The 287555-nt window shown below is 50.3% G+C and overlaps 3 protein-coding genes and 1 pseudogene across 6 annotated transcripts; 1 reads left to right on the top strand and 3 right to left on the bottom strand.

The window, feature by feature from the left end:
• Positions 1-6200: 6200 nt before the first annotated feature.
• On the bottom strand, positions 6201-17153 carry LOC131416814 (galectin-9B-like). The gene is made up of 10 exons (XM_058559478.1): positions 17118-17153; positions 14620-14711; positions 13491-13692; positions 12513-12623; positions 11238-11329; positions 10098-10162; positions 9220-9275; positions 8674-8762; positions 8375-8537; positions 6201-6566 (listed from the first exon to the last, which is right to left on the bottom strand). Exons 1-10 carry the CDS (start codon positions 17151-17153, stop codon positions 6420-6422), a joined length of 1053 nt encoding a protein of 350 aa, XP_058415461.1. The 3' UTR covers positions 6201-6419.
• A 7577-nt stretch (positions 17154-24730) lies between these two features.
• On the bottom strand, positions 24731-54971 carry LOC131417199 (galectin-9-like). 4 transcript variants are annotated; one of them, XM_058560303.1, is made up of 11 exons: positions 54087-54971; positions 51180-51362; positions 49117-49208; positions 47972-48173; positions 46995-47105; positions 45446-45541; positions 43161-43211; positions 42505-42546; positions 41958-42046; positions 41659-41821; positions 24731-25051 (listed from the first exon to the last, which is right to left on the bottom strand). In XM_058560303.1, exons 2-11 carry the CDS (start codon positions 51324-51326, stop codon positions 25025-25027), a joined length of 1020 nt encoding a protein of 339 aa, XP_058416286.1. In that variant the 5' UTR covers positions 51327-51362; positions 54087-54971; the 3' UTR covers positions 24731-25024. The 4 variants fall into 4 exon arrangements, with proteins under 4 accessions (XP_058416286.1, XP_058416285.1, XP_058416284.1 ...); XM_058560302.1 differs by lacking the exon at positions 24731-25051 and adding an exon at positions 36977-39519 and having other exon boundaries at positions 43161-43208; positions 54087-54966; XM_058560301.1 differs by lacking the exon at positions 24731-25051 and adding an exon at positions 36977-39519 and having other exon boundaries at positions 54087-54965.
• On the top strand, positions 27350-36844 carry LOC131416766 (nitric oxide synthase, inducible-like; annotated as a pseudogene).
• A 33806-nt stretch (positions 54972-88777) lies between the features above and the next one.
• Positions 88778-238059, bottom strand: KSR1 (kinase suppressor of ras 1). Its single transcript, XM_058560305.1, has 21 exons — positions 237697-238059; positions 156950-157090; positions 132501-132636; positions 128036-128495; positions 125911-125915; positions 123324-123387; positions 119600-119683; positions 117715-117776; positions 117508-117614; positions 114066-114234; positions 111814-111855; positions 108798-108852; positions 107908-107956; positions 106722-107101; positions 104358-104454; positions 100886-101019; positions 100001-100132; positions 98411-98546; positions 96873-97006; positions 93917-93997; positions 88778-91987 (listed from the first exon to the last, which is right to left on the bottom strand). The coding sequence occupies exons 1-21, from the start codon at positions 237925-237927 to the stop codon at positions 91909-91911; spliced, it is 2778 nt and encodes a 925-aa protein (XP_058416288.1). The 5' UTR covers positions 237928-238059; the 3' UTR covers positions 88778-91908.
• Positions 238060-287555: the final 49496 nt, after the last annotated feature.

Consider the following 287555-nt stretch of genomic DNA (forward strand, 5'->3'; position numbering starts at 1 on the left):
AAAGACAGGAGATTTTCACACACTGAGGTGTATGGGGTGAGTATTCGGGTTCAAAACTGATTCGGCCTGGACTAAAGAAGCCTGACTTATGGCCTATCTCACATACTACGTACAGCTCCTTTAACCATTAAAGTAAGAATGCACTGTCTTAAGAGAAGAATGCGTACTTCCCCTCCCACCCCTTTTTGGTAATGCCACCCACCTTAGTCCCTTTCTTGGCATCAGGGTCATGTTGACCTGCTAATTTGCAACTGAATACCTCTTGGAAACTATGATGAAAATGTATCCTGGATGTGTTTAATGTACGTTCTTTGTTCTAAAAAAGATATAAGACTGTATTGAAAATCATGTTTCTCCAGAAGGCTTTCTTCCATTCTGGAAAAGGCTTTCCTGGGTTATAATTCTCACTCTGGCTCAAGTGAAACTCACCTATCTCTCTTATCTAGAGAATGGTTATTGGTTATTTTGCGTCAACAACATGTAAGCTCATTCGTCTTATCATCACCAGGTAGGAACTTAGGAATCTTTCCCCCTTGAGCACGTGGTGGGTCTGACACCCCTCGGGAATAGAGGTGGTTGGGGAGGAGGTGCAGGGGCTAGGGTCTAATCTTACCTGGTGCCTCCTTTGTTGGGTGGATAGGGCAAGCCTTCCATGGCAGTGTGGAAAAAAGACCTGAGTCGTGGAGGAAGTGGCCTGGGATTTGCCATGTTTCTGGAACACCACAACCATCGCTGCCTACAGCTGGGCCCATTATGACGGTTGCTGGGAGGGGGCTGAGGAGCAGCTGCTACATGTGGAGAGAACTATAGGGCTTTAGTCGGTGAGAACCGCCGAGTGATATGGCTGCCCCCCAAAATAAAACCATCTTAGGCTGCATTCCTAGAGCTAGAATATCTAGAAACAAGGGAGGTGAAAGCCCCATATTGTTAGGTGTTGGCCAGATTCCTTGGGTACAGTGTCCAGTTCTGGGCACACACCAGGAGGCCAGGGACAAGCAAGAGAACATGACTGAGTGTCTCCTATGCGGCAGGGCCATGCAATATGGTGATTTATAGGAAATATACATTTAGTCATTTAGATGATCAAAATATATTTCTCATATATGTTTGGTCTTCATCCACAGTTCCTGGTTCACAGCTCCCAAAACCCTTGGAATTTCTCATTTATGTTACTGAAGATGACTTTCGGACCCACCCAAGGGAGGGGGCTGGTTGCCAGGAGAACCATCCATGTGATCAGAGGATTGGAACTTTCAGACCTACCCCCTGATTCCCGGGGTGAAGGGGTAGCAGGAGTGGGGGGCTCGAGGTGGAATCAATTCCCAACAGCCTAGTCAATCATGACTACCTAATGAAGCCTCCAGAAAAACCTCAAAGGTCAGCTGTCTTTTTCTAAGAGCTTCCAGGTTGGTGAATACACGGAGGTGCTGGGAGAGTGGCATGCCCAGAGAGGGCGTGGATGCTCCGCACCCCTTCACTCATTTCTTGCCCTACGCATCCCTTCCATCTGGATGCTCATCTGTATCCTTTGTCACATCCTTTAATAAACTGGTGAACCTAAGTAAGTGTTTCCCTGAGTCCTGTGAGCCGTTCTAGGAAACGAATCGAACCTGAGGAGGCGATCATGGGAAGCTCTGATTTATAGCCAGTCACTCAGAGGCACGGACAACAACCTGGACTTGCAACTGGCATCCTGAGGTGGAGGGGTTGTTGGAACCTCCAGTCCGTACCGATCAGTCAGAAGCACAGTGACAACTTGGACTTGCGACTGGTGTCTGTAGTGGGGGGTGGTCTTGTGGGACTGAGTCCTTTACCTGTGGAATCTGATTCTATCTCTGGGTAGGTAGTGTCAGGACTGAACTGAATTCTCAGACACTCTGCTGGCATCCAACAATGGCTTGTTGGTGTAGGGGAAGCCTACACACACACACACACACACACACACACACACACACACACACTGGAATCGGGTCCAGGAACCTTTTGCAGCTGTCCAAGTTGCTTTACCTGTGGTCTCTCATTTCCTGTCAGGCAGATGATGGGAGACAAGTATTACCCCCATTTACAGAAGGAGAAACAGGGGGTCACTGAGGTGAAGTAACCTGCTCAGGGTCATCCAACCAGCAAGGGAAGGAACTTGGATTTGAAGCCACGTCTGGCTGATTCCCAAAGTGTGTCTCTTGCTTCACACCTGGGCTCCACTATGAGATGATGCTCCACTCCGTGGAAACTACCGTTTCATTCCACATCACATTCTTCTCAAGGGTCCCTGGATACAAAAGAGAAAGGACTCATTGTTCTTTCCTGCTCAGCAGATCAGCCCCACCCCCATTCCCCGCCACCCCTCTGGAATGGGCCATGGATGAGAGTGTGTTGACAGGATCCAAAGCTGAGCCTGGCACACTGGGCTTCCCACTCCCCAGGTACAGAAAATAGTGATCAAAAATGAAACCAGAGGGGCCAGCCTGCTGGCGTAGTGGTTGGGTTCCCATGCTCTGCTTCGGCCACCTGAGGTTTGCGGGTTCGGATCCCAGGTGCAGAGCCATGCACGCTTGTCAAGCCATGCTGTGGTAGGTGTCCAACATATAAAGTGGAGGAAATGGGCACGGATGTTAGCCCAGGGCCAATCATTCTCAGCAAAGAAACAGAGGATTAGAAACAGATGTTAACTCAGGGCTAATCTTCCTCACCAAAGGAAAAGAAAAAAAAAAAAGAAACCAGAGGGGGCCTTCCAGGTGGTGTAATGGTTAAGTTTGAGGGCTCCGCTTCGGCGGCCCAGGGTTCGTGGGTTCAGAACCAGGCGCAGACCCACACACTGCTCATCAAGCCATGTCGTAGCAGCATCCCACATATAGAATAGAGGAAGATTGGCACAGACATTAGCTCAGGGCCAATCTTTCTCATCAAAAAAAAAAGAAAGAAAAGAAGTAAGTTCTCTTCTCTCCTCTTGAACCTGGGTGGGGCTTTTGGGATTGCCTCGAAAAATAGAATGTGGTAGAAATGTTGCATAACTTGTGAGACTGGGTTATAAACAGGATACAACTCCCACCTGGCTCCTGCTCTCTAGGATGCTTACCCTTGGGATCCAGCCACCATATTGTGAGGAAGCCCAAGCCATGTGGAAAGGCACCTGGAGGTGTTCAGGGCAATAGCTCCAACTAAATTCTCAGCCAACGGCCAGCGTGGATTAACTGGCAGACGTGTGAGTGAAGGAGGCCTCAGATGATTCCAGCCCCACCCTCTGAGCCATTCCAACCAACGCTGAGTGGAGCAGAGATGAGCTCTCCCCACCCAACCCTGCCCAAGTTCAGGTTTGGGAGCCAGATAAGTGTTGTCATTGTTTTAAGCTACTAAGTTTTAGTATAATTGTTATGAAGAAAGAGATAAATAGAACATGGACTAGCTGAATCAACCCCAGTGGAGTCAGCTCAGCAGCTCAGCAGCTGGTTGCTGGTTGCTCAGGCAGCTGCCTCAGGGGGTCTCTTCAATCTACACCCAAATAGAGCGAGGGGACTCCTGGATGTGGGGGAGCACACAGACCTAAGAGCCAGGCTGACCTGGTTTTTATCCTGGTTCTGCTGCTCATTACATGCGTGGCCCTGGGCACTTCTCTCATCCTTCGAGTCATCAATTATTCAACCTGGGGAGGGCTGCCAGGAGCTTGAGGAGAGATGACTGACATAAAATCTCTGGCCAGGAGCCAGGCAGAGAGCAATCTGGTGTTAGGAAACTGGTTTCTTTCCTGGAGAGAGTTCACAGTGAACCAAAGTGGAATTTTGTTTCCTGAAAGCACAGATCGGGGAAAGAAGGAAGAATGGGGAGCAGCCAAGAGGGAGGGCGTGGGCTGGGGTCAGGTGTTATGGCCAAACCAGTTTCATCTGCACCTGGCAAACACCACAGGCTGCCAGCCGGTCCGTCATCCCGCCCTCCGGCTGGTTTAGGGACTGAACCCAGAGGAGGGGTCGCTGAGAAGCTTGAACTTCAGGGCCCTTCACTGCATGAGCGATGGGTCTGCATGGTCACAGGTGTCTGTAACGTTTGCAAAAGTTAAGACGTAGTAAATGAACTGATTAACCCTACTGTCTCCTTCCCCTCCATCACTCTTCCTCTTGAGTCAGGTAGTGTTGCAGAGGCTGTAACCACAGGCCCATTTAGACCCAGTTCAAACAGACTCCATCTCTTATCAACAAAGTGATTAAGGACTGTCTTTCAGAAAAACTGCAAAGTCACGAAGCCCTAGCAGGCGTAAAAGAAGAAATCATGACCTGAAACGACCTCGAAACTAAAGACCCTCCTCCCCACGGAACCCAAGGGCCAGGACTCCACCGGAACTTGAAAGTCAGACTCTTATCAGAAGACAGGGGTCCCTCATTCAGGAAGGTCCCATGTTAAAATGCCTTCTAGACCTCATCATAAATGTTTAGAACCCCATCATAAATGTTTAGAACCCCATCATAAATGTTTGTAACCCTGTCATAAATGTCTAAAACCTTACCATAAATAGTTGAAGTCCACCAATCAAAGCCTGTCCCACTAGTGTTTCCATGTGCCAACCTGTTCTCCCTAACCTCTTAAATTTGGCCCCAAATCCTGAATCGGGGAGACAGATCTGAGGGCACACTCCCCTAGTCTCCTTGTAGATCGGTCTTGCAGAATAAAAGCTGATTTCTCTTCCCAACGGCTGATGCCGTAATTAATTGCCTTGTTTATGCGCATCGGGCAGAGAACCCCAATTTTGGGTGTTAACAATTGGCAACCCAGAAGGGACCAAGATCCTGTGATGGTCCACTTCTGTGACCGAAGGCTTCTCAAGGGCCGGAGGCATGTTTCCTTTTCAGGGGTGAACAAGGAGGGAGCTGAGGCAGAGGCGAAGTGGGGGTCTGGCAAAATCTGACCCCCAGCTTGGCTTTGGCTTCCCTGTCCTTACTCCCCGCCCACTTCTCCCCTCCCTGCTCCCACTCAAATGAGGGGGGGTAACGGGGGCATGCCAACCTCCACTGTACCAGCAATGCATCTGGGACCTGGTCAAGAATGCGGTCACCTAACCCGGTGCCCTTCATGCTCTGACCTAACATGCACACCACCCCGCTGCTATCTCATTACAATGTAGACCTTGGTTCAGGAGGTCTGCCCCAGGGCCCGAGCTTCTGCATATCTAACAGGCTTCCAGGTGCTGCTCGTGCTACTGGCCTGAGGACTACACGTTGAGCCGCACCCTGGTTCCCGAGGCCCTAGATTCTTGACGGAGTTCAGGATGTGTCGGCATCATATGGACCTAGAGCCGGGCCCCCTGCACCGCCCAGTGGCTGGCAGAACCCCACACACTGAGCCATTTTCCCCACCACACCCCAACCACTGAGGCCTAAGGCTAGGAGACCCATAGCAGAACCCCACAAACAGGACTCCATTCCAAGTCAGCTTCTCCAGACCCCACCTGCCACCTCCTGCTGGGACACAGGGTTCTGACGAGCTGGCCCTGCCATCTAACGCCCCCATGGGCTCCGGCCCAGCCCTTGGCCCATCTCGGGAACATGGGGCTGTTTCCTGGGTTCTCCTCTGTTCCCAAGCTTCCTGCGTCAGAGATTCCCACCCAAGAGGCCTGAGCCCGGCCTGCCTTCTCCCACACCCTGGTGGGGTTTGTGGTGGACCCACTGGGAGCAGGTGTGGATGTAGGGACACCCCCCAATCAAAACGAGCCCACACTCTCTTCTCCCGCCCCCCTCAGCCAGGATCCCCCCAATTCCAGAGACTCCAAAATGTCTCCAAACACGTTAAAAGAGCCACAATCATCCCGGACACGTGTGCCGACAAGCAGTTTTCTTTCTTTCTCTGAATGACACCGGGAAGGGGAGAGCCCCCTGCTGAGACAGGTCCCATCAGTTGGTGGAAACCAGCAGGGTGTCCTCAGGGCAGCTTTTCTGGAGCGAGGTTGCAGGTGCGGGAGAGGAAGAAGGTAGGAGAATGGGGAGGGACCGAGGACACCGCCTCCCCCGTGGAGGACACAGCTGGTGGCCTGGGACTGAGGTGGAGCTGAGTGGGGCGGGAATGTCGTTGAGGGGCAGATGGGGTGTAGGCTTGGGCTGGGTGCTTGGGACGGCCCAGGACCTCCCTTTCTGCCGAGGGGACTGACCACAGGGCTGTAGCCTGCACGGACCACCCCTCTCCTCGGTTGGTAGGACTTGGGCAGTTGAGGCCCCAGGTCCTGCCCCGACTGAGGAAGGCAGTCCCAGCCAGCTACCCTCGCCACTCCAGGCTGGCTGCAGCCTCAGCAGGGCCAGACAAGGACGGGGTCTCCCCAGCAGAGATCTTCAGCAGGCTGGGAAGCGCTGGGGCTGAGGCAGGGACAGGGAAGGTGGAGGTGATAAGCAGATCCGGACAGCAACATGCCCCAGCCCTCGTTCCCTGGGCAGGGATCCCGCCTATGTCTGCACGTGGCTCAGCTGGATGTCGCCCCCTACTTCCACGTTGTTGATAGCACGCAGGTTCTTCAGGCGGTGGTAGTATTCACACAGGTGCCTACCATCCACAGTCACCCTGAGGCAGTGGCTTTCACACGTGATACACACCTGGACAGAGAACACGTATTTGCACTCGGCTTGGAAAGTCCTCAACCCTAAATGCAGGCTTGTGTCTCCCTCCCTCCTTCCTGCCTTCCTCAAACAATAACCAAGCAGGCCCCACACCTGCCTTCTAGCCACTCTGAGGGATTCGTTCTTCACTAAAAGCCGTGTGCTCTCCTGCCTGTACTTTTGCATATTCTGTTCCCACTGCCCAGGATGCCCTTCCTCCTCTGCTCCCCACTCTGCACACCTTGCCCACAGGGATAACTGTGCTCACCCTACTGGATTCTCCCCCCTACCTCCAGGAAGGCGAGCCTTCCCTGCCTTCCCCACCTCCTCACGCCCTCCTAGTCGAGTCAGGTGCCCCTTCAGGCCATGGCCCCAACCCCATCCTCATTCTCCAGCTGGACCCTGAGCCTCCAGGGGCAGGAATGCTGGCTTCTGCCATCCACGTCCCTAGTACCCGGCACACAGGAGCGCTCCGCGCCTGCACTCCTGCAGGGCAGCCTCCTAACTTGTCTTTTTCACCCCAAACATTCTCCAGGAGGCTGTCAGAGCACGTCTGTGAAAATGTCATCACCCCATCGCAATAGCTGACCCTCGCACACTTACTGCACACCAGACACTGTCCTCAGCATGTCACAAACACGATTTCACTTCATTCTTACATCTCTATGAGATGATGTTATTATTTGCCCATTTGTAGATGAGGAAACTGAGGCACAGAGCAGTGGTCAGTTGCCTCAAGTCACACAGCTATCTATATATCACAGTATATGGCACTCTGGCTTGACACACACCAACACACTGTATTAAAATCCAAACTCCTTTCCATGGCCCTCAAGGCCCTATATCAGTCATTTTCCACCCTGGATGAAGCGTATCAGGGTGTATTTAAAAATATGGAGGCCCAGGCTCACCCCCTCGTTGGCCTGGGGCGGGCACAGGCATCGACTTTTCTTCCTTAATTTCCCCAGGGGGATTTGACTGCGTAGTCAAGGCTGAGAACATCTGATCTCTGTGAGCCGGGCCTCAGCTGTGCCACCCACCCCTCTCTGTCCCACTCTCTCCGAGGAAGCCCCTGGCGCCCAGTTCCAGGACAGGCCATGCCCATGGCTCTCTGCCTTTGCAAAAACAGCTGCTCCCTCCGCTGCCCGCCTGAATGCACCCCGCAGATCTCTGGGAGGCGGGCTCCTTCTACCATGGAGGTCTCAGCTGCCCGGTGGCCTCCTCGGAGAGCTGTCCCCGTCTAAGGCAGTGCGGCCCCTGCCCCCGGGCTCACTTTGTCCTCTTATTCTGTGTTGCCTTCTGCAGAGAACCTGCTGTCATCTGCAAGGACCTGTCCAAGCATCTGTGTCCTTGTTCCTCTCCCACCTGAACTGTCAACTCCCTGGGCGCTGGACCCCATCTGTCCGTTTCATGGCTGGCCCCCAGCTCCTGGGGCACTTCCTACACAAAGTGGGCCCTGATAGAACAGCTGAGAAATGATTGTTGATGAATGAGTGGGTGAGTGAGTGAGTGAGTGGATGAGGAATGACCCTCATTCTTGGGTTCCATCTGGCGCTGATCGGCTGTGTGACCTCAGGCGAGTAACCTGCATTGTGAGTCTGTTTCCTCACCTGTAAACAGCAGAGCCCCCACCTGCCATATGTGGGACAGAAACAGTAAAATCATAAGAATGGATTGAACACTTTCTCTTCTTCTGGGCCCAGGCCTCACCCAGAGTCATCAGCTCCCATCTCGTTCCAGGGGCCCCCAGCGCCCCCGCCCCCTGCTCCGTTGGCCCCATGGGAGCCCCTCTGAGCGCAGCTTACTGAGAAGCTCTGGCCCCGGGTGAAGGGCATTTTTCCTGACAGGCTTCGCTCCTCAGGCCCCCAAGAACCGTTGACCTGCGTGTTGCGGACCACGGCATTCTCTTTGAAACGGGTGTTCAGGTGGAAGGCGATGTCATTCCCAGAGTGCAGGTTGATGTAGAACCTGGGGGTGGGCAGCTCACGTGGACCTCCTCTGCCCACTGAGCTCTGGGTCCCTGGCCCTCCCCAGCCTGCCCAGAGCCAGGAGGATGGCCAGAATGACCTTGGGCCGTCTCTCCTCCCCGAGAGCCCTGGCTTACCTCTGAGCACTGGGCAGGACGGTGCCCGACACGGTGATGCTCTTGGAGGGGTACAGCCCACCCGGGATGCTGGTGAAGAATGGCAGCGTCTGTCGGGAGGAGAGGGCCAGGTCAGCCCCAGCAGACAGAGCAGGCGCCACTGCAGAGGGCACTTTGTGCCAATTTCCATGAATCTGGACTGTCAAACGAGTTTGACAACCGTGCCTGTGAGTCACACGTTTCCAAGAAAGAACTCCATGGTATCTTTACTTGGTTCAGTAAATGCCACATGAAAACTTCCCAGCGTCCCTCAAATGAATGGGCTTAAACTGTCATGAAAAGACCTTTGGCCTGACACGACAGGACACTGGGCTGAGAGGGGAGGCCGCATATATGCCCATGGTGAAGGGACAGTTTTAAAGGTGAAGCTCCTGTCAATAGTCTCCTCGTTTACTCGGGTGTTTGAGGAACTTCAGCCACTGGAAGATGCCTCACTGTTGTCACTGTCCCTCGCCTCCCACCCTGCCCACTGCAAACCACATCCCCGCCCCCCTGGAGCACACTCACATAGGCTGGGTTGGGATATGCTGGAGGTGGGACTAAGGGATTCTGTTGAAAAGGGACTAGGAAATTCAGTGTGGGAGTGACACACAAACGGGCCCCACACTTTCGAGATGGGATGCTCCGCTGTGACACAGAGGTCGTGAGGCTTCAGCCCTTGGATTCTCCATCACCTTCCTTCTCATGTCAGCCTTGGTGGGACTTCCTGCCATGTTCCCAGACCCCATCGGGGTCACCTGCCCTTCCACCCACAGCAGCCCCACCGACTCTAGGCCTCCCGTCTGCTCTGCACTGGCAGGAGGAGGAACAGCAATGATATAACAGGGCTTGTCCTTGGATGCAGGGCCTTCTCCCCCCATGCTGGACCACTGTACTCCCCTCCCAGTGACAGCAGGACCAGGTAAATCCAGTCTGCTCCAGACTGTGTTGGCCTAAGAGGAGTTTCACTCCATGTCTCCTGAGCAGAGGGCCCAGCCCCAGTGTCTCCATCCCCTTGCTACACTGCTTTCTCCCTGACTCTGGCACCAGAGAATTCACCCCCTTGGTGAAGGGGGACGTGGGCGGGGCCGGGGTTGGAGGAGGGGACATGCGCATTGGCTCCTCCAGAGGGAGAGGAGGACGAGTCAGAGGTAGACCCGCCCGCTTCCCTCAGCTCCCAAGGCTCAGGGCCGCATTTCACCTGGAAGGTGAAGACTAGCATCTACTGAGCGCCTATCGCGTGCCGGGCTCGGCCTTCAGTGCCTCACGAGGGAGGTGATCCCGGCTCCTGTTTCCCTAGGGAGGCAGCCAGGCTCAGAAGGGCTAAGCAATGTGCCCAAGCTCGCCCAGGTAGCAGGGGATAAATTCAACATGGTGCCCGGTCTGTCTGGTTGTGTCCCCCGCACCCTGTCCTGCCCAGGCCGGGGCCCAAGTCGGGCTGCCCTGCAGGGCTCCCTGGAGCTCCACAGTCCTGCAGTCAGCGGAGCAGGAGGTGGGTGCCCGAGCGGGACAGTGATGGGCCCCAGGACGGCTGGCTGGAGAGACACCCCTTCCCCCCCACCCATCACTCGAGGAGCCAAATGAGGAGCCCTTCCCGTCCTCTTACTTTCCTGGGCCCTGTCCCCCCAGCAGACTGATCTTCCTGCCCTGATTGGTTTCCTCTTCTACTGGCTGTGCAAACCACATTCCACATTCACTTCCTGGGTCCCTCTTGCTCACCTGGCACTGTGCAGAGTGCTGGGGACACACAACTGAACAAGCCACAGTCCCAGCCCCCAAGGCTCATGGGCAGAGGGAAGAGTGCGTGGAGTGATGGGGACAGACAGGTAAGCACAGTTAGACTGGGACATGGTGACTGGCACAGCACAGAGAAGTACAAAGTCCATGGGGACTCGGGGGTGGGGGTGCACCCAGTGATCCTCAGGCAGGGAAGATGCTCCTGAGGAGGGACATTTAAGCACAGCACTGAAGGGCTATTAGGGGTTGGATGGGATTTCAGCACCAGGACAGCATGTGTAAAAGCCTGGTGGCCCCGGAGAGCCTCGAGTGAGCAGTGGCGGCTGCGTGAGCTTCATGGGGGAGGGCTGAGGCCGGGAGATGCACTGGGGCAAGACTGGGGAGGATGCTGCACGTCCTGCTGGGGGGTTTGGCTTTCTTTAGAAGGACTTGGGGCCTTTAGGATTTTTAAGCAGGGAGAGGATGTGAGCAGATTGGCTTATAGGAAGGTCACTGCCGCAGCGGGTGGGTGTGAGGGGAGTGGGGAACTGGACCAGGGTCCTCGTGCTGAGGGGTCAGGTGGCCTGGACCAAGGCAGTGGCTTTGGGAGGCGGAGGTTTTGGTGCACTGGAGAGAGATGAAGGGAGGGTGGGAAGAACCGAGGACGACTGTGGGGTCCCCACTCTGGGTGCCTGGTGGAGGGAGATAGAGAACCGTGGGTGGGGCCTGTAGGCCCTGGCTGGCCTGCTGGCCGGAACCAGCCTCTCAGACCCCCTGTCCTTCCTGCTAACTGCTCGACTTCCCGGACTCCTCGTGTTTAACTCTCTTGCAGTTTGTGCCCCTTGGGCTTGTGTGGGAAATGGGCAGCCTGGGAGAAGTGCATCGTGGAGAAGGCGGGCTGGACAGGGGCTGCGCGGGTGTTCTGTTAAAAGAAAAGGCACCAGGGGGCGAAGAGAAGCATGAACGAAGCCAAGGAGGAGCGGAAAGGCAGGGCCCGGGGCAAGAGGGAGAGAGCCAGGCAGACAGGGGGCGGGAGGGTGTTCAGGACCTCGTGGAGGGGCGGCAGGGACAATTAGGCTCCAGTGGGTGACAGCAGGATGGTGCTGTCTCTGTCTCTGTCTCTGTCTCTCTCTCTCTCTCTCTCTCGGCACAGCTTTCTCTCTCTCTCCCCCTCTCACTCTCTCTCCCCCACCCCTGTAGGGGAGACAGTTGGATAGGGAGGAATATGAGAGATGAGGACCTAAGAGAGAGGAGCTCATATTTGCTGAGGGCCTTTGTGTGTTGTCCCCATCTCAGGAGCGCACGAAATACCGAAAGTGGTAACAACAGCTCCAGTCCAGCCTCCTGGGGCCTGTGGGAATGTGGGCCCAACATACCCCAATCCCTCCAGTTTTCACAAAACACTAGAAATCCAGATTTTCATGTGATGTTTCCTGACATTTTTTTAAATTGTTGTAAAAAACACATAAAATATACCATCTTAACCGTTTTTGAGTTTACAGTTCAGTGGCTCTAGTGCATTAACGCCATTGTGTATACACCACCACCTTCCAGCTCGAGAATTTTCTCATCTTATAAACCTTTCCTGACCTTTTAGATGTTGGCAACACCTTCAAACATTTTAAAACACAGAGATGGTCAAGTAGACCCTGGTGTGGGCCCAGGCGGGCCATTTTACAGCCTCTGACATATATCACCTCACACAGTAACCCATGGGGTAGCAGCGACTATGCCCCTTCCACAGATGAGGAAACTGAGGCTGGGAGAGAGGAAGCCGCTTGTCTAAGATCCCACAGCCAATGAGAAGGGCAGAACTGGGAATCTGAGCTGGATTCAGTTTGATTCTCAGGCCTGGGTTCTTTCTGGAACCACACGGCCTCCTAAGCAGGGGGGAAATAGAGAGTGACACAGACGAGTGGCCTAGGAGTCTGGGAGACGGGGGCAGGTGTTCTGGACAGAGACAGCGACACCAGAAGGATGGGACACAGGAGCTAGAGGTGAGTCCCCAGAGTCACCTGGGTTTGGGCTCACCCAACAGAGCCAGGGCACAGCTAGACTGGGCCCTGTCCCCACCCCTGGGACAGGTGCCAGGTGGACCATCTGACCTGGAAGCTGATGGAGGACAGCTGCACAATGCCGGTAACAGAGAGGGTGTCCACGCGGTGGAAGGGCACACGGTGTGAGTACTGCACAAAGAGGCTCCCGTTCACTGTCACCTGCCAAGACGAGCACACATTCCAGGAGAGGGGTCCCAGGCCAGGATGGGGGCACACCTGAGCCTCTGGGACCCGGGCTTCTAGAAATTAAGACCTGCATCTGGTTTTCACACCCATCCCTGTGGGTCGGGGCACCAGCCTTCAGAGCTGTGCCAGGTACAGGAACATGCGTGGGATCCAGAGGGCATCCGCACTCATCTCTGCTTGGCTCTAGTTGTTGGCTTTTTGTTCTCACGGTTGTTCATTTATGGCAGTAGGCTTGTCTGTCTGATCATGACTCACCTGGGGTGTTATTTAAATATGCCTCACAATGTTCATAGGGAACAGAGGAGAGACGACCTCGGGTGGAATGTTGAGGGAATGGGAACATCCGCCTTCACTCAGGGAAGCGCAGACACAGATATATGCACCCCGACCAGTCTTCCCAAGCCCAGAGACACGGCTCTGCTGGCAAAAGCAATTTGCAATGCCTTGCAAAACCAAGCCATCAATAGAAATTGGATAAAGGCTGCAACAATGTTGCTGAAAAAGAAATGATCTCAGGGACCTGGATGGAAAATGGCTACAGAAGAGGAACAGAATTAACTCCAACTTTAAAGACCCAGGAGGCCAAAAAACACCATGGTGACGTATCTTGTTCTTATTTCCTGAGTGAAAGAAGCAGCAGGTGCCCCTGTGGGTGCAGGTGAAGGTGTAAGGAGACTGCAGCCATCAGTAACACCCTTACCAGGAAATGGTCCTGTTATCTGTCTAATGGCGTTGCTCAGCTAGACCTCAATGCGGGTGATTATTTTAAGGCTATCCACCATGCCTGTGAGGGCTGAAGGGACTGGCAGCGGGAGGGAGGGGATGAGAGCTCCTGCTCACCTGGAAATGTGATCTCTGCACCAGGAAGCTGAGCTCAAAAGGACTTCCTTTCTGAAAGGGTAGGTGCTTCTTCCTCTCCTCCGGCCCCCAGCGTCCGTTCTGCTTCGTGTTGCAGACCAAATACCCGCCTCTTTCAAACCGAGGGTTGAAGTGGAAGGCAATGTCATTGTCGCTGGGGCCAATCTGAAAGTTCACAGCAAACCTAGGCGAGGAAAATCAGACAGTCACCTGTAGCCTGGCTCATGCCAATGGCAGGACCAGAGGGGCCTCGCCTTTGACTGGAGTCTGTCTGAGAACTTGCAAGGGACCTGCGATCCTCAGTCTGTTGCCATCCTTTCTGTTCACCTAATTAGCACTTAGTGTCTTTTTGTGCAGTTATTGCATTTTGCCTTTACAGTGTGATTTTCTAAAAACAAGTAGAAATTGGGTAAAGAAAAATGTTGACGCTAGCAACAGGAAGCATAGGTCCTGGAAAGTAATTACAAATTTGTGTCAAAGAGAGAAGTTGGGAAACATGCCTAGAAGAGCCTTCAGCACCCAGTGGACACTCATTGGAGGCCGGCCCACGTGTACTCAATTGGGAAAGAAGAGAACAAGTTTAAAGAATGGGAATATACCTACATAGACAGGGACTAAAAGGGGAGGCGTAACCAAAAAATAAATAAAATAAAAGGGGAGGCATATAATAAATACGAGCTCTCCGGGCATGAGAACTTTCCTCAAATTACATTTGATGGCAAGTTTTAGTATTTCCCCATTAGCCAGTTGAGGGTTCCGAGGTAGATGATGGCAGTTCCGGGAAATAGAGGAAGTGATATTTTTGCACCTCTGAGTTATCAGGTGAAAAGTTCAATCGTGTAAATAATCATCTGTCTCCAGCTTGCCTGCTTCTCTCCTTTGACTTTGAGCTCCTGTCATCCGCATGTCTACAGGGAGTCTGTGTTAATGGGACCCGCACACTATTGTTAGAGGGCAGTGGTCCCATTCAGCATGGGCAGGGGCCGGGTCCCACTCATCTGGCATCTCCAGGTGCAGGCAGCTCGGACGGTGTTGGGTGAACCAACCTGAGCGGACAGGTGCCATGGTTTGCAAAGGGGCGAGGCTGCAGAGAAACCACAGTTCCAGGTACCTGGTTCCACTGGAGGCTAAGACGGCTCCCTTGACAGTGATGCAATGTCCCTCCTGGAGACCCCCTTGGATGATCCCAGAGAAGGGGACGACCTGCAGAGAGAAGACAGATTCTCCTCTGAAGCCTCCAGAAGGAAACAGCCTTCCAGACACTTTGATTTTAGATTACTGACCTCCAGAACTGTGAGAGGACAATTCGTGTGGTTTAAGCCTGGCCAGCCAAGGCTGCTGTGGAGTTTGGACCTGTGTACGTGCATGGGTGTGCGCGTGTGTGTGTGAGTGTGTGTGAGTGTGGGATCTTAGCAGGAAATAACAGCACTCACTTTTGCTCCCTATGGAGCAGGAGGATGGGTTTTTGTGCCCCACAGGCCTGGGCTCACCTGCAGCTCCCGGTGTGAGCAGCTCTGCTGTCAGGCAAGTCACTTGAGCTGTCTGCACCCCAGGTCCCTCCGTGGAGCAGGGACACAAGAGCACCAGCCTGACAGAGTTCTCGAGAGGATTAGATGAGAGCCATGTGGAAAGCCCCGGGCTAGCCAGCCTTGACGGTGGCAGGTGTTTGCATCTGGAGGAATTAATCCCTGTGCCCAGTCAGAACTTGCTCTCTGCTTCTGGCTGTGCCTAGAGCCTGAGAACTTTATCCTTCCCTTCCTATCCAGAAGTCCAGACAGCAGAACCAGGCCCTACAGGCCAGAGGGTAGGTAGCCTCCTTCTGGAGGCCCCGTGTCACCTGAGGGCACCGAGCCCTGCTGGCAGAGGGAGCCCACGTGCAGGAGGCAGTGCGAGGCTTTTCGCCAGAGGGCGCTGCTGCCCCAGAGGTTCCGAGGCCCTTCTGGTGGCCGACCTTCCTGTCTGTGTTCCTCATTATCCTCACAACAACCCAGGCCGTGATTAGTGCCACCTCTACAGATGAGGAAACTGAGGCACAGAAAGATTTGGGAACTTTCCCAAAGCCACACAGCAGGTGAGTGACAGAGTGGGGTTTGAACCCCAGCACCCATGCTTGTAACCACCACACAGGCTTCTTCTCACCATGAAGCACAGAACACCCTCGCTCCTGGCTCACCAAGTGTTTCCCGGACCAAACAGCGGGTCCTGTGCTGCCTGTGGTCGCAGCTTCCGTCCTGGCCCTCTGAGGGGGCTGGGACTGAGCAGAACAGCAGGGCCCGTGACCTTCCCGCCGCACTTTGGAGGCAGCAGCCTGGTTCTTACTGCTGGAGGTCAGGGGGTCACCAGGGGCTCCGGGCGCCTGTGGGGACTGCACCCATCTTCTTTCTCGTCCCGACTCCAAGGCCCTGTTTGAACTCCGTGCTGCCCGTAGGAGAGTTGTCCCTCTGAGTGGAACAATCTGGCCTTGGAATCCATGGACTGGAAAGTAAAAACCAGTCCCCAGAGTAATAAAGTGGCAGGGCCTGGACGGAGCCCCGGGCTCCCCCACCTGACAGAGACGGTGCCCAGGGTGACATGTTCTGTCCCGGAGGCCCTTGCCGCCTGTCTGCCTTCCCCATTATCGCTCTCTCTGTGGGCGCCCCCCTCCTCTGGGGTAAATCAAGGCACCGTCCTTCTCGGCCTCTTACCATCAGGGACATTGCCCTGTGGCCCCAGCCTCTCTGTGCCAAGTTTTCCCTGTGTGACACGGGGATGATAAGCCTCACGGGGTGAAACGAGACCACTTGCAGACAGGGCCTCCACATGTGTGGCAAAACGGTGCAAAAGGCAGCCCTTTGTGCCCCACACTGAGGGACAGCCCCTGTCCTCCCTCACTCTCGAGATGGGCCCCCTGCAGACACCCTTGACCCGACCTGCCTTGTTAACTCACCCTCAGGGAGCAGACCCTCCTCGGGAGGGCTTCCCTGCTGCGCCCAGACTCCTAACAATACTAAACACCTCCAAAGCCCCCATAGGTGCCATCATGTTCAGGCACTCTAGAAATGCTGCTTCCCTCAATCCTTACGCCAACCTTGGGAGGTGGGCCCCAGGATTAGCCCCATTTTACAGACGTGGAAACTGAGGCCCACAGAGGTAAAAGGCACTTGCCTGAGGTCATCCAGCTAGGAAGTGGCTGATCCCAGGAAGGCCAACTCCAAAGTAAGTGCCCTTGACTGCCATGCTGGGTTGTCATCCTCCCCACAAGTCCTGTGTACGGCCCTTTCATGCAACCAGAACATCCCTCTTCCAGTTATTACGCCCGCCTGTCTTCTACCACCTTCCACCAGCCCCTAGCACAAGGCCCACAGAGGGAGCTCAGTCAACCTTGTCAAATGCCCGAGTCCTGGCGCTTATCAGCCCTCCAGTCCTGAGAGGCACAGGGGAGACCAGCCTGGGACAGACGTTGTGTCAGGACTGCCCCATCTGGCACTCCAGCCCTTCTTGTGGTCTCTTTAGGATGCTGCCACCCAAGAGCTGTTTCCTCAGAGACCCAGAACTGCTTCCTCCCAGGGGCCGAGGCAGCCAGCTCAGCCTGGGCCAGCAACGCCCTCATGCCCACAGCCCGGGACTCACTGGGTCCTGGTAGGGAGGCTGGGTGCTGCTGGCCATCTCTCCACCGCCTCTGTGGCCACTGCTGCTTTTCACACCAGCTGGGCAGTTCTCTGTACTGGGGAGGACTTCACAAACACATAGACACCAACACAATTTGGCAGTCATTCAATGGGGAGGAGCCAGGAGCAAGAGGACGTGGATCTAGAGAAAAAGACAAGGTGGGGTCCCGGGAAGGAGGGGGAAGGGTGGGAACCGGAGAGAGGGAAGTGGACACTCCCCGTCCCAGTGACCCTTCCCGCCTCTCCCCTCTCAGACCGAATCATATTTGGTTCACGTAGGTTCAAAGAGCCTGACCACACTGACATGACTGAGTTTCTAGACGATACCGCCCATTGTGTGTACCTGTCTCCTGAGCATGCTCGGTCAGTGTCCAGAACACAGGGGGGCTACATGACAGGGCCTGTGTGGCTGCACATGCCCGTGCCCAGGGTGGTGGTGGTGGTGGTGGGAAGGCCTGGTTATACCCATTTTACACACAGAGAAACCGAGGCTCAGAGAGTCTAAGGGACATGCCCAAGGTCACACAGCTCACTAGCGGCAGCCTGAGCTGTATGAGGACACGTACATTCTCAAAAAAGTATTTCTCCCCTTAAAATTCTATTCATCGTGTAAAAACATTATCACGTAGAAAGAAATGTTTTTCAAGAGAGTATGTCATAAAGGACATTGTTGTCCCGGAGTGCAGTGGTGCCCTGAAGCTCCCGAGCCCCTCTGTCTCCTTCTGCTCTTCTCCTCTCTCCCTTTCTCTGGGCTTCAGAAGGGAGACAGCAGAAGTCTTGGACATAGAGAACGTTCCAGGTGACATGGGGTGGGGAGGACATAATAAATAAACTGTCCTTTCCTGGCTTTAGCACCCAGTGAAGGGACGTGATGGACTGAAGGAGACGAGCAGGATAGGTGGGGTGGGGGGAGTGGGGAGGAGGGGAGCCGTGAAGTCCAGCAGGTCCCTGCAGTGTGCCCGGGAGAGGCCCAGCGGTCAGCCGAGCACGAGCCGTTCAGCGTCCTGCAGGCACCAGTGGGTAGAAGGCGCCCAGGGCCGCACGTCTGTCTGCACCCCCTTCCTTCTTGCACCTTGCTCGATGCAGCTGCATTTGCAAAGACTGACTTCTTTGAGACGCTCCCATAGACAGGCCCCGGGCCCCCTGCCCTCCCTCCATCCCCACTATATTCCCGGATCCACCAGAGTTTGACCAGATTGAAGGGGCCGACAGCACAGTTGGAGCAGAAAGGAGGGAAAGGAAGGGAAATTCTTTGCCATCCTCTCCGACACCAGGCACACCAGGGACACCGGGGACAACGTCATTGTGATTGGGATGTGGAACAACTGGAACCCCATTCATTGACAGGTTGGAGCATAAAATAACATAACTTTGGAAACTTTTGATGGATTCTAGTCAAGTCAAGTATCTACCTCTCCTATGTCCCGGCTATTCTACTCCTAGCTATTTGCCCAAGACAGGTCAAGACCCAACATATGTTCATACCAGCTTGACTCGCCACAGCCCCAAACTGGAAACAACACAAATGTTCCCCAACAGGAGAAAAGAGAAAGAAATTGTAGTATTGATACGATGGAATAGCTGTCAGCAGTCACAAGGAGCTGTGGATACAGGAAACAACATCAATGAACCTCACGGTAGAGCAGAAGAAGCCAGAGGGCAGCGAGCACGGCTGTGGTAACAGGTCAGAAGAGTGATTTCCCTTGGAGGGGCCCGAGGGGTCTTCTGGGGCTGGAAGTGTTCTGAGCCTGATCTGGATGGCGGGCACACAGCTGTTTACATACGTAAGACTCATCCAGCAAACTAGGATTCCTGCATTTTACTCTACAGATATATCTCAGTAAAGTCCTGTCAAGAAAACCAAACTACTCCCAGAGCCCAGAGAGACACAGGGACAGCCAGAGTGCCAGCAAACAAGCGCTATGTCGTTGCCATGTACCTTGGAGGTGAGTCAGATGAGTCCAGCCCAGAAAGAGAGCCCCAGGGCCCTCTGCTCCCACCCTGCAGGGAGGGGCGACAGTCACACCCAAAGAGCAGTGGGTTTTCTGACTAATTAAGACAGTAGGGAGGCATCTTCAAGACACAGTGCCAGGGCACCGCTGACCTCGGCAGCCTGGCATCACCGTGTAGTCACCACGATCCATTCCCAGTGCCTAGCTCTGGGCTAAAGGAGGCAGGAAGCAGCACTTGGGAAAGTTTCATCTCAGAGCTCTGTTGTTCCAAGTCCCAGACACTTGTCTAAGGCTCTCTGTTCACTGCACTATAGATCGAAGGATCTGTTCAAAATGTGAGTCTGCCACCACACACTCGTTAGGATGGCCACTGTCAAAAAAACAGAAAATGACAAGTTGATGAGGATGTGGAGAAGGAGCCCTTGGGCACTGTTGGTGGGCGTGTAAAATGGTGCGGCTGCTGTGGGAAAGGTAGTGAAAGTGCCTGATGATAAGCTTTTGATTGCTGAGGCATCTGTTTTGAAAGACATCCATCTTGAATGAACATATTGCCAGCTGTATGACACTGCTACTTGTGAAACAACCAGATAAGGAGCTAAGCTGTCCCCACCCATGAAGTTCTCTCTTTTGCAAAGCCCTGGGTGACCTAGATAAGTGACTGAGTGAGTGACCCCACTATTCCCTTCCTGTACCCCAATCCCACCCAGTGACGCCACCCTTGGAACTCCAGCGTCTATGGATTTTGGTATCTGTGGGGTCCTGGAACCAATCCCCCACAGATACTGAGGGATGACTGTTTGATACAACAAATAGACAGCAAATCACTAAACAGAAGGATGATTTAAACAGTCAACCCAATTTAATTGTCATTTATGCAACAGCACTCTCAACAAGAGTAGGATATACCTTCTTCTCAAGGACACATCAAAATCAAATCAAAATCCCAGCAGATTTTTTCTAGGGGGTGGGGGAATTAACAAGCTGATTCTAAAATTTATATGAAAAGGCAGAGGATATAGATGAGTCAAAACAATCTTAAAAAAGAGAAACAAAGATCATTTACACTATCTTGATTTCATGACTTACTCTAATGCAAGCCCAATCAGGATAGTAAGGTATTGTTATAAAGATGGACAATTAGGTCAGACAGAATAGAAGTCCTGAAGTAGACCCCAACTTATTTGGTCAATTGATTTTCAGCAAAGACACCAAAGCAATTCAATGTGGAAAGGAAATCCTTTTTAACAGTTGGTGCTAGACAAACTAGCTGTACATACGGAAAAATGTGAACCTTGAGCCATACCTCACACTATACTCAAAAAAGAATTCAGAAATGGATTATAGACATAAACATAAAATCTAAAACTGTAAAGCTTTTAGAAAAGAAATATAGGAGGTTGTCTACAACCTTAGGATAGGCAAAGGCTTCCTGGACAGCACCAAAAAACTCACAACCATAAAAGAAGAAAAATGATAAAATAGATTTCATCAAATTAAAAACTTCTGTTCATTAACCTCCTAAAATCGCCACAACTATAAAGACTGACAACACTGAATGTTAGCAAGGGTATGGAGCAACTGGAACTTTCACTAATTGCTGGTGAGAGTGTAAACCACACCACAATGGTAAGGCACATTGGAAACTGTTCTGGTAGTTTCTCATAAAGTTAAACATATCTTCCTTATAACCTAGAAATGCCACTCCTGGGTATTTACCTAAAGTAAATAAAATCACATGTCCACTCCTAGGTATTTACCTAAAGTAAATAAAATCACATGTCCACACAAAGACTTGTGCAAGAATTTCCTCACAGCTTTATACATAATAGCCCAAGTGTCCCTCAAAAAGCAAATGGATGAACACATCATAGGGCAGTCATACAATAGAATACCATACAGTCATAAAGGAAAACAAACTACTGATAAACACAACATAGATAAGTCTCAAAAATGTGGTGCTGAGAAAAAGAAGGCAGACACAAAATGCACACACCAAATGCTTCCGTTTATAGGAAGTTCCAGAACAGGCACAAGAAATCTGTGATGAAAGAAATCAGACAGTGGTTGCCGCTGGGAGGAGTGGGGGTGGCCTGGGAAGGGGCCAGAGGGACCTTTCTGGGGAGATAGAAATGTCCTCTATCTCGAGAAGAGAATGGGCCACTTGCCTATAAGTAGTTGTCAAACTCACTAAACTATACACGTAGGTCCTGTGCTTTTCTCTTGTATGGTAAGTACACTTCAATTTCTAAGAAATATCTTGAGATAGACCCAAGGAACTCAATTCTGTTTGTACTTCAAATTTAAAAAAAAGCAAACAACCGGCCCTGCTGTATGCCAGCAGGAGAGACAGTGAGGGTGGAGAGACGCCTTGTGTCTCCCAGGAGACCCCGTGCAAATGAGGTCCCTGAGTCGTCTTCCAGCCTGGAGGGGACCACCTCCAGGTAGGGCTGACTCTCCCACTGGCCTGGGGCCTGCAAGGGGGAGCGTCAACGTGGGGACAATGCCCTCCATCAGCAAAAGCTTTCCGCTGCCTTAGTGAAGGCGCTCCTCCAGCTCTCACCTCCTTCTCTTAGCCTCTGCTTGGCCAAGGCTCACATGGGCTCTGGCCCCAGGTTCTGTACAGGGCGAATCAAAAGGCAGCCAGGCGTCCTGGGAGTGATTCCCTGAGACCCAGTGATAAGGCCACCTGCTCCCCAGGCCTGACCTTTCTCCGCAGAGGCTGGTACCTGAGTCACTCCTTTCCACCCTCAGAATCGAAACTGAACACTTCTTTGGAAGGAATGAGGAGGGAAGGAGGCGGCTCGGCTTGGAAGAGGAAGGAGACGAGGACCCCTTTGTGAGGCAGAGAAGGGACCCTGGTAGGGCAGGTTGCACGCTTCCCCCTAGGTTGACCCCCAGACCCTCTCCACCCCTCCCTCCAGCTGAACTCTCATTCACAGAGCCTGGTGGGGCAAGTCTTGGCCTGAGGAGAAGGGACTTACACTATTTGGAGCTCAGGATCCCCTTCCTACTGCAATCAGTTGTTTTCCAGGAAAAAGTGGGGTGCAGGTGCCACCACTGCAACGACTCCCTTTTGAGCCCTGAAGCAAATACTCCGAGCACTGGGGGAAGAGAAGAGGCAGTCAGCATATGATGCTCAAACTTGGGTGAGTCCAGACTCTCTCCCAGGGGTTCGTAGTTTGAGGGTAGGGCTGGATATCTGCATTTTCAACAAGCACCCAGGCAGATCTGGGTTTGGTGGGGCAGCTTTAAGAAAAAAGTGTCTGTTTTCCAAAAGTAGATGACCATATACACAGGTTGCTGCAGCCTGAGCCTCGTTGACCTGCCCAAGTCCACCTCTGAGCCCAGGGGGTTCTGGTGGGAGAGGAAAGAGAAACTCTCTTGAAGAAGCACAGACGAGCACTTCATTCACAAGCATTTACTGAGCACCTGCTGGATGCCTGGCCCTGGGCTTGGCTCTGGGGACCACAGACCAAGAGGACATTGTCATTTCCCTCCAAAGGTGCAAAAATCATTAGAGTTGGTAGTGATGCCAATTATTAAATGCACGAACGTGCTATGAAGGAAGTGTATTCAGCTTCCAGTGGACACAGCAGCTGGGGAAGCCAGGCAGGTTACTTGAACTCTCTAAGCCTCAGTTTCCTCATCTGTAAAATGGAGGTAATCACAGGCCAAATTTCATAAGGTTGCTGTGAGGATGAAAAGAGCTAAGGCACTTAAGTCAATGCCTGGCAGAGAGAGCATTCCATCAATTATATCTGTGTTTTCACGTGTCTTACCTGTGGGTGATGAGGCCAGGATGGAGTTCAGAGAGGAGGTGGCTCTTGGGCTGAGTCTTGAAGATCCGTGGTGTCCCTTCCATGGATGGCAGGACAAGGAGTGGCAGAGTGTGTAGCTCCGTGGCATCGAGCACACTCCGAGTCACTGTTTGGCCACGCTTCCTCAGCGGGGAGCACGTGTGAGCAAAGCTTTAGTTCCAGACGTGCAAAGGATTAGTGTCTTATCACTTAATTAGCCAGACACACAGCCGCCCCTGCCTTTAGTCCTCGTGGGACCAGCCTGAGACCAGCCTTCCTTCCCAATTTCCTTTAAATAAGCTACGATGCATTTATTTTAGAAGCAAACTTTGTGCCATGACCATAAATGAAAACCACTACCACTTCCATAAGTAAAAGCTAATGGTGAGTGAACTGGGTGATGGCGGTCATATGAATTTTGGGGGGACACAAACATTCAGACCATAGCAGTTGACAGATACCCCAAACACTATAATATCCAGAAAAATAATATTTTTATTCATTAATTTCCTGGCACTAGAACACTTTCCTAGTTTTTTGCCTACATACTCTTTGCTTCTTCATGTGATGAAGATCTGACATATTTTCTATAGAGGAGTAGAAGATCACTCTGTGTTTCCAATGGCTTGCTTCTTCTCTGCTGCCCGCGTACTTTGGGTACCACACAACATGGGACACGTTCCTTCATGACGCACCTCTGGCCCTGCATCTTTGCATCAGGACCCAGGGAGGTGACACAATGAGCAGGAGGAGGGTTCCAGGAGCCAGTTCTAAGCTGGAACAGTTGGGAATAGCTGAATTATTCATGGAAGTGGCTGTCAACCACATAAACATGTCTCATTGAACCTGGAATAAATGTATGCCTAACTTAACTCCTCCTTAGCCAGATCCCCAAAATACATATGGCCTCTCCAACACTACCAGACTCAAGAGGAAGAGTGATGGAGGGGAAGGAGACAGTAGTGTGAATCAGTTCATTTAATATGTCTTAACTTTTGCAAATGTCACAGACCCCTATGACCATGCAAACCCATTGCCCAGGCAGTGAAGGGCCCTGAAGTTCAAGCTTCTCAGTGAACCCTCCTCTGGATTCAGTTCCTAAACCGGCTGGGAGGATGGGATGATGGACAGGCTAGCAGCCAGTAGTGTTTGCCAGGCGGCCATGAAACCTGGTTTGGCCCTAGCCCATGCCCTTCCTCTTGGCTGCTCCCCATTCTACCTTCTTTCCCCGCTCTGTGCTTTCAGGAAACAAAATTCCTCTTTGGTTCACGGTGAACACTCTCCAGGAAAGAAACCAGTTTACTAAAACCAGATGGCTCTCTGCCTGGCTCCTGGCCAGAGATTTTACATCTGTCATCCCTGGTCAAGCTCCTGGCAGTCCTCCCCAGGTTGAATAATTGGTGACTCTAAGGATCAGAGAAGTGCCCAGGGCCACGCATGTAATGAGCAGCAGAACCAGATAAAAACCAGCTCAGCCTGGCTCCTAGGTCTGTGTGTTCCCCCACCCCCAGCAGCCCCCACCCTCCATTTGGGTGTAGATTGAAGAGACCCCCTGAGGCAGCTGCCTGAGCAACCAGCAACCAGCTGCTGAGCTGCTGAGCTGAGCCCACCAGGGTAGATTCATCTAGTCCTTGTTCTGGTTACCTCTTGCTTCATAACAATTATACTAAAACTTAGTAGCTTAAAACAATGACAACATTTATCTGGCTCCCAAACCTGAACTTGGGCAGGGCTGGGTGGGGAGAGCTCATCTCTGCTCCACTCAGCATTGGTTGGAATGGCTCAGAGGGTGGGGCTGGAATCATCTGAGGCCTCCCTCACTCACATGTCTGCCAGTTAGTCCATGCTGGCCGTTGGCTGAGAATTTGGCTGGTGCTACTGGCCTGAACACCAACAACTGGACTGTCCACATGGCTTGGGCTTCCTCACAATATGGTGGCTGGATCCCAAGGGTGAGCATCCTAGAGAGCAGGAGCCAGGTGGAAGTTGTATCTCTTTTACAACCCAGTCTCACAAGTCATGCTGCATCATTTCTACCACACTCTATTTGTTGAGGCAATCCCAAATGCCCCACCCAGGTTCAAGAGGAGAGAAGAGACTTTACCTTTTGATGGGGAGCATCAAGAATCTGGAATAGCATGTGGGACCTGCAATATTTGGAAAATCCAGTGATGGCCACAGTCAATAAACAAGGGCAGGGCCCCTCCTGGGCACTGGGGTACAGTAAGGAATTGGGCACAGTCCCTGCCTTGAGTAGCTCATATTCCCACGGGTTAAGACATATGTACAGCTGGGAGCTAGATGGGCATAGAGGAGAGAGTGCTCAGAGATTGTTTCTAAGTTAATACCTATATGGTGTTGATTATGTGCTAGGCATCATTCTGAGTGCCTTACATTTAATCCTCCACCAGCTTTATCAAGTGGGTGCAATTAATTATGCCTCTTCTATCTGGGAAGAAAGGAAGGTACAGAGAGGTGAAGCAATTTCCCAAAGGTCACACAGCTAGAAAGTATCAGAGCTGGGACTCATCCTAGGCAGTACAGCAATGGAGCCTGTTCCACTAACCACTGCACCACCCTGCCTCACTTCTCCAATGGCTTCTCGTGGGATGTGCCTCCTTTCATGGGACCCAGCATGTCACAGGGAACATATGCCCATGTGGCTCTGTTCTTTGTGCCCCCAGGAGTAAGGAGGGCTCTGCCAGAACTGGTCTTTAGGTTTCTTTTTCTTTTTCTTTCTTTTTTTTTTTTTTTTTTTTTTGGTGAGGAAGATTGGCTCTGAGCTAACATCTTTTCCCAATCTTCCTCTTTTTGCTTTAGGAAGATTGTCCCTGAGCTAATGTCTGTGCCAATCTTCCTCTATTTTGTATTTGGGATGCCTCCACAGCACGGCTTAATGAGTGATGTGTGGGTCTGCACCTGGGATCTGAACCTGGGAACCCCAGGCTGTTGAAGGGGGGCCCACAAATTTAACCACTACACCACTGGGCCGGCCCTCTTCAGTTTCATTTTTGATCAATATTTTCTGTACCTGGGGAGTGGGAGGCCCAGAGCGTCAGGCTCAGCTTTGGGTCCTGTCAACACCCTCTCATCCATGGCCCATTCCAGAGGGGTGGCGGGGAATGCGGGTGGGGGCTGATCTGCTGAGCAGGAAAGAACAGTGAATCCATTCTCTTTTGTATCCAGGGACCCCTGAGAAGAATGTGATGTGGAATGAAACGGTATTTTCCACGAAGTGGAGCATCATCTCATAGTGGAGCCCAGGTGTGAAGCAAGAGACACACTTTGGGAATCAGCCAGATGTGGCTTCAAATCCAAGTTCCTTCCCTTGCTGGTTGGATGACCCCGAGCAGGTCATTTCACCTCAGTGACCCCTGTTTCTCCTTCTGTAAATGGGGGTAATACTTGTCTCCCACCATTTGCCTGACAGGAAATGAGAGATCACAGGTAAAGCACCTTGCACGGCTGCAAAAGTTCCTGGACCCGATTCCAACGTGTGTGTGTGTGTGTGTGTGTGCGCGCGCGCGCGTGCGCGCGCATGTGTCTGTGTGTGTAGGCTTCCCCACACCAAGAAGCAGTTCACGGATGCAAGCAGAGTGTCTGAGAATTCAACTCAATTCTGACACCGTCTACTCTTTTCTGCCCAACCTGGATAACTGGGTAAATCCACAAAATAAAGGCCCAGCTCCAAGGGGCATGAGGGACCCAGGGCAGGCAGCAACCACCCTTGCACCAGGGACAGTAACTTGATCATCAATGCTTTCTATCAAAAGATTATTGATCAAAAAAGGAAAAATGATAAAAATAATAAGAATATTAAGAAGTTTTCGCACACTGAGGCATATGGGGAAGCTGTTCTAGTTTAAATCTGATTCGGCCTAAAGCTTGTTTTTCCCAGAGCAGCCTGACTTATGGCCCAGCAAACATGCATTGTACACCTGCTCCCAACATTTCCCAAAGGAAAGAGTCCACTCTTTCAAGATAGGGATGAATGTCTGCCTCTCTCTGATGCTGATATGAGTACTTCTTTTAAGATTAGCTTTTTTTCCCAGAGAACCAAGGTCAAGTTGACCTGCTGTGTATGTGCTAAACTGCAGCAAAATATCTCCTTGTGACTTTGGGAAAAAAACTGCATTCCTGTCATGCTTGATGTATGTTCTTTGTTCTGACATGGTAACCAGGCTATAAACCACGCTTCCCCTCAGTGCTTTCTTCCCTGGGGAAGGGAGCACTTCCAGACTAGTCCTCACATTAGGCTCAATAAATATCACTCTATCTTATTATCTGTAAATTGGTAATTGATTATTTGGGTTGACATTTTCCTCCCTTTTTCTCCACAGACCAGCCTATAACACCTGCCAGTACCGCCCCCAGCCCCCAACAAATCCTGGGGAAGTTCCTCCCTCTTGTGTCCAAATCTGGACCCATCTGCTCCTGCAGAGGCCATGGACCTGCTTGAATGGAACAGCAGGTAAAGATCAGGTTTCAGGGCACAGAGGTAACTAGGAAACTTTAGATGTGAAACAACGGGTCAAAGACAGAGCCGTTGTCTGCCAAATGCACCCTCTGCCTACTGCTTTCTTTTTTTCTTTTCTTTTATTTATTTATTTTTTTTGTGAGGGAGATCAGCCCTGAGCTGATCATCATCATCCGATGATGATCCTCCTTTTTTTCCCTTGCTGAGGAAGATTAGCCCTGGGCTAACATCTGTGCCCATCTTCCTCTACTTTACATGGGACGCCACCACAGCATGGCATGACAAACAGTGCGTCAGTGCACGCCCGGGATCCGAACCCGTGAACCCCAGGCTGCCAAAGGGGAACACGTGCACTTAACCACTTGTGCCACCGGGCCGGTCCCATGCCTACTGCTTTCTCAGACAATCAGGAGCTTAGATTAGAGGTAGGACAAAGGAACTCTCACCAGGAACTCAAAGTGCTCTAGTTAATCTCTAACCGAACCCACCTTCACTCAGGCCCAGACTTTATTTGAATGAAGGAAAGAACAGAGCAAGCCAGTCTTTGAAAGGAGGGGAGAGAGGAGTCCGCTGGCATTAGCAGCGATGCATCAGTAGGGCCAGCTTGACTGTGGCGCTGTGGCCACCAGCGCCCTTGTGTCTGGTCTCCACTAACCACGGGCCAGTTTCCCAGCTTGGGACCTCGGCACCTGCTTCACTTCCTGTCCCTTGTCCCTTAACCCTTTCACCAAAAGGGGAGGGCAAGAGAAATTCAACCCATTTGGCTCTTTGTTCACAACTTTCAGGAAAGGTTCCGCAGGAAAGGACCTTTCCCCACCAGGAGAGGCAAGTGCTGTGGAGTCTCCACAGGTTTTGTTTATCTGTGCTGCCCTCGCCCATTCATTAGGAAAACTGGGCTTTGTTCTAGTAACTGGATTTGTGCTGGGGACAGGGAAAGGTTTGTCCCAACGCCCACGTATCTCCCAGCAGGATGCTCTCTTTAGGCAGAGTCTGTGGGCAAGCCCCCAGGGGCTCAGAGGGCTGCACAGGGAGGGGTGCGGCCCATCCTCTCCCCCCAGAGAAGCCACAGGCCTGGTCAGCCCCAGGGGACGCTGGTGACCTGTGCTCATGGAACCAGGCAGGAAGATAAAAGGAGGGCACGTTTCCTGGGGAAACTGGCCCACCCATCAGGGAGCTCTGGAGGAAATCCTGCTGGCGTCACCAGAGGCTTCTTTTTCCTTCTCCAGCCGCACCACCCTCCTGGTGTAACTCTCCATTGAGGGCAGCCGAGGGCTGAGCTACCTGCCAGGAGAGCACCTCCGGGTTTTCCCCAGCCAGCAGCCAGCTCTGGTCCAAGGCATCTTAGAGCGAGTGGTGGATGGCCCCGCACCCCACCAACCCGTGTGTCTGCAGACCCTCGACGAGAGCGGTGACCCCTCTGCATGGAGGCTCCGCTGAGGTGGCCCCGCATCCTCCTGCATACCCCCCAACCCGGCTGACAGGCTGGGCCCGGGCCGGTGCTGGGACAGCTAACCCTGTCCTTCCTGCTGAGTGGGCGGGCCACCCAAGCCCACACTAAAGCACCTTTGCAAACAGTCCTCCCCCGGCTGGCAGGCCAGCAAGAAAGGCCGCTTCTTTGGGACGATCTGCGCAGCACCAGAGCCTGGGGACTCTTTTTCCATTTATCCTGCTGTTCACTAACCACTTTTTTGTCGATAGACTGATTCATTTATTTTCCTTCAAAATTTTAACTGTCACATCTATACACCTGGCAGGTCCTGGGCAACAAAGAGGAGTGAGACTCAGTGTCTGCCCTCAGAAAGCTCACCACCTAGTACAGGAGGCAGACACGCAAGAATATTCATAAGTGTTATAATAATAAGAGGAGCAGCTAGCATTTGTTGGGTGATTACTACATGCCAGCATTTTACATGCATTGTGTCTTTAGTCCCTGCAATAGACGTGTGTGTGTCTCGCTTGGTGACAGAATAGAGAAATGTGGAAACAGTGTAGAAAGGGTGAGCTTTGAGGGTTCAAGTCCCTGAGTCATCACTTACTAGCTCTGTGACCTTGGACATAGGAGTCCACCTCTCAAGGCTTTCTTTCTCTGTCTCTATAATAGAGACAACAGAGCCTTGCTTGTAGGGTTGTTGTGAAGAACAAATGAGTAGACATACGTGCAGCCTTCACAATTCCTGGCACCAAATAAATGCAGGAGTAGAAGAATTTATATTTCCCACAGGCTAATGAGAATTTGTCCAGAGTCAGAGAAGGGGTCTAGCACACGCTGAGAGTCTCCTCGGATCCCAGAATTCATAACCTCCTTGGATTTCATGGTGTCTAATTTCACACTGCTTCGCCACCGAGGGTCTCATTTACCCCCGCTTCCCTGGACAGTGGGCAGGGACAGGCCACAGGTGACCAGGAGAGCGTGGTTCCTCCTGGCCATCCTCACCGGGGAGAAGATGCTGTCCCAGGGAGGGTCCGGAGCACCCCTTCCTGTGCTGAGGTGAGGCTGTGAGTCTACATGGTGAGCACAGCACGGGGGTGACAGGCCCCAGGAGAGATGAACTCATGAAATCAGCCATCACGGCCCCCAGCCCAAAGGAATAGCTCCCTGGCCTTGGCTCCCTCAGTGATAATGACACCTCCAAAGACTGTGTCTCCCTAAAGGGAGTGGCCAAAATAGGAAAGTGGAGTGAGAGAAGCAAAGTCTGGCATTGTCCCCCACTGTCCAGGAGAACGTGAGAGAGCCTGAAACTTGGGGACAAGGGGACAGGGATGTCCTCATGACTGTAGGGAGACAGATGTGGTTCATCAGGCCTTGGGTCTAGATGAAATAGCATAATACTAATACTTTTACCTACTATTTACTGAGCAAATGTGTACCAGACCCTGTACCATTACATATACATATTTCAATCAATGCTCACATAAGCCCAGAGACGTAGGTCTTGTTATCAATTCCTTTTCGCAGAGTTGGAACCCAGGGCTCAGAGGGTTCAGTCACCCAGCTAGTAAGTGCGGAGCCAGAGTTTGACACCATGTCCACTGACCCCAGGGTCCATGCTGGTACCACCCTGCACACTGCCTCTTGGGACTCCTTGAGACTTGCCACCTCACTTGGGTTGATTTGCTGCTCACCTGGCACCTCTTGGTTTGGCACACAGGGGTTTGCAGTCATGGGCTTTTCTCTAAATGAACACCTGGCCTCTGGGGTGTACATCAGTCTTTGGTGAATTTAGTCACTGTGAGTCTGAAGTTCACCTGCTAAAGTTCAGATCTGGGCCCAAGAGGGACCGGACTCTGGTGCATAGTTAGTTTTACAGGATCATGTCAACTTGGGTGCCCTTTGGAGGGCTGTTGATCAGCCTTCCCTGGCAGCCCTATCTCTGGGCACCACCTTCCCAAACATGAGTTAAGCACATGCACCCTTTGGCTCTTCCTGGAGCCAGAACTTCACTGTCCTCTCTCCCCTGCAGTGGGAAGGTGGAAAGTGTCTGCCCCAGAGGCCTCAGTGGGGCTTTATTTTCCATCCTGATTTCTTCCTCCTCTATCCAGGGAGCTACTGTGTCAAGGACAAGCGGCTGCCCCGCTGCTCACTCAGCCAGGCCCTCACCTACTTCCTGGACATCACCACCCCCCCAACCCAGATGCTGCTCTGAAAGCTGGCTCTGCTGGTACGAAAGAGGCCGAGAGGCAGAGGCTGGAGACCCTGTGCCAGGTAAAGGTTGGGGCTGGGTGATGAGGTGGGACTGGGTCCCAGAGTTGGGGAGCGCCAGAGCACAGAGTGGTCTTTCACCTCCAAGGGGGATCCACCCCAGCTTCCCAAAGTGAGACTTTTCAAATGCTGATCGGACATCAGCCATCCTCTTGCATCCCATCTCTAGGACACAGTTGCGTTCAGTGAACTGAATTTTTCTGAATGTCTGCAGGATACAAGCAAAGTGCTTCTTCAGAAATTGGCTGGAAAAGGAGAGCCACTATGTCTTGTCTGTTTTTGTATTCCCCAAACCTGGAACAAGCCTGAAACACAGGACGTGTTAGAGGATGGATGGTGCAGGTGAATGGATAAATGGTCATAGTGACAGATGGGTAGTTGGATTAATAAATTAATGAGAGAATGCATTAACTCACCTGCCATGTTCCAGGCCCAAGTCTTTGCAAAAGGCGTTCCATGTCATTATTACCATCATCATTATGCTAATTATCTAGATTCCAGTCACCTCCACTGCCATTATTCTGTGGCTGCACTGTACTAACTTGGCACATGTTTTCTCATTTAATTCCCACAGCATCCCCACGAGGTAGGGTATATCATCCTCATCTCACAATGGTTAAGTAATCGGGATAAGATCCACAGCTAGTAAAGGCATCCAGTCAAGATTTGAACCCAGGTCTGTATGATTTCAAAGCCCTGCCCCCAGCGAGATTACATTAAAGTTTTGACTCCTGCCCACAAGTTGCTGACAGTGAAGTCCTAAGCACACAAGGCAGATAAGTGCCACTCGCTGGCCTGAGTTCCTCCAGGACAGGAACTGTTTCCTCTCCAGCTTGGTCATCTCAGCACCCTGGACAGCGCCCAGTACTTCAAAGCGTCTGTTCAGGGAGGGAATGAATAAAGGAATGAATGAATACCACACTGTGACAGACTCTTCCTGCTGTGGGGCAGGCACCCTGAGTCGCTCACACTGCTCTTGGCTTTCAGCCCTCGGAGTACAGCAAGTGGAAGTTCACCAACAGCCCCACCTTCCTGGAGGTGCTGGAGGAGTTCCCGTCCCTGCGGGTGTCTGCTGGCTTCCTGCTCTCCCAGCTCCCTATTCTGAAACCCCAGTACTACTCCATCAGCTCCTCCCGGGACCACACACCCACGGAGGTCCACCTCACTGTGGCCGTGCTCACGTACCGCACCCGAGGTAAGGCTGGGGCTGGGGCTCTGGGGCGTCCAACTCTGCTATTTACAGCCAGCTGTTCAACATCTCTGAGCTTCATTCTCCTCATCAGTTAAACACCCACCTTCCAGAGTTGTTAACAGCAAGAGGAGGTGTGTGGGAGAGATGACTATGAAGCAAGCACTGAGCTGCCCCTTTGTAAGTGTATTATTGGTAACCATGTGAGATGGGTACTGTGTGCATTTTACAGGTGAGGAAACTGAGGCACAAAGAGGTTAAGCCAGTTGCTTAAAGTCACACTGTTAGCAAGTAATAACTGAGATTCAGACCCAAGGAGTCTGACCGCTGAGTCCAAGTTCTTAACCACCCCACTCCACTCTGCTATTGTACTACTGTTGGGACGATTTAGTGAGATCGGATGTGGAAAGCACCCAGTCCTTAGTGGGAGCCCAATGAGTCTTCATCTTCCTGAGAGTCCAGCTGAACACAGGGATGATTCCGCCTGGATTGTTCACTCACTCACTCAGCGATGATCTATTTCATCTGTCTCTGTGCTTGGCACCACAGTGGGTGTGGAAATACAGTACATGTAGCCCTTGACTTCGTGGAGCTTCCCATCCAGAAGGGGCAACAAAGAGAGAGCATGGAAATACATGATTGTTATTATGTGGGTGCTAAGAGGGAGAGCACAAGGGCTGTGAGAGCAGAGGATGGGGGATGGGCTCACATTGGCTAGAAGGTCCAAACTTTATCCAGTAGGGTTGACTCCTCTGCTGGATGAGCTGTGCCCCTGCCTTGCCCTCTGTAACTGAGTGTTGCCTGGGTTGGCAAAGCTGGAAGCTGGCCCACTCCTAACAGCCCTCGGCACACTGAGAACTTTCTAAAAACTGGGCAGAGACTCTATTTGCTCTGCCAGAGAACATCTGCCCAGGCCAAATCTTCATCCTCAAACCAGGAGAAGACAGGCAGGCACATCCTGTGAGAGCAAGATTCCATGCAGAGGAAAACCAAAGGGACTTCTCAAGTTGGTGGGAGGTCCCCTTTAATACTGGGCCATTGGAAAGAGAATGTAACCCAGAGAAAGGTGGGGTTTCCACAAGCCCAGGAGGGGCCACTGGGGGAGACAGAGAGACACCACAGAGGACTGGAATGCTCAGGAGTTTGTCCATCACCCAGATTTCCTACCAGCAAGGGCTATACTTGTGGAGACACTCTGGGGCAGTGACTGTGGCCACCCTGAGGGGCCAATTTATGCTACTGTCATCGGAGCTGAATGGTGGGCTGGACGGGTCCCTGGAGAAACTCTTAGAGGCAGCATTGGAGTAGGAGTCAGGGAAGCTGAGCTGTGACCTGACTCTACTGCTGCCTGAGTGACCTTGTACAAGTCACTTTTCCTCTCCGAGACTCGGTTTCTGCAGTGGAGACAGGAGAGACTTGCGCACTCTCTAAGTCCCTTCCAGCTTTCACCAGCTCTGGGTCTATAGAGGGTGGATCTCAGAAAATCAGCCCCTCAGTAAAGCTGGCAGAGCACCTGAGCTGGCTGTTGGAGGAGGCGCTGGGACGGCCCTGCACGGGCGCTAGGGGGCGATGTTGGTCAGGTCTGTACTGTCCTTGCAGATGGCCAGGGTCCCCTGCACCACGGCGTCTGCAGCACATGGCTCAGCAGCCTGAAGCCCCAAGACCCGGTGCCCTGCTTTGTGCGAAGGTAAGCACCATGCACACTCTGTCCATGGTGGGACCACTGGCCCAAGGGAGTTCTGGGTTGAACGGGAGGGATCTGGGTTTTAGGTGCCATTCTGGGCCCCTTTCCCATGAAGAAGGCATTGGGCTCACACTGGGCCTCTCCATTCTCTCCCCTGCTAGAGAGCGTGGCCAAGTCTCTAGCAGGGATAGAGATGCAGTGCTGGTGGGGCCAGAGAACAATGAGGCTCAGCCCTTTCTCACAAGGCCCTAGGGTGAGGTGACGGTGTGGGTGGACAGGGGAATGAAGCAACCTGCAGGACTGGGGAAATCTAATTTGAGCTCATGGTCCTCTCTACCTCCCAACACCACTACCCCCAACCACACTCCCAGCTCCCCAGCCCCTGTCCTGCCTGTGCATCAGGCCAGGGTGTCTGAGGACTGGGGCCTCTCTCCTCTCTCCCCTTCAGTGCCAGCGGCTTTCAGCTCCCCGAGGACCCCTCCCATCCTTGCATCCTCATCGGGCCTGGCACGGGCATCGCCCCCTTCCGCAGTTTCTGGCAGCAGCGGCTCCGTGACACCAAGCACAAAGGTACAGCTGGAGGGTTTGCGGGGCCTGGGGAGGGGGCACCCTTGGCCAGCACCTGCCTGGGAGCAGAACTGGAGCTGTGGGAGAGTTGTGCCACCGCCCAACAAACATTTCCTGGCCCCTCTCCCAAGTTTCCCTCAGCCTGTGTGGATGAGTGATCTGAACACCCTGGGCTCAGTTTCCTCATTTGTAAAGTGGGGACAATACTAGATCAGATGCTTGTGGGGATGAAATGAATTTTAAAGTTGGGCATCCAGCTCCTCAGGCCTTGAGCCGGGGCCGGCCCTCTGGTGGCCACCCTGGTAACTGCAGCCCACTGGGCCTTGCAGGGCTCCAAGGTGGCCGCATGACCCTGGTGTTCAGGTGCTGCCACCCAGATGAGGACCACCTCTCTCGGGAGGAGATGCTGGAGGTGGCCCAGAAGGGGGTGCTGCATCAAGTGCACACGGCCTATTCTCGCCTGCCTGGCCAGCCCAAGGTAAATGCAGCAGCTGCCCACGCAGTGAGGGGAGCATTCAAAGTAAAGGCTATAGGGGGTGCCCTGGCTCGCCACAAGCCCCTCGCCTCTCTGAGCCTTCGTCTCCTCAGCTCTAAAGGGGAAGAGGTTAGATATTATGTTCACTCTTCCAGGAGAAGAGACAGGCTCCGAGACAGTCAGGACTAAGTCAGGGTCACCCGGTGGGTCAATCAATCCCCAGTGCCCAGCCCCATGAAGGTCCTCCTCCCGGGATACATGGCTGCCTGGGGAGAGGTGGTCCAGGTTGGCTTCACGCTCAAGCACAGCAAGGCTGGAGGGAAGTGGCTGCTCAGACACAGCCAATGACGGGCTCTGCTGCCCCGGGGGGCACTTTGCCCCAGGAGCCTGGGGAGTCAGGACAGACTCTTGGCTCAGCCCTTGTGAACTTGCCCCATCAGAGCTCCTCCCCGACCCAGAGCTCCATGCCATTGCTGGGGTCACTGGGCATCTTGTGTGGAACAAGAGCAGAGAGTCCCCAATGGATCCTGACTCCTGTGTAACCGGGGAGCCCAGGGTTCTCTGCCCTGCTCTGAATGACGGTGGGGATCCCACAGACTGTCTGCACCGAGAGGCCCCCCTCTGTGGGGAGCAGGCAGCTGGGCCTCACTGGGCAGGGGAAGTGGCTGGAGTGATGCCTCTTTGAAGCATGGTGAATTGTGAGTAAGGCCAGGAGCCCCACTGGATGGTCAGCTTCTCGTGGCCAATGTCCATCTCTCCAGCCCCAGCCCAGGTCTGTACTTCCTCATCCCAAGCCTGGTCCCCTGTGAGGTCCTGGATGGGACGGTGCTCACCCTGCACCTCAGGGTGCAGCCCATCGTGCCCCCTGTCCGCCTCCCCAGGGCCAGCAGGCCTGACTACAAGCTTCGCCCCCAGCAGCAGGGCCCGGACCCACCGTCTCCTCTGGTTTCAGGTCTACGTTCAAGACATCCTGCGGCAGCAGCTGGCTGGTGAGGTGCTCCGCATGCTCCATGAGGAGCACGGCCACCTCTGTGTCTGCGGGGACGTGCGCATGGCCCGGAAGTGGCCCACACCCTGAAGCAGCTGGTGGCTGCCAAGCTGAGCCTGAGTGAGGAGCAGGTCGAGGACTATTTCTTCCAGTTTAAGGCAGAGCGCCTGGTGTGTGGGCTAGGGATGGAGGTCAAGGGAACGGGCCAGGGAGCCGGGACTCGAAAGTCTGGCTCAGAACAGTCCTGACCCAACGGAATCCTAGAGGCGGCTGGAGGTCAGAGCTGGATGGGCAGTGAGAGGCCTGAGTGTGCATCCCGGTCTGGTTGCTCAGCTCAACAGAGGCAAATGTCTTGTTTACGACAAGACTTGTCAGAGCCTCTAACATGACACTTCAAGCCTGGGAGCAAGTACGCAGCATCTCCCAAACATATTGATCTCAGAGCCCACATCACCTGGAGCATCTGATGGGACAAACACTAGGCAGGCTTTACTGTCTGTCATGGAGCCTGGGGAGATGTTTAGACGGTCCACACCATCAGAGCAGGCGCTGATGGCGGGTGGAAAGAGCCCAGGCGAGGTCAAGCATAATCTAAGCACGGCGGTGGGAAGGGAAATGGCTCCTGAGTGTATGTGTGGTAGGGAAGCGGGGAACCCCAGGGCCTCGTCAGGCTGCACCTGATGAATGAGAGGCGGCTGGACCTGCAGAGCTGACACATTGGTCTCTGTTTTCCCTTAAAGAGCCAGAAGCGCTACCACGAAGACATCTTTGGTGCTGTGGTTCCCTACAGGCTGAAAAAGGATGGGGCCGCAGGGCAGCCCAGCGATCCCAGAGCGCCATCAGCCCACAGGAACAGTTAAAGCTGCCGCCACAGGATTTAATGACGGAGCCAACTCTGGATTATGGCCTCGAGAGATGGAGGGAAATTATAGCCCCAAGCCTCACATCTTATTTCCCCATCTCTTCCCCCAACTGTTTACATAACCTGCTGCCAAGTAGCAGCCTGGACGGAGTGGAACCTCTTGTCTCCCTTGATTCCACTCTTCCCTGGGTAATGGAGAGTAGGGGCCTCCCTCGTTCCTTGGAGAAGAAATCTTCAATGCTGGTCGCAGCCAGTGGGTGAGGATGGAACTGGCTTCTGATTGCACCACTTGGATTGACCACCAGGAGGCGGTGTCGCACCACTCTCTATTTCCTGCCCCATGGACAGTTATTTATGTCTCTGTATTTAAATAAAACAAACCCCAGTCGGCTCCCAACGGGCGCTTGGGCCTTCCCCGTATAACTCCTTCATGGAGATATTTATAAGAAATGCATTTTATTTTAACCACATTGTCTATGCGGGTGTTTGGTAGAGAAAGCAGCCCTAAATAATATAGCACTGGGGACTCGTGGAGGCCACATCTGGACATAAATCTCCCACAATGGGACATTGCAGTGTGGCCACGCTGCTTCTCTGAGATGCCACCAGGTGGGGGCAGCATGCAGAGCTGCGTGCACATGTGACAGCGTGGGACGGGGGCGGGAACACAGGCTAACCTGTGGGGCTGAGCTGACCCTCCCGCAGGAGGCGTCTCACACGGGGCCATGGAGGTGCCGCGCCCCCACGAGGCCCGTTCTCCAGAGAGGGTCTGGGCCACAGCCCTGTCCTAGGAAGTCACTGTGTTTGCTCTGGGGCTGCCTGTGTCGTGAGGGTTTGGCCAATAACACTGGCACCTGGTGAGAAAGCAGGTGAGATGGGGCTGCGTGTCCAGGACTCGGCAGGGAGTGAGGACACACGTCTTCCCTGGGGAAGGCTCCTCAGGGGACAGAGCCATGTCCCTTCTCCCGTGAGAACAGGAAGGACTCAGCCAGGGGCGAAGTGGGGGTCTGGCAAAATCTGGCCCCCAGCTCGGCTTTGGCCTCTGTGTCATTGGCTCCCTGCCCACTTCCCCCTCCTCGCTCCTCCTCAGATGAGGGGAGGGACATGCCAACCTCCAGTGTCCCAGCAGTGCACCCGGGACGTGGTCAAGAACGCAGTCACATAGCCCGGGGCCCCTCACGCTGTACCGTCACACAAACCCCCTGGGGTCTGGTTACAGTGCAGACGCTAATTCAGGAGGGCTGCCCCGGGGCCCGGGCTTCTGCATTTCTAACAAGCTCCCAGGTGTCTGGTGCTGCTGCTCTGAGGACTGCGCCCTGAGCCCCACCCTGGTTCCCGAGGCCCTAGGTTCTTGATGGAGGGGGCAGGATGTGTGAGCATCCTGTGGGCCCAGAGCCTGGCCCCCTGCACTGGCCCTGCGCTGGCAGAACCCCACACACTGAACCACTTTCCCCACCACACCCCACCACTAAGGCCGGGGGCCGCCAGTGGAACCCCGCAAACAGGCCTCTCTTCCGGGTCAGCTTCTCCTGAGCCCACTGTCATCTCCTCCGCTGGGACACACGGATCTGAGGAGCTGGCCCTGCCATCTGGCCTCCTGGCCCTGCCTCGGCCCCCACGGGTTCAGGCCCATCCCTTGGCCCGTCTCGGGAGCATGGGGCTGTTTCCCGGGTTCCCCTCTGTTCCCAAGCTTCCTGCGTCACAGATTCCTGCCCAAGAGGCCTGAGCCTGGTCTGCCTTCTCCCGCACCCTTGTGGAGTTTTGGGGGACCCACTGGGAGCAGGTGTGGATGTCAGGACCCCCCCATCAAAATGGGACCTCTTAGCCAGGACCTCCCCAATTCCAGAGACTCCAAGATGTCTCCAAAAACATTAAAAGAGCCACAATCATCCTGCACACGGGAGCCGACAAGCATTTTTCTCTCTTTCCCTGAAGGACACCGGGAAGGGGAGAGCCCCTGCTGGGAAGGTCCTGACAGTTGGTGGAAACCAGCGGGGTGTCCTCAGGGCAGCTTTCCTGGAGGGGGGAAGGGAGGGTGCAGGTGCGGGAGAGGCGGAAGGTGGGAGAACGGGGAGAGGCCAAGGACACCACCTCCCCCGTGGAGGGCACAGCTGGTGGCCTGGGACTGAGGTGGAGCTGAGTGGGGTGGGAATGTCCTTGAGGGGCAGATGGGGTGTAGGCTTGGGCTGGGTGCTTGGGAAGGCCCAGGACCTCCCTTTCTGCCGAGGGGACTGACCACAGGGCTTCAGCCTGCACGGACCACCCCTCTCCTCAGATGGTAGGACTTGGGCAGCTGGAGCCCCAGGTCCCGCCCGACCAAGGAAGGCAGTCCCAGCCAGCTGCCCTCGCCACTCCAGGCTGGCTGCAGCCTCAGCAGGGCCAGACAAGGACGTGGTCTCCCCAGCAGAGATCCTCGGCAGGCTGGGAAGGGCTGGGAAGGGCTGGGGCAGGGACAGGGAAGGTGGAGGTGATGAGCAGTCCAGACAGCAACATGCCCCAGCCCCGTCCCCAGGGCAGGGATCCCGCCTACGTCCGCACATGGGTCAGGTGGATGTCACCCGCCACCTCCAGGTTGTTGATGGCGGGCAGGTCCCTCAGGCGGTGGTGGTATTCACACAGGTGCCCACCATTCACAGCCACCCTTAGGCAGTGGCCTTCACACTGGATCCACACCTGGACGGAGAGGCCACGTCATTTGCACTCCACTTGGAAAGTCCTCAACCCTAAATGCAGGCTCGTGTCTCCCTCCCTCCTTCCTGCCTTCCTCAAACCCACACCTGCCCTCTAGCCACTCTGAAGGACTCATTCTTCACTCAACACTCCGAGTGCTCTCCTGCCTGTACTTTTGCATATTCTGTTCCCAACGCCCAGAATACCCTTCCTCCTCTGCTCCCCACTCTGCACACCTCGCCCACAGGGATAACTCTAACCACCCTACAGGATTCTCCCCCCTCCCTCCAGGAAGGCGAGCCTTCCCTCCCTTCCCCATCTCCTGACGCCCTCCTAGTCGAGTCAGGTGCCCCCTCAGGCCATGGCCCCCACCCCCATCCTCATTCTCCAGCTGGACCCTGAGCCTCCAGGGGCAGGAATGCTGGCTTCTGCCATCCACGTCCCTAGCACCCGGCACACAGGAGCGCTCCGCGCCTGCACTCCTGCAGCAGCAGCCTCCTAACTTGTCTTTTCCACCCCAAACATTCTCCAGGAGGCCGTCAGAGCACATCTGTGAAAATGTCATCATCCCCATCACGCTAGCTGACCCTCGCACACTTACTGCACACCAGACCCTGTCCTCAGCATGTCACAAACACGATTTCATTTCATTCTCACATCTCTATGAGATGATGTTATTGTTAGCCCATTTTTGTATGAGGTAACTGAGGCATAGCGCAGTTAAGTCCCTTGCTCAAAGTCACACAGCTATCTATAAATCAAGGTATATGGCCCTCTGGTTTGAAACACACACCCACACACTGTATTAAAATCCAGGGCTGGCCCCGTGGCTTAGTGGTTAAGTGCGCGCACTCTGCTACTGGCGGCCCGGGTTCGGATCCCAGGCGCGCGCTGACGCACCGCTTCTCCAGCCATGCTGAGGCCACGTCCCGCATGCAGCAACTATAAGGATGTGCAACTATGACATACAATTGTCTACTGGGGCTTTGGGGGAAAAAAAAAAAAGAGGACGATTGGCAATAGATGTTAGCTCAGAGCCGGACTTCCTCAGCAAAAAGAGGAGGATTAGCATGGATGTTAGCTCAGGGCTGATCTTCCTCACAAAATAAATAAATAAATAAATAAATAAAACTTTTTAAAATAAATAAATAAAATCCAAACTCCTTTCCATGGCCCTCAAGACCCTACATCAGTCATTTTCAACCCTGGGTGAAGAGTATCAGGGTGTATTTAAAAATACGGAGGCCCAGGCTCACCCCATCATTGGCCAGCAGAGGGGCCAGGTACTGATTTTTCTTCAAGCTCCCCAGGTGATTAGACTGCGTAATCATGGCTGAAAACACCTGCTCTCTGTGAAGCTGAGCCTCCAGCGGCACCACCCACCCCTCTCTGTCCCCACTGTCTCCGGGAAAGCCCCTGGCCTCCAGCCACGCCCATGACTCTCTGCCTTTGCAATAACAGCTGCTCCCTCCGCTGCCCGCCTGAATGCACCCCGCAGACATTTTCGAGGCCTGCTCCTTCTACCACTGAGGTCTCAACAGCACAGTGGCCTCCTCAGAGGGCTGTCCCCATCTAAGGCAGCTCAGCCCCTGCCCCCGGGCTCATTCTGTCCCCTTATTCTGTGTTGCCTTCTGCAGAGAACCTGCTGTCATCTGCAAGGACCTGTCCAACATCTGTGTCCTTGAACTCTCCCACCTGAACCGTCAACTCTGAGGGGGCAGGACCTCATCTGTCTGCTTTGTGGCTGTCCCCCCGCTCCTGGGGCACTTCCTGCACAAAGTGGGCCCTGACAGAACAGCTGAGAAATGATTGCTGACTGAGTGAATGAGTGAGTGAGTGAGTGAGTGAGTGAATGAGGAATGACCCTCATTCTTGGGTTCCATCTGGCACTGATCGGCTGTGTGACCTCAGGCGAGTAACCTGCATTGTGAGTCTGTTTCCTCACCTATAAACAGCAGATCCCCTACCTGCCATATGTGGGAGGGAAATAGTAACATAATAACAACAATGGGTTGAACACTTTCTCTTCTTCTGGCCCCAGCACTCACCTAGAGGCTCAGAGCCCATCTCGTTCCAGGGGCCCCCAGCGCCCCCGCCCCCTGCTCCGTTGGCCCCGTGAGAGCCCCTCTGAGCGCAGCTTACCGAGAAGCTCTGGCCCCGGGTGAAGGGCATTTTTCCTGACAGGCTTCGCTCCTCAGACCCCCAAGAGCCGTTGACCTGCGTGTTGCGGACCACGGCATTCTCATCGAAACGGGGGTTCAGGTGGAAGGCGATGTCACTCCCAGAGCGCAGGTTGATGTGGAACCTGGGAGTGGGCAGCTCACATGGACTTCCTCTGCCCACTGAGCTCTGTGTCCCTAGCCCTCCCCAGCCTGCCCAGAGCCAGCGGGATGGCCAGAATGACCTTGGGCCGTCTCTCCTCCCGGAGAGCCCTGGCTTACCTCTGAGCACTGGGCAGGACGGTGCCAAACACAATGATGCTCTTGGAGGGGTACAGCCCACCAGGGATGCCGGTGAAGAAAGGCAGCGGCTGTGGGGAGGAGAGGGCCAGGTCAGCCCCAGCAGACAGAGCAGGCACCACTGCAGGGGGACCTTCGTGCCAATTTCTATAAATCTGGACTGTCAACTGAGTTTGACAACCGTGCCTGTGAGTAATATATTTTCAAGAAAGAACTCCATGATATCTTTACTTGGTTCAGTAAACGTCACATGAAAACTTCCCAGCGTCCCTCAAATGAATGGGCTTAAACTGTCATGAAAAGACCTGTGGCCTGACACGACAGGACAGTGGGCTGAAAGGGGAGGCCGCATATATGCTCATGGGGAAGGGACAGTTTTAAAGGTGAAGCTCCTGTCAATAGTCTCCTCGTTTACTCGGGTGTTTGAGGAACTTCAGCCACTGGAGGATGCCTCACTGTTGTCACTGCCCCTCGCCTCCCGCCCTGCCCACCGCAAACCACACCCCTGCCCTCCCTGGAGCACACTCACGTAGGCTGGGTTGGGATATGCCGGAGGTGGGACTGCAGGATTCTGTGGAAAAGAGACCAGGAAATTCAGTGTGGGAGTGACACACACATGGGCCCCACACATTCCAGAGGGGATGCTCCGCTGTGACACTGAGGTCGTGAGGCTTCAGCCCTTGGATTCTCCATCACCTTCCTTCTCTCGTCAGCCAGGGTCAGACTTCTTGCCATGTTCCCAGACCCCATCACAGCCTCCTTCCCCTCAACCTCTGCACAGGCAGCCCCACCCACTCCAGGCCTCCCGTCTGCTCAGCACTGGCAGGAGGAGGAGCAGCAGCTCACTCCTGTGAGCAGCAGTGACACCCTTGGGCTCTTCCTCAGGATCCAGGGCCTCCTCCCCAGATGCTGGACCACGGCACTCCCCTCCTAGTGACAGAAGGACCCGTTTTCCTGCTGGTCCCTAGGGGACCTGCCTCTGGGGCCGCTGGCTGAGTCCAGCCTTCTCCAGGTTCTCTGCTGTCCCAAGGAGAGTTTCATTCCACGTCTCCTGAGCAGAGTGCCCACCCCAGTGTCTCCATCCCCTTGCTAAACTGTTTTCTCCTCCACTCTCAGACCAGAAATCAGTCCTTGGTGAAGGGTCTCGCGGTGGCACTGTGACCTGACCAGAGCTTCCAGACTTACCGGGCACATATGTTGAGGGGCGCTCAACACGGTGTGGTTGACTCTTTCCTTCTGGAGGAAAGAAACCTGCATTGTAACCAGCCCTCACGAACGTGAAGACCACCAACTGCCAGCAGAGGGCAGCACATAACACAGTCCTTTGAAGTGAGTTAATCGAGCGGCTAACAGCCCTTGGCCCCGAGCAGCCCCCCAAAATTGGAGGATAGGCGTGCTTCTCTCAAGGGGACGAGGCAGGGGCAAAGGTTTCCTCTGAGAAGAAACATGGCTGCACTCTGGGCTCTGGCCCATCTTCTCAGGGAGCGTCTTCAGCACAGCCTCACTTGGCAGGAGGCATTGAATGTGGGGCCTCGCTCTTCTGGGGCCGCCCACAGACGGCGGAGGACTGAGCCCACAAGTGCGATTCAGGGAGTTTCCCAACTCACCAGGGCCACCCCCCACCCCCACAGCACCACAGCCAGGCCGAGGGTCAGGGGTCTCACCACCCTCCATATGGGAGAGGCCCGATGCCTGGCCCTGCCTCCTCCCTTCAACCCACAGGAAGATGCAAAATGAAGAGGTTCCCAAGAGAGCAAGGGACTTAAAATGGGAGCTGAGCTGGCGGCCTGATCCTTGGAGACGGAAGGGATGAGAAAGTCAAAATGGCAGTGGACGTCGGTGCCACACGAGGGTGAGACCACGGCAGAAACTGTGGTCAGAAATGCCTCCCCTGACTCCCCCTCGCCTCCGGTCCTGTCCCCTCTAACCTTCCTGAGCCCGAGGCGCCCAGATGTCCCCGTCCTCCCAGGTGCTCCCTGGTTAGGAGGGGGCGGGGCCGGGATGGAGGAGGGGACATGCGCATTGGCTCCTCCAGAGGGAGAGGAGGACGAGTCAGAGGTGGACCCGCCCGCTTCCCTTAGCTCCCACGGCTCAGGGCCGCGTTTCACCCTGAAGGTGAAGACTAGCATCTACTGAGCGCTTATCGCGTGCCGGGCTCGGCCTTCAGTGCTTCACGAGGGAGGCGATCCCGGCTCCTGTTTCCCTAGGGAGGCAGCCAGGCTCCGAAGGGCTAAGCAACGTGCCCAAGCTCGCCCAGGTAGCAGGGGACAAATGTAACATGGTGCCCAGTCTGTCTGGTTGTGTCCCCCGCACCCTGTCCTGCCCAGGCCTGGGCCCAAGTCGGGCTGCCCTGCAGGGCTCCCTGGAGCTCCACAGTCCTGCAGTCAGCGGAGCAGGAGGCCGGTGCCCGAGCAGGACAGTGATGGGCCCCAGGAAGGCTGGGTGGAGAGACATCCCTTCCCACCCACCCACTGCTCTGGAGCCAAAGAGGGGGCCAGGTCCTGCTCCCCTTCCTGTTCTGGACTCTGTCCTCACCAACAGACTGATCTTCCTACCCTGATTGGTTTCTTCTTCTACTGGCTGTGCAAACCACACTCGGCATTTACTTACCCGGTCCCTCCTGCTCACCCGGCACTGTGCAGAGTGCTGGGGACACACAACTGAACAAGCCACAGTCCTAGCCTGCAAGGCTCATGGGCATGGGGAAGGAGTGGGTGGAGTGATGGGGACAGACAGGTAAGGAGAGTTACATGGGGACGTCATGACTGGCACGGCACAGACATGTACAAAGTCCATGGGGACATAGGGTGGGGGTGCATCCAGTTATCTGCCAGGCAGGGAAGATGCTCCCAAGGAGGGACATTTAAGCAGAGCATTGAAGGGCCATTAGGGGTTGGCTGCAGGTGAGGTGGCAAAGGGTGCCTTCAGCACCAAGACAGCATGTGCAAAAGCCTGGTGGCCCCAGAGAGCCTCGAGTGAGCAGTGGAGGCTGGGTGAGCTTCATGGGGGACGGCTGAGGCCAGAAGATGGGCTTGGGCAATGCTGGGGAGGATGCCACACGTCCTGCTGGGGGATTGGCTTTCTTTAGAAGGACTTGGGGCCTTTAGGATTTTTAAGCAGGGAGAGGATGTGAGCAGATTGGCTTATAGGAAGGTCACTGCCGCAGTGGGTGGGTGAGAGGGGAGTGGGGAACTGGACCAGGGTCCTCGTGCTGAGGGGTCATGTGGCCTGGACCAAGGCAGTGGCTTCGGAAGGGGGAGGTGGTGGTGCTCTGGAGAGAGATGAAGAGAGGGAGGGAAGAACCAAGGACGACTGTGGGGTCCCCACTCTGGGGGCCTGGTGGAGGGAGACAGGGAACTGTTGGTGGGGCCTGTAGGCCCCGGCTGGCCTGCTGGCTGGAACCAGCCTCTCGGACCCTCTGTCCTTCCTGCTAACAGCTCCGCTTCCTGGACTCTCCATGTTTAACTCACTTGTGGTTTGCGCCCCTTGGGCTTGTGCGGGAAGCGGGCAGCCTGGGAGAAGTGCATCGTGGAGAAGGCGGGCTGGACAGGGGCTGCGCGAGTGTTCTGTTAAAACAAAAGGCACCAGGGGGCGAAGAGAAGCATTAATGAAGCCAAGGAGGAGCGGAAAGGCAGGGCCTGGGGCAAGAGGGAGAGAGCCAGGCAGACAGGGGGCGGGAGGGTGTTCAGGACCTCGTGGAGGGGCAGCAGGGACAATTAGGCTCCAGTGGGTGACAGCAGGATGGTGCTGTCTCTCTCTCTCGGCACAGCTTTTTCTGTCTCTCTCCCTCCCTCTCTCTCTCTCCCTCCCTCCCTCCCTCTCTCTCTCTCTCCCCCACCCCTGTAGGGGAGACAGTTGGATAGGGAGGAATATGAGAGATGAGGACCTAAGAGAGAGGAGCTCATATTTGCTGAGGGCCTCTGTGTGTTGTCCCCATCTCAGGAGCACACGAAATACAGAAAGTGGTAACAACAGCTCCAGTCAGCCTCCTGTGCCCTGAGGGAATGTGGGCCCAGCATACTCCAATCTTCCCAGTCTTCACAAAACACCAGAAATCCAGATTTCCATGTGTAGTTTCCTGACATTCTTTTTAATTCTGGTTAAAATACACATAAAATGTACCATCTTAACCTTTTTTTTTTTTTTTTGGTGAGGAAGATTAGCCCTGAGCTAACATCTGTTGCCAATCCTCATCTTTTTGCTGAGGAAGATTGGCCCTGGACTAACATCCATGCCCATCTTCCTCTACTATATACGTGGGAGCCCTGCCACAGCATGGCTTGATAAGTAGTGTGTAGGTCCGCACCTGGGATCCGAACCTGTGAACCCTGGGCCAACGAAGCAGAGCACACGAACTTGACCACTATGCCACTGGGCTGGCCCCATCATAACAGTTTTTGAGTTTATAGTTCAGTGGCTCTAGTACATTCACATCGTTGTGTAAACATCACCACCATCCAGCTCGAGAACTTTCTCATCTTATAAACTTTGCCTGACGTTTTAGATGTTGGCAACATGCTCAAAAATTTTAAAACACAGAGATGGTCAAGTAGACCCTGGTGTGTGCACATGCGGGCCATTTTATAACCTCTGACATACATCACCTCGTGAGATCACACAGTAACCCTTGGGGCAGCAGCGACTATGCCCCTTCCACAGATGAGCAAACTGAGGCTGGGAGAGAGGAAGCCGCTTGTCTAAGATCCCACAGCCAATGAGAAGGGCAGAACTGGGAATCTGAGCTGGATTCAGTTTGATTCCCAGGCCTGGGTTCTTTCTGGAACCACACGGCCTCCTAACCAGGGGGGAAATAGAGAGTGACACAGACGAGTGGCCTAGGAGTCTGGGAGACGGGGGCAAGTGTTCCAGAAGAGACGGCAACACCAGAAGGATGGGACACAGGAGCTGGAGGTGAGTCCCCAGAGTCACCTGGGTTTGGGCTCACCCAACAGAGCCAGGGCACAGCTAGACTGGGCCCTGCCCCCGCCCCTGGGACAGGTGCCAGGTGGACCATCTGACCTGGAAGCTGATGGAGGACAGCTGCACAATGCCGGTGACAGAGAGGGTGTCCACGCGGTGGAAGGGCACACGGTGTGAGTACTGCACAAAGAGGCTCCCGTTCACTGTCACCTGCCAAGACGAGCACACATTCCAGGAGAGGGGTCCCAGGCCAGGGCTGGGGCGCACCTGAGCCTCTGGGACCCGGGCTTCTAGAAATTAAGACTTGCATCTGGTTTTCACACCCATCCCTGTGGGTCGGGGCACCAGCCTTCAGAGCTGTGCCAGGTACAGGAACATGCGTGGGATCCAGAGGGTATCCGCACTCAGTCTCTGCCACGCTCTAGTTGTTGGCTTTTTGTTCTCACGGTTGTTCATTTATGGCAGTAGGTTTGTCTGTCTGATCATGGCTCACCTGGGGTGTTATTTAAATATGCCTCACAATGTTCATAGGGAACAGAGGAGAGACGACCTCGGGTGGAATGTGGAGGGAATGGGAACATCCGCCTTCACTCAGGGAAGCGCAGACACAGATATACTCACCCAGACCTGTTTTCCAAAGCCCAGAGACACCGCTCTGCTCACAGAAGCAATTTGCAACACCTTGCAAAACTAAGTTATTAATAGAACCTGGATAAAGGCTTCAACAATGTTGCCAATAAAGAAGTGATCTCAGAGAACTGAATGGATCAATGGCTACAGCTCAGGAACGGAATTAACTTGGACTTAAAGACCCAGGAAGCCAAAATACACCATGGAGACTTATCTAGTTCTTATTCCCTGAGTGAAAGAAGCAGCAGGTGCCCCTGTGGGTGCAGGTGAAGGTGTAAGGAGACTGCAGCCATCAGTAACACCCTGACAAGGAAGTGGTCCTATTATCTGTCTAGTGGTGTTGCTCAGCAAGATGTCAATGCGTGTGATTATTTTAAGGCTATTCAGCACCTGTTAGGGCTGAGGCGACAGGCAGTGGGAGGGAGGGGATGAGAGCTCCTGCTCACCTGGAAATGGGAGCTCTGCACCAGGACGCTGAGCTCAAAGGGACTACCCCTCTGTAAGGGCAGTGGCGTCTTCCTCTCCTCTGGCCCCCAGCGTCCGTTCTGCTTCGTGTTGCAGACCAAATACCCGCCTCTTTCAAACCGAGGGTTGAAGTGGAAGGCAATGTCATTGTCACTGGGGCCAGTCTGAAAGTTCACAGCAAACCTAGGCGAGGGAAATCAGATAGTCACCTGTAGCCTGGCTCATGCCAATGGCAGGACCGAGAGGGCCTCGCCTTTGACTGGCATCTGTCAGGGAAGTTACACACAACCCGCGATCCTCAGTCTGTTGCCATCCTGTCTGTTCCCCTAATTAGCACTTAGTGTGTTTTTGTGCAATTATTGCATTTTGTCTTTACAGTGTAATTTTCTAAAAATAAGTAGAAATTGGGTAAAGAAAAATGTTGATGCTAGCGACAAGAAGTATAGATCTTGGAAACTAATTACAAATTAGTGTCAAAGGTGAAAGTTGGGAAACGTGCCTAGAAGAGCCTTCAGCACCCAGTGGACACTCATTGGAGGCTGGCGCACGTCTGCTCAATTGGGAAAGAAGAGAACAAGTTTAAAGAACATGTGAAATTGACAGGACTATACCTACATAGACAAGGCCTAAAAGGGAGGCGTAATCAAGAAATAAATAAAATTAAAAGGGAGGCATAGAATAAATACTAGCTCTCCAGGTGTGAGAACTTTCATCAAATTACATTTGATGGCAAGTTGAAACATCTCAACATTATCCGAATGAGGGTTCCAAAGTAGGTGAGGGCAGTTCCAGGAAGTAAAGGAATTGATATTTTTGCACCTCTGAATCATCAGGTGCAAAGTTCAACCCTGTAAATAATCATCTGTCTCCGGGCTTGCCTGCTTCTCTCCTAGACTGCGAGCTCCCGTCATCCCTATGTCTACCAGGGGTCTGTGTTAATGGGGCCCACACCCTATTGGCAGAGGGCAGTGGTGCCATTCAGCATTGGCAGGGGCCGGGCCCTGCCATCTCATCTGGCATCTCCAGGTGCAGGCAGCTCCGAGGGTGTAGGGTGAACCAACCTGAGCGGACAGGTGCCAATCTTTGCTAAGGGGCGAGGCTGCAGAGAAACCACAGTTCCAAGTACCTGGTTCCACTGGAGGCTAAAACGGCCCCATTGACAGTGATCTGAAGTCCCTCCTGGAGACTCCCTTGGATGATCCCAGAGAAGGGGACGACCTGCAGAGAGAAGACAGATTCTGAAGCCTCCAGAAGGAAAGGCTTGCTGACACTTTCATTTTTGATTTCTGACTTCCAGAACTGAGAGAACAAATTTGAGTTGTTTTAAGCCTGGCCAGCCAAAGCTGCCGTGGAGTTTGGACCTGTGTGCGCGTGTGTGTATGTGTGTGTGAGTGAGGGATCTTAGCAGGAAACAGCAGCACTGGCTTTTGCTCCCTGTGGAGCAGGAGGATGGGTTTTTGCACTGGTTTTATGGCCCCACAGGCCTGGGCTCGCTTCTAGTTCCCTGTGTGAGCAGCTCGGCTGTTGGGCAAATCACTCTGCACCCCAGGTCCCTCCGTGGAGCAGCGACACAACAGCACCAGCCTGGCAGAGTTCGCGAGAGGACTAGATAAGAGGCCACATGGAAAGCCCCGGGCTCACCGGCCCTGACAGTGGCGGCTGTTTGCATCTGGAAGAATTAGTCTCTGTGCTGGGTCAGAATTGCTCTCTGCTTCTGGCCGGGCCTGGAGCCTGAAAACTTTTTCCTTCCCTTCCTATCCAGAAGTCCAGACAGCACAGCCAGGCCCTACAGGCCACAGGGTGGGCAGCCTCCTTCTGGAGGCCCCGTGTCACCAGAGTGTAACCAGCCCTGCTGGCAGAGGGAGCTCACCTGCAGGAGGCAGTGCGAGGCTTTTCGCCAGAGGGCGCTGCTGCCCCAGAGGTTCCGAGTCCCTTCTGGTGGCCGACCTTCCTGTCTGTGTTATCTCGTTATCCTCACAACAACCCAGGTCATGATTAGTGCCACCTCTACAGATGAGGAAACTGAGGCACAGAAAGGTTTGGGAACTTGCCCAAAGCCACACAGCAGGTGAGTGTCAGAGTGGGGTTTGAACCCCAGCACCCACGCTTGTAACCACCACACAGGCTTCTTCTCACGATGAAGCACAGAACACCCTCGCTCCTGGCTCACCAAGTGCTTCCCGGACCAAACAGCGGGTCCTGTGCTGCCTGTGGTCGCAGCTTCCGTCCTGGCCCTCTGAGGGGGCTGGGACTGAGCAGAACAGCTGGGCCCATGACCTCCCGCCGCACTTTGGAGGCAGCAGCCTGGTTCCTACCGCTGGAGGTCAGGGGGTCACCAGGGGCTCCGGGCGCCTGTGGGGACTGCACCCATCCTCTTTCTCGTCCCGACTCCAAGGCCCTGTTTTAACTCTCTGCTGCCCGTAGGAGGGTTGTCCCTCTGAGTGGAACAATCTGGCCTTGGAATCCATGGACTGGAAAGTAAAAACCAGTCCCCAGAATACTAAAGTGGCAGGGCCTGGACGGAGCCCCGGGCTCCCCCACCTGACGGAGACAGTGCCCAGGGTGACACGTTCTGTCCCGGAGGCCCTTGCCGCCTGCCTGCCTTCCCCATTATCGCTCTCTCTGTGGGCGCCCCCCTCCTCTGGGGTAAATCAAGGCACCGTCCTTCTCGGCCTCTTACCATCGGGGACATAGGCCTGTGACCTCAGCCTCTCTGAGCCGAGTTTTCCCCTGTGTGACGGGGGGATGATGAGCCTCATGGGGGTGAAACGAGACCAGCTGCAGACAGGGCCTCCACACATGTGGCAAAATGGTGCCAAAGGCAGCCCTTTGTGTCCCCCACTGAGGGACAGCCCCTGTCGTCCCTCACTCCTGAGATGGGCCCCCTGCAGACACCCTGTCCCGCCCTGCCTTGTTAACTTGCCCTCAGGGAGCAGACCCTCCTCGGGAGGCCTGCCCTGCTGCACCCAGATTCCTAACAATACTAAACTCTTCCAAAGCCCCCATAGGTGCCAGGCATGTTCCGCCACTCTAGAAATTCTGCTGTCCCATCGTGCACTCCTGCCCTTCTTGTGTTCTCTTTAGGATGCCCCCTCCCCTACCCACTGTCACCCAAGAGCTGTTTCCTCAGAGACCCAGAGCTGCTTCCGCCAGGCCAGACCGCCCCATGCCAACAGCCCCGGGACTCACCGGGTTCAGGTAGGGAGGCTGGGGACAGATGAAGGCCATCTCTCCACCACCTCTGTGGCCACTGCTGCTTTTCACACCAGCCCGGCAGCAGTCTGCACTGGAGAGGACTTCACAAGGAAACCGAAACCTATGCAAGTTGGCCGTCATTCAACAGGGAGGAGCCAGGAGCAGGAGGAAGTGGATCTGGAGAAAGAGAGAGGATGGAGTCCTGGGGAAGGAGGGATGAGGGTGAGAACCAGAGAGAGGGAAGTGGACACTCCCCACCCCAGTGACCCTCCCCTCCTCTCTCCTCCTGTGCTCCACCCCTGAGACCAAATCAAATTTGGTTCCTAGAGGTTCAAAGAGCCTGACCACACTGACATGACAGTGAGTTTCTAGACGATACCGCCCATTGTATGTAACTGTCTCCTGAGCATGCTCTGTCCGTGTCCAGAAAACAGTGGGGCTACATGACAGGGCCTGTGTGGCTGCACATGCCTGTGCCCAGGGTGGTGGTGGTGGTGGGAAGGCCTCGTTATACCCATTTTACACACAGAGAAACTGAGGCTTGGAGAGTCTAAGGGACATGCTCAAGGTCACACAGCTCACTAGTGGCAGCCTGAGCTGTATGAGGACACCTACGTTCTCTAAAAGGTATTTCTCCCCTTTAAAATTCTATTCATCGTGTAAAAACATCATCACATGGAAAGAAATGTTTTTCAAGAGAGTATGTCATAAAGGACATTGCTGTCCCGGAGTGCAGTGGTGTCCTGAAGCTCCCGAGCCCCTCTGTCTCCTTCTGCTCTTCTCCTCTCTCCCTTTCTCTGGGCTTCAGAAGGGAGACAGCAGAAGTCTTGGACATAGAGAACGTTCCAGGTGACATGGGGTGGGGAGGACATAATAAATAAACTGTCCTTTCCTGGCTTTAGCACCCAGTTAAGGGACGTGATGGACTGAAGGAGACGAGCAGGATAGGCGGGGTGGGGGGAGTGGGGAGGAGGGGAGCCGTGAAGTCCAGCAGGTCCCTGCAGTGTGCCCGGGAGAGGCCCAGCGGTCAGCCGAGCACGAGCCGTTCAGCGTCCTGCAGGCACCAGTGGGTAGAAGGCGCCCAGGGCCGCACGTCTGTCTGCACCCCCTTCCTTCTTGCACCTTGCTCGATGCAGCTGCATTTGCAAAGACTGACTTCTTTGAGACGCTCCCATAGACAGGCCCCATGTCCCCCTGCCCTCCCTCCATCCCCACTATATTCCCGGATCCACCAGAGTTTGACCAGATTGAAGGGGCCGACAGCACAGTTGGAGCAGAAAGGAGGGAAAGGAAGGGAGATTCTTGGCCATCCTCGCCGACACCAGGGACACCAGGGACATCGGGGACAACGTCATCGTGATTGGGATGTGGAACAACTGGAACCCCATTCATTGCCAGGTTGGAGTGTAAAATAACATAACTTTGGAAACTTTTGATGGGTTCTAGTCAAGTCAAGTCTCCTGTCTCCTGGCTATTCTACCCCTAGCTATTTGCCCGAGAGAGGTAAAGACCCAACATATGTTCATACCAGCTTGACTCGCCACAGCCCCAAACTGGAAACAACACAAATGTTCCCCAACTGGAGAAAGGCAAAACAAACTGTAGTATTGATACGATGGAATAGCTGTCAGCAATCACAAGGAGCTGTGGATACAGGAAACAACATCAATGAACCTCACGGTAGAGCAGAAGAAGCCAGAGGGCAGCGAGCACAGCTGTGGTAACAGGTCAGAATAGCAATTTCCCTTGGAGGAGCCCGAGGAGTCTTCTGGGGCTGGAAGTGTTCTGAGCCTGATCTGGATGGCGGGCACGCAGCTGTTTACATAGATCAGACTCATCCAGCAAACTAGGATCCCTGCATTTTACTCTACGGATATAATATCTCAGTAAAGTCCTGTTTAGAAAATGAAAAGACTCCCAGAGCCCAGGGGGACACAGGGACGGCCAGAGTGCCAGCAACAAGCGCTATGTCGTTGCCATGTGCCTTGGAGGTGAGTCACATGAGTCCAGCCCAGAAAGAGAGCCCCAGGGCCCTCTGCTCCCGCCCTTCAGGGAGGGGCAACAGTCACGCCCAAAGGGCAGTGGGTTTTCTGACTAATTAAGACAGTATGGGGGCATCTTCAAGACACAGCCCCAGGGCACCGCTGACCTCGGCAGGCTGGCATCACTGTTTGGTCACCATGATCCATTCCCAAGGCCTAGCTCTGGGCTAAAGGAGGCGGGAGGCAGCCCTTGGGAAAGTTCCATCTCAGAGCTCTGTTATTTCAAGTCCCAGACACTTGTCTGAGGCTCTCTGTTCTCTGCACTATGGAGCAACGGATCTGTTCAAAATGTAAGTCCACCTCACCCCCATTAGGATGGCCACCATCAAAACCCAGAAGATGGCAAGTTGATGAGGATGTGGAGAAGGAGCCCTTGGGCACTGTTGGTGGGCGTGTAAAATGGTGCGGCTGCTGTGGGAAAGGTAGTGAAAGTGCCTGACACTAAGCTTTTGATTGCTGAGGCATCTGTTTCAAGACATTCATCTCGAGTGAACGTATCACCAGCTTATGACACAGCTACTTGTGAAACAACCAGAGGAGGAACTAGGCTGTCCCTCCCCATGAAGTTCTGTCTTCAGAAAGCACTGGGTGATCTAGATAAGTGACTGAGCGAGTGACCCCACTCTTCCCTTCCTGCACCCTAATTCCCACCCAGTGACCCCACCCTTAGGACTCCAACATCTGTGGATTTTGGTATCTGCGCAGGTCCTGGAACCAATCCCCCACAGATACTGAGGGATGACAGTAACTGATAGAACAACCTGACAGCAAATTACTAAAGAGATGGAGGTTTTAAACACTATCAACCCAACTTAATTGTCATTTACAGAACAGTACTCTCAACAACAGTAGGACATACCTTCTTCTCAAGTACACATCAAAATCAAATCAAAATCTCAGCAGACCTTTTTCTGGGGGTTCGGGGGGAATTAACAAGCTGATTCTAATATTCATATGAAAAGCCAGAAGATCTAGATGCGTCAAAACAATCTTAAAAAGGAACACAAAGATTATTTACATTATCTTAATTCCATGACTTACTCTAACGCTAGCCTAATCAGGAGAGTAAAGTATTGTTGTAAAGACAGACAATTAGGTCAGACAGAGTAGAAAGTCCTGAAATAGACCCACACTTGTTTGATCAATTGATTTTCAACAAAGGCACCAGAGCAATTCCATGTGGAAAGGAAATCCTTTTTAACAATTGGTGCTAGAGAAACTAGCTGTATATACAGAAAAATGTGAATCTTGATCTATACCTCACACCATACACAAAAAGTAATCTAGAAATGGATCATAGATGTAATTGTAAAACCTAAAACTGTAAAGCTTTTAGAAAGAAATATAGGAGGTTGTCTATAACCTCAGCATAGGTAAAGGCTTCCTGGACAGCGCTGAAAAACTCACAACCATAAAAGAAAAAAAAAGATAAAATAGATTTCATCAAAATTAAAAACTTCTGTTCATCCACCTGCTAAAATCACCACAATTATGAAGACAGACAACACTGAATGTTAGCAAGAGTATGGAGCAACTGGAACTTTCACTAACTGCTGGTGAGAGTGGTAAACCACACCACAATGGTAAGGCACATTGGAAGTTGTTCTGGTAGTTTCTCATAAAGTTAAACACACCTTCCTTACAGCCTAGAAATTCTACTCCTAGATATTTACCCAAAGTACATTAAAGCTGGCTATTAAAGGGCCCATGCACAAACTCACCCGTTTCAGAAAGCAACCTAAAATCACCAGAAAGAAAAGTGCTCAGTGCTTTGGTGAAAAGAGACTCACCTAATAGGCCCTGTGTGCCTCTCGGTGAGAGGTGAAACCTCTCCAGGGACTGGGACATTGGCAGTGGCCATTGTTGTGGCCTGGTGTGGGCGTGCTGACGCAGACGCCATTGGAGTTCTCCCTGAGGCCTTCTAGCCCAGGTCTGCCCCACCCGCTAGACCACCGATTTAATCCAGCTCTGCCAGGGCAGGCAGCCCATCCTAGATACTGGCCCCACTCAACAACAAGCCCTCAGGCAACTTGTGGGCCTGCATAGATTAGTGACTGGATTCTCTGCAGCCTGGCAACTGAGCTGACTTCAGTGGGGCAGGGCGTGCACAAGGAGTGGGTGGAGAGTGTGAGGCAGCAGTGGAGTGTGTGGGGCTCCCGCCGTGGAGAGACTGGGTCCGCTTCGGGTGGTCAGGGCGCGCACACGGAGCAGGACTGTGTTGACTGTGTGTGTGGACCTGTGGGCGGCAGGGCTTGTCAGCTGCAGAAGACTTGTGCTTCTGAAAGACCCACATGGGGGTTTGCCCCACCTTCCAAAGCCTAAAACAATTGGGTGCTCTCGTGCCTGAGGCCAGCCCCACCCAGCTGCAATCCTCAGGAGCTGACAAGAGACATAAAGGCTGGAGGCTTACAGCAATTGTAAGGCCCTGAGCCTAACAACCTGCCATGCTGGGAGCCTACTCACTTAAAAGAAATACTGCAACACAAATGTGGTATTAGAACTTGCAGCCAACTGTGCTGGGGCTCCCCACACCTGATAAAGAGACTGAAGGACCCACAACAACTACAAGCACCTGAACATTACAACAGCTGGCCGGGAGCATAACTCGGCCTCCCTGGGTGCCTACTGGGAGAGCAAACAGGCCACAACAGAAGGACACACGTAGCCCACATAGGGGTCACCCCTGGAACATTGAGAACTGAGGGAAGCACACGGCAGGCCTCCTAAGCCATCACTTACATAAGGTCACCTATCCAAGAGCAGGAGACGTAGCTGACCTACCTAATACATAGTCACAAGCACAGGGAAAGAGGCAAAATGAGGAGGCAAAGGAATACATTCCAAGTCAGGGAACAGGACAAAACCCCAGAAAAGGAACTAAGTGAAACAGAAATGAGCAGCCTACCTGACAGAGAGTTCAAACTAAGAGTGTTAAGGATGCTCACTGATGTGGGGAGAAGAATAGATGAACTCAGTGAGAATGTCAACAAAGAAATGGAAGATATAAAAAAGAACCAATCAGAAATGAAGAATACAATACTGGAAATGAAAAATTCACTAGAGGGACTCAAAAGCAGAGCAGAGGATACAGAAGAATGGATCTGTGAGCTGGACGAAAGACTAGAAGAAATTACCCAAGCTGAACAGGTAAAAGAGAAAAGAATTAAAAAGAGTGAGGACAGTCTAAGGGACCTCTGGGACAACATCAAGCGCACTAACATCCGTGTTATAGGTGTCCCGGAAGGAGAAGAGCGAGACAAAGGGGCAGAGAATCTATTTCAAGAAATAATAGATGAAAACTTCCCTAACCTAAGGAAGGAAACAGACATCCAGGTACAGGAAGCACAGAGAGCCCCAAACAAGATAAACCCAAAGAGGCCCACACCACGACACATCATAATCAAAATGTCCAGAATTAAAGATAAAGAGAGAATCCTAAAAGCCACAAGAGAAAGTCAAGTTACATACAAAGGAAACCCCATAAGACTATCAGCTGACTTCTCAGCAGAAACCTTACAGGCTAGAAGAGAATGGCATGATATATTTAAAGTGCTAAAAGGAAAAAACTTATAGCCAAGAATACTCTACCCAGCAAGGTTATCATTCAAAAGGGAAGGAGAGATCAAAAATTTCCCAGACAAGCAAAAATTAAAGGAGTTTGTCACCAAGAAACCAGTGCTACAAGAAATGTTAAAGGGACTGATTTAAGGGGAAAAGAGAAGACCACAGATAGGAAAAATTATCTATTTCCATGATAAGAGGGTAATGGATACAAATACACAAAAAAGAAGTTAGATATAATATCAAAAACATAAAAGGAGGGAGGAGGGGAGTTAAAGAGCAGAGCTTTCAGACAGAGGTCAAACTAAAGAGACCATCAATTCTGTATAGAAGAAGGAAAGAACAGAGAAGGACGACTAAAACACTGAGAAAAAAAATTAAAAAATGGCAGTAAGTACATACTTATCAATAGCTACTTTAAACGTCAATGGACTAAATGCTCCAATTAAAAGGCATAGCGTGGCTGATTGGATTAAAAAAACAAGACCCATATATATGCTGCATACAAGGGACACACTTCTGACCTAAAGACGCTCACAAACTGAAAGTGAAGGGATGGGAAAAGATACTCCATGCAAATGACAATGAAAAGAAATCTGGGGTAGCAGTACTCATATCAGACAAAATAGACTTTAAAACAAAAACTGTAAAAAGAGACAAAGAAGGGCATTACATAATGATCAAGGGAACAATCCAACAAGAGGATATAACACTTGTAAATATCTATGCACCCAATGTAGGTGCACCTAAATATATAAAGCAATTATTAACAAACATAAAAACAGAAATAGACAATAACACAATAATAGTAGGGGACTTTAACACTCCACTTACACCAACTGATAGATCATCCAAACAGACGATCAATAAGGAAACATTGGCCTTAAATGATACACTAGAACAGATGGACCTAGTAGATATATACAGAGCATTCCATCCAAAAACCGAAGAATACATGTTCTTTCCAAATGCACATGGAACATTCTCCAGGATTGATCACATATTAGGCCACAAAACAAGTCTCCATAAATTTAAGAAGATTGAAATAATACCAAGCATCTTTTCTGACCACAACGGTATGAAACTAGAAATCAACTATAGGAAGAAAATCAGAAAAGCCACAAATATGTGGAGATTAAACAAAATGCTACTGAACAACGACTGGGTTAACAAAGAAATCAAAGAAGAAATCAAAAAATACCTGGAGACAAATGAAAATGAAAATACGACATGCCAGAATTTATGGGATACAGCAAAAGTGGTTCTAAGAGGGAAGTTTATAGCAATAAAGGCCTATCTCAACAAACAAGAAAAATCTCAGATAAAGAATCTAACAATGCGCCTAAAGGAACTGGAAAAAGAAGAACAAACCAAGCCCAAAATCAGAAGAAGAAGGGAAATAATAAAAATCAGAGCAGAAATAAATGAAATAGAGACCAAAAAAACAATAGAAAAAATTAATAAAACCAAGAGCTGGTTCTTTGAAAAGATAAACAAAATTGACAAACCTTTAGCTAGACTCACCAAGAAAAAAAAGAGAGAAGACACAAATAAGTAAAATCAGAAATGAAAGAGGAGAAATTACAACAGACACCTCAGAAATACAAAAGATTATAAGAGAATACTATGAAAAGCTATATGCCAACCAATTCGACAATCTGGAAGAAATGGATAAATTCTTAGAATCATACAACCTTCCAAAACTGGATCAAGAAGAAGTAGAGAATTTGAATAGACCAATCACCAGTAAGGAGATTGAAACAGTAATCAAAAACCTCCCCAAAAGTAAAAGTCCAGGACCAGACGGCTTCCCTGGTGAATTCTACCAAACATTCAAAGAAGACTTAATACCTATCCTTCTCCTCAAAAAATTGAGGAGGGGGGGAAGCTCCCTAACTCATTCTATGAAGCCGACATTACCCTGATACCAAAACCAGACAAGGACAACACACACAAAAAAAGAAAACTACAGGCCAATATCACTGATGAACATCGATGCAAAAATCCTCAACAAAATACTAGCAAATCGCATACAACAATACATTAAAAAGATTATACACCATGATCAAGTGGGATTTATTCCAGGTATGCAGGGATGGTTTAACATTTGCAAATCAATCAACGTGATACACCACATTAATAAAATGAAGAATAAAAATCACATGATCATCTCAATAGATGCAGAGAAAGCATTTGACAAGATACAGCATCCATTTATGATAAAAACTCTGAATAAAATGGGTATAGAAGGAAAGTACCTCAACATAATAAAGAGCATATATGAGAAACCCACAGCTAATATCATCCTCAATGGTGAAAAACTGAAAACTGTCCCTCTAAGAACAGGAACCAGACAAGGATGCCCACTGTCACCACCCCTATTTAACATAGTACTGGAAGTCCTAGCCAGAGCAATCAGGCAAGAGAAAGAAATAAAAAGGATCCAAATTGGAAAGGGAGAAGTGAAACTGTCACTATTTGCAGATGACATGATTTTATATATAGAAAATCCTAAAGAATCCACCAGAAAACTGTTAGAAGTAATAAACGAATATGGTAAATTTGCAGGATACAAAATCAACATACAAAAATCAGTTGCATTTCTGTACACTAACAACGAAGTAGCAGAAAGAGAAATTAAGAATACCATCCCATTTACAATTGCAACAAAAAGAATAAAATACCTAGGAATAAACTTAACCAAAGAGGTGAAAGAGCTGTACATGGAAAACTATAAAACATTGCTGAAAGAAATTGAAGAAGATACAAAGAAATGGAAAGATATTCCGTGCTCTTAGATTGGAAGAATTAACATAGTTAAGATGTCCATACTTCCTAAAGCCATCTATAGGTTCAATGCAATCCCTATCAAATTTCCAACAACACTTTTCACAGAAATAGAACAAAGAATCCTAAAATTTATTTGGAAAAACAAAAGACCCCGAATAAGTAAAGGAATCCTGAGAAAAAAGAACAAAGCTGGAGGTATCACACTCCCTGATTTCAAAATATACTACAAAGCTATAGTAACCAAAACAGCATGGTACTGGCACAAAAACAGACACACAGATCAATGGAATGGAATCGAAAGCTCAGAAATAAACCCACACATCTATGGACAGCTAATCTTTGACAAAGGAGCCAAGAACACACAATGGAGAAAAGAAAGTCTCAACAAATGGTGTTGGGAAAACTGGAGAGCCACATGCAAAAAAATGAAAGTAGACCCTTACCTTACACCATACACAAAAATTAACTCCAAATGGACTAAAGACTTGAATGTAAGACCTGAAACTATGAAACTTCTAGAAGAAAACATAGGCAGTACGCTCTTTGACATCGGTCTTAGCAACATATTTTCAAGCACCATGTCTGACCGGGCAAGAGAAACAATAGAAAAAATAAACAAATGGGACTACATCAAACTAAAAGCTTCTGCACAGCAAAGGAAACCATCAACAAAACGAAAAGACAGCCTAACAATTGGGAGAAGATATTTGCAAACCATACATCTGATAAGGGCTTAATCTCCAAAATATACAAAGAACTGATGCATCTCAACAACAGAAAAACTAACAACCCAATTAAAAAATGGGCAAAAGATGGGGCCGGCCCGGTGGCGCAAGCGGTTAAGTGCGCGCGCTCCGCTGAGGCGGCCCGGGGTTCGCTGGTTCGGATCCCGGGCGCGCACCGACGCACTGCTTGGTAAGCCATGCTGTGGCGGCGTCCCATATAAAGTGGAGGAAGATGGGCACAGATGTTAGCCCAGGGCCGTCTTCCTCAGCAAAAAAAGAGGAGGATTGGCGGATGTTAGCTCAGGGCTGATCTCCTCACAAAAAAAAAAAAAAAAAAAAAAATGGGCAAAAGACCTGAACAGACATTTCTCCAAAGAAGATATACAGATGGCCAAGAGACACATGAAAAGATGTTCAAAATCACTAACTATCAGGGAAATGCAAATCAAAACTACAATGAGTTATCACCTCACGCCCGTCAGAATGGCTATAATTAACAAGACAGGAAATAACATGTGTTGGAGAGGATGTGGAGAGAAGGGAACTCTCATACACTGCTGGTGGGAGTGCAAACTGGTGCAGCCACTATGGAAAACAGTATGGAGATTCCTCAAAAAATTAAGGATAGAACTACCATATGATCCAGCTATTCCACTGCTGGGTATTTATCCAAAGAACTTGAAAACACCAATGCGTAAAGATACATGCACCCCTGTGTTCATTGCAGCGTTATTCACAATAGCCAAGACTTAGAAGCAACCTAAGTGCCCATCAAGGGACGAATGGATAAAGAAGATGTGGTATATATACACAATGGAATACTACTCAGACATAAGAAACAATGAAATCCAGCCATTTGTGACAACATGGATGGACATTGAGGGTGTTATGCAGAGTGAATAGGTCAGAGGGAGAAGGTCAAATACCATATGATTTCCTTCATTAAGTAATAGATAACAACAACAATAAACAAACACACAGAGAAAGAGATTGGATTGGTGGTCACCAGAGGGGAAGGGGGGAGGGAGGAGGGCAAAAGGGATAATTCGGCACAGGTGTGTGGTGATGGGTTGTAATTAGTATTTGGGTGGTGAACATGATGTAATCTATGCAGAAATAGAAGTATAATGATGTACACCTGAAATTTATACAGTGTTATAAACCAATGTTACTGCAATAAACAAAAAATTAAAAAAAAAAAAGAAATATCGTTTTTTCAAAAATAGATGACCACACACACACTTTGCTAGAGCCCTCCCAGAGTCCACACAAGTGAGGGGCCTGCAGCCCAAGTCTTGTCGTCCTGCCCACGAGTCCACCTCTGAGCCCAGAGGATTCTGGTGGGAGAGGACAGCGAAACTCTTTTGAAGAAGCACAGATGAGCACTTCATTTACAAGCTTTTATTGAGCACCTGCTGCATGCTCAGGCCTGTGCTTGGCTCTGGGGACCACAGACCAAGAGGACATTGTCATTTCCCTCCAAAGGTGCAAAAATCATTAGAGTTGGTAGTGATGCCAATTATTAAATGCACCAACGTGCTATGAAGGAAGTGTATTCAGCTTCCAGTGGGCACAGCAGCTGGGGAAGCCAGGCAGGTTACTTGAACTCTCTAAGCCTCAGTTTCCTCATCTGTAAAATGGAGGTAATCACAGGCCATATTTCATAAGGTTGCTGTGAGGATGAAAGGAGCTAAGGCACTTAAGTCAATGCCTGGCAGAGAGAGCACTCCATCAATTATATCTGTGTTTTCACGTGCCTTACCTGTGGGTGGTGAGGCCAGGATGGAGTTCAGAGAGGAGGTGGCCCTTGGGCTGAGTCTTGAAGATCCATGGTGTCCCTTCCATGGATGGCAGGACAAGGAGTGGCAGGGCGTGTAGCTCCGTGGCATCGAGCACACTCCGAGTCACTGTTTGGCCACACTTCCTCAGCAGGGACACATGTGAGCAAAGCTTTAGTTCCAGACGTGCAAAGGATTAGTGTCCTATCACTTAATTAGCCAGACACACAGCCGCCCCTGCCTTTAGTCCTCGTGGGACCAGCCTGAGACCAGCCTTCCTTCCCAATTTCCTTTAAACGAATTTCAATGCATTTATTTTAAAAGGAAACTTTATGCCATGACCATAAATGAAAACCATTAACACTTCCATAAATAAAAACTAGTGGATGACAACATGGATGGACCTTGAGGGCATTATGCAAAGTGAAATAAGTCAGAGGCAGAAGGTCAAATACCGTATGATTTCCTCCATTAAGTAGTAGATAATAACAACAACAAACACATAGAGACAGAGATTGGATTGGTGGTTACCAGAGGGGAAGGGGGGGAGGGAAGAGGGCGAAAGGGCTAATTAGGCACATGTGTGTGGTGATGGGTTGTAATTAGTATTTGGGTGGTGAACATGATGTAATCTATGCAGAAATAGAAGTATAATGATGTGCACCTGAAATGTATACAATGTTATAGACCAATGTTACTGCAATAAACAAAAAATTTAAAAAAAAAACTAATGGTGGGCAAAATGGGTGAAGGCGGTTGTGAATTTTGGAGGGACACAAACATTCAGACCATAGCAGTTGACAGACACCCCAAACATCAGAGAATCCCGAATAATCATGTTTTTATTAATCATTTCTTGGCGGTATAATAGTTATCTATTGTTTTGGCCACACACTCTTTGCGTCTTCCTGTGATGAAGGTTTGACATATTTCCTGTAGAGAAAGTGGGAAGACCACTCTGTCTCTCCAATGTCCTGCTGCTTCTCCGCTGCCTGTGGACTTGGGTACCATGCAACGTTGCACGCATTCCTTTGTGATGCATCTCTGGCCCTGCGTCTTTGTATCTGGACCCAGCTGACTTGGCACATGGGCAGGAGGAGTGTTCCATAAACCAGTCCTACGCTGTGCTGATGCAAAAAAATCAATAAGCAATCTATAGATATGAAAAGATAGAGCAATATTTAATGAGCCTAATGTAAGAACTAGCCCAGGAGTTCTCCCCTCCCTGAGGGAGGAAAGCACTGTGGCACCCATGCTGTGGTTACAGCATGGGTATATACTGTTTCAGAACAAAGAACATACATCAAGATAACGGGAATACAATTTTTTCCCCCAAAGTCACAAGGAGATATTTTGTCTCAGTTTAGCACATACACAGCAGGTCAACTTGACCTTAGTTCCACGCCGATCTTCCTCCACTTTATGTGGGACGCCGCCACAGCATGGCCTGACAAGTGGTGCATCGGTGCACCCTGGATCTAAACCTGGGCCACCAGCAGTGGAGCACGTGCACTTAACTACTTTGCCACGGAGCCGGCTGGAAAAAGAGGTTTTAAGCTGAATCAGACTTCCCAGACTGAACCAGAATGGCTTCCCCATATACCTCAATATGTGAAAACTTCTTATTATTCTTATTCTTTTCTTTTCTTTTCTTTTCTTTTCTTTTTTGTGAGGAAGATCAGCCCTGAGCTAACATCCATGCTAATCCTCCTCTTTTTTTGCTGAGGAAGACCGGCTCTGAGCTAACATCTATTGCCAATCCTCCTCCTTTTTTTTCCCCCAAAGCCCCAGTAGATAGTTGTATGTCATGGTTGCACATCCTTCTAGTTGCTGTATGTGGGACGCGGCCTCAGCATGGCCAGAGAAGCGGTGCGTCGGTGTGCACCCCGGATTCGAACTGGGGCCGCCAGTAGTGGAGCGCGCGCACTTAACCGCTAAGCCCCTAGTCTTATTATTTTCATCAGCTGGGACAGCTGGGAATAACTGAATTATTCATGGAAGTGGCTGTGAACCACATAAACACATCTCGCTAAAGCTAGAATAAATGTATGCCCAACTCAACTCCTCCTTAGCCAGATCCCAAAAAAGAAAAAGACCTCTGCAACACTATCAGACTCAAGAGGAAGAGTGATGGATGGGAAGGAGACAGTAGTGTCAATCAATTCATTTAATATGTCTTAACTTTTGCAAATGTTACAGACACCTGTGACCATGCAGAGCCATCGCCCGTGCAGTGAAGGCCCCTGAAATTCAAGATTCTCTGTGAACTCCTCCTCCTACACCAGCCAGGAAGATGGGATGATGGGCGGGCTGGCAGCCAGTGGTGTTTCCCAGGTGCAGATGAAACCTTGTTTGGCCATAACACCTGATCCCAGCCCACACCCTCCCTCTTGGCTGCTCCCCCTTCTTCCTTCCCTACTCCGTGCTTTTTTTTGTGTGTGTGTGAGGAAGATCGGCCCTGAGCTAACATCTGCCAATCCTCCTCTTTTTGCTGAGGAAGACTGGCCGTGGGCTAACATCCATGCCCATCTTCCTTCACTTTATATGTGACACCGCCACAGCATGGCTTGCCAAGCGGTCTGTTTGTGCGAGCCTGGGAACAGAACCGGCGAACCCCGGGCCGCCGCAGCGGAGCACGCACACTTAACTGCTTGTGCCACCGGGCCGGCCCCACTCCGTGCTTTCTGAAAACAAAATTTCCCTTTGGTTCACCGTGAACACTCTCCAGGAAGAAACCAGTTTACTAACAGCAGATTGCTCTCTGCCTGGCTCCTGGCCAGAGATTTTACATCTGTCATCTCTGGTCAAGCTCCTGGCAGCCCTTCCCAAGTTGAATAATTGGTGACTCTAAGGATCAGAGAAGTGCTCAGGGCCACGCATGTAATGAGCAGCCGAACCAGATAAAAACCAGCTCAGCCTGGCTCCTAGGTCTGTGTGTTCCCCCACCCCCAGCAGCCCCCACCCTCTATTTGGGTGTAAATTGAAGAGACCCCCTGAGGCAGCTCCCTGAGCAACCAGCAACCAGCTGCTGAGCTGCTGAGCTAAGCCCACCAGGGTTGACTCGTCTAGTCCGTGTTCTGGTTACCTATCACTTCATAAAAATTATACGAAAACTTAGTAGCTTAAAAGAATGACAACGTTTATCTGGCTCCCAAACCTGAACTTGTGCAGGGCAGGTGGAGAGAGCTCATCTCTGCTCCACTCAGCATCAGTTGGAGTGGCTCAGAGGGTGGGGCTGGAATCATCTGAGGGTTCCTTCACTCACAGGTCTGCCAGTTAGTAGATGCTGCCCGTTGGCTGAGAATTTAGCGGGAGCTATTGGCCTGAACACCTACGAGTGGCCTTTCCACATGGCTTGAGCTTCCTCACAATATGGTGGCTGGATTCCAAGGGTGAGCATCCCAAGAGAGCAGGAGCCGCGTGAAAGTTGTATCCCTTTTATAACCCAGTCTCAGAAGTCATGCAGCACCCTTTCTCCCACATTCTATTTTTCAAGTCAATCCCAAAAGCCCCACTCAGGTTCAAGAGGAGAGAAGAGACCTTATTCTTTTTTTTTTTTTTTTGGTGAGGAAGATTGGCCCTGAGATAATATCTTTTGCTGATCTTCCTCTTTTTGCTTGAGGAAGATTGTCACTGAGCTAACATCTGTGCCAATCTTCTTCTATTTTTTGCATGTGGGACCCCTGCACAGCACGGCTTGATGAGCGGTGTGTAGGTGTGCACCTGGGATCTGAACCTGCGAACCCTGGGCCACTAAAGCAGAGCACGCAAACTTAACCACTACACCACTGGGCCGGCCCCGAGACCTTACCTCTTGATGGGAAGCATCAAGATTCTGGAAGATCATGTGGGACCAGAAATATTTGGAAAATCCACAGTCAATAAACAAGGGCTGGGCTGCTCCTGGGCACTGGGATACAGTAAGGACTTGGGCACAGTCCCCACCTTGAGTAGCTCATATTCCAAAGGGTTAAGACATACATACAGCTGGGAGCTAGATGGGCATAGAGAAGGGAGTGCTCAGAGATTGTTGCTAAGTTAATACCTATATAGTGTTGATTATGTGCTAGGCATCCTTCTGAGTGCCTTACATTTAATCCTCCACCAGCGTTATGAAGTAGATGCAATTAATTATGCCTAGTCTACCTGGGAAGAAGTGAAGTCACAGAGAGGTGAAGTAACTTGCCCAAGGTCACACAGCTAGACAGTATCAGAGCTGGGACTAATCCCAGGCAGTGCAGCAATGGAGCCTGCACTACCCTGCCTCACTTCTCAGATGCCTTCTCATGGATGGGCCTCCTTTCATGGGACCCAACATGTCACAGGGAACAAGACCCCCTGTGGCTCTGTGCTTTGTGCCCTCAGGGGCAAAGAGGGCTCTGCCAAAACCGGTCTCCTATTCTAACCGGTTTAAGCTTTCATCAATATTTTCTGTACCTGGAGAGTGGGAAGCCCAACGTGTCAGGCTCAGTTTTGGGTCCTGTCAACACCCTCTCATCCATGGCCCATTCCAGAGGCTTGGCAGGGAATGGGGGGTGGGGGCTGATCTGCTAAGCGGGAAGGAACATTGAGTCCATTCTCTTTTGTATCCAGAAGTCTCCTGAGAAGAATGTAACGTGGAATGAAATGGTATTTTCCACGGAGTGGAACATCATGTCATAGGGGAGCCCAGGTGTGAAGCAAGAGACACACTTTGAGAATCAGCCAGATGTGGCTTCAAATCTAAGCTCCTTCCCTTGCCGATTGGATGACCCTGAGCAGATTACTTCACCTCAGTGACCCTCAGTTCCTCCTTCTGTAAATGGGGGTAATACTTGTCTTGCATCATTTCGCTGATATGAAATGAGAGATCACAGGTAAAGCACCTTGCGTGGCTGCAAAAGGTTCCTGGACCCGATTCCAGTGTGTGTGTTTGTGTGTGTGTGTGTGTGTGTGTGTGTGTGTGTGTGTGTGTGTAGGCTTCCAACAAACAGTCCTCAGGTGCCAGCAGGGTGTCTGAGAATTCAACTCAATTCTGACACTATCTACCCAGACATAGTATCAGATTCCACAGGTAAAGGACTTGGTCCCACAAGACCGCTCCCACTTCAGATGCCAGTCGCAAGTCCAAGTTGTCACTGTGCTTCTGACCGATCGGTATGGACTGGAGCTTCCAACAATCCCTCCACCTCAGGATGCCAGTCGCATGTCCAGCCTCTGACTGACTGGCTATAAATCATAGATTCCCGCAACTTCCTCCTCAGGTTCGATTAGTTTGCTATAACGGCTCATAGAACTCAGGGAAATGCTTACTTAGGTTCACCAGTTTCTTAAAGGATATAATAAAGGATACAGATGAACATCCAGATGGAAGAGATGTGTAGGGAAAGGTATGAGGGAAGGCGTGTGGAGCTTCCGTGCCCTCTCTGGGCGTGCCACTCTCCCAACACCTCTGTGTATTCACCAACCCAGAAGGTCTTGGAAAAACACAGACTAGCTGACCTTTTGGGTCTATTTGGAGGTTTCATTATGTAGTCATGATTGACTAAGTCATTGGCTGTTGACAACTGAATCAACTTCAAGCTCCCCTCCCCTCCTAAGTAATCAGGGGGTGGGACGGAAAGTTCCAATACTCTGACCATGTGGCTGGTTCTCCTGGCAACCAGCCCCCACCCTTGGGTGGGGCCTAAAAGTCACCTTCAGTAACAAACAAGAAATTCCAAGGGTTTTGGGAGCTGTGAGCCAGGAACTGCGGATGAAGACCACACATATATGAGAAATATATTGTGCTCATCTGAAAGACCAAATATACTTTTCTTATAAATCACAATATTGCAGTGGCCCTGCCACATAGTAGGCACTCAGGGACATTCTCTTGCTTTGCCCTGGCTTCCTGGTGTGGGCCCAGAACTGGACACTGTACCCAAGGAATCTGACCAACATCTAACAGTATGGGGTTTTCACCTCCCTTGTTTCCAGATATTCTACCTCTAGGAATGCAGCCTAAGATGATTTTATTCTTTTGGGCAGCCATATCACTTAATGAGTCTCACTAACTAAAATCCTACAGTTCTTTCCATATGTAGCAGCTGCTCCTCAGCCCCCTCCCAGCAGCCATCATAATGGGCCCAGCTGCAGACAGCGATTGTTGTGGTGTTCCAGAAACATGGCAAATCCCAGGCCTTTCTTCTACACTGCCATGGGAGGCTTGCCCAATTCACCCAACAAAGGAAGGACTAGGTAAGATTCAGAACCTAGCCCCTGTGGGGGTCAGAAAGGCCACCCCAAAATGTGCCTCTTTGGCTTATTTTTAAGAACAAAAGACTCTGAAGGAAACCTTGATCTTCCCCCTAACTGCCTAAAAGAATTTAAAATGGAAGGGCCTCTTCCAGGAAGGAGCTAATACCATAAGATAACTGTACAATAATGTCAAATGTGTCTCTCATGTCACATTATCTATACTTGGCCCATTTGCATTTCCATCTCCATGTAAATTGCCTTCCTCCCCCTTGAAGTCCCAAACCACTACCCTGAAGGAGAGGAACACTATCATCTACCCACTCTAGGTCCTTTCTGCCTGGGCTATAAATTAAATTGAAGTAAGATCAAATAGCAGAAGAAAATCAAACAAACCTTTATAACATGTATACATGGGAGAAACCCAGGGAAAGTGAGTAACTCGACAAAACGGTGGAGGTTCTCCTCTTAAATACACTCTTCAGCTAAAGACAAAGGAGCATGTTGAGGGTGGGGGGAGTCAGTTATGGGAGATTACTAGAAAAGCACAGGAAACAAGAGTAAAGTAATTATGCAGCCTCACCTTCCACATTGATAAGTTTCTAGAGATGAGGTCATCCCCCCTTCTTCCCAGTACAGAGAGGGAGATACCTTTACAAATGGAGATTTCCCTTACAAATGTAAATGTTTGGTAAACAGAACTTTGATAAGAATGGGCTTAGCAAGAACCCTCCCAGTCTATAGATACCCAGAGTTATATATGGTGATGGCCTGTCCTAGGGACAGGCCTCTTATCTTAAATTCTTTTAGGCAGTTAGTGAGGGAGGAGGTCAAAGTGTCTTTCAGAAAATAATCAAGGTAAAGAGACCTATTTTGAGGTGGCCAATTCTGATCTCCCACAACCCCCAACATCTTCCTTTGTCTTTAGCTGAAAATGGTATTTAAGTCGGCAGCTTTGGCCATTCTGGCAAGTTACTCAGATTTCCTGGGTTTGTCCCATGTATACATGTTATAAAGGTTTGTTTGATTTTCTCTTGTTATTCTGTCTCATGTCAATTTAATACTTAGACCAGCCAGAAGGACCTAGAGGGTTGATGAATTGTCTTCAATCCTCTACGCCCCCTGTACCTCCTCCCCGACCACTTCTACTCCCAAGGAGTGTCAGACTCATCATGTGCTGAAGGGTGAAATGTAGTAGACACTCGTTTCCTACCTGGTGATGATGAGACACATGAGCTTCCATACTGTTGATGCAAAATAACCAATAACCATTCTCCAGATAAGAGAGATAGCTGAGTTTTACTTGAGCCAGAATGAGGATTACAACCTTTTCCAGAAAGGAAGAAATTGTTTCAGAGAAGCCTGGTTTTCAGTACAGTCCTATCTTTTTAGACAAAGAACATACAATAAATAAACCCAGGATACATTTTCACCAAAGTTTCAAAGAGATATTCAGTTGCAAATTAGCAGGTCAACATGACCCTGATGTGGGGAAAGGGACTAATATGGACATTACCAATAGGTGGTAGGAGGGGAAGTATGAGTTCTTCTCTTCAGAGAATGCATTCTTTACTTTAATGGTTAAGCAGATGTACAATGTACGTTTGATGGGCTATAAATCAGGCTTCATTAGTCCAAACTGAATTGGTTTTGCATCTGAATAGTTATGCCATATACCTCAATACATGAAAATCTCTTGTCAATGCACATGCTTCTCCGATGCTGCTCTGCCTCCCAGCCTAGAACCTTCTGAAATGACTGGCTTTTTTTTTTTTTTTTCAATTTAAAGGTGGGATGGGGGTGGGAGGTGGAAACCTTCATCCACATTGGAAACCAGAGAGTGTCATGGGCCACCCACACGATACAAACATTGAAGATGATCTGCTGCTGGAGTCCCCTTGGGCTGGAGAGAAGGAATCACCAGGGTGTATGCATAGCTCCCCTTCCAGGGAAGAGCCTGGTGTTCCGCAAGGTGAGCGTGCAGATCCTGGCTGGATGTGGGCAGCCATTGGGCTTTGAACATTCACAGTGGGCTTCACATGCTGCATTTTTCTACTCTTTGCAACACCTATGCCAGGTGGCAAGATCCCACTTTCTTTATCGATGAGGAGAGCGAGGTTCCAGGAGGTATGAGAACTCATGCCAGGTCATACAGCCAATAAGCGAGAGGGCTGAGATTTGAGTCCTGATCAGTGTCCCCTGATGTCCATGCTACCTTTTCAAATAGTGCTCAAACCTCTGAGTTTTATCGGGTGTAGCTGCCTAAATTAAGGGATGCACTGCTAGCTGAGTGATTTGAACAAACAACTTGACTTTTAACATCTCTGTTTCTTGTCTCATTTATAAGACTGGGATGATAATAGTACCTACAAGGCAGAGTGGTAGAAGGATTAATGAGTTAAATGAGTTAATCACATACACTGCTTAGAACAGGGCCTGGACATAGCATGTGCTCAATAATATTTACTTTGAGCTACTGGACCTCATGGAAAATAGGGGCAGCTGTCCACTGGTGCTGTGGATTCTCCACCAGAGGCAGGAAAGAAACCGCAAGACTCCACGTGTTGTCACTGGGCCACTCTTGCCAAGACCCTCCCATTCCAAGCAGCTTTGAGGAGAAACAGAGGGGCCTGGCTTTCCCTTGCCAGAATTAATCTAAAACAGGGGAACTTGTCCCCTCTGAGAGCTTAAATTCGAATGGCTAGCACATGAAAGGTCTTTACAAATACTCTTCTTGTGATAGCTCCTTACAATAATGGCCCCAAAGAGTCATGCTTCCCTGTGTCCAACCCTTTGCCATGTGACTTTGCCCTTCCTCCCATCAAGACATGGAGTCTATTTTCCCAACCCTGAATTTTGGCTGGCCTATAACTTGCTGTGGCCAACAGAATGCAGCAGAAGTCACATTGTGCAATTTCTGGGGTGAGGCCTTAAGAGACTTTGCAGCCAAATGGGTAAAATGACCACTTCTATGTCATGTTCATTTTACTACAATAAAAAAAGGCGGGGAGGAGGGCTACTAAATTCCAGCTGGGGAATGCTGTCCACCACAAGTTCTGAGTCTGACGCCTGCCCTCTCTGTGTTAAAAGGGAGTCCAGCTCTGCTGGGGAGGTGGTGCCAGCACCCACCTGAGACTTTCTTCTGGAGGTCCTCAGAAGGATTGAAAGATACTTGGAAGGAGAATGACTTTCTCACTGTGTGACTCTAGGTCATTTAATTTTGTGTCTCAGTTCTGCCCAAAGACATCGTAGGAACCACCAGTAGTAGGGGCACTCACTGGGGAGCTCTCAGCTGGGAGGAAAGTGAACATGTTCCAGGACACACAGGATGACTCAGGGTCAGGCCCTCACTGGGTAGGCCTGTTAAGAAGGCAGGAACCACAGGAGGGCTGGGACTGTCCAGTACCCAATGTGAAGCAATATTGAGCAGAGTGGACAGATGCCAGAGCTCTGCTGTGTAAGTCAGTTTCCCCTCCATCCCTACCCCTGACTCCTGCACTATCAGAGGAGACCACCCCTTACACTAAAGCCCACTGACACCCTGTCAGGCCCCCATCACTGACTCTGGGCCTTGGGGAGGGGCACAATGGTTTGTAGTAGGTTGGAGCACATCACCAGAGGACATAGCACGTAGGAGCAGAAAGTTAGGAGAGTGAGCATGTGGTATCTTTCCTGATGTCTGGTGTAGGCACTCTAAATATAATTGTTGGGAGCAAGTAAACTAAATACATATGAAAAAGATAAAAGTTTTTTAGTGAACTTTTTAATAATAATTATGTGTTATGGTATATGTACTTCAAAGAGCTTCAAAATCTTTGATAACTGAAAACCTTAGAGCTTTGCTAAATTAAGTTAAATGATTAAAATTTATTTAGTATCTAGGTCATTTCCACATAAGGTGAAATATTAGAATTAATTACTAAACATAGATTTATCTACCTTTGGCTTCTTATTTCAGAGAAATGAGTTACACAGTGATGAGGGAACTCATTTCACTGGACAAATGCTTGTTCTTCTTTTTCAGAGAAAAAGCTGTTGGGTTTATTAATAAATATGTTTTGTGCCACACTGAGAAATTTTCTATGAGAAAGCACATGTTTCTAGACAGTTTATATACAAGGAAAATAAGATGTTGTTTTCAGTGAAGAGGTATAGGAATGGAAATATTTTTGTTTGTTTTGTTAGGAAAGATAAACTTGTCCTAAAGTACTAGGAAGGAAAGAAGGTATGGGACAAATTCTGAATGCAAAAAGAAAGTAATAGAAGGTTTGTGGAAGAAAAACCCTGAAGAAAGAGTTTTGTGCATGGTAGAGTTGGCTAAGATTGAAATGAATTTCATTAGGTGCATAAGTTTAAATATCAAAAGTAAGCTGGTACAAAAATTAGCATTTGGTTTTCTTTCTCTTAAAATGATAATTTTCTAGGACTTTTAGTCTGCTGCAGATAAAGAGACTATGAAAATTTTTTTCCTCACCCTTGATTTCATCTTCAGAGACATTCATAGCAAGAACTCTGACATTCACTCCAGAATGTAGGTTTCTTTTTTGTTGTTGTTGCTGCTGAGGAATACTGGCCCTGGGCTAACATCTGTGCAAATCTTCCACTACTTTATATGGGACGCCGCCACAGCATGGCTTGATAAGCGGTGCATAAGTCCACGCCTGGGATCCGAACCTGTGAACCTCAGGCCCCCCAAGTGGAGCACATGAACTTAACCACTACACCACTGGGCCGGCCCCCTCAGAATTCAGGTTTCTGGTGAACTTCAGATCCTAAAACTGAACTAGATAGAAAATTACAGACCTCTAACAGAGAAACTGATGGCTTCATAAAACTGCTAACAAAAGAACAAGTGAGGGGATTTTTAGAACTGACTAGATACTGTAGGAATTGGGTGCCTAACTTTTCACTCACTGCTCAGCCTTCCTATATATTACTTAAGTCTAGCCTGTCTGATTTCATTGAATGGGCACCAGAAGGAGGAAAGGCTGTAAACACCTTAAAGTCCACCTTGGCTCAGGTACCAACTTTAGGACACCCTAATTTCAACTTGCCATTTTTTCTGTTTATACATGATGATAAAGGAAATGCTCTAGGTGTATTAACTCAAGAACATGGTGATCAACATTAACCTATAGGATATTACAGTCAAAACTTAGACTCAGTAGCAAAAGGACTTCTGCCTTGTATGAGGGCTATTTCAGCAACAGCTCTCTTGCATAAGGCCACTGAAGAAATGGTGATGGGGTCCCTTTTAACTATCTATGTCCCACACTCAGTTGAATCTCTTGTAAATTCTCATCACATTCAGCATTACTCTGTAAGCCAATTAGCCTCTTATTGAAGTTCTGTTGCTTTCTGTACCTAATATTACCTTAGCCCAATGTAATAATCTTAACCCTGCAACTTTGCTTCCAGCACCACAGGAAAAAGATGACTATGACTGCATTTTAATAACAGAGTACCTTCTTGCTCCTAGGAATGACCTACGAGAAACTCCTATTGATAATGCTGATCTAGTTTGGTTTACAGATGTATCTTACTTGAAGGATGAGCAAGGACATTACCAGGCTGGATATGAAATAAAGTCCTCGGTGGACATAATTGAGAGTTCTTATTTACCAAAGATAAAGTCAGCACAGCAAGCTGAATTAACTTCTAAAGACCAGGTGGTAATATTTACACTGACAGCCACTATGCTTTTAGGGTAGCACACAGCTTTGGAATGCTATAGAAACATTAGGGGGTTTTAACCTCTTCAGGGCAGCCTATAAAAAATGGAAAACAGATTGCAAAATTATTAAATGCTATACTACTAACAAAACAATTGGCAATTATTAAAATACTGGGGCATTCCAAATCTGACACTTTGGAAGCTAAAGGAAATCAACTTGCTGATGCAGCTGCTAAGAAGGCAGCTTTAAAAACAACCTGTTCAGCCTTGAGAATGCCCGCTGCTCTCTGTTAACCCTGCTAACTGTCAAAGATTTCCTTCTGCAGGCTCAAGAAATTGCCACAGAAGAAGAGAAACAGAGATGGCCACAAAAAGGGGAAATTGTTGACCCCACCCCACAAACATAGTTTGGGTCCAGTAAAAAAGCCATAGTGCTTATTGGAGCACAATTGCCACTGCTCCAGCATATACGTGAATTAACCCACTGGGCACCTGAAAGATGATTTTGTGGGGAAAACAATACATTTGGAAACTTCCTCCCACAGTGGTTCATAAAGTCTATGCTCATTGTACTCTATGTCTTAAATGTAGTACTGGGAAACTGCTTCAAGGGTCACAAAGTCACTTTCTCCTTCCTAAGGAACCCTTTACAGTTTGGCAGTTGGACATTGTTCAAATGTCACCATCTCAAGGATATAAATGTATCTTAATAATGATTTGTATGTTTTCACATTGGGTTGAGGCTTTCCTTACAGAGGAGCAATGGCTTTAAGAGTAGGTAAATTGTTACTAGAAAGAATAATTCCTGTTTGAGGAATTCCCATCGAGTTACACAGTGACCAGGGAACTCATTTAACTGCACAAATACTGAAATCTATTTGTGACATTTGGCCAATAATGCAGCACTTTCACTGTGCTCATCATCCCCACACCTCAGGATTGAAGGAAAGAACTAAAGGCACTATCAAAACTCAATTGGCAAAACTTTCAGAAGGATTTAATCTCTCATGACCAAAAGCTCTTCCATTGGTGCTCCTCAATCTTAGATCTACACCCTTTGGTAAACATCAGCTGTCTCTTTTGAAATAACAGGACAGCCTATGCAATTAGATGAAGGAATGTATGAACCAACTTAGCTCAAAGGAGATATCTTGCATTATTGTCAGGGTCTTATTAAGACACTAAAAAGAAATTAAAAATCAGTATCAGATTCTTTTCGGAGTGAGCTCCCAGGAGACAAAGACCTTACAGATCATGGTCTACAATACAGAGATGCTGTTTATTGGAAGGACAGCAACAAACCAAATTAAAGACTCTGAAGCCTTGTTGGAAAGGACCATACCAGGTGCTCTTAACCAATCCATGCCCTGTGATATTAAAAGGCATAAATTCATGGATTCACATATCTCATTTTAAAAAGGCCCCTCCTCCTGAGTGAATTTCAACTCCTGTTACTGACACTCGGCTTTGACTGACTAACACAAGTACCACCAAACCAGGAAGGGAAGAAGCCAACATCTGTTGTAGACAGCTGTCTCAAGATCCCGGACCAGGCCTGTATTTCCAACCTTATATCTCCTCATTTAAACCCTTGTAATGCTTAAGCTGTATACCCATTTACAAAATCTTTTAATTAACTACCAGAATGTCATTTAAGGTTTTTCTGATGCTATGGCTGTTTATTCAATCCACATCTGAATGGCAGGGACTTCTTACAATGGGCTCATCCCTTTGCTTCACATAATAATCAGTCCAGTTGCCAGAAATGCGGCCAACTTCCCCTTTCTACTACATCTAGGTTACCTTGGTGGGTTTCTCTCTTCCAAAGTACAGATTGGAAACTTCTAAAACAATTTATTATGATAGAGAGGTCTAGTCCCAATGTTCATAGTTCATCTGATGTTACTAATTATGATCCTGAAACCTGGCCAATAGCCAATACTATTAATGGTACAGTACATTGGTACAGTACAGTACATGGTTATTGCTTTTCTGTTGCTCAAACTATTCAACTATCCCAACAACTTGCCACTAAACAAAAGAAATTGGATTCTGCAACAGAACTATGGCAGGTTTCACACAAATCTGGGATGGATTTGTTTGGCTCCCTCCTAGTTATGGGTCTTTAAGTACATCAGTACCTTTATGCTGGGAACAGAAAAACCATTCCAAACAAGACTTACCTAACTGTACCTGAAACATGGGTGGGATACCCCTGAAGTCAGGTCAAAATACTATCGTTCTTAAAGGAAGTGATTGGTTTGGAACAGACATCCCAAAAGCTAAGCATTTACTGGGTGGCACCCAATGGAACTCAGTGGTTATGTGGAACAAGTCTTTGGCCTTGGCTGCTGCCTAGATATCTAAAATGCACCTTGGGCTTCTCTTGGATCCAAGAAAGGATCCATCCTAAGTTAACAACTGCTGCCAATCTTCCTCTCCTTAAGGTCAGATGGACTCGTTCATGGTTCCATCGGTATGACCACCTAGCGGCTATATATGTTCTCTTCATAGGATTAGAAGATGTCATGTCACATATAGAAGCCCGGATTAAATTAACTCAACAGGCCCTTAACCATAGCCAAACAGGGATAGCTTTATTGAATCCTGAGGTGTCCTTAATGAGAAAGGCTGTCCTTCAAAATAGAATGGCCTTAGAGATTCTAACTGCATCCCAAAGTGGTACACATGCTCTAATTCAAACCGAATGTTGTGTTTTTATACCTGATGAATATTCCAATGTATCGTCTCTGTTAACACATGAAAAAGCAAGTGAGTGCCCTGAGCAGTCCCTCACCAAGTCTCGATTTGTTTATTTGGCTCCCTTTTGGTATTGGTTCCCTTCTGTGATCCAGATTACAATTCTTATATTTGTTACTTCTTGGAATTCCTGTATTAATCATAATATTCAAGCTAATTACAGTTTACTCAATGTTGTAAGACTAATATACAAGCTAGAGTAATGATCGCTCAACAACTGGAAATGATCGATCATTCTTATAATTCTGAATGAGCTTCTTTTTCTCATAAGGATTATGCTTAAGACTTATTCTTCTGAACTGAACACTTTATTATCATTACTACTATATCTGCTCCATAGTTATTAACTGTTATAAGTGATGCTTACAAAATCTTGTTGAAGCGCATGTACAACATTTGTGCGATAATCCAAAATTATTGACTTACGGAATGCTTCCTCCATCAGCGTTTACCTCTATGGTAAATAAAACTCACCAAGCTCTATTTCCCCCGCAACGTGGATAACTGGGTAAATCAATAAAACAAAATGCCAGCTCTGAGGGACATGTTGGACCCAGGGCAGGCAGCAACCACCCTGCCACCAAGGGACAACAACTTGATCATCAATACCTTCTATCAAAAGACCATTGGTCTTTTGGGGAAAAATGATGTAAATAATAAGAATAATAAGAAGTTTTCACAAATTGAGATATATGGGGAAGCCATTCTGGTTTGAATCTGATTTGGCCTAAAACCTGTTTTTCCCAGAGCAACCTGATTTATGGCCCACCAGACACGCATAGTACATCTGCTTCCAACATTTTCTCAAAGCAAAGAGTGCAGTCTTTCAAGATAGGGATGAATGTCTCCCTTTCTCTGACATCGATACCAGTACTTCTTTGAAGATAAGCTTGTCTTCCCAGAGAACCAAGGTCAAGTTGACCTGCTGGGTATGTGCTAAACTGAGGCAAAACACCTCTTTGTGACTTTGGGGAAAAAATTGTATTCCCGTCGTTCTTCATGTATGTTCTTTGTTCTGAAACAATATATAACCATGCTGTAAACCACACTTCCCCTCAGTGCTTTCTTCCCTGGGGAAGAGAACGCTTCTGGGCTAGTCCTCACATTAGGCAATAAATATCACTCTATCTTTCTTATCTATAGATTGGTCATTGATTATTTGCATCGACACTTCTTCACAGACCTGCCTACAGCACCTGCCAGCACCGCCCCCAGCCCCCAACATATCCCAGGGTAGTTCCTCCCTCCTGTGTCAAAATCAGGAACCATCTACTCCTGCAGAGGCCATGGACCTGCTTGAGTGCAATAGCATGTAAAGATCCAATTTCAGGGCACAGAGGTAACTAGGGAACTTTAGATGAGAAACAACGGGTCAAAGACAGAGCCATTGTCTGCCAAATGCTCCCTCTGCCTACTGCTTTCTGAGACAATCAGGAAGCTTAGATTAGAGGTAGGACAAAGGGACTCCCACCAGGACCTCAAACTGCCCTACTTAATCTTTAACTGAACCCACCTTCACTCAGGCCCTGGGGAAAGAGATTTCCATTGCTTCTGTTTAGCACTTCTTCAAAAGATAAAAATAGTCTATCAAGAAAGAAAAAAAAATCCAGCAGCCAGATGTCATATTAAAATTCATTAGGGAAAACATGGCAAAGGTTACAGTCATAAAAAAACTCCTTTCTCCAAGTCTTCACAACTGGGGACCAGCTCCACAGGCTGGCACAGAAACAGAAAACAGACTAGACAAAATGGTGAGGGATCTTCCTTTGTCAAAATTGACTTTAGTGGCGCCATTTCAAAATAGGGTTGGAGCTGCCTTTCCAGAGAAACAGCCTCGCTGTCATGAACCTTGGACTGGGCCAAACGTCTGGACTGAGGAAAAATTGCACTTGACGAGAGATTCTCACATATTGAGGTATATGGGGTAACTAGGTCAGTGGAACCTAGTGGGGGAATTCTTAAGAAAGAGAAACCTAGTGGGAATTTCCTAGGCCAGGGGAGCCTAGGGGGAAATTTTGGAGCGAATGGGGCAGGCTAATCTTTTTAATTTGGCTTACAATTGGAAAGAACTGTGTTTATAAAGTCTGAACAAGCTGCTTGATAGAGAAATGAGAGTCTGAACTTGTTCAGCTCCAAAGAGAAGGGACATTAGCTCCTCCCAGCTGAAAGGTGTTCTCAGGTGACTGAGAACCTAGTGGGAGTGTCTGAGGTTAATCCTCGAGACGTGCAGTGGTCCCATAGGGAACTCCACTATCATTCACATTAATTAATTAAAGGCTCGTTCAGGGAAAAAGCGCCTATGAGGGTTGGTCACCCACACGCTCCAAACCCCCACGGCGGTCTTAGACTGCCGGCAGGAGAAACCGAGGCACATAAGAGAGTGTTTACAACCTTTCTTTAGGGCATAACACTCACAAGCAGCACACTTCTGACCCCCTACACTGTCCTTAGATGTTGTTCAGACTTTATAGCAAAACAAAACTAAAAGAAAAGCGGGAAATAGAGCTTCTAAAAGCCCGACCAATTCCCAAATGGCCAGCCTCCCCTCTGAACTCTGGAGACTTGCACAAGTGCTTAACAAAAGGGGCATAAAACGGAAAGAAAGAAAAAAAAATGGGAAAAGACGTTTTTGCAGATGCAAACTGCTAACATTTTTCAAACAGAGGCTATAAAATCTTTGTTGCATCTGTCTGTTGTTTATGTGTGTCTATATGTAGGTTATATGTGTGTGATATTTTACCTCCGAGTGGTAAGGCTAAAATTAAGAGCTCTGTTTAACTGACTTAAAGTAAACATTTACAAAAATTATTTCTAAATGCAACTAACCCAAATGTCTTTCAAGTTAACATGATATGAAATAATCTTTGGTAAATGAAAGCTTGTGTAAGTTTGCTGGTTTGATTAAAATAGGCATGTCCTTAGTTATCAGCATTGGATATGATGCAGACCTGTAGCCTTTGTTCTACATTTATTGGTCAAATAAGCTGATGCTATATTTATTACAAAACTGGTGAACAAAAATAATAACTTAAAGTGATGGCTAATTTTGTCTAATGTCTCATGAAGTCTTGTAGGCAATCTAAAGAATTATTGGGAACAAGTAACTAAATAGATGTGAAAAAGATAAGTGTTGAGTGAACTTTTTAACAATAATTATGTGTTGTGGTGTATGTACTTGAAATAGCTTCCAAAATCTCTTTGGTAATATGAAACTTTGAAGTTTTGCTACGTTAATTTATTTTTTTTCAAGTAAATCTTTTTTTTTTTAATTTTTTGTTTATTGCAGTAACATTGGTTTATAACATTGTATAAATTTCAGGTGTACGTCATTATACTTCTATTTCTGCATAGATTACATCATGTTCACCACCCAAATACTAATTACAATCCATCACCACACACATGTGCTGAATTATCCCTTTAGCCCTCCTCCCTCCCCCCTTACTAGGTTAATTTAAATGATAAAAATTCATTAAACATCTAGATCATCTCTAAATAAGATAAAATATTAGACATTAATTATTAAATATAAGTTTATCTACTCTTGACTTCTTTTTTTTTTTTTTCCCCCAAAGCCCCAGTAGATAGTTGTATGTCATAGTTGCACATCCTTCTAGTTGCTTAGTTGCTGTATGTGGGACGCGGCCTCAGCATGGCTGGAGAAGCGGTGCGTCGGTGCGAGCCCGGGATCCGAACCCGGGCCGCCAGCATCGGAGCACACGCACTTAACTGCTAAGCCACAGGGCCGGACCCTTGACTTCTTATTAAAGAAAAACTAAAAGGTGTTTAGGTCTATTAGTAAACAAGTCTTGTATTTTATTAGAAGATTGTACTATGAAGTAATATGTTTTTAGAAATTATAAAATGTATTTGTAAATTTTCCAAGCCACAAAATGCTAATGTAAAAGACAGCTTATAATTGCTTACTTAGTTTTTACTTCAAAATTAATGTTTCTAAGGGTTAAAATTGTAATATGTGATTAAGGTTACCAGAAATTAATAAGGAAAATATGTTTGCATTCAGGCAAAGTAAGATATGTTTTTAGTAAAGAAGGTATAAAGAATGGAAATGTTTTTGTTTGTTTTGTTAAGAAAGATAAATTTGTCCCAAAGCAGTTGGAGGGAAAAAAAAAAGAAAGAAAGGCATGGGACAAATTCTGAATGTAAAAAAAAGGTTATAGAAGGTTTGTGAAAGTGAAATTCTGGGAAAAAAAAGAGTTTTGTACGTGGTCAAATTGGCTAAGATTGAAATGAATCTAATTAAGTAAATAAGTTCTAATGTCAAAAGTAAGCTGGTGCAAAATTAGAATTTGGTTTTTTTCTCTCTGAAATGGATAATTTTCTTGAACTTGATAAAGAGGTTATAAAAGGTTTTTCTTTACCTTCCAGTAAGTCTACCTAAAAGATAAAAAAATTATATTAAGATAATTTCCTATGTTCAAAAAGACTGAGGTCTCTCTATTAAGGTTTTGTTTTTGTTTTTGTTTTTTTGACTGTTTTAATGCTCTGTTTGCCCTTGACTGTTTCTGTTGTCACTTTGTTTGAATGGATAACTAAGCATTGTTTCACTGTGACAAGATCAGCAACCCCTTGATCTTGTCTGACTAAATGTTTTTAAACCTTTTGATATTTTTGACAAGCTCCCCAAAATTCATATCCTAAATAAAGTCTTTCTTTTGACTTTTTCCTTTGAGAATTTTCAAAGGGCCCTGGGACTTCTCAAAGAAATTTATTCTCTCTTGCTATAAAAAGGGAGATACTCAACTAATTAGGCTTGTTTGGTATGCTAAATTGCATGGGAAGCATTGTCAAGTAAATGATAAACCTTCTTAGGTTATATTGCATAGGTAAACATTATTCACTATTTTAACCCTGCTACCTTGTTTCCAACATCACAAGAGGAAAGACCACAACTGCATTCTATTTAATTTGGTTTACAGATGGGTCTTACTTAAATGATAAGCAAGACATTATCAAGCTGGATATGCCATCCAGTCTGGAGAATGCCTGCTACTTTGTATTAACTCTGCTAACCCAGTAAAAGATTTCCTTCTATAGGCTCAAGAAATATCCACAGAAGAAGAGAAACAGACATGGCAATCAAAAGGGGGAATTTTTGAGACCCCTCAGAGATGTGGTTTGGACCCAATAAGAAACCCATAGTACCTATTGGAGCACAGTTGCCACTGCTCCAGGATATACACCAAATAACCCATTGGGTACCTGAAAAGATGATTTTATGGGGAAAACAATACTTTTGGAAACTTTCTCCTACAGTGGCCCATAAAGCCTACACTCGTTGTGTTACATACCCAAAATATAATCTAGGGAAACTATTTCTTGAGTCACAAGGCTACTTTCCCTTTCCTAAGGGACTCTTTGAGGTATGGCAATTGGACTTTGTCCAAATGTCATCATCGTAAGGATATAAATATATCTTATAATGATCTGTGTGTTTTCATATTGGGTTGAGGCCTTTCCTTGCAGAACAGCAATGGCTTTAGACAAATTATTATTGGAGAGAATAATTTCTGTTTGGGGAATTCCTACTGAGTTATATAGTGACTGGGGAACTCATTTCACCAGACAAATAATTAAATCTATTTGTAATATTTGGCCAATAATGCAGCATTTCCACTTCGCTTACCATCCCCAATACTCAGGATTGATGTAAAGAACTAATGACACAATCAAAACTCAATTGGCAAAGCTTTCAGTGGCATTTAATCTCTCACGGCCAAAAGATCTTCCGCTAGTGCTCCTTAATCTTAGATATACACCCTTTGGTAAACATCAGCTGTCTCCTTCCGAGATAATAACTGGACAATTAGACAAAGAAATGTATGAACCAACTTTGCTTAAAGGAAATATCTTAATTATAGTCAAGGTCTTATTGAGGCACTTAAAAAAATAAAAATTATGAGAGATTGATAGCCGATTCTTTTCACAGAGAGCTCCCAGACCTTAAGGATCATGGACTATAGGCTGGAGAATTTCTTCATCAGAAGAGGCATCAAATAAAAGACTCTTTGCAGCCCTGTTGAAAAGGACCATACCAGGTACTTTTAACCAATTCATGCGCTGCAGAATCAAAAGGCATAGACTCATGGATTCACATTTCTTCTTTTAAAAAGAGGCTTTTCCACCTGAGTGGGTTTCAGTTCCTATTTCTGACACCTGACTTCAACTGACCAATGCAAATATCTCCAAACCAGGATGAGAAGAAGACGGCATCTGCTGTAGACAGCTGTCCCAAGACTCCGGACCAGGCCTGTATTCCCAACCTTAAATCTCCTCATTTAAACCTTTGTTATGCTTAAACTGTATGCCTATTTTATAATTGTTCCATTTAAGGTTTTCAGAATACTATCATACTTAAAAAAAAGTGATTGATTTGGAACAGACTGGTCTTGAAGGCCAGGCATTTGTCAGGTGGCTCCTAATGGAACTCAGTGGTTATGTGGAACAAACTGGCCTTGGCTACTGCCTGGATGGCTAAAACACCGCACCCTGAGCTTCCCGTGGATGCAGGGAAGGATTCACTGGCTAACATCTGTTGCCAATCTTTCTCTCTTTAAGGCCAGATGGGCTCATTCAGTGTTCCACTGGTATGACCACCAAGCAGCTAGCTATATTTGTTCCTTCTTTGGGGCTAGAGGATGTCATATCCCATACAGAAGCCCTTAATAATTGCCAAGCTGGAATTAGTCTTTTCAAATACTAAAATGTCTTTAATGAGGAAGGCTATCCTTCAAAATAGAGTGGCCTTAGATATTCTTACAGCATCACAAGGTGGTACATATATATCATTCAAACGGAATGATGTGTTTTTATACCTGATGAGTCTTCCAATGTGTCATCTCTGAACGCCCTGAACAATCCTCTACCTGATCTTGATTTGTTTAGCTGGCTCCCTTCTGGTATTGGCTTCCATTTGAGACCCAATTGCAATTCCTATTTCTATTACTCCTTGGAAATTCTTGTATTGGTCATAATATTCAAATTAATTACTGTTTTCTTTACTCAGTGTTATAAGACTGGCATGCAGAATAGAGTAATGATTGCTCAGCAATGTGAGATGGTCGATTGATCTTACAACCCTGGGCGAATCTCCTTTTCTTATTAAGGCTATGCCTAAAAATTTATTTTTCAGCTAATCATTTCGAGTAATGTATTCCCTGTTCTATAATTGTTATAAACAATGTAACTATAGGAAGTCATGTAAAAGCACATGTGCAATGTTTGCACAATTATCTAAAAATAATTGACAAATTACATAACCTATGAAACACTTCCCCTGTTAATATATACCTCTATGCTTGTCCACTATATCTGACTATTTCCCCCCAACATGGAGAACTGGGCAAATCAATGAAATAAAAGCCTAGCACTAAGGAATGATGGACCCAGAGCAGGCAGCAACCACCCTGGCACCGAGTGACAATATTTTGATCAGCAATGCTTTCTATTGAAAGATTATTGATCAAAAGGGGAAAATGACAAGAGATTCTCATATATTTAGGTACATGGGGTAACTATTCGGGTTCAAAACTGATTTGGCTTAAACTAAAATGCCTGACTTATGGCCTACCAAACATACATTGTACAGCTTCTTAACCGTTAAAGTAAAGAGTAAGTAAAGAGTGAAGGCTGAGTGTCCTGAGAGCAGAGGAGGGGCCCTGTTACAGATGGGGACGTGCAGGACAACATGGAGGCCGACAGAAGCCCAGGGAAGCAACGTTGGCAAAGCAGGTTTCACTCCAGACCATGGCACCTGAGCGCAGATACCAGCCAGCTCCTCCGCACAAACCCGAGACAGTACTAAACCAGTAAACAGCCATTAAAGATTAGGTAGCTAGTAACTAAAGTTCTTTTTCTTTTTTCAACTACTGATTACAGGTTTTAGTTGTTCACTTGCCCATTGTTAACTGTGCTGCTTAGGCAATATGTTCTCTGACTTCCGCTAGGTTCCTAGAGATAACATCTCCCTGGCGCCTTGATCACCATGGTAATGGGTGTTTGAACTATTTTTCAGGAATTAGGACCCCCTTGTCCAGTTCAGGCCAGTTGAGACCCCACTAACCCATCAACTGGGCTCACACAGATGCCTGATAAGTGACCTTTTGACGTCAAGAGGCTAAAAACTCCACCCTTAGATAATGTTAACGCCACTATTTGTGAACATGCATTCTATGAAGAGGTATGAACTCTGACTAGGCTTGCGCAGATCGTCAATTACCTCACCTCTCCTCATCTCCAATCATCTCCACATTTCAGACCACCTTGCTCTCTACCCCATAAATAGCCCTGAGTCCCCATTTTTGAGGAAGCAGATTGGAGACTCATTCTCCCGCTTCCTGGCTTGGCTGCCTTGTGACTAAATCTTCTCTTTGCTGCAATCTCATCCTCTTGGTGATTGGCTTTCTGGGCGATGGGCAAAAACGAACCTGAGTTGGTAACAGTACTTCTGACTTTTGGAGATCATCTGTGAGCACAGGCCAATCAACCTCTTTAAACTTCAGTGTCCTCAGCTGGAAATGGAGAGAATTCCTGTGGCATGGGGCTCTTGAAAGGACAGGATGGGATAGTGCAGGTCGAGTAAATTTGAGAAGCCCTATGCAAATGCTGGTCCCCGTGGTTCCCTCTTGCACGTTTCCTAGAGATCTTGGGCGGGTCTGAAGTACGGAAGAGAGAGCACGCTGGGAGGAGGGAGCTTTACTAGGTAGGTGGATTAGAGGATCACCCCTCACTCCAGCTATCCCCTGTGCCTCAGGGCTTCTGCTCACCTGGTGGGCTCCTGACCCTCGCCCCTCCCTCCTTCTCTCCTGGGATGACCCCTTGGAGCCCAGGCAAGGTCTAGGCCTCTTGAGAATGACCGTGGAATGGTTAAAAGTCATGAAGCCACTGTGTACAGAGTGCTCAGGCTCCAGAAATCTTATGAAGAAATCTGGTGGTGAGGGAGAGAGGAAAGAAGGGAGGAAGGGAGGGGCTCTTCACCTTGCTTAGAGGAGGAGGAGACTGAACAGAGCACAGCTGAAGAGAGGGAGCAGCAGGAGGGCAGAGTCTGATCAGGTAGGGCAGCCAGGATGGAAACACCAACTGCTCGCCCTTGGTCTTGCTGGGCCTGGATATATGCATGGAGGATATGGGGGGGTGGGGGGAGGTGGAGACCTGCTAGGGGCAGCGGGTAGGCCAGTTAAGGGGTGTAGCGGTTAAGTAGATGATCTCAATGAAAAGCGGTTCTCAGGTCTGGGGCAGTGTCCATCCATAGGGGACCAGTTACATAAACTATAGACTATGTATACCGTGTGCTATTGTGCAGCTATTAGAAAGACTAAATTAGATCTACATGTGATATATTGATAAATAAGTTTCAGGAAAAAATACGATATACATGACGTCATATCTAATATGTCATATATATCGTATATGTGATGTAGTTGTTTAATGAAACAACCACAAACCCAAAGCCACGTTTATATGCAGCAGAGAGAGAAGGGGAATTAAAATTTCCAAGTTTAACACTGCTTATCTCAGGACAGGAATTAGAAGAAGGTACATGTGTGTGGGAGGGTGGGGAAGTGAAGGTTATTAACATTTTTCCTGTCATTTCAGTAATGTTTGACATTTCAATGGACCTGAATGATTATTCTAATATAAAAACATCTAGTAAAGGGGCCGGCCCCATGGCTTAGTGGTTAAGTGCACACGCTCCGCTACTGGTGGCCCGGGGTTCGGATCCCGGGCGCGCACCGACGCACTGCTTCTCCGGCCATGCTGAGGCCGCGTCCCACATACAGCAACTAGAAGGATGTGCAACTATGACATACAGCTATCTACTGGGTCCTTGGGGTGGGGAGGGGAAGGAGGAGGATTGGCGATAGATGTTAGCTCAGAGCTGGTCTTCCTCAGCAAAAGGAGGAGGATTAGTATGGATGTTAGCTCAGGGCTGATCTTCCTCACAAAAAAAAAAAAAAATCTAGTAAAGTAGAAAATTTTGAGGATTCCAGGTATTGGAGTCAGATAAGTCTGGGTTTGAATCCTGCCTCTGCTACTTGTGACCTTGGGCAAGTGATACGACCTCTCTGGGCCTGTCTCTTCAATTATAAAGTGGGTTAATAATAGCACCTATCTCCTGGAGTTATTATGAAGATTACATCTGATATCTGTCTTATGATCAGCACAATGTCCAGAATTGTCTCAATACTTGCTTGCTATTTTTATTACCAAACAATATAATTTTAGTGTTGGCCAACTACAATAGACCCAAAAACGTAAGAGTGGCTCAAATCCAGTAGTTTTCTTTTTGCTCAGGCGTCAGTCCCAGGCAGGTATGGCAGGTTGGCAGGGCAGCCTCCTCCACAGTCATTCTGACACCCAGACTGACGAGCGGCTGCCATCCTCAACAGGTGGCTTCCCAAGCCGCCCTGGGAGGGTCTCCACCCTGGCCACCCAAAGGGGAAAGAGGACAGACATGCTTGTGGGAGGCTTTTAGGGGCTGGACACCCACTTTCCATTGGGTAAGACTCAGTCCCATGCTCTCACCTGACTGCAAGGGAGGCTGGGAAACAGGTCTACCTGTTTCCAAGAACACAAGCGAGAAAACACATGGGCTTTGGCAGGAGTTGGCAGTCTCTGCCAGCTGCCAGTTACTGCTATCAATCTCACGCACTCCCACAGCTTCAGATATGCTGCTAATTGTCAAGTCCACCAGCCCAGCCCGGTCTCCCGGGCTCCATTCCCTGCATCCCTCTGCCCACATAGATGTCACCTGGATGCTCCCTAAGCATGACCCCTCCCCTGCTCCTTGTCCATAGGCACACCTTCTCAGTGAATGACTCCATCACCCACAAAGGCAGACGTCTGGGGAACTATCCTGGATGCTCACCTCTCCCTCACAGCCACTCAAAGCTCTGCTCATCATCCTTTCTGCTTCTACTTTTGCCCTGACCCAATCCATCCTATATCTAAAACATAAATCTGATTATGGTCCTCCCAGGGCTGCCTTGTTAAAGCCTAAACTCCTTGGCTTGGCACCTACAGGATCCTCTCCAGATTCATTTCACTTCCTAGGTTCCATTTTACAACAGCTGAAATCCACATGGTTTCTCAAGCACACCATGTGTTCCCAGACCTCTGAGCTTTTGCATATGCTGTTCCTGCAGGGTAGAATGCCCTCCTCTTACTCATATGCACCATATTACTCACCCTTCAAGTCACTTCCAAGGCCACCTCCTCCTTGAAGCCTGCCAGGCAGACTGAGGGATCCCTTCTTTGGACTACTCACTGGCTCACGGCTGAAGGCAAGTGACACTACCTTTTCTTCTGTGTCCTAACACTTAGCATCATCTTTTGAACACAGCAGGTGCTCAACAAATGTCCGATGGGTAAGTTCCCTGACTTCTGATGAGGGAGGTCCTGGAGTCAAAGCCATAACCGGAGTTCTGGACTAGCGACTCACCAGCTACGTGATCTTGGGTGAATACCTGAACCTCTCCGTGCCTCAGTTTCCTCAACTGAAGCATCACAACAATTCCTACCTCATGGGGTTGTTGTGGATTAGATTAGGGTGAGATATAGAAAGCACCTCCCTGGCTCAGAGTAGGGACCCACAAATGTTGGTTCCCCTTCTCCTCTATCTGTTCTGCTTACCCCAACCTTCAAAGTACCTCTCTCTATATAACTGGCAAGGAGAGGCTCCTAGAAAAAAGATTTAGATAAACGACCATCCCACCTCCCCCTAAGGCTTCCAGAAGGCAAAGGCTCCTCCAGGTCTCGGTCTGCTCACAGGCTCTGTTACCGGTGGGGGGTGGATGACCCTCCTCTGTGCATCATGGGCCTTTGATGCTGTTCCTTCTCCATTCCTCTATTTAAAAATACCTGCCTTAGAGGTCCACGAGTAACTTCTTTCTTTGGAAAGAGCTCCTTAACCCACAGAAAGGGTCCAAACATCCCCGATCCCTCCATTCCTGTCCTCCCATGTCATCCATCCAAGCGGCCCCCCAAATTCATCTGGATCTGACCCAAGCAGACACGAGCCCCGGGACACCTTGGTACAACTTTACTCGCAAACTCCAGCCACCCAGGCTTGGCTCGGCACAAAGGGTGTGTTCTTGCCAGGGGCAAAAAAACCCGGATATAGCACATTCGTTAATACTAACCATTTTAATTTAAATTAATAGCATTTCTGGAAGACAAATGCAGTTGATAGAAAATATAAAAACTTTTACTGTACAAATTTTACATCACATTCAAAAACAGCAAGTGTGTGCCTCGTGGCCGCAGAAGACGCTGGGTTTGCACACACTGATGAAATCCTAACATTGCAGCATCGCACGAGCTCCCTAATTGGCTTCACATTTATGTCTCTGCCCGCCCCCCAAATCAATACAGACCACCACCACAGGCATACAGGGCTCGCCCTCCCCCTCTGATCACAAGAAATGCCACGGGAGGGCAAAGGGATTCCAGGGCCCAGCACCCATCTTTGATTTGGTGACATGGAGAGGTCAACTTTGCAAAACGTTGCTCACGACTAACCAGGACGTTGCTAGGACTTGAGACCTTGAGTTGGATGGAGACCCAGGAGGCTGTGGCTCGGGTGGCCCCAGGCAGCAGGGACATAGACTTTGAGCTTTGGAGGTGAGGCTGGGAACTAGAGGGCCCTGAAGGGCCAAGGCTTGGGCTCCACTCTCAGGCCCCAGTGGGTAGTCCCCAGAGCTCTCACCAAGGAGGCCCTCCCAGCTTCTCCATCCCCTTCACAGTTGGCGTGAGGGCTGAATTCACAGTATCTGCCGTCCCTCATGTGTTTCTAGAGCAGACGGGGAGAGCACACGGCAGGCAAGCATGTTCTAACCTCAATTCACAGTCACTTAGAGAGAGGGAGAAGGGGACCAGGTGGGGGGCTTCCCTCGGGTGTTTCTCTTAAATGACAGGCAGTGCAGAGGCTCAGGGCGAGAGTCGGGAGGGTGTCCCCCAGTCCTTCAGCTCCATCCTTGGGGTTCCTGGCAGACATCAGGTCTCTCCCATTAGAACGTCAGTTCCTTAAGGGTGGGGACTGCGACTGCTCCTGTCCCCAGGACACCATAGGTGTTTGATGAAAGCTTCTGGAATTGACCAGTGGGTGACACTCATGAGAAAAAACAAAACCCAGGTGACTTTCCGTGGGCTGTGAGTTGGGGCCAGGGAGGAGTTGAGCCTGACTTGCTTGGCTGTCGTCCAACCCCTGGGTTCGCCCGCATGTCCATAGGTTCAGAGGGGAAAGGTGAGGGGCCCCGAGATGCACAAGGTGCGACCTCTGGGAAGGCGCGGGCATGTGGGAAGGAGCCTGACTTAGCCAGAGGTGACGGTCACACACCATGTGGCTTTGGGTCTGGGAGATCCGTAGAGGGCTTGGGGGGAGGCCAAGGGGATGATGGGGCAAAACGGTCCCAGAGAGGAGAAAAAATCCGGCTAGTTTACAGCCCCTGCTGTCCCCCTACGCCCTGAATGCAAAGGGTTAAGGTGCTGACAGGCAGCAGGAGGCCTGGGTCCCTTGCACTGCAAGCTCTCTCCAAGTAGGAGTCTGCCAAGGGGCCCCTGGCCCGGAGACCAGAAGGCAGTCTCACAGCTTCCAGGCAGAGCGGCCCGTTTTATATGATGTTTTGGCCAGACTCCAGGGAAGGCTCTGAAGATTGGGGACTTTGCTAGGTGGGTCGAACTGAAAGGGGTGGGAAGGCCACATGCCTCCCCATCTTAGCTCAGAGCGTGGACACAGGTTCTGGGTCTGAATCCAACCATATCTCCACTTGCATCACCCTTTGTCATTTCTGGTTTTGCAGCCTAACATGACATAACGTCCACTGAAGGGCTTCTTTGCCATTTGGAACTTTTTAGGTGACAGCTTCTAATGAAGATAGATAGGCAGGATGCAACACTCTCACATCACGGGCTTTCCTGGTCTGGCCCCTCCTGGTACAAATGTACACAAGTAGGAGGCCTGACTCGAGGCTTGGGGAGGCTCTGAAGATCGGGGGGCTTACTAGCTGGGTCTAAATGAAAGGGGTGCGGGGCCCCTGCCTCCCATCTCAGCTAACAGCTCTGAACATGGACAGTAGTGGAGTCAGGAGTGGGCTAAGGGGTTTCAACAGGACGGAGGAGTGGAAGAGGTGGGCAGTTCCAGAACGTTGGCATGACTGATGATGGGTTTCTCCAGTGCCAGGTCATCCTGTGGCCGGGAGGGTGGGCTCAGGGACCAGCTGTGCCTGCTGCTTCTCCCTCCCCCCACCTCCCTTGTTCTCACCAACCAAGCATTCATAGTATACGCAGCTGCTGGGATAGGCCCTTAGCTCTGGGGTCAAATGTCAGTCAGGGACTGGGATGTGTTTAAAAAGCCAAGGCCCTGAGTCCCATCTCCTTGGTGTCTTCCTGGGGGCTTCACAAAAGAAACATCTCTACAGGTAGCGGAAACCCTGGCTAGGAACCACTGGGTCAGTCCGGACGCTATTTTGGATTTCATCCGTCTCTACTTTTGTAGCAGGTATGGGCTGGATTACAGGGGTCAGAGGTGAACTCAAGCACGAACTCCTGACCCTCATAATCCAGCTCTGTTCCCAGCCAGGGTTTCCTCTGCAAGAGGAGGAAAGGACAGTGTCCTTTGACAGGACAAGGGGAGAACTCTACAGAGGGAAATTCCCCACTAATGGGGTTTAGGGCCAGACGCTGGGTCAAACCTTGTAGCACCCCCATCCTCCCCGAGAGCAGCCAGTCATGATGCTTTTCTTCCTTCAGGCCCAGTGTGGGCTCCTCACTGCCTACAGGGTCCTCCAGAAGGGACGGCCACTTCTGCCATCCCGGCCGACGGCGCCAGTGCGCCTCAGCGCAGACTGTTTTTATTATTACCTATTGTAAAACATCGAGTTCACGCCACAGAAACATACATGTAAACATTTGCTGCCTGTCAGGACAGGGCTGGTTGTTGGTGATGTCACTTTAAGAAACAGCAGGTACAGCTCCACCTCCGGGACCCATTCAGTCTGGAAGAGTCTGAATCGAGGACTCCTGCTCCCGGTTTGCAGCACTTAGGAGGGGGTGGCTGACGTTTCGAAGAGTGTTGGCTTTTTTTTTTTCTTTTTTGTCGTAGTGGTTTTTGGATGTTTTAGAAACACATTTAAGAAAGAACGAAATCGGCAGATCTGGCTACATCTTTGGATTACTGGACTCCAGGACGCCCAAGCCAAACCTTTCAAACCGGGGTACAACTTTGCTGCTGTTAATGCTGCAAAGAGGAACAAAAACAAGGGTTATAGCCCTGCTGGTCTTGATCAGAATTAGGGTAACGTTAGCTAAGGAGTAGGCCAGGTCCAGCAGCTCAGCAGAGGACCCGGCCCCACCAAGAAGTGAGAATGATTGCACAGCTGACAGCCTGGGCAGAGCTGCTGCTGGTCATACTTAGACAGGAGGGGCCTAAAGCTTAGTGTGGCCAAGGCTTAGCTGCCCCCCCACCGCAGGGCAGTGGCTTGCTCATCTCAGAATCCCCAGCACCCCAGAATGCCCAGTAACTACTGTGGGCTCATCTAACCTGCTTTCTCATTTACAGCCCAGTTAAGGTCTTGCTCCAAGTGGAATTGGGAGAGAAGAGAAACCTGCCCCCAGTACCAAGAGTGACATCACAGGCTCCTTTTAGAAATGGTCCCCAAATGTTGGGGTCCATCAGAGCATTCTGGAAGCAGGCTGAAATGCAGATTCCCAGAGCCTGCCTCCAGAGACCCAGACTCAATTCTTGGGGGCCCCAGGAATCTGCATTTGGTAAGCAGTGTGGTGACTTTGCATGTGGCCTGTCAGCTACACTCTTGATGAACTCTGACTTGGGGTCTGGTACTTTCTGTCTGCACTGGGCAGCTCTAAAGGGAGTAATCTGCGGGGGGAGGGGGCTGACACTTTGTTTTCATCAGTGAAGTCGTCTGGAGACAGGCCGCCCTCTGCTTTAGGACAACTTTCCTGAGCGTGCCGCTGAGGACACAGCCCTTCCAAGCTGGTGTCTTTCATGGCAACAGGACTTTTGGTGTCCACCCCCCCAACCCTCCAGAGGGAACTGGCCCTGGGCAGCTCTGAAATCATTCCACTCCTTGTGGGACAAGATCCCCGCGAGTTAACAGCCAAGCAGCCCTCCCCCATACTGTGGACACAGCCAGCAGGAGGCCGGTGTGCTCAGGGGGGATATACCTCACTGAGGTGTTAGTAGGGAGACAGGACTACCCAAACAGAAATGATACCACCCCACAGGAGGAGAGCTAGAGAGAATGAAGTCACGCCCAGGGAGGCGGTTCTGGGGGAGGTCCATTAGAGGGATCCTCCCTGGAGAGCAGTTACAGGCACACGCAGGCCGTGGAGAGGGGAGGGGCCATTTTAAAAACAAAGCAAAAGAAGTCTCAGGAGAGAAGACTGGAGCGGCAGAGATGGCGTCCCCTGGGTTAGTGCCCGCATCTCAGTTTGCATCTGAGCAGAAGTCACGGTGCCATTTGTTGATTAGGAGGAAGAAAGCCCCAGGGGCATGCAAGGCAGCCAGGCCTACAACCTACAGGGGGGAAGAGAAGAGGGGAGAGCAGTCAGAACCTGAGACCAAAGGGGAGCGGCAGAGGCCTGGCCAGGGCAGAGAGCAGGACACCCTCTTTCCCTGCAGAGAGGGAAAGGGACACCCCACCCCGCTCCATCCCAGGCTTGGCAGCAGAGCAAGCTTGGAAGGGAGCCTGGCACAGGGAACCCTTCCCTAGCTCCCCCGGGACACAGGCACAGAATGTTTCTACAGAGCCCACTGTCGCTCAGCCCCTGACTATCAAAACCGACTTCTTGAAGTTCACTATTTCTGCTTACTGCATTCCCTTCTTTAAGCTCTGGCCAGAGGACACCCTGGGGACTCAGACCAATGATCTGAGTTCTCTCCCTGCCAGGGAGAAGCCATCATCGGCCACGGTGTGTGGACAGAGGCCCTGCCACATGCTGTGGATCTTCTCTCAGCCCAGTGAGAGAAACCCAAGTCTGCGAGGCCTTTGCTGGTGGCCATTTCAGCTGTAAGAACGTCACTTTGGTTAATGGGAATAAAACACACAAAGATGGGGAAACTGGATGCAGAGACAGACAGGAAGCAGGGTGGGCAAAGGGATAACCGTAAACAGGCCGAGAATGAGGGAAGTAACAGAAGACACACTATTCCTCCAGAACCGGACAGGAGTTCTTAAAGTCAAGGTGACCGTAACGTCCTTTCCCGTAGTAGCGGCTCCGCCAGCGCCTGGGGGTGGCCCACAACCATTTCGCCAGGTGTGGGCAGAGCGCAGTCCAGCAGGTGATGACGTTGGGGACAGGAGGAAGAGCCGCAGGAATCAGGATGGCGGGGAGAAGAGAGGATGACAGGACAGGCCAGCGCAGCAGCCACCCCCCGAAAATAAAAAAGCAACAAGACGGATGGAAAAGAAAAGAGAAAACGAGAATTAGAGGCTGAACGTGTAGAAGTAAAAATCACGAACAGGAAGCTTTGACAGAGACTCATTCAGGTAGGCTGGCATTCTTTGCTGGAAGGGGCTAAAACTGATCGCTTTGGGCAGGAAACAACCTCCATTTGTGACTCAGTTTCCCACCTGTGAAATGAGAAGGTGGGGCTGTCTGGTCCTTATGGAATCTGGAAACATCTCTTGAATGCCAGCACCCACTTAGAGCAGCCTTCTCTTTTGTGGATGAGAAAATCAGGGCCAAGATGTTGAATGAGTTGCCCAAGGTCTGACAAGCCAGACCCTTGAACCTCTCGCAAGTCCAGGAGACCCCAGGCTCCTGGTCAAAGCCCAGCTCCACTGAGTCCTCGTCTGCAGGCCGTTCCTCAAGCTCCCTGGGTGGGCAGAGAGGCCCCGTCCTCACTCCCACAGAGGCTGTGCTTTTTCACCGTGCTCAGCATGTTGTGATCATTCCTCGTTCATTCCTCTATTCAACCGTCAACTCCCCGCTGGCCAGGCCCGGCCCTGGCCTCCTGTCTCCCCAGGTTCTCAGCACTGGCTGGTGAAACCCACACCTCTGATGGTAGCATTGTACCACCCCCCATTTGTACTGGACTCTGACTCATCTTAAGAGCAAAATACTGAATCTAATATTGCACTATAAGTTACAGTATTCCCAACCCCAAACTGCCCTTCCTCCAGACTGTCCCCGCAGCTGGCTTCTATCGGCAAAGTTTTCCCTATTTCTTCTCCAAGTTCCCCTACTTGCATCCTCTGCCCAGGCGACCCATGCCGGGCCTCTCCTTCACCGGCAGCTTGAAGGCTGGTTGGGTTTGTTTTCAAGACGGGGGCTGGCAAATATGTGTAAGCCAAATCCAGCCACAGAAAGGTCTTGATCATTTTAAAGGGTTGTTAAAAAAAAAAAATAAAACAAAAAACGAAGAACACGTGACAGAGCGCATATGATGCATAAGCCTAAAATATTTACTATCTGGCCCTTTCTAGAACAGGAGGAGTGCTGCAGCCACCACACACCTGAGCAGCAGGTGTGAGACCTGGGTGCAGCTTCTCCAGGGGCTCAGTGGTGCGACTGCAGGGGCCCCACATACCTGCACCCCACACCCCACACACCCACACACGGTGACTGGGTGCCTCAGGGGCTACCTTGGGTGTTAGGGTGGGTAGACAGGCCCTTGCCTCCCACTCCCATCAAGAGCAGCTCCACTTTATCTGTTTATGCATTGGGGCTCTGTGTGAGATCTCACTTTCAGAAAGTGCCCTTCCCCTTAAAAAAGTTTAAAACCATTCATCTCGTCCAGGGGTCCTGCCACATATGGGCCACCACCTGTTTCTGTACAAGCCAGAAACTAAGAATGGTTTTCACCTTTCTAAACGGCTGGGGGGAACAAAAACAAAAGAAGAATATTTTGTGACATGTGAGAATTACATGAAATGCAAGTTTCAGCATCCATAAAGTTACTGGTGCACAGCCAGCCCCTGGTTCTCGCGTTGTCTGTGGCCTCTCCCGCACCAGACAGAGCCGAGTCGTTGCGACAGAGACTGTACGGGGTGGTGTCATCGCTTGGCCCTGCTGCTGGGCACACTGCAGATCCCAGTGACAGGAGCTGTAACTCGATTTCCCTTCTGGCCCATGAAGCCTAAAATATTTCCCATGTGGCCCTTGACAAGTCTGCCCACTTTTTTTTTTTTTTTGTGAGGAAGATCAGCCCTGAGCTAACATCCATGCCAATCCTCCTCTTTTTGCTGAGGAAGACTGGCCCTGGGCTAACATCTATGCTTATCTTCCTCCATTTTATATGGGATGCCGCCACAGCATGGCCTGACAAGCGGTGCATCGGTGCGCACCCAGGATCCAGGCTTGGGCCGCCAGCAGCGGAGTGCATGCACTTAACCACTACGCCATGGGGCCAGCCCCTGCCCACTTCTGATCATACCCAACCTCTCCTTTTTAAAGCTGTGGAAACTGAGGCCCAGAACAAGGAAGGACTCCCCAGATTCTCACAAAGGGTTCATGGCAGGGCAGAGGTCTGTTTTCGAGGGTTCTGGCAGAGGGGGCCACACAGACAAATAAAAAAGGGAATGAGACAGAACGCAGAAGAGATGACAGTGGTCTCCACGGGCCAGGTCTCCACCCCTGCACCACAAGGGTGCAAAGGATCGTGTGATTCCCCAGAAGAGGGGAGAGGCTTCTAGCATCAAAGCACTACATAAACCCAGGCCACATGGTCCCCAAAACAGGTGGCTGATCTGGGGGCTAGACAGCTCTGTCTTGAGTCTGTGTCACTCTAAGCAGTAGCCGCCCTGCTGATTTTGGTGATGCTCTGTGCCCACGCTGCTCTGACTTCCAGCTGGCTCTGTCCGGCCCTTTCCTAGGCAGAATCTTCTTGTCCGGGCCTAGCCTGGGCCCAGCGTCAGCACTGGTCTGCTAACAGTGATATGGAGGTTTTCACAGAGGAGAACTGGAGACACTAGCCTGTCAAAAGGAATCTCCAAAATAAATGAGGTGAACGAAACCCTAGCATCTCTTGGGTGAGGGGACTAGTCACCTCTGACTAGTCTGCTTTGGTATGCCCCAGATCAAGGTCCTGGGCAGACAGAGCACACGGTGCCCTCTAGGATGCTTGGCTGGCAGGTTTGCCTCACTGAGGGGGTACTTACTCAGCAGATTTCCAGAAGTGTCCGGGGTGGGAGAGCCGTCGGTTCAACTTGGGCAGTCTCTCCAGCATGTCCATCAGCTGGGTGAAGCTGGGCCTCTCCTGCAGGTCGAGAGCCCAGCAGGCAGACAGGATCTCCTGCAAATGCAGCAGGTGATAGCGGGTGTGAGAGCTGGCTGGGAGGGAGGAGGGCACGGCTGGAGCGCTCTGCACAGGGTCCCTTCAACGCTCTTAAGCACCCCCAGCTGGTGGTCCCGTGAACATCCTGCCGACGTTGAGATGACTGGCCATTGCTGAAGGAGGGCTGAGAAATAACTGACTTGCAGAAGAGTTCTCATGCTTCCAGCTCAAAATGAAGCACATGAGCCTGCCTCCCCTCCTTCCTTCTTAGACCCCCATGGACTAACAGTAACAAAGCTGAATAAACAGGTAATAGGAAAGAGATCAGAAATGGGTTGTCGATTTTTAGAATGGAAAGCGGAAGGCAGCGTGTTGATAGGTGACATGCAGATGCTCAGAATGTGTGCAGGGTGAGGCTGCAACGGAGGTAGAGGACTCAGCGTCACAAGAATGGAGGCTGGAGTGACAAGGACCAAATACAGGGCAGCAGTGAGAGTCAGGGGAAAGCCTGCCCCCAGAGGAAAGCCCTTCTCATCTGGCCTTTTGCTGCCTGCTCCCAGGATCCACGCATGTACACAGCATACCCCTTCAGCGCTTCGATTCAGGAGAACTATGGTGACAAAATAGGCCTGCACAAACGATCAGGCAGAAAGTGCTCACGTGATAGGGCAGATGGTGACCCTGCCAACACTGTTCATGACTTCAACATGAAATTCACAGCTTAGTTAGCTCTTGACCTGGACAGGTGCCAGGTGATCCCTCCAGATGCTTCCATCCTTATGCTGCCCAGATACCACCTGGAGCTCCTTATTAACACCCAGGCTGGCCCCTACCTGCTCCAGTCCTCTCTGATGCCCAAACACATGGTGATCACTGACCACACTGAAGACATGGACCCCGGGTCCTTTATGCATCACTGTGCCTGGGCAAGGAAACTTACAAGTGCAATACAGGGAAACCATGACAGGTATTCAGTAACGTGAGGCCAGCAGCTGGATTACGATTTGGCATTTTGAAAAATTTGCCGTGGAAACTTTGATTTGTTCTTGAACAGTCGAGAAAAACATTAAGGAGAAAGACCTGATACTACAATAATCCCACTGTTCGTACCTTGTGTAGTGACTATTTTTTATCATCTTCTTTCATGTTAGTAACTTACAGGGCTTTACTATTTACTATCTTTTCATCTCTTAATTCAACTAAAACCATTATCTTTATTTCCTACCAGTTTTTTTTTTTTTTTTTAAGATAATGGTTTTTTAAAGAAAATGGTTGACAGTGGGGGCGATAAAGGACACAGGCCTTTTAGCCAACAGCAAACAGGTCTGCCCGACACACGACTGCCTCTGGGGCAGCCATGTCACGTGCCTGGGCCCCACCCTCTAGTCCTATTCCCCTTTCCGAGAGCAAGTGGCTACTTACAGTGACTTCCTTCCCCAGGCTGACGGAGGCCAGGACACGCTTCATTCCCTCTCCGCTTCCAATCTGCCAGATCAAGGCCTCTGCAGCTTGGTTCTTAAAGGGCCAGTCTCTTGCTTGCAGCTCATACCAAACAGTCCTATGGAGACCACCCACGCGGCATGAGATCCTGGACGGCTGCGCCCCAGCTCACGCCCGGGGGCTTCTGCTGCCGCAATGCCAGGGGCCCAGCCAGAGGATCCAGGATCCTTCTCCAGCCTTCCTCACCCACCAGGCTTCAGGGACTGCCGTGACAGCGTCCTGGAGGCTCCTCCCGGGCACTATAGGATCCATGGCCCTGCGCTCCCACCGTGGGGGAAAGTCTGAGGCGGCGCAGGCTCTGAACAGAGATCCTGGTACAACTGTTTAACCTCAGCGGGGCTGATACCTCCCTCCAAGGTTGTCTGAGTAGTAACAGAAATGCCGCGCCCAGCGCCTGGCACACACAGGTGCTAAGGGGATGGCAGTTAAAGGTCAGGGAGGAGGAGACCACCCCAGACGGAGAGATGCCCTGAGGGGTGACAGCGAGCGGCCCTCACTCAGCCTCTCCACGTCCCCTGGCCTTTCTCGACTCCCCCAGATGGCACCTTCTCCATGAGACCCGCACTGTCTAACGTTGGGCTGCCCATGGGCCACGTGGGGCTACTGAGCAACTGAAACGTGGGCAGTGGAACTGAGATGTGCTATAGGCGTAAAATATACACCAGATTTCAGAAACTTTGTAGGGTAAATTATCTCCCTGATTTTCTTATTTGGATAACATGTTGAAATGATAATATTTTGGATATATTGAATTAAATAAAACACATTATTAAAACTGATTTCAGGGGGCCGGCCCGGTGGTGCAAGTGGTTAAGTGCGCGCACTCTGCTGCGGCGGCCTGGGGTTCGCCGCTTCGGATCCCGGGCGCGCACCGACGCACCACTTGTCAAACCATGCTGTGGTGGCGTCCCATATAAAGTGGAGGAAGATGGGCATGGATGTTAGCCCAGGGCCAGTCTTCCTCAGCCAAAAAAAAAAAGAGGAGGATTGGCAGATGTTAGCTCAGGGCCCACCTTCCTCACACACACACACACACACACACACACACACACACACACACACAAAACCTGATTTCACTTCTTTCTTTTTTTTTTAATGTAGCTAAAAGAAAACGTTATATATCTGGCTCATATTATATCTCTATTTTCCTATTGGTCAGCACCCCAGCTCTTCGGGGGGCACTAGAGGCTGGCTGACAGGACTCCCCACTCTCCCAGGACAGTTCTTGGTTATCTCTGGTGAGCATCCTCACAGGACAATGGATGAGACTGACGCCCAGGGTAAGCATCTTATACAATTACCTAATTCAGTCCTCACGAAACAACTCCATCAGGAAGGTACCATTATTCTTCCATTTAGGTGGGGAAACAGGAGATCCAGGGTGTGGTCACTCACACAACAAGCTGCAGAGCCAGGACTCAAAGCACGCCTCCCCTGCCCCTGCTGGCCAGCAGGACCCTCTCTTTTGGCCACACTTGGCCTCAGGAGGAGGGATGCCAGGGGCCTCCTCACCCAAATGCATAGACGTCAGCAGCTTTGGAGAACGGCAGCTGATCCTCGTCCTTCCCGGGCGTCATCTCACGAACGATCTCAGGGGCCAGGTAGCACAGCCAGTCGTGTGAGAGCTTCAGCTGGTTCTCTCGCCTGGAGGCCAAGAAGCCAGGGCAAGGACACGAGGCCTTCAGCCAACAGCAAAGAGACCCGCCTGGCACACACCTGCCCCAGGGCTGGCACGCCACCCACGCACGGCCCAGGAAGCAGCATGCTGACCCTGCACTTGCAAAGGCACCAGCACTTTGAGGAATGTTACAAGAGAGTGATGACCAGGTTTTTCTAGGAAAGCAGGCCAAGAACGGGCATCGGCAGGGAGCCGCACCTGAAGGTGCGTGATTCTCCACCCTGGGAGAGTGGAGTACCTCTCCATGCAGGAAATCAGATCTGCCTGCAGACCTCACCACCTGGCCTGGGGCTGGCTCTGCAGCCTGGCTGCCACTTTCCCTCCTGGGGGTACCCCGATGCTTGGGGAAGAGCCTCTCTCCCCACCGCCACCCCTTCAAGATTTGGGGAAATAATACCTGAAGCTCTTCCTCATGACAGGGATGTGAACCCTGGTCCCCTGCCTAGGTCGGTGAGCATACAGGGAAAATGCGAGTGAGGGGGCCTAGCCTCCGTGGGGGTCAGTCAGCCTGAGAACCAAGTGCTATGAGGGACCTAAACGTCACCCAAGCCTGATTCTGGACCAGAACCACAAGGGCAGGACAAAGCAAACCTGGCCTCTCCTACAGGGAAGGCTGCCCCTCAGCAACAGACAGCAAGAGTGCCCAGACCTCAGGGGGATCTCGGGCCCACCCAGCACCGCCCAGTTCCTCTCTGTCCAGAAGCCCACGGCCAACTCACCGTCCCTCTCGGACCACGCCCGAGATCCCGAACAGCCCAAAGTCTGTGATGACCACTTTGCCATTGTCGTAGAAGACGTTCTTGGATTTAAGATCTTTGTGCACGATGCCCTTGGCATGTAGATATCCCATGCCCTGGAAGACAGCGAGCCTCACATCAGCGGGGAGGGAAGTGAGTGATGATGACTTAGCTTCTGCCCTGGGCCAGGCACTGAGCTGGATCCCTTACCCAGATCCCCTCATTTAATCTTCACAGTGCTATGCAGCATAAGTGTCTCCATTTTACAGGTGAGGAAACCAAGCCTCAGAGAGGGCAGTCACCCGCCCCAGGCCACACAGCAGTTAAGTAGCATTGCTGAGATCTGGTTCCAGCCAAGTCCATGCTCTTTCCATGCCACCACGCTGTCCAACACCCACCTTATACTTGGATAAAGGTGTGAGGTGTGGAGAAGGTGATGGGTGGGGAGCTGGGGGGTGGGGGAGGGTAATGATACTGTGGGGGATCAGAATTTGCCATCCCAAAACATGTCCCTTTAGCTTGATTATTTTTAAGAACGAAAGACTCAGAAACTCTGACCTTTCCCCTAACTGCCTAAAAGAATTTAAGAAAGAAGGCCTGTCCCAGGAAGGAGCTATCACCACAGATGACTCTGGGTGTGGTAGACTGGAAGGAACCTTGCTAGGCCCATTTTTATCAAAGTTCTCTCTCTTGAGTCACACTGTTTATAGGTGGCCCAGCAAACATTTATCAAACATTTGCTTTTCCACCTCCATGTCAATTGCCTTCCTCCGCTTTAAAGTCCCAAATCACTACCCACAATGTCCTCCTTTGTCTTTAACTAAAGATGGTATTTAAGGTGGTGGCTTCAGCCATTTTGGCCGGTTACTCAGATTTCCTGGGTTTCTCCCACGTATCCACGTTATTAAGCTTTGTTTGACTTTCTCCTGTTATTCTGTCTCATGTCTTCCTCCCTGCAATACCATCCATGTTAAGTCATTAATGACCTGAGTGATCTGGGGTCTCTATCAGGCTTTGCACAGCTGGCCTCTACCCTCAGGCTGGGCAAGGGCTCAGGTGGGGAACAGAGAGGAATTCCCACAAAGGGAGTCCCTGAGTTCAGGTGGTCCCAATACCTGTGCTCGAAGGAGTCCTGGACTGAGACTGAAATCTGGGGTCCGAGTTCCATCTCAGCTCGGATTCTAATTCACTGTGTGGCCTTAGACACTTGACTTCTGAGCCTCAGTTTCCTCGTCTGTCAACGGAAAGGGCAGGGGTGGGTGATTTCTAACCAACGCTCTATTTGGACTGAACACTGACTGGCCAGGTGTGTGGGACACGGGTGACCTGACACAGGCATGACCTCATCCAAGGTCAAAGCTGTCTTCTAACGCCAAACCCAGGACTCCCGTGTGCCCTGATGCCCTTGGGAACAGGGGCAAGATCCACGACTGAAATGGCCGTCCCTGCCGACTCAGAAAGAGGCACGTGTAAATCCACCCCCCAGTCTCCCACTGGGGTGATTCAGAGTGCTTCATACATCCTGAGAAGTCTCGAGTGAGGGAGAGAAAGGTAAACAACCGGCCATGTTTAGGAAATAGAAAGAACGAGCATGAGGCAGAACCAGACAGAACTCAGCAGAGGCCAGAGCTCGATCCAAGTGGGTTTGGACAGCGTCAGAGAAGAATCTTCACAAAGCAGATGCTGTCCTGCGAGAGATGGGAGGGTGCGGGGTCCACTGTGGCCCTTTCCCTCAGGCCTGTGGAGAGTTGGCATCCTGCCATGGAAGCAGGGAGTTCAGAAACAGTGACTTGCTCCTTCCCAAAACTCCATCCTGAACGTAAGACGATCCTTCTTAAAACATCTGCCCATTTCCCAACCCAAACCAAGGCTCAAGCCTTCCTCAGGGGCCAAAGAGAGCCAAAGACCCCACCTTGGATTGAACACAGACCAGCTATGTGACTGAAGACAAGTCGCTGTACCTCTCTAAGCCTTGTTTATAAAATACATGTCACAGCCTCAAAAGGCCAACATAAAGAGAGACAAGATATAAAGCATCAAGGGCCTGGAACACAGACTCTCCTCCCTTCCCATACCTGCATGGGGATCCCAGAGTGGCCACAAAATTGCAAACCCTCTAACCAAAGGTCAGGCCCCTTTATCATATTTTGAGCCCCAAAACATCAGAGACACATACAAAAGGAAGTGGCTCAGAAGTTCTCAGCAGAAGGGGAAGGACATGGTTTTTCAGCAGGATTAAAACCAAAAAAGCCAGCAGAGGCGGCTTCCGGCTCTGCAGCTCCAAAACCTCTGAGTATCTTTTCTCTTCTGCTCTGGAATCTTCCAGATGGCTCATTCATTCCAACTCAGCCAGTCAGCAACCAGACAGACTCCCCCAGTGCTCTCACGACAAGGAGAGAAAACAGCCTGGGGGAGGCGGCAGAGTGGGGGGAGGACAGAGGAGGAGCAGGGTCTGGCAAGTCTGGGGACAACGGGAAATGGCTGTGACACTGCAGCTCCCTCCACCTTCTCTGAAATGAGACAGACTGCAAACGAAGGCACCAGGGTGATATTTTGGTTTGGGGGGCTTCAAAAGTTTAATTCATTAGTTTAGCCCCATGGAAATGTCAATGTGGAAATCTCGGTTTGTCCATAAAAGTCATCGTGATTTTTATCTTTTCTCTTCTAAAGACACTCAAATAAACCGGACAGAAGGAGGGAGGGAGAAAAAAGAAGCGAAGCCAGGAGAAAAGGAAGGAAAGACAGGAAAGAGGCAAAAACTTGGTGGGAGCTGGTAAGAGAAAGCTTTTCAACAAAAACAGGAACCCCTACCCAGCAGTTTTCCAGTTTTTATTTGGGCTTGTTGCTCAATAAAGCAACAAATAAGCTTTTCTTTCATTTTTATTTATGTAAAAAAAGATGAAAGAAAGAAAAAAGGCTGCCCAAGTTGAACCTGAGGGTCTGTCCTCATGAAACTTTGATTTAGAAACTTGAAGGCAGAAAGTGGGGGTGCTGTCACGCCCCCTGGAAGTAGCACCCACCCCCCTCACCAATTCTAACAGACTCTCACCAAGTGCTGGCCCTGTGCCCAAGGCCTCTCCACGGATTATCCCATTTTCACTTGCACCAATCCAGTGAGGGAGGGTACATTGTATCCTCACTTTACAGGGAAGGAAGCCAAGGCTCAGAGAGGCGAAATGATCTGCCCAAAGTCACACAGCTGACCAAGATTCAAACTCAGGCCGTCGGTCTTTAAAGCCTGCTGCATCCTCCCCAGCCAATTCAATTCCATCAACGCTGAGCAGTGTCCAGCTCCCGGCTCCATGACGAGACCCAAACAGAGGGAAGGAGACGGGGTCCCTCCCTTGAGGTGCCCCAGCTAAAGGGAGCGACAGAGCAGCCACCACCACCCTGAGACAGGCAGACAGAACGGGGGACAGGCAGGACCTCTGGGACCAGCCGGATACCCCTTTACCTTGATGATCTCCTGAGCGATCTGCCTTGTCTTGTTGATGTCCAGAGACGTCTTGGGGTCCCTCACAAACGAGTGCAACGTCCGCCCCTTGCAGAAGCTGTCAAGAGTGGTGGGGTCAGGCAGAGGTCTGGGCCAGTGAGGCCCGATCCCAGCCCTCCTGGACCCTGGGAGGAGCTGTGTCCCTGGCCTCTGGAGGGCTCTCCCCGTCCCCTGGACTATGGGCATCAGAATCCTCGTTCTTAACCAAGTCTGATGCCCATTCCTTTGGGGCCTGTGCTGAAGGTGCAAAAACACGCACGTGCACCCCGTTCCCTGAGGCCCAGGGCCTGCCCTCCCTAGAACAGGAAACTCAGTTTACCAAGGCTTCTGGCAATCAGAGCAGCCCACCCTCCAGGGGTTCAAGGCAGGAACACAGCGCCTCAAACTCCCAACAGGGAAGAATCTGGCCTTTTAGGGCTATAACCAGGCAACACTGGGGCTCCAGAGCTCACTGTAATGATTTTCATGATGGTTTTTATTATTTTCTGATCACAGGGATTTTACTGTAATTAAGGGCTGTGCAAGGAGGGGGAAGGTGTGGGGGTGGCTGTCAGGGATGTCAAAGCTATTATTGGACGAGGGGCTCACGTTTTGGGATCTCCGCCTGCACTGACTCCTAAAACCCAGGGTGAGGAAGGACCCAGAGAGAATGTGTGGTTCGCTCCCTGCTCCAGGCAGAAGCTGACTTAAACCATCCAAGAAAAGGGGCTAGTTTTTTAGGGAAAGTCTCCAAGGAGATAATATTCTGAGAGCCTAGAGACTCTGAGAACCGGGCGAGGGGTCTGGAATATCGGCTGATGGTTCCTTACCTATGTTCCAGTCCCCCTGCCATATTCTAAAACATGTTACGTTTTTTGTTAATGAATGTTTTGCTATTCTATTCTATGTCTTCCCTTTAAGCAGACTCTAATCTCTTAGAGAACTGGGTGGATGAGAGAGAGAGGGAAGGATGGGTGGACAGACAGCGACTAGGGGCTGGGAGGCTGGGGGTCCTGGAGCTGGCACAACCACAGTAAGGTGCCCTAAAGCATCAAGTTGTCCTGCTTTGGGCTGGAATTTTGTCCCTTTGGTGTGGTGACCTGGTGATCTCACATTGCTCAGAAGTTCTGGTGGGTGGTCACTAATCTGATAAATAAGCAAAATGGAAATTAATTTTTACTTAGTAAATACAGTTTGAGGAGAATGTTTTTTCAAAGCACAGGGTGGAGCTATAGAGAATGTCATCAGAATATTAATGAGGGTTCTCATGGCTGATGGGACGAAAGTGATTTTTAGTTTCTTCCTGACACTTCCACGTATCTTCCAAAATTTCACTAGCCTCATATTGCTTTTCCTGATTTTAAAAGTAAACACCCAACAACTTTTTCAATGCCATGGGCAAAAATCTGCCCGTTTCACAGCCCCTGGTGCTCTGGGCGAATGACACTCTCATACACTGACGGTGGGAGAGGAAACTGATGAACACGTCCTGGAGTAGAAACAGTCAATGGACATGAAATCGTGACGTACGCACACTCTGACCCAGCCCAGCACATATACTCACAGAAGTTCACCAAGATATGGAGATGAGGATGTTCATTATGACAAAGCCTCCAGCAAAAGAGGACCGGTTAAATAAATCAAGGGATGGCCAGAGAGAGGGCCCAGAGCCCAGCTGTGTGACTGTCTTCCCAAATCCACTCCACTCTCAGTGACATCATGTCGGTAGCTTGAAATCAACGGTGGTGAGAGTACTTACACCACAGGACTTGACAGATGCCATAAACCAGGGCTTCCGTCCCCATCCCCCGAGAGCTGGTTGTTAAACATTTACCAGCACACCACTAGGTTCAACTAGGTGATGGGAACACTGGGCAGGTATCACCAAGAATACAGTAGACCTCAGCTCTGCATTCAGGTGACGAAAGCAAGGTGTGAACCAGTATGATTTTTGCTGTGTATTTTTACAAAGGAATAGATAAATAGTTATAAATGATGAGTACAGGGAAACTTTATCTTAGCAGAAGGCAAGATAAGGCACTGGTTACAGTATCTGCCTTTGGGGAGGAGCACCCAGCTGGGGTGGGAGGAGACTGGTTTTCACTTTGTACTTTTCTGGAACGTTTGAATTTCCTCTCTCCTTAGAAAGGTATCATTTTATTTATTTATATTTTAACGTCAATGGGGTTGTGTGCATGGGGAAATTATACTCATTTTTGGTTTTCTTCTTTGTACCTGTCTACGTTAAAACGCCCATGCCCTCCAGGGAGTCCACACAAGTAAGAGGCCCCCCAGAGAAGACGGGGGCAAGGTGGCCACCCCAGTGAGGGCCGGGGGCTGGGTCACCTGGTAATGATGGCCAGGTGGGGGGGGTTCATGCAGGCCCCCATGAAGAGCACCACGTTCTCATGCCGCGTCTGCCGGTAGTTCATCACCTCCTTCTTGAACAGCTTCAGGTGGTCCTGGTTGTGGCCGTCCATCTCCAGCAGGCGGATGGCCACCTCGCCGTGCCAGCGGCCGCGGTGCACCCGGCCCCAGCGGCCCTGCCCTATGGGCTCACCCAGCTCCACCTGCTCGAAGGGGATGTCCCACTCCTGCAGGTACACGCTGGTCTGGCTGGCCTTGCGTGAGATGGGGCCCCGCCAGGGCCGGCGAGAACTTGGCAAGTCGTCCAACTCGTCCTCGTCATCTTCTGCCTCGGACTTGCCGGCCTCCGGCTCCTCGGCCTGGAAGGAGAAGAGGAAGGAATGGAGTGGGCAGCAGATCTGGGCTCAGCTGACTTCCCTTCCCTGGAGCCCCAGCCAGGTAAGCGAGGCGAGAGGCATGGGGTCAAGAGGCCCGGGTTCTAGTCAGGCTCTGCACTGGCTTGCTGTGGACAGTGGGTGGGTCACTTGGCACCACGGGGCCTCAGTGTCCTCATCAAAATATGGTACTTGGCCCAGCTGGGCCCTGAGGCCCTTCTTCCCACTAGCGCTCTGCTCCGAGATCTCTATCAGCGATATCCGATCACTAGGGAAGAGCGTTAACATCCCCTAGGATGAAGAACTTCACCACATCATCCTTTCTGCATATCCGTTTGTTTAAACAGAGTTTCTGACTCTCCTCCGGGTAGGAATAAATCAGTCGGCTAATGTTCTCTAAGCCACACTGCATCGCAGGGAGCCAGGCTCAGCTGACACTTTGGGTCAAGGGTCAAGAGAGTGGTTCTTGGCCCTGGCTAAAATCAGATTCATGTGGGGAGCTTTGACAACATACAGATACCTGGCCCACCCCAGCATGACTGAAGTAGAGTCTCCAGAGCTGGGGCTGGGAGTGGGAACCATGCGAGTTAAGAGCTTACTTTAGCCTCAAGACCAGAAAAGCAAAAGGAAACTTGCTTCGTGCGTTCCTCATTGTTCTTCCCCGTGTCGGCTGCAGCAGGCCCTGGGGGCAAGGGCCTGGCACCCACACACTCCCCAGACCCCTGTGCATGCTGAGACGGGGAGAGGAGAGAGAAGGCACGGTGCACAGCTTGAGTGTCACCCTCACTCACCTCCACTTCATGATCCCCCAAGACATCTGCTTTTGGCTGGTCGTCGAGCCTAGGAGTAAAACAGGGTTTGTCACGGAGACCCTGAAGGTGGGCCACTGGCTCTCAGCTGGGCAGGGGACTCCCCGTGTGAGGTCTGGGACAGGGCCACCAGGCCTGGATTCTTACTTTGACCCACTTGGCTGGGGGAAAGGCAGTCTGGATGCTGTGGAAACAGTCAGGAGGCTGAGGACAAGGCCCCATTTCCCTTCTTCGGCCTCGGCCTTCCCCAGACTAACCTGAGGGTGATGGGGGATGAGGGGTGGGCAGTAAGCACTAAGGCTCTTTCAAATCTGACACCCAGTACGAGGGTTCTGAGCATATGCACAGGACTTGAAATTCTACTTGATAACTGGTTCTGTCACTTCCTAGCTGTGTGACTTTATGTAATTTCTTAACTTCTCTGGGCTGGCTTCCTCATCTGCAGGTTGGGATGACATCTACCTCAATACCTTCTTCATCAGGCTGAGAACCGTACAAGGGAACGTGAGTCAGGTGCTCAGCACGGCCTGACATGGAAAACGGGCCCCATAAACAGGAGCTATTTTTAGAAGGTTTCTCTAACTCGAGTGCCCTTTGCCCTTCCCTCCCGGGTCACGAGACCGCTCCAGGTTTTACAGCCCCAATCAATGGTGACTGCCCCAAAGGGAGGCAAATAAAACCCTTCTGGCTGAGTTCACTGGTCCAGATGGTGAATGAGCCCAAGGAGTCTCCCCCTGGGCTGGCCCAGCTACATGGCAACGTCCGGAGTGGGAGGGGAGAGATTTCAAGGCGGGGTGGGAGCTGCTCGGGGATGTGGGTCAGCTTCAACAAGTCTCCACGGAGGAGCAAGGGGACAGAGCACAGGGACCTACCGGGTGCTGTCCGCTGCCTCGGGGAACGGGGCCGCCTGCGGAAACGCTGAAATGTCTGGAGGAAACAAAAGCGCATACATAGCATGAGACCACCGGCCCACTCCCCGCAAAGGACGCAGTGCTTGCAAACCCTGGACACACGGCAGTGGGGCCTCCCTAGAGGCCCGCACGGGCTGCACGCGTGTTCCCCAGGCCACTTCCACTCGGGCTGACTTCTACTTTTCCTGAAACCCAACATGGACGCAGCCTCCCCAGCTCATGGTTTTGCCCACACAGCTCTGCCCCAGGAAGGGACTCCAGGTGGGCGGGGAGGTTGAGGCTTCTTGGTTAACATCACTCCCCTGTGCCCAAGCAGCCCTGAACAAGCAAGTTGTAAAAGCAAACCGGGCTACTGTTTACTGGACACGTGGGCTAGGCCCCCCTTCTGCTGGGAGGCAGGGGCTGGTTGCAACAACCCGGGAACTGGTGAGACTCCTTCACTCAGACCAGCAGAGGCAGGAGGCAGGCCTCGCAGGTGGCTCGTTAGGGACACCTGGTGCCTGGCACAGCTGCTGGGAATTTCTGGTGCGAGCCATCAGCTTCTGGGTTTAGGTCTCAGGGGAGAGGAAGAAACGCACAGTCTACACATCAGGGGCCCCAAGACTGCGCAGTGAGGGGCTTTCCCAGTTTTAGCACTGAAAGTCCCACATTCGGGGACCACTAGACAGATGGTCACCCCAGTGTGGAACCAACGTGTTACTGGCCAAACCCTCCATGGCTGCTTCTGCCGCTGCCTCTGCTCTCTCCAGTCCCCTCTAATCGCACTCAGGGAGGCCGCGGCCCCAGGGCCGGGTGGGCCCTCCTTTTCTCAGCAAAAGGAGACTGGAGGTGGCAGTGGCTCCAGCTAATCAGCGGCCTCTCCCTGCCTTCTAGGACAAACAGCCTCCCCATCAGCCATCAAACCTCCCTCCACCTCCCTCCAGGGCTTCCTCCAAGGCCACCCTGAAGGTCCTCTGAACCAGGGTTCTCAAAATCTCTGTGACCCCACAGAGTTGGCGAATCTGAGAGAGGCCGTGGGCCTTCCTATTAGGGAAATGCACACATGCATGCAACCTCCTGTGCACAATTTCTGGGGGATCCCAGACCCTGGAAGCTTCTGCCAAGGCCTCCTCCAGACACCCCAACGTTGAGTCCACAGACTTCCAGGGGCGGCCTGATGTTTCTACCCCTCCAAGGCTGCTCAAATGTTTCCATAGAAGAAACACACACACGTAGGGGGTGAGGAGGTGGGGGTTCAGGGAGAAACAGAACCCCAAGGGGGAGGGCAAAATGTCTCTAAGTCTCATACTTTTCCTTAACCATCAAGAGTATGATTAGGCCGGCCCGGTGGCGCAAGCAGTTAAGTGCGTGCGCTCCGCTGTGGCGGCCCGGGGTTTGCAGGTTCGGAACCCTGGGCGCGCACCAACGCACCGCTTGTTAAGCCATGCTATGGTGGGGTCCCCTATAAAGTAGAGGAAGATGGTCACGGATGTTAGCTCAGGGCCAATCTTCCTCAAGAAAAAAGGGGAGGATTGGCATCAGATGTTAGCTCAGGGCTAGTCCTCCTCACAAAAAAAAAAAAGTGTGTTTTGCAATCCGCTCCAAAATGTGTCCATGTTTGTTTTAATAGAAATATATTCCCCTCCCCTCCCCTTTGACATATCTTCAGAGTAAGATAGACCCTTCTGGAAGAAGAGCCACGTTTTCCCAATGCTCTTGGGTGCTCCCCTGTACGCCATCCTAGAGCCAGTAACAGGAAGGCTCCTGGAGTGGGGACCGCAGCAAAAATGGGTGTGAAGCCACAAAGGCAGCTCAGGGAGCCCAGCCAGCCTGCACACGCCTGCAAAACCACATGGGTGGTCCTGTAAGGACTAACGCATGCTCCACGTCACTCCCCTCATGGAGCTGGGCTGTGGGATAGAAAAGCCTGGAATAATCAAAATACCATGACTTCAAGACAGGCCTGTTTAACCCAGGAAAAAAACAACTAGCTACCGTCTTTGTCTAAAACACACAGAACCTTCACATGGCTCAATTAAGAATTAAAGTTGCTGGGGCCGGCCGGGTGGCGTAGTGGTTAAGCTCGCACGCTCCACTTTGGCGGCCTGGAGTTTGCAGGTTTGGATCCCGGGCGCAGACCTATGCACTGTTTACCAAGCCATGCTGTGGTGGCGTCCCACATATAAGGTAGAGGAAGATGGGCATGGATGTCAGCCCAGGGCCAATCTTCCTCAGCAAAAAGAGGAGGATTAGCAACAGATGTTAGCTCAGGGCTAATCTTCCACACCAAAAAAAAAAAAAAAAAAAAGAAAGTTGTAGCTTGTCACCTTCAGCTAGAGAAATAAGTACCTATCGTATAAACTCCTTAGAGGCAGGATATGGTCAAAAGCAAAGGTTGGCACGTAGCAGGTGTGCAAAACAAGTTTTGCGGAAGGGAAGGAACGAGATCATCTTACTGAGTTGAAAAGTTTTTGCTTTAAACTTGCTGCACTCGGGCATGTCCAACAATGGCCAGCAGATGGCGCTGTGCAGCAAGGCTCTGGAGCGAAGCCCACTGAGTGAGCGAAGCCGGCAGACCTTCCCAAACTCGCTTCCCCTTCTGTAAGATAGCGTAGCAGTTTCCTTGTCATTATGTAGGGGAAGATTTTGTGACAGATGCTCGTAAGGCATCAGCAAAAAGTCCTTTCCCCCCATGCTGCAAACTGAGTTTCTGCCACTTCCTGGCTGTGTGACCCTGGACAAGTTGCCTGCGGCCTCTGTGCAAGAGGCCAGAGAGGGTGGATGCCGAGGTCCCTCCCAGCAAGGCACTGCCCCTGTGGAGGGCCGGCCTCAAGGCTACTCCTGCCCCCCTGCCCAGCCTCGACAGTCAGTCACCTCTCAAAACAGGTGGGTGTGAGGCTCAAGCGCCTTCAAGGTGCCCAGGGAGAGGGCACCCAGGTGGGCTGGACAGAGGGGGTCACAGCAAGGGGCAGTTAGTGGGACCATGCAAACGACTCACCTGGAAAGATAAACTGCTGTCTATGATGAATGAAGTAGGCAGCTTTAAACAGAAGAGGAGGTGAGTCACACACACAGAACAGCAAACGCAGCGAGGGAGGAGGCGACACAGGCATGGGCTTGGGAGAGAGGGGCTGGTTATCGGGCTGTGGCAGCACCCCCCACCTGCCCTGCCCCGGGTGGGCCTGGCCAGGACAGGGTGATTCACGCAGGAAGGAGAAAAGAGCTGGGGAAAAACAGGTGCCAGCAGGAGGCCCCAGGAGTAGAGGGGCTCGCACTGGAGGACTGGGGTTTGGAGACGAGTCCCCGCAGCCACCCTGCTGCAGAGCCCGGGTGGAAGCTATTCACCTCCCAGGCCCACTTGTCCTCTGTGAAATGTGCATGAGCCCAGGAGAGTGAAATACAACGGGGAGAAAAACTGTGATGAATGGTCTCCCCCTGGACCCCACATTCACACCCGGAGGAGCTGAGGCTTCAGTGACTGGGTCTCACCACTAGGGGGGAAAAATCCTCTCTTAAGGATGATTGAAGGGGACATGCTGACTTGTCTGGGGACTCGGACACAGCATGCTTCTCACCCCAGTCCTGCCACTTATGAGGCTCTGGGACCCTGGGAAGTTGGTGAACCTCTCTGTTGTCATATTGTAAAAGGAAGTATAAAATTTCCCAAGGTTTATCCTCCAGAATAAACTGAAATGCTCCGGCACAGTACAGAGCAGGTGAACAGCAGAAGTTCCTTCCCCAGATTAACCGCTGGACCAGCCCAGCCCCAGGCGCTGCCATGATCAGAGAGGTAACAGACCCTGAAGAGAGTGGGGGCTCTGTGCAGGGGACAGGGAGGGCCCAGCCCGAGGACATCAGGGAAAGCTGAGATGCTCTGGCTGACATCAAACAAAGGACTTTTTCTGTGGCTGTTGTTTTTCAAACAGGCCCTTCCTTTCAGAAAAACCCAAACTAGGAGGTTTAGCAAAAGGCCCGGTTTCAGAGCATAATAATGACACAGCAGTACGGGAGAGGATGTTAATCAAGTGGGCCATCGCCCAACTGCAGGGAAGGGAGGGGTGCACTCGGGCGATGCATCAGCGTCAGGAGATATCCAGCCACGTGCGTGTTAAGGCAAAGGGACAGGGAAAAGAGAAAAAAGATTCCTACAAAATCTCGGTCTCTCACGGTCCCCAAAAGAAGGCCCTGGAACCCTGGTGAGATGGGCCCAGAGAGGCTGCCCAGCCTCTTGCTGGCTGTGTGTGGCCCTAGCCGGGGGTTCCCTGGCACAGGAAGAGCTGTGCCTCTGTCCTCCTGGGCCTGGAGCCCCAGGGGCCAGTGACAGGTGGGGCCTGACCCCGACTCCACAGGCTGAAGCTGGCAGCAGGCCTGTGGCTGGGCCTGGAGCAAACTGGAGCGTCCCAGCCACCCCCCTTCCCCTGGGCTGCCAACTGAAATACACCAAGGGCCAGGACCCACTGTGAGGAGCTGTCAGGGAGGCCAAGGCTGAGGATTGGTCCTGAAATGGACGAGTGGGCTTCGCTCTGCTCCATGGGGAGGCGGGACACCCCAGGCCTGGCCGAGAGGCGTGGGATCCAGCCCATACTGACCCCAGGGCAGCCGGGGCTGCGGTCGAGTCAGAGGTCAGCACGGGCTCAGGTGGGCTCCAGCACGCACTCTCCTGCGGGCCTCAGGGTCCTCATCCACACAGGGGATCACCTAATTCCAACCTCACGTGGTCTCGTTTCATGGAAAAGGGAACAAAAGCTCCCCTTTAAGTAGCTTGTCCAGATCACAGAGCAGGCAAGCCACAGAGCCCCGGATTCCCTCTTTCAGGCCTCGGGGCTTCCCCCAGCTCCCTGTGCTGCCTACCATGCTTCCTGGGAGCTCAGAAGCCCTGAGGGAGTGAATTATGCCCAGGAGGAGCCACCCCATGCACACGAGCGCAGTGTGATTACATCAAGAACCCAGGCTTCATGTCAGACTTGGATTGGATCCTGGCTCTGCCACTTACATGCTATACAGCTCGGGACAAGCCAATTCCTCGCTCCGAACCTCAGCTTCCCCATCTGTAAAATGGGTGCAGTAACAGCATCTCCCTCAGAGTTTTACCAAGTTTAAATACAGTAAGGTACTTGAGCTCAGCAGTGTCTGGCTCCCAGCAAGTGCTCTACATGGTGGCAGTGTATGACCTGGAGCCTGCCGGCGTGTGCTGAGAAGGGGCATCCGACCCTATCCCTGCGGGCCCAAAAAAGCCCCGAGGTGTGGTACCTGGGAAGTTGAACCTGCTGTCCCGCTGGCCGGGCGAGGGGTTGGGGGGTGTAGTGGCACTCGATGGGTTGGATGACGTCGGGAAGGGCGCCGGCGAGGAGGGCGTGGAGGACGTGGTGGAGGACGGGTTGCTGCTGGAGTCCAGGTGGTTCATGGCTGGAGAGTGCTCCTGCAGGACCAGAGACGTGGGAGGTGGGCAGAGACGGTCACTGCCTGCCCAGCCTGCCTCCCTCCCCCCATGCCGAGATCCCCTCTTCCCCGTCTAAAGATGAGCAGGTCAGCCCAGGGCATCCTGATACTTGACCAGTCTAATATTCGAGGGAAGGAGGGCACAGAGAGACCCTCACCTCAACACCCATCCCCTAGAGGATGCCTGCTCCTCTTTCTTATTTCAGCTCAAAGATACTTTTCTCCCAGGAGCCTTTCCTGAGCCCTGGCTGGGAGCATGCTCCTCCTTTTTATCCTCCCACAGCTCCCAGCATTTTCATCAGGGCACCTGAACTACGGTTTGAGGTTTGTCAACTGCGAGCATCTTGGGCGGTTTTCTGAAGACTGTCTCTCCCACCACACGGTGTGCCCTGTGTGGGCAGGGACCACGGCTGCCCACACACACCCAGTGCCTGGCTCAGAGCCAGGCTCACGGCAGGGTCTTTTCATGAATTAAATTCAGCCTCTGACAAGTGTTTATTTTGTGTGTGGTACACAGCAGGTACCTAATAAATGCTCCCTCCACTCTTCTGCAGACCTGCTGGCAAGGACCACCCAGTGGTTGGGCCCTAGCAAGGCCAAAGGACCACCTGAGAGAGGCTACAGGGAACTGATTCCACGTGAGGTGGGACCCTGGACCTGACCCATGTTTCCCAGACCCACACACCGATCCTCAGGGAGTGGGGAGGAACGCCTTGGTCAGAAGAGTTGGCGCCAAGTTGGGTTCAATGCTAAGTTCAACCGGCTTCTCTTCCGCAGGCTCTAAGGGCCCTGGGGTGTGTGTGGACTCTGGAACCACCACAGCCGACACAGTGGCCTCCCTGTCCGAGGACAGCTAGTGCCTCCTGGTGCCAGGCTGAAGCGGGGGAGGGAGCTGGGCCCCCTGAGCCCTCACTGCCCCTGCTCACACTCCAAGGCCCCAGACCCTCCATCCCATTGCCTGGGCAGGGGGAGTGGCTGCGAGGCAGGCTGAATCCCAGCTCCTCCACTCAGCCCCTGCGTGACCTTGGACCAATCGCCCCACCTTTCTGAGCCACAGTGTGTCATCTATAAAGCAGGGTATCAGCTGCTGCCTCACAGGGCTGTGCATTTGCTCAACGTTCAATACAAACGTTTCCTCACTGCCTACCGTGTGCCAGGTGCCAAGGTAGGCATCAGGGGCCCGGCAGGAGCAAGATAGCATGGCCCTGCCCTCCTGAGCACACACGGGGGCATGGGGACAGACAGCAGACAGGCAGACAGATGACTGCACCCCGCGACGACCGGTCGTGAGACATACTGGGAAGGGAGTGGTGCAGCCAGGGGGCCCACCCCTCAGACATGTCCAGGCAAGGCCTCCCTGAGGGGGAGGGTGCTGTGAACGCCGGGAAGAGTGTTTCAGGCAGAAGGAAGAGGGGGCACAAGAGCCCCAAGGCAGGAACGGGCAGAGCCTGTCTGAGCAAGGAGTGGAGAGGATGGCTAGAGAAGAGGTCAGAGGGCCAGGCCGGCCCTCGTGAGATCAATGGGATAAACACACAGCCCTTAGCACAATGCCCGGCTCCTAGTGAGAACTGAGTACCTGTGAGCTCGTGTTATAATAACGACCATAAAGGGGGGATAGCAGAAGGATGATACTCGGTTGCCCCCTCAGGGAGATGAGAGACTGTCGGGCACCACCCAGAACTGTGCCGGTTAAGGGCCAAGCAGGAGGGGCTCGTGAGGAGGAGGGACCCTGAGTGGGTTGAAGAACTGACAGGAGGCTGAGGGGTGGGTGTCCAGGTGGGTAGAAATGCAGAAGCAAATGGCCAGGGCATGGATGGACAGGAGGCGAGCGAGGGGTGTGCGAGAATAGTGTAAGGATGGGGATGCGCTTAGTGTAGCCGGAGAGGAGACGGCAGCCACAGAAACAATGTTGGCAAGGTGGGGAGTGGCAGCCTGGGCGGGCCTGGCGTCCCACCAAGGAATTGCACCTGTCTGTGATAGGCAGGAAACAAACACAATTGACCGATGGTACTGCTCCTGATGAGCAAGTTCACGAACATTATCTTGTTATCCTTACAACACCCTGTGAATGAAGCACTATTATCCCCACTTTACAGACAGGAAACAGGCTCAGGGAGGTCAAGGCACAGAAGCAACAAAGGGCAACAGCTGGAACTCAAACCCAGGGCCGTGGATCGTGTCATCCTTCCACTCCATCTCTCCATTCCTGGCGGGAATGCCGCCATCGGGGGAAAATGCGATGACAGGCAGAGAGAGGCAGAAGAGAAGACACAAGTGGGCTCCTAAGAGATATGAGGTCCGGAGCGGTCAGCGTCCCTTGTTTGACAATAAGAGGAGGCCCTGGACCCTCCCGGAGCAGCCCCCCAAGCTGCATCTTCAGGGTCCCCAGTGTCAACTGGACATGTCATTTGCCTCTTCTCTCTGCCCAAACCTCCATCCAGGCTGGATCAAGCCACTGAAGGCCAGCCATGGCCACGGAGCAGCCGTCACATGCCCCCTCAGTAGGGAGGCAAGTACGCTACACCCTGGTCTGGGGCTGGGACACAACACACTTGGAAACACCCAAAGCAGCCTGGGTGTGGGGGCGGGGCGAGGCCACTTGCTGTGTGGTCACCAGGACAGGGGCCACTGTCAGAAGCCAGGAGCACAGGTGCCTTGCAGACACCACACACACCTGTGCACGGGGGCCCGTGACAGGTCTGCGGACCCTCCTGGGGGACACAGGCCTTCGAGAATCTGTCTAGCTGCAGAGGACGCCTGTCTGAACTAGCAGAGAAGCCTGACCCCAGGCTACGTAAAGAAATGAGCTTCCGTGTAGTACATTTGAAGGTGCATTTGCTGCACTGTGACTGAGGCCCGGGCTCCAGGGCTGGGCTTGCCTCTCGCTCCTGGGGGACCCCATGCTCAGTTTCCTCATCCATAAAATGGAGGTAATATCGATATGTGCCTCTCAGAACTATTGTGAGGGTCAAATGAAGTACCAATGGACAAGTTCCTGACTCACAGTAAGTGAAGTATTAGCTCAAAATAGGGGAGGGGGGTCCCCGGCAAGCAACTACGATCTGGACATAAATGTGAAGTCTGCTCAATGGCTACAGACAGACTCCCTGAAGGCCACCCTCTGGCCACGGATCGCGGATCATGTGTCAAGCCTCCCCGCTGCACCTCCACATTAGGGGTGCTTTACAGAAAGAATTCTGGAGGGTGTTCTCCTGGGAGAAGCAGCAGACCCCCAGGCCGTCCCTCAGCGTACCTTCTTTGTCAGCGCTTTGGGGAGGGTTCCGAAATGGGGTTCGGCGGCTCTGTCCACCGGGTTGTTGATGTCCGAGGGGACAGATTCTGTCCTCCGAAGCTTAGGTACTGTTCAAAAAGGGGGGGGGACCATCAGCAGGGAAGAGATCAAGCTCAAGAAAGATTCACCCAGACTCAGAAGGCGGAGGAGAGAGGGCCGAACACTCACGTGGCAGGAAGGATATTCTACAGGCGGGGGCTTCTTTTGTACACTTGTTATGACACTTCAACCTGGAAGAGAAGGCAGGGTCAGTGCCGGGAGGGCCACGCGGGCTCCCAGGGCCCCCGAGGGGCTCAAGCATCGGCTGGCAGCGTGGGCAACACTCACCCATGACTGCCTCCATTTCCACAAGTTTCTCAACAAACGTTAGTGCAAAAGTGTAGACCATCCTGACGTTAACAGCACTAGCGGCTACCGTATATTGACCACTACCACATTCCCACTGCTGTCCTCCCCATCTTCACAGCAAAGCGGGGTTGACTGTACCCATTTTAACTTGACGCGTACAGGTCCCACTGCTGTCCACCCCATCTTCACAGCAAAGTGGGGTTGACTGTACCCATTTTAACTTGACACGTACGGGTCCCACTGCTGTCCACCCCATCTTCACAGCAAAGTGGGGTTGACTATACCCATTTTAACTTGACACGTACGGGTCCCACTGCTGTCCACCCCATCTTCACAGCAAAGCGGGGTTGACTGTACCCATTTTAACTTGACGCGTACGGGTTACGCATCTATGTCTCTTTTCTAAAGAAAAGGAGACACTCCCCCCACGTTCAGAACACTCAAGACAAATCTGAACTTACATAAAAGGTGAACTGGAAGGAGAATGTTTGCATTACCAGAGCATTGCAGAGATGTGAGGGGCAGCCCCTCCCGCTACGTCCCAGCATGGGGCCAGGGGGTCTGAGGGTCAGAGTGGCCGGCAGTGGAAGGGGCTGAGTTCTCGGGTTGGTCCTGCCTGCTGCATCACGTCTTGGGGGTCCCATCCATCAAATGGGCTGACAGTGGGGCCCTACCACCCTCACACTGCCATTGCAGGAGAGCACGAGGCTCAAGGTCACCCTGTGCTCTCCGCATGAATGGCATTACTTGACAGGGATCCCGAGGTCCCCAATTTAAAGCCAAATGGCAGGCGCCACAGTGGACCTAGACTGGGGAGAAAGCTCTGGCATCTCCTCGGTGGTCGGGAGAGTCATCAGGAAAACACCATTTATCCAACTGACACACGAAAGACCTATCACCTGTGGTGTGTGGGAGGCCAAAGGCTTTTATTACACACACTAGCTCAGATTCTTGGAGCAATCCTGATGGACAAAGAGAGCTAGAATCATCTTCCCAGATGTACAAATGACAAAAATGGGGCCCAGAGAGGGCAAGTACCTTGCCCCAGGTCACACAGCAATGCGGGGGTAAAGTGGGCAGGGAGCAGAGACTCCAGGTTCACCCTCTGTAAGACGAGGGCAGCCAGACAGCAGGGGACGGACTCTGATCATTCCTCACTGTTCCCTATCCTTGCCATTCTTTCCCACCAGAAACCACAATGGTAGGAAAAAACAAAACTGGATTGTAGAGAATTGACATTCTCCTCCATTCTCCTCTTTTGTAAGTACCATGAACCATCTCTCTGTTCTTACCAATGCCTATCTCCATTTCCCAGCCCTTGTGTGCTAAAATGTAAGGCTCAACTTCAGAACTCCTTATAGTTTCCAGAATAGTCCTCCCATTCCTCTCTGCCTTTGTACAAGATATTCCTTGGGTCTGGAATTCTCTTTCCTCCTTGGTCCACCTGGCAAACTTCTATTCATCCTTCAAACCCCACCTCAAATATTCCCTTCTTCTGGGAGTGCCTTGCTTGATGCTTCCTTAATCTCCCTAGAGATGGCTGATCCTTCTCTGGTGTGCTGAATGGGATTACGAACAGCAGGTTTAGGGGAAATCCTTTGCACTCTGACTTGACCAAGGCCAAGAATCAAGCAGCAGGACTATTATTAAACTAAAAATATTGAGATTGCTCCCCTCCCCCAACACTCCCACCCTCTCCCATCACCTGCAGTGCTTGCACTTCACTCCAAACATCATGCTCTTCTGGCACACATGGCAGACCTGTGACAGCCAGGACTTGGTGGAGAACCTGCAGGGGGTGGACACACAAGATGCTCACATGGGCGGGAGAGCAGAGCCTCAGGGGTCCCCACACAGCCCCAGGGAAACCAGGAGACTTGGTTCCAACCCAGAGCTGCAGGCGCCCTCTCCCAGGGAGGGCAGGGACACTGGGGGCCACTGCTTCCCCCCAGGCATTCAGATTTCCCAGCCACAAAGGCATCACTGTCAAAATCCCAAAGCTGGTGTGGTCACTGATGTCAGCTCTCCGGCAGGCACCCTGGCAATAGCAATCAAAATGACACGCGTGCATAGCGAGCAATTCTAGTCTTAGGAGTTCACCCAGCAGATACTCCCATGGGTGTCAAACGATGTATGGACAAGGTTATCCCCACAGCATTTCTGTAAAGGCCTAGAAACAACCCACACTGGTCAGGAGTGCAGGTGACTGACTACATGAAGTACGGTCCAGCCACACAACTGAACACTGTGCAGCCAGGAAACAAAATAAGGAAGCTCTCTGGGCAAGTATGGAACGAACTCCAAATGACACCATCTGTGACAACAGTGAGGGCCAATACTATATGACTGCATTTACATGAAGTTCAAGTACAGGAAGATCTAACCTAGGGCGACAGAGTGGACAGCACCCTCTGGGTGGCAGCACTGTCGACTGGGCAGGGCCAATAATCACTTTCCACGGTGCTGGAAAGCTCTGACTCTTCATCTGGGGGGTACACATGGGCGTCTACATATGTAAAACTTCATCTGTGCACTTAGCTCTGTATAAATTACGTCCCAATTTAAAAAAGGAAACAAAGTATAGAATAATGTGTATAATATATGCAGTATTTGTGTGGAAATAAAAAAAGAGGTGGAGGAATATACATATATATTTGCTTATATAAAAATATCTCCAGAGGGAGACGCAAGAAACTGCTAAGATTTGCCTACGGGGGACCTGGGGGGCTGGGGCAGGAGTGGGAGGGGACTTTTCTTTATATATACCTTTTTACCTCTTGAATTTTGAATGTATTTCAAACCAAACTAAATCAAAATTTAAAAAAATAAAAGAACACAAAAGAGAGATTGGAAGGAAGGATGGGGTTGAGTGGGTGGTATCTTCTAGGGAAAAAGCCCAAGGCCAGTCCACAGGGCGGGTGGGGGTCCTGAGGGCAGAAAGAACGCACATTTTTGGAGGAATCGATTTTTAGTGTGTGTGCGAGGAAGATCAGCTCTGAGCTAATGTCCGCTGCCAATCCTCCTCTTTTTGCTGAGGAAGACTGGCCCTGGACTAACATCTGTGCCCATCTTCCTCCACTTTATATGGGACGCTGCCACAGCATGGCTTTACAAGCAGTGCGTCGGTGCGCGCCCGGGATCTGAACCTGCAAACCCCAGGCCGCCGCAGCGGAGCACGCGCAACTGACCGCTTGTGCCACCAAGCCGGCCCAGAGGAATAGATTTCTTAAAGCATAGTATATCATAGTACCAATGGAACAAACCACAATAGTATTTGAGGAGCAGTTTGTAATGCATCCATAAGCATTAGCTCACTCGATTCTTAAACCCCCGGGGAGTTAGGCAGGTCCAGGATTCTCAGTACATAGGCGAGGAAACCAGCTCAGAGAGGTCAGGTGACTTTCTGGAGGTCACATAGTTGGGATGCTGTGCAGCGGAGCGGACCCCAGGTCTCTGCATTCAGAGCTGCACGGCTTCTCTGTAAGAGGGACACAGAGGCAGAGCGCAAGGGAGAATGCGGCTTTGGGTCAGATGGCTCTGGGTCTGAACCCCACTGACTACTGGCTGTGGGGTGCCCGGGAGCCTCTGCACATGGGGCCAGCGCTCCCACCTCACAGCGACTGGGGGAGGATCACACGTGTGCCATGCGAATGTGTAACACCCGGAATGTGGAGGAGGCGTGTGAACACTACTGTCTCCACCCAGCCATGGCGGGGGCTTCCAGGGGCTAGGACAAGGTGTCTGCCTCCTTGGAGCACCTTTTAAGGAGCCCCAACCCTGCCTCCATGGGACCCACGCTCCCCCACCCCCCAGGCTTTAATCTCCTCTCGTGTCAACACTGGGAGAAGGGGAGCAGCTCAGTGGCATCTGAGATGACATCTGCAAGGAGAGCCTGGAAACAGGTCGAGAGGACAGTCAGGTCTGGGCCTGAGCAGGGGCAGGCACTGCGAGGCTGGTGGGGTGAGGGGTGGAGGAAGCCTTCCAGACCAGGGAAGGGTCATGGGACAGTTTCTTCCCCTATGACTAGACTAAAAACCTGTAGACCTTCTTTTGAGAGGGGCCCAGATCATGGGCTTAAAAACCAAGAGGTGTGCCTGTGACATCACCTACCCAAGCCCAGAACTTGGGTGGGCGGGGCAGCCTGGCAAAGCGCCGGGAACCAGCTGCCACAGGTGGAGGGAAGCCGCAGTCTGCGAAACACCTGGGGGCAAACTCCCACGGCCTCTGTGAAACCAGGTGCAGCCAGAGACAGGAACAAAACGGAGCAACCTGATCCCAGCGTCCCTCTCCCTCGGATAACCGCGGCCTCAGGCGACAGCCAGAGGTGAAACAGCAAGCCCCACCCCCCACCACTGCCGGACACGTGAGGCTCAGACGTGACCCCGTTTTATCCTCGTGACTGGGCTGGAAGTCTCATTTGCAGAGGGAGAAACTGAGGCTTGCGGAGGGTACTGCCCACAGGCATGCAGCTCATGGGGGAGAAGGGGGGTTCTTGACTTTCTGAGAGGTCCAGCTCTCTCACCACCCTGGGAAGGTCACACTTGGCACTTGGGTATGACCGAGACCTTCACTCAAAGGGCCTCACCTGGTCATCTGTGGTGCCCTGGACTCTCCTCCCTGGGGCTCTGGGGTACAGGCACCCCAGCCCTGACAAGGCTCCGAGCAGGGGTGCCCGGGCACCAACAGGCCAGGCTCAAGCACTGTCTTACTGGCAGCATGACCTCAGGCAAATTACCCAACCCCTCGGGTCTGGAGCACAGCTCACACTCCCCAGAAATGAAGAGCCCCAGCAAGTCACAAAGCTCTTGACAAGCATTCCATGTTGTGTTCACAGCAGCCTTCGACAGGGGCGGCCAGAGCACAGGCATCCCAAGGTGTCGTGCTGGTCGTCTGGGGTGACAAGACGCCACCCAGAGCCGTGGTTAGCATTACACACCGGCCTCATGAGGTCCCAAATCAGCCCTCTCCAACACACATGAGCACCAGAGTCACTGGAAGTTGTCGGAAATACAGACCTCCAGGCAGGGAACCTTAGGGATGGGCCTGGGGATCTGGATTTTCAACAAGTTCTGTGGGGCTCTGATGTGTGACCAATTTTAGGAAGCTCTCGGCTCCTCCCTAAGACTGTGACCCTATTTCTCCAGGGACCTGTGTCCTGGGAGGGGAAGGGAGCGTTTTCTCTCAGCAGAATGAGGAAGAGACCCAAGGAGGGGCAAGGGAGGGCCCGGCAAGTCCATATGGCTGCGGTGACAGGCAGGGGCTCCAGCACAGGTGATGGACAGACAGACCAGAGGCAAAGAGGCCTGAGAAACAGGGACTGGGACAGATTCCCGGTGTGATGAAGAGCGACCCCTCAGTGGGGGCTGCGGCACGTGCAGGTCCCAGCCCAGCTCTGTGCCCCCTCCCCGCCCCAGCCCAGCTGGGCCTACCTGTGAGTCACCGGCAGCCCGATGTCCCTTCGTACCATCTGTGGGGATCCACCATGCGGGAGATCTGCAGGGAAAGAGGCCAGGTGGGGCAGGCTGCGGAAGCCCTGCGGGGGACGGTTCGTGCCTATGACCTATTTCAGAGATCACAGGCTAGATGGGCGCAGAGGCTTATCGCAAGGCAGAGAAACGTCCCTGAACCTGATCTACTAAAAGAGGGACAGGCCAGGTGAGACCAAGGGGGCAGCGTGGTTACCCTCACACTTGGCCTGCTTCTCTAACGAATGGTACGGCCTGGCCTCTGTGGACAGTTCAGTTGGCGTCCCTGTGTGGTTTCTAGCTTCGGCAGAAGGCAGGCTTGAGAGGCGGAAGGCAAAGCAGAGGTGAGGGTAGACATCTCCACAGCCTCCACCTTTTGCACCCCTCATGGACGCACCCACAGGGCACCAGTTTGCAAGGGCTTAATTTTGGTCACTTCATGTTAAGTGAGTAGAAGCAGTCTGACCCTTGGTGGATTTGGGTTTGAGGCTGGTCAGCCATGTAGCACATTCAGTACCTTTCCAGCCAGAAGCACCTTGAGAATTCTGCTCTGAGAGCCACCACTGCCAGATCTGGGCAGGTAGAGCGAATATAAGGTGAAGCTTCACCACGCTCCCGCGTGGCCCAGCCCCAGCTGGCACTCAGTCTGGGCCTTTGGGAAAGTCTCCAGCCACGAGTTTTGAGATGCCCCTTCTGCCTGCCCTCTCCTAATCCTGGCTTCCCCATAAGAAGAGGCATCCGCAGTGTTTATGGCATTACAGGTCAGGCAGTGGGGGAGCAGCTGGAAGCGACCCCTCCATCCAGGGCAGCTCTCATGTCCAAGTCCCTCCTCCCCCTCCTCCCACCCCCTCTGCCCGTACTGAGCACTGCCCATCTCCCCCGGAGCAAGGGTTCTCAGCTGCGCCCATGGACGGGCTTCAGGGGGTATGGGAACCCTCTGGATTGGTAAGCAGAATGTTGTGGGCTTTTCCCTAGAAGAAGGGTTTAGACTTTTATCCAATTGTCAAAGAGACCTATGACCCAGAAAGGTCAGAAACACAGTGCTCAGGGGATCTGTGGCCATCTAGTGTCCTCTGCGTCAGCAGGTCCCCCCCTCCCTCCCCTGAGAAAGGCTACTGTATCCCTCCCACCCTGTGCTGGCCTGGCACACAGCTGGTGCTCATTAAGTGCTGGTTCACTTAAGGCCAAGCACCACATTCCCAACCACCAGGAGAAGGGCACATGGGAGGCACTGACTCCTCCTCCCACACCAAGGGGAGGTGGCTCAGGACCAAAAGGCCCTTTGCTGCCCCGAGGATCAGGGACTTCACAATCATACCACCTGCAGCTCTCCCTCTCCAGCACATCGGCCATGGGGCTGACTCGCCCCAACTCTCTCTTGGGGCCCACCCCACTCAAGCCATCAAAGCACATGGGTCTAAAAGGGGTTAGACCGCCAGCCTAAAAGAAACAGACTGGGAAAATGAGATTTCAACCATCTCTGAACGCAACCTATGGTTGACTTGTAATGCCTGCCACAGGCATGGGATAGGAGGGAGGTGAGATGGTACATGTGCCAGGCAAAGACTGTCCCTGAAAGCAAGCTGGGGAAGCTGCCTCACTACTGTGGCTCCTGCTTTACTACAGCAACCGGGAGGATGACAGGGCCAGGCTGTCCTAGGGATGTGGATGCTGGATTGTCTAAGGCTCTGTGAAGGGCCCTGCGAGTTTCTGCCTGTGCCCTGAGGAGAGGCAAGAGCAGCCTGTCCCTTCCTCACCCTAGGCCTCCCCAGTGGCCCTGCAGCCAGCTCCATTTTGGCCCAGTCCCTGCCTACTATCCCCCTCCTCATCTCCAAGATGCTGCCAACAGCCCCATCACTGCGTAGCCAGCTCAGGATGGTACAAAAATAAACTGTTTTGCTCAGGCAAAAACCAGACATCTCTGCATGTCCACCAAGGCGGACTCCAGATGCATGGCTGTTGCCCTCTGCTTTGACTCAGGAGAGAGAGCCCCACAGCACAGCCATGTGCAAGAACCTGCTCCCAGCCCGGAGGTGGAGTGGGGGAAGGGGGTCAGGGGCTGCCTGAACATCCGCACCCTCCAATCTCTCAGGGCCTCATCCAGAGCCAAGCTGCATTCCTGCCTCCAGGGATGTCCCTCTCCTGAAGACAGATGTCAGCTGGGCTCTGTGGATGGCTAAGGTCCACCTGCACCAGAGAGATGGCGCCTCCCTCCCAGGAGCCCAGCAGGTGAACACTCCCTGCCACAGAGGTCACCTGCGGGGACAGCAAGGTATAGCCAGGGCCTACCATGGGGGCTGCCCGCAGACAGTGACACCGTGAAAGGTCTCTGCTTCAAAAAGAGCAGCCGCTGGCTAGGCTGAGGCACCTCATCATGCTAAGGCCACCTGTCCTAGAGCTGTGTCCTGCGGCGGTGCCCAGCACCTCTGCTTCTGGACTAGAGAGAGGCCGAGTGGACTAAGAGAGGGTCACAGAAATCCTCCACCGATGGGGACAGCAACACAAACATGACTCCCGGGTGGCAGAGGGGATGAAAACGAATCACTCTTACCAAACCTGGAGGAGACAAAAAAGAGAGAAAGAGGATTACGTCACCACGTTGGCTCACCATGTTCCCCAGAACATCATCCCTTGGGAGGGAGAAAGCAAGGTGCTCAGATGGGGGACTGTGAGCCTCTGGGGCATGGGGGCAGGCTGGCTGAGCGAGCCTCAATGGGAAGTGGCCTCCCTGGGCCCCCCAGCGGGCCCTGAGGCTACAACTGTGCTGTGCACTGTACTACATCCGCTTATCTAAGCCTCGCCAGCCACCCGCATGGTAATGAGAGTTCACGCCATTTCACAGCCGAGGACACAGAGGCTCACAGAGTCCCCAAGGTCACGTGCCTGTAAATGGGGGAGCCCTGCCCAGAGCCCTGCCAGGAGGGGTGCATCTGCCAGGGAGGAAGTGGCTGGGGCAGGAGGGCAGGGAGAACAGTTGTGAGAGCAGAAAGGTGGCCCCCAAGGAGGACCAGGTGGGGACACGAACTGAGCAACACCTCCCCAGGGGTGCCGCTGCCCCAGGGACCAAGAGAGCTGGGGAAAACCCTGGCCACTCGGTCTGCCCTCGGGGCTCACCAAGGGCAGCAGGGGGCTGATCGCCCACATCAGTGCTAGTTCCGGTGACTCTGTGGGGACCTGACTCGGAATCCCAGGGTCTGAGGCACAGCTCAGCAGCTGTGGGATCTGAAGAAGTGTGTCATCTGCCTGAGGCTCGTTCTCTATCCTGAGCCGGGAATGAGACCAGAACCCTCCTCACACTCTTTTCAGGAGAAAAGGAGAAACAGACACACCGGGTTTTGCCCACTGAGATGCCCTCTGATTGACCCATGTCCATGAATCCACGTGGTAGTTGTCACTGTGTCCTCTGGGAGAAGAGGACCCAGAGGGGAGGAAGGCTGCAGGCCCCAGCAGGATAGCCTGACTGGGAGTGGCAGGGTAGGTCACAGTGTGGATTTTTCTCCTTGGGTGACATACTCAAAACCATCAGAGATGTCCATGGTCCATCCCATAAGGGACCCGAAACAGTCTGCACTGGGACAAGGGGAACAAACCCACTCAAGACCAGAAAAGGGGTACCCATGTCAGGAGAGAAGCCAGGGGCCCCAACCCTCAGAGGCACAAGAAGGTAAGAGGCACTTAAAGAAAACTCCCTCCTCCCTTCTGCCCCGCCCACAGGGTATACTGACAAGGGCGATCTCTGTAACAGCAAAAATGACGATGACCTAAATGTCCATCAGCAGGGGAGGAGTTAAACTATACAATGGATGTGACCAAGTTAAAAAAAGATGAAGTAGTTTGAAAAACTATGGATATATACAAAACTGATTACCTGGTTGGCTCCTGCAAGGGGACCTGGGTGACTGAGGAAAAATGGTAGGGTGACTTTACACCACATACCCCCACAAAGATGAACCACATGAGCTACACAGCTTTTGCATTTGGACCATGTGACTGTTATTACCTATTTAAAATACATAGATAAAACACTTTTAAAAAATAAGAGTAAGGTATTTCAAGATGTACTGACATAAAGTTCTGTTCTCAGAGATATCAAGGTAAGATGAAAAAATAGGTTCTAGACCAGAGTACATGGTATTTGATAATCATGAGAGGTTTCAGCCAATTTTTCCAGTTCTCCACTTCTGGGCATGTGGGGGAATTACATTTCTTGGTTCCTTTGTTTGGGTAGGGCCACGAACTTTCAGGAAAGAGCATTTAACTGCTGGTGTGTAACATCTAAAATTCTTTTTTTCCTCTGCCATGGTGGAATGTTCCAGACAGTGTTCCAGATAGTGGGTGTTCCATCAGCCTAGGAGCTGGAACGAGGCTGACCCAGGATGGACAGGAAGCATGAGCAAGAAATAAATCTCCATTGTGCTAAGACCCAGAGATCTAGGGCTTATTTGTTACTGCAGCATAATCCAGTCTATCCTGACGGATACGTGGTATCATTTCACGTGTGTGTGTGTACGTGTGTGGGTGTGTGTGTGGGTGTGTCTGTATGTGTACAAAAAGAAATCTAGTAGGCTTCAGCCCAACTGTTAAGGTAGCCTGGGGAGTGGACTGAGAGAGGGGGGCACCTTAGTCAAAACTTTCAGTAGACAGCAAATTCACACCTGCCTGGCAGGAACACTCACCTCATTGGGGAGACCTCGTCAATGCGGTTCCCCAGCTGAGACTCATGGGACTTGCTCCGGGTCAGCGTGGGGAGGCTGGGCAGCAGCTGAAAGACCTTTCTGCTGGGTGGGGGCGGCGTCCTCGGTGGCTTCAGCTTGGTGTGCCGGCGAAGCTGGGGCGTGGTCGGCGGGGTGATGAAGCTATGCAGGGCACGGGGGGTCAGCCGGCCACTGGCATGCAGGGGCATGCAGGTGTCCGAAAGGCCCTCGCTAGGGCCAGGGGCTGGGGAGTCCGAGGTGGGCAGAGCTGACACGGAGACAGAGCGTGGGCCCTGGGCACTACTGCCCATTCTGCCCAACTGGGCACTTCCCAGGGGCCAAGGCAGGCTGGCTGGCGAGAGGGTGTCGATGAAAGGCCCTGAGCCACTTTCCCGCCGGGCATCCGACGAACTCCAGCCCGAGTCCTCTTTGTGCTCCCCTCCTGTGGGCCAACAAATCGAGTCACAGGTGGTTGGGGCTAGCAGGATTTATAGGTGCGGTGACCAGGGCCGAGAGGTTAAACACCTTGTCCAAGGTTGCACAGTTCCTTAGTGGAAGGCTTCAACTATCAGCCTTTACCTGGTTTATAAAGGCCTCTCGCGTAGACACACTATCTTCCATGTTATCCAGCTGACTGTAAGGGCACCAGCACAGATACTGCTGTCCCCCCTTTTACGGGGGGGAAATCAGGCCCGGACAGGGAATGGCTTGTGCAGGGCTCTTGCTGACAGGTCCGTGGGGAGCAAACCGGGAAACCCACCCCAAAAGTGTGTGACCTCAGAAGAAGGAAATGGTGACCAATCTTAAAGAGTTAGGAAAGGGAGGCCAGAGTGTGTGAAGGGATCACCCCACTTCAAGAAAATTCAGAAGTCAGGAAAAGCAGCTGCACCAACCTTCCGACAGCAAATTGCCCTGGGAATCTGCTAGAAAAGAGGCCCAGCTAGAAAGGGAACAACAGCCACTTCCTTCTGACAGGAGCCTGTGAGTGACTTTCGGCTGCCCTCACAGTGACCCTCTCTGCCTGAGGCCTCGAGACCCCTCGAGGTTCTGTGGGGTCCAACTCAACGGCACAGTCTGTCCATTCATTCAAGTGTATGCTGGATGCTGGAAGTCAAGATATAAAAAAGACACATCCACTGACAGACACTCAACCCACAGTGCTGTGTGCTGACACAGAGACGCACAGGGACTGAGGGAGGACAGAGGAGGAGGACTCTAAAAAGCCTGGGGGGTCAGGACTTCCCAGAGGAGGGGGCACCTGGGCTGAGCCAGCTAGGGAAGAAGTGGAGAAGGTGTATTGGGCAGAGGGAACGGCACACGCAAAGGGAGGGAACACATAGCACCTTCCAGCAACTACAAAGAGTTCCGTGTGCCTTGAGAGGTCAGGGCAAGCCAGGGAGAGGCAAGAGATGAAGTTGGAGGGTCAGCCCCTCTGGGGCCAGCTCAGGAGGTGCCTTGGATGTCTTGCTAAGGACTTCAGGTTTGACCTTATAGGACCCTTATGGGGAGAGACTGAAGGGGTGGGGACAGGGAGAAAGGACCCCATCTACAGAGACCCTGTCATGGGGAAGGAGAAGACACCTCCCTCCCAATATTTATCAATGATAGGAAATACAGGAAGGTAGATTTTGACTCAAGACAAAATGAACTTCCAACCTGGAATCCTTCTGCTTCGTGCTTTGTATCCTGTCTCCCTTAACCCTCCCAGCACAGCAAGATGGCTGAGATTCAGAGGCCACATACAGTGCCAAGGTCAGACAGCTAAGTAAGTGGCGGGATGGGAACTAAGCCCGCTATCTCAACCACAGCCCTGGGCCTCCTCCCACAAGGCTGTCAATTCTGAATAACCTACAACGGCACAGCCTTGGGAGGAATGAGCTCTCTGCCATCAGAGGTGGTCAAGTCTAGCCTACACAGCCACCTATGAGGGTGGTAGAGAGGGATCAGCCGTCACAATTCTTAGGGTTTCTTTGTACATTCTGTCCCCTCCTCAAATACCCTTCCTCCCACTTCATTGCATGGTGACTTTTATTCATAAATCAACTTGGCAGAATGGGTTACTCAGTCTGTTCCTTACACTTGCTCCTTTAGAACTGCAGCCACGACTTACACTTGAACTTATATACTGACCTATAGGAGGCACTAAACACTTTCTTGTTGAAAGAATGAAAAAAGGAGTTCCATGGATCTATGGGCAAGTCTGCCACCCATTTGCCACAAGCCCCAAATCCTTCAAATTGTCTGTTTAATCACCACTGCTTTGCGCCAGCTCAGGGAGGGCAAATGAGTCTTGCAATATCAACACCAGTCAACTGGCAGTGGCTGCTTGAGAATGATTCTGGAGTCACTCAGGAAGAGCTTGGGGATTGATTAGTGATGTCTGCTACCGATGAAGGACAGGAAGTATCAGCAGGCATGATCCCCCGCTGCTCACCAGCCACTGGCACAGAGAACCATTCTTCATCACCTTTCTTAAGACCAGAGACCACAAGGGAAATGATGTCAACATTTTCCATCACCTCACAGGCCTAACACTGAAAAGAGCCCCTAATGCGTGCCAGGCTCTGTCTAACCACTTGACCTTAACTCATTTAATCCTCACAATGACCCTATGGGTTATTACCCTCATTTTACTGACAAGGAAACTGAGGCACGGCAAGGTTAAGTAATTGGCCAAAGTCCCATGGGTTCTAAGTGGCTGAGCAGTCTGGTTCCATAGTCCGCCTTTATCACAACTAGACTGCTCTCCTCAAGCCCTGTCAGGCGCAGTGAAGATCTGACTGCATGACCTGAGAGATGGTGATTGCTGGTGCCCACCCGGTCCCCGGCAGGTGCTCCTGAAGTGTGGTCATTGCTGGGCAGACCCATTTGTCTGCCCGCGTCCTGGGCTAGGGGAAGACCCTCTTGGGGTTGTAGGGGCACCACAAGCTGAGCTCAAATGAGAGAGAAGGACCTAGAAAAGACCCTCTTCCCAGCGGCCTCCTCCAGGGCAGAGTGGAAAAAGCACCCTCTGAGGACAAATCCTGAGTTCAAAGCCCAGTTCTGCCGTGTGCCAGGTGTGGGACTCCAGACAACTCACCCAATGCCCCCGATGTTCAGATGCTTTAGCTACAAAAGGAGCTCACCACCACCTCTTAAAAGGATGTGGCCATATGTGTCAAGTGCCTGGCACACAGTAGCTGCTTAATAAATTAGCGATCTCCCGATCTTGGCATGCAGGACGGGCAGACAGCAGCCTTCCTAATACAAATGGGTCCCCACCACTCAACAGCTGGCTCCTCCCCAGTTCTCTAGAATCCAGACATAAAGAGGGAGGGCTAACAAGTTACCCCAGGATCCCAGATTGGGTGGCAAGCACTTTTAAACTTCTGCAACGTGGGAACAAGCCAACCACCATCAAAGACCAAGGCTCAAATCTCGGCCCTGCCCTGGACTGCCGTGTGTCCTTGGCTAACCTTCTTCCCCTCTCTGGGCTCAGTCTCCTGTGTAAAACGTGGGGTTGGGAATGCCACCCACATCTCTGTCATGTTTACTCCCTCACACTTGCCTGGGGTGTGGAGGTTTTCTGAACTGAGTGAAGCTTTCTACACTGGGCTCTATGTTCAGAGGAGAACTTGGTACAATGGGGCCAGACAAGAAATTAAACCCAATCCTCTCTGGGAAAAAAATCAAGCAGAATATAAACCTCAGTGCCTTTTTTAAGCCTCAGGCAGCTGGAGATAAGACAGGTGGCTCAGATAATTAAAAAATAGGGCTAATTCCATTCATTAGGCTCATTTGAAAGCCTTATCTGTGTGGTAGTGGGAGCGTTAAGTCAGAGCATTTGAAGCTGTTTCCAAGGCAAGACTTAGAAAGACTGCAAGTAATTCCCAAGGAACTCGCCATAATGCCAGGATTACACACTTTGCCTAGGGCAGCCATGGACATACTCACAGTTGAAACACTACAATTTCTCTAGTAAAACTTGGCTCAGGCTAAGCTTACATCAGTGTGTGCCTTCTGAGCCCGGCCAGCTGATAGGGACAGGAGAAGGCGGGGAGAGGGCTGGGGCCGAACTGGAGTGGGGATGGGATCTGGAATGCAGGAAGCTGCTGGAGGGTTCACTGAGCCCCACGCAGGGGGAATCAGGCAAGGCCCGCCCAGCAGACCAGCCTGGGGTTTCTAATAACGGCTGAAGCTTCCCTACGATCATAGTGGCCAGACCAGTTGGGATCCGAGCCTTCTGTCGCAGGGAGACCCTCTGTCCCAGGTCAGGCCCATCACATGCTTTCTGAACTGCCACCCTGGCCTTTCCCAGCTGCCCCAGAAACCTGGGTCACCTTGCCCCACTCTCTCCTCCTCCTCAGCAAAGGCCCTGGCCCCCGGGGGACCAGACCAGGCCGGGGGAGAGCGGGCCAGTGTGGAGGCCCGGGTGGAGGGAAAGGCAGCCGATGGAGGCACGACCTACCCTTCCGCAGGCAGGCGAGGCCATACTGCAGGCGGCCGCAGTCCTTGGGGCTGGCCCCGCAGCGCCGCAGCGTCTCCTTCACCTTGGCCTCATTCATGTCCAGCAGGGCATCCAGCGTGAGCTCGCGGAGGATCTCCTGAGGAAGTAGGACAGGCAGAGAGCCGGTGAGCACTCAGGCGGCCCGGCACCCTCTTCATCCTCCTCCCGGCCGGGCCGCCTCCCCGCTGAGTGGCAGGGGCCAGCTGCTGGCGGGGCCGGCCTCCGACCAGAAGCTACCACTTGTCTGAGGACACAAGCGGCCGACCCTCGCCCCACCCCCAGTGCTCCCGGAGACAGCAGCTGAAATGAAGAGCCAAAGCTTCGGGGCTAGGGGCGGGGGGAAGGAAGAAAAAACCAGAAAAGTTTTGATGAGGGCATGCTGCCCGTCTGGTTTCTTTTTATTCCTCTGCACAGAAAAAGTATGAATCATGACAATGTTTTAGAATGACAAGAACCTCAGATAAAGATAGCCCTTTACAATTTTGCTCTATCTGAATCAGATAAGATAGATTTCAAATAAAATTGACTTAAGAGAGAGGATGATTAAAAAGGATTAACCCTGCCAAGCACTGTATAGACACTTACCATTTCGCCTTACTTAAGTCTCCATTAAACCCTTCAAGGTTTCAAGATGGCGGAGAGGAAGTGAGAGACTCAAAGCATGAAAGTGTTTCCATGCAGACTTTGAAGATGGAGGGGACACAAGAGAAGGTATGCGGGTGACCTCTAGAAGAGAGGGTGACCCCCCGGGTGACCAGCAAGGAAAAGGAAACCTCAGACCTATGGCCACAAGGAACTAGATTCTGCCAACAACAACCTGAATGCACCTGAACGTGGCTTCTTCCCAAAGATTCCAGGTAAGAGGCCAGCCTGGCTGACAGCTCAACTTCAGCCTGGTGAGACCCTAAGCAGGGAAGCTAGCTGAACCCACCTGGACTCCTCCATCCAGTCTTCCTCCTACAGAACCATGAGCTCACAAATGGGGGATGTTTTAAGCCCCTAAGTTTGTGGGAATTTGTTAGCAGCAACAGAAAACGAATACAAAGCGTGAATATCTGAATCAAGGCCTGACTGACTTCAAAGCTTGTATTCTTTCCTCTCATCCAGGAAGGATTTCACCCTCCAGCTCTGATTATGTATTTTGAGCCACCTGTGATTCCAAGCCTGGAGCAGACACACAGAATAATGGGACACGTCCCTGGCCTCCAGTGGCTTGTGGGTTAACTGACATGAAAACAAGTCATTGCAATGCAATAAGATATGGCCTAGCATAGAGAAAGCTCAAAGAGCTACAGGACCAGTGGGGAGACTGGGTTTTTTCTTCTTCTTCTTTGGCCCCTTTCTATATTTCCCAGATTTTCTGCATCAGGGAAGGCCAGACATCTCACATCAAATGCTTTCTATAAAGCTCACAATTCTTGCGAGTCTAAACTGATCTTCATTGATTTTGGCAAGCTGTGTCTAATTTTATTTTAAAAGAGTAATGTCAGCCAATCCGCGCTGTTGTAAATCTTAGACTCAAGTGTCAAAACCGAACCTGATGAAGATACTAGCTGTGAGTCACTGGGGTGATGGCTCTGGGGCTTTGTGGTGCCTGAGGGTGGGGGACACAGAGAAGGCCTGGTGTGTGGCCCCTGGTGTCTAGCCATGTCCCTCCCTCCCCATCTTTCTGTCTTGTCTGAATGTTCTTCAGGCTCCAAGGTTGTGGACAAGAATCTCGTAGCTGTTTAGAATGATTCACACCAAAAATTAGAAATAAACAGACACGTAAAACCAGCAAGAAGCTCATCGTCTGTTGGACAAACGCTCGGTTGTCAGAAATCCTACCAGATGATACAACTAGAGCGTCACAGGAAACCGTTGATAAGAACAGCACAGAGAGGAGGCTGATTAGATAGTGGTCTGGGGCAGAAGCTTTTGTTCAATCAACATCTCTTCCTTTATTGCCCTCAGCAACACCCTTCATGGAAATGCAATTTTGACATCTTTCCCACTCATTTTACTGAAAAGCAATTTGGCAATATTGTCAGGGCAAGCACAAATGGAAGTGACGTTGACCTTTATACAACTGCACAAAACCCTCCACCTCTTCCTGTGAGTGTCCTCCATGCACTCTCTACACGCACACACACACACACACACGTGCATTTTCCCGAGGCTGTGATGACTCAGCAGTTCGCTGGAAGAAACTCCTGTATCTGCTTGATTTGGGGAGAGGGGATGTCGACGACAAGGACAAGCCTAGAAACCCAATCCCCAATGTAACCATAATGCAAATAGGGATTTTTTTTTTCTTTCTTTATATTCCTCTCCTCGCCCCCACACACCAAGTTTCAGTGTCTCAAACATAATAACCGCATTTATTATTACAAACTATTTCCCAGAACGATATATCTAATGCTTTGTGTACTATCTCCACTCAAACAATTCAGCAAGGAGATGCTGTTAAGCCCATTTTACTGAGGCTCAGAGACGTCACACAAGGAACTTAATAAAAGGCCAGGTCAGAACTGAAATGCAGGTGCGCCGGATCCCACGGCTCCTTCAATGATTCTCCACAGTCACTCGTTAACCTGGCAAAGCCTTGGCACGCAGCTGCTATCTTTTAGGGGGAATGATTTTTTCAAAGTAAATTAAAGGAACTTCTACCTGCTTTCTGAAAAAAACTTTACTGTAAAATGGAAATCCTTTGTTCTTCAGCAAGTGAAGTAACCCTCTAAAAAAGAGAGTATGTTCAAATCCATTCCCTTAAAAAGATGAAAGAAGAAAAAGTCTTCCCTTATAGCTTCAAATTAGTGGTAAGTTTCTCTCAGTCCCCTGAGGCTTCAGAGACCAGGACACCCACTGGGAATAAGGCAGCAGGAGCGGCTCTCCCTTCCCTCCTCTGCCCCCTTTTTATGCTCCAATTCAAACCAGGGGTTGGCAAGGCAAAATCGGGGGGCAGGAGGGGGTACTGGGATAGAAGAGCAAATCCAGGATCCCACTGAAATTGGAGCCGCCCCAGCCTCTCCCAGGACAAGCGTCGCTCCCCGGGTGTGAACTATGCACACCCATCCATGAAGTGAGCGTGCTCAGCACACCGTCATCACCATTATTTCTGACTGTTTCTTCTCTAATTCCTCCTCCCTGCAGGGCTGGGGCACTGAATTGACGGGGGGGACCACCCCGTTCTACCTAAGAGCCACAGTCAACGAAGCTACCCACCAGTCAGCGGGTTACCTGGTAGAGTAAAGGTCTCAAACACACAGCCTCAGGGCCAGGCCTTGGGAAGAAATGAGACCAGTGGGGATGTGGCCCCCTTGATCTACCTTTTGATGGACATACAAGTACTAGAAACACTTCTCTTGCCTCTTTACTGCACAACAAGAAATCTGACAGCAGCAAGGGTGATACTAATCAGAAAGCCGCCCTCTGTCCTCACTTTGTTTTGGGCTGAGGGAAGGCTGTGGGAGATCTTCTTGTAAAGAAATCTGAATTTTTATTTTAAAAATGGCTGATTTTTACATGGTGGCAACTAATGCAAAGCTGTGCAGATCAAACAGTCACATCCATGGGTCACACGGAGCCCCCAGATGCCAGCATGGAGACCCTGTATAAAGAATCTGATGCCTTCCAAAGGTCTGATCAGCGACTTCTAAAGTTTTATTTCTGTAGGCAAATAGGGAGGGACGGCGGCCCAGCAGCAAGTGCCCCAGGAACATGTCACGGGGCGGCCAGGCCTTCTCAGTCCCATCTCAGGTCCCACCCTGGCTCTGGGACTCCACCATGGAAATGAAGTGCCCGGCCTTCCAACTCTTACGAGTGACTTCAGACCCAAAATTAATTCAATCACTAGGGGAACGTGCGCGAGGCAGGCATGCTGGAGCCAGTATATGAGGAAAACACAGCCCCCAGCTCTCAAAACTGGACCTCCGGCTGGACAGCAGTTAGGCTGTGCCACCCCCGGAGTGGTCCCGGTATCTCCTCCTATCATGACTCAAGCAGCGCCCCTAAGCAACTCAGGAACCCCAAACCTCACACGCGGATGTGATTCACCCGCCCACGGTGACGGGCACAGCCAAATCGGAGTTAGGAAGTTATTTCAGACCAAGTAATTCACGTACAACTTTTCCAGATAATCTCTAAACCAAAAGCATATTAGGGAATCAGTGTCACCACCTGCTGATGGTGAGCTCACAGGCCTGCTGACGACCTGGCAGGTGAAGCCGCTCTGAGACCCGCTGAGGTCTTGGGGGGTGGGGGGGGGCAGGCCCCAGGAGGGCTCCCACCTGCCTGGAGGCACATGGAAGATGCTAAGTTGACTTAAAGCCAAGGGCCCATACCCTGGAGTTCTAGAGAAGGGATGAGGCTGAGAGTCCATACTCCGAGAATTATTGCCCACCCCACCCCAGCTTCTGTCTAAAGAAGAAAATATGAACTAGAAACCAAGAAGGGAAGACACGGCTGCCCAGCCCACTGTGGGAGATGCCAAGCCCTGGGTCCAACAAGCCCTGGGTCAGTGAGCAGGGAAGTGGGGCAGAGAACACGGGACAGAGCAAGAGCTGCAGAGAACACTGGCCCCCTGCCTCTGCCCCTTCCCTCAAGCCACGATTGACGTTCCCCAGTAGGTGACGTTAAGTTATTCTTTCTGCTAACAGTTAGAGAGCAGGGTCCACTGAGCACTGACGCCACTCCCAGTCTGTGATCAAGCTGCTGGTTCTGTTCTCTATAGCAGAAGGTGGGATGGGCAGGGCCAAACGCTGCAGCCCCCGCCCCTCAGCAGCCAGCAGTGGCTGCTGTCACAGGCCAGGCTGCGTATAAAATGGTATCCTAGGACTCACCAGCAGCCACAGGGCGGCCTGCGGTCTATACTTAGAAACCTGTGCCGGCTGACACAGAGCCATCCACACTCCGTGGTCAGTCAGGCGGACCATGGTAATGCCAGGGGCTTCAAGGCCTGTGTGTGGGTCACGTACAAGAACCCGTGGCAGCTCACAGCAGAATTCGGTGAAGCCTGGAGTTGAAGGAAGACCAAGAAGCAAACCCATACTTCGTGTTTCTGTCTAGCTTCCTCATCGTAGAGCACAGGATGGGTCAGTAAAGTGAGTAACGGCCTCCGTCAGTGCTGCCTACACTCCAGGTCCATTTGCAGAACCTGGATTTCTGGGGTGTGGGCAGAGGCATCCCCCAGCTTCCCCAGCTGAGGGTTCATTAAAGGGCCAGGAGCCTTCACCACAGAGGCTTCCTTGGGAACTGGTCACAGCAGAGAGGCCAGATGTGGACTCCCAGAACCCTGTGGATGGCGATGTAGGACCCTGGACACTCCTCTGAGGCTAGGGCTCAGGGAAGCAGAGGGAGAAGCAAGGGAGTTTCTATGGCAGCCCAGGCAGGGAGCCCACATGCCTCTAGTGGGCAAGGGAGCACCTGACAGATGCTCCCGGCTGCCTTCTCCCCACTGCTGTGGCGAAGACGTGGATAACAACAGCTGGATGTTCTGAGAGGCACAGGAGGGGCTGAGGCAGTGAGGGTCTGGGTTTCCGTGGAGATCAGCAGACAGCTTGCGGATGCTGGCTTTTTCTGTGGGCTAGCTCTGGGCCAAGCCTCTTCACCGTCCCAGCCCTGGGAAACGAGAACAAGCCCCTCTTGGGGAGAAGTCAGACACCTCCCGGAGGTATTCTCTCCACCACCTCCCAGCCGGCCAGCACCGCGAAGGAAGGGTCAGATTTGGGCCTTGGAACCCCCTTGACCTTGGGCCAGTCCCTACCCCTCTCTGGGCTTTAGTTTCATCATTTATAAAATGAGTGGGTTTGGCCAGATCACATCAGTGGCTCTTAACCCTGGCAGCACCCTGGAATTAACAAGGGATCCTGATGCCCAGGCCCCACCTCAGAACAATCGGATCAGAATTTCTGGGGGTGAGGACCATGAGGGAAGACAGGTTGTGGGGCCTTAAATCTGGCCAAAGTAGCCCAGGGCAGAAAGGGTCTGAGAATGCCCAGGTCAGAAGGCAGGTCTGGCCAGGGCAGGGCTGCGCCGTGGGGCTGACCTCCTGCCCGTCCTCTCATGAGGCCCGCACTCCTTCAACTCAACCCCAGCCTAGCCCAAGCTCACAGACGTCCCAGGAGATGTCCCCTCCCATACTCCCTCCCTCCTTCCCCACCTCCTACAAGGCAGGGTGCGGGCTCGTAGAGTGGGGAGCTAGGCTGGAATCTTCAGGGAGCAGCTGTCTCTGGCCTACACATTGGTATGTCTGGGCTTGAAAGCATCAGAAAGATGGTGCGGTGATGGGGGTGGGGTGTGGAGGTGGAGGGATGCAGGTCAAAGAGGAGGAGAGGAAAAAGCAGTCAAGAAAGGGTGAGTGACGAGCATTTATCACATCTCCTGGGTGCCAGCACTCTGCTAGACGAACTGTAGAGGAGCAGTCCTCGTAACATCCTGAGATGGGTGATAAGGCTCCGAGAGGGTAGGTAACTTGCTCAAGGCGACACAGCCCAACTGGTGAGGTTGAGGCATGGGCCATCTCTCCTATCCCCAGCCAGCTGGTCCTGCCTACACTAGTGCCCACTTCTTTGCTCTCTGTAGTGAGCTCTTTCTCCCAGAGCAGAGTCTACCTGGCGTTACAGGTCACATCTACTTGCCTGGCTCCACACCCTGTCCTACCCCAGTGCCCAAGCTGCAGTGAGCATGGCTGTGGGGTTAAAAGCAGCCGCAGGAGGCCTCCCAACAGGTCTTCTCTCTACATTCCGTTTCAATCCCCTCAGTCGGCCTGCCGGCTGCCCCCCCAGCTCCCCTCCTGCCCTCTGGAGAAGCAGGCGCTTTCCAACTCCACTGGGACCAGATCTCCAGCCTCTGGCGGCATCTACTGTCGCCACAGCCACCACCATCACCCCAGGGGGCTGGCCCTGCCCTCCCGGAGGGTCTGTCTGGTGGCTGCCTCCCAGGCCCAACTCTTCCTCCCACAAACCCTGAGGCACGTAGTACAGGAATTGGCAAACTTTTTCTCAACAGGCGAAAGAGTGAGTATTTTCAGCTTTGCGGGCCATGTGGTCTCTGTCACAATAGTCACCTCTGCCATCATAGCACCAAAACAACCAGACAATTGTAAACAAATGGGGGTGGCTGTGTTCCAATAAAACTTTATGTATGGACACTGAAACTTGAATTTCATATAATTTTCACATGTCATGAAACATTCTTTTTTTTTTTCCCCCTACCAGCTAAAAATGTGAAAACCATTCTTAGTTCACAAGGCTGTACAAAAAACAATGGTGGGCTGGGGCCAGCCCGGTGGCGCAGCGGTTAAGTCACAGGTTCTGATTCGGCGGCCCGGGCTTCACCGGTTCAGATCCTGGGCACGGACCTACTCACTGCTCATCAAGCCATGCTGAGGCGGCGTCCCACATGGAGGAACTAGAGGGACCTACAGCTAGGATATATAACTATGTACTGGGGCTTTGGGGAGAAAAAAGAAAAAAAGAGGAAGATTGGCAACAGATGTTAGCTCAGGGCCTATCTTCCTCAACAAAACAAAACAAAACAAAACAGTGGTGGGCTGAATTTTGCCCATGAGCCGTAGTTTGGTCTGATCTAGCGGGTCATTCAGCCACTCAACAAACACACATCAACTACGTTGGGCTCTATCTCCTGGTGGTCCCGGCCCCTGCTTCTTCCTTCCTGCCTCCCCCTGTGCTGACTCGTCTTCTCCCCATCCAACCCCCAACACATAATCAGCAGAAGGGGGACACACAGGAGAGGCTCCCAGGTAGGCCCACATCTGCCATCTAGGAAGCCTGCATTTTGTCACCTCTCTGTGTGTCACGAACACACACTTCCAAAAACGCTTCTCCTGGATGCTGTTTGAAAATGGCCAGACATGTCCAGCATTAGAGAAACACACACACACACCACCCCCAGCTTTGGGGCCGCATGCTTCCCTCCAATACATGCTACTCCCAGAAAGGACACAGGAGATGGATAGGCTTCTGCAGGAGAGTTCTCTCCACACCCAGGATACTTGCTGATTGTGGGGAAAAAAACCCACTATTGTCCACTAGACTCCACAGTAAAACCCAAGTCAAAAATGGAATACTCTAAAACAAACAAAAAAGAAAACATTAAAAGTAAGATTGGGGCCAGGGTGGGACAGGGGAGGGCTTGCCAGCAGCCAAAGAGCTACACTAGCCCTCGGAAGACACTTAGCTTCTGGGGAACCGGCAAGTGGGAAAGCCTCCCCCTGCACAAGAAGGGCCGTGTGGAGGGGCCACAGGCCCCCCAGACCTGCAGGCCCTCCCTGGCGTCCCTTGTTGACACAGCAGGTGAGAGGAGGATGAGCAGGGTGGCGGTAGGGACGCAGCCAGGCTGGCAGCTGGGTGGGGAGGTGGGGCTGCAGCGGGAGGGTGAGCATGTGATGGACACCCCAACAGGGATGGTTCTGAGAGTGAGGGGGAGCTATAACGGCAAGGTCAACAGCCCTAAACTGGGACTGTCCCCTGAAAACTGGGATGCTTGCTAATCCTATGCAGAGGGTGCAGGGAGCGGGGTTTGGTTTGCAATGTCTCTCCCCATGGGGAACCCCAGCTCTCCGGAGGGTAAAGGCACCAACGTAAATAAACCGGGGCTCTCGGGTGTGGCCATACCTACAGCCGTCTGTATTGCTTGCTGGCCCCTACCTTCCCCCCGTCCAATTCTCCCCGGTTCAAACAGGCCATTAAAGAGAGGATTCCCAGACAAGCCTACTCCATCTCCTACTTCTGCCTCCTCCACATCTGCAGGGTGAGAGCTGAGCTCGGCCAGCGAGGCCCACGGCACCGGAGAGCGCAAGACTGCCATACGGGCCTCAGGGCACAGCAACCTCGCTCAGGGCCCTGGCACATGCCCGGCCCCAGGGTTGGAGTCTGGAGGGTCCCCCGGCAAGGCCAGAAGACAAATCACAGACCCCTCCACCAGAGTTCATCCCAGTGTTCAGCATGTGGTCTGTCCTCTGGGGTTGTTTGTCTGTCTGTCCACGTGGAGGATGAGCCAGGCTGCAGGAAGTGAGCCCAGAGCTGGAGACCTGAGAACCAGGCTGCTCCGCCTGAGCACAGGAGGCCCATTGTTTCAGAGCTACCCCACAGGTGTCCAACCAGGAGACTGAGATCTCTCAGGAGATCCCAGAGGTAGGCTGCCCCTCTCTGTAGTTTTCCATAAACCCTGTAAACAACTCCTGCCCCATAGCAGCAATGAGAGCCCAAAGGAGCCAGAACTCAAGCCAAGGAGGCCATCACCAGGGCCACTGAGGGCATGAAAGGGGCCAATGTATATTCACGAGGCTGGGAAGAGAGAAGGAGAGAAACCCTTCCTCTGCCAAGGTCAAAGGCAGAGTTGGAAGAGACTTTAGAGACAATCTAGTCCAACGCTCATTTTATAGAGGAGGAAACTGAGGCCCAGAGAGGGGAGGGGATGTGCCTAGATCACCGAGAACAACAGCGCCAGAACCAGGCACTGCCAGTGACCAACACCAGGGCACACCATCCCCCGGGAGAGCTCGCTGTTTCCATGGTGGGCACTCCCTACCCAGATGTAAAGGTTCCATTCCTGCCAGGTTTTCTGAGCTGCTCTAAGAGGTGAGCCAAGGGGCAGACTCCCCTGAGGTCTGCCCCGTGAATCATCTCTGAAGGTGCTGGCCTGAGCAATACCAAGCCACGTGCTTGCCTCACGCGCCCAGGCCCCATGGAATCCAGAAGCAATGATGGGGTTCTGGGCTTACGGCTTCACCCGGAATGTGGAAGTCCCTAATGTCTTGGTGGCTCAAAAGATGGCTGAAATGGGCAGAAATCCTCAACTCCATGTTCTTGCCCATCCCTCCCCATGCCCACTTCGGTGACAGTACACACTTTTCTTTTTGAAAAGAAGAAGCAAATCCCACATCACCAGCTACGCCCAAACACCCAGGTTCTGAGACGAGGCCTAAGGCCCACCCAGGGCTGTGGCACACTGATTCTTACTCAGCCTGTCCATATGCTTCCTCTTTTCACAACCAGTCTAATCATAAAAATAACAACTACTGGGACTAGTGCCACTCGTGAAGCGGCCTGGGGACAACTGCTTGGTAGCTAGGGAAAGCGAAGTTCAGAGAGATTAAGTTACTCACTTAAGTCAGCAAGTGAGCGATGGAGCCTGGGGTGGACCCTGGTCCATGTAACTCCAAAGCTAGCACTCACAGCCTCTACACGGTTTGGCCTCCCTGGCCTGGCTGACCAGAAGCACTGAGAGGCATGGCTGGGTCTGCCTGTACAACCCCAGTTTCTTAAGCTCCCTGCAGAAGCAGGCTCAAAACAAATGTGTGTCCTGTTCAAACCAAAAGCACAAACGGGCCAAAAACCATTCACTAGAAGGATAGGAGAGATCTATTTCAGGAAGAATCTGACAGTTCCCCAGCCACTTTACTGCAAGAAAGGGAACGAAATAATGGAATGGAAGTCACATCCTACCCCAACATGCAGATTTCTCCAGACATGTTCTATAGACGGTTACCAAAGCAAGGACTCAGAGCCCAGCCAAACGCGTCCATGCCGGGGACTCACAGACAGGTCGCCTGATCCCAGATCCCGACGCCTACCTCACAACTCTCCAGCCCGGGCTGGTTTAGGCCTCGCGCTTGCTTCAGCACCACGGGCGGTGGGGTCCCCGTGCCCCTTGCAGCCTTGGCCTTCACCCATCTCCATAGGCAATGCATGATGAGGGGCCAGAGCCCAGGGTCCCTGGCAGCCCCGGCCCCTGGTGCGGTGTCCCAGAGAAGGAGGAGGCAGGGAGAGGAGTTTGTTTTCATGACTGTAGTGAACAGTCACTGCAGCCAAAAATAGTTTGTGCCTGGGAGCTGGGCAGTCAGCACATACATCCTGGAGCAGGTGCTGGGTGTAAGACACGCAGGCTCCAGCAGGCCTTGCGGCAGGCGGCCAGGGACCCAGGACACGCAGGAAACCAGGCCACAGACAGAGGGGTTGTCCCTGCCTCGCTGCCCCCTCCAAAAAGTTTAACCTGAGTCAACAAGGAGCACGATCATCTCCCTCCACCCAGTGAATCATCTGGGGAACCCCCACTCCCCACATGAACTCCAGCCGTCCCCAGTGCCCCTGCAGCTCGCACAGATTTGGGGCTGGGTGGTTTAGACACCCACAGTAAGAGCTGTACAAACTACCAGCTATCAAAACTCATAGAACTGTACACTAAAAACAGTGAACTTTAATATATATAAATGATAAAAATGTAAAAAGTTCAGTGGCTGGCTACCAGTGGCTGGTGAGGTTGTGGGCAGATTTTATTTCTTCTTTTGAGCTTTTCTATATTTTCAAATTTTCCGACAATGAACATTTGTAATTAGATTTAGAAAATGTCACTTTAAAAAAAGGAAAGATGCTCAGACATCACAGAGGGAATGTACAACATGGTCCCATCTATAAGAACTTAGTGTGTGTGTGTGTGTGTGTGTGTGTGTGTGTGTTTCGTGACCCCAGCTTTGAAGCCAGATTTCCTGGATATGAACCCTGGCTCCATGACCTACCATCTAGGTGATCTCAGGTAAGCGACCCTGTCACTTAGTTTCTCTATCTCTATTGTATACTGGCGATAAAAGCATTGCCTCCTCTAGGCTAAGATTTGTGTCTCTCCAAATTCATATGTTGAACCTAATTACCAATGTGATGGTATCAGGAGGTGAGGCCTTTGGGAGGTGATTAGGTCATGAGGGTAAACCCACATGATGGGATTAGTGCCCTTAGAAAAGAGACCCCAGAGAGCTGCCTGGCCCCTTCCTCCATGTGAGGACACAGTGGAAAGACGGCCATTTATGAAGCAGGAAGTGGGTCCTCAACACACACCGAATCTTCTGGCACCTTGATCTTGGACTTCTCAGCCTCCAGAACTGTGAGAAATAAATTTCTGTTATTTATAAGCCACCCAGTCTATGGTATTCTGTTATAGCAGTCTGAATGGACTGAGACAGCTCCTTCTAAGGTTATTGGGAGGACTGAATGAGACACTCCCTGTAAAGCTCTCAGCTCAGACCCAGGCACATTGGGAACACTCACTAAAGAATTATAGCACAAATTCATGAATAAACTACATAAAAAAAGAAGAAAAAGAAACCAACAAAGAAGGCCAATGGAAGGAAATGCACAAAAATGTTTACAGCGTTTCCTCTGAGTAATGAGATCATGGGGTAAAAACATCAATAAACAGTAGCATTATTGTTTTCTTTAGTTTCTATACTTTTCACATTTTGAAAATGAACATACATGTAAATGACTGGATATTACGGGAAAAAACTAAAAAGCCAAGAAGCAATGATTATCCCTGTGTAGGATTACAGATGACTTATTTTCTTCACTTTTTTATATTTTCTAAAATAAATATTTATTACTTTCATCGTAAAGGAAACAAGAAATATTATTAAAAACAAAAACTGGGGGATAGGCTCACCTACTATATTCTAGAAACATGATCTCTGCAGACCCCAGGGTCTAGGCCTTTGACACAGCATCTCTAAGCCTGAGGGCCTTGGCCTCCCACACACATAAGAGTTGTGCTGTTGGGAAATGGGGCACAGTGGTCACCCCTGAGACCCCCAGGGGAAGCCAAGTGACCCATCCCCATGGAGAACCCATGGTGAGGGTGGGGGCGGGGTGCCACAGTAGCTGCAGGGCAACCGTTACTACTATCTGAGAGAGTGACAGTGTTTGTGCATGCCTCTTCTGTCAATGGGCTGTCTCTCCTCCAAGAACCCACTTCCTGAGTGCAGGCGGCCCTGACCCTGCAGGACCCCCACCAAGGCTGCCAAAGGGCTGAGCCGGTGACCCAGTGTGGGCCAACTGGAGTTCTCCACCTTCCTAGCCCTGTGATTGGTTCTGATATGAGCACATGACCAAAGCCAAGCCAATTAGAGCCTTCCCTGGCCTTTTTCAACTACAGTTCTAGGGGAAGCAGCTCTCCATAGGCGAGCACTGCTACTATGCTGGAAGAAGTGAGGCTTAGCTGCTGGGGCCCTTCATGCCTGTCACGTGGAGTGGGCCTATCCGAGCAGTGTGCTCTAATAGCATCATCTGAGCCCCCGCATCCAGACCTCCCTAGACTTCTATTACCTAAGCTGATAAAAGCCTCTGTTTTAAGCCAGTTGGTATTGGAACTTGCTACAGAGAAGTTCTAACTAGTAGTAGGAGAACATAATAGCTTTTACTTAGTAAGTGCTTACTATGTGTTCTGGTACCACGTCATCCCTCCATCTATTTATCCATCTATCTATCCATCCATCTATCCATCCAATCAACAGACAGCTACTGAATACCAGCTGTGTGCAAGGCACTTTACTCAGCACTGGGGATACAACAGCCAACAAAATATATACTCTTTTTACTTAGGGAGCTTACGTTCTAATAGGAAATACAGAATAAAAAAACAAATTCAAAAATAACTAAAATATGTAATTGAAATTTGTGAATAAGTGCGAAAAAAGGAAACAGCATGCTGAGATAAAGTGGTGGGTATGGGAGCATCTAATTTTAGATAGGGTGGCCTCTCTGAAGAGCTGACTCCTAAGCTCCTGTCAGAGGATGAGAAGGCGCTAGCTGTGGGATATAGAAACTTCCAGGCAGAGGAAACAGAACACACAAAGGCCCTGCGCTATGACAGGAAACAATCTGACGTGTTCTAACACCAGGGGAAGAGTGAGGAGGGGCAGGAGACAATGTGGAAGGAGGAGGCAAAGGCCGAACACTTCAGGGCCTTGAAGGTATTTTATGCTGAGTGCAATAGGACATCAAATGAAGGAATGTACTCAGAAAAGTGAGATGATCAGATTTAGGTTTTAAGAAAAATCACTCTTGGCTCATGAAGAATGAGATGAAAGAGAGGGCAAGAGTGGATACAGAGAGTGATGTAGGTGATACTGCACAAGTCTGTGCAGTAGCTATGATGAGGGAGGCAGCTGTGGCGAAAAAGAGATATAGTTGGATTTGGATATAAATTTGGAAATAGAGCCAGTGGGATTTGCTATTCAACTGAATGTGGAGGTTGAGGAAACAGAAGAAATCAGAAATGACTTCTCAGTTTCTAGCTAGAAAACTGACAGATAACTAAACAGGCTCAGAGAGGTAAGGGACTTGTCCAAGGTCACACCACCGGCAAATGGCAAAGTCAAGATTTTGTCTGCCTCCCAACACCAGGCCGTCTACTTCCAATCTTGCTGCCTGTCCAACAGCATATAGATGGGAGCAAAGGCCACTCAAATTTATATGCTGATTTTTTTTAAAAAGAAGGATAATGAGACAAGGGGCTTTTGCTTTATAATAATTAAAACAGTATGGTGTTGACACAAGAATTTCCCAATGATATCTGGCTGGTCAGATCTGTTCTAGAGAAATCTTGCCTTTGAGGCAGACCCCAGAGGAGGAGACAGAACACAAGCTGACAGCCCAGGAGCTAGGTGGTCCCAGAGGAGGCTCACGCACATACTGAGCCAAAGCCCTCTCCTGGTGGGGCTACAGGCACACAGCACACAAACTTGCTCAAGTCCAGCCAGTTGCCAACAGAAACCAGAGGCAGCTGAGGAACCCCAGACCTCAGGAGCCATCGGCAGCGCCCAGAGACCTTCCCTAGAGACCCCTGCAATACAACCTCCATGCCCAGATAGGACAGCTCTTGAGATACCTCGGCCCAAGAGACTCAAACTCTTTGGATAATCTTATTTGAATTCATTCATTCAGCAAGAACACCTACTCTACGCCAGGCACCGAGGATAGAGCCGTGAATAAAGCAGCCAGGTCTCTGCCCGCATGCCGCAGCCGGTCTAGTCAGTTTTCACCGGACTTCATGGACCAGAAATCCAAAGGATTGAGATGGGCTCACCGTTCAAAAATGCCAACCAGTACTGGGCTAAGCTGAACAGCCACACTCCTGACTTTTCAGATTTCTAGAAACCAGGAGCACTTAAGCACTCAAAGCTGAAAAGAGGGCACTTTGGCTCAAGATCAGAAAAATAAATCACTTCATCAACTGGAGAGAGTGATGTATACAAGTTCCATAAGGACAGAAACTCACATCTAGGGCCTAGAACAGGACCTGGCACACAACAGGAGGTAAACACACACTTACTGAGTGAGGGCCTGACTGAACGAATAGGAAAAAACACAGCAGGCCCTCAGCTCAGGATCTTGCCACATTTCATTCCTTCCTCCCTCGGGACTGTCAGTCTGCACATTGTGTACATCCCACAGCCCTGTGGGCCCCCCAGGACAGACTGCATTTTGTTCATCAGTTAATCCCCTGTGATAATTAATCTGGGTAGGTGATCAACAGATGTAGAATGAATGGATGTAAAGGAAAGAAGGAAGGAGGGGAGTGAGGAAAGGAGGAAGGACAGAGGAAGGGAGGAAGAGAAAGGAGAGAGAGAGATTGAGAGAGAGAAAGATTAATTCAATTACACACACAGTTAATTTAATTACACAACCACATACGAGGCCCCAAGCTGGGCTATTCTGGGTAAGATGTCAGATGACAAAACCATGTCCGGGAAGGAAGCCTGGCTTTAGTTACAAGGACCTGAGTTTGAATCCTGGCTCGGCTATCAGCTCACTGTGTGACACCAGTGTGCCCCTCAACCTCTCTGAGCCTCTGTTTGCTCAGCTATGAAATGAGGATCACAGTGTCTCCTCTCCTCCTACCCCAGGTATAAGAATTAAACTGGATGATATATATAAAATGCTGCCTTGCAGTTTGCCCCCTTCCTTGAACATCCCAACTTCAGCTCTTCTCCTGACTGGTTGAGCGATGCTGGCATGCCGGTCCACTGGCCAGGCCTCCATCTTCCCATCCTAAGTGGGGAGAGCTTGCGGTCCAGTTGCACTGGGCTGGTACTGAGATCCAGTACCTGAGATCTCAGTTCCTCAGAACCAAGGCAGCTCCGGGCCGCTGGTCGGCACAGATCCCTGCACATAGCCGGCCCGGTGAGGGTGTGTGCTGCGTTCTGAGAAGGCTCCCAGCTGCCAAGGAGCAAGGCTGTCAGAACAGCAGGGCCTCTGGCTCCCAAAGGGAGACAGTGGGAACAACGGGAAGAGGGATGGGGAGGAAAGACCAGGAGCGAGGGCAGTAGGATTCCTGTCAATTAAAGCTGTACCCAGGAGCCAAATACCAGTTCACTCTTCTGGTTTAATCTCTCACAGCCTCCCGCTTCATACAGCCCACAGTCCAGTGCCCACACAGAGCTACGGCCACTCCCAGCCAATGAGAAACCAAGATGGTGGCAGGGGTCTGGTAGCATTCTTCCCCATCCCCAAGAGAAGGCCTGATTTTAAACACAGGAATGCAAGGATAGAGGAAAGGGGAAAGAGAAATTGCCCAGTCAGGGCTACAACAACAAAACCCTTACCGGACCCGGCTGCATCTTCAGTTCAAAAAACACCACCAGCGAGGGCTTATTCAGGAGACCGTGTGGCCCGTGGCTTCGGCCCTGGAACTCCAGCCTCTGTAGGCACCCACCCCTCCCTGCCAGAGCTGATCCCAGCCAGCCCTGCCACTTCCTTTAACAACTTCCAACAGGGAAATTGCTGAAGGAAAAAAAAAATGGCTCCATGCCACAGGCTCTGAAATCATTTCCCCAGCTGCAGCCAGAATATGAAGCTGTGATTTTTAGTTTCTAACCTGTGGAAGGGTGGGAAGGGGGCAGGGAAATAGTTAGTGTGTGACTCTAGATGTCCAGGGAGGGGAAGGGGCCCTCCTGCCTCTACACTCACTCTCCTGCTCATTGCCTAGTCTCTGAGCCCCCCAGTCCTCCAGGCCCCACCGCCACACTGGCCATCTCATTCCCACAGTAGCCAGGAGCTTTGTCTCGCCTTCACCCACCCCCGTGGTGATTCTAGCCTTCTCACTAGCAGGAGTTTAATTCTAGTCTTCTCTCTCTGTGTCTGTCTCTCTCATACACACGCTCCAATATCTCCCAGATAAAACCCTGACCCCTACACTCCACACATGGAGATTTCCATGAACCAACCCTGCTTCCTCTCGGTCTCCTCCCAAACCACGCCCTTTTAAAACACTTTCTGTGAGGACCACAGCAGCTCTCTCAGACCACGAGGTCTTTGCAGATACTGTTCCCTCTGTCTGGCATGCTCTTCCCCTTCCCACTGGGCCAGCTCCCGGCTCTCAGGGAAGCCCTCCCGGATGTTGGTGCTTCCCTGACCTCCCAGGGTGAGTTTGCCCGCTTGCTCCACAGACCCTAGGCCGGCCTCCATCAGGGTTCCTGGTGCCAGCTCTCGACATGTGTGTTTCACCACAGCCTGTGAGCTCCTGGGGCCAGGAGAGGGTCTTCAGCAACCTAGCTCTCAGCACAGGGCCCCACCAGGGCAGGCTCCAGACGGGCACTGCCCGATACAGCAACAGCCATATGTCTGTTTAAATTAAAATTCATTACGATAAAATAAAATTCCAATTTCAATTTCTCAGTCACACTCTGCATACTGCAAGTGCTCCACGGCTGCATGTGGCAAGTGGCTACCATGTTGGACAGGGCAGCACAGAACGTTTCTATCATCACAGAAAGTTCTACTAGACAGCACTCGAGACGAAGGTCTGATGGCTGGATAAGCATGAAGGCGTCTCCCAAGCTGTCTCCAACATCCAGGGAGGAGGAATCAAAGGCCCCACCTGTCAGAAGCCCCCACAGCAGGCTCTGGAGCTGCAGGTCTGACTCAGTGGGAGGGAAGGAACAGTGCAGAGTCCCTTCACCCACACCAGAGACCAGCAAGGGCAACCACAGCCCTGTGGCCATGTCCACGTCCGTCCCCTCTCTCCATCCACCAGAAAGGCATTATTTCCTGGAAACTTGATAACCGCAAACTAGTGACCACAGTTTAAAGACAAAAGCTGAAGTGACATTGAGATAATCTTAGAGGGACCGATTCCAGACAGGCAATACTGAAAAGGAAGACTATACACATACATACGGCTACCCACAGGAAGGAAGCGTTTATTTTCCTGCGGGAAAAACCAGGCCCCTAGTCATGAAGCCACGAAGGGTCAAGGTGAGAGAGAACTCAGAGAGGCCAAAGGGACAAACTGCATCACACAAAGACCATTCCCAGAGGCCTCGAGGAGCAGCCCTGGGGCAAACTGTCTTTGGTTTGACTGCACCAGTGCTGTGGCCCTTCGGCACTGACAGCTCAGCAAAAGGAAACTGCCAGAATTCACGGATTTGGATCCCTTCCCCAAAAAAACAAACAAAAGAAAAGGACAGACAGAGACACTGTTTTAAAGTGTGGCATCCCCAGTGTCCATCCCACAGTGACTTTCGTTCATTCCTCAGTCACTCCTTCCTCCAGCAAATATTTGCCCAGGGCTTCCCACAAGCCCAGGGTGACACCTCCTATGCGTGCCTCGCTGCACACAGGTGGGCATCCCTCACACAGAGTCATTCCTAAGATGACTTGAAGACATCTTACCTCTTACTAGTCTACTGTTAAAGAAGAATGAGGTGGATTTGTATGGACCAACACAGAGATAAGATTAAGACTAAAAACCTGCAGAATGATATATATTGCATGATCCCATAAAAAGGGAAACACATTTGGATGTAAATAAAGACAATGTGGTACCCTGGATTGGATCCTAGAGCTGCAAGAGAACATTAATGGAAAAACTGGTGAAATCCAAATAGAGTCTAGAGTTTAGCTCACAGTAACGTACTAGTATTGTTTTCTTAGTTTTGACAAAGGTACCGTGGTGACATAGGACGTTAACAATGGGGGAACTGGGTGAGGGGCACAGACAAGAACTCCGTACTCTCTCTGCCACCTTTCATAAATCTAACATTATTCCAACATCAAAGGCAGCCCCCTTCCCACTCCCCAGTCAGCCAGGGCTGGGATTACTAAGGGAAACAGCCCTTCTTTCCAACCCTCAGAGTACTCTGGCTGGGCCTAAGAACCAATCTGAGACGTGGGGGGAACAACAGAGCAATCTTGAGAAAAGGGTCTGGAGAGTTTGTTTGGGGAAGATGGAGTGACACTTGGACAATGGTTCCTTATTTAAAACCCAGGCAGAGAGTGGCCAGTCTGCTCCCCAGGCACCCTCGAGCAGCCCGGCCCACCTTCCTCCTGCTTCCCACCCCCTCCAGCCTCATTTCCTCTGCTCTACTGGTGAGGATGCTGAGGACGTCCGCGTATGGCTCTTGGGACTAGCAGGCGGGTGGGAGGCGGACACTGGGCCCAGCTCCAGTTGGTCCTATGTTCCGCCCTCTGTCTCAAGCCCTGGCTGACTCCCACTGCCTTCTAATTCAGAAAACCGCCTCTGGCCACTCCCCCTTCCTTTCACTCTCCAGATGGCTATTTGGAGCTGCCCATGTGCAAGCCTGCAGCGGTCTCTGTTGGGTCTGGCTCTCTCTCACTCAGGAATAACAGCAGCTGAGGACGAGAGGTGGAGAAGTTGCCTGAATTTTCCCTCCTCCAGCCCAGTGAACCCACGGTGCCTCTAGGCGCTTGATCCTCACAACCGCCTCTGTGAGCAAGCGGCACATGGGTTATTCCCCTATTTCACAGAGCAGGAAACTGAGGCTGAGGGAGGTGAAAGGGTCTGGCCCGGTTCCCAGAGCCAGGCGGAGAACCCAGGCCTTCCCGAGAGGAAGGAGAGAAGTGGCTGAGAGCAAGGACTCAGAGTCAGGTCTGGAGGGAAGCCCGGCTCTGCTCCTCACAGCTCTGGGATCCAGGGCAGGTCAGGGCACCCCACGGGGCCCCAGTGTCCTCAACTGTGAAATGGCAGAAATGGTGCCTGCCTTACAGGGTGCTGGGACAACTGGATGGAACAATGCATGTCGAGTACGTGGTACTACACACCGGATGTGCTCTCTGTACATCAGCTTTGAGGTAAAATGAGCAGGAGGGTCTGAGGGGCCCTAGGAGCCCATGGCGGTCATGGTGCAGCCCAGTAACCAGACTACAGAGGCCTCCTAGCGAGGGCTGGTGGGGCTCCTGGAAGCATGAATGAAGGGGTGTCAATTTGGTCAGAACAGGGGGTGCCAAAGAGGCCCAAGGACTCCTCGTGGCATGGCCCGCCCCAGCCTTCCTAAAGAAGCCCTCTCCCCTGGGGTGCCATCTCTCCCGAGCTCTCTCCAGAGGCTGACTCGTGGGCAGCTGGGCATAGACAGGAAGGTGGATCTTTGGGGCTATGGTCCCAACACTGGCCTCTCCTGCAGGACGTGAAAAGCCATGCCTTGGAGTAACCTGTGTCACCACCCACTCAGGACCAAACCCTTGAGACTCCTAGGGAAATCTACCACGTCGTGATGAGATTCACTCCTCCCCACTCTCAAACAAGTGATGGTCCTACCAAGCCCAGTACTCAATGGGGGTTTTGTGGCAAACAACCCAGAGCAGGTAGGTCCCTGTCTCATGGAGCCTATATTCCAGTGGGAGAGTAGACAGATCACACACAACAAATAAGTTAGATAAACTCCAGAAAGTCGTCAGTGTAATTGAGAAAATCAGCCAATGTGCATTGGTAGAGAACAAAGGGCAGGAGTGAGCTTTAGATCACATCATCAGGGAAGACTGCTTGGAGGAGGTGACAATGGACATGACACTAGAATGATGTCCATGGGATGAGCCAAGGAAACGCACTACAGGAAAGCAAAGAGCAAGTGCAAAGGTCAGATCAGAGAGAGCAAAGGGGAGAGTGAGCGGGATAAGGTCAGAGAGAGGCGGGCAGAGGCCAAAGCACCAGTGTGAGGCATCCGGCATTTATTTGGAGAGAAATGGGAAGCACTGGAAAACGACGTGATCCAATTTATGTTTCTTAGTGGGCTCTCTGGCTGCTGTGTGGAAAACGGAATGAAGTGGGTACATGATAAAGTAGAGGGACAATTAAGGGGCTGCTGCAGTGGTTTAGGCAAGAGAGGATGGTGGGCTGGCCCACAGTGCTGGTGGTGGGAGCAGAGAGAGGTGGACAGGTCTGCAGTATGTCCGGGGGCAGAGCCCACAGGGGCCACTAACGGACTACACAGATCAGTAAGGACAAGGGAGGAATCAGGGATGGCCTCTGGGGTTTGTGGCTTGAGCAACTGGGTGGATAATGCTACCATTTTCTGAGATGGGAAGATGGGGTGGGAAGAAAATGTGTCTGTGTGTATGGAAGGGGAAAAACAAGAGCTCTGCTTGAAACATGTTCGCTTCTGAGCCTCTCAAGATCTCCAGGTCACTGGAAAGGTCACTGGGCAGCTGGAGACGCTCCTGCTATCTCACCCTGACCTTCCATCCCGCAGCTCTCTGCCAAGACTCTGCCCCAGTCCTCCACGCCACATAGCAACCGGGTTCCCAAACCACATCTGGCTTTTGGGCTCTCCTGCCTGCCTGACCCCTGCATACAAGTGAGCTTGCCCCTCATTTGGCACCCAGGTCTGACGTATCACTCATGACTTCATGATTCAAATGTAACCTGACTTTATCTGCTGTGCCTCTGGGTCCGGCTGGAAGACCCCTGTCCCAGTTGCCACCACGGGGCACTCCAAGGGCCAAGCAGCACCTGCGGCCAGCCTCCACAGTACTGGCTTCTGCCCTGGGCACACCTGGCTCCTCTCTCAAAACCAGACATGGGTGGAGCTGGGTCTCCTGCACACTTCAGATCCCTGGAAATCCCAGGGAAACCCCTCAAGGAGCTAAGCCATCTGCCCAAGATGTATTAGGCCCAAGAAAGGAAGTCAGAAGGTATAGTTTGGAGTTTGACAGGCCTGGGTCTGAACCTCAAGTGTGTCCCTGTTACTAACTCTGGGACCCTCATAGACCCCTTGGCCTCTTGGAACCTGGTGGTCCTCACCTGTCAAGTGGGCCTGATGTTAATGAGAGGGCAAGACACTGCCCTTGTAGGGCCTCAGTGTCCTCAACTGTCAGCTACAGACATGAGTGTGAGGAGACACTGCCTTCCATCTCTGCGATTTTAGGGAGGGGAGGGGTAAAGGCTGGGGTTGGCCTCGAGGGCTGGAGGGACCGTTCAACTCTTCAGTCTCCAAGTCCATGATTTTAAATCCATCACCGTGGATTAAGCGTTACGTGTTCTGATCTCCTTCCTGTATGGCAGATAACTGTCAGGCAGGTGGGTGGGTGGGGAGATGGATGGCGAGATGTAGCATGTTATACATATGATGTGTGTGCGTGCATATAACTGTTAACAATGCTTAGGGAACTTCCATCTCACAAAGCGGTTTCGACCTTCACATGAGCCAACTCCTTTCTGCCAGCTTCTTAAAAGCTGGTGTCTGCCACAATTATGAGGGCCGCTGGGGCCAGGGCCGGGAGCGTGTCAGGTGCTGAGAGCTTCCCTGTTGGTCCCCCCATTCACCCCCACCTCCTCTCACACCCTCCCCCCATGACAGGAACCTATTATGTTCATGTCACTTCCCTTCCAGGAATCTCTCCTAGGGAAAATTCCTAAATATACCAATAGCTTCATAAATAATATTAACCACTGTGTTATATTTAATAGCCAATGACTTAAGCTCTGCCTGGTAAACTACATCACATACACTCAAACATTAGGCAGCCACTTAAAAAGAAAAAAGGGTTTACTGGGGCCGGCCCCGTGGCCTAGTGGTTAAGTTTGGCATGCTCTGCTTCAGCAGCCCAGGTTCGGTTCCCCGGGTGTGGACCTACACCACTCGTTGGCGGCCATCCTGCGGCAGCGACCCACATACAAGATAGAGGGCAATTTGCACAGATGTTAGCTCAGGGTGAATCTTCCTCAAGCAAAAAGAGGAAGATTGGCAACTGATGTTAGCTCAGGGCAAATCTTCCTCAGCAAAGAAAAAAAAACGGGTTTACTAAGAGTGAAAATACAGGGAAAAAGTGTTGGGTAGCACGTCAAATGATGAGTCAAACCATAACACTGTTTATTCAGGATGGTTTAAACCAGTGTTGCCCAACAGAAACATAATGCAAGCCACATACTTAAATTTAATTTTTGAATAGCCACATTTTAAATATATGGGAAATTAATTTTAATACCATTTAGCCTAATACATCCAAAATGGTGTCATTTCAATATATACTAAATCTAAGAAGGTACTAATATTTCATTTTGTTTTTTTCTGTACCAAGTCCTCAGAAGTCAGCACATCCTTGAATTTATATCTTTGAAATTATAGTACATCTCAACGTGGACTTCCATGTTCCAAGTACATAATAGCCACATTGGCTAGTAACTACCTTACTAGACAGCACAGGTCTAACCCATTAGAAAATTTAAAAAGATTTAAGTATCAGAAGAAAAAAAAAAAGACCCGAAGGAAATACCAAAATTTTAATGATCACAGATTTTCTCTGAGTGGTGGGAATATGTATGCGATTTTTTCCTCCTCTTTCTGTTTTCCGAAGTGTCTATATATACTGAATTCATATTACTTTTAAAACAATAGCAAGAGTCAACCTTTTTAGTTTTAAAAGAGAATGGAGAGATTTAAAAGAGTGACTGGCTGGGGCTGGCCTGGTGGTGCAAGCGGTTAAGTGCGCGCGCTCAGCTTCTGCGGCCTGGGGTTCACAGGTTCGGATCCTGGGCATCCACCGACACACCGCTTGTCAAGCCATGCAGTGGCGGCATCCCATACAAAGTAGAGGAAGACGGGCATGGACGTTAGCCTATCTTCCTCAAGAAAAAAGGGGAGGATTGGCATCAGATGTTAGCTCAGGGCTGGTCCTCCTCACACACACACACACACACACACACACACACACACACACAAAAAAAAGAGTGACTGGCTGAGCCACACTGCCAGGCACTGAGTTATTTATGCCCCACGAGAGCTGTCCTGTACCCCCAACACCTGGCAGAGGGTACACTCTCCACATACACTGGTTGGTTAGTTAGTTGGTTAGTTGGTGGGTAGGTTGGATGGATGGGAAGAGAGAACAAAGGAGGGAAAACAGTATATTGTAGCAGTTACAAGAGAAAACTCAACTCAGACTCTTGTTTCCAAATCCCAAAGCTATCACTTACCAGCTATATGATTTTGAACAAGTTACTTAACCATTCTGAGCTTTAATTTCCTCAAGTATAAAATAGCAATAATGGTAGTAACGCCTTCACCGGGTTTTGTGAGAGTTAAGTGACATTATCTAAACAAAGTGTTTAATACAGTGTCTGTTGCACAGCCAATGCTTCCAGAAATCTTGGCTGCTGTCATTACGGTGAACCAATGAACGCCCGGCGTGGTCAGGCTGTCTGGCTCATAAAGCAATGGCACCCAGGCACGGGCTGGAGTCGCATTTACCCTGGGTCCCTCCTGCTGCTGCTGTCCCTTTCCTGAGTAGAGAGCATCGACCCTCGGTCTGAGCCACAGGGAAACTAGCCCTCGGGTTTGTGTGTGGTCCCTTTGCTTGACCCCTCCCTGCCCCACCGTGTGACCTGAGTCCCCACGTCCCACGTACCTGCACCACCTCCGGCCTCACGTTGAAGGTGTAAAGCCAGTCGCTGAAGCGAGGGTAGCTGTTGAGCTCTGAGGTCCTCTCGCCAGGAGCCACGCTCAGCTTGCACTGCCGCTGCTTGCAAATGTACCGGACCAGCTTCGCCTGCAGGGAGCCCAGGAAAGAAAAGGCCGGTTCATTCGTGACACATGCACATGGCAGCCCCGAGCACGCTACGGGGGAGCTCGGGCAAACACGAGCAGCGTGACAAGGACAGGAGCTGCCGGGTTCCCCTCTGCGGCCATTCAGACAGCAGTGAAGCAGGACCTGGGGAGGGAGCAGGAGGGGAGAAGGGTCTGGGAGAGCCTGCAGGAAACCTGGAGAGCCACCCACAACCCCCTGCCCCCTACCCAAGGCTGGCTGACACCGCCTCCCCCTCAGGACCGGGATCCTCAGACAGTAATGGGCAAGACTGGTCAGAACACAGAACTGGGTTAAGCATAAGAAGGGCTTCCTGCCGGGGATGGGGGCTGAGGGGTGAGGAGGTTGAGGGAGTCAGTAATTGATGATATGGAAGATGTGGGGGTTTGGGGAGGATGAGTAACCTTCCACCTAGGATGCTTCCAGCTTAGAATTAGACTGCCTGAGTTTGGGTCTAGGGGCTCAGGCACACCCTAGCCCTGTGACCTTGGACAAGTTACTTAACACCCCGCCCCCAGAAAAGCCTCCATTTCCTCCTCCAGAAAATGGGAATAATAACAGAACCTTCCTCTCAGGGAGGTTGAGAAGAAATGAAGGACTCAGTGCATGCCTGGCACACAGCGAGCATACCGAGCGCCGGCCATGCCTGCTGGACAGTGGCATTATTGGCAAGGGTCCTTGACTTGAGTCCGCCAATAGGCTTTCAGGGACCCACACTCCGAAATGTATGCAAATCTCAGACGTGTGAGTTTGCGCATCTTCCAGGGGCAGAGTGTCCACAGCTTTCAAAAGACTCTCAAAAACCTGAAACTTCAAATAAAGTAAGTTTAAACAAGGACAACCTGACTTAGGTCACCCTGGCGTTCTGACAAACCCTGGGCTCCGACCAGGTGCCCTGCACTGCACTGAGGAATGCAGAGGGGGGCAGATAGGCAGAGAGGGCACAGCCAGGGGCTGATTAAAAATAAGGGGGAGCAGACTTGAACAGACAGAAATGAGCACACAACCTGAAGAGGACCAGGGAGTCACATGGCTCAGCTGAGATCAAGTGAGCTGGGGACCCCATGAGAACTGCCGAGATGTTGGCAAGACTCTAGTGGCCTCCCATTGGGGACTTGCAAGCTTCCTTAAAAAGCAAGCACTGCCTTCAAAGTCTTATACAGGAACCTGCCATTTGGAGCCACTTCCCAGGCCTGCTGCCCCCTCTCAGGGTTTTTATTGTTGTTGTTAATTCATTCCCTTTTCTTTCATCTGTAAACATCTCAGTATATTTCTCTAAAGGGTACAGACTCTTTTTGCTAGCAGTCACAATACTAAAAAATAATAACAATTAATAATTTAAAATTTCAAATATCTAGAAAGGCTCCCAATTTCCAACTAAAACAGGAGCTGTTAACCATTTTTGGACCATGGACCCCTTTGGCAGTCTGGGGAGGCCCATGATCCTTTTCTAAAAATAATGCTTTTACATGCATAAAACAAAACACAGGATTACAAAGGAAATCAATTATATTTAAATATATTTATCAAAATATTACTTAGAATTGTGCGAGTACTAAAAGCTTCTTTAGTAAAGCATTAAATAATATCTTGCAGTGGGTCTCATAACTATCACAATTTTGAAGTTGTGACAAGTATAAACTGCTTTTTCAGAGATCTCCACAACTGCAACGTGATTGGAAAATAGCTGATTTCTACTGGTGACTCAGTCACACGAATCATTTGCTAAGATGACTGCCTTGTTGCCCACATCCAAATTAAACAACATGCTAAATTTCAGTTAGGGTTAATGAAAATAAAGGTACAATTTTTTCCCCATCCAAATTCATGGACTCCCTGAATTCTATCCACAGACCCCAGGTAAAGAACCCCTGTGGCTAGAGGGATATGAGGCATGAAATGAGACCCATAATGACAACAAAACCATTGCTTCTACCTCAGCCTTTCTGAAATTTCCCCCAGAAACTTGTTTGGTCCCAGGCTCACAGTCAATCTGCTAGACCCAGGGGTACTGGCCCTCTCATGTGGCCACAAGCTCTGTTATGTCTTAGTATCTTCAGGAGGCTCAGTGGCACACAGGGACAATTGCTAGAGAGGAAACACTGAGTCAGAATCAAAATAATTCCACACAATTGTATAGTTTTGATGTTTGGTGAAACCTAGTCAGAGGCAAACCCATGGCATTCCTGCACCACATACCCTCAGGTACCCAGAGCACACATGGCTAGTCGAATATTCTGTGCTGAGGCTTTACACCTCTGAGCAGACATTGCTAATCAAATGCTTTCTGCTGAGGCTGGCAACTCAGAGCCGCGGCACTAGAAGTGTATTTGCTGTGCTATCATGGAACCTAAGCCCCTGGGAACATCTACAGAGCATAAAGCTAACACACGTGAAGACACAAGTGCAGTTTTTATCCTACAGGGCTAAGTAGAGGCACTCCCTCATCCAAGCTCACCCCACTCTGATCGGTCCCTCCAGTGTGACCAGAGGCCAGTTCCAACCTCAGGGCCCCAACCTTCTTCTCCAGGCTCACCTCCACTCCCACCCTGCCCTCCAGGTACACACTCACCTAAGGGCTATTCCTCAAATATTGCCTGTACTTTCCTACTCACTGGGCCTCTGCTCAAACTATACGCTCTGGCCAGAAGTCCCAGCATCCTCAGCCTGGACAACACTGCCCAGCCCTTATTTGAATTCCCCGTATCCCCTCCTGAGTGGGCTGTCTACACCTCTGTGGTAGCCCGTATCACAGTGGGGCTCATATTGGAGCTTCTTATCCGGTCTCCCACAACAGATGTGAGCCGCCAGAGCAGCAGATGTAGCACAGGCTTCCGAGTTGAGCAGAATCTGGGTTTAAACCTACGTTCTGCCATTTACCAGCTGTGTGACCTCGGGGAAGCTGGCTAATTTTTCTGAGTCTTGGTTCTCTCATCTATACAACAGGAATGATGATATCTAGCTCATGGTCTATTGGGAGGATTAAACCATAGTATGGAAACCCCTCCCAAAGACTAGGTTAGTCGTGTCCATCTCATTCATGACTGTCTCCACACGCCTATTACTGCACCCGGCACACAACATGTGCTCAAAAATGCCTGAGGAAGGAAGGAGGGAAGGAAACGCATGGGCCTCATGCTCACATTAGAAGGTTTCTCACGGCCCATCCTTCCCTCCACTCCAAACTGCTCTCAAACCACAGCTTCAAAGAGCCAACCAAAGACAGCACAAGAAATCAAATAACTGCAAAATCAAAACCATTCTTTTCTACATTAACCGGTTGGGCTGCTGGCACGAACATCAGCAGCAAAGAAGGCCGTCTGTCACTGGCATGAGAATTTCAAGGGCCAGACCTCCAGGAACCAACTAATAACACGTCCATTCTGCATAAGACTTTGGCCTTCCCAGGTCAACATCAAGATTAGCTGACCTGGCCTCGGCAGTGAGCCAGTGTTGGGGCTTTCTCTAGTTCAGCCCCCTCCAGAGTGCTCAGCCCTTTTCAGCCTCAAGGCCCTCTGCCCTCTGCCAGGAAGGCTCTTTCCAGTGAGCCCCCAGCCTCCACAGCTCAGCTTAGACATCCAGCCCTCCAGGAAGCCTTCCCCAAGCCCTTCAGCCCCGCTCCTTAGCCCCTGCCCTTCTCCTCCATCACATCACACATCAGAGTTCTAACATTTTACTTGTCTGCTTCCTTCTTTTGACTGTAAACTCCACGAGGCCTGGTCCCCAGGTCACCACCAGATCCCCAGCAACCAGCACAGTGCCTGGCACATGGCTTGCTATTGTAAAACCTTTGTTGAATGAATGGACAAATAAACACATTTTATAGCCCTGACAGGCACACACATTAACCAAAATGACAATGGAAAACAAACGCCAATTGGGCAAGTGATGACTCGGAGCCTGAGAGTCTCAAAATTCAGGGCAAGTTCCCCAGAAGAGGAGTGAGCGGTTCCTTTTTTTAAAGGCTGTCAGAGATCCCCGCCAGACTGCCCAAAGCAGGCCCGTGGGGAGGACCGTGCAGAAATGGAAGCGATGTCTCACTGCACCCAGTTAATACCCCATAAGCCTGGCCGGCTGTGCTGAGACAAAGGGAAAGACACGCAGGGCCTTGTGACCCGTTTGCCAGCAGGTCTGGTATCCCGGCGGCTGCAATCTCCTGGAGCCCGTAAAAAAGAAAAGACACCTGGGGAATTGGGTTCTGCTGAAGGAGCAAAGCTGTTCTTGTTCACCAAGGATGGAGGTGCCCGGCATGCAGCAGCTCTGATCGGGCAGAAGGCGGCTGCTCTCACTTTTAGGAAAGTTGGTCGCAGTCACAGAAGCACCCAGGGGCTACTTTCCCAGACAAACCACAGTGGGGCCTGCCAGCCCAGCCCCAGGGGCCTACAAGGGGACCTTTCATGGGTACTGTCATTTTCTCTTAACCACAAAACCGCAAGATATAAATTTTCCGGCATAGAAAAGCACCTGGGGTTTCAGCGATGGGAGCAGCAGTTAGAGTCATTAGCACTCTGGCCGCAGGGGAGGACCCTGGGCTGGAACCAGTCTCACTCCCGCCCCCAGTGTCCTTTTCTTCTTGAGTGTGCGCCCCAACCCCGCCCAGGCACTCAGCCTGGTTTACAGAAAGAGCGAAGAGCATCAAGTCAGCCCACAAACAGTTGGTGGGTACTACCACATACACAGTACACAGTAGGCGCTCTCTAAGTGTCCTAGGCTGAAAGATCTTGGCTCTGGTCCCAACTGTGACATTCAGATCAAGGATCTTGGGGAAATCCCCCTTAGCTCAGCTGCAATCTCACTGTCTATAAAAAAGGTATCATTTTATGGAATTTGGGGCCAAGTGAGTCACTATATACAAAAGTGCTTGGAACAAAAAAATACAGGTCCTACTATGTTACTGTTGATTACTCCAACCATATCCAAGAGGCAGCGTAGCTTTGGGAGGAAGAACTCTGGACCTGGCCTCAAAGCCCCTCATTACCACACTCCCTCAGTAGAAGAACACAGCTTTAACCTGTCGGCCTCAGTTTCTCCAGCTGTAAAATGGGGTTGATTTACCGCAAGACTGTTGTGAAGATTTACGTGAGAAAATATGGATGTAGAATGTTCAGCAAAATGCCTGGAACAAGGAAAACGGGTGCTCGGTGGCAGCTGAAGACGGTGGTGCCCTCATTAGCCAAACCTTCAGGTTCTCTTACAACCTCCCTGGGCAATAGGGGAGATGTGGGTGGGATCGTGCCCGTTTCAGAGATGGGGCTAAAGAAGACCCCGAAAACTGGCGCTGGCCTTCAGGACAATGCTGATGGGACTCACAGATCTGGTACATTTATTTTAAAGGCACGAGGACCAAGACCCGGCTCACTAGTTGATTCCAAGGAACCCAAGCCCTCCCTCTCCTTGGAGTGCTCGCACTCCACTGTCAGCACCAAGACGTGGCCAGAGCAGAGCTGCACCGACGCTGGGAATGCTGCTTGCCCTCACAAGCAGCTGCACCCCTAGTCTGGCATCCTGATCAAGCTCAAACGTAATCTGCCATCCTTAGCTGCACCGCGCATGACTCAAACCCAGGCCTCCCAAACAGAGGCTGCTGTGAGCATCACTTCCTTGGAGATGAGGCCTGCCAGACGTCCCTGAAGAGCAAACACCTCTCAGAGCTCCTGAAGGACCTGCCACTGAAAGAGAGAAACTTGCACAGGAAAAGCAAGCAGCTCCCAGAACCGTGAGGGTGGCAGGAACATGAGAGGCCTTACATGTCTGCTCTGCTCAAGGCTCCCAAGCGTGGGGACCACAGCCTCTCTTTCCTCATCATTCTTCCTTTACGTTGGGTCCAAACCTGCCTCCCTGTAGCTGGCACCACAGATCCCATGTTCACCCTTCAGAGTGCATCACGGCCGTCACAAGCAACACTTTGATGGGCCAGGCTGATCTGGGACACCGGGCTCACCCGCAGCCACAGAACCAACATCCCTTGGGGGCAGCCACCGTGGGCTGGAGGGGTAGCTGCCCTGCCCCCAAAGAGAAAGGACATCGCCAGCTAAAATGGTCATCCTGATAGAAGGCTCTCGCAGGCTTCCCAGGGTGGCTGGATGGGGGCCAGCCATTGTGCCGGACTGGCCGGGCGGTGCAGTGGTAATGACCAAGCAAACATTCCACGCAGGTGCACGGGTGTGCCCACACCTCCTGTTTACCACCGGCACCTGTTCTGACTGATCAGGGGCCATGCTACCATTCGTTAACTGTTCCATCCCCCAGCAGGAATCACAGGCTGGGCAGCCAGGCAGACCTAAGTCCCACCCCTGGTGCCACCCCGTACCCCTGGTGGCAGTCACCAGTTTACTTTATCTTAGTTTCCTCATCTGTAAAGTGGAGAAAATAATACAGGCTCCAGAGCTGAAAATTCACTGTGGGATTCATGGATACAAAGTGCTTCGTCCAATGTCCAGAATACATGAAGTGCTCACTAAATAGGACACTCAGTATTCGTCCTGCTCAGCCCGCAAGCACGGCCTTGATGAGGAGGAGCATGAAGACTTTCAGCCAGTGCAATCTGGATTACACTACCCAGGCTTTAGCACCTCTGCAGAAAACACGTCTTTCCAGACAAGTGACTTTGCAAACAAAGTCAGCCGCACCCTAAAACTACAGTGCTTGGGATGGGGAGGTCCCTTCTGTGGGTGACCCCCAAATCTGTGATCTGGGCTATGGAAGTGGCCAGATGCCAAGATATCTGTCACCCTAGCCCTGACTCAGCCATTGGCTGCTGCGGAACTCTGAGCAGATCGTTGCCCCTCTCAGTACCCCAGGTCTTCATGTCTCAAGTAGAGTAGGCAGTTCAGTCTATGGAGACAGACGTGACAGATATTGAAATATAAATGGACAAATGAATCCCAGGCACAGGCGGAAGTGGACACCAGACTCCCATGTACAGTAGCCGGCTCTCTCAATTATGGCAATCAGGCAGATATTCAATTACCAACCTTCATAGTAACAATGCTCTCTTCTGTTTCTGTAGTACATTATTACCTTCTCTCCCTCAATTCTCAATGAAAACTCCTGGAGGTAAGAGTTGCAGTAGCGGGCCGGCCCCGTGGCTTAGTGGTTAAGTGCGTGCGCTCCACTGCTGGCGGCCCGGGTTCGGATCCCGGGCGCGCACCGACGCACTGCTTCTCCGGCCATGCTGAGGCCGTGTCCCACATACAGCAACTAGAAGGATGTGCAACTATGACATACAACTATCTGCTGGGGCTTTGGGGGAAAAATAAATAAATAAATAAATATTAAAAAAAAAAAAAAAAAGAGTTGCAGTAGATCCCCAACAGCGCAAGAGTGATGTCCCAAACTTCACACAACCCCACAGCTGGCAATGTCCCTAAGCATATCTTTCTTCCACAAAACACAGTTGCGTATAACTGAAAATGTCACAGATCCTTCCAGACTCTTGATGGGAAGTACAGTGCACTCAGCATCAAGTGGAAGCAAACAGAGCTGTATCGCAACGCGAGTGCTGGGCAGCCTGCTTGGCTCACTCACTGGCCCTCGGACGCCCACCCGCCCTGCAAAGAGCAGCAATTCTGAGTCTAGCCTCAGCACAAGGACAAGTATGGCTCATCACTCAGGGTCACTCACGAACAGTCAAACCACAAGTGCTAAACCCATGAGACTTAAAGCTGTATTTATTATTCCCATCTCACAATTGAGGAAACTGAGGCACCGAGAGCTGTGTAACTTTCTCGAATCATGAAGGGACTCAGCCCTCAACCCAATGCTCTGTTCCTATGTACCATATCATCTTCTAAAACAATGACTCCTGCCACCCACCCGCTTAGCTCATCTAAGCTGTCCTGACCGGCATAAGCAGGATGGCAGTGGCAGGGTCTACCTCTCTCGTGGCTTGAAGCCCAGAATCCAGCAATGCCCAGACTGTCCTGAATAAAAGCCCCAGACTGCTCCACGCTCTCCAAATGTGTCCAGTCACACAATGGGCCCCTGCCTCTGGTCCTGATTTGCAGTAACTTACCATCTGGGCTACACCCAATCCCTGGCTCCAAACCAGCTCTAAATTCATTAAAATTAGCCACCACCCTACCAGGTACCTGGGGTTGCCCCTTCAAGGAGATCCCAACATGCTTTGCAGAATGAGGTGAGGCACCTACACGGCCACTCCACATATCCATCCCCTTGGCTCACTCAGTCCTCCAGACAGCAGGTGTGGTTTTCGGACCAACCTCTCGCTCACCAACATCTACGGGACCCTGACTCATTCCTCTCAGGTGGGCAGCACTGTACCCTTAAGAGGATATTCACAGCACTCCTTGTGAGTGTCAGGTTCCTGTCTACCCCCTCCCAAACTTCAGGAAGTCACCAAAAGTCTTGCAACTTACTCCAGCCTTCCCTCAATGGTCTCCTGAAGCAGCCACTCCCTCCCCAGCACCGCTGGCTCTGCCCAGGCCTTGAGACTGTTCCCCTTACTTCTCCCACCTCCTCCCCGAAGCTGGAATACGCTTCTGCGGACTTCCTGCCAGCCCAGCCAGCTAAGCAGTCTGATCAGGCTGCCAGGGCAAATGTGTTGCAAAATGATTTCTGAGAACATAAGGAGGCCTCGGGGGGTCGTGATACAGCTGACAGCTCCACACACACAGCCGCGGGCAGACCACAGCACTGGGCTCCAAGCGCACTGGCGGCTGCCCTTGGCCCCAGCACTGCCGAGCCTCGCAGGGCTCTTGTGGGTACTCAGTGGGGCTGCCGTTAGCAGGCAAGGGGCAGAGAGAGTGAGCGCACCAGGGAAAGTGGGGCGAGGAGAGGAGAAAGTGACCTCAATTCCCAAGCCGCACATTTCGCAACCAGCATCCTTCGCCTGTCCCCGTCCCGCGCCCGTGCTCTCCCGGGGAAGCTGCCAGACAAGTGCATTTGTGCAGAGACGATCTCCCTGCCAAGCCTCCCACCAGCAACCCTGCCCTGACGTCAAACTCGGAGTCAGAGAACTTCAAACACAAACAAACAAGTCTGCCCCAGACCACAAGTGGAGCCGTTCCCAAAGAGGCCGGGGGTGAGAGGACCACAACTGGGAACTCAGGGCTTCCTGCCCTTCCTCGGCTCCACTGGGGCTGCGGGCGCCCGGGCCTGACAACAGGCTGCAGATGGGAGGTTCAAACCCAGACTGAGACAAAATGGGATCCATTTTCTGATGGGTGTGAGTGCCCACCCAGGGCCAGCATGGCAGTGGGTGCAGGAGACCCTGTCCAGAAGCACTGATTGCCCGTGCAATTAGCACCCCATTAGATAACATCACCCCTTCTAATTGCTCTGGCACAAACTATGAGGCGGCAGGGAAAGGAGAGACTGATGTGGCTTAGAAGCACTCAGAAAGCTTCCTAGCAAAGACAGAGCTTGAGCCAGGCCAGGGTGGACGGCCAAGGACCCGAGTCTTCGCAGAGACACCTGCCATCCCATCTCGTGCTCCACTGAGGTCGAGAAACTCAACAGGAAAGGCTTTCAAGAGGAAGGCATTTCCCTGACCTCAATATTCTAGGACAGCTCCCATCCGAGAAGCCAAGAGTAAGTCAAACAAATGTGCTCTTCAGAAAGCGATCTTCACCTTGAAAAGCCAGTGAATGAACTGTCTCGGGCTGCCTTTCCAGTTCTGCTTCCTGCCTCAATTCAGTCCTCTAAGCCCCCAATACCCCATGTGGTTTTTAGAACCAGCAGTCCTTGGAGGCTGTGGGGACAAACTAGACTAAATCAGGAGAAAGCAAGACACCGCTCCATCGCCTAACCACCCTGGGCCTGAAATGACTGCAGGAGGGAAGGGAAGGAGAACTTCTATCCTCCATTCATTCAGTCAACGAGTGGTCACCTTCCCGATGCCCAGCACTGTGGGAGGCACTGCGACACAGTCACAGCAACCTGGTGTATAAGCTGCAGGCACTCACACAAGTGGGGGTGACAGATGTATCCACAGATAGACCTGACTAGAGGACTGCGGGGGGCACAGAAGAGCGGCAGGTATGCCCACCTTCTGAGCATTCCTGACAGCCCCAGTGCTCGGTGCTTCTGCTGGGAAACCACAGGGAGAGCAGGTGTCAGGAGCCACAGGTGTGTGTCACCCACAGGCCAGACCCTTAATTGACACAGCCTTTGTCTCAGTTCAAACACTTACTCCACGTGCCTGTCTGAAGTTCACCAGGCCCATGGAGCATGGCTTGGCCCTCAACACCTCAATTACAAGAGGTAATCCCAGAGAATTCCTGACACTGCACACCAGAGGGGACCTAGGTGCAAATTATCAAGCAGAGGCCCAGAAAGAGAGGTAGAGCCTGCACCTCATGGCAAAGGTGGATTTCTAACCATGGGCCCACCTCCTTACCTATCCTTAAGACCTGGTCCCCTGGCAGCCAGTAGAAAAGAGGGACGGGGGATGATGAGGTGCTTCAAACTCTGATCTGAAAGTACTTACTGTGAGTAGGAGATTGTGCCACACGCTGGGGAGATAGAAGGTCTTCCTTTCCAGGAACGTGACTGTTTGCCTAGCAACTCAGGTCATCACAGAAAAAGATAAAGGGCTATGCAGGAGGCAAAGGGCAGCGGGCAGGTGAGTGCCTCAGATACCAGGGGTCAACTAATGCAGTGGCAACCATGGAATGATGGGTGCTGCTCATTATCAACCTGATATCTACTCCTGACTTCTGCCTCGCTCACAGACTGATTTCTTTGGGGCAGCACTGTGCCCGGTGATGAACTAGTTTGAGTCAGTGGTTCTCAACCCTGACTTCACATCCACGTAACTGACCTGGGATGGGGTCCCAGCACACTATTGTGATGATCCAGTCCTGACTTCCAGCTTGCCTTGAAAATAGCTACATGTGACAATTCTGGTCAATGAGACATGAGGACGTGTCCACAGGAATGCTGGGAAGTGTTTGCTTTCCCCACAAGTGGGACCGTCTCTGGGGCTGCCCACCACTGCCCTTCCTGCTTTGATGGTTAGAATTGCCAAGAGGTGTCCAGAGAACAGAGACACCAGCGCTGCCCAGCTGCTGAACCAACACGTGAGCCACCCAACTCCAAACTTCTCATTGCAGGAGAAACATAACGGCCTATTTGTGGAAGTCACATTTCTGTTACTTGCAACCAAAAGCAGTCCTTTCTGCTAACATTTATTAAGCCTGCACTATTTCAACCTCCTTCTAAACCTTCTAAGGCTAACGTTTCTAAGGCTAAGACTTCCCTGTTGGTTTCCCAAAAAAACACAAAAAGAAGGGTATCTCTTCATTCTTCTTAGGACCACATGCCATCCAAAAGCATTCTTCCAAAAGTCGTTCTGAATTTCAAAGAGCGGCGACTTTTTTATGAAGTCTAATTTATCAATTTTTTTCTCATTTGGTTTGTGCTTTTTATTTCCTATCCAAGAAATCTTTGCCAAGCCCACATTCACAAAGATGTTCTCCTATGTTCTAGAAGTTTTATAGTTTTATCTTCTTTGTGTAGGTCTATGATCCATCTTGAAGTAATCTTCCTACTCCAGGACTGTTTCTACCACAACTGTGCACTGTTTTGTTTTTTTTTTATTGGAAATTCCTATGTGCCAGGCACTGTGCTATGCACTGTATGTATATCGTCTCATCTAACATGCACATTAACCCTCTGATAGGTACTATTATTAATCGCATTTTACAAATGAGGATACTGAGGCTTAGAGAGCTACATATACCGGAAAAAGGAACCTAGTGTTCTACAGTCCATATGTACAACTGGAGTACAACTGGACATTTAACCTGACTGGACAGGTAGAGAGATGTGGAACCCTTGTTGTTCTAATAACCTGCCAGATGTAGCTGATGCTGAGTGCTTGGGAATACAAGCCCTAGCTGCATTCCTGCTCCTAGGAGGACGCGAGATGACCCGGTCTCCAGGGGTGCACACAGTGGGGTGGGGAAGCAGGCCATGTAGGGTCTTGCACTTGTAGAGAAAAAGAATGGCTGGAAGAGCCCCTGTTGTTGGCAGGGGGTGGTGAGAGGGGTTCTTCCCCACCTGACAGTCATAGGATCATTCGAGGCTAGGATACTAGTGTAGACTACCACAGTGGATTAAAGATGGCCACCAAGATAGAGACATCTTCCAATCGAAGATCTAGTTCCTCTCCCCTTGAATCGGGGCTGGTCTGTGGCTGCTCTGAGCAACAGGACAGCAGGACAGCGGAAGGGTCTCCTGGAGCCCTGACTACTCTGGTGGAGAGACCACACGGAGAGGCCTGAGCCCGCACGGAGAGGAAGGGCACGCCAGCTGAGCCCAGCCACCCAGCCGTCCCCACCAAGGTGCCAGGTGTGTGAGTGGGCCGCCTCGGGCCCTCCAGACAAGGACGGCTGATGCCACAGGGAGCGTGCCACCTTGGTGCCACAACAGTGGTGTGTGTACTTGCTGTGGGATCCCATGGGAATGGGTCTAACTGCAGGTTGGTGGCTAAGATCCTAGGAAAGCATCAAGGAGGAAGTAATCCTCAGAATGAGTTCAACAGGTTGGGGTGGGGCATGAGGTGTGGCACACAGACAGAAGGTAAGGGGCAGGGAAGGCACTCCAGGTGGGGGGCATAGCATGAGCAAAGACCAGGGTCACGAAAGAACCTTCTTTTAAAAAAGGCATAGCAAGTAGCTAAAGACTAGAGGGGATGAGGAAGGGTGGGAGAGCAAAGTCAGCCAGGAGGCAGGCCCAGCTCATGTAGGTCCTGGAACGTTCTGGAAAATCCCAGAAGGCCACACTAAGACATCTGCTCTCAATCTTGCAGGCATGGGGAGGGAAGCAAAGTAAGAAATGTGATTTGCATTTTTGAATGATTATCATCCTGGAAACCATGTGGAGGACAGATTGAAGTGGGTGTGGAGAAACCAGAAACAGGAAAATCAATTAAGAAGCCACGGCAATTCAGCAAATGATGAGAACAAAAGGTGACGTAGTTAGTGGCAGTGTGGGTGGAAGGGAAGGAGCAGATTCTGGAGATGTTTTATTAGCATTTTTACTATCAGGACAAGACTTCCCTGCTTGCTGGTCCGGGGAATTTCTGGCACACCAGCACTCTGGTACGCAGGAAGTTGAAGAGCTGAGTTTCTCCTGCAAATGAGCCAACAGGGCAGAGCCCCATTTGTTTGATTTACTAGAACTTGGAGCTTTATGCGGGAGGGGGCCAGCTACCTGTCGGAAGCCTTTGGCTGAAGGTCCAACTTGGTTGGCAAAGGCACCTCGGCCCACAGGCAGCTCCCAGCCCAGGTGTCTCACCACTTCTGAGCCAGAGTGGAGGGGAGGGGCGGGGAGAGGGGAGTCCTACACCCCCCAAGAGGAAAAGTCACTGCTCCAGCAGTTCCATCTCCAACTCCTGTCGGCAGCCCCCAGAGGCAGGTCAGACAGAAAGAAGCTGGAGAGAGGCAGCATTTGCCAAAGTGGCCAGACCCCAGAGGAGCTTCTTCAGCCAGCTGGGGGCTGCTGGTTCTGTCCAGCCCTCTCCAACCCACATGCAGCACAGGAAGCATCCTACCCCATAAAGGAGAGTGGGCCCAGGTGTTCCTGGCAAGAGACAGAGAGAGAGCTCTCCCTATCTTAATCGGAAAGATCACAGGGATTAGAGTCAGTAGACCCAGGTTCAAATCTCACCCCCATCTCCAGCCGCGAAGGGACCATGAGCAATTGACAGAATGTCTCTGAGCCTTTATTTCCTCTGTTGTAAATGGGGGAGAAAGATCAGCCTCAAAAGGTCTCTGTGAAGACAAAACGATACAGTCCAGTAGCTAGTGTGCTGTAGGCGCCCAGCAAATATTTGTTCCCATCTCCCTTCTCTGCGGCCTCAATGGTGGGAAAGGCCGTGGCTTTGACAGCTGACAGGGAGACGGGGACAGGGGTTTGGGAGAGACCTCAAAAGGCGAGTGTCCAAATGCAGGTGTCGATTATCGATCTGTTGACGTGTCTGCAGGCTCCTCCTGAACAAGGAGAACGACCAGCTGTGGAAACGGGCAGCTCTGAGCACGAGGGCAGATCAGCACTCACATCCTTTTTACAGTCCACTTTGTACAACCTCTGACACCAAACTACCAAACGGAGTTCCAACCGAGACCACAATGACCCACCAGTGACATGACGGTCCCTTCTTGCAGTGAAGCACACCAACGAGATGACCATGCAGCTTATGGATACTCAGGCAGGGCATTTCCCACCTGGTCAGCACTTCACAGTTTACAGAGTGCTTTAGGGAGACATCATCTCACCTGCCTTCACCACAAACCTACTAGGACTACGTCCGTCTCCGCTTTATAGAGATGAGAAACCAAGGCTGAGAGGTGAAGCGACGTGCCCAAGGCCACACACGTTTACTGCATTGTGGCACCAGCTCCACACCGAGGGCTCCCGAGTCAAAATGTCAGTGCTCCCTACACTACCCCAACCCCCCGGCACGGACAGAACGACTCAAGTTAACAGATTAAAACCAGGCCTCCTGAAACACTGAGTCCCACCAGGGTCACTCCCAGCTGGGAAGGGAGGCTGGGAGGCAGCTTGACAAGAACATCCACGCCTCGTTCATAAGGGATCTGTGAAGGCCATTCAATCACTCAGGCCTTCTCCACTATAAAATCTTCAAAGCTCTCTTCCTAAGAGACCATTTCATCTGGGCAGAGGAAGGTAAGGAAACATGGGGTTCAGGTGACGTAAGAAATCAGACCTGGAACCCAGGAATGGAACTGCAGTGGGGTCGAGGTGATGTCAGCTCTGGGAGAGGGGAGGAGAGGGGACCACCATCCCTAACACACAAGGGCCAAAGACTACAGGATTTCTCCCTGCAAAGCCTGTGCACCTCAGTTGACACAGCTGTACCTGGGCCCCTGTCACCAGCACTATCAGATGACAGAATGTCACTGTTGAGCTATCTCAGGAATGCCAGCCAGAGGTGGTGTGGAGAGGGAGGGGCAGGTGCTGGGGCCTAGAGTCCAACAGATGGGCTCAAATCCCAGCTCTATGGCTGTCCAGTTGCCTCAACTTGGGTTAAGTTACTCAGCCACTCTGTGCCTCAGTTTCCTCATCTGTAAAATGGGGGAATAACAGTACTACCTTCCTGGGAGGGAGATGTAAAGTGCTTAGCACTAGGCCGGGTAGATTAACACTCATCATCAGCCATTTTTATCATGAAAATTCCAGTATCTTGTTATCTTTGAAAGTAGTTAAATTCTGATTTTACTGCTTTAAGGTTCTTAAACATGTTCCTGAATGAGTCCGTTTGCACGGCAAACCCCAAGCTACTCTCATGTGTTCCTTGAAAGGGGGCAAATGTAGACAAGGCCAGATGGGGCTGGAACACACTCAGCCCAGAGGATGACCTTCCTGACTCTCGCTTGATTCCTGGGAGGTCAGAGCAGGTCAACGCACAAGCGGGACTGGGCAACAGGAACCCCTGCGAGTGGGCTGAGCAGAAGAGCAAGCAAACCAGGACAGCTACTTAGATGCACGCAACCTGAGGAAGCAAGCCCAGGAGAGCCTGGGAGGGGTGGGCACAGCAGCCGCCAGGCCTAGCACTCGGGCTGTAACAGAAGCTGTCCTTCAGGCCTGGGGCAGGAATGACACAGCTCAAACACACACACACACACAGACACATACGCAAGAATGTGCACACACACGCATACTCGCCACCCGGGACAAGTTCCAGCTGAACAAAGAGGGGCCCCATTTCAAAATAAACAGAGCAGGAGGGGTGCCTACCTCTCAAGAAATCAACTGACCACAACTTATTGAAGAAATCAGAGAATACTAGCTAACACTGACAAGGCATGTATCGTGTGCCAGGTATTGCTTTAAGAGCTTTACATATATTAAATCACTTAATCCTCATAAGAAACCTCTGGGAGAGGCCCTGACACTATCCCCATTTTACAGAGGGGTAAACTGAGGACAAGGAACAGTCCCAAGTCATACAGCTAGGAAGTGGCAGAGCGAGGATTTAGACCCAGGTGGTTTGACTGCTGTGTCATGCTCTAACCACAGGCAGTTTGACCTCCTTGAGTGACCGAGACGTTTGGGGCACTACTGTGAGCCAGGTCAGCACTGGGTATCTTGGTCTGAGGATATTCATTTATAAATGAGGACTTGGAGGCTCAGGGAGCCAGCCCAAGGCCACCCAGTGGATACATGCCAGAGCCACCTTAAACCTAGGAGGGTCTGATGCCGCACTGTCACCCCTCCCAACACAGGGCACTGGGTCTGACCTTATAGTAGGCCCACCCCCCCACCCCCAAACCCAGAGTTCAGACAAGGACCCTTCCCGCTGTGCAGACAGACACGTCACTGACACACAGTGCACAAACCCTGGTAAGGCACTGCCACCTGGCCAGAAGGCCTGGGGGACCAGCAGTACCTGGAGAGAATCCAGCAGCCTCAACCCCCTTCCTTAGCACACCGTCCTCTTCTCCTCAGGGGCCTGCCAGCCACATGCTACTCCTTCCTACCTGTCTGCGGAAAGAACCACAGTAAGCGCCCATTGCCCGTTCCCCGACGGCAAGAGCTCTGCGCCGTTAGCCTGCTGATGTAACAGCTCAGGGTCGAGAGATACACACGGGCTCTTGCATAAGACTGATTCCGCTCACACGCAGACCTCAGGGCGAGCGGCGAGCTCTGCGGGCCGGGGTGCGCTGCGGCCGACAGAGCAGAGGTGCCGGCAGCCCGCACCTCAGGTCCCCTCCGTGTGCAGCACAGCACGGGTCTCACATTCCCGAGGCGGCGGTTCTCACATGGCCCGCTGCCGTGGGACACACGTGCTCTAAGTCGCCCTCCAGGTGAAGGAGAGCTCACCTGTGCAGCCCGGCAAAGCCTACACGGCTATGAATCTCCTGCCTGCCTGTCTTTGCAGCCGACCCCAACTGAGGTCGGGGACCTGAGGACCACGCCAATTAGGAGGGGCTACTGGCGGGACCGGACCCTTCTTGAGATACCTGAAATACCTTTGAACCGCAAAATTCTAGAATGTTCTAAGATGAGAAGGGCATTCAGGGTCATCTCACGCATATAGATGGATAATCAAGGAGGAAACCGAGGCCCAGGGCAGGGCAGTGACAAAGTCACACACAAGGCCAAAAGGCACAGCCAGGACAGAGCAGTGCCAGGTCTCGGGGCTCCCGCCCCGGGCTCTTCCCCCATGCTGGATGGCAGCAGGCCTGGGTTCAACCTGCGGTGTGAGCAAGCAGCTGAGCTGGGCCTCTGGTTCCCTATTTTTATTTAGCAAATCAAGGACTACTTTGATAAATGGTTTATAAACACGAACTCATTTCACCAGAGGAGGTAGGTGTTACTACTATCCCCACGTGGGGATGAAAGTAAGACACAGAGATAAAGTAACCGTCGGGGCGGGATGTGAACCCAGGCAGTGTTACCCCACAGGCCAAGCCCTGGACCGCTGGGCCATGCTGCCTTCATAACTGCGGCCCGTCGGGGGTGCTGCTGGCTCCAGGAGCTCAGTGGCATGCCCTGAGCAGCTCTGTAGAGGGACAACACGGAGGACAACTCCAGGACGGCGTCCCTCCCAGCAGCCCCCACAGGACCTGACCAGGGAACACAGGCAGCAGATCCACCATGCAGGATCCAAGTCTGGGACCAGCCAGAAAATGGACCCAGGTGTTGGCTATAAACTCCTCTGGGGACCTGGAGAGCGTGACCAGAGCTTACCGTTGGGGAGAGCGGCCTTGCCAGGTCCGAGGCCTGTGGTCCCTCCAGGGCTCAGCCTCCCCTCACCTGCACCCTCTGCAACCCCAGGCCTGAGAGCAGAGGAGGGACCGGCCGTGCAGCGCCAAGGCCCCGGCACCCGCGGGCATGATTCTGCACTCTTGTGTGGCCTCCTCGAGGCTCAGCACTTGAGTTTTCTTCCTGAAAAAGGAAGCCATTTCTCAACATGTTGCTACACACGGATACTGAGAAACACAAACCAAGAGGCAAACAGGGCTGCGGCCCCACAGGGAGGAGAATGAGAGGAAGGGCTGGTGTGGGTCCATCCGCCCGGGGACACAGCTGAAGAGACGACAAGGAAACACTGTGCGCAGGCTTGTCCCTCCCCGTTCACAGGAGTGACACGGTGTGAACAGCCCAAAGAGCCAACAGAAGCAGGGCTGACCAGGTTATGGTAAAACCACTTAAAATACTACAAAACCATTGAACAAGTTTACCAAGCATGGGAAGATTTTTGTGTTATGCTATTGAGTGACAAAGGCAGGACAAAAGAACTGCATGATAAATGGCTACAACTATGTCTGAAAAACTCAAACATTTTGCCTAGAAAAGGCAACAAAGAGAACACAGCAGAAATATCAACCACAAGTGAGTTGAGAAGGAAGGCTACAGGTGATCATCTTCTTCCTCCTACTTTTGTTTTCCAAATGTTCTATAATCACCATGTATTGATTTTATAAGGTGATTAATGATAACAATACATTTTAAATTGTTATAAGAGGAAAATGGAGGGTGGTGGCGATTCTCTTCCAGCAAGGGGAGAAAAGCCGGGGTAGGCAGCCAGCGTCGATGTCCTGTCGGAAGCGGAGCCCTGCTCGGGGCCGCCAGGCCCAGCCTTCCCACAAAGCCTGGCGTGGTTGGTTCCTCCACTGCCCTACTGGATCCTAGATGGAGAAAAACCTCACTGACTCAGAAGGGAAAGAGGAAAGGAAGAAAACAATTCCATAAGACGGCCTTAGATTCATTTTGCAGAAATTTTTTTTTTTTTTAATTTTTTAAGAACAGTGTGTGTCCATCCATCCATCCATCTGTCCGCTTAAGAATATTGAGTACCTGACTAGTTACCCAGCACTGGGCCAAGGCCACAGGTAATACAGAAATGAGTAAGACCCATTTCTGACCTTAAAGACTAGATTCTAGCAGGGGCCAAAAATATCAAGTTACAACGCAAAGGGGTATTTGATGAGTTGTTTTAAGATACAAGCTGCTGTGATAATTCAGAGGTGAAAATAAAAATAACTTACAGCTGCAGAGAAATGACAGGCAGTAGGCAGGGATCATGGAAGAGGTGGGCTTTCAACTGGGTCTTGAAGAAGGAGCGGGAGTCCATACAAGAGTCAGGAAAACAGGCCAAGAACCTATACACACTTACCACACAGGAGAGTCACAGATGGGAACAGTCGTAACAAACCTCTTTCCACCTTAATAACAAGCAAGGAAATGCAACATGAAAACAAATGGGTTCTGGCGATGCTGGTACAGCGACTCCAAATGGTCCCAGATGCCCACAGCCTTCCTGGAGGGCAGCCAAGAAATATGACACTATGGCAGCAGCTTTACAAAGTGGCACACATGCTCTGAGCTAGCCATTCCAATTCTAGGAATTTATCCTAAAGAAACAATTAAGCATGAGCATAAGGCTATTCATGGAAATGTAACTTAAAATAGCCAACCATGAGGAAGTGGGTAACTAGATTCTGGTGTGTTTATATAGCAGCAAACTATGCAGCAACTAAAAAAAAAAAAAATCCTATTTTCAAAGAATATTTAATAACATGGACAATGCCCATGATATTATAGCAAATTAACAACTCAAGATAGGAAAACTACATCTGTAGTATAATTCCAATTTTTTTTTTTACTTTTTAAAACATTTTTCTTTTACTTTTTAAAACATTTTTCTTTTTTCAGCTTTACTGAGGTCAACTTATATTTTATAGCAAAATAAACATCAAAATTTAAACACTGGAAATATAAGATCTTACTTGGATGTTCTTACTTTTTTGTATTTTCTACAAAGAACACTGTCATTTTTACAATCACAAAATGTTACTCAAAATCAAAGAATAGGTGGGATTTCAGTGGGAGAAGGAGGGGGCATCCTACTACCTAGAAAATAGCAGAAGTCAGAAGAAGTACAGGCCTGTCATGTGGAAGGAAAAGAACTGAACTTTGGAGGCAGGCAGAGCTGGGCTCAAATCCTGGATCCACTATTTTCTAGCTGTGTGATCTTGACAAATGACTGAACCACTCTGGAGCTTCAGTTCTCCTCAAAGACTAACTGTGATCACTTACACAGAGCAGCCGGTTAGTACCCCGGCCGGGGCCCCATCCACTCTCTCTCAGAAGTTAATAAAGTTAGAAGCCTTTCTGCTCAGGTCGGAACACTCATTTATAAAATACACCATCAATGCAACAAGAGCATTTGGGGGAAAACAAAGAAGGGTCACGTTAAACTCAGTGTACAATGCATCCCAATTTCAGAGAGAAACTACGAAAAGATATCTGTCCTCGAATCAAGAAAATATGAAAATTTCTCTCTTCTAAAGATGGAGACAACCAGGCAAAGCATTTGATCACAGTCCAAGACATTAATGTTGTTCTCATGTTCTTATATGGTCTGATTTGTGTCCAAAATGAGGAAATGGACAACAAGTCAGGTTCCAGTTCCTAATCAGACCTGTATGCCGGAGGGGTAGGACCCCACCTTCCACAGGAACAGCTCTGGATTGGAGAGCACTGCTCTCATCCTCCCTGGAACCAGCCTGTATTTCTCCAGTCTGACATTTAGGGAGAGAATGGCAAGTCTTGCCCGCCTACCTGGGTGTCCTCAGCCCCAATTACCCCATCTTCTTTCAGATGAAGAAAACACCAGAAATGCCCAAGTCTGCTGCCTTAAGCATAAGCAGCTGCACCCTGGAAACGCTTAAGGTTTGGAAAGGAATGCAAGCCCAGTGACCAAACTATAAGCAATGGAGAACCCCAACCGCTCCCAAATGCCAGGCTTCAGCAAACCCAAGATACGCCTTCAGAGAAGGAGACCCAGGGGGCTCAGCTCACTCCCTAATTATACATCATCACAGCAGCTAATCCTCATATGGCGCTTACCATGCACCAGGCACAGTTCTGAGCACTTTACATGCAGTAACTCATTTATCCTTGCAACAGAAGAAGAGTTTAGGTTAACTTGACCAAGGTCAGAGCCAGGACTAGCCCATAAAGTACCCCTGTGCAAGTTGCAAGAGGGTGCCCCTTCCTCAGGGAGACAGCACAGTCACACACAGGGCGCATGCCTGGCAAATGGGGGCAGTCTGGATTTCAGCATCCTCTCATCCTCTTGTATAGTGCACAACTTGCTTGACTGTACGCTGCTCCATCCAAAGTCACGCAGCTAGTAAGAGACAGAGCTGAGATCTGAACCCAGCCCAGCCGGCTCCCAAGTAACAAGTGAGTATAGTTTAATATTAAATAAGTAGCCTGCAAATTAATGCAAGCCAAGATATATAGAAGCACTGATTTGGGAGACTGAACACTATTTCTGTGTGTCTAGGATCATGAGACTTTCAGCAATGGTGGGAAAACGCTCTGACACGACATTTACATGGGCCAAGGCTTTTCAGCTTTTTCACCATTTCTAATGGAAATATTTCTAAAATGTGTCCCATCATTCTCTGCCGTTTAGGACAGAGTGCACCAAATATAACTTAACCTTGCTTGAACACCACACCATCACTCCCGCCCCCACCCAGGGACCCCCAGCCCCTTGCCTTTTCCCAACACCCACCCCGCACCTCCTGATCCTGGGTAATCCATCTTTCTCTGCTTCTGTGATTGCTGCTGGAGAAAACAATGCGCAGGGGGGCTGAGGCCATCTAAAGTGTGGGGTTTTAACATCCTTCCTATGACTTATCAGTTCCTGTACTTGCTCCTACCTACCTGCTTGCTCCTTCCCAGGTCCTGGGACCCCCTGGATTCATACCCTACAAGCCCCTGTGCAGACAGTGGAGGCCACTGGCCTCTCCTCCCCCTTGGAACTCACCACCTCCCATGGTCGCCTCCTTCCCTCTGAAGGCAGTTGGTGGGGAGGGAGGTGGATCTAGCTCTCCTCCAGCCTCTAAACCCTCATTCAAGCCTTTCAGGTCTGAAGAAAACACTCTTCCTCCAGCTTCCCCCTTCTCTTTCTCTTCAGGCCCAAAGGTCCTGAAACATCCCCTCAGCCGTTCACATCTTTTTTTGTGTGTGTGAGGAAGATCAGCCCTGAACTAACATCCATGCTAATCCTCCTCTTTTTTTTTGCTGAGGAAGACCGGCTCTGAGCTAACATCTACTGCCAATCCTCCTCCTTTTTTTTTTCCCCCAAAGCTCCAGTGGATAGTTGTATGTCATAGTTACACATCCTTCTAGTTGCTGAATGTGGGATGCGGCCTCAGCATGGCCGGACAAGCGGTGCTACGGTGCGCGCTGGGATCCGAACCTGGGCCACCAGTAGCAGAGCGCGCGCACTTAACCACTACACCACAGGGTCGGCCCCAGCCGTTCACATCTTGACTTATTCCTCTATCCGTCTCAGCCTCTCTACTTCACTGAAACTGCTCTTGCAGAAGCCCCCAGACTCAGTCTTCTTGCTTCTATGCTCATCTTGCTTGACCGCGCCAGGGCACTCGGCACAGGAAGTCTCTCCCCCTCCCAGACAAGCCCACCCCTGGCTTTACAGCCATCATTGCACCCCTCTGATGGCTCAGCAGCCTCCTTCCCAGGACTCCCACCACCACCGATACACTGATGCCTCCTAAACCAAAAACTCTGAACTCCACCCCTCTCACCAGCTCCAGACCCATCTATCCAACTCCCAGATGCATGGCCTGCCTGCATGGCCCAGAGGCACCTCCAACTGAACAGGTCTGAGTTCAACTCATTCTCTCTTGCCTTTCATCATCCAGTTGCCTCCCATTTCCCATTCTCCATTCTTCTTTGAAAATTAATAAAAGGAAATCTCACTAAAACGGAGTTGGAAAACCAGAAGTTTCTCACGCAGTACCATTTGATGGCAATTACAGGAAGAATTGTCAGTTACAGACCCCAACAGTAGACTGTCAACAGGAAAGAATCACCAATTACAGGCCCCAACAGGAAAATATGTACATGGCATCTCCTACAAGAAATAGACTACCCTAGCAACTCAGCCAATGAGAAATTGTCACTCTTGCTTTCCACCAATGGAGTTTCACTTCCTCCTTTTTCTCTATAAAGTGACATTCCTCTCCCTTGCTCGCTGGACTTGCCTGTGGCTTTTGCTATAGCTTGCTTGTCCTGAACTGCAATTCTTCTGCTATTCCTGAATAAACTCATCTTGCTGGTAAAATAATTGGCTGTTTTATTTTTACGGTTGACACTTCCTAACAGAATGCTGATGTTTAGTTGGCCCATTTCCATCCTCCCTCGCAGCTAGCTGTAGCTGTATGACTAATATCTGGCCAACGACATATAAATGGAAGTGTCACGTGGTAATTTCAAAAAGAATATTTAAAGGACATATCCTTCTCCAGCCCTTCATCCATCCTATTGCCTAGAAAGTTGATGCAATAGCTGGAGCTCTAGCAGCTATCTTGGAACACAAGGACAAGGAACAGCAGAGGGATGAGCTGGAAGGAGTCTTGACTTTCTTATGACTTTGTGGATCCACTACACCAACCCTAGGCTACCTAACCCCAGACTTATTTTATGTGTAAGAAAAACTAACTTGTTTGAGTCACTGCTATTTTACTTGGCTGATGTCGTGAATGAGGCTGAGCTTAATTTTAATTAATATTCCATCCAAAGCGGTCTCCTGCATTCCTTGTCTTGATCAATAATATTAACATTCACTAGCTGGGAAGCCCTGGCTGTTTATTTACCAATGTCCCCCTTGATTGCAAGCAACTAGATGACAGGAACATCTCTCTTTTTTAGAGAGCAACATACACTCACCACATTTAACAAATGTTAACATTCTATCACATTTGCTTCAGACATTTTTAATAAGAAATGAAACACTATAAATAAGGTTAAAATTCTCTTTAGACTCCTCCCAGAGCCTTTCACTTCCTCTCCTTCCCCACAGGCAGCCACTACCATGAAGCTGGTGGGTATCCTTCCTGTCTAGGATTTTTGCTACATTGTTTTGACTTTTTTAACTTAACAGAAATGGTTATTACTACTACACATATTCCGCAACTTGACTTTCTCCCAATCTTTTTCTTCAAAGTAGCCAGGCTGATTCCTGGTAAGTTAGATTTAACCTCTGAATAGTTTTACATTATGTAAATACACCATCATTGATCTATTTCCCTGCTGATAGGCATTTAGGTTGCTTCCAGCTTTTCATAATCAAAAATGCTACAACGCATATCCCTATCTATTTTTCCTTGAGCACCCGCATGGTAGTTTTTCTAGTACAGACACCAGAAGTGAAATTTCTGGCTGTAGGGCATGTGCCTCCCTAACTCTACTAGATATAGTCAACTTCATCTTGAGAGTAGCTGTACCAATTTACACTCCCCTAGACCCTGTGTGAGGGAGGGACCTTTTCCCCTAGCCATGCCATATTTCTTTCTGAACCACCTATTTCTAACAGGATGATGGCTTCTCTCTTTTTTTTTTTTTTGGTCTTAATACTCTGGATTAGCAACAGCAGAAACACAGGAATCCCCTCAGCCTGAGCTCCTCTCCCCAAAATGCTGCCTGGCTGCTCCTTGAGAATGGGCCACCCTGCAGAAAGCAATCTAGCTGGTGGTCAACATTCAGAGCAGGTGTGTGCATCATTCTCCCTGTATCCCGTCTCCCTACAAGATGGAGACAGATTCTTCCCTCTCTCAGCATTCGGAAAAAAAAAACAATTAGTCCTCTGTATCCACCTCCCCTACATCGTTTCATACCAAGCCCACTCCCTCCAGCACTCCCCAATCCAACATGAAGACAGAAGAGGACAATTTAGAGGTTCCCCCCCCCCCCGAGTTCTCTGGCTGCTGGAAAGAAACATATTTCGGGAGGTGGCTTGTCAGTGTCTCCTGATAAAGGAAAGTCCCAGGCAGAGAGAGGGGCCAACTTGTTTATTTCCAAACACAAGCCAGATTCCAGCTGTGACATGTACACTGGATCTGCCCACTGCGCAAGGCAGCTGGGCGGGAGGGCCAGGGGAGGGGGGGCTGGAGCTGCAGAGGGGAGCTGAGGTTGTTTGGTTTTAGGTAAGCCAGTCTTCCCAGGATCAAGTACGCAGCCCCTTCCCAGTCTCATTTTTCCTCACTCTGCCTGGCAGTGCATTTTCATCCGGACTTGTCTCAAATGCAGAGAAGGGTGCTTGCCTTGACCCACTCAACCCAGGGGCTCAGAAGAGCACCAGAACACTCCTGGACGGGTACCCATCCTCCCACTCCACAATCATCATCTGAACGCCTGCTCTGTCCAGGCCCTGGTGTATAACAACGGCTGGAACCCAGAATCTGCCCCAGGAAGCTCACAGCCCAGAAAATAAATAATAGTGATGCTACATGAAAAGATGCGAGGGTAAATAATGTGTGAGATAAAGGGAGCACAGAGAGCAGAAAGAGTAAACGCTAACCAGGAGCTTCTGGAAAGCCCGCCTGGATGAGGTACGGCTAAGCATGGTCTCCCTACCTGCACGGGTGATGAGCAGACATTCTTATCATCAACATCATAATCCCAACTGCCTTCCTTTCCCGTCGTCCGGAACATGAGGAGTAACAAGGCAGCAGTCAGTATTGTGGGGAAAGGAGACCCAGTTCTAACCCGATCTGCCTCTCCCCGAGCAGCCTCTGCCAACTCACTGTCCTTGCGGGTAAACCGAAGGGAGGGGCAAACGGTTTGCAACGGCCCTCAGCTCCAGCATTCTAACCCACGTGTGCCAGAAGCACTGGGAGCAGGTACAGGAACAGAGGTGCCCAGGACTCACCCCAGAGGCAGTAAGTCAAGTGGTCTGGGGCTGTGCCCCCAACACCGCTATGTTTTGAAAGCATCTCGGGAGATTGAAACGTGCAGACAGGGTTAAGAACCAGTGTTGTAAACAATGTCCAGGTGGTGGCAGCCACCAGGGCCCGAGGGCCGGGCATCCCATTTCACAGATGGACTCAGAACTTGCCAAGTCAGGAAGCAGAGAGAGGCCGAACAGCCCCCAAGTGCCTGTTCTCTTCTCACAGGGACGTAGTGATTTAAGGCCAAATTCTCTGAGTCCAGTTGGGAAGAAGGGCAAACGGGGAGTCACACCATCTCCGAAGCTCCCCCTTGCCACATGCTCTCAGCCAGCTAGATGCCCCCTCCTGGGCGCGGGTCTCGCTCTCTCCTTCTGTGCATTAGGAGAAACAGGTATCCACAGGGTGACGGTGGCATCCACTCCTGTCTACGGAACGGGGGGTCACATCCCCTCAGGGGAGCCCCTGGTGGAAAACAGCAGGAGCCAGAGGCCACTGGGGCCTGGGAAACTCGGGGAGGCCCAGGGGCCTCCCGCCCGTGAGCCAGCCTCTGAGGCCCCTCGCAGACAAAGGGGCAGAGGAACAAAGCCCCATTGTGCAGCTCTGCACGGAAAAGCCAGTGAGACACGGAGACGTCAGGACCAACGGGGGTGTTGTTAGCATTTTACTTCTTTATTTATTTTTGCCTTCATTTTCTCTAACGGACGCTTAGTAGGCACTGTGCTTACTAGGGGTCAGGACAGTTGAAGCCCTTCCAAATATTAACGCATGTTGTTTGTGGTCACACTGCTGGCCACGAGTTCAGAGGTCTAAGCTTTCTAAAGTTAATATCCAGGGAGAGGAAATAATTAATTCTCCCCCCTACACGTGAACCATTTAGGATGGTATTTACCTACTGCACCCTGGGACTGCCCAGCCCGTAACGAGACACTGGATCTAGGAATGTGTCCCACGGTGTGACCTAAATCCCCTGGCTGCAGTTGATGGAAAGCCGTCTTTCACAGGAACAGAAATTTTGTCGTGACGAGGCAGAAAAAATCTGGGAGTCCAACTCCACTTGCTCTGTGAACTTGGGCAAGTCTCCTAACTTCAGAACCTCTGTGAAGCAGGGACAGTGCCGCCTAGCTCAGAGGAGCTGTGAGGGGTGAAAGGAAATAATGAGATAGAAAGAGCTCAGTGAAGGGCCTGACGCCGCTTGGGTCCATCCCCTTCTCCCACCTGCAAGGCACCATCGCTGCCATCACGGGGACCTCACTTGGCCTCACACCCATTATCTCACATTGTGAGCCCTTCGAGGTTCCATGTTACCATCCCCATTTCCACATGGGGAAACTGAGGCTCCACTGGAGGAGGAGCTTCTCCCTGAGAGAGTGGAGCCCAGACTCAAAGCCAGTGCCACAGACCTTCCTTAGGTCCTTGCTCCGGGTCCCTCGCCACTGCCCCTGCCTCCCGCCGGTCCAGGGTTGAAAGAATCATAAAGCTCAGCAGGGCTCCTGCTTTCTCATTTGGTTGGGTTTGGTTTTAACCATGTCACAAATCGCCCCCTAACCTACCAGCTCCAGACGCTCACGCTGCAGGAACCTCAGTTCTCACCCCGGTCAGGTGTCTAAGGCAGGCAGAGAAGGAAGGTCTCACTGTGGGACAGCTGGAGTCCTGACTTCCAGCGTGGCACAGACTAACCGTCACCATCCCCGTTACATGTTCTTGGCATCAGACCTGCCTCGGCCAGGAAGTCAGAGAGGAAATCATGCTGACACCACAGAAGCGCCGAATGCTTGGGGTTAAATGGGCCTCAGTTTCCTCAGCTGTAAAATGGGCGTGGGGAAGAACGCTGCTGAACCAAACCACCTTTAAGGGATTTCCTGTTGTGCCTCTGGGAGCCCTAAGGGAGTAGTTGATTCAACCCAGCATTGCCCCATGCTTGAGGCAGGCCCGGACCTGCATCTGGAGAGTGGGAACTAAGGTGCAGAAAAGGGCAGTGGCTCCCAGGTTCCCACATCTGAGGGGTGTGGAGCTCTTTGGGCTTGTTAAGGGGTGGGGACTGTCCAGGTAATTTACTATTTTGGTTAAACAAAAACCTCATTTCCAAGTCATCAGGATGGCCCCTGTGCCGGGGGACCACAGCCAGGGCATCCATTTGCTGACTACCACGGCCATTCTTGGTGGAGGCCTCTGGTCAGGCATTACCCTCCCCACCCCACCGCCCACGCCCCACCAACCAGCAGCAGCAGCGGCTTACAAGGCCCAGAAGTGAGTTCTGCCACCCAAGACTTCAGGGTCAAGTAAGCATGGGGTAAACGCCAGCCCCGCCACATCTAGGCAACGTTACCCCGGACAAATCACCCATAAATCCTCGCTCTAAGGCGCTACGCAGGTTCATGACACACACGTCCCGCCACAGTGTCCAGCCAGGGCAGGCCCCATGAAGGCCAGTTCCCTGGAAGGCTCTTTCCAGGCTTTCTGCTGCTGCAGCACAACCAAGGGATGTGGCACTTTCCCAGCACTAAGACTATGCCCTTTCTTTGGGGGGGCGGGGGGGCTCCTAATATACTTCTTTCCCCTTTGAGCATCACAGTCTTTTTTGTGTGTGTGAGGAAGATCAGCCCTGAGCTAACATCTGTTGCCAATCCTCCTCCTTTTTTTTACCCCCAAAGCCCCAGTAGATAGTTGTATGTCATAGTTGCACATCCTTCTAGTTGCTGCATGTGGGATGCGGCCTCAGCATGGCGGGAGAAACGGCGCATCGGTGCGCGCCCGGGATCCGAACCCGGGCCGCCAGTAGCGGAGCGCACGCACTTAACCACTAAGCCACAGGGCCGGCCCTGAGCATCACAGTCTTAAGCTTTCCCCACTCCTGCTGACAGAATTCTTGCTCCCACCTCCACTTTCCCACAGAACGCGTCAGCACAGGACGTCAATTATTAACGTAGACGTGCACTTCCCTTGACACACTGAAGGCCCGGCAAGGACAGGCTCTGGGTGCCCCCCACAGTGCCTAGTGGAGAGTAGGCACTCGGACAAGGGATGGACGGGTGGATGCATGGGTGGGTGGGTGGACTGCAAACATCGGAATTACTGGAAACCACTTCTATGATGTTCTGGGGGAACACCTACACTTTCCAGAGAAAGTACAGAAAGAAAACCTTCAGGTGCTTTCAAAACAAGTACCTTCTTGGGGCCAGCCCCGTGGCTTAGCGGTTAAGCGCATGCCCTCCGCTACTGGCGGCCCGGGTTCGGATCCTGGGAACGCACCAACGCACCGCTTGTCTGGCTATGCTGAAGCCGTGTCCCACATACAGCAACTAGAAGGATGTGCAACTATGACATACAACTATCTACTGGGGCTTCGGGGAGAAAAAGGGAAAAAAAGGAGGAGGATTGGCAATAGATGTTAGCTCAGGGCCGGTTTTCCTCAGCAAAAAGAGGATTGGCGTGGATGTTAGCTCAGGGCTGATCTTCCTCGCACACACACACACACACACACACACACACACACACAAAAAAGAAAAATCAGCCCTGAGCTAAAAAAAAAAAAAAAACAAGTACCTTTGGCCTTTTCTGTTCACTTTAAGAATATTAAGCTCATGCCCAATTTCACAAGTGCAGCTTCCCCGCCCAGAATCAAATGGTGTGAGAAATGACAAGGTGTAGCTATTGCCTCATCTGCTCACCTAAACCACCCAAGCTGCTTCACTCGCAGGCCTGGCTCCCAAGGCTCTCTCACCTGGAATGCCCTGCCCCCACAAGGCCTTTGTGTTTCCTAACACCCCGCCCCCTCCCGCCCCCCAGGGAAGACGGACACCCCAGCCTGCAGCTCCCTCTGGGGAGAGCAGCCCTAACAACTTATTCACCAGCTGATTTTCTGTCTTCTCCCAGAGACTGACTCTAAGACTGGAGGCTCCTTGAGGCCCAGGCCCTGTCTTGTTTATTTCTGCATCAAGAACACCTAGTGCGATGTGATAGCACACGGCAGGTCCTCAATCACGACTGGCTGAAGAAAGAGCTTGAATTGTTTGACTGCTTTAGCTTACGATGGTTCTTCCTCCCTAATTACGCTCTGGCCCGTATCTGAAATCATTCCAGACCCCAACTCTTCTGCTCACAACCCTAGCTTACAGCAGCCACAACCACAGAACACGGGACCCAGCTGCAATCCACTCCGTCCCTCAGCTGGACAAAAGCGGGTTTTACACCACACACGGGGGCCAAGTGGTTTTGCCTAACATCACCGGGGGAAGCCAGTCAGTCTTCAGTTCTCAGAGATCTCTTCCAACTCCTGGTAAAAACCCACCCAACGGAATGCCACACAGTTGTACTCAACAAATGAGTCCACTCACGATTGACCGTGCCACGAAAACGGAAGCAGGTGACAGAGCAGAAAGCACAGGATGGCCCCACTTCTTTAAAGTTCTCTCTCTCTCTCTCCATATATACACACACATATATATATACTATGTGTTTTCCAAGAGTGACTTAAAATTTTTCTTTTATGTTTTTATGTTTCTCAAATTTTCCACAATGAACATATAGTTTTATAATCAGATATAAAAATTATTATTGGAGGGGGCCGGCCCGGTGGCGCAAGCGGTTAAGTGCGCGCGCTCCGCTGCGGCGGCCCGGGGTTCGCTGGTTCGGATCCCTGGCGCGCACCGACGCACTGCTCGGCGAGCCATGCTGTGGCGGCGGCCCATATAAAGTGGAGGAAGATGGGCACAGATGTTAGCCCAGGGCCGTCCTCCTCAGCAAAAAAAGAGGAGGATTGGCGGATGTTAGCACAGGGCTGATCTCCTCACAAAAAAAAAAAAAAAAAAAAAATTATTATTGGAAAGAAGGAAGAAAGAAAAAGAAACTCCACTCTGCAGTGTCATAGGAAGGGAACAAGGACACGGATACACTAAGACATCTGTCCTTGGTTCCCTGTGTTGTCCAGACAATAGATTTGTCTCTGTCATCGGGTAAATAAGGCTTTTATTGCTGTCCCTCCAAATCCTTTCCCAGGTGGCCCGATCCCACACTGAACACCCCCCGTCTAGTATAATGATGACACTATTAATAATAGTTTCTATATGTGCTAGGTACTCTTCCATATTTTAACTCATTACTTCTTACAATGACTCCAAGGCAATTATTAGGATCCTTTTACAGATGAAGAAATAGACACAGAGAGATTAAGTAACTTGCCTGAAGTCACACAGCTACGCTTTCCTGATTTTCTCCTTTTGGTTACTGCTTGGATGTGATAGGTCTCTTAATTAGATTAAAACCAGGTTTTATAGATATTATGCCTATAAAATGGGGCTTTACATTCCCAGGGACGGTGAGGCGAGGAGAAGCAGTGACGGGAAAGTTAGCATTAAGTCAGCCAATTGTCCAATATCACCTTGATTGGAGGATATGACTGGAAACTCCCCTTGTTTTGTTTTGTTTTGTTTTTTAAGTATAATAATTAATTCTCTTATCTAGTAGGCCAGAAGAGACCAAATGCCTCTGAGCTGATAAAACAGACTCCACAGACTACTCATAAAGGTTCTACCTTTGTGCTCAGCTCCCAGGCTCTCTTGCAACCAGTGGTTCCCACGTGACCCACTTCTAGCCATTTAAATGTAAGGGGAAGTCTATTGCATGGTACTTCCAGGAAGCTGGTTTCCCTCATTAAAATGGATAAGAGTCAGTTGGCAAAAGCCAGCTTCCCTCTCCCATTCCTCCTGCCTGGAATGCAGATGTGAAGCCTCGAGATACAGCAGCCATTTTGAGAGCATGAGGGATAAGGTCATGTGCTGAGGATGATAAAGCAAAAAGGGAGAAGGAGTCAACATGGAGCCCTAGGACTGCCTGCCTCTGGACTTCTTGTTTCATGAAAAAATAACTCCCTTACTTGTTTACATAATGTTATTTGGATTTTCTAAACATGGAGCTAAATGAACCCTAATTGACATATTAACATCAGACTATCATTCCAGGACCATAAAAATGACTCCTAGCATCTTACTGTGTTCCTCTAAGTGGGCTGCAGAGTACTTTTGTGCTTTGGAGGGCCCCAATAAATCACAGGCTGGCCAACCGTTACTAGGAGTTTGCCTAGTGGCCTCAAGTGGCAAACAGCCACTAATTGATATTGTGTCTTTGCTAAGCTGACTTGCTTCTGCAACTTGGAATTTTGTTGGGAAACAAAAAGCACTTTATGGCAAAGGCGTTAGTGCCACAATGGGACCTTTCTGCTTTGATTATGAAAACACATTAAGAGCTTAGCTGCACCACAAGCAGCAGCAGGAGATTCGGCCGAGGCCTCAGCTTTCCTGACCACTCTCCATGCAATACGCTGGAAGGAAACGCTGCAGGCAGCCACCAAGCTTAAAGGGGCGGGGCATTCGGGTCTACCTGGAGGACTGTAACGAACAGGCTGTGCCCCCAACACTGCCCGTCCACCCTCCTGACCAGTCTGCTACACACCACTCACATATTCCCCCTGCAGACTTACCCAGGTACAGCATACAAGCTCTAGAACGCTCATTCCCACAACACTTGAGAAGGTGACATGGTCCCAATGGGATCTCGGAGACAACCCAAGGGGTACAGACGCAGGACAGTGAGCAGATTCCCACAGTCCCTGAGCTAAGCCAACCCTCCCCATATGCTGACAAGGCCAATGCGAAGACGGAACGAGATGCTGTAATTCCACCGCCAGGTACACTCAACAGAAGGCATGTGGATGTGCGTGTACACACAGGCTTACCAAGAGACATGTCCCACAACGATCATACACGCATGTTTGGTAACATTCCCAAACTGTAAACAAACCAGATGTCCATCAACAGGAGAATGGATACAAAATATGTGCTAATCATTCAATGGAGTGATAGACGGCCATGAAAATTAACAAATGACAGCTACCTACGATGAAATTCATGAATTTCACAAACATAATGTTGAGCAAAAGAAGCCAGATACTAAAGAATACATACAGTATGATTCTCCTTATAGAAAGTTCAAAAAATAGCCAAAACTAAATTACAGTGCTTAGGGATGCCTATTAATGGCAAAATAATTGTTTTAAGAAGGAAGGGATGGGGGCTGGCCCCTTGGCGTAGTGGTCAAGTGAGTGTGCTCCGCTGCTGGTGGCCAGGGTTGGGATCCCGAGCGCACACGGATGCACCGTTTGTCAGGCCATGCTATGGCGGCGTGCCATATAAAGTGGAGGAAGATAGGCACAGATGTTAGCCCAGGGCCAGTCTTTCTCAGCAAAAAGAGGAGGATTGGCATGGATGTTAGCACAGGACTAATCTTCTTCACAACCAAAAAAAAAAAGGAAGTGACCACTATAAAAGTCAGGCCAACACCACTTTTGGTAGTGAGGGGAGGGGTTGATCAGGGAGACTTCTGGGCGCTGGCCCAGTTCCATTTTTCAATTTGGACAGTGGTTACAAGGATGTTCACTTTGTGATTATTCACTGAGCTGTACATTTATGTTCTGTGTACTTTTCTGACTATGTTATATTTTGCAATATAAACAGTTAAAAATAAAAAGGAAAAGGAACGATGTCTAGGTAACAAACCTAGCCTACTGTGGGTACTCAATACACTGTAACTGAACCTAAATCTCCTGCTACCTTATTGCCACCCCCCAGGGTGCCTGGCACCCCGCTCTTCAGAGAAGGAGGGGTGCCCACATTTGTGTTCAGCCAGAAATTGGCAGAGGTACTGCATTTCATCCTTCCTTGGATGCTTTAAGTATATCCATCTCTGTCTCCCCAAACCAGGATTGTAAGCTCCTCAGAGGAAGGAAACAGTTTGGGACATACACATTTACTCCACAGATGAGTGATGGATAACTAAGACAGGAGAAGCTCAGAAAGCACTAGAAAAGTCACTATGGGAGAAAGAGGTGGACATTTGCTGGGTCAGAGTCAAGGCTAGAGTCTAATCTGTGGTCAGGACCTCAGTGAGGAGACGTGGGGTCCCTGGTCTGGCCCACTACCAGCCCTGAGAGTGGGCCCATGCTAATAACACACACAAGACTGCACGAAGCTGCTTTTTTTGTTTGACGGTGAGAAATTGCCATCTCAGGTTCTGCTACCCTAGAAAGTCTGTGTAAATCAGTGTATCCTCCCCGGTGAGCAGGCTTACACTGAGGCAGATGCTTGCTGCAGGAGCTCGTCCTCACCTAACACTTAGTTTGAGAACTGCCATGCTTGGTGGCATCGAGAAAGAAAAACCCCGGATGCTTGCAGGTAACCCCAGTGACGGAATGCGCAGAATTCTAAAGGCTGGGGTGCCCTCTCCCCCGGGGCAACCTCGCTTGGGCATAAGGTTGACTCAGGACCCCTCGCCTGGCCTAAGCTTCCACAGCTGACCAAGTCACCTTTAAATCACACAGTCTCTCTACAGACATACCTCACCCAGCCACAGCCAAGCCCCACTGGCCCAGGAGCTCCCCGGGGTCCTGAAGGAAACTGCCCAACTCTCTACAGGCCCCTCCTGAGTGGACTCGGACAGCCCCAGGGGGCAGGCTGCTGTCCTTCCTTTCTGAGTTCTTGTTCCCAAGTGCCCACCGATGCCCCCACCCACTAATGGGTGTTAAGCTTCTTGTCAGCAGAGTAGAGACAGCCTGCAGTCCCCAGCACACCTTCCACTGCCCCCCCCACCCCGCCCCGGGCCAGCAAAGCTACTCTCAGTGCTCACCTGCCACCACCCCGGAATCCTCATAGCCTCAGACTGGGAGGGAAACAAAAGCAGAGACCCTTCCTGGTTCTGAGTCATCGTGCTGGTATCCACACCCAACAGTCAGCTCCCCAGAGGTGGCAAGGGGTTTATCGATGGCAAGTTTCCAGCCCTGGCCAGCTGTCCCCACCTCAAGCTTTTTGTCCCCCTCTTCGCAGCCAACCACTCTGCAGGAGCAAAATGTACGAAAATCTCTATCCAGGAGACTCCTCCCTACCCTTCACTTTCATTCTGAGAAAGAAGCGAACAGCAAAGAAGCTGATGACAACGTATTTTTGAGCTTCTAGACTGTTTTTCCAAGGGCTGCGTGTGCACAGGTATGCTCACGCCCCCACCTTCTGAGACCCATCCTCTAAGATGGGACAAGGGCTGTCCTCCCCGCTGTCGGGACAGCTGTGAGGATCAGGGACCTGAAGGCACTCCGTAATTGACTAAGATGCCGCGTCGGGACTGGGGCAGAGCAGCTGTCTGTACTGATAACGCTGGCCCAAAAGTGCGGCTGGGCGGCACTGCAGGATGCTCAGAGGATTAAAACTCATCCTCTGCAAAGAGTTGAGCCAGGAAATGGGGTTTGTACACTTCAAGAGAAGCTAGACAAGCATTCTCTTAACAGCCTTCAGCTAAGCAGATCACAGCCCTGCCCAAGCATTCAGACAGAGAGAGGCGACTGAGCAGCTACTGGGCACATGCCAGGCACACAGGGTCATTCCAACCCTCTTCAACAACCCTATCTGCAGACCAGGACACTGAGGCTTGGGATGTTATATCACCTAAGTCCCCTTAAGCTAAGGCACTCAATGTTACGGCTCGGATTTCTCTAGGTCCCACGTTCTTCCCAATTCCATCGTGTCTGAAAAATGTGCATGAAACTATACAAAACGACCACTCACTCTGCGACCGCATGCTCCACCGAGCCCTTCTACATGGTCTCACCTAATCCTTACAACCCTTCAGGGTGCGTTTTCTCGTCACCAACATCCGCCTTTTACAGATGAGGAAACTGAGGCTGGGGGAGGTGAAGTGACATGTATGAAGTCCCAGTGGTGAGGGCAGCCCCTGCCACCTTCGCAGGCTCATCAGGGATGGTTCTCCCGCATTGTTGGTGCTGTCCCGACTCACAGCGCCCAGAAGGAAAGAACAAAAGTCCACGGACAAAGGGAAAACCACGAAGGTTATCTCAGGTCAGGGTGGAGCCAGTGGTGAGGAAGTGGCCCAGGTGGATTCATGTGGAGACAGAGATTGCCCAATTCCCTGGATGCAAAGAGGAAGGGGGGAGGTGCTGTCTCCTCAGGCTCCCAAGCTAGGATTATGCCACGAACCTCACTACCCGTGAGCCAAATCTGCCCCACCCCAGGCCCCAGGACAAGGGTGTCGAGGCCAAGGCTGGGTTTTGCCCCTCCTTCCCAACACTCACCTAGTAGAGTGAGCAATACTGACCAATATTTATTCAGTGTTTAAAAGGCACTTGGCCTAGGAAGCGGGGTTGTACCCAAATGCCTAGAACAGAGAAACCTGGGCATCCCCCCCATCACTCTGCAGAGGATCTGTGGGGCATCAGGACTGGCTGCCCAGCATCTGGACACCTGGGTTCTCTGAGAGTTCAAAATTCAGGCCCAAACTCAGTTAACACAGGAAAGGGCCCGGTAGACACAAGCACACGCGTCCTCTCTCCAGGTCAGGCACCCTAACCCTAAAGCCCTCCCTCCACCTCCTGTGAGCAAGTGTCTGCCTCTTTGTTTTCATCAGGAAGCTGAGGGTCAGAGGAAAAAGAGGGACTGAGCCCAGAGAGGAGAGGTGTGGGGCAAAGAGCATGACACTGAGTCAGACGGGGGTTTCACTATAGGCTCCGGCACTTACCAAAGAGCAGGACTCTGTGCCAATACGTTACTACTGCAGCCCTCGGTGATCCTCATCTGCAAAATGGGCATCATGGCACCTCCCAGCCAGGTTGGAGGATTCAGTGGGATGATCAAGTGCCCAGCACAGGGCTTGGCACATCACAGGCACCCAATCAATGGTAGCCATTACTCCAACTGCCCCGAGCTGGGATTCCAGCCAGGGCTCATGACTTCGTGTCCAGTATGACACCCTTGAGCCCATGTCCACGCCCCCCAAAGTCCAACCTAAACCAGACACTCCACCCCACAAGAGGTTCCTTCAGTGACCTGACTTCCTGTGCCCAAGACCCCAAGAGGTATTACCAGGGTAGCTGCCGCAATGGACACTCTGCCCCAGGACACTTGCTCCTCCTTCACCCAGGTGGCAGGCCAGGAGGCGGTGGCCCTGGGGCACAAGGGGGAGCAGGGGTGCAGGTGAGTTTCACTTCTGCCCTCTCCAAGCCAAGTGAGCCCTTCATGGGGCAACAGTAGCTGCCCATCTACACTCCAGAACACTACTGTCCAACAAAAGTATCACACTAGCCCCTTACGGAATTTCATATTTCCTAGTAGCCACATTAATAAAAAGAAACAGATGATATCAATTTCAATGATATATTTTATTTAACCAAGCATATCCAAAATATCACTTTAACATGTAATATAAAATATACAAAATCAATATTAAAAATTAAGGAGATATTTACATTCTTTTGTTTGTATTGTCATCTCAATCTATCACATATTTTTACTGTTAGAACACATCCCAATTTGGACTAGCCATATTTTTAGGACTCAACAGCCGTATGTGGCTAACGGCTACCATATTGGAAAGAGCAGAATGAACGTTTCCATTATCACAGAAAGTTCTATTGGACAGTAGAGCTGTCTGTCATCTTTCATTAAGTCCTGGGAGATTCTGGCCCTTGGTCGGGTGGGGAATGGCCTGGGTGGGGCTCCTCTTTCTGAATTACCAAGGGGGTTGATTTCTCTGACAGCTGGGGGCTGACAGGAAATACCTGTTTGTCCGGCTATGAAAAAGTTTTCCCCTCCCTCTTCCTCAGGCTTGGGCAGGGCTGGGGGGTTTCCATGACACCTGCAGAACCCAAAGCACCGTCCCCCAGGGAGCTGAACATCACCCAGACCACAGAGAAAAATCCAGCCTGGGGGACAGGGGAGGAGGGGCAAGAGATACAGGCTGACCCTCAGCAGGGCTCTGGCAGCCTCTTAGCTGGACAAACCCCTATGAACACCAAGTCACCAACTGCAAAGGGGGCAAATTGACTCCTGGGCTCCCAGCTGCCAGCCCCCCAGACCACTCCCTCCAGAGAGATGACCAAGAGGGAAGGGAGGGGGAAATAACCAAATGTCCCACCCCACACACAGGTTGGCTATATCTGCTATATCCATTCAACCAAGTATTAGGCAGCCATGAAAAACTCGACAATAAACATGCACAGCTTTTCTAATAAAAAGTATGCTTTGTTCAACAACTATGCAAAGCTAGAATTTTCCCGTATACCACTTCTTGTCATTATTGCAAAGTCATGAGTTAGGACAGTATCATTCCCATACTTACAAGAGGGAAAGGGCAGGGCTCCCCAAAGTCAAATTAACTTGCCCAAGATGGCCCACTCAGCAAGGTCCAAGGCCACACTGAGCCAAAGCCCACCAGACCCCAGGCCCCAAATTCATTACTATCCTACTGCCTTCCAGTGTTTTATTTTGGTGAGGCGTGTAACATGATCAAAAAGTGTCTTTGCTCTTTATTCACATTATCCATTACTAGATGCATATCTGCCCACAGACAAGGACAGGGAGGAAGACAGTCAGCTCACGGACAGTAAGCCAATTATTTTTTTAACATTATTATGCTGTTTACACAGTGCATCATTTTTTAAAGGCCGCTATCTTCTGGGAAGAGGAAAAATGAGAGAAGTACAAGGAAAACCACGTGTGCACAAAGCTGTCCTGGTCACCCTCAAGGTCTAGAGTCCCACACCCCCCATGGCAGGTGGGGCTGAGACTTGAACTCTGTTTGCATGGTGCTTCCAGCAAGATTGAAAACACAATTGTTTACATCAAAGAACTAGGTGGAGGCATGGCTGATGGCAACCCCCTGGTGACACCAATACCTGGCACAAAATGAGAAATAGCAACAAAAACATCAACAACTAACATGTTCATAGTTGTAAGCATTTTGCATGTACTAAATATACTAGCTCATTTAAATCACACAACAACCCCACTGAGGGAGGTACTATTATCACCCCCGTTTTACTGATAAGGCAACTGAGTCACAGGCAGATTAATAACTTGCTCAAGATCACAGCTAGGGAGTGGCGAGGCTGGGATTCAAACCCAGGCAGTCTGGCTCCAAAGTAGGACTCTTAGCTCTCTGCCATATTGTCCCTCTTATAACAATAATAAACTTCCGCTGCCTGAATCGAAGTGAATCACCCAGCTGAGGTGCAGACTGCTGGCACCTTCTTGGATTAAGAACCAATCCCTCCTGGATTAATGAGGGCAGTAGAAGGGGGAAGGGGCCGACTTACAGGAAACACACCCATGCACCTGCAGGCCTGTAGGCACTGTGGAAAAGGCAGCCTTGCTGGGCAAGTGGGGTGCACTGTGGAGCCCACACGAGTTAGGATCAACCCCTGAGGGTAGGAGTACCTAGAACAGGGAGGCCGGGGCTGCAGGAGGTGGAAGGACAGACCCCTCTGGCCAGCAACCAGAGGATTTAAATGGACAATCCCACTAACGAGCATTCATAGCTCAGCCCCCATCCACAGCCAGCAGGTGCCCATACAGCAGACGCTGTCAGAGCTGTCCCAAGGCTCCTGTCCCATCCCTCTAGGCAGGAGTTCCTTGAAGACCCGAACTGAGTGGCAAGAAACTGATACGTCATTCCTCCCCTCTGATCCGTAAGGGCATTTGTGCCCAGCTCTGCAGGACAGAGCCCTCCAACAGGACCACCTCTGTAAATGAGGCAGAGAGGGTGAGCTCTCCCCAGGATGCCCCCTTTGTCGACGGGAACACTGAGGTGCCCGGGAGCATGAGTCAAGCTGACTTTGTTCTGCGCTGCTGGGAAGGGCTCTGGCTCTGGGCCAGGATAAGCCTGCTCCTGGCACTAAATGATCATTCCCCGAGCCTCTGAGGGAGACAAGCACAATTAATGAGCCTTCACAGCAATTCCCGTAGAGTGACCCCCTCCCCTCGCAGGGCACGTGCTGCTCAGGTAAGGCAGTCCCTGCTCAGCAAAGCCAGGGAGACCAGGGGCCCTCTCCAGGGCCAGCTAGAGGAGGACACTCCACCCCACAGTACTCCTCCTTCATGGAGACTCCGAGATTGGGGCGCTTCCTGCACATCTGAAACGCGACAGAAGTGGGAAATGCCCAGCCCCTCCCTCCTCCCTGGCCAGGCCCCACCACATTGGGCCCCCAGCCCCGAAAGCAGGTTCTGGTGCCCCTGCCGGCCTCCTCAGGTCATCCCTTCCCTCAAAGCCCTCCAGGTGCACCCATCACGGCTAACCCTGCTAACCCTGTCCTCCCACCCCAACTCACTCAACAAACATTACTGTGCCGTAAGAGGCCCAAGCAGGTGGGATGGACCTTGCCCTCTTCCACAGACCAGCAACCGACTGAAAACCATTCACTAAGTTGGGTGAGCACATCCTCACATGCCGCCATCTGGGTGGGGTTTCTGGATCCCGTAGGGGACTCACAGATGGTTGGGGGAAGTCACTTAACCTCTTTAGATCTCAGAGAGGTCTAGATGGGCCTGACAGATCTGTTAACCTCCCTTCCATTTCTTCCATTAAGCAATTCGCCAGCATCTCCAAGCCCCCACTGAGTCGTGTACAGTATCTTCGCTAGAGTAAGCAATCCACAAATACTGGATGCTCGAGCTTTCATCCACAGTACCCAGATAGATACAAAAACACAGACCACCTGCCTAAACCAAATCCTAACTTCTTATTTTTGTTCTAGTTAGAATACATCAGTCAGGACCAGATAGGCTATGCCATGGTAACTAACAACCCCAAAATCTCAGAGGTTTCAATAACAAAGGTTATTTCTCATTCATACAGCACGTCCATGTAAGTTGACCAGGAGCTCTACCCTGGGACTCCTCACACCACGACACAGGCACACGGAGCCTCCACCATCTGGGAGCATCGATGGTTGCCACGGTAAGGGGGAAGGAATGTGGCCCCTGAGCTCTTACAGGTTCCTACTTCAAAGTGTCATGTTACTTCCTGCTCACAGTTTATTGGCGAATACAAGTCACATGTCCACAGAACTCGAGGAAGGCAGGAAAGTGCAATCCTACACGTTCAGGGGGAGAACCAGAAATAGATGGTGAACTGCACCAATGACCACAAGCCGAGTTGGAGCAGAAGTTAATAATATCAAACTGGGTGAAATGTTGAATACTGAGGATCTTATCTTCTTCAGATCAGAGTTTCTCCACTTCCCACTACTGACATTTGGGGCTGGATAAGGCTTGGTTGTGGGGGGCTGTCCTGTGCATTGTAGGATGTTGAGCAGCACCCCGGCCTCTACCCACAAGACGACAGTAGCAAACCCCTCCCCAAACTGTGACAACCAAAAATGTCTCCAGACATTGCAAATGTCCCCAGGAAGGCAAAATAGCTCCCAGCTGAGAACCTCTGCTTTAGACTCCCAAGAAGCATACTCTCTCTTAAAGAGAAAATAACAACATCCTCTTCCCACAAGATATCCTGCTCAGAACTATCTTGAGACAGTTTTCTCATTTGCAATACAGGAATAATCATTGTACCCATCTCAAAGGTCGTTGTGAGGATTAAACCAGCAAATGCTCCCAAAGCACTCAGCACAGGGCCTGGCACATGGTAAGGGTGAGCGGCAGTGATGTGGCCCACCAGCAACAAGGGCTCGCTGCGTCACCATCGCTACCAGTGCTGCCACGAGCACTGCTGTCCACAAAAAGACGTGGGACCAGCCAGGCAGCGATTTCTTCCTGAGCAGCAGAGCCTTCCTGAGCAGCAGAGCCGGTTCTCCGCCCAAGGTCATCCCTGCCCCCACAGCGGGAGTCCAAGGCTGGGAGGCTGCTGCGGAATTCTTGCCATTTGCACTCCAGCCCCCAACGCCTAGAGTCAAACAACATCTGTGTCACGATTATGCCGGACAGTCGAGGCAGAACGTGCTGACGCTCACGTGTGGGCAAGCACAGAAAGGTGATAAACGAGCGTCTGCTCAGAGAAGGGCTCCTGACCAGAGACATGGTCACCCGCCAGCCTACACCCACCATGTGTGAGGCTGCACACGGCTCAAGGCTTGCCTGCCCCTCCCAGCATCCACACCCCAGCCCCCACGAGAGTCAAGCAGCCTTTTCACCAAGGGCTGGAGGGAGAGAGAGGGGGTGGGGAAGAGAGGATGGAGTTGATTTTAAATTAGCAAAAGGAAAAGAAAGGGAATGGGAGGGAGATATTTCAGATTTTAAGATGTTAAGTTGATATTATACAGATGCCTTACTTGAATCACAGGCTCTCAGAATCGCAGAGGGGCCCACCCATTCATAGCCACTGAGCCCACTGAGCCCACTGAGCCACTGAGCCCTCCACCCTGACAGACGGCCACCTTGTCTCCCAGGACTACTTCCAAGGGCCAGCCCAGGATGGTCCAGTCCGCACCGGAAGGCTCTGATGAGCGCCCGTCCTCACTCCTCAGCTCTGGTTAGGAGCACCAGGTCCAGAATCAGCAGACCTGGCGTGGAATTCCAGCTCCGCCATTTCCTCCCGTGTGGCTTTGACAAGCTCCTCAGCCTCGCTCACCTTCAGGGTCCTCACTCACAGCTGTGCAATCTGAGCCCTGCACGAAGGCGCCAGTCCAGGAGGCAGGCACGGTGGCAGGAATCCAGCCCACACAACCTCACCAAACCCGGTGCCCCGGCCTGGTCCACAAGAAGGACAACTTTTAGTAATCTGTATGAAATTTGCATGTATACGCCACAGTGGCTAGCCTGATACTCAGTTTCTCCACCTCAAAATGGAGATGATAATCCCCAAATCTCCACAGAATAATTATGAAGATTAATGACAACGCACACAAAGTGTTTAGTGGTGCCTGGCATGTAGAAATCCTTCAGTGATCATTGTGATGAAAATTATGACAACTCCCAATGATGATGACTTAATTTATAGCTTTGGTCAACATCCTGCCTCCACAGCAACCAGAACAAGCCTAAACGCTGCCTGTGGGGCTGCAATGAGGATTAAATGAGATAATGTACAGAGGAGCTTAGCATAATAGGAAGGGCTCAATAAACATCAGCAATTATTACTACAGACTTGCACAGCCTTGGGTCTGAATTCTGCATCCCGGAGCTCACACAAGTGTAATCTCAGCACAACGCCTGGCATGTAGGAAGGGCTCAAAATACGTCAGCCACTATTACTATATAACTTGCATACCCTTTGGTCTGAATTCTGCATTCTGGAGGTTCACATAAGTGTGATCTCTTGGTAAGGTTGTGCCAAGGATTCCGAGTTAACACACATGGAGCGGCTGGTGCCAGGCCCGGCAGGGTCAGAGCCAGCACCTGGCAGCCCCCTCGCCCTCCTCCTCGTACAAGGCCTCCAGATCCCTGGAGGTGGAGATCACCATCCTCCCTCCGCAGGCCTTCTCCTCCTGTTTGTCATACCTCCGTACCCTAACCACCCACGAGTCTGTCAACATCCTTCCAAAACACAGCCCCCAATTTTTTCTAAATTTTTAGTTGTTGTAATGTTACCTTAAAAACTTTAAAAACAGTTTCTACTGTAACCAAATAAGTTAAGAACAAAGTGTGATACCCAGGACAACATGAACGTCACATGAGGCCTAGCTGGTCCAGGCGGATGGAGCTCTGACGATGTCTCAACACCAAACCTCGACTGGCAGCCACGTCTCGCCAGCAAAGGGAGCACCATGCCCACTGAAATTGGAGTCTTTTCACACTGTCAAATTGAGACTGTTTCATGTAAACGTGCACATCTGCCACTTACTGGCTGGGTGGCCTTGGGAATGTCACTTAACCTCTCCAGCCTCAATTTTCATCAACTTTAAGATCACCAGGGCCACTTCTGATGCTAAAGGGTAGGCTTCAGGGATGTCACTTCTAGGAGCCTTTTGACCAGCTGCAAAGCTTTACTTTCACGGCACTACAGGATATCTCCCTTATGCGGGTCAGCCCACCAACCCTTCACTTTTTATAAGTGCGATGGTTGCCCACTCTGGCTCAGTGCTCAGCCTTGGGCCTTTGGGAAACATGCCTTTATCCAAGTGCTGCAAAGATGCAGAGTGAGAAAGGCTACACGTGCCTTTCTCCAGACGGACGCAGATCCACCGAGAAGATGAGGGCAGAGGTGGTACAGACAAATGGTAACTGACTTCAGCCCACGCAATCTCCACCAATCCTCCCTGACCACCCTCAACAAAAAAGCAAGTTAAATGAATGGTACGCCTGCCACACTCTCAAATCCTCTGTGGCCCCCTTCCAAGGAGAAAGCCTCGTGAGACCCCTTCTACGTCAAATTTCAGGGGCCCCCTCTGCTTTGAGGGCAGCTGATGAATTTACTCTGAAGCCACACAGCTGTATCCCATCCAGTCCCTCTTTCTGGATCTCTCCACAAGGATTTTCCAGAGACGCATTATCGAGTGCCTACCTGAGCCAGACCTGGCTTCCCCTGGGGAGCCCATGCAGAAGACGTCACAAGGGCTCTGTCAAATGCTTTGCTGAGAGGCCTCAGGCACTCCCCAGTCTGGCTGTCAGCTACCTACCAGAACAGGAAAGGTTAGTCCGGCAAGCCTTGCTCTGAAAAAACAAAGTGCCATCACCTTGACCCAAACTGGGTTGAATACCCACTTACAAAACATCTGCTTAGTAATGCTTTCTGGAATTTTCTTGGAAATGGAGCCCAAGCTCACCAGACAACGGTCTGGAATTCACTTTTTCCTAACATCTTAAACACTGGGACTTTTGTCCCCCTCTAAACTGCAGGAGACTGGCTGTCCCTTTGTAGCTCCTTAAACTGACCAATAACAACGGAATGACCAGTTCCCAAGTTCCCCGGGGAAGCCCGTCCTGAGGATGAGACGAGTAGCCTCACTTAAAGCAGCCCGGTGCTCTCTAGCCTCCTGTCTCAGTTCTCTTGCTGCCCAGGGTCTTCACAGAAACAGGGAAGCCACTGGAGCTGCCGCCCTGCTCCTCTCCTCCTCCTGGGTTCCCGCTGCATCACCTTGGCAGAGCCACGGGCTTACGGAGCCCTGTTCTTCCCGCTCTGAACAAATCCTCAAGAGCCCTTCTGATGCCCTTAGCATTTTTAGAAGCTGATAACTCCCCTGACCTGGTTCTAACAGGTTGGTGTCGCTCTCCCACCACCGCGGGTTACTTGCTTTATATTTCCATTTTTCCAAAGTCCTTTAAAACCTGAACTCCAATCTCCGGGTTTCCTCTGCAGCCACACTAATTTCTTTAAATGCCCCACGAGTCCCTTTGCTTCCTCACTGTGAGCATTCTCAGGTGTGGTTCAAGTTTCCCCAAAAGTCTCTATCAGGGCCAGTGGATCTCCATCTGCCCACACAACAGAATCACCTGGGGAGCATTTTAAAAATCCCCATGCCAGGCCTCCCTCCCCCACAGGTTCTGGGTGGGCTTCTCTGGGGTGGGGTCCAGGGCTCAAAATCTTTATTAGCTCTGCGGGTGACTCTAATGGGCAGCCAGAGCTCAGGTAGTGGTGTGTATCAGACCTTCTGGGGCACAGAGGCCCCGCTGGGTGGGGTAGGGCAGGTCCTGAGCCTTTGTCCCCACCACGGTCCCCAGGTGATTCTCGTAACGACTCAAGTTTGAGAACCACCAAACTCTCCAGAAAACAGGATATCAGACACAGTTTAAAAAAGGGATTTGGCCAGTTGAGCTTTTTCCTTGGAAACTCCTAGGCTGCTTCCCTATGGTTAAAATCACCAACACAGAATCGTCACACCAAGTCGGGTTAAGTAGAGCCGGTTAGTCAGGGGGCATCGGTAAGGACAAAGAATTACTGCTGCTGAGGGGAAAGCAGCACACACGTGCACACACGCATGCACACTCCCCATCTTTGCGGTGAAACCTGTACAAACCTGTCTGCCCATCCCAGAAAGAAACTGCCACCCTGCTAGTTTCCCGTGTGCGCATGCATCGACTCTGCCAGACTTTCCAGAAAGATGCATTTCCCTCTCAGTCACTTGCAGGGTTTCCTTGTGGCGTACATGTTGCTACGGCCAAGCACCATTTCTCAAACATGGGTTCCCTTTTGGAGAATGCCACCAGTACTATTATTTAATATTTTTCTTAAATCTCCCCACTGTTAAAAAAATTATTATTATTGCCATAGAGGGAACCCCGTTACCTGTGCCAGACAGAGAAGAATTCCATAAAAACAAGTATAATTGAAACAAAACAATGTTATTAAATCTAGCCAACCCTGCTGCCTGCAGAAGTCTGGGATCCTGAGGCCCGTTTCCTCCTGGTCCTGCCTCTTGCTTTTTAAAAAGGAAGACGGCGTTCAGACTTTCTCCTAGAGGTCACTGAAGGACTGGAAGGGGGCTGTAAGGAGACAGCTTCTCTGTTCTGGGAGTTAAGGTAATTAATGCCACATTGGGCATCATCTAGTCATCTGGGGTGCCCACCCTGTTCTTTGTCCTTAGCAGAGTTTTCTAGAAAGACAGCAATACTGAGAAGTGAAAGTCACTGGGATTGCTGGCCCCGTGATGATAAGAGGACAAATCCACCCACAGGCCAGCGCCGCCCACTGCCCAACCCTGCCCTGGTTACTCAACCTCCCCCAGCTTCAGCGACTCTGCAGGAGGCTGAGGTCCTTTACCCTTGAAGAGATGTTAAGGGGTAGAATAGGATTATCAATAATGCTCACAGCAGGGCCTGGAGGAATGTCTGCTGTCCCCATATAGAAATGAAGGTGCCACTGAAATTGCTGAAGACCACATATGTGCTCATCTGCTGAGCTCATGGGCAGCTCTGCACCCCTTCTCCCAACGGAAGGGAGGAAAAGACAACTTACTGCTGCCCCCCTAGCAAATACCCGATCAGTGAGGATCTGATGCTTCCTGTTTACATAAAAATGAAAACAAACATGGGCTTCTAAGACTATCTGAACAGAAGCTGAACTTCAGGGCAGGCCTGGGTGGCCGCGTCTGGCCTTCCCCGCCTGCCTGTCTGCCCTCTCACCTCTAGATGAGACCGCATGGCTATGGCTACTAGCAAATTCACTAGCCCCACTGACAGCCACGTTCTCCACCTCCAAAAAGGACACATTTTCCACACTGTTCCCTCTAAGCTCCCAGGAGCAACACTGGGAAACAAAAGTTTACCAACTATTATAGGCAAATACAAACCCCCCGAAAAAATGACTCTGGGCTTTGAAGAGAACGTCTGTGCCTGATCAGTGACAGACAGCTCCAAGAAAACTCAACCAACTGTAGACCTGCCATCAACTCAGGTTGCACAGGGATTGCATGATCGACGAAGCAATGAACCCTCTGTGAGAACTGGCCGTTATTTTGAAATCACAGCGATTAAAATACCCACTTGGCAGTCATGTGTTACCTGGTGGAGACAGTCTTACTGAACAACATTGTTCATAGGATTTCAGAGCTGGAAGGGGCCTTAGAAATAATCGCCAAGCCTCCCTTCTTCTTGCCCGTCTCCACCCTCTGGGGCGGCTGAGGGGCTGTGTCCCAGGGAAACCAAGGAAGTAGGCCTAAATCATCACTGGGGCAGACATCAGGCCCCGAATGTCCTCGAACTCCTGGTCCAGGCTGTCTGCTGTACCTCACCTCCTCTGTTTGAGGGGTTCCTTCGTCTCTTCTGGAGCTAGAGAAACACACAGACACAAACACAGGCTCACACAAAGACAATCACACATAAACTGCTTTTCTGCCAACCAAGACACTGGACAAAGCCAGGGAGGTGAGAGACGTGGGGGGAAGAGGGGATAAAGAAGAGGAGCAGCTCCTGCATACACCCCAGATCCCCTCTGCTCTAAAGTGCACATTCTTTACAAAAGCCCACAAGCCTCTGCCTTGCTGAGACCAAGCTTCCAACAGACACCTTCTCCAAAGCCAAGCTCACCTTTCCCAACTTCTTTCCCTGCCCAATAGATAAAGATGACAGCCAGAAAACAAGACTCGCCCTCCCGCTCTGAGCAGAACTCACACTCACTCCACACACCTGAGGCCTCCGTCCAGAGGAAGCCCTCCCTCGCTCCCGCACCCAGCCACCCCACTTACCCGCTTGACCCCCCTGGGACCTGCGCTGCCCAGGAGCCCCTTCCCTCTGTCTCTCCGGCCGCGGAGTCAGAGCAGGATCACCTGGGACACCTGCTCGTGGGCTGGGCCCAGGGACACTGCCAGGACCGCCTCCCAGGCCTGGGAGCCACCGAGCAGGCTACACTGAGTCAGCGGCCAGGGTCCAAAATCAGCTTCCTGGAGGACTTGGAAGGGACACCGCCCCATGGCGCTCTCAGAGAAGGAGCCTCCATTATCAAGACATCAACATGGAGAGGGAAACAGCTCCATTGAGATTTTTTTAATCCAGTTGGTTTTAAATAGCGCAAATGCCAGAAATCTCCTTCCTGCTCTTTATTGCTTTTAAATGTAAATTAACAGACCTGTTCGTTCATGTGTCTGGAATCCAAAATATTGGTCCATCAAATGATCGCTAAGAAAACATTAACCCCATAGAGGCAGGCTGGACCAGTGGCAAGTCGGGGCCCGATATCCCAGGTCCAATGAAGGCACCGACCAGGCACATGAGCCCAGGCGTGGGAAATCTGTCCCTTTCACTTTTTTTAACACTTGGGATAGATACATTCTAGTTAACCTCAGGCAGAGGCGAGCTTCCAAATTACTGCCACCTGCTGTTGCCTTCCCTTCTTCCCTTCCAACAGCCCACAGTGCTCACCTGCGGGGACTGCCAGGAAAAATGCACTTCCTCCATCTCTCATCCCGGCACACGCCCACCTCCCCAGGCATAATCCTACATACTCGCTGCAGGCAATTTCACTCTCAAAGTTCAAGTCTTTGCTTAAGGGCCTTAAAAAAAAAATCCCTACTTGTTCCTGGAAGCTCTTTGTACTTTTTTTCCCTCCCGTCAGACAGAGGAGGGGGGAGAAGCAGCCCTGTTTCCAGTTCTCTGCGACCCACGAGCATTTCCGTGCCTCTGCCCCAAACCCGGCAGACATCAAAGGCCGACACTGAGAGAGTGGTAGGGATGAAACCAAGTCACCTCAGGAGCCCCAAGTTTCCCTCTGGCAGGGCGGAGGAAGAGGCCACAAGAGCCCAGCCGATGGCACTGCAGAATGGGAGCCGCAGCTGCCCCAAATCCAAGGGAGTCAACTCAACGGCTGAACCTCTTGGCTGATGCAGGGGCTGTTTTGCTTTGTAACTTTCCCAGCAGCAAGCAAGTCTTCAGCCCTGCTCCCCATATAACCAGAGCAACCTAGAATGCTCCCATGAGAGAGCACATTATTTCCTATTCAGTGCCCCTCCCTCCCCACCCTGCCCTGTAATTACAGAGGGTTTAGGGTTGGGATTTTTTATGATGCTGCTTTTTAAGTGAATGACAACACAGAAGGAAGGGGTATTTAAATCTGAGTTAGAGGGGGAAAAAATCAGCATTGTTAAAAGGGCAAATTAAGAACTCATTGCTGAGTTTTAGGTAATTCAAGGTCACTTGCAATAAACAAAACAAAACTGAATCATCTGTTGGATGACTGAATCATCTGTTGGATGATTCAGGCCAGGGGGCTCCACCATCTCGAGGGGTCTGCCGAGCTACAGCACTGTATGGAGCTGATCGCTAACGTCTCTGACTTAGAAAATCTGCCACGCTGAGGAATTCAAGGGCGTGATTTCCTGTCTGGCTCAGGCGTTTCACAGCTTTTCTTGGTCCCCTAATGCACCCTGCTGTTCTGAAAGGCATACATTCATGATTAGGGACAAGGACTCGAAGATCTGGAAGATGTGCTCCGGTCCCAGCTTTACCACTTCCTGACTGTGTGACCTTGGGCACATCACTTACCTTCCCATAGCCTCAATTTCTTAATCTATAAAGTGGGGACAATAGTCCCTGTCACTTCGCAGGGTTTCATGAGAATTAAAAGGGATTAGAGGGGCCGGCCCCATGGCTTAGCGGTTAAGTGCACGCGCTCCGCTGCTGGCGGCCGGGGGTTCGGATCCCGGGCGCGCACCAACGCATCACTTCTCCGTCTGTGCTGAGGCCGTGTCCCACATACAGCAACTAGAAGGATGTGCAGCTATGACATACAACTATCTACTGGGGCTTTGGGGGAAAAATAAATAAATAAATAAAATTATAAAAAAAAAAGGGATTAGAGTTGTCATGTGCATCGCACACAGTGAATGCTCAATGAATGTTAACCAGAATCAGAATGATGAAGGAACACACGTTGCTTTGGGAAACATTCATAAGGCTCAGTGCCAATGGTGTCTACGATGTGGCATCTATAAAGCAAGATAATGCCCATTTCCCTCCCGACATGTAATACATTTTCCAGCTAAGATAAAAAGCAGGGTTGGGAATGCCAATGACTAAGTGCTTAATGAGCAGCCACCATGGGCCAGGACTTGAACCATATTCTCACAAATCCTCACCATCCTGCAAGGCAAGTACTGTTAGCCCCATTTTATAGGTTCGGGAACTAAGATAACGGGGCCCACCTCGTCCCGACTCCAGGCTGGTCTCAACGCAGACATGACAGAGCAGGATCCACACCCAGGTCCACCCGGCGGCCAGCACGAAAGCACAATGCCTCCACTTCTGGGGCCTTTTGTCTAGCTCACGACTCTCTCCCTGCAAACAGCATGTATGTGCATACTACTCACAGAATGTTCTAGAGCTGTGAGAGACTCTAGAACTTGCCTCATCCAATACCCTGATTTAGGAGTCTTAGAAACTCAGCCCAAAGGAGGGGAAGTGGCTTGTCCAGGGTCACATGATGGGTCAGAGGCACAGCTTGTGGGGTGGTAGGCACTAAGGTCAGAGGTATTCGGGCTCAGGTCTATTGACTCTGGAGAAGGATCTTGTTAATGGACGCCCGATACTTCCTAGAGGAACAGCCAGCACAGGAACAAGCAGGCGTAGCTTTGCACCGAGTTCAGAGCAACACAAAGAGGAGCGAAGCAGACCCCTCCCTCCCCAGACTGCCAAGAAAGCAGAGCCTTCCTGCCGTGTGCCGGGCTGGCTTCTTCAGCTTGGTTCACCCCCAAACCACAGCCTCGAGATTATCAGTGTTTAAAATTACCTTCCTAGATGCTTCATGAATTTCTATTTTGAGGCCACCCACTCTTAGCTGTGGCACACACCCTCCTAGTCTCTTCTCTCCTCCCAACGTGCAACTAATCTGCTTGTCAGTACCGTCTGTCTCCAGCAAAGGAGTTGCATCAGGTGGCTGACCCTTGTAAATAATTAAAGGGTGATCCCATAGCCTGGGTGAGGCCTATTGAGAGAAGAGTGGCTTGTTAAATTAGACCTGAGAGGGGAAGGCACCGCTAACAGCCTAACACTGCTTCCTCAACAGATGGCGAGCAGGGAGTACCAGGAACGCAGCCCACAGAGCCAGCCTGTGGAGGGAAAAACAAGGCAGGAACAAGGGGCCTCCATGCAGCAGGCTGGCTTTCATAACATCAGAGCCTGCACCCACAGCCCGGCTCCTCCTGCAGGGACCTGTGTGACCCTGGGCAAATCCACCACCTGCTTTGGAATTGTTTTCTTATCTCTAGGATGACCTCTTTCTTTTTAATTTGGAGGAAAATACCGACTAGAAAGCAAAGTTACCCAAAGTACTCGTCTTTGGGGGATAGGGAAAAACTCCACAAAGACAGTTGCGGTACCCTTCCCAGCTGGTTCCTATACGCGTGAACAAGCACTCTGTGTATCTGTGTCCATACACAGAGGTATAGATACATACACATATGCTTTCAAAAACAGGAAGACACCATATATATCATTCTGCATCTGATTTTTTTTTTACACCACTTAATATATCATGAAAATCTTCCCAGACAGTCCACAGATCCACCTTGCCCGTTTTACAGTCATATAGTATTGCATAGCTGATTCAATCTTTCCCTCACTACCAGACACGTAGGCATCTCCAACCTTTTGCTTCTATACATGATGCTACCGTGAACAGCCTTGTGCATATACCTTATGTATACAGGCTATGGTTTCCGTAGGTGTCAGATTCCCAGGAGCTGGATTGCTGAATCCTAAGGACTACATATTTTCAGTTTTAATAAATACTGTACCAATTTGCACATCTCGATTATGTCTCAGAGTGGCAAACCACTCCCTGGACCACAGAAAAGAGGGTCAGGGATCCAGCAGAAAGACCCCTGGGCCTCGGCTGCTCACATTCTACCACCCCCATCCCACCCTTTCAACTAGTGCCGCCTCCGGTTCATCTTCTTTATATATCGGCGTCCCACGGAAGATTTCACTAGGGAAAGAAAGGAGGACTGCTCTGCCTGAAATGTTTGAAAACCTAAGAGATACTAATAATTGCTAACAGTTATGCAGCATTTACTATATGCTTAACACTTTATAAGAATAATCTCCTATAAGGCTTCAACAGCCCCATTTTACAGATGCAAAAACTGAGGCTTAGAAAAGCGATTTTGGTAAGGGCCCTCCAGTGTGCTGATAAGAGGTGGAGCCTGGACAGACTGAGGTGACCTGAGTCTGGAGTCCACGCACTCGCTCAGCACTTTACTGCCTTCCAGTGAGGGGACTGAGCACACCGACACCCAGAGACCCACAAATATAAAAATGCTTCCAGGGCCGGCCCTGTGGCTTAGCGGTTGGGTGCGCGCGCTCCGCTGCTGGCGGCCCAGGTTCAATCCCGGGCGCGCACCGACACACCGCTTTCCCGGCCATGCTGAGGCCACGTCCCACATGCAGCAACTAGAGGGATGTGCAGCTGTGACATACAACTATCTACTGGGGCTTTGGGGGAAAAAAGATAAATAAAATGAAAAAAATAAATAAATAAATAAATAAAAATAAAAATGCTTCCAGATCTAGGCCTGTTGGCCTCTTTGAACCAACTTTTATTTGACAAGCTTCTGAGTCATCACCTTTCTGCCCAGATTGGTGAACCAAGGGAACACCGTCACTTTGAGAAGGTGCCTGCACCTCCTCTTCTCCCTGACGACCCTGCCACCTCCTAGCCCCTCGCCCTCCAATCCCAAAGGCCATCATCCCTCTTGTGGACTCTTCAGGACCTCCTCCTGGGCAGGTCTGCCCTCCCCACTTCACGGCCACACACCCTGAAGGAGGAGGAAGTAAAGAGACCCATGGCAGAAGATCCACTCAACAGGAGAAAGAAGAAGAAAAAGGGAGACAGGCCCAGATGCCCCCGATTCGCTGACCTCTGACCTTAGCGTCTACTACTCCACAATTTCTATGCTGGGCACCGTTCACATTCACAACTGGGAGAGAAAGGAAAGAACAGCCAGAACTTTTGCACATGTGGATGGAAGAATCAGCCAGCTTCCCAAGAATTTGAGTCCAAAGGGGTAGGTGTGGGGATAAGGAAAAAGAACAAAAAGAGACAGAGAAAAGGGCAAGAGGAAATGAGCAAGAGGGCAGGTGAAGCAGGAAAGGGACAGCGAAGAGGACTGTCTCAAAAACACAAGTGGCCTGGGCTTGAACACCCAAACCAGCCCCCCTGCCTCATTCCCATCTGCAGAAAGATGAAAAGCAGAAGAGCAGACCCAGGCCCCCGGCAGGCACATTGCATAATCAAAAGAAAAGGAACTTTCCTGCTTCGAGTGAAGCCTGCAGCTGAGTTCCCATCAGCAAACCTCTCCCGCACTCACAGCATCCGCCCAACTGGGGATCCCACACGCCCCCAGAGACCGGGCCCGAGGGGCTTCTGGGAAAGTGTGACATCAGACAGGCAATGCTGGCTCCAGGAAGCCACAAGGAGAGTGGCCCAGGACATCCACGTGTTAGGAGACCAGAGCCATGCAGGGCTGCTGCTTTTAGTGTTTCCATGTTCTAGAAATGATGGACAGGTCAGGGAGGCTGATGCAATAGGACCTCTTACAGCATATTTTGATTAATGTCAGTTCCTGGAAGCCAGAAATACTATTGCAGCAGTGTTGACAATGGCAAAAGATTGGAAACACCCTGATTATCCATCAAGAGGGGATCGACACAAAAATAAAATAATGGGGGCTGGCCCAGTGGCATAGCAGTTGGGTGCGTGCACTCCGCTGCGGTGGCCCAGGGTTCACAGGTTCAGATCTCGGGTGCACCCCAACGCACCGCTTGTCAGGCCATGCTATGGCGGCGTCCCATATAAGGTAGAGGAAGATGGGCATGGATGTTAGCCCAGGGCCAATCTTCCTCAGCAAAAAGAGGAGGATTGGCAGCAGATGTTAGCTCAGGGCTAATCTTCCCCACAAAAAAAATAAATAAATAAATAAATAAAATAATGGCACATCCATATAAAGGAAATGTTATGCAGCTATTAAAAAGAACAAGATAGCTCTATGCCCCGATGTGAGCCAATCTCCCAGATATAATATATAAAAATACAGAAGAGCATAAATAGCATGCTCATTTGAGTAAACGGGATGATTCCCAGCTAAGGCACTGGGAATTTTCTATTTCTCAGCCTGAGTGGTGGGTACACAGGTGTTCAGTTTATCATTCTTTAAACCATATATATGTTTTGTACATGCTTTTGGATGTACATTTCATAATTTAAAGTTTTTAGAGGTGGGAACATGTGATACACTTATGGATGCATATGTACAGAAAATCTAAAAACTTCAAAGTCAATGCCTCTGAGAAAGGGAACTGGGGGGCAGTGGGTAGGGTCTAAGGGAGGTTTACTTTGACTCTATATCCTTTTCTAACTTTTCAATATCTTTTACCATATGCATGAATTGCCTGTCTTAAAAAAACACAGTTGCTGGCAATTCTCCAGGGTGTTTCAGCATCATAGATCGGGAAAGTACCCAAGGGGCCAGTTTCCCCATTTTACAGCTGACAAAGCTGCAGCCCAGAGCATCTGAGTGTCCTGTCCATGGTCACACAGCGAGTAAGTGGCAGACTCAGGAAGAAAAGCCAAGCCTCCAGATGCAAGACTCTACCCCCAGCTCTCTCAGCCAGGGACTCCCAGGCTGCTCAAACCCAAGGACCACCGGCCTGGCCTGGTCAAACCCTCCTGTAGCACGCCCCCCCACCTCAGTCACAGATGGGGCAGGGAGAATCCGGGAGGGGCCTCCAGGTCCCAGGGTGGGAGTTGGGAGGCAGAGTCAAGGTTGGAGCCCCCAGCTCTGAGCCTCCCAACATCATGTCCCCTGGACCGCTGCCTCCAGCTTGTGAACACACAGACGGGCAGGCGGGCAGGCTCGAGGGCTCCCATCTCCCATCCTGACACTCCAGGCACTCTTAGCTGCACGGCCACTCCTGTGTCCTCAGCAGGCATCCTCCCGGCAAACCGCTGCCCAGCAAACCCACTGAAGGAGTTCCACATTCTGGCCACTCTGCAGTCATAACCACATCTGAGGGAGAAAGCACTTACCCTGAGGTCTTCATGCCAGGCCCCAGACCTACCAGCTCAACAGCCTTAGATCCCAGACCCAAGCCAGCAGGTGGGCACCAGGAGCCTAACCAGACTCTGGTTGTAAAATACCAGCCTTGTCAGCATGTTTACATTGAAGAAAATCCTGAAGGGCTGTGCAGAAGAATCATAAAACCTCAGAGCCAGGGCGAGTTAAGAAAAGTGGGCGGTTTTCCCTGCAGTAAAAATCCACCATGTCTGCTTCATTTATTGGAGGCCAGTAACAACTCAATCCAAATTTTAATACTTCCTTATTTAAGAAGTGCTGACAAACCTGAGTTCATATAGTCTTTTCAACAAATAGTACCCACTGTGAGCTGGGCACACTGGGGGCCTGGAAGGGAATGTGCACAGCTAACATCTGGAGAGTGTTCACTGTAGAGCTTCATACACGCCAGGCATGCTGCCGAGCTCTCTGCACACAGTGCCTCATCTAGTGCTCAAGGCAATCCTCCGGGTGAGTCTGTTGTCATCCCGTCTTACAGAGGAGGAAGTTAAGGCTTTGGGGGTAAGCAACTTGTCTAAGGTTACAGAGCTAGCAAATGGCAAACTGAGGTCTGTCTGGCTCTGAAGCCTATTCCCCACCCACTGAGCTAGACACAGCCTTGTCCACAGGAGCTCTCCCTCTAGATGGGGTCTGGGCTTCCTCTAAATCTACCCTGCTGGAAAGGGGCCAATCAGGGCTGTTACTTCCTGCTCCCTCCCAGACTCCAAAGAGGGAGTATTTCTCCAGGAGTTCCAAATAAATCAAGAGCCCAGGACCCATCCATAACGCTGCCTTTTCCGATTCAGCTCCATACCGAAGGCCCTGGTGACCCACTTGTTGACACCAAGCCAGGGTGACAGCCTGGGCGAGGAGGATTTGTGCAAGGGGACCCAGCACACCCACCCCCACTGACGGAGAGCCAGCTCCGCATGGCCCAAAGAAGCAGTGGACCCTCTCCCAACTTCCCATCCTGCAGGCAGAGGTGGTGCTGCAGGGCTAGGCAAGTGGGCTGGGCATGGGGAGGGGGCTCTAACCTAGGCTCGTCGCTAGCTCTCTTTGGGAAATTCCCTAAACCTCTCTGGGATGCCTCCACATCTGTAAAAGTGGGGGTAAATCCCTAAATCCCACAGGGAGGGGAGTCTTGTTTAAAGGGATTCAGTCACATAAACTTCTTGAAAGAGCTTGAGGACACAAGACCTATTTTACAGATGTGAGGTACCACTCCCGGCACACCATGGCCATGATAAACAACTTGCAGCTCTCGGGATGCCCACCCTCTGCCCGCAATATCCTCCGTGCTCTTCCAACTGGGAAGGTTCAAGGTTCAGATCAAGTACCACCTCCTCTGAGAAGAGTCCCTGACCTCCACCACCTCACTCACAGGTACCCCAGGCTCTTTGGACACCTCTCTTGTCACACTGGACAGAAACTGTGCATCTACTGGTCAGTTGCTCCTGGGGATGGGGCTTCGTGAGTTGAGGTCCTTCTGTAACCCCCAATACATGTTACAGTGTCTTGCATACATTAGGTGCTCAATAAATGTTTACCAAATAAATGAAAAGTATTAGTATTGTTATAATAACCCTCCGGAATTTGTGAACAGGACAGAACCCTCCTCGGGCGGGGGTGGCTCCCCACAGGGGCCTCACACACTGGGACTGACCAAGACCATCAGAATGGCCAAACCCCCTTGCACGGTCTGCTTCCCAGCACATGCTTCTCACACCCAAAGACTAACTTCCGTCCATGGAGCAAAGTCCACCTCAACTGTACCAGGCACTGAGGATGCAGGGGAGACACGTCCCGTGACATCCCCCCAGGGAGTTCTCAATCTAGGAATTCCAGCGCAGGGGCCCTCAGAGGAGGCTGCATGAAGAAAACAGAACTTTCCTTATCTCATCCTTTCAAATGTCTATGCGTACAGATGTATTATTGTAGTGAAGACGATCTAGTAGCACAGCAGTATATGTATGTAATTTGTAAGTGAAAATACCCATGCTGTAAACACATGATCAACTTTTCTTTCCTGATAGGTATGCAAGAGCAAGTCTGGAGGCCAGAGGTCCAGCTAGGAAAGGCACCACACCAATGCAGCTAGGGAAGAACAGGAGAGAAGTTTCCAGCGTTCGCGGGGCAGTGGGCCACAAAGGAACAAAGACACGGGAAGTCTTACAAACGAGATGCTCAGGGCCCAGGGCCCAGCACATTGCCTGCTAGGGAAAGATAGGACAGGAAAGAGAAAGGAAACAGATGAGAGGGGCCATCCAGGGAGACAAGGGGAAATTCCGGGCATTCCAGGGAGAGGCGGCTTGAAGGCATGAAACAGCAAGGCACCAGGGAGATCACAGTTCAATGTGGCTGTGCACTAAGACTCAAGGGGTGGGGACATGGAACCGGACAGGAGGCTCAAGAAGCAAGCCAAATGCCACACTGCAGAGGTGCCACTCTGTCCTGCAGGCGTGAGGAGCGGCCCCAACCAAATACTAAGGAGCAACTGTGCTCCATGTGTCCGCCTCCTTACAGACAAAAGGCCAACTGGTTTGGTAACATTTTGAGAGCTGGGAGAGTAGCAGCAAAGCCCAGCACTTGCACAGCACCACGCAAAGGGCTGCCAAGGATTCTGGCCTCAGCAGAAGCACAGATCTGCTTGCACAGAGGTGGAGACCCTTCAGGTCCAGACCCACAAGCCCTTGGAGAGCAGGGCAAGTGGCAGACAGCCTGTCCCCGGTGGTGAGGGCCAGTCTCTGGGAGCAGCCACAGGAAGTGGGCGCAGGAGGTGGATGTGGAGGGAGAGGTAAGCAGACACGCCAGTCCCGAGCAATGTCTGTGGCCTTCAGTTTTCACTGACGACCTCAAGAATCTAAGCCACTTGCTGTGAATGGGGCGAGAGGACAAGGAGACTCCAGACTGCAATCCTGAGAGCCAATCTCCCCTCTTCCTTGTGTCGGCCGGGAGTGCAGGAGCTTGGGAAGAGTGTCCCACTTTCTTCTCCACAACCTGCTCACCATCAAGTCAGGGGTCTGAGTAGGGTTTCCCAAGAAGCAGACTGAAATGGAGGTCTGCGTTCAGGAGCATCAACACCACAAGGGAAGCAGGCCTGGGCAGGGGGGCCGTTGGGCTATGACTCGGTTGCAACAGAGGCCTCAGCCAGACCCGTGGGGAACTCTGGAGCTGGTGTGGCCCCTCGGAGTTCTCTCAAATGGAGGCAAGGGGGCAGGCCTTTGTACCCCATCTTTGGATGGGGGTGTTACCTTGGGAGAGCAAGCGCCCTTCAGCTGAAGGCAATTCCTGGGGAGGACTCAGCTATAAGCTATCAGCAGCCATCACTTACAGCAGCAGAATTTCATCCAGAACAGAAGATCAGTCCAATGATCTCAGAATGAAATGACACGTAAAAGTCACAGAGGAAAAGCACTTATCTGTTATTTTTGTGTCACTCATAACTGAGCTGATAGGATCTAACATGTTCTTTCCTGGTTTTAGATTATTTTTAAGAACACATAATTTCCCTTCAAAGAACCCGTCAAGGAGTTGCTCTGTGAATTTTCCATTTATCCCTCATCATTCTCAAGCTGCCACTTCACATATTGGAAAAAAAAAAAGTCTATTTTTTGACCTGTAGACTCAAGCCACATCATATGACCAGATATTTGCATTAAGCTGGGGACAAGTTCTGGGTAATCAAATGGTTAAAACTTTACTTAAAAATAAAACCTGAGAAATGTTTGTCACATTTCAAAGTACATGAAAATCCATCCAAAATATTTTTATATTTATAACATAATTTTCCCCCGATACATAAGAAATGCATGTTTACTGAAGAAAAACTGGGAAAGAAAACAAAAGCAACAAGAAGAAAATAAGTTAATTATTATCCCACCACTCAGGGATAAGCCACTCACCATTAACAAGCATATGCATAGCCCTCTCTCTTTCCTCCATGTATTTCATTCTTAATAATTAATTGGCATCATACTGTTTAGTAACCTGTTTTTTCTGTTCATGGTATATTGTGAACACTTTCTCAAGCAGTAACTCCCCAGCAAGTTTCGATGTTTTTAAAGGCCAGTAGATCTAAATGTCCTCTGGTTTTACTTACACAATATCCCAAGGTTGTCTGTTTAGGATATTGGAAATTTAGGTTATTTGCAATTCTTCATTAGTATAAACAATGCTGCAATTAACATCCTTGGAGCCACATTCTTTTTAAATCCTCGTTGGTCCTTAACCCAAATTCCCAGTGCCTACACTCACATAACTTTCTTGAACTTGAATCTTAGGAACCTAAATAACGGATTCCTCATGCCTGCAGCATATGGCTGCCAGCCCAGAAGAAGTGTCCAGCTTGCTCTTGGCCTCAGCGACCCTGAGAGAGGGGCCTTCTGTTTGCTGGGGTTCTACAGCAGGACCTGCTCCTGCGATCCCAGGACGGGCTGAGGGGCCAAACCACTTCAGGCCAGTGTCTTCCAGCCTGTTAGCCACATACACCCTGAGAAACCTGCCTACACAACTGAACAGTGGCTTTCCCTGGGTTTCCTTTGAATCCCATCTGACTTTTGATTTGCCTTATAGCTGCAGCATTAACACAGTTAATTCTAGGTCTTTTACATTCGAAAACTCATTTTATAGATTACAGATTTTCCAAGCTTCTGTTATCTCTTTTTAGCTTTTGGAGACCATCTTCACCCCCACATCACAGTAGTTATTAGTTATTCTTTATCATCATCACTATCAACAATATTTACGCTTTTTAGTACATAGTTTACATGTGTTGTCACATTTAACCCTCAAAACCATTCTGAGATAAATAATTGACCCCCATCTGACAGACAAGAAAACTGAGGTTGGACATAAGGAATTCAATCAATGCACATAGCTAGCATGACAGCACTCAGGATTTGAACCAAATCAACTCCCAAGTCCGACATCATTAGACTCAAACTTGAGCAATAAAATCGACATCTTTGATGAAGGCAGGAGACAGAAGCTAAACCCCGACATGGATGAGTTAGAGTGGGATGGTATATACCAGCTATGCAAATGCCGGTGGCCTTGGTACATCATGCTGTCGGTTACCAGAGAGCCAAGCAGGAAGACAGTGGCTCCACAGGCCCCAACCACACCGACAGGAAACGTGAGGCTGATCCATGATTGTGGGGCTGCAGCACAGAAGTAGTATCTTACATACAAAGTGCAGCACGCTAAAATAATGCACATATGTGCTATGAACTTAAATTACGATCTCTGTTAGTTTGGCCTATGAGAGACAGAATTAGAGATGTGAAAGGGATCTCACAGGAAATCAGCCAGTCCAAGTCCCTCAACTGCACAGATGGGGAAACTGAGGTTCAAGGACACTACGTCACAAAACCAGTAATGGCCGACCCAAGTCTCCAGCCTCCCAACTCAGTGGTCCAAGAGATAACTCACAGCAGTATGTTGAACACAAAACGCCTGAGAATTCTGTTCAAGACTCCAAAAGAAAATGTCTAGTTTAAGAAAAAAACCTACTTGGATTTTTAAACAAAACGGAGTGTCTAATTTACAGGACTTGGATCAGAGATTCAGTCCAATGTCTCTGGTATATTTGACCAAGAAAACAAAAAGGTCAAGAGATGGAAATAATGTCAACAGTAACAGCTAAAGAGGTGATACACTGTTTCAGAGGTTGTTTTATTTTGTAAATTGACATCAGAAGATTGTTACAACCTTAATCACAGAAGCCTGGGACACACCCAGTATTATCCTGGCAGACACAAAAGAACACACACACACACACACACACACACACACACACACACACACACGGAGCTAAGAGAAGGTTCTTGCCCAGGTCCCCTGGAGGCTTGACTGGTGGCGTTACAATGACTCCAATTTTCCAAAATCAGAAAATTACTCAATGGATCCTCCTGGGCTGGACAGTCAAATTGCGCTAGGTGTTGGCAGATTTCTTTATAACTTACGTGGCTCTTTCATTCGTTTCAATATTACTGAATAGCCTACTGTATGTAGGTATTGAGGATACATCAGTGAATAACAGATAAAAATTCCGAGTTAAATTTGGGGCCGGCCCGGTGGCGCAAGCGGTTAGGTGCGCGCGCTCCGCTGTGGCGGCCTGGGGTTCGCTGGTTCGGATCCCGGGCGCGCACCGACGCACTGCTTGGCAAGCCATGCTGTGGCGGCGTCCCATATAAAGTGGAGGAAGATGGGCACAGATGTTAGCCCAGGGCTGTCTTCCTCAGCAGAAAGAGAGGAGGATTGGCAGATGTTAGCACAGGGCTGATCTCCTCACCAAAAAAAAAAAAAAAAAAAAAAAAAATTCCGACCCTTCGGGAGGCTTCATTCCAGAAGGGAGATGGCAATCAACAAGGAAGTAAATCCACACCGCATGTGCAGATGGTAGAAAGTGTGTGGGGAGAACAAAGCCGGGCAGGGGACAGACAGCAGGGAAGGCTCCCTTTTAAATTCAGCCGTCGGAGAAGACCTCACTCATGCAGGAAGCGGAGCGGGCCCCTGTGGGCATCTGGGGCAAGAGCATTCCAAGAGGGACAAAGTCTCCAAGGTGACAGAGGACGTGCGTGGGGTGTTCAAGGGATAGGAGGGAGGCCAGTGGGGCTGAGGCAGAATGAACAATGGGGAGAAAGAGAGAAACCACGGCCTTGAATTTGGATCTGACACAAGCCCTTCCTCCTTCCAACCAGAACCCACTCACCTTGGAGGGGCCCAGCGGGAGAGAAAGAGAGAAACCACGGCCTTGAATTTGGATCTGACACAAGTGGAACGCGAGCCCGGGGAGGGTTCTCGGCAGAGGGCTGACATGAGCTGACGTACGTTTTTAAAGGGACCCTTTATCATTAAATCTTTCCCTGACCTTCACCAAGATCCTATTTATGTTCAGAGCTACCCACACACAGGCGCACACACACCAAGGAAGGCTAAGAGGATCCCATTCTCTGGATTCCTCTCCAAGACACCCACCACTGCCCTGCCAGCACGGCCAGCATCCTACAGAGGATGTCATCTGACCCCAAGGCGACCAGTAGCACAGGTCACCCCTAACGTCAGCAGGTACCCCCCACCAACAGCCCGGCCTCTGTCGTACGGCTGCCCGTCTGTCGGTCACTGACCCTCACACCCCATCTGAGTAGGGGTCTCAGCACCTGTGCTTACACAGGCCTGGGGAACAACCCTCCTTCAACCCCTTGGATCTGTGGCTGCGATTCTCTCTCGCACTGGCAGCTCGCATCCCACTGAAGCCCTTCCTCCTTCCAACCAGAACCCACTCACCTTGGAGGGGCCCAGCGGGAGAATCTCCCAGCAGAGGTCTGGGGCAACCACCTTTAACGGGGTCCAAGTGTCTGTCACCGCGTCCTACAACAGCGCTTGAGGGGAAGGAGGGGGTCTGAGCAGGGAGAGCCACGGGACCTGACCAGGGTCACAGAGTGACAGAGCCCACAACCTTCCCACCTCCAAACGCATCCAACCTTGCTGGGGAGATAAGCCCCCTCACCCCACACTACCAAGAGAGCTCCGTGACGGGGTAGAGGAAGGTAGGGGGGTGACAGCATTGGTCTAGACTCTGCAGCACAGACAGGGTGAGAACCAAAACGCGGGAGCTGGGGAGTCTCCCTAGCAGTCCAACTCTGCTTAACACGGTGCATGACAATAACAGTAACAGTAAACAACAATGACAACTCGCATTTATCAAGTGCTTACTGTGTGCAATGCTCTGTTCCACGTGTGTTATGTGTTTCCTCATTTAATCCTCACAGCAGCCCTGCCTGGTAGGTACTATGATTGTCCCCATTTTACAGATGAGGAAATCGATGCCCAGAAAAGTAAAATAACTTGACCGAGGTTAGACACAGTCAACGGCACAGGCCCGGTTCAAACCCAGGCTGTCTGATCCCAGAGGCTACACTCCCAGCTCCCGCCCTAGACAGCCTTTTGCCTTGACTCACTCTATTTCTCTAGAAATGCCGTGAAATCAGTTTAGCCTGATCACAATAGGCCCTCATTAAGTACTTAGCACTCACTATGTGCCAAGCACTGTACTAGGCCCTGAAACTTCTGGACAAAGAGGTCATGCACAGTCTTTGTCCTTAAAGAGACAGGAAATCCTTCCTTTAGACCTAAAGTGCTCTCATCACCCTTCTTGAAGAACAGGAAGCTGTCCCTGAAGCATTTGGTGTGGCAAGCGGAGGGGCTGCCAACGGGAGAGGCGATGGCATTCTGGGAGGGATGGGCGGGGAAGGGGAGGCAGTGATGGGCCTGCTGGTTACCCTTTTCTCTCTGTAGCCAGTTTTGGCACCTCTCCACGGCTGAGCAGGCTACAACATAGAAACTGCAAAGGCGTGGGCTTGGTAATCAGCCAGACCCCAATGTGGATCTCAGCTCTGTCACCATTGGTGTGACCTCAGGGGGGCTAATCCACCTCTGCCGGCCTCAGTTCCCTCCTGTGCCATGACGTGAGAATTGCACAACCTCCCACAGCAGCCCGAAGGATTGATGGGGTATGGTATTCTCGGTGCTATCTGAGAGCCCAGAACAGAGAGCATTCAATAGTGTTTGCTCTGGTCATAAACGTCCTCCTCACCACCACCACTGTCCAAACACCCACAGGACTTTCTCAGAGTGTGGGCAGCAAGAACCCTAACTGGTTGTCCAGCATTTCCACATGAGTCTCTCTGAGCCAAGTGCCAGCTTCCCAGGGCAGAGACAGGGGCAGTGTTTACACAGGAGTGTTTGGCAGCTAGGAGACACAGCCCACAGCAGTGGTTCTTCTTTCTGGGATGGCCCCTCAAGCAGAGGGCCTCAGGCCAGGACAGGGTGCTTCCTCAGAAGGCTGGACCTCGACTCACTGACTGGGCACCCCAGGGTTGCTCAGGTCAGGCACCCAAGACTTGGGGAGCCTTCTAGGGGCCAGGCAGGCTCTGCTCCCACAACGACTGCTTGCTAGAAATAGCACTTCCCTCAGGAGGGGTGGTGGTTCTGGAAACTTCTCCGCTTCTCAGCCGATTCCAACACTGGCTCAACAAAGGTCTGAATGCCCCAGGGAAGAAGCTGCAGGACCAAGTCTCATTTTTATTCCAGAATGTTTGAGTTTTGCATCACATGGCATTGTTAGCCTTGGATCCTGAGTACTGAGAAGGGAAGGGCGCTGAGCAATGCGAGTGTGGCCGGAGGGGAACAGGGGTCTCTGGTCAGGCCCACCACCATATCTGAGCACCAGCATGGGCCTCAAGTGCGGCAGGCACTCATTACTTTAATAAATAAGTGACTGAAAATAGCAATGATAAAGGAATTTTTCCCAAAACAGTTCCCCACACACACAACTAATTTCTCTTCTAGTTTTTTCCATCCAGACATATTTCTACATATTTACGTAACTAAAAATGCTGCATACACGCAATTTTGCACCCTATATATTTTCACTTAATGTAATGTCATAAATATGGACTTCTGTTCACCCAGTCTTCCTAATTAACGGCTGTGTGCACAATAACTCATCGTGCGCTACACCACGGTCTGTTCAACCATCCTCTCACCATGGGACATCTACCTTGTTTTCATTTTTTTTCTGTATTACAGATAATGCCAACATCCTCAAAAATTTTGTTCGTCTTTTCTCCTGAATGATTGCCTTGGGATAAGCTCCCTTGGAAGGACGAACTGAGTCAAAGAGTAGCTATTGTCCTGGAACAGATGGGTGGGGGGAGACCAGGAGGGCGCAGGCATGACCTGCTCTCACGGGTTCTCAGTGAAGGCGTGTGGAATGAATCAAAGCGGCTGCCACGTGACGCCCTCAGTGGGGGGCAGAGCCACAGCTGGCCGGTCCAGGGCTCCGCCACTCGCCCAAGCGGTCAGAAACAGGACTCACTCCCAAGTGCACTTTCAGTAAGTCAGCAACAGGCCTTTTGGTAGCAGGTTAGTGAGTGTAGCAACTCCCAAACTCCAGTTTTTAATAAGAAATGAGGGTTCCGTTTCAAAATCTTTTCTGGATTCTATAGGATGGAGGCGGGCCCGCTGAAGCGCCGTGTGTGGCCCTCGTCCCTCTCACACGCCTCTGTGCTCATCACTCTCTCCTCCCCGCTGCGAGGCCCCTGGCTCGGTGTCACATGCCTGTAGGTGGCACCTGAGGGCTGCGCCTCCTTAAGTGCTTCACCCGGCGCACCTCGCGGCCTCACAGTCCCAGCAGTCCAGTCTCCAGAGGGTTTCCAACACCCCAGGCCCCCTCCCTCAGCCTCAGCACTCGGTGGCCCTCAGCTTCCAAACCTCTTTCCCAAGTATATCCTGTGGCATCCCCCTCTGCCCTTTTGAGGTCTTGACTCAAATATTACCTTCTCTGCAAAGCCGTCCTGACCCTCACTTAAAATTACACCACTCCTCACCCTGGCACTCTTCCCTGCTTTCATTCCCCCATAGTGCATTCATCTTTTAACAGACAATATAGTTTACTTATTCACTTATTGTCTGAATGTCTCCTCCCAACACCAAAACCTAAGTTCCACAAAGCCAACATCTTTGTCCATTCTGTTCATATTATTTCCCCAATGTTTAGAAGAGTGCCCAGCCCATGGTGGGCACCCAACCCATAGTGGGTGCTAATGAAATACTTGTTGAAAACACAAATAGGAATATAATATAAAAAGATTCTTACTCTGTGCCAGGCCAGAGGGCTTTACACGTCCTCATCTCACTCACTATGAACAATAACCCTATTATAATCCCCAGTTTACAGACGAGGAAACTGTTGCTCAGACAGGTTAAGCAACTTGCCCAAAGACACACAGCTTAGCCAGGAAGGGAGTGGAGTTTGAACCCAGGCCACCTAGCACCAGAACCTGTGCTCTTACCTACTACAGGGTGCTGCTCACTCTGCTGGCCTTCATCCAAATACAGAAGCAACTCGTGAACCAGCTGAACTTTCCAGAACAAGGCCAAGCACCCACCCTGTGATCAAAATGGGGAAGAGGACACAGGAGTGGCGAGCCCAGGCAGCGGACCCCGGGAGCCTGCTTTTGCTGCACTTCCCCAGGGGAACAGCAAGTCTGACTTTCAGAACACAAGCACAGCCCAGTTTGGCAGCCACAGGCTAACGGGGTCCAGTTTACTGTGACAAGTGGAACTGGGGCTTTGACAAGACCAGGTGCTAAGAAAACAAATCCTGCAAGACCAGGAAACTGCTTAAACCGAAGAGGGCCAGAGAGGAAGTTCACTTTAAGCTGTTAGATGCCCGAGACAAGGTCTGGTCATTTGAGGCCACCTAAGTCTTTTTCTAAGAATAGTCAGAAGCCCCCTCTGGTTTAGGGGCCTGGAGGGGAGGGTGCAAAACGAACTGGTGCAAATGAAATGGTTTCCAGTAGTCACATGGCAAATCATAGCCCACACAGCTGTCTGCACACAGGTATTGCGAGTAAACAAAGTCTTTGGCTTTTGGTTTCTTTTTTTCTTTTTTTTTTTTTTAACTACTTCCTAAAACTCAGAATCGTCAAAGATGCAGTTGCAAGACTGACCTAGTACCTCGTTTCAAATGCTCACCTTTTCTCATAAACCCTACCAGGTCAACCACACAGAAAGTTTCCTGTCTCCTAAAAAGACAAGTTTCCATTCGCTGATGGATTCTTCCTTGCTCTGCTCAGTCCCCTTGGCTAGGGTGAGTCAGAGCTACCGAAGGGAATCTCCTCAGGAACTTGTCACCTTCTTTCTCCTAAGATTCGCCACCAACATTTAAAATACAACTGTGCCTGCCAGTCGTCTCCATCAGGCCCAAGTGCTAACAACACTGTTGCCTTTCTAACCAGAGCGCTTCAAAACGAGCCAAGTTCTCTGAGACGGAATCAGATAAGGGCCTTTGCTCTGAGCTCGCCTCCCCCCCTGCCACCCACACAAGGATGCTTCTCTCCTCATCCTTCTCAACCAGAAGCCATCCACCTCTGCTTCACCTCTTTTCTTCTGCAAACGGTCACCGGCAAATGGTCAATCTGGACTCTGGTCATCTCGTCCTGTTTACCACTTCGAGGTAATCCCATTCAAATGGTATGAAAAGGAGATTTTCAGACCCTTTTCCAAGCAGCATTATTTCTTCCAAATGCTAAGCATTACCAAGCCTTTTCTGACACTGTCTGCCCTGGACAAGACCCAAGGTCAAGGAGATTTCTGAGGAGTACAATGAAATGAACACAAATGTGCATTCAGACAATTCCAGATTTGAACCCCAGCTCCACCAATTACTGCGACTTTAGACCTTATTTCTTCATCCACAAAGTTAGCTAATAAGGTTATCATTACTGAGGCACCAACTTAGAGATCTCCTGTAAAAAGCCTGATATGTTAAAACTGGGCTAGTCTCGGGCCTGGTCCCATGGCCAAGTGGTTCAAGTTCCATGTGCTCCGCTTTGGCGGCCTGGGTTCATAGGTTCAGATCCTGGGCACGGACCTACTCCACTCCTCAGCCATGCTGTGGCAGTGACCCACATACAAAATTGAGGAAGACTGGCACAGATGTTAGCTCAGGGCAAATCTTCGTCAAGCAAAAAAAAAAAAGAGGAGGATTGGCAATGGATGTTAGCTCAAAGCGAATCTTCCACAGCAAAAAAAAAAAACGGGGCAAGTCTCTCTCAGGTGAGCTGTAACAGAGGGAGGAGGGCATGGGGAGTCCAAGTTACTATATTCCTAGGATCTGGCCTTCTCTTCCCACTTGGCAATAAGCTCACACGAAAGGAACCCAAGGAGCCAGTTAACTTTGGTCAAAGCTGGCCCCCAACTCAATGGTATCAGAGCACCCCATAGCTTGAGTCATCCAGCCTCCTCCAAACAAAATGGCAGCCAATATCTTCCACCAGGCCTGGAACTGCCATGGGGGCACAGCTCACTAGGTGAACACATTCTAGGCTGTCTCAAAGTTGAGTATCTTGAAGCACCTGCTCAGACCTCACTCTCCCTCTCTTTGGCCCTCCCTAGGAGAAGAAAATGATGGAAAGCACAACGTCTCCAAGTCTTTATTCCCAACAAGGTATGGGAACAAGTCACAAATCAGAGTCCTCAGTGAGGGGAGATTGGGGCTGGGCAGAGCTGCTCGGTAAGAAGGGGGTTTCCCGTGTCTATTTCTCAGACTTGTTTCCCATAAGTGGTGCCTAGATACTCATACCTGGTATGAGCAGCCACACTTCTGAGCTGGCAACCTCAGTTCTCAGGGCCCCTTCCCTGGCAGAGGCCCAGGGTCCCCCCACCTAGCAGGCTGAGACCGCCAGGCCTTACAGCAGAGAACTGAGTTTCAGTTAACACGGTGATGGCTGGCAGCACAGAGCACAGCTTGGTTCAAATCAAGAAACATTTCCCAGGTCCCTGCACACCTCAGGATGCAGATATGAGTCAGCCCTGAGGCACGACGGGCCCTCACTCACACCTCACCAGCACCTTCTATCGCTTTACTCATCTACAAACTCCCCTACTAAGCTGACCTTCTCATTCACTCTTATATCCCAGAACAGTGCCTGGCACATAACTGGGGGACAACAACTATTTGCTGAATTAGCATATTAATTCTTTACCATGGCCCAACTTCAGGGAAACAGACCCAAGCCCCCGCCTACCTCCCTGACCTCATGGCCAACCACTTCTGGCCGACCACTTCCAGCCAACCCAGAACACACAACACGTGTGTTCCAGGCACATTGGCCTCCTTTCTGGTCCTTGAACCCACCAAGCTCCTTTCTGCCTCAGGGCTCTTGCACCTGTTGGCCCCTCTGCCTGAAATACTCTTCACCCAGGTTTTCACAAAGCTGCTGCCTCCTCATCTTTTAAGACTTAGCTCAAATGTCACGTTCTCTGGGAAGGAGGCTTTCCTGAACACCCGATCTAAAGTAGCAATCTCCTCCCCGCCCCCAACACTCTAACCTACTTGCAGGTTTCTATTTCTCAGGCCACTTTTCTCTGTCGAGTGACTTGTTTTATATCTTTCTCTTTCCATTAAAGGAACCGCTCTGTCAGTCCTCCTCACTGCTCTTTTCCCAGTGCCTAAAATAGTGCCTGGCACACAGGAGATGTTCAATAAATAGTCATTGAATGAATGGACAGAAGAGAAAAATAAATAGCAAATTCAAGATGGGGAATGATCTGCACACTTTAAATATCTTACAATTTTATTTGGCAATTATACCTCAATAAGGCTGTTTTAAACAAAAGAAAGAAAGGGACCGACCGGGTAGCATAGTGGTCAAGTTCCCGTGCTCCGCTTTGGTGGCCTGGGGTTCACAGGTTTGGATCCCGGGCGTGGACCTATGCACCACTTATCAAGCCACGCTGCGGCAAGCATGCCACATATAAAGTAGAGGAAGATGGGCATGGATGTTAGCCCAGGGCCAATCTTCCTCAGCAAAAAGAAGAGGATTGGCAACAGATGTTAGCTCAGGGCTAATCTTTCTCACCAAAAAAAGAAAAAAAGATTGGGGGAATGATTTAACAAGGCTAAAAAACAAAAGTGGGGAAGGGGAGAAGACAGAGGCCAAAAAAGATTGCAAAGAAAATATGAGATATTCACCCAGGCACACAATTTTTAAGACAGCTATCATTCAAAAGCATAAAATGCAGAACAGTTTAGCGACTCTCCCACCACAAAAAATATCCATGCTCTTTGACCCAGTCATTCCATTCCTGGGAATTATCCCAAGGAAATGAATTCAGAATAGGAACAAAAATAAAGAGGCGCCTGCCCAAAGATGATTCCAGTCACGCTGTTTATAATAGCCGAAATCTGGAAACACCCGAAATGTCCACGGACAGGGGAAATGCTTTGGCTAATTACAGCATATCCACTGGATGGAGTATCGTGCAGCAATTAAAATGACCAAAAGGAGGACAATAGAGAAACATGGACAAGTGTTTTCGAATAATGCTGAGAGGGAATTAAAAATATTGAATTCCTTCTAAGTACCAGGCACTGTCCAGCACACCTTCCGTGTCTCAATAACGCCTCACAAGAGTCTAAAATAAACCAATTCTTATCCTCTTTTAACTAACAAGAAAACTGAGGTTCAGAAAGCTAAGGAACTTGCCCGAGGTCACAGAGCTAGCAAGGAATAGAGTCAGGATGTGAATGAGCCCTTCTCCCCCCAGAGCCACACACACCCTGAAGTCCGCAGGGCCGCCCTCACAGCCTACAAGTATTCAAGACCGTCCTTTCTCGTAATGACAGTGTGATTGTATTTAGCACAAACACAATTGGCCAAACTCAGAGATCTGAAGCAGCTGCAAAAAAGTGAGAAAACACTTGTGAGAATACAGCAAAAAACAAAATAAAACAAAACAACAAAGAAAACCACCTCTTTACGGGCAAGAGACCACAGAGAAAAGACATGTGAGAGTGGTCAGCAAGACCAGGCTTCAGCAAGGATTGAGCAGAACCATGAGGAGAACCATGAAGGGCAAGGAAGCCCCTTAGCAGGCGCTGGATCCCATTTCAAGGCTGGAACCACCAAGATGAGGGTTTGCCAGGAGCTCCTGGAGAAGAGGGTCTGCCTGTACTCACAGACTCTTCTCCCAGGACACACACAGTGGCGCTCAATAAATGTCGGCTGAAATACACACATCTCATGACATGTAGATAAAGCAAGAGGAGAGGTAGAGAGAAGATACCAGAGCTGCGGAGAAGAGCACACTGGAAATCAGGACTGTCAGAGTGTGACTCTGCGGGCCTGGTGACCCCCCTGCCTTAAAGCTGCCCATCTCAGTCTCACAGGGGCTGTGGGAATAAGGAAGGCGATGCACCATTCTTCGACTCCACCATCTGAGAACAGGTTTCAGATGCAGCAGGAGATTCAGCTCAGAGAACAAGACAGCCTTCCTGTAACGTGCACGCTGCCAGAAGCCAGAGCAAGCTTCAGGGGAAAACCGAAAGGCCGTTTCACGGGAAAAGGTAGAGAGATTCCTCCCAGCCTGCTGGAGTAGACACAGCTCTGCCTGGAGGCAGAGGGCTGGATGAGAAGACCTCCCCGGCTCACTCTGCTTCCTTGAGACCAACTGCCCAGCACCACCATTCCCCAAACCAGGCTTTACTCAGAGTGTCAAGGCCACAGATGACCCACGACTGGCCAGAGCTGGTTATGCTGAAGCTGGAGGATCACTACATGCGGGTTCATCATATCATTCTCTTACTTTTGTACACGTTTGAACATTTCCATAATAAAGTTTAAAAAAAATGTAAACTCAGACCCAGGCATTTCACCTAAGAATCACCAGGGCCTGGCCCAGGTTTTGGGACTACCCTCTGGAGCCAGACAAAGGTCACTGGTCTTAAAAAAATTATCCTACACTGGGCCAGCCCAGTGGTGTAGCGGTTAAGTGCGCGTGCTCCACTATGGCGGCCCAGGGTTCGCAGGTTCGGATCCCGGGTGCACACCGACGCACCGCTTGTCAAGCCACGCTATGGCGGCATCCCATATACAGTAGAGGAAGATGGGCACAGATGTTAGCCCAGGGCCAATATTCCTCAGCAAAAAAAGAGGAGGATTGGCAATGGATGTTAGCTCAGGGCTAATCTTCCTCACACACACAAAAAAATTATCCTACACAAACAGATTTTCTAGCTGGGAGAGGAGTTTGCAAATGCAAGTCAGGCAGGACAGGCAGGTGATTAAGACTGTCCGGGTTCAAGTCACAGGTTAGTCTCTCCTTAGCTGTGTGACTCTGGACAAGTCACTTAACCTCTCTGCACCTCAGTTTCTTCATCTGTCACATGAGGATAATAACAGAACCTTCCTCAAGAGGCTGTTGTGAGGAGTAAATGCCACATAAAACTCCTGATAGAGGGGCCAGGCATGGAGTAAGCGCGCAGTAAAAGCTCACAGCTGTTATGACACATTCATTTTGTAACACATAGAGATACTCATTTTGGAAACCACACGTCCATTTGATCAGTTGTCAGGGGAAGATGGAAAGGGGTGGAACCAGCACTCTATTTCTGAGAGCTCAGGCAGTGGTGTGGGAGCCCCACGTCTAGAGCACCAAGAGTGGCCCCAGCGGGCCCAGCCTCCGCGGGCCAAGGGGCCAGAGAGAGCTCCTCCTTTCAAAAAGCCAGTACCAGAAACAGGAAGCTGCTTCCTTTCCTTTCCATTCTGAGCCAGCATTTCCTTTTTTGTTGTAAAAAGCATTCCTCGTCTGCAGCCCAGCCCTTCCCCTGCCCTCAGCAGCCCCAGGCTCAAACACACCCACAGGCATCTGCATTTCTCTTGGATTGTTTCTGCCCACCATCGGGGTCATGAGGTTCCTGGCAGACCCGGAGTGAGCATGTCCTTGCACCAGGCTAACGGGCACACAGGGCCACGAGGAGGCAGGACGTGAGGACTCCAGGCACACAGACCTCTCTGGGCACGTTTTCCTCATCTTGTTGGAAGGATTAAGTGAAATACGTCTTTTAGTGCTAGTGTGGCGCCCAGAACACTTTCTGCCTCCCTTTGTAAAGGGTCTCGCTCAATGAAAGGGAACCTCTCACAGCTGGGTAAGCATACAGAGTCACCAGCCTCTCCTCTACCCCCCAATTTTAACTAGAACCTCAAACGGGACCTCAATGTCATAAAAATCAATAGTAGCTGAAATTAAGCCTACAATTTCTTGTGTCTCTCCTTGTTTATGGCTTAAGGCAATGCTTCCCCAACTACGTTCAGTGGAAAAAGATCCCCTGGACAAATAAATTTGGGAATCCTTGCTGCAGGACTTCTCAGAGACTTTAAAACACGAATCTTCATCTTCAGGAATCTCCAGGAGGGAGACGGCTGATGAGGCACATTCTCAACTACTTGAAGCCCTCTTTCACAAAAACATCTTGCAGAAGACAGTATGGGAAAGGCTGCATCACTGAGGGGAGGGGATCCTCAAGATAGTGCCCAATGCGTGAGAACACTCATGTCACACTTTTTAAATATGACCTGTAACTTTTTTCTGGCCAGCAAAACTCTGTGTGCACCATGAGTGAAGCTGGTCCTGCCAATCCATATCAAAACCAAACCCACATTAATTGGCTAAATTAGGACTCAGAACATCCAGGCTCCACCACTCTATAAGCAGCTTATCTCAACAGCTTTGCAGAAAGCAAAATCCTCATCATCAATATGTTGCTGATTCAAGTCTATAGTTTATGCTGCACAAAAAGTTATTTTTCCTAACCATAGCTGGTCTATTCCACATACTGCATTATGCTTTCTTTCCCCCCACTTTTTTTTTTCATATTTTAAACACAAGTCTTAATTCATTCTTGCAGTTATTCTGAGCGTGGAAAAATGAAAGGGGGGAGAAAATGGCAAGCAGACAGGATGACTTCAACTCCATTATTCTGAAAGGCAATCTGCCCAGTTAAAACACACTGCCACCCACCAAAGGCAAGATGACACAGAAATACAGATGTATATAAATATATAGGTTTTATATGTGGCAGTAGTCTGAATTGAGACTTTTTCAACACAGATGAGCAACAGTCACGCCTGGGAATAAATGACAAAGCATTTCTGATCCTAACATCTGTCCCTAGGGTACACCTCTGCAGCTCCACCTGGGGTCTGGAATAGGAGGGAAAGCCAAGAAGGAAACAAAGACACCGGATTAAAAGGTTGTATCTTCTGGAAGCAAATGTAAACAATTTATAACATTATCTTAACATGAAAACCAATAACAATGTATCATGGCATAGAATGCAAAATCTGCACAAATTTAAGACAAACACTAGGTGCTACAGGAGTAAGGTCTAACTGGTCCTAGGGGCTTCACCCACCCAAGTCCCAGGGGATCTTTCAGTGGAAGGACGAGAAGCCCCTGAAAGTACCCGGTCAGCTTCAAAGACTCAGATGGTCCATTCAGGCTGAGCCAGGCCATTGGACAGACTGGCTTTCAAGAAAGGCCTCATCCACAGGACACCCAGACTACTCCCCAGGGATCTCTCCCATCCCTAGGATCCCTAAGACATTGAGATGGGGCTGGGAAAGCAAACCCATGTGCTTCCTCTTGCAGGAAACTCTTTGAGGCCGAGGATCCCCCATCATAGGAGGGTGGAATGGCAGGCTGCTGTCTGCCATCAGCCAATGTGGTATAATGTCTTACTCAAGGGCACCAGCCCTCGGGTCTGACTCCCAGCTCAGTGCTCCTTTATTAACCACCCATATCTTCTCCAACCTTTGTTAAGGTTAATTCTCTAATAGGCATTCCTAGCAAGTCACTCCCCCTTCTAGGCCTTCAGTTTCCTCACCTGCAAGATGAGAGGGCTGGACCAGATGGAAATTCCAAGATCCTTTGCAGCCCTCTTACTTTAGGAATCTAGGACTCTACTAAATCAACCCCAAAGCCAGGCACCCCAAAGTGCTCTCTGATTAATATCTGAGGTTGGTGATGAAACCGAGGCTACAGTTCAGTGAGGTGTCTTTCCTGAGCCTCAAGCAATGAAGACCTCACCAGATGGCTGTGCACTGCCCAGAGGTGACAAGTCCCTGGACACAGAGAAACCTGACACCCAGCCCTCCTGCTGCTGTCTTGTCCTTCTTCTAATTGGTCTGCCCAGAGGGGCCCCCCTTTGCTGCAGGCAACCACAAAACTAGAACCCACAATTCTTGACACGTACCCCAGAACCTCAGCCACAAGCAACCACAAACTAGAATCCATAATTCCTGACACCTAACCTAGAACCTCAGCCACGGGGCCATGTCCTATCTCCTGTTTACACTCCTCGCCTCAGGGTGGACACAGATGCAGTGGCAAAGGGGTAAATGCATAAAGGCTGCCATTTTGGAAATCCTGGCATTCCTGCTGGGGAGGGGCGAATATATTATGCCCTAACGATTTTAAAGAATAGGGCTGACTTTACACGTGTTCACACACTGTGACCCAGCAAATTCCACTTCTAGGAAGAAACTCATTGCAGCATGGTTCATAATAGAGAGACTTGGAAACTACTTGAATGGCCAACACCAGGGGAGTGGTTCAATGATTTTAGGGTAGGACCACACAATGCAGCCACTAACAGTGATGACGCACATCTACATGTATTGATGTAGACAGAAGACGTTTATAAGGCAAGGCACACGGTATGCTCCACAAATCTATACGTGGACATTTGTATGCAAATGCAGAGGGTAAAAATACTGTAAGAACATGCAGCCAATTTTTAATAAGCATTAACTCTGAGAGGTGGGTGATTTTTTCTTTTGTTCATCCGTATTTTCTTTTTTTACAGTATATATATATATCATTACGTGCATTTTTTAAATATTTTAATAAAAGTAGAAAGTGAAAGAATATACTTATCAGAGGAATTATTCCAAAAGAACAAGGCAGGTATCCATTAAAAAAATTATGAGTAAGTTAATCTCTAGGCAGCTTCTCGTTTCTCAGAAAGAGACCAATACACAGCCAGGTGCATCACAGTTTGCCGACAGAGACCTGTCTTGGAGGATGTGCCGGGCTGCACTTCAGGGAAGCAGCCCCAAGCCCCAGCTCAGAGGCTGCACATGCTGGGATGGCCACCAGCAGGCCCAGTCGTCTGAAATTGAGCCACCAAGTGCCCCCAGGCTAGCCCTTTTTGTTTTTAGCCACTTCCTTGGGCTCAGTGGCCATGACCCTGAACAGAATCCCACACCATGGTTGCTAGAGGCAGGCAGTTGGGAAGCTCAGAACATGAGTCCTGAAGATCAGTCAACCCAGGTTCAACCACCTACTAACTCAGTCTCTTAATCCCTTCGAGCCACAATGTTCTTATCTGAAAAATGGAGATAAAACCTCATAGGGTCCTTGCAAATGGGGCAACACACACCAAGGGCGGAAAGTGGAGAGCTCAACACAGAACAGGTGACCATGAATGTTCCCACGTCTGCCCTCATTATGCTCCAAGCTTATTCCCATAACCCCAAAGGCACTTATGCAGCTTTCCCTTTGAACTGAATGTAGAGAAAGATTCCAATCAGCCTATTCCAAAAGGGTGTCCTTGTTAAAAAGCATAGCTTAGTGAGACTTGCCCGCAGGCTCTGCCACTCCCCACCATTGCAGACACTGCTGCCAAGGACCTGGCCCTTTGCGGTCCCTCTCCAGACCACAGCCTGCAGGCAAGTCCAGAATACTTACGAGGGGGAATGTGGCTTTCCCGGATTTTGAGCCAACCTGGAGAGGAAGGAGGCATTCCATCATCGTCCCCAGGCAGCAGACCAGCGGCCTCCTGGCCCTCACACTAACCTGGGCTGCAGATGTGTAGGGCTTTCCTCCAGCATCAGCCTCGGGAAACCGCAGGTCCCTCTCCAGGCCGCCTGCAAGGAAGGCTGGTGGCAAGTTTCACCATGGAAAAAGCTGCCAAGGTAGAAGCGGACAGCCAAGGGGACAGTGCCCCATCTCCACATCCTTTCAGGGATGGCAGGGAAGAACCTCCAGGAGGAAGTTAAAACTCTGGTGGTAGAGCAGAAGCAGAGAAATGCCACACTCCAAGGCAGTGGCTGGGTGAGGAAAGGGAAACCAGGTTTCGCTCTCAGTTCTGCCAGGGACATGTGACCTGGGACAGGCCACCACCAGTACTCTGGGAATATTTCCCAAAAAACTAGGAGGTTGGACTCGCCAGCCATTCAGTCATATTCCCAATTCCTAAGCACTCTCAGCAAGCCATGGTACCTGGGGTCACTACTGTTCACTCGCCTGATTCCCCATTAGACTGAAAGTGTCCCCAAAGACCAGAGAGCATCCTACCTTCCTTGGAATCTTTGCCTGGGTGGCTACAGCTAGGAGCTCAGCAGGCAAACTAGTAATGACTGAAGGTTTGTTGACTGAATACATGTCCATGCACTCTCCAAGGACCTGATCTGTGAGGATGTATGGCACCCTTCTCCTTTCCCAGCATGGGGGTGGGTGGGGGAGGGAGGGTGGCACGGGCGACGACGGGGAGAGCTCAGGTCCTGCACACAGCAGGGACCTCTGCCCCAGCCAAGGTGGGAGAAGGGCAAGCCTCCCTCATTTTCTGAGTAGCAGCAGGGCCTCCCCCAGGCACCTCCTGGCTCCAGGGCAACTTCTCAGTGAAGTGGCTGTACCTACACAGCTTCCCAATGTCCCCTCCCCAGCAAGGCCTGGCAAGGTCCTTCGGGGACCCCTTTCTCCAGGTCAGCTTGCTTAGCAGGGACTTTTCTCTGAAAGAGCACAAGGTGGGGAGACGGTGTGGCCACGCTTGTCTCTGGAAAGCACTAAAAGGCTGGCGGGAAAGGGCAAAGCTACAATGTTCACAAAACGTGAATCTTCACGAGGCACCACTGTCTCCCCAGTGCCCAGCACAGACTCGGCTCACTGAGGATGAATAAATGAGGGAATGAACTGGTGTGAGGCTCTAGCCAGGTGTCCCAAGGGAGCACATCGGGGGGATGAGAACATTCTATCTTGCCTCAGTGGAGTTCTCAGACCCCTAGGAGGGTCTGATGGAGACAGGACAGCAGGTTCTGCCAGGATGAAGTAGCCTCACAACTTCTCTTTACAGATTCAGACTCTGGGTTCAGATTTCGTCTTCCTCCCTTCCCACACAGAGAGAAAAAATGGAAGTGTGACGAAGATTGGTGGATTTCCAGGAAATCTTAGGAGACTGAGAAGGGTCCAGCACACTGGCTGGCAGGTAGGAGGCAGACACTAAATCTTGGCTCCTTTCACTCTTTTGGATACAAACTGGACCACTACACACAGAAAAGCCATCACAGGGCAGCCAGACATGAGGACCCCACACCCCATCACAACCTGGAATCTCAGGCACCAGCAGCTGGGCCCAGTCAGGGACTTCCAGAGGCATGTCACGTGTTGCTTCTTGCACTGACTGCTTATTTAATAAGGGCCAGAGTGGACTGAGCTTCCTAACATCCTGGGAGAAGTCTGGCACTGTTGCGTAAGCCAGGCCCTCTGGTTGGACCCTTCTTCAAAGGCCAGGAATCCAGTGTTGCAAGCACTGTCTCTGGGGGCCCTGGCCTGGTATGTGAGAAGAGCCTGCAGAACAGGAAAGAAAGCCAGAGTGGACATCGCCCTGCCCCGCCTGAGCTCACCACATGCTGCTGGGACAGTTTCCTGGCCTGTGTCACCCGCCTCTAGTAAATAAGAGCCAGCTATAGAAGTACCTCCCCTAACGGTGGTCTGTGGTGGGAATGTCATTACACCCTCACTAGGGATAGTTTATACGCAAAATCTCTTAGGAGTAAGAGTGCAGACTCACGGATTCACAACAACATTGCAGGTTTAAGTGGTCTCGTGCCCATTTTACAGATGAGAAGCCTAAGAATCAGAAGTCATGGGACTTGCTCAAGGTCACTCAGACAGAACCCAGACCCGAATTCAAAGCCATGGGCTTTCCGTCTGCCACACTGCCCCTGCCCCTCTCGTCAGGATTCTTTGAGTTATACACTTCCCCCCTATTTTATCATTTGGTAAATCTGGATTTTAGAACCATTCTTAAACAGGAGTACATATAGCAAACGTCTGATTCAACCCAACTGAGACCCCTTCACTAAGCCACAGAATTTAGAGCCGCACGAGCCCGCAGAGATCCACTCCAACCTCCTTCTTCAGGTGGGGAGACTGAGGCCCCCGGGATAAAGTGATTCTTCCAAACTAGCTGGTGGTGGCCCAGGGAACTAGCTCCAGAGGCCTAAATTCCCTTCCCTAGAAACAACCCAAGTCCCGCCTTTTCAGGGAGTAGGTGGACTCGAATCCACGTCATAGTGGAGAGGACAGGGGGTGAGGTACTGGTTCCTGTTAACACTGATAAATCCCCTTGGCCTTTGGGTGGGTTTCCAGCTGCCAGAGCCAATCATCAAATAAACACTCGGGGGGGACCACTGAATAAAGCAGCTCAGAGACCTAAATAGCTGGACGCTTTGGGGTATCATGATGCCATACCTTCGTCAAAATGAGGGACTTGGGAATTCAGCAAGTAGTTCTCCTGTATACACTCTGGAAACTGGGAGCACTTCAGAGCGACATGGGGACCAGTGGAGAGAGATCAACGGAGAACCTTCTCTCATCCCAACAACACAAGAGTCCAACCAGACACATGCTGCCGGACAACGACCCTCCTCCCAGAACTAGGCCACACAGGCCCCCTATTGTGTCGGTTTAAAAACTGAGCTTTGCTGGGCAAATACACTTGGCTGTGTTCGAGAAACCAGTTTCCTTTACCACTTGGAAAACAGCAGCATGCATGCAGAAGGGACAGTTGTGGAGGGTTTTGTTGATTGGTTTGTTTTTGAAGCAAAGCCCTGGTCAGTACTGCTATAGCAACTGTAACAAAAATAATAGACAGCACTGATTGCATGCTTCCAATGTCCCTGGGTTCGTAGCTTTCAAGAAAATAAAACTGAAGGAGAAGTCACCCGTGAGCATTTTGGATCAAACAGGGATTCAGGCTTGTGGTGCACACAGAGGATTGGATCTTGTAATAATTACCACAAACCACCGGCTGGCCCTATGACAGCTGCCACAGGCAATTAGCAACGGGGGGGGGGGGGGGGGGGGGGGGTGTTTGAATGAGAAATTAAGGTTCTAATAAAACAAAACATCCCAGATCTGCAGAAGGCCAGATGTGGCAATGTAAGGTGGAAAGAGGCCCCTTCTTCTGACAGAGTAGCTATTAACTGGTCGCTGGAATTTCACAGCCTTCCCAGTCTCTAGACAAAAGCAAGTTAGGAATGCACTAGTTTCCCTCTATTGTGTATGGGGGAGGGGGAGACTCCCCCTTCCGGGAACCCAACAACGCTTTCGGCTGGTTCTGCCAAATCCTTTACTACTGCACTTCCCAGCTATAATTTGAGAGATGAGGGCCCGCATATCTTAATTTCTTCTTTGTACTAGAGGCTGTCTCCACCAGAACCCCTTAAATAGTGTCATCTTCCCACCAAAGGCTTCCTTCCCCAACATAATCCTTCCTACGCCAAAATCCAATGTTGGGGGGTGGGGTGGGGGGAGTCGGTGGGTAACTACATTTTGAGCAGTGAAACGCCCGTGGCAGTGCGAAAGGAAAGCACCGAATGCCTGAACAGCAAAAATGCAGTCTCAGCAAACACTTTTTGAAAAGCGGCAGAAGAGAACCTGGAGTAGAGGAAAGGAAGGCATGAGACGGGGTCTGGGGCGTGAGGGGAAGACAGAGAACCGCGGGCCTGCGCTCACACTTCAGGGGGACATCCCCTCGCCCGTCACCCCGGCCCACGGCTGCTCGGCTCAGTCACACAGGGAAGCGTCCAGCGTGTGACTCAGTGGGAGAATGAGTCCTGCGGCCCCGCAAGCAGGAATGGGGTGGGGGCGGGTGGGGAGGCAGGGAATGTCCGCGCGCAGCCCGCCCCTCCCACGGGCTCCTCGAGCCTCCATCCCAATTCCCACTCCGCCCTTCCCCCCAAATCCGGCCCAAGGTGAGGGGCTGGTCCTGGGTCCTCAAGCTGCCGCATCAGCGAGTGGAGGAGGGAGAGGAAGCCTCAAAGGGGGCGACCTGGGCTCAAGGATGCAATTGGGGAATGAGTGAAACGGCGCAGCAAGGGAGGTGTTGGGGGCCGCTTCCCCGGCCGCCGACCCCTGCCTTCTCCCGCCCAACGCGGGTCCCCGATTCTCCCGCGCCGCGGCCCCCTTACCTCCAGGGTGCGGATCTCCTGCTGGGTGAGGTCGTTGGACACGGCGCACTTGGTGCGCAGCCCGCGCAGGCTGCCGATGGAGATGTCGATGAGCTTCTGGAGCTGCCCGCACTGCTGCAGCGCCCGGCTGGCCGCGGCCCCGGCGCCCCCATCCGCGGCCGCCGCGTGCCCCCCGCAGCCGCCCTCCTTCTTCTCCCCCATCGCCGCCGCGCGCAGCGCCGCTCTATCCATGCCTCGGCATCGGGGCCGCGGGGTGGCCGAGGCGGGGAGCCCGGGGGCGCGGGCGCCTCGGAAGCGAAGCCCCGAGCCGGGAGGGCTGGACCAGGAGCGCACCGCGGCGCTGCCGGAGCCGGGACGCAAGGAGAGCCGGCCGCGAGCCCGCCGCTGCCGCCCAGCCGCGGCGGCAAAGCGAAAGCCGCGACGACCCGACGGCTGCGGCTCCCGGAGCCTTTAAGTGGCCGCGGGGGCCGGGTCAGGGCAGCTGGGCATGCTGGGACTTGTAGTCCGTGCCGCGCACCTGCTGCCCGGCCCGCGCCCCGCGCCCGGCGCCCCGCAGTCCGGGCCTGCCGCTCCACGGCGGGTGCGGGCGGTGCAGGATCGCCCCGCCTCTGCCCCCCGGGAGTCGCTGCTCCGCGCCGGCTCCTCCCCCGGGCGCCCAGAGTCTGAGGAGCCTCATTTCCCTCTCCCCCGCCCCAGCCTGGGGTTTCCCGCGACCTCCGGATGGGGCGGGGCAGCGTCCGCGGCTCCCCAGAGCGGTGGAGGGTGCTCATTTTGCCCTTCCTCACCCGCAGCCGAACCCTGGAAGATGGGGACAGTGGAGGCTCCCGAATTTCTTTGTGGGTTTAGGGGCCGCCATCTAGTGGGAAGGGGCCTAAAGTACTTGTCCTGTAGCTGGTTCACAAAGCGCTGTGAACTGTCTCGATTGTCTACCCCAAAGGGAATGCTCAGGCATGGAGAAAGACATCAGGGCTTTCTTCTGGACCCTCTTTACCCACCAAAATAAGCGTCCCATCCCTCCACCGACCCAGCAGGTCGGCCCAGACGCTTGAGGCTGCACATTGATTTGTCGTGCGCTTGGGAGCCCACTAAAGCAGATGGCCTGGGTTCAAACTCAGACTCGACCGCTGCCTAGCTGTGTGACCTCCTTCAGGTTCCCTCTGCCGCTTTTCAAAAAGTGTTTGGTGAAACTGCATTTTTGCTGTTCAGGTCAGGCATTCGGTGCTTTCCTTTCGCACTGCCACGGGGGTTTCGCTACTCAAAATGTAGTTACCCGCCGACTCCCCCCACCCCACCCCTCCACCCCCCAACATTGGATTTTGGCGTAGGAAGGATTTTGCTGGGGAAGGAAGCCTTTGGTGGGAAGATGACACTATTTAAGGGGTTCTAGTGGAGACAGCCTCCAGTACAAAGAAGAAGTAAGATATGCGGGCCCTCATCTCTCAAATTATAGCTGGGAAGTGCAGTAGTAAAGGACTTGGCAGAACCAGCCAAAAGCGTTGTTGGGTTCCCAGAAGGGGGAGTCTGAGTTTCCCCATCAGTAGGAGTGATAATAATACCTATCTCATAGGGTTCATATGAAGAATGAGTTAATGTACGCCCAGCACCTAGGTTGACTATTGGCACGTAGAGTCACTGGATGAATGTTAGCAATTGTCACTATCTAACCTCAGATCTCCTAAACATGGCCCCAGACCAAGCAGTGGGCATGGGCACAGTGCTGCTACTGGACTGGTAGTCCTCTATTTGTCTGCACCTTTCTGTGCCTCCTAACTCAGAATTCAAGCCCCAACCCATCCTCCCACCTTCCCCTCTCACCTCCTCCCAGTTCACAAGGGCTCTATTATCTGGTTAAACGGAGAAGCCAAGACCCTCGTCAAAGTTCTCACACATCTGTACTTCCAGCATCTGCTGACCAGAAGAAATCTCTCTCCTCCGAATTTTCTCTTGTAAGCTCCTTGGCTGCAGAAGTGGCTGGCTAACTTATCTTTGTATCCTCTTCCCAGAGCCAAATACGGTGCGTGGCACACAGTAGGGGCTCCATAATGTTGTGCAACCCGTTTCTTGAGTTCTTGTAGCAAGGTCCTATGCCGAGTTCTCTCCTGTCTCTCAGGCCAGCTCAGGCCTAGGCACTTAGTAGGTTATCTCCCTCCCCACTCCACCCCCCCCACCCCCCTATATATACACACTGTATACTTTGTTTTGAGAACGAGGATTGGGCAGGAGGTGGAGTCCAAGCGTTGTTTTCCTGCCTGAGCTATACATACGGTCAGTACTGGGTGGCAGTTTATATAACACCTTCCTTTGCTGTGGTTTGAAATTTCAAAATAAATTAAATATGAGGTCTAAAAAACAAAATTATGATAACTTTAAAAAGTACTTTTGCAAACTAACCCCTCCTCTGGAGATTTTCTGAAACGCAGGGACGTCCTCCCCAACTGCTGACCCTTCCCACTAACAGTCACTGCTTCAATCCTCACTTCCTGTATAAAAAGACTCCCTGCACTGTCTCCATGATGTCCCCCAACCTGACTGTTACCTTAACCCCCTGCCCCGACTCTCCTCCTCACCCTGCAGCACAATAATAATTGCCCTGAGACAGAAACTGTGTCTCAGACTTGAGGTTGGATCAGAATGTCCTGGAGGGCTTGTTAATACAGAGTGGTGGACCCCACCCACAGAGTTTCCCATTCAGGAGGTTAAGGATGGGGCTGGAGAATTTGCATTTCTAACAAGTTCTCTGGTGATGCTGATGCAGCTGGTCTGGAGGCGGAACTTTGAGAAGCTTTGGTACAGAGGAAGGTCAGTGGCCAGGAGAACTCTGTCTCAGAACGTCCACAGCGCAGCCTGGCTGGTTCAGAACCTCCATTTGCTCAGCAGCCAGAGCTGCCAGGCTTGAGCCACTGACTCACTCTAATTCAATTCACAAGAGATTTCCTGATAAGTGCCTATTTATGCATTTACGGTAAGCTTGTAATTGCCACTGGGGCCTGGTCGACACGTTATTCCCCAGGGCCACTTTATATGGAAAGCCATATCCTGAGAAGCGCCATTGCCAGCCAGTGGCATCCATACCTACCCATGCCACCACGGCAGTGGTGTCGGGGCTGGAGATTGGACAAACCAGCTCCCTGACTACTCTCCCACCGGGCTCCGTGTGGCCAGTCCCTCTTCTGTGGACACAGTCTTCCTTCTGATTTGTTGAAAGCATCCAGAAAGCCTCAGCCTTGCTTGCCAGTTCATCTCAGATGCACTCCAGCCTTCTTGACTGGGTTTGGGTGTGCTGTCAGTCACACATTTACAGAACTGCCTCCTAGAGATACAGAAAGCAAGGATTTTTAAATAGTTCCTTCATTCATCCTTTTAGCATTCAATAATTATTCATCATGCCTACTTATGTGCAGACCCTGTTCTGGGCTCTGGGAAACAGGAGTGAACAAAACAAAGATCCTTACCCTCGGGAATTTATATTCTGGTGAGAGAAGACGGACAATAAACAAATAAGTGAACTGCTCGGTATATTAGGTGGTGACAGGTGCTATGGCGCAACAGAAAGCAGGGAGAGCAGCGTTTGCAACTTTCAGTAGAGCTGTTTTAGTGAGTGGGGTTCTCAGTCTACCTCTGAATCACTGGCTGACCTTGAGCAAGTCTCCTAATCTGATAGCCCCTCTCCTCATTTGCAAGATGGAGATTATGTGTTGTGAGGATGAATGGAGATCATTATGCAAAGTGATAGTCACCAAGTAAGGGGTCAACATATTTATTTTTATTTATTTGATAAATATTATGTGCCAGGCTCTGCTCTGATGCCTTATTTAACTCATTTAACTAATGGTAGTCACTTTCCTTCGCCATCTTCCAGCATGAATCTCTTCTGGTTAGATGAATTCATCTATCGTGTGTTGATTCTTAGTTTCAACTTCTCAGGTTCTTGAGACTTTTTCTGTGGCATCCTTAGTATGGAAAGTTTGCTCATTCCCTCCTCCCCCTCTGCCTCAGACACCTCCGTTAGTGTCACTCTGAGTCTTCCCAGCTTGGACGCCCCCATGTGCATCTCCACACCACAGCAGCCAGGCAAACATGCTCATGTATAGACTCAAAAGACATGAACAGGGTTCCTATCATGTGCCTGGCTCTGGGATAGCCCAGAATGAAGGAAACCAAGTCCTTGGTCATACGGAACATAGGTGAGTGGAGACAGGAAACTAACAAGTCAACAAATATTATCACCGAAATAAATTCAGAGAATGATAGGTACTGAGAAGGGAAAAAAATCAAATAGCTGATAGCAAGTCCCCAGGGGATGAGGTGCCTCCTTAGATGAAGTAGTCAGAGAAGTACTCTCTGATTGATCATTGAACTAAGATCTAAATAAAGTAAAGAGCAAGCCCCATAGAGCTCCAGAAAGGGGCATTCTAGGTGACGGGAACACCATGTGCAAAGGCGCTGAGGCAGGAACAACTTGGCACACTCCAGGAACAGAATGAAGGCCAGTGTGGCTGGCTACAGCATGATGAGAGAGAACAGGGATTGGACATGGTGTGAGATTGCTGGGCAGTGGCCAGATAAAGTAAGACATGGGCAGGAAGTTTGGATTTTTCTCTAAGTCTTTGTTACGCTAGATGTGGTCCAAGATGACTGCATCACCTTGGAGCTTGTTAGAAATGCAGAGTCTCGAACCCCACCCCAGATCAACTGAATCACGACCCAGATTTTAGCAAGATCCCCATATGAGTTGAACGTATGTTACAGTTTTAGAAGCATAGCTCTCTGAGTACGTGGAAAGAAAGACACATTCCTTGTAAGGGAAGTTTTGAAAGATCCCTCTGCCCACCATGTGGAGACTGGATGGTAGAGAGGCCGAGGCAGAAGCGTGGGCACTGGTTTTGAGACTGAGGCGGTAGCCCAGGCAAGGATCAGGAGTGGAGGAGATGGAGGAAATAGAGGGGATGGAGGACACGTTTTGGAGACAGAGTCAACAGGACAAGCCGATGGGTTGAATGTGGAAGGAGGAAAGAAATGACTTTGGCCATCCTGGCCAGATAGCATCCACTCCTCCAAAGTTACGGCAGGGCACTGCGGGAGGAGCCCTACCCTGCAGTCAGGGGTGGCCCCACCCTCAGGTGCCAAATCCACTCTCCCCCCCATCCCCACCTCCATCCCCAGCATTATCTCAGGACTCAGCAGGTTTTTGTTGGAACCTAAGGCAGTGCAGGGGGAGCTTTGGTTTCCTGGATTTCACCTTCAGTTAAATCACCCAGGAAATTCGTGGAGTCATAATGAACTCTATTATTATTACATACACCTGTGCTCATTCATTAATTTATTCCTTCATTCATTCAGCAAGTATTTACTGAGCCCCCAGTATGTGCTTAGCACTGTGCTAGACTCTGGGATAGAGCAGTAAATGGTCCATCACTTTATAGTCGATAAAAGGACTTTCCTTTGATTTGAGGTCACAGCAATCTGTGTTGGCTTCCTAAGGCCCATCCCATGTTGCTCCCCCAGCTAGAAAACCCCATGGTTCCCTGTTGACCTCAGAGTGAAGTCTGAATTCCTGAACAAGGCCTACAAGGCCCTTCATTCCCAGGCTCTGCCCACCCCTCCAAACCAATCTACTACCCAAGGATTTTTGAGTCGTTATCCCAGTTTAAGAATCTGATGAAAATAGAAAGCCTTTCTCTAGAAAAGAATAACACACACATGCTCACAATTGGGATACAACTTCAGGAAGTTTGTGGGCCCCCTTCAGGGTACCCATGAACCCCAGGGCCGTAGACAAGGTTAGGAAGCCCGCTTAACCGTGGGTCCTCACTGCCTTTACTCAACAACCTTGGGTCATACCAGGCAGTGTCACGTCATCGTGCCTTTGCTCAGGCTGTCACTTCTGCTCACAGTCCCTCCTCTCCGTCTCCCCCACATACATTTCTACTCATCTCATAGATCTAGCTCATATGCCCCCACCCCCTCTCCCACAACAGAATCAATCTTTCTGGCTTCCATGTTCCTCCAGAACTCTGCACACATCACACATTTCTGGTTCTTTCCCTGCCTGTTTCCCTGACGGGGTAGTGAGCCTCATTGGACTCAATTAGACTCCGTATGACCTTGCAAAAGTTTTTCGCCTCACTGAGCTTCTATTTCCTCATCTGTAAAAATGAGTATAACAATCTCCCCCTCCAGGGTGGCCGAGAGGGGTAAAGGAAATAAAGTAGACAGGCGGGGCACACGGCACACGGTGTTTGAATAAACAAATGATGAGTCGCATTTTACAGACGGAGAAACCAGGGCCTCTCTCTAGGGATGCTGACCCCTGGTGGCCTTTGGTGCTCATCCTACAAGATATCACCACCACCCATGCAGTGTGGTCAGAACCAGCTCTGGGTCAGGTAGCAAGAAGGAGCCAATTTGAAAAAAGGTCTTCTCGGCCCTGAAACAGAAGACATCCAAGTTGTCATGGGCTTTATAGGCAACCTGGCAGGAGAGAACTACTCTGGGCGATGCATGGAGAAACTGGTCCAGGGAAAGCCGGGAGGTGATGTGGGTACACTCTTTGTTCCCAGTTACCTCTCCTAAACCATTTAACCTCCTCCACTCTCAAATCCTTGCCACAACAGAAGCCATCAGGGTATGCCATGTGCTCCCGCATCTTGTGCTTTCTTGCACCAATCTCCCAATCACTTCAGTTCTTCTGTTGTGGGCCCCAGCTTCCTCTCCACCCTAATGCTTCATCAAAGCCTCCCATCCATTTTCATTATCACCTTTTCCACTGTCACCCGCTCATGGCCTCCCTTCCCTCCTTAGCCCATGTGGATTCCATGCCCCACCATGACTATCGCTCCCTAGCTAACCCCCTCAATAAACTTGCCCCTCTCTTTCTACAATGTGGACCAGGCTAAGTCCCAGCCCTCCTAAACCACGCCCACCCCCCCCCCCCCCGCCACCTTCTCCAGGCCTGTGCCAGAGCAGCTGAATGATGCTGCAGAAAAGCACACAGCCCTGTTGATGGGTTGCTCTTTAAATTCATGACCACAAACCTCAAATTGGCAGTCCTCATGCCTGGCAAGCCTACCAACCTTTCCTAGAAAGTTCGCTTTCCTGCTTTCAGAGATGGCTATTTCCTACTTCCTTCTGTCTCCACAAACTACCCTGTACTCCTCAGCTGCTGGTCTTGACTCATCCTTCGTTGAGAAAGTAGAATCCATCAAACCAAATCTACCACCCTCCTACCCTGTGCCCGTGCTTCCTGCCTCTCCTCCCACAACCGTGAAAGAGGCATCCTGTTCCAGTCTAAGGCCAACTACCCTCTGCTTGGACTCTGGATCCATCCCCTCCAATAGGCTTGAGGCCTCCACTTCAGCAAGCATCCTGCTTTTCTCTGCATCATCATTTTCTCCCTTTCTGCCCTGTTATTCTCACTTGTACACAAAACATGTTCTAGTGTCCTCCTTCCTGAAAGCAAGAAAGAGAGAGAGAGAGAAAGAAAGAAGCGAGGGAAGGAGGGAGAAAGGGAAAGTACACATCTGTATCAGTTATGGGTCTGGCAGGAAACAGAATTCACTCAGATGGTTAACTGACCTCAAAGAAGGGGCAGCTTACAAAGTCAAGAGAACAAACAGGGATGTTGGGGCACCAAGACAAGCAGTGCTGGTAGGCCTGGTAACTGCTAGCACAGAAAGAGCTGGGGGAAGGAATCGTGTTCTGAGAGCCATGGGGGAGCGGGCAGCCCGGAAGGACTTGCAGGCATAGGGGACCCAGCTCCTGCTGGAGACAAGGCCCTGAAGCAGCAAGAGAGAAGGGAAGAAGACCCAACTGCTCTTTCCTCCAGCCTTTGGCTCTCCTGCCTTTGCCTCCCCTTGACTGACCCATCTGGGAGCATTCTAGCGGGAGAGACCAGGTGATGCGGTACCAAACGGTCTCCTTCCCAGGGCCCAGAGCGGAATACAAATGGGCAAAGAACGGATCTTGGATGGGAGATTGGCCAACACATGTTCCCTTGACCCCAAATGGCCTTCCAGCCTCTGCCTTGTTTCTCTGCTACCTTCATAGCACAACTTCTTGGAAGAGTTGTCTACACTCAACTTCTTCACCTCACGTGCTTTCTCCAACCTACCAGTCCAGCTTTCATCTCCATCATACAGCCTAACAACTTTTCCACAGAAAGTCCTCTTTTCAAGGTCGCCAGTGGCCTCTATGTTCCCAAATCTGAAAGACAGCCTCTGAAGCAGAGTTGCCACAGCCTTCTTTTTTTATTTTTTTTGTGAGGAAGATCAGCCCTGAGCTAACATCTCTTGCCAATCCTCCTCTTTTTTGCTGAGGAAGATTGGCCCTGGACTAACATCCGTGCCCACCTTCGTCTACTTTACATGGGACGCCGCCACAGCATGGCCTGACAAGAGGAGCGTCAGTGCGCACCCGGGATCTGGACCAGTGAACGCCAGGCCGCTGAAGCGGAGCACGCACACTTAACCGCTGCACCACCAGGCCGGCCCGCACATCATTCTTCTTGAAACAATTCTCTTGGCTTCCTTGCCCCTAATACCTCTGCTTTCCCTCCTACCCCTCTGGCTGCTATGTCTTGGTCTTCCTTGCTGGCTCCTCATCCTCTAAATTGGCTTGCTCCAGAGCACAGTCCAGGGTCTCCTCCTCTCTCCTGTGTGGACTGTCACCTTTGTGTCTGCTCTTCTGTTGACCAGATACACGGTGTCTTCTCATCCTTCAGCTCTCGGCGCAGATGCCACCTCCCCAGAGAGGCTTTCCCTGGCCAAACTCTCCAGAGCAGCCACTCCCTGCCCCTTGTCACTGTATCATGCTGCCTTGTTTGTTTCCTGCATCAGCCTTATCACTATGTGTCAAACTGGTTGACAGGTTGGATTTGTTTATGGATTTGTTTTCTCATTTATCCAGAAACTTGTTATCCAGCAGTCTTGCCCATTCCTATATCCCTAGTACTTAGAACAGTGCATGGTACATAGTAGGCACTAAATAAATAGTGGTTGAATGAATGTGTAGCCGGGAACTTTGTAAATGTCACATAGCCAGATAAAGTCAATAATTTAAGAACGCTGTTTTGCTTTTGCAAGACTGAATTTCCTGATAGGCACTTAAATATCCTAGGTCTTTTGAAATAAATTCCCTTTCCCGTTTAATTTATACTCACATATATTATACATATATGTGAATGTAACCTGTGAGAGTAACCTGAGCGATATGCATTTGGAAGTAGATGAGGTCCCATGTTATTGTCATAACATAAGACAATGAGATCATCTTTTGTCTCTCTGGTTCTATTCTCCATGAGGCAGCATGGGGCATGGTCAAGCGCCAGCGCTGAGGAATTAGGCAGACCTGGGTTTAAATTCCATTTCTTTCTTTTTTTTTTTTTGTGAGGAAGATCAGCCCTGAGCTAACATCCATGCTAATCCTCCTCTTTTTGCTGAGGAAGACCGGCTCTGAGCTAACATCTATTACCAATCCTCCTCCTTTTTTTGTTTCCCCAAAGCCCCAGTAGATAGTTGTATGTCATAGTTGCACATCCTTCTAGTTGCTGTATGTGGGACACGGCCTCAGCATGGCCGGAGAAGCGGTGCATCGGTGCGCGCCCGGAATCCGAACCCGGGCCGCCAGTAGCAGAGCGCCAGCACATAACCGCTAAGCCACGGGGCGGGCCCTAAATTCCATTTCTAACCTTCATTCACAATGTGACTTTAACCAAGTCACTTTATCTCTCTGAGCCTGTGTAAATTGCCTGCATAGGAATTTAGTGAACAATGCACGTGAAGCCCTCAGCCTCTGAGCCTGGCACATGTAAGCACACTGTAATACAGCAGCTCCCCCCCATCTGGGGGATACGTTCCAAGATCCCCAATGGAGTCCTGGAACCGCAGATAGTACCGAACTCTATATATACTATGTTTTTTCCTATATATACATACCTATGATAAAGTTTAATTTATAAATTAGGCACAGTAAGAGATTAACAACGATAACTAATAATAAAATAGGACAATTAAAACAATATACTATAATAAAAGTTACATGAATGTGGTCTGTCGCTCTCTCAAATATCTCATTATAGTGTACTCACCCATCTTGTGATGATGTGAGATGATACAATGCCTACTAATAAGATGAAGTGAGATGAATGACGTACGCATTGTGACGTAGAGTCATTTTTGGACCGCAGTTGACCAGTCTGAAACTTTGGAAAGCAAAACCACAGATAATGGGGGACTACTGTAGTACCAATCATTTCCATAGCTATGATATGATTTTCCTTTTCCAGAAGCTTCTCAATCATCACAGGCTACAGAAGGGAGTGATGAACATGGACTGGAGAGTTGAGTTGAGGGCTGGCAGCTGATCTGGCAGGTTGTTTGCAAGGGGGTGGGAAGTGACTAGAAATTAGAGACAATGTGATATCTTTATATATATAATTATTTTATATTATATTTATATGTATATCTTTACATATATAGTTTATTTCTGTAATAAAGCATTGAAAAGATTATGGTTCTTACTCCCACAAATGAGTCAAAATGAAAGCTAAAAATACAAAACACAAAATCTGCATGTATGCTAAAATGAAAACAGCTTCTTTCTAGATTTTCTGATTGCCTAATTCTAGATAAATTCATTGAAGCCAAACTCTTCGTTTTTCCAATGCCCTTGCTGTGTCGCCTGCCTGGCGGTAATCCAGCACACATCGGATCCCAGGTTCTAAAATCCTAGGATCCGAGTGCCAAGAGATACTTCCCACACCTGTAATACAATTAATGATGATGATAATGCATTGCATTTCTATTGTCCCATTGTTCCTGAAACCCTTCAGAGTCCTTCCACCTACATTAGCTTGCTTGAACTTCACATCTTCCAGATGTGGTTGGTAGCTCCGTGGGTTTAAATCCAGAGAAATTAGTGATTGTCGAGGTCGCCCCAACATTCATGGAATAATCAGAAATGTAGCCTAGGTTCCCGGGCCTATCAAATCACAAGCCAAATGACCTTCAAATTACCCTTTGCCTGGAGACCACGCACTCACCGTTTACTCATACAATCCAGCTCACGTGACTCAGGACTCAGGGGCCGCCTCTTCCTGGAAGCCCTCCCTCACCTCCAGGCTGGCCCAGCCCACTTCTTCCAAGCTGTCAAGTCCTCAGCGCTTGCCCCCAGTGCTGTGGGACATCCCTGCCTCCGCTCTGCTTCCTCCTCTGCCTCTCGCACAGCACTGTGAGCAATCTGAGGGAAGGGGCCGTCGCTCAGAGCACAGTGCTCCAAAAGGTTTGTGGTTCGTCGTTGAATTAAATGAGCCAATTTAATTAATATAAATATCTTTCACAAGCTAGATTTAATATCCTGGGAGGACTTGTTTTACCAGAAATAGAGACAGCACTAACCTAGTCCCAGGCAGAAGACAGAGACTTGGAAAGGTTCCCTTCTGCCACCTCCACCACAGATAAACCCAACACCCACCCTGATACCTGTGGTCCCTGAAATGCCGCCATTTGGGACTAGTTTATTGTCTTCTACTGATATTCCCTAGATGGGACTGGAGTGAGGTGGGTGGTTAAGTACCTAGGAGGGGAGGGGGCAACTAAAGATAGCCGTTCCTACAATTATTTACATACCTGCAACTAGCATCCCCATTTTACGGAGGCTGAAATGCAGCGAACCTGCCTCTATGCTCTGTGCCCTGGGCATCTGCAAGGGCTTTAAGGCTCAGAGGTGTAAAATGAGGTCACATTTCTGTTTAATAGCACAATTACAAGAACTTGAAGTGCCCAGCTTCCTTAATCACAGTCTTCAGCAGGCCCTGTCCCTGAGGGTGTCTAGGCCTCCCCTTTGGGAGCCAAGCCTGTTGCACAAAACTTCCAGGTCGGCGACGTGCCGCAGCCAGCCCTACATGCCAGGTACCCAGACAACCTGGTCGAGCCGGGCTTCAGCCCTCCCCTAGACGCTCCTACCTCACAGCGAAGACCAGCGGGCAGGGCTTAGCAATTCTTTAGAAGGGTCAGAGGTAAGGTGCTTATCTTTAGCTAACACATACTGAGCACTGGCTACGTGCAAGGCACTATTCCAAGCACTTTGAATGCATAGCCCAGGATCCTCACCACACCCTATGAGGGAAGTACTATTAACTACAAATCCCTAGTTATTACAAGGAAACTGAAGTTTAGGAAGATTAACTGCACCTCACTGGCTCCTCTTCTCAGTCTCCTTGCTGGGTCTCCCTCATCTTCCAATCTCTAACTGTAGACACCCCCCACACCCCCCAGCAGGCCTTGGTCCTCCCCTCCTCCCTGGGCTCACCCAGCCATCTCATCTATAAGCTGACCTTGCCCCTGAGCTCCAGGTTCCACCTGCCTCTCCGCATCTCCATGTGGATTTCTAACAGACAAATTCAAACTTAGTGTATCTAAAACAGATCTCCCAATCCTCCCCCACCCAGCTTGCTGCTCCCATGGTTTTCCTCCATCTCAAATGAGGGCACCACCACCCTGCCACTTGCTCACCCAAAAACATTGGAGTCATTCTTGATTCTTCTCTTTCTTTCTCCCACATCCAATGCATTAGCAAATCCCGTCGGCTAGACTTAAAAAATACACACAAACACACAAATATATGTTATTATATATTTATATATATATATATACACACACACACACCCCAATGACATGATAAAATAAAAAATTGACAAATTTGGCTTCTTAAAAATTCAAAATTTTTGCACCTCCAAAGACACCATTAAGAAATTGTGGGGGCCAGCCCAGTGGCGTAGTGCTTAAGTTCCCACGCTCTATTTCTGGCAGCTCAGGGTTCGCAGGTTTGGATCCAGGGTGCAGACCTGCACCTCGCTTATCAAGCCATGCCATGGTAGGCGTCCCACATGTAAAGTAGAGGAAGATGGGCACGGATGTTAGCTCAGGGCTAATCTTCCTCACAAAAAAAGAAAAAAAAAACAAATTGTGAAAAGACAAGCCACAGACTGGGAGTAAATATTTGCATTTAATATCACTCCCTCCCCCAAATCTGCTAAAACTGCAGTAAAGAGATGTTTTTTCTCTCCAGGAGAGAAGACAACAGCTAAAAACCTTGGAAGCTGAAAAGGTGATGGACCAGTGGTAAAGGATTTAGCGAAGCTGAGAAACAACCAAGCAGAAAAATGAGGCGGTGGGGCGGGGCAGGGAAGCAAGGCAATAATGAACTCAAGAGAAAACAAAATGGTGGGGGAAAGGAAAAGTAATCATAGTTTGCTACCTGTTCCATTCAGTTATGGTTAGCCTGTCCATGGTCATAACAATGTAAGTACTGAATGTCGATCTAAGCAAAATTAAACTATGATGGTACTCAGAGGATGGGAAGAGGGGTCTCATGTGGTGAGGGGCAAGGGGAAGATAGAAGGCTAAATTCTCATTTTGCACAGCATAAAGTCAATAAATAATCCTAAAACTAAAAAATCATGCAGTAGTCATACAGGCTTGCTGTTTTAAGCTATAGAGAAAAAAAATCCAAATAGTCAGTAAAAGAGGTAAAATATTTGCTGTAGGGGCACAGGCAATGGTTGGGGAACCTCAGCTTTTCATATTGACGCTTGTTTATAATTTGACTCTGAGCAAGCACAACTTTTTACAATTAAAAATCTTTGGGCAGATTCTTGCCCAGACCCACCAATTGGAACTCTCTGAGGATGGTGCCTAGGAATCTGCTTTTTTTTTTTTTTTTTTTTTTGGTGAGGAAGATCAGCCCTGAACTAGCATCTGTTGCCAATCCTCCTCTTTGGCTGAGGAAGATTGGCCCTGGGCTAACATCCGTGCCCATCTTCCTCTACTTTATATGTGGGACGCCGCCACAGCATGGCTTGATGAGTGGTGCTTAGGTCCGCACCTGGGATCCAAAACTGAGAACCCCTGTCCTTGGAAACAAAGCACACGAACTTAACCACTACACCACTGGGCCAGCCCTAGGAATCTGCATTTTAAAGGGCCTCAGGGAAAAAATTTCTAAAAATATATCTGCTGGAGGGCAGTATTATTTAAGATGCTAAATCAGAAGTGTCTCTGCTTCAGTTTTTCATGGCTAAAGGGTCCTTGGTGAGTTTATCTCAGAACAAAAGAATAGGTCACCAAAAGATCACTGAGTCTTCTCTTGCAAAACAGGGACCCTTCCTGGCCCTGCAATTGGCTTCCTCAGCAAGATTTCTGAGTTTAGGTGAGATGTGGCCAAAGCTGTAGCCTGATACATTGTGTGTCCATAGAATTAAGGCAAGAGAACAGTGACCACATCTCCAGGGCTGTCTGCCTTTTCTCTATTCATTCATTCACTGAATAGATATATATGAAGGATTTAGCAGGTTCCAATTTCAGCACAAGGGCTGGAGCCACTGTGTGGAAAGGGACAGACGTGGCCCCTTCCCTCTGGGAGATGACTTTCCAGTGGGGGAAGACAGGCAATAAATAAGGAAACAATAAAAGCACCAGGCCACCCTCAGGTAGCGAGAAGTGCTTTGTGGAAAAGAATACACGACGGTTTGGTAGATTTAGGTAAATCAGTAAAGTCCCCCAGGGTGGTCTGAGCAAGTGGTGTTTGATCTGAGCCTTAGATGACAAGGAGCCACCGCGTGGAGATGCGGGCAGTGTGCAGGCAGAGGGAACAGCCCACGTGTAGCCCCTGAGACAGGAACAAGCTGCGTGTGTGGGGGCCTCTCAGGAGGCCAGAAGATTGGAGATTATAAGAGACTGGATTTTACTCCGAGTGCAATGGGCAGCCATAGAGGAGGGCTGTGAGGAGGTAAGAGGAGCTCTCCCACAGCTTGGTCCCCACAGAGGCCAGAGTAGTTTAAAAAGTAAAGCAGAGTCCTAAGAGCAAGGATAGAAGCAGGGAAAGCAGTTAGAAACCTGCAGAAGTTGACTGTGCGGGAGGAGATGGTGGCCTTGAGAGACTGAATATACTAGTGGATGATGGCCAGGCTGTAGATGAAAACAGGACTCTGCCCCACGACCTGCAGCAACCAGCCCAGGAAGCCCAACCACAGCCCCTGCAGCAATCTTCAGCACCAGAGGGCCGGGACTTAATAGATAATTGCAGCTTCCCTAATTTTTGCCCCCGCTTCCAATACAGGACCACTTGGAGACAGTCAAATATGCACCCCTAATCAATCACATGGGATGTCCGCTTCCCCCTGCCAGCAACACCTGAGCCCTCCCTTTTCCCACCCCTGCCTGCCTTTGAGCCTCTGCCAAATACAAGTGACAGCGGCTGACTCCCCATGGAAAGCTCTGAATAAATCACTTTTGCTTGTTTTCATTTGGGTGTTCTTCATTTATTTCCTAACTTTGGACCAGGGGTGACAAGAGTGGTAGAGATAAAGGGACAATTTGAGGTCTGTTTTGGAGATAAAACAGGCTGACCTTGCTGATGGATTGGAAGGGAGAGAGGTGATTCAGGGAAGGAAAGAGAGAAATCAAGGAGACCCCTAAGTGTCCAGCCTGGGCAGCTGGGTGGATGGTGGCAGCATTTACTGAGATGAGGGTTGGAGGAGGAGCAGGACGGTGGAGTGGGCAAAGACAGAAGTTCGGTTTTTGGCATGTTGAGTTCGAGATGCCTATCAGATGGAGGTGTTGAGGGGACAGTTCTATACCTGAGCCTGTGCTCAGATGGGTTCAAGCAGGAGAGAAGGTATGGGTGTGGGCCCCACGACGATGGTTTTTACAGCCAAGAGCATGGATGAATTCACGGAGAAAGAGAGTGCAGGCAGAGAAGAGACCAGGAACTAGGACTGAGCCCAGAAATCTCCCACAGTCGGAGGTGGGTGGAAGACGGGGAGTCATGGATAGAGACTGAGAGGAGCTGCCAGTGAGGATGAAGAAAACCGCTGCCCCAGAGTGAATGGCGCCCTCCTCAGCGTGGCATGTGCTTCCCTGAGCCATCTGCTGCCACCTTCCTCTGCAGTCTCATCTCATCCCGCCATCCTCTCTGGGTCAATTTCAGTATTTCCCCAAATGCATCTTATAGCTTCAGACCTTTGCAAATGCTGTTCCCATTTCTACGATTTCAAAAGTAATGTAAACTCATTATCAATAATTCAAACAGAATGGAAATACGTGATAAAGTAAAAACTGCCTACAATCCCTCATTAATAAACATTTGGCTATATCGTTCTAGATGTGTTTTCTGTGTGTATACTAGCTCCCTCTCTCACACACACATACACACCATATTCCGTCCCTGCCACCCAAAATGGGCAATGCCTGCTTTAAAACTTGCTTTTTCTTCTTAATACATCATGGACTCTTCCCATGTCAGTACAGAGAGATGCCTCCTTCTTTAAAACAGATGTTCAGAATTCCATGGCATGAATTGATCACAATTTAGTTAACCAATCCCCATTGGCGAAGCCTTCCCCCTTTGTTTTTTTGCAATTATAATGTAGCAACATCTGACTTTGTACATTCTGTACAAACTCACGCCCTTGGACAAACAAATTCCTAGAAGCAGAGTTGTGAGGTCAGAAGAGGTGAATGCTTTTAGTTTAATCAACATCGCCAAACTGCTCTCCAAAGAGCTCATGACAATTTTTTGTCACTAAATGTGGATGAAATTCCTTGTTTATCCACATTCTTGCTAAGATGGGTATTGTCAATTATTTTGACTTTGTCAATTCTGACAGAAAGATTATATTGTATTATTATTTTAATTTGCATTTCTTAGAATGTAAATAAGGTTTACCATAGTTTTTCATGTTCTTTGCCCATTTTTCTGCGGGCTTTTTTCCTTTTGATTTATAAGAGTTCTTGGTGTATTAGAAGAATTAGCCTCCTGTCTTATATAGGTCTTGCAAATATTCTTTATTGATTTTTCTCTTTATTTACCTTTATTTTTGCCTTATAAAGGTTTTGAATTTTATGTGATCATATGTAGTAACTTTTTTAAGGCTATAAATGGATTTATTTTTACAGCCAAGTTCTTTCTCTCTCCTTTGCTCTTTTTTTAAAGCTAAAAACTTTTTTTTAATTGATGTCATAATAGTTCATAACATTGTGATATTTCAGTTGTACATTATTATTTGTCAGTCACCATATAAATGCACCCCTTCACCCCTTGTGCCCACTCCCCAACTCCCTTCCCCCTTGTAACCAGCAAACTGTTCTCTCTGCCTGTGTGTTAGTTTATATTTCACATATGAGTGAAGTCATACGGTATTTGTCTTTCTCTGTCTGTTTCTCTTTCACTTAACATAACACCCTCCAGGTCCATCCATGTTGTTGCAAATGGGACAATTTTGTCTTTTTTATGGCTGAGTAGTAGTCCATTGTATATATATACCACATTATCTTTATCCAATCATCTGTGAATAGACACTTGGGTTGCTTCCACATCTTGGCTATAGTGAATAATGCTGCAATGAACATAGTGGTGCATAAGCCTCTTTGGATTGTTGATTTCAAGTTCTTTGGATAAATACCCAGAAGTGGGATAGCTGGATCATAAGGTATTTCTATTTTTAATTTTTTGAGAAGTCTCCATACTGTTTTCCATAGAGGCTGCACAAGTTTGCATTCCCACCAGCAGTGAATGAGAGTTCCCTTTTCTCCACATCCTCTCCAACAATTGTTATTTTTTGTCTTGGTGATTATAGCCATTCTAATGGGTGTAAGGTGATATCTTAGTGTAGTTTTGATTTGCATTTCCCTGATAATTAGTGATGTTGAACATCAGTAGTAACTTTTTTTAATATTGTGTGTGTCATGCTTATAAAGCCCCTCGATATTCCAAAATTACTTTCTAAAACTCACTCATCTTTTTTCTAGAACTTTATTAATTTTATTTTCTTACATGTAAACATCTTTGAACCATGTGGAATTATTTTGGTGTTGACAGCTAGGGATCCAGTGTCTCTTAGTAAATATTTATTGAATGAATGTATGAGACATTCTGCACTCTAAGGAAAGCCAATGTCTTCCCAATGGTTTAGATGAGATGGTTAATAAAACTGTTCACTCAACAAATATTCCTAAACCAGGTGCCAGTGTGGTAGAATGCTTGTGACTCTTACAGTCAATGGAGGAGACAGACATTAGCCAGGTCACATCAATGGATATAAAACTTACGAAGGAGACATGTGCTCTTGGAGAGCATATAATGAAGGAACCTACCCCAGCCTGGGGGTTTCACTGGTTAGGGAAGTTTCTTGGGATGTGCTCTCAAGATCAGCACCTGTAGGAGAGTGAAGGCAGCAGGACTGGGCAGAGAGAGCAAACTGCACTGTATTTGCAGCAGAGGTCTCAGCCCATCCCACGGGAGCTCTAGAATGGAGATGACCCTTCAGAGTGGCTCTGAATTGAGGCAGAGGGTTTGGGCCTTCGTTACCCGTCCCTTCTCTCCTCCAGTGCATGGGCGATGGATGTAGGCTGCCCCCAGGCAGCTCCTTTCAGCCAGTGCATTTCCCAGAGAGAAACTTCTCTTTGAGTGTCAGCCTCCAACCCTCCCAGCAGCTGGGGGAATGAGGGTCCTGGTCCTGAAGGGGACTTCTGGGTGACACACCACAGCATCCACTATAGAAGTCTTCTCTAAAGTAGTCGGGGTGGACCTTGAGTACTGATGGGTGAGATAGTTAACCAGGCACAGAGAATGGGGGCTTCTTCCAGGGGCAACATGATCACTCTAGCATAGTACACGGGAAGTCACTGTCTGTGCAGGGACGGAAGCAGAGACCAATCAGGAGGCTATTAGATAAATAAGGTCATATAATACATGAAAATCTGGATACAAACATACATAAAATTAGAAAGACAGAAAAGGCAAGTCTCCTAATAACCCCGGCCCTCGGAGACAACTACTATTAATGTTTTAGTGTATTTCTTTTCTGTCTTCCTTCTCCACATGTTTTACTAAAAAGCTAGGATTTTACAGTAGATGTGATTTGGTTTTCTGCTTTTTTCTACAAAGTTTTTCTAATGCCTCTACTGTTTCTAATCACAAAAGCAGCACCTGTCAATTACACAGAACTCAGAAAGGACAGACAAATCGAAAAAAAAAAATTAAGAATACCCACAATTCCCCCTCCCCAGCTTCATCCACTGTTTTACATCACCCAGATTTCTTGTTATGCATATCTGTAGCTTGCTTTTTAAAGAGTGAGTCTTTAAACATCACTTACCCGTTTCTTTTGAGAGCCCTGGGCTGGGAGTTGGGAGCCCTGGGCTCCAGTCCCAGGTCAGACATTAATAGTTGTAAGTCTCTTCTCTCCTCTCCGCCCTGAGTGCTGAATTGTGCATAATGGCTAAATCCTTCCAAGCTGAGCTTACTATAATCAGGAAGGGTAGGAGGCCAGGAGGCCCCAGGGCTGAAGGGAGGAGTCAGGGGGAAAAGTGGAAGGCCCAGAAAAGAGGCCTGGTGCCTCTAGGGGAAGGCCTTGCTGTCCCCGGCCTGTTGAGCATCCTCTGGCCTGGGAAGGGGCAAGGCTCCATCCAGAGCTGCTTTTGTTACCTGGAGTTTCCCATAACTCCTTGCAATTCCCCAAGCATGCCAGGCTGTTTCTGGTCCAAACCGATTCTCTGCCTGTATCTTTTTCCTCCTCCTGACTCAGCCTGGTTAACTCTTACTGATCCTCCAGAACTCAGCTCCAGGGACACCTCTTCCCAGGAGCCTCTCTTGATTCCCCAGGTGGAGTCAGATCCTCCTCTAGCCTCTCAGAACCTGACACACCTCACAGCGCTTATCACAGGACCCTGTGGGCATCTGTTTGGTCATCTCCCACCTAGGCTCCACCCTACGCTGTAAGTACGTTGAGGGCAGGGACCTAGCCTCAGTCTTTTGTACCCAAGTGCCTGGCCCAGGCCTGGCATGCAGCGAACTCTCTGCCAGTCAACAGTCAATAAAGGGAACTGAACCTTCCCGACAGGCCATTTTCCTCAGCAGCAACCACCTTCACAGCCATCAGTTCACAAGGCCTCTGAGAGAGCAAATGTCCCCTGAGTGTTCCCCAAATTACTCCTCATTGGAGAGCAGCCTCCCCTGGAAGGTGCACTGGACCCTAGAGGCGAAAAATGATGTGGAGACCAGAGGCGCTGGAGGCTGGCTCTGCAGCAGAGGCTGGGCATCTCTCTAACTCACAGCAAGCAGGCACGAGATGAACCAGGTCCCCAGACCTCTGGGTGCCCCAACTGTAGGCCCCACAGGCAGACTCCCCACTTTGTCCTCAGGGAGCCCCCCAACAACTTCTGGATCACTCCTTCCCCCACATCACCTGCCTGTTTCCTATTTCCTGGGGTGCAGGGCTTCACGGAAGCAGAGAAGGATCAGGCGTCTCTTGGTGTGGGGATGGCCCACATTTGCACAGCAAGTCAAGGGTGAAGATTTGACCCTGGGAAGCTAAGCAGCTGCCTCTCCCGCTGCTGTATCTTGGAAGGACTTCAAAAAGTGAGCTTAGATGGCAATAAAGGTGAGCTAGCTAAAATAAGTTCCAGACGGAAAGACAGAGGGGCACTGTTGCCTCTTCTTGTTAAAAGCTTTGCATCCAAGCCCAAGCTACAAGTGTAGTAGGGGGTGAGCTCCCTGGAAGTAGTAGCATTCAAACAGAGATTGGGTGGCCCCTTGTCGGGAATGTCTTTACAGGATTCTCAGAAAGAGCTGGACTAGATTTCCTTTGAGAATCCTCTAATTCAGAGATTTGATGATTCTGGTAGGAGGAGAGTCTGGAACACAAGGAGGCTTGGAGAACACCAATCCCTTGAGGTCCTAGGAGGCGAAGGCAGGAGCCACAGAGCAGATGTAAGAGGGATCTGACGCATGCCCCACTAAAGCAGTGCAGAGCCAGGGCAGAGGGGTCCCGCCCTCACAAACTCTGGGTGAGGCCAGAGGAGTTGGGGGGTGGGGATGGGTGGGCACAGACACTAGCCGGTCAGAGGCGGGCAGGCGGGCAGGCAGGGAGTTCAGCTGGGTTGGAGGAAGGACCACAGGGACTGTCAGCCGGTTGTCCAGGGAAAGTAGATGAAAGCAGAGTGCACGCCACACCCATGCCATGAACTTGCTCCGCCCCTACGCCCTCGGCTGTGTGACTGCAAGCAATGGACAAGTCCAAGCAATTTCCATCAAGTTGGAAATTACAAGCAAAACCTTGAAGTGCCCCCTCCTGGTAAGAGCTCCCACTTCCACAGCAGGGTGCAACCCTTGAACTATAGTCCTATTGTTCTAGAATTAAGACCAAAAGCCTCAGTGTGGCCATTAGGCCCTGCATGATCTGGCCCCTGTCCACTCCCTGGTCTTGAGCTGCTCTCGCAAGTGCTCTGTTTCCTTTAGACACTCTGGCCCTCTGTCTTGTCCTAGAAGACATGATGCCCCTGCCCTTCTGGCCTCTCCATTACATTGTTTTTGCTGCAGGAACTCCCACCTCATTCAGCTCCACAACCAGTCCCTTCATTAGATAACCCCACCTATTCTAAGGGGCTCTGTCAAATGTCACCTCCTCCAGGAAGCCCTTCTGGATACCCCAGACAAGGCCAAACTCCTTTCTCCTAGCCCTGTGTGTTCCTCCTTCACAGCACCTGCTGCAGTTGTACTTAAATGATTGTGTCATTTAACATCTGAATCCCCTGCTAGACTGTCGGCTCTGTGGAGGTGGGGCTGTGTCCCTCTGGTTCACCAGCAGACTCCCAGCATCTAGCCCAGAGCCTGGCACAGAGTGAGCAGGAAGGGAGTATTTATTGAAAGATGGAAGGAGGGAGGAAGGGAGGGAGGAAAGGAAAGAAGGAAGGAAGGAAGGAAGGAAGGAAGGAAGGAAGGAAGGAAGGAAGGAAGGAAGGAAGGAAAGAAGGAAGGAAGGAAGGAAGGAAAGAAGAAAAAGATGGAGGGAGGGAGGAAGGAGGGAGAGGCAGAAAAGTTCTTGAGAAACATAGTATTTTTAGTAATAGAAAGATGGTGGAACATGAAACATGGTTCATTAAATCAGGCACATAAATAGAGGCCCATATGTCAAGGTTCTATTTGTTCTGTGACAGTGTAAAACCAGCACATTTTTCATCAAGATGGAAACAACAAACAAACACAAACCACATGCATCGTCTCCTGGTGAGACCTTCTCCCACTTCTTCAGAGGGAGCCCTGCTGTGAACTCACCCCAGGTGGGAGGAGCAGGGGGGCCCCCACCTACAAACAGATTTGGTCTGGGTCCAGGCGCTGGAGGTCGGGAACCAAAGGCAAGAAGATCAGCTGTAGATTAACTGTCTCCACACCAAGTACTGGGCTTGGTGGTTGATTTGTTGAATCTTCACAGTAAGTCTCTGAGGTCAGAACTCTTATCCCCATTTTACAGATGAGGAAATTGAGGACATTGATTAGTGTCACACAGGTCCATACCCACAGTTCTGGGTACAGAACTACAATTGGTACCCAGATCCACCTACCCCCACAACCATGCTCTCTTCTCCCTGTAACCTTTCTAAACAAGAGGCAGAGGCAGTGCCAGCAGCTGTAAATACAGTACTGAGGCTGTGGAAGTCGGAGCATTGACAGGCAACACCTGCTGGTTTTGTCTGCGAGCAGCCCTCTTCCTTACCGGCAACGCACCCCTCATTCCAGTAGGAAATTCATTCTGTGAGGTTCTAGGGAGCCGACCCTGCCCTTTCCTCACCCCAGCTCCCAAAGGTAGACACATGCCTGTTAGAACACCCATTCTCGCATCCACAGCTACTGGTTCCGGAACAAGCATGGGATCAGGCAGAGCCAATCAGAGGCCTTCCCTGGAGTTTTGTGCAGAATCTACTGGGAAAGATGGTCTTTCCCATGGAGGTGCTAAGGGAGTAGGAAACAGAATTGGGGCTGCCCTGAGATGTCTTTCTTGCTACATAAAGAAGGTCAGCTGGGGACTCAAACCAACAGAGAGAGGGAAGCAGAACAGAAACATAAGAGAGAGAGTGCCCTGAAGACCTTGTCTGAGCTCTGGATCCAGCCATGCCTGAGCTGCCCTTGGACTTCCCAGATGCCAAGTTCATCAATTCTCTTTTCACTTGAGCAAAGGTAAGTTGGAGAAAAGTAGGCACACCTGGATGGAGAAGATAAGCGGTGGACCAGGAGCTCAGCAAAGCCTGGAACTACCCGAGCCAGACAGAAGGGGACAGGGAGGTGAGGGGAAACAGAGTCTTCCAACTCGAATTGGCGCCATCTTTTCTGCCACCCACCAGCCTGCAGTGTGACTTTGTACCCATGGCGTACTTCTCTGATCTCAGGTCTGCCATCTGCAGAGGGACGTACTAATTTGCAAAACCACCCTAGAGACTGCTTGTTCCTGGGAAACTGCAGAGAAATGGGAAAGTTTCCAGTGAAATAAATATACAGAGTTCTTTCCCTGTCTGGAGAAAGAGGAGGGACCACGGACTGACTGAGTACCTAGTGTGTGTTGGGCACACCCAATAGAGGCCTGATCTGCTTAACTGTAAGCTACTAAACTGTAGGTAGTGGTGCAACACTTGATACTCAGTGCATGTCACTCACTCAAAACGGAAATATTTTTGGAATGAATGGAACATTTATCCCAATGAATCCCCACGAGAGTCCAATGAGAAGAGAGAGAGAGAGACAAGGACACTGATGCTCAGAGAGGGTCAGAAATTCCCTCAAAGCCACAGAGTCGGTAAGTGGCCAAGGCAGAATTCAAGTCACATCTTTCAGGACTGAGAACTTGCATTCTTGCCATTCCCCTTGACTGACAGAAGCCATCACCTCTGAGGACGTGCCCACAGCGGGGCCCTCTAGGGATCTAGAACAGAGCAAATGGAAAGAATGGGTTGAACTATATGACTTATGTAAATAAGATGGAAAAAATTAGATGACGAAGGATGTGTAATTGCTAACATGAAGGAGAAAGCCACACCGAGGGTGGGGGGCATGGCAGCAACCAGATCAGGGCAAGGAGCACTCTGGGAGGAGGCAGAGAGAAACCACTGTTGAAACAGAAAGTGACCGTAGGGGAAGTCTTGGAACAAAGGTTTTATCTGAAACTTCTGGTCTTGAGGATGGAGTTCTTGCTTGGGTAAGGAGAGAGAAGCCAAGAGATAGTTGTGGGCAGGAGGGCCTGAGACTGCCAGAGGAGTGAGTATTTCTGCATGGAGCAAAGGAAACACAGCAAGAGTGACTTAGGGTAGACAAAGGGAAGCTTCCTTCAGGGCAAGAGTCAGGACGCCGTGGGCTGCATGGATAAGACTTGCAGACTCTGTGGAGAGCAGTTGTGTGAAAGGCTGCAGATGCAACACAGGAGCTCTAGGCTCTGGGGTCAGCCAGCCCTGAGTTGGAATCCCAGTCAGCCTGTCACTAACTGTGTGACCCTGGGTTACTTCGTTCTGAGCCTCCATTGGCATTGAGAATCAGCACAGTCCTTCACTAAGCCTGGTGCAGAAGGGGCTGTACAGGAAAACAACAAACAGAGGAGCTTAAACCTTACACTCTGGGGTTTGCCCTGGGGAGGGGGTAGACTCTCCCGCTCCTCTGCCTTCCCCCCAAGTAGGGCTGGGCTTGGGGACAACTTGCCACTTGCAGAGATCCCTAGAGGGGAAAGGAAGGGGAGGGGACCCAAGCCCAGACACTTTACCCTTGATTCTTGTCTAAAACACTTATCTGCAACTTTTGAAACTTTTTCTTAGGAGAAAATAAATACTAACATCAAAGTTTCCTTGTTCTCTGTGTTGGGGGAGGAAAAGTCATAAACTAGCCTTGGGGGCACAAGCCCCTCTTGTTTTGGGAGAAACACTTTATGGGGCTTTGCTGACCAGAGATTAGACCAGATCTTATCCTGGCCATCTGGACCAGGATGGCCATAAAGGGCTGCCTTGAATGTGCACAGGCGGGAATGTTGCTCAATGATGTTATCTTCAGGAACAAGATCCCCCCAGTTTTGCTTGGTATATAGATATAGACTGCACTGCTTTGAAAATTGTTTGTTCTTGGGACAAGAATGTATTATGCATCTGTGAGCACGTGAATGTGCGTGTGTGTGTGTGTGTGTGTGTGTGCGTGTGTGCGTGTGCGCGTGCGCAAGGGAGTGTTTTCTGTCCAGGAGAGTCCCCCAGAGGGTCAGGCCCATATTTGCAGGCAGGATGCTGAGGCCTATCTTCATTTCCTGTTGGTGATGGAAGACTTCAGGACTGGGCAGGGAGGGCTGAACCCCCCTAGACTATTGCGCTGAGCCCCCTGGTGTCATTCCAGAAGAAGGAAGCCCTCAGGCTTTGGTCATGTATGGTTGCAGACTCCTGGATCCTCCTAGATAGTCTTGGGAGGAGTAGAGTTTTGTTTCTTGCAGCAACCAGCCAGTCCCTCAACCAGTCCTCCTGGAAAAGGGCAAATCTATAGGCAGAGAATGTGGATCCAAAGCAGAGGGTTAGAGGATCTACGTCTCTATCTAGGGAGGTGGAGAAAGGGCAGACACCCAGGAGTGAAAGAGACTGACGGTGGGGCTGGGAGCGGACTTTGGCAGGTTCCTCTGGGGCAGTCAATGTCAGCTTCCAGGCTTCGCTTTTTTCCTCCAACCCTGCAGTTTCCTCCTGTTATTGCCAAGCCTTCAGTAACGGTGGGTTGACCATGGCAGCCTAGCCTTGGGACACTAAAAGGCAGCCAGTGTCCATGCTTGGGAGAAACCCACAGAGGAGCTGATGGCCTTCCTCACATTGCCTCCTTCTTGAGGTCTGTGAGACAGTGCAGCATCATTTCTGAGGAGACTGGTAGCAAAGTGAGAGAGGTCCGTGTGGAGCAGAAAGTGACTCTAAGGAGCAAGGTAATGAGGTAGTCACAGCCTCAAGCTCTGATGGATGGGGGACCAGACAGAGATAACTCCCCTCTCTCCCCGATACTGGAGGGGAACAAACCTTGAAGGCTGAAACCTAGATCCCGTAACATAAAGTCACAGATTTGTCACTCAGAAGCTACTTAGTATATTGATCAGGACTCCTTCAGTTGCAAGAGATCCGATTCATCCTAGCTTTAGACAAAAAAGAAACATATTGGCTCATGTGACCGAGAAATTCAAGGGATTCAGGCATGGCTGGATCTAATAGTGTCGTGGGACCCTGTGTCTCTCTGCCTCTCAAATCCACTTGCCTCTGCTTGAATTCATTCCCAACAGGATCCTACTCAGTGGTGGTAAGATGTCTCCCAGCAGCTCCAGGTTTATGTGGTCTTGGAACTCTTAATTCCAGAGAGAGACTCTCCACTCCAGAGTCCACGATAAAACGTCCAAAAGGATGGGAACTCATGGTGTTTGATAGAGAGAGATAGAGAGATCATGTCCCTCAATCACAATGAGCACACCTAGGGCATAGATCTTTGCTTCTAAATGCAACTCCACACTAAATGGAATTAGAACTCCACAGAGAAAACAGCTCACTCCAAGGCCAAGCCTGGGAAAGTACAAGAGGAACCTAAAACATCTTATTAAACCAGAAAGCAAGGAGACACTTGAAGAATGATGGGGACATGTCAAAAGGACGCAGAAGCCAGCTGAAAGGAGCTCCCGCTAGCCAAATCTGGAACAATTTTAGCATCAAAATAAATAATGAGAGTAGGAGATGATAACCCATTGGATAAAATAGGAAGCAATGAGTCCATACCGATACAGATAAATAAGTAAACAAATAAATTGAATGCTTAATGAGAAATGGGATATTTACATGGTCTCAAAGTAAATCTCCACAAAATACTTATTCTTTACGAAGTGGAAAAGAGTAACTTCACAGTGGAGAAGCCTGGCTGACACCACCATAATCAAGTGACAATGTGAACATCACTAGTAATGGACAAATCAAAATTGCACCACCTGAGAGGATGCCATGAAAAGAACACAGCTGCTCTTCTATAATATTCCTGCCAAAGCTGCAAAATCTGAATCTAACCCAGACAAACCCAAATTGAGAAACATTCTACAAAACAATTGGCTGGTAATCTTCGTAGGGGTCAAGGTCATGGTAGGCAGGAAAGATCAAGGAACTCTTCCAAACTGAAGGAGACTAAAGAGTCATGAGAAGTAAACGGTGTGTGTGTGTGATGCTGAGCTGATCCTTTTGCTGTAAAGGATATTATTTGGATAGTTAGCAAAAGTTGAATGGGATCTGAGGATTCAATGGTAGTAATATATCAGCGTTAATTTCCTGATTTTGATAGTTGATGTAACAGAATGTCCTTACTTGTAGGAAATACACACACTGAAGTATATTTGGAGGTGAAAGGGCATCGTGTCATCAACTTATTCTCAAGTGGTTCAGGGGAAAAAAATGTTCTCTGTATTGTACTAGAAACTTTTCTATAAATCTAAAGTTGTTTCCAAAAAAAAATTTTTATATACCCCAAAAAGGATTCTGATTGGCCCGGCCTATGTCACATGTCTACTCTAGACCAATTGCTGTGTCCAAGCACTTGAGGTTCTTGGACTGGCCAGTGTGTGTGCTGTGCCCACTCCTGAAACAGGGAACTGGGTGGGCAGCTGGAGTGACAGCCCCCCAGGATAAGATGGACAGAAAAACACATTTCCTTAAGGAGGGGATTCAGGACAGACAAAAAAAATAACAGCTGTCTGCTGCATTCAGATTACACTGTTATTACTAGCATTTGGAAAATAATTTTGTCATTAAAAATACATAACCTTTGACTCAATAATCCACTTCTTAGATCTTTTTTAAGAAAATAATCCCAATATGGAGTGATGGAAGCTTTATATTCAAAGATGTCAGTTCCAGTGTTATCTAGGGTACTGAAAAAATTAAAAGCCACCTATGGTCCTAGTATGGGGAAAGTGGAAGAAGGCTGGTCCATGACTGGATGGCTGACCAGCTCGGAGGCCATTTGCGGAGCCAGTGGGCCTCTGAGTGTCTCCACATCTCCCCCTTCAGGTGAGACCATCTCAGTCCACCCACTTGTCCCAGCATCACTCAGCACCTCTCAGCATTGGTTGCCATCCCCTGGTGCCAATCTCCCCTTCCCCACTGCCTCGTCCAGGTCCGGGGGCCTTTCCAGGTTAGATAGAGGGCAAGGTGTCAGGGATGTGGCCCTCTGTGGTCAGCCACTCAGGCCGGAGCCTCGTGCCTGTGACCGAGCCATGAGAGCAGGATATTGTCATTATCGTCATGATAATGACAGTGATTATGATGATTATAAAATACGAGTGTGAAACATACCAGTCACAGCTCTAAGGGTTTTTCATGTGCTAATTAGTTCGATCCTCACACTAGCTCTACAAAGTAGGTCCTATGCTTATCCTCTTTTGTCAGCTGAGGAAACTGAGGCACCACGTCACTAGAAAGAAGGCTAGCATCTTGCAAACACATACAGATCATTACTTGAGCTCCTCCTCTAGGAAGTTCTCCTGAACTGACTCTGCTATTCTCTCTAATCTTGTGGCACATTCTTTGACCCATCTTTTCAATACTAAATATTTATTGAGGTGAGTTGGCCAGGCATTGTGACAGGGACTTGGATACAGAAATCAAAGATAACAGGTTCTGGCCTCAAGGGCTCACAGGCTAACAGGGGATATGGACATGAAGACAAATAATATCATCCAGGAGCTGTTGGAAATTGAGGTTTGGACAAAGGGCTATGGAAGGATAGATGAGGGCGCTCAGCTTGCCTGGGGAGCCAGAAAGGTATAAATGAGGAGGAGCTGACTTTGGGAGGTACAGAGAATAGAAGGACTTTGCTAGTAGAGGCACCACAGGGAGAAAGGTATGGTGTTGCAGACTGAATGTTTGTATCCCCCAAAATTCGTATGTTGAAACCTTACCCCCCAATGTGAAGGTATTAGGAAGTGGGGACTTTGGCAGGTGATTAGGATTAGATGAGGCCATGAGGGTGGAGCCCTGATGAATGGGATTAGTGCCCTTATAAGAGTCCCTAGAGAGCTTACTTCTCTCTGCTCTCCACCATGTGAGGATACAACAAGAAGACAGCCATCTACAAACTAGGAAGTGGGCCCTTCCCAGACACCGAGTCTGCTGGCGCCTTAATCTTGGACTTCCCAGCCTCCAGAACCATGACAAATAAATATTTATTTATAATATCCAGTCTATGGTTTTTTTGTTATAGCAGCCCAAATGGACTAAGACATATGGCACTGTGCAGAAAGCTTGGTGATTCTATAGTACCATCTTAAGAGGGGTGGTTAAATCAATTAAGTCCAAAGGAATGTCCGGATGCTTTGACATCACTGAAATCATTTTGTATTGGATTTTATTTGATGCAAACAAATCCTCGCCTTTGGCCTGAAAGGCTCTTTGTTTCGTAGGAATTTGAGGGAAATGTCAAGGGGGAATGCCCCGTATGCATTTCTTTTTCGCTTGCTTGCAAGTTTCTCAGGAGGAAAACCGTGGCCATGTGATCTGATTGGTTCAGCAGCACGTGGTTGGAAAGGGTTGGATCACAGTAGAGATGAGCTGCAGTGGAGAGGAAGGTGGAAAGAGAATCCTAACTCCCCCACTTATGAGTCATGAAGTCCTGAGAAGCATACTTAGCTCCTTGGATGCTCAGCTTCCTCATCTGTAAAATTAGAAGTAGTAAGTGTCTTTCTCCTAAGGTGGTAGGGCAAATTGAACGAACAAGATAACGTAAGCAAGGCCCTAGTGTTAAGGTAACCGCTGCACAGTAGATGCTTGACTACTGTTGGGTCCTCCCACGCCCTCTGCTTCCAGATTGCAGGTTGCATACTGCAGAGGATATTCTAGCCTTGTAGGTGGAGAGGTTGGCCCACAAGCCCACTCATCTGCCTTGCATCTCTGAGATTTAATATTCCTAGCCTCTGCAAATTACGGGGGAGAGACACAGAGAAGCTAGACAGTTAATATTCCTGCTAAGGGCCCAAAGAACCAGCCAGCTTCCAACGCAGCCTGGCTCAGCTCTGCGGGGACTTTCTCGACCACTGCTCCTATGATTTTCCTCATCCTGCTCCATGCTGTGCCTCCCCTTACCTCTGCCCTCCTTGGCTCTGGCCGTGGGAACGCAAACACAGTTGGACAACGAAGGAGGCTAATGGCTGGACAAAATTACAAATGAGCAATTGGTATTTTTTCTGATGTTTCTGTTCTCAATCTAGGAATTAGTTTCTGTCACCATCATCATTTCATCTTCTAAACCTATCTAGAGGCTTTAGAGGAAGGTGGATAATCAGTTTGGGGAGACAGAGTGTAAGACAAGCATAACTTATCCAAGACAATTTATGTGGGAGACTCAATCAAAAAGATTCCCATGTTCTACACATTAATATCCATATGGGGAAAAAAATAACCTTGACCCTTACCTCACACCATACACAAAAATTAATTCAAGATGGATCACAGACCTACATGTAAAAGATAAAACTATGAAGCTTCTAGTAGAATACATACGAGAATATCTTCTTTTTTTTTTTTAAAGATTTATTTACTTATTTTCCCCCCAAAACCCCAGCAGATAGTTGTATGTCACAGCTGCACATCCTTCTAGTTGCCGCATGCGGGACGCAGCCTCAGCATTGCCGGAGAAGCGGTGCGTCGGTGCGCGCCCGGGATCCGAACCTGGGCCGCCAGCAGCGGAGCCCGCGCATTTAACCGCCAAGCCACAGGGCCGGCCCGAGAATATCTTCTTGGCCTTGGGCTAAGTAAAGATTTCCTTAGGCAGGACACCAAAGCATCAACAAAAAAAAAAAACTGCTAAATTTGTCATCAAAAGTGAAAACATGGAAAGACACACTTAGGAAAATAAAAAGGCACACCACAGACTGGGAGAAAATATTCACAAGAGATATATCTGACAAAGGACTCAGATGCAGAACATATAAAGAACCCCTACAGGGCCAGCCCCGTGGCTTAGCGGTTAAGTGCGCGCACTCCGCTGCTGGCGGCCCGGGTTCAGATCCCGGGCTCGCACCCACACACCGCTTCTCCGGCCATGCTGAGGCCGTGTTCCACGTACAGCAACTAGAAGGATGTGCAGCTATGACATACAACTATCTACTGGGGCTTTGGGGGGTGGAAATAAATAAATAAATAAATAATTATAAAAAAAAAAGAACCCCTACAAATTGATAATAAAAAGATAAATAATCCATACTGAAAATGAGCAGAAGAGTTAAATAGATATTTCTCAAAAGAAGATATATGAATGGCCAGCAAGCAGATGAAAAAGGTACTCAACATCTTTAGTCATCAGGAAGATGAAAATTAAAACCATGATGACTTACCACTTTAAATCCTTGAGAATGACTCAAAGTAAAAAGACTGACAATTCCAAGTGTTGGGTAGTTAGAACATTATTCAACGATAAAAAGGAATGAATTACAGATATATGTGACAACATGGATGAATCTCCATTTTATGCTGAGTGAAACAAGCCCTACACAAGAGCACACACTGTATGACTCCACTCCATTTACATGAAGTTCAAGAGCGGGGGAAATTAATCTCCAGTGGGAGAAATCAGAACAATGGTTGCCTCTGGGGAGTGGGATATTGACTTGAAAGGGCACCAGGGAACTTTCTGGGGTGATGGAAATATTCTATACCTTGAGTTGCTTAGTGGTTATGTTGGATGGTACTTTATTATTTTTTTAAAGTTCTTATTTATTTATTTATTTATTTATTTTTTGGTGAGGAAGATCAGCCCTAACATCCATGCTAATCCTCCTCTTTTTGCTGAGGAAGACCGGCTCTGAGCTAACATCTATTGCCAATCTTCCTCCTTTTTTTTCCCCAAAGCCCCAGTAGATAGCTGTATGTCATAGCTGCACATCCTTCTAGTTGCTGTATGTGGGACGCGGCCTCAGCATGGCCGGACAAGCGGTATGTCGGTGCGTGCCCGGGATCCGAACCCAGGCCGCCAGTAGCAGAGCACGCGCACTTAACAACTAAGCCACGGGGCCGGCCCTGGATGGTACTTTAAAACTCTGTAGTGTTTTACTATATGTAAAATATACCTCTATAAAAATACATATAAATTTTTTAAAAGTTTAATAGACTCCTAAGTTCTGAAAAACAGATGAATGGCGAGATGCATCTATTATGCATCCTTAGCTATTAGCAACATTTGCACATCCGTGGTCCTGGCATCCAGACTCCTTCCCAGGGTCTCTACTTTCTCACCCATTTTTCCCCTGGGTCCCTCTGCTCCAGCCAGGCTGACCACTTGCTGTTCCTCAAACAAGTCAAGCATGTCCCCATCTCAGGGCCTCTGCACTTGCCATTCTCTCTGTCTGGAAGTCTCTGCTCCCAGAGTCTGGCTTGCTCCTTTGCTTGCCCAGTTCTCTGCTCGAAGGTCACCCTATCAGAGAACAGCTCACGGGTCCTCCTTTCTATCTCTTTCCTCTCTGCCTTATTTTTCTTCACTGCCCTTATCACCACTTGACATTGTACACACTGATTTGCTTATTGTCTGTCTCCTCTACTAGACCGTCAGCTCCACGAGGCAGGACTGTGTCTGTTCTGTTCACTGCTGTATCCCCAGGACCCTGGAATAAAGTTCTCACCAGACATTTGTTGAGGATTTCGTCTTAGCGGGCTCTCGCAGGAACCCTGGGAGATTTTTGGATATAGTAAGGTTTAAAAAGGATGACGATTATAAACAAAAGGCCTGACGCACAGTAGATAGTCAATAAATGTTAGTTCTTTTATCTCCCAAACTCTTCTCTGGGTGTGTAGGCATGGGTTTATCATCTTCCCCATTTTTTAAGTTAGGAAAATACAATGCTGATCTAGTGACTTTCCTGAGTTCATAGCAGATCTCAATTTTGGGTCTGGGCCTTTTGATCCCAAGTGGCCCTTAATGCAGACAGCAGCCATCAGTTAAGTGGCCAGACTGTGAAATGAAAGGCAGAGGTGTTAGCACAGGGACTAATTTGCTGGCCACTTGTGCATACTAGCCAGGTCCAATTTCATACCCAGGAGACTACAGCAGGATACGTATGACTCTCTATTAACTTTGTGGCAGAGGAGGGAGGCACAGGGGTCCTGTAGATAAGGTAAAGGTCACAGTATTTGCCACCTGGACATATCACTTGTTTCTTTTGACAGCAGACTTACCTTCCCCATTATGTAGGATCTCAGCTCACTCACATGAATTTTCATGTCAAGACCATTGGACCCATCTCAGTGTCTGATTTAGCTGGTTGCACACCCCAGCTGGCCTCTCACTTCCTCTTACCACCCTTTTAATCCTGAATCCCTTGCCCTGACCCATGTGACTCACTCCCCGAGTTCCATCATGACTTCACTACCCTCCAGATGGAATGTTCCAGACCTCTCTCTCCACCTCCACCAGGCCTGGGATTCTCATCCCCGCGGTGCTATTTCAGGACGCCCAGCCTGACCCAGGTTCTGGGGGTTTTGCTCCCAGTGCAGATTCCGAGAGAGCATCTAATATCTAATAATGGAAACCTCAAAGCTGGGGAGGACTCTGCAATGCCATACAAGGCGGTCATCTTTTTCTAAATCTGAGATTTATAATTTTTAACGGGAGTCACAAACCCCTTTGGGAATCTGAGAAAAGCTATGGACCCTTTTCCCAGGGAAAAGCACTTTCACACAAGAATTTAGGGGGTTTCTGCCTCCCATGAAGCCCGGCCACAGAGACTGAGTTAAGGACATCTGCTTTAAGTATACAAACAGCCTACTTCTCAGAGTCTTTGTTGTGTTCCTTAAAACATTCCAATGATCTGATGTTTTTCAGCCTTAGGATGACTAGGAGTGTTTCCCCCTTAATTACAGAGGAGTTCGTGTTGGGAGAAGGCAGACCTAGTGGTAAATGAGGCTTAGGACTCATCTGGGAGAATGAGGATGAAAAGAATAGCTCCAGCCCCGTGTTTTGTCAGAAGGAGAAGGAACACAGCGTCCTCACGCTCAAGGCTTGTTCTAAACTTAGCCAGCTCCCGAGGTTCCAAAGTTGGCAAAATGAGCTCCCACCGTCCTAATAAACACGCCGAGGTGCAGTGACTCACTGACACAGCAGCCGTGTGCGGGATGTGGCTACTTTTAGCGAGGCAGACAAGAGACCCCCAACCCAGCAGAGACATCCAATGTAGGGGTGAGGATGAACTGGACACCGGGCTGCCCTGTAGAGCAGAGTCCAGCTTCTCATCACACAGAGAAGGAAACAAAGGCCTGGGGGACTTGGAAGCGAGGAGAGGAGCTGGTGAGGTCACACAGCAACGGAAGGAGCCCTCTTGGAGACTTCATCTGATGGGACTTCACACCCATCAGGGCATGGAACACATGAGACAACGGTGCCATATGGTTACACCAACTCATGTAAGGAGAACAGCATTCCTAGATGCCAAGGGTTTTCCCTTTCCATGACCTTACACATCTGGGTATTAATAGAAGGTGGCTTCTAGAAGGAGAGAAAAGGGACACTCTTCTACCCTGCCTAGCCCTGCTGTGGTCAGGCTGCCCTGGTCAGGTTGTGCTGGAGGCCTGTGGTTAGTTCAAGGCATTGCACTCCTGGAGAAGGCAGGCAGTTTGGAGGGGGTACATGGACTTGGGGTTCACCATGGGTGGGAACACTGAGACAATGGGCATGGTCACTGTCTACAAAGAGTTGGTGGGCTGTCTAGTGTGTCAGACTCCCTCTGCAGAGGCTGGGACAACCCTGCAGGAATGCCAGCCAAAAGCTCAGAGGGGTGGGGAGGGGTGTCCTGGGGTCAGGTGGGTGCTGAATGGTCCTTGCAGAGGTCAGAAAGAGTGTTCACCTGAGCAGCAAGAGGAAATTGCAGCTGGGAAGGGGAGCAGCCCAGTGCAGCATACAGCAGCAGGTCTGAGAGGTGATGGGAGGCTGGGACAGATGGCCCAGGCCGGGGAGGAGAGGGACACGCCAGGAGGCTGGGGGCTGCAATGGTGCAGGACACTGACCTTGAGCAAGGTGGCAATGTGCAAGCTTGCTCTGGGTGAGGAGTGGCCTCCTGACACCTGGGGAGGTCAGAGGGCCCAATGAGGTGGGCTCTGCTGAGCATCATAGCAGAGGTGTTAGTCACACCCCGTGATGACATCAGAGAGAACCAAAGTTAACAGGAGAGCTTGCAGAGGTCAATTCAACATAAGGAAGGTCTTCTGACAGCCACAGCCTCAGCTACTGAGTAGCGAACTGGGAAGTAGGGAGCTCCCTGGCCCTGGAAGGCTTCAAGCATGTCTGTTGGTGGGGAAAGTAGAGAGCAGATTCAAGCATCAAAGTCCCTTCCAATCTTCATGGTCTTCAGCTTGGATTTCTCCGGGAGCTTGTTGAAGGAGAAGGGCAGAAATTCATTTCTTCTTTTCCAAAGTGGGAAAGCCGAGACCCAGACTGAAAGCTGTACCCAAGGTCACACAGAGGCAGCAGCACTGGGAACAAAACCACATCTGCTCCTTCCCAAGCCCCAGACTTTCCCATCTGGTTTCCCAACTGGTGTCCCAGCCTGTGCTATTTTGGGCTGGCTCCCCTGCCAGGACAGAGGGCGCCTGTGGGACAGGCCCACACTGCCTGCTGGCTCCCAGGTGAGACTGGAGAAAGAGCACCTGTCCCCTGCCCAGGTCACAAAGGGGGATGAAAATGTGCTACACACTTATATCTTAATTGAGATATAATTCACATACCATACATACCACACAACCCACATGTATATTTAGAGTGTACAACTCAATGGTTTTTAGTATATTCACAGAGTTGTGCAACCATCACCACAATCAATTTCAGAACATTGTCATCATTCCTAAAAGAAACTCTGTGCCCTTTAGCTATCAGCCTCTAATTCCTCATCCCCCTCAGCCCGAGGCCACCACTATTCTGCTTTCTGTCCCTATAGATTTGCCTACTCTGGGCATTTCATACAAATGGAATCATATAACATGTGGTTCTTTGTGTCTGGCTTCTTTCATTTAGCAGAATGTCTGCAAAGTTCAGCCATGTTGTCTCATGCGTCAGTACTTCATTCCTTTTTGTGGTTGAATAATATTCCACATATGGATATACCACATTTTGGTTATGTATTCATCAGCTGGTAGACATTTGAGTTATTTCCACCTTTTGGCTATTAGGATTGAGGAAAGATTTTGTGTTTGAATAAACTTGAAATGGGATGCCAGCTCTATCACCCTCTTGGAGATACACAATGTCCCTTAGCATATTAAAGGCTCTGAGAAGTCCTGCAATAAAGTCAATTATTTATCTTTTCTTGACCTAGCCTTCCCTCACAGTCTTTCACAGAGAATCCCAGGAATGTGTGCGTCAAGGTGCACACTTGGAAAAACAGTGACTTGACTGAAGAGAAGCTACCAATATGGAACCTCAACTGAGAGAAAGTGGGCCACTGGAGGGACTGTCGTATGAGCTGAAATGGCCGTGAATCCCGAGAAATCCAGCAGATTGGGAGACCTTGCCAGGCTGGGGCCAGTCCATTCATTTGCTTCTTTGGTCATTAAACATACATAGTTTGAGCACCTATGGGGCTAAAGCAGAGGCTCAAACGTTTATGGCCAGGGGAAGGAATGCATCTTACTGCATGACTCAGTGTCTCTCACACACACACACACACATACACACACCCACACCTGAAAAGGTGTGAAACAATGCTTTGCCTTACTATGTGCAATGCCTCCTCTAAGTGAATATTCCGTTTTAATTTGCTCAAAAAATATTGATCAATCCCAATCCATTAAACTGATTTCATAACTCATTAACGGATCATAATGTGCAGTTTAAAAACCACTCAACCGGGGGCTGGCCCGGTGGCACAGTGGTTACCTTCACGTACTCCACTTCAACAGCCCGGGGTTCGTGGGTTTGGATCCTGGGGCAGACACATGCACCGCTCATCAAGCCATGCTGTGGCAGGTGTCCCACATATAAAGTAGAGGAAGATGGACACGGATGTTAGCCCAGGGCCTATCTCCCTCAGCCAAAAAGAGGAGGATTGGCAACAGGTGTTAGCTCAGGGCTAATCTTCCTCACCAAAAAAAAAAAAAAAAAAAAACACTAGGCTGACGGACTGGGAAAAATATTTGCAAAACATATATGTGACAAAGAACTGTATCTAGCATATGTAAGGAGCTAGTACAATTCAAAAAATGAAACAAATAGAAGGAGGAGGAGGAGGAGAAGAAAGAAAAAGAAGACAGAAGAAGAAGAAGAATGCAATAAAAATGGGCAAAAGATTTTAACAGGCACTCACAAAAGAAGATCTATGAACGGCCAATAAGCACATGAAAAGACATCTAACATCAGTTGCCACCAGGAAATGAAATACTACGACACACCCATTAGAACGGCAACGTACAAAAGAACTGACATTATCAAACGTCAGAGAGAATGCAGAGCAACTGGAACATTCCTGTGTTGTTGGTGGAAATGCAAAATACCCTAGCCACTTCGGAAAACAGTATGACAGTATCCTATAAAATTAAATACACGTTATTCATATGACCCAACAATTCCACTCCTAAGTATTTACCCAAGAGAAATTAAAACATATGTCCACCCAAAGGCTGGTATAGGAATGTTCACGACATCATTTTTCATATTATCCAAAAATTATAAATAACTCAAATGTCCATCTCCAAATGAATGAATAAACCAATTGTAGTATATTCAAACAAAGGAATACTGTTCAGCAATGAAAAGAATGAAATATCAACACACACAACAATGTATACAAATCTCAAAAACATTATGCTGAATGAAGTAAGTCAAACACAAAAGACTAAAAACTTATAAATCTATTTATATGAAATTGTGGAAAAGACAAAACAATGGTGACATAATTCAAACCAATGGTTGCCTGGTGCTGAGGGTCAGGGAAGGAGATTGACTGCAAAGGGACTCAGGAAACTTTTAGGATGATGGCAACATACATATAGAGTATACAATTACCAAAATTCATCAAGCTTTACACCTAAAGTGAGTGAATTTTATCATATATAAATTATACTTCATTAAAACTAGTTTTTAAAACCTCAAAGATAGGTTCTATAGGCGGAGAGTGAGCAAGGGGAGGGAGATAGAAAAGCAGAGAAGGGGAGCCAGCCCTGTGGCTTAGCGGTTAAGTGCGTGCTCTCCGCTAGTGGAGTCCCGGGTTCGGATCTCGGCGCGCACTGACGCACCGCTTCTCCAGCCATGCTGAGGCCGCGTCCCACATACAGCAACTAGAAGGATGTGCAGCTATGACATACAACTATCTACTGGGGCTTTGGGGGAAAAAAAAAAAGGAGGAGGATTGGCAATAGATGTTAGCTCAAAGCTGGTCTTCCTCAGCGAAAAAGAGGAAGATTGGCATGGATGTTGGCTTAGGGCTGATCTTCCTCACACACACACAAAAAAATAAAGCAGAGAAGGGCTCAGCCATGGTTGGGCTGGTATACCAGGCTAAGGACTTTGCACCCTGTCCCAGAGCCATGGGGAACCATGCGCGGTTCAAGCGGCGGAGAGTCATGATCCAGTTTGTGTCTAGAGCAGTCACTCAGGCCACTACATGGAGAAAGGGTCTGGTGAGAGGAAATCAGGGCCTGAACGGAGGAGGTGGAGAAGAGCTGGAGCAGAGAGCTGTTTAGGTAATAGAAGAGGCTCTGAAGACAGATTAAGAATGGAGTGGGTGAGGGGGCAGGGAAGCAGTGAGGGACAGAGAAAGGACCTAACACATCTAACAGTTCTGCTTTAGCAACCAGGTGGATGATGGTGCCTTCGGGAGGCAGTCAGGTTTGGGGAAGAAGAAGATGAGTTCGGCATGTGAAGTCTTGAGCCTGAGGGGCTGTGGAGGAAACATTGGGAGATGGGAGTTTTTATTGGCCCAGGGCTCGCAAGAGATATCTGGGCAGAATGCAGTCTTGGGAGTCAGGGTCAAGCCTTGGGAGGGAAGGAGAGGCTTGGGGAGGGCGGAAAGATCAAGGAAAGAGAGTTGAGAACACGATCTTGGAGAACTCCAGTATTTAAGAGCGAGAAGGGCTGGAGGGAATGTGGCCGGTGAGGTCAGAGGAAGAAGGGAGGGTGGGGTGTTACAGTAGTGATGGTGTGGTCAGAAAGGTCGTCGGTCACAGGGGATGAAACCTGAGAAAGGGGCGGGAGAGCAGGGGCAGGAGCTCTGTTGCAAGAGGTGCGAGGTGAAGGATGAGGAGGTGAAGGCGGGGCCTGTAGACACTCTTCGGAAAAGTCTGACAGAGAGAAAGGAGAAGAGGGGTCTGTTCCTTGCAGAAGTGGGGGACGGAGCGGACCGGGCGGCAGAGCTGGTCAGGAGTCCTGCTCCGGTCTCAGGGCAGGAGCTGAAGCAGCCTTTTTTGGCAACCGTTCTGCCCTTACTCATGCTTGAATTAAGAGCAAATTCTGATTTGCTTGCCGACTCATTTCCCACCCTTCAAGGAGCCTGGCAGGAGGCCCCACCTTCCCTGCCCGCTCAGTTCGAAGCAAGAGTGAGGCTGGGGGAGCTGCAGATGGTTCCCGCAGGCTCATCACGGAAGAGCCCAGGAAGCAGAGGGAGACCGGGAAGGCCAGCTCACCCCAGCCCCCCGTTTGTGCGGTGAGTAAAAACTGAGACTTAGAGAAAGGCCTTCGGTGTGCCCAAGGCCACAAATCTGTCCCCACACCACCGCACAGACCCTCAGTAGCAGACATCCCCCAAAGGCTTGGGCGGGGAGGTGGTGCCAGCCAGTCTTGGGGCCCCAGGGGACACCAACCTCCCCCACCTCCGCCTTCGCCCCCCACCCCCCACCCCCAGCAGGGACTCTGAGAGCCCTCCAGCCGGAAGGAGCTCGAGAAAAGGGAGAGAGAATAAAATGAGGCTTCCGTGACTGGCTGGCCAGTTGCCCTTGATCGCTTGTGCGGGGAGGGGCAGGGCCCAGCCCTGGCCTCCCGCCAGGCTCCCCAAGGGTGGGGAATGAGCTGGCTGGAAATCAGAATCCTTCGTTATCCTAGGCGTGAGTAAGAGCATAATCGTTGCCAAAAAGAGACTGCTTCTGCTCCAAGTAGCAAGAAGGTTTGTGAGGGAAGCCGGCACTGAGGCCAGAGCCAGGACTCCTGATCCGCTCTGCTGCTGCCTGGCTCTGTGACCTCTCAGGGCTTGGAAACCACACCCATCACCTCAGACAGACACAAGTTCCTTTGCTCATTCATTCATTCACTTCTCATTCGTTCATTCATTCATTCATTCATCCAACAAGTATTTCTCAGCATCTGCTTCCTTGGAAAGGGAAGAGCTTAGACTTTAGAGTCAGAAACCCGAATTCAAATCTCTATCTGCCACTTACCAGCCATGTGACTTTGGGCAAGTCATTTAATCTCCGTGTGCCTCAGTTTCCTCATCTGCAAAATGGGGGTAAGAATGCTTACCTCCCAGGGCAGATGTAAGGATTAAGTTAAACTAGACAGATGAGAGTCTCTAATGAATGCTGAACACAGCAAACATAAGTAGACAAGGAATGGCAGCCTGGTGGTGGTGGCGATGATGATGATGATGAAGATCTGTAAATCCCAAGCCAGTGCCTGAAGTATAAAAGGCTCTCAAGAAATTGTCTTTACTGCTATTGTGTTACTGTTGACGTTAACAATCATTAACACTACAATGTCATTATATGTAAAGTGCTTAATGTGCTTCCTGAAGGAGCAGCTACTCCAGAAGTGGTTGGTATTCCTGCATTTATTTCAGTGATGGCGGCATGATATGCCCAGGGCCCAACACCTAGACCTCAGAGCATCCTGACTCTGGCAAAGGGTCCACAGTCACCTAGGACGGAGTTAGGCACCTTTGGGTACCCAGAGCAGGGTGCGTGTGAATCCTTAGAGCATGTGAATCCACCCCGGGCAGCTCAGGACCCAGATCTGTCTCACAGCTGCTGCTGGAGGAGACGGATCTCTCCAGCGAACCTCAAGTCTGGTTGCAGGACAGCCACTGTCCCCCAATCCCCACTCCACGTTCCTCAGCCCAGGAGTTAGTTGGACTCTGCTCTCCTTGCCCAACATTTATATTCTCAGCTATTTATAACCCAGGCTCAGAGCGGCCAGGGCTGGGGCTGAATGGGCGGTGAGAATCTGCCTCCCATCACGTGGGAGCCCCAGGGGCCCTGGTGCCCATCAGAGCATTGCGTTTTCCAAACTATCTCTGCAGCTTTCTTTCTCCTCCCCTGGCTCTCTCTGGTCACCGCCCAGCATCTCTGTAGCTTTGGCGATGTGGTTCAATGAGAAGTCATTTCATCTATCCCAACAACTGTTTTGGAGTCACCTAGGCCATGAAGTCCTGGCCTGTTTGTGTCTCTGAGGTGCTATGCTTCCCTTTCAAAGCCCCCTGGACACTAAGGGGGAAGGTGGCTCTGCCTGCCTGCTGGGAAGTGGAAGAGAGGATGAAGAGCTTGGGGAGTTGAGTGGTGGAAGAGGAGGAGGGCACTGTGTTGTCTGCAGTGCCAAGGAGGGAGGTGGGGGACCAGAAGCCACTGCAATGTGGTGAAAGTGAAGGAGCACAGGTGCTGGAATCCCAGATCTGCTACTTCCTAGCTGTGTGCCCTTGGACAAGTTTCTTAACCTCTCTGAGTCTCTGTTTTTTACCCTGTAAAATACAGAAGATAGCCCCGTCGCAGGGTCACTATCAGGACTGAGAAAATGTTTGAGGAGCTCCCACAGCTCGGAGTCCAGCACACAATTGCTGTGTCTGCCTTCCTTTTAGTTCCCCCCAAACACTGACCCCTGGACCACAGAAGGTGGAAAGATCTGAATCCATTGCTCCTCATGCTTCTCCCAGGGTTTGCCATGGAAAGGGATCAACTTGAGGAAGAGAGCCTTGGCTTCAGGTTCAGCTGACTGGGGACCCCCCCGCAACTGCCTGATTTGGAGCTGGGCTACTGATCAAGGGCAGCAGTAGCTGCAGCTTGAGCCCAACTGGCCACAGAGACTCGGGCCTGTCAGGAAGAGGGGCACACTGGGGAGAATGCCCTGTGTGAGGAACGTGTCCTAAGCCGAGAGTTGAGGCCCAGGACTGATCCGAGGACCTCCTGCTGGCTATGACGAGACGGCCTCCAAGTGGCTTTGTGGCAACATCAAGACCTGGCGTCATGAAGGCGGATAGGTCCTCACCACGGTGCTGGAGCAGGAAGGGAGAAAAATGGTGGCCCAAGAGACCAGCATGAGTTGAGGAGCCCAGAAATCCCGAATGGGCATGGTGAACGGAGCAGGAAGGCCTGCCATGACCAGTGGGGCTGGAGCCTGAGGAATCCTGCTCACTGCCCTTCCAGCGCCCCCTGTGACCAGGCAGCCTGGGAGAGGTGCTTGGCTCAGGCTGAGGGCTAGTAGTTTACGTTTCTCATCACACACAAAGGACAGCCATACCATGTGTGTGTGTGTGTGTGTGTGTGTGTGAGCGCGTGCACGTGCGCCCATGCTCGCGCACATATGCAAGTGTATGTGTGTGTGTAACTTGGGGCTGGGGGGACTGGATTTGAAACTCGTCCAAATCACTCTGAGTCTCCTCAGTGACCCCACTAGCCTGTGAGCTCTGGGAGGGAAGGACTGGATTTAGCTTGTTCAGTCTGGTCTCCCCAGGGTCCGGCACACAGCCTAGAATGCTCAGGAACCAGTGAATGGATGAATAAATGATGAGAAAGGATGGCTTTCAGGGAGAACCTGCCAGGTTTGGACAGAGGAGCAAGACTGAGGAGGCCCTGGTCTGTTGTACCCATGCCTCCCCGCACCTGGCCAAGCCACCGCCTGGGATGCTAGAGGCGGCTGGTGCAGGACAGGGAGCTTCCCAGCTCTGCTGCCTACAAGCTGGGTGGCCTCCGGCTCCTCATTTAACCTCTCTGAGTCTCAAGATCCCCATCTATAAAAAAGAGACCCTAAGGCTATCGGGGCAGAGTTGGTTTTTTTTTTTAATTAAATAAGTTAGATGGGTGAAAGGGCATAACATGGTCAGTGCTCAATGCATGGGCATTTCCTTGGCAAGACAGGGATGGGGGGCAGAGACTCGCCCTCTCACCCAGCACCCTTCCCTGCTCTCTCTTCCAGCCGCAATGCGGTGCCAGCTCCCCAAGGAGGGCTGGCAGCTGCTTCACTGGCTGCTGCCTGCTGGCCTGCATCCAGGCCCAAAGCAGAACGGAGTACCACCCCCGTCTCAGGAGCAGCCACTCACTCTCTTCCTGCCTCCCCGTTCCCACTCACCAGCCCCCCACGCCCACCCTCCGTTCTTTCCTTCTTCCTTCAGTGACTTCCCTGCCTCTCTTTGTGTTCCTTCTAGACATCGTTCCAGCCCGCTGGAGAAGAATAAAACGGAAGCCTCCCTCTCATCCCTCTTCCTTTGTGGCAGTGCTCACAGCCCCTCCTCTTGGGCCCTGGACTCCGAGAAGCCCTCCCACTCCTGCACCTGGCTGAGAGTCACGCCCGCCCCCACCTCGGCTCACGAGGCTCAGCCTGTGAGGGGAAGGGGCCTTTCATCTGAGTGAAGATACCATTGATTTAGGAAGCAGGGCTCGGGGAGCTGGCCTCACCTCCCAGCTCTGCTCTTGATCTCAGGCAGGAGCTACATCCTTCTGGGCTTTGGGTCATTTCCCGCAAACATGAACCCGCTCACCCCACTCTAGGCTGAGATGACAAGAGCCCTACCTGACCAGGGATGTCAGCAGTGTCCTCTCAGAGGTGTCTCAGTCCCCTGTTGTGCCCTCTCTCTCGGGAAAATACCTCATGTAGCATCCCACTGTGGCTGCCCCTACCTCAGTGTAGGAAGAACTCAAAAAGGTCTCATTTAATGAGTGCTCACTATACATCTGGCTCTGTGCTTTGACTTTTACATGAAGTATCTCATTTAATCTTTACCACAAGCTTTTGAGGTCAATACCATCATTTCCCTCATTTTACAGAAGAGGAAACCGAAATAACTTGCCCAAGGTCACACACATGTCAGAGGCAGGACTGAGACACAGATATCTCCAACTTCAAAGCTGGTGACCTCTGATCTCCACCCTTTCTCAGGACAGAAAACGTACAAACCGAAAAAAAAAGGCAATAAATAAAATCCCTTTCTTAATTTGGGTGGACTTTGTGCAAAGGGAAAGTCAGAGACTCTGGAAGGCTCCACCACTGTCATCTGAACAATAAGAAGTTCTGGGACTCTCGGTTGGCGAATAAGTGGTGGAAGAAGGATCAGCATAATAAAAAGTACACGCAGGGGCCAGAGCTGGTCAGGCCTGGGCTTGAATGCCAGTTCTTCAGTTCGCTAGCTGGGTGGCCGTGAGCTGGGGATGTTACCTCTCTATGCCTTGGTTTCGGGGCTTTCTCTTCCAGCATAACCAAGCAAGATCCTACTGAACTGACCACCCTCAGATAATAGCTCTTGACAAAACACACATACACACATGCACACACGCACACAACCTCAAGGCCCTGGAGAGTGAATTAAAGCATGCAGACTCTGGGTGGGGGTCGAGACTTGGAGGAAGGAGCGGTGTGGGAGAAGTTACCCATGTGCTGTGGCTTTGATCTTGAGAGCAGGCCACAGTCAGCCAGCACAGAGAGGAAACCTGCAGTCTTTCTGGCCTGAAGAACCAGAGGACAAAATGCAGAGCAACCACAGCCACCGGACAATGAAGAGGGCAGCCCCAGAAAGGAGAGACCCAAGGAGGGAGAGCCCCAGATCCCGTATGTAAATTCAGTTCAAACCTCTGACTGGTCCCTGAACCACACTTGCGTGGAGACAACTTCAAATGAGGAAAAAAAAAAATACTAAACTAAGATTTTGGCTGCCATCCAGAGCAGAGTTTGAAGTTAATTGCCTAATAAAACAAAAAATCAACACATTTTAAGACTATAACAGAATCCAGAGCCCCCACGGCATAACAGGCACAATGTCCAGGATATAATCCTATTCTGAGACCACAATGGAATTAAACTAGAAATCAATGACAGAAATATAGCTGGAAAATTCCAAAGCATTTGGAGATCAAACAGCACACTTCTAAATAACATAGAGGTCAAAGAAGTCTCAGGGGGAATTTTTAAATTTTTGAACTATATGAAAATGAAAACACAAATTATGAAAATTTGTTGGATGCAGCAATAACAGTGCTGGAGGGAAATTTCTAGCATTGAATGCATAGATTACAAAAAAAAAAAAGAAAGATCTAAAATCAGCAATCTAAGTTTCCACCTTAAACTAGAGAAAGAAGGGCAATGTAAGCCTAAAGCAAGCTGAAGAAAAGAAACAATAAAAATTAGAACAGAAACAAATGAAACTGAAAACAGGAAATAAAAAGAAAAAATAAATGAAACCCAAAGTTTGTTCTTTGAAAAGATCAATAAAAATGAGAAACCTCCAGCCAGGCTAACTAAGAAAAAAAGAGTACTAATATCAGAAATGAAAGAGGAGTCATCAAGACTGACCCCATGGACATTAGAAGGATAATAAAGAATATTATGAACAAATACGATAACCTAGATGAGATGGACCAATTCCTTGAAAGAAAGAAACTACCAAAACTCGCACACAAAAAAACAGGAAATCTGAATAGGCCTATATCTGGTAAAGAAATTGAATCAATAATTAATAACCTTCCAAAAAAGAAAGCACCAGAACAATAACAAAGCTGGAGGACTGATACTACCTGACTTCAAGACTTACTGTGATGCTGCAGTCATCAAGACAGCATAGCACTGGCTAAAGAATAGACACCTAGATCAATGGACAGAGTGGAGAGAAACAGACCCCCACCAGAAGAGCAAAGGCGTTCAGTGGAGACAGGACAGTCTGTTCAGCAAATGATGCTGGAACAATTGGATGTCCGTATGCAAAAAAAATGACTCTAGACACAGATCTTACTCCTTTTACAAAAATTAACTCAAAATGGATCATAGACCTAAAGACAAAAAGCAAAACTATAAAATTTCTAGAAAAGAACGTAGGAGAAAATTTAAGGAATCTTGATGTTGGTGATGAGTTTTTAGACACGACACCCAAAGCATGACCTATGAAAGAAAAAAATCCACACATTGGCCTTTATTAAAATGAAACCCTTCTGCTGTGTGAATGAATGAAAAGACAGGAAATCTCAGCAGAGAAATAGAAAAAAAAAAAATAGAGAGGGGAGGGAGGAATAAATGGAAATTCAAGAACAGAAATATGCAATATCTGAGATAGCTCAGGAGGGAAAAATTCCCTGGATGGATTGAACAACAGAATGGAGAAGAGAGAGAAAGTAGTCCATGAACTTGAAGATAGATGAATAGAAATTATCCAATCTGAAGAACAGAGGGAAAAAAAAGATTAAAAAAACACAACAGCATCTCAGGGACCTGTGGGACAATATCATAAGGCCTAACATACATGTAATTAGAGTCTGAGCAGAAGAAGAGAGAGAATAAGGCACAATAAAGTATTTGAAGGAAAAAACGTCCAAAAATGGGAATCAAATTCTTGAATACGATGAAAGATAAACTTAAAAATTCAAGAAGTCCACTGCACCCCATCCAGGAGAAATTTAAAGAAAACTATGCCCAGGCACACCACGGCAAACTGAGAGCTGAAAACCAAAGATAAAGAGAAAATCTTGAAAACTAGAGGGGGGAAAGAAACTACTACATACACAGCACCAAAAATTTGATTGACTGCTGACTCAAAAACTGTGGAGGCCAGAAGACAGTGGAACAACATCTTTAAAGTGATGGAAGAAATTCTATATAGAATTCTATATCTGGTGAAAATATCCTTCCAGAGTGAAGGTGAAATAAAGACATCGTCAGGAAAAGTACATTCGCCACCTGCAGACATGTAAGACATGCCGAAAGAAATTCTTCAGGCTGAAGGGAAATGAAACCAGGTGAAAACTCACATCTTAAGGAAGGAATAAAGAGCATCGGAAATGGTAAATGTCTGAGTAACTATATAAGATGATTTTTCCTCTTAATGTCTTTAAACAGATATGATAAAGAAACAATTATAACATTATCTTGTGGAGTTTATAAAGTATGTAGATATGACACATATGACCACCCTCCTTACAGGACAGGAGGGTGGTAAATGATGGTGATGGTAAATAGTTGGAAAAGTGAGATGGTGCTTGTTTGTTTAGTAAACTTTGTTCCAGATTCCAAATAACCAACCTTCCCATGACCTGGGGAGAAACTAGAGGATGCTAAAACATGAAGAGTTTCACAAGAAAAAGAACTTCACAAGAAAAAGAATTCAAACTTTGAATTCTCACCGTGTCTCCACCCATTTAACAGATGAGAAAGCTGAGGCTAATAGTTAAGAAAACAGGCTTTGAAGTCAGCCAGCTCAGGGTTAAATCCTGGCGTCATAGAAGAGGGTCACTCTGGGTAGGGGGCGACTTTCTCACTGACAGTCTGTCCTTCAGCCTCTTCCTTGTTTCCTCTAGTCACGGGGAACTCCTTACCTCTCCCAACAACCCGCGACACTACCGGGCAGGTCTCCTTGATAGAAGTTCTTCCCTGATTCAGACCTGTTCTTCCTCAGTCTCACTTCACCCCTCAGGCTCCTGTCACACAGAATAGATTGAGCGCCTTGTCCTCATGACAGCCTTCAAGTGTTTAAAGATGATGTTCATTCCCCCCGACCTCGGCCACTCCATCCACTAGACCCCATCTTCTCCTCTCCTGGCCAAGGAGCCTAGTCAACACCTAAAATTTACTGACAATTACTATGTAGAAATCCAGCCTCAGAGAGGTGAGGTAACCTGCCCAAGGTCACACAGCTAAGAAGTGAACAATCATTTCTCTGAACCCACAATTGTCTAGGTCTTTCTGTGGTTCCATGCTACCAGGACCCCTTTGTTAACTCTCTCTCTACCCCGTATTCGTTTCCTAGAGCTGCCGTAACAAATTACCACAAACTTGGTGGCTTAAAACAACAGAAATGTATTCTCTCGTAGTTCCTGAGGCTAGAAGTCTGAAATCCAGGTGTCAGCAGGGCCCTGCTCTCTCTGAAAGCCCTGGGGGAGGATCCTCCCCTGCCTCTTCCTAGCTTCTGGTGGTTGTTGGCAATCCTTGGCCTTCCTTGGCTTGTGGATGCATCCCTCCAGTCTCTGCCTCTGTCTTCTGTGGCATTCCCCCGTGTGTCTGTGTCTTCACATTGTCTTCCCTCTGTGCATGTCTCTGCACCCAAATTTCCCTCTTCTTACAAGGATCCAGTTGCAGGATGTAGAGTCCAACCTAATCCGGTATAACCTCGTCTCAACTTGATTATATCAGCAAAGATCGTATTTCCAATGAAGTTACATTCACAAGTACCAAGGGGTAGGACTGGACATGTCTTTTGGGGGCGACACAATTTAACCCATATAACAACCCCCATAGCAAATGTGGTAGAAATTAATTCGGCAGGAGGAAGCTGAACAGAAATTGTCGTGCATGGGGCGTGGACTGTTCGTGCTAAGGGTGTGATGGAGGGCCGGCCAGGGTCCCATGGACAAGACCTGGCTGCCCCAGGCCCAGGGCAGAGGCCCAGACGGGAGCCTGGTTTGTGCTTGGTCACCAGACCGTCCTGTGCTTCTCCTGGCTGCTCTGTCCACCGTCCGGCAGGCAGGAGGGCTGGCAGAGCAGGCAGAGCGGGGAGCCCAGGAGGAGAGGCCGGCAGCTTCCGGGCCTATGCCGACTATACGCAACGCACCCTGCGCGAGTCACAGCATCGCTCTGCAAGACGCTCTGATCTCAGCTGCCGCCGAATTGACCTCATCTGTGAAGCAGCAGCTCAGTCTGGAGCCGAAGGATCCTTGGCAAGGGCTGGAATGACTGGGAGGGAGAGGAATTTTTCTTAAAAGAAAAGAGACAGAGGAAGCTTCCCAGGGCTTAGAGTGCTGCGCTTTCCTTTTTCAGAGCCACCAACCAAACAAAGCCCAGTCTGTGGAAGGGACAGCCCCAACTCCTTATGATTTAAAAGAAAGGCCTCTGAATAAGGCCTCCAGCCTCCTTGCTGTGTCCAAGGCTACCCCTGGGGCTTTGTGAGAAGAGCTCCTTGAAGATAGGCAGACCAGGATTCAAGTCTTAGCTTTGCCAGGTACCAGCAGTGTGTCCTTGGTGTCACTTAACCTCTCCATGTGCCTTACGTCCCCACCTCTAACCCAGAGAGGCTGGTAAATCTTTGTCTATCTCTCTGGCTTCCACTTCCCCTGCTTACAGCAACACCCGCTGAATTTCACTAAGGGACCCACCCCTCTCCTGCTCTCAGTCCATGAGGTCTGGGAGGGCCTCCCACTTCATTTAGGTGGTGCATTTGGATGGGACATGGAGCAACGGTGGGAGCCTCAGCCACTGGGACGTTGCCTTCCTCTGGTAGAGCCAGATCCTCAGGGACAGACCAGTGACCTGAGCTGGTCATCAGGGTAGAAGGCTTTTGCAGGAGCTCCGAGAAAAGAGGGTTTTGCTCTCCCACTGGCCTTAGAGCTCTGGGGATGTGAACCTGCCACCATCGGGAGACTGTGAGAGGAGGACCCAGGGCTACTAGGGGGCAACCTCAAGGAGGAAGGAACTCAGAGACAGGACGGTAAGGTCCAGGAGACTCTGCTGAATCTAGGATTCAGCCATGCCTGAAGCCAGATCCACCCCCTTGATTTTTCAGTCACATGACCCAGCGCATTGCACATTTTGCTCAAGCCAATCTGAGTTGTGTCCTGTGTCACTTGGAACAAAAATGTCCTAATCAACCCAGATTAATAGTATTCATTTCAGTAGGTTACTGAAATGGATGCAACAGAATTAGATCCTTAGATTATGAGCTTTTTGAGGACGAGCACTGTCTTATCCATATGTGTGTTATTCGTAGCTGACCCATAGCAAACGGGTACTCAAATGTTTGTGGAATGAATAAATGTTTTTAAATGCCCCTAAAGCTTATAAGATTCTCTTTTTTTTTTTATAATTTTATTTATTTATTTATTTTCCCCCAAAGCCCCCGTAGATAGTTGTATGTCATAGCTGCACCTCCT

Source organism: Diceros bicornis, chromosome 18 (assembly GCF_020826845.1).
Source record: "Diceros bicornis minor isolate mBicDic1 chromosome 18, mDicBic1.mat.cur, whole genome shotgun sequence".
Taxonomy (NCBI): Eukaryota; Metazoa; Chordata; class Mammalia; order Perissodactyla; family Rhinocerotidae; genus Diceros; species Diceros bicornis.

Coding starts and splice junctions, on each gene's coding strand:
- KSR1 (XM_058560305.1), bottom strand. CDS start 237,927: ATGGATAGAGCGGCGCTGCGCGCGGCGGCGATGGGGGAGAAGAAGGAG. Junction 128,496..132,500: donor CCTCGCCTGCCTGCGGAAGG/GTAGGTCGTGCC, acceptor GTTGGCCCACAG/GAGGGGAGCACAAAGAGGAC. Junction 119,684..123,323: donor GGGCTGCCGGTGACTCACAG/GTAGGCCCAGCT, acceptor CACCCCCTGCAG/GTTCTCCACCAAGTCCTGGC.
- LOC131417199 (XM_058560301.1), bottom strand. CDS start 51,326: ATGACGGCCAACTTGCATAGGTTTCGGTTTCCTTGTGAAGTCCTCTCC. Junction 47,106..47,971: donor TGCAGAGCTCCCATTTCCAG/GTGAGCAGGAGC, acceptor TCGTCTTGGCAG/GTGACAGTGAACGGGAGCCT. Junction 42,047..42,504: donor CATATCCCAACCCAGCCTAC/GTGAGTGTGCTC, acceptor TCCTCCCCACAG/CCGCTGCCTTTCTTCACCGG.
- LOC131416814 (XM_058559478.1), bottom strand. CDS start 17,153: ATGGCCAGCAGCACCCAGCCTCCCTACCAGGACCCA. Junction 14,712..17,117: donor AGCCTCCCTACCAGGACCCA/GTGAGTCCCGGG, acceptor TTCTCTCTGCAG/GTCGTCCCCTTCTCTGGGAT. Junction 8,538..8,673: donor GTCCTGCCCAGTGCTCAGAG/GTAAGCCAGGGC, acceptor GCCCACCCCCAG/GTTCTACATCAACCTGCACT.